This window comes from Podarcis liolepis, assembly GCF_965112155.1.
Source record: "Podarcis liolepis genome assembly, chromosome: 3".
NCBI lineage: Eukaryota > Metazoa > Chordata > Lepidosauria > Squamata > Lacertidae > Podarcis > Podarcis liolepis.
The window spans coordinates 13,967,823-14,179,579 of record NC_139557.1 but is presented as its reverse complement, the minus strand read 5'-3'; the positions used below and the strand labels follow the sequence as shown (position 1 = coordinate 14,179,579).

At 44.3% G+C, this 211,757-nt stretch overlaps 5 protein-coding genes and 1 long non-coding RNA gene across 25 annotated transcripts; 3 read left to right on the top strand and 3 right to left on the bottom strand.

Annotated features, from left to right (window-relative positions):
• Positions 1-4,136: 4,136 nt before the first annotated feature.
• On the bottom strand, positions 4,137-64,153 carry GPCPD1 (glycerophosphocholine phosphodiesterase 1). Of its 13 annotated transcripts, none has more exons than XM_083493783.1 (21): positions 45,637-45,911; positions 37,905-37,985; positions 36,463-36,559; positions 33,514-33,598; positions 28,289-28,364; positions 25,781-25,819; positions 24,793-24,916; positions 24,061-24,304; positions 23,118-23,280; positions 22,174-22,306; positions 21,856-21,910; positions 20,238-20,330; positions 18,460-18,537; positions 16,594-16,633; positions 15,379-15,440; positions 14,561-14,626; positions 12,391-12,527; positions 9,359-9,494; positions 8,981-9,141; positions 6,340-6,377; positions 4,137-5,780 (listed from the first exon to the last, which is right to left on the bottom strand). In XM_083493783.1, exons 2-21 carry the CDS (start codon positions 37,951-37,953, stop codon positions 5,728-5,730), a joined length of 1,929 nt encoding a protein of 642 aa, XP_083349909.1. In that variant the 5' UTR covers positions 37,954-37,985; positions 45,637-45,911; the 3' UTR covers positions 4,137-5,727. The 13 variants fall into 13 exon arrangements, with proteins under 13 accessions (XP_083349909.1, XP_083349900.1, XP_083349899.1 ...); XM_083493774.1 differs by lacking the exon at positions 45,637-45,911 and adding an exon at positions 44,434-44,573; XM_083493773.1 differs by lacking the exon at positions 45,637-45,911 and adding an exon at positions 42,986-43,166.
• Positions 5,780-8,312, top strand: LOC310702355. Its single transcript, XR_014523462.1, has 2 exons — positions 5,780-6,884; positions 7,028-8,312. It is a non-coding gene; the product is annotated as an uncharacterized lncRNA (long non-coding RNA).
• On the top strand, positions 45,939-133,424 carry CHGB (chromogranin B). 2 transcript variants are annotated; one of them, XM_083493788.1, is made up of 8 exons: positions 45,939-46,058; positions 65,903-66,021; positions 69,415-69,599; positions 99,589-99,687; positions 124,105-124,151; positions 125,160-125,253; positions 126,756-128,482; positions 133,011-133,424. In XM_083493788.1, exons 3-8 carry the CDS (start codon positions 69,425-69,427, stop codon positions 133,092-133,094), a joined length of 2,226 nt encoding a protein of 741 aa, XP_083349914.1. In that variant the 5' UTR covers positions 45,939-46,058; positions 65,903-66,021; positions 69,415-69,424; the 3' UTR covers positions 133,095-133,424. The 2 variants fall into 2 exon arrangements, with proteins under 2 accessions (XP_083349914.1, XP_083349913.1); XM_083493787.1 differs by lacking the exons at positions 45,939-46,058; positions 65,903-66,021; positions 69,415-69,599; positions 99,589-99,687 and adding an exon at positions 114,553-115,085.
• Positions 133,425-136,813: 3,389 nt separating this feature from the next.
• On the bottom strand, positions 136,814-154,763 carry TRMT6 (tRNA methyltransferase 6 non-catalytic subunit). Its single transcript, XM_083493796.1, has 11 exons — positions 154,402-154,763; positions 149,489-149,616; positions 148,504-148,613; positions 146,951-147,042; positions 146,771-146,854; positions 145,743-145,867; positions 142,804-143,159; positions 140,929-141,014; positions 139,897-139,999; positions 139,733-139,819; positions 136,814-137,829 (listed from the first exon to the last, which is right to left on the bottom strand). Exons 1-11 carry the CDS (start codon positions 154,506-154,508, stop codon positions 137,665-137,667), a joined length of 1,443 nt encoding a protein of 480 aa, XP_083349922.1. The 5' UTR covers positions 154,509-154,763; the 3' UTR covers positions 136,814-137,664.
• A 3,940-nt stretch (positions 154,764-158,703) lies between these two features.
• MCM8 (minichromosome maintenance 8 homologous recombination repair factor) lies at positions 158,704-199,656 on the top strand. 3 transcript variants are annotated; one of them, XM_083493762.1, is made up of 24 exons: positions 158,713-158,842; positions 160,353-160,513; positions 161,512-161,586; positions 162,169-162,251; positions 163,716-163,865; positions 165,457-165,560; positions 165,888-166,086; positions 166,656-166,741; positions 168,178-168,329; positions 169,918-170,116; positions 173,303-173,333; positions 174,374-174,514; positions 175,760-175,901; positions 177,771-177,966; positions 179,628-179,847; positions 182,319-182,528; positions 184,123-184,199; positions 184,639-184,828; positions 192,121-192,258; positions 193,094-193,223; positions 194,899-194,984; positions 195,216-195,284; positions 196,470-196,561; positions 197,996-199,656. In XM_083493762.1, exons 2-24 carry the CDS (start codon positions 160,372-160,374, stop codon positions 198,081-198,083), a joined length of 3,000 nt encoding a protein of 999 aa, XP_083349888.1. In that variant the 5' UTR covers positions 158,713-158,842; positions 160,353-160,371; the 3' UTR covers positions 198,084-199,656. The 3 variants fall into 3 exon arrangements, with proteins under 3 accessions (XP_083349886.1, XP_083349888.1, XP_083349887.1); XM_083493760.1 differs by lacking the exons at positions 192,121-192,258; positions 193,094-193,223; positions 194,899-194,984; ... (1 more) ...; positions 196,470-196,561; positions 197,996-199,656 and adding an exon at positions 185,498-187,282 and having other exon boundaries at positions 158,704-158,842; XM_083493761.1 differs by lacking the exons at positions 158,713-158,842; positions 160,353-160,513; positions 161,512-161,586; ... (13 more) ...; positions 184,123-184,199; positions 184,639-184,828 and adding an exon at positions 187,969-188,425.
• A 1,140-nt stretch (positions 199,657-200,796) lies between these two features.
• LRRN4 (leucine rich repeat neuronal 4) lies at positions 200,797-211,098 on the bottom strand. 5 transcript variants are annotated; one of them, XM_083493769.1, is made up of 5 exons: positions 211,051-211,098; positions 207,056-207,773; positions 204,613-204,817; positions 202,815-202,952; positions 200,797-202,063 (listed from the first exon to the last, which is right to left on the bottom strand). In XM_083493769.1, the coding sequence occupies exons 2-5, from the start codon at positions 207,741-207,743 to the stop codon at positions 200,821-200,823; spliced, it is 2,274 nt and encodes a 757-aa protein (XP_083349895.1). In that variant the 5' UTR covers positions 207,744-207,773; positions 211,051-211,098; the 3' UTR covers positions 200,797-200,820. The 5 variants fall into 5 exon arrangements, with proteins under 5 accessions (XP_083349895.1, XP_083349891.1, XP_083349894.1 ...); XM_083493765.1 differs by lacking the exon at positions 211,051-211,098 and adding an exon at positions 208,231-209,756; XM_083493768.1 differs by lacking the exon at positions 211,051-211,098 and adding an exon at positions 208,906-209,756.
• Between the last annotated feature and the right edge of the window lie 659 nt (positions 211,099-211,757).

Below are 211,757 nucleotides of genomic sequence, written 5' to 3'. Positions count from 1 at the left end.
GGCCAATTTTTCGTTTTTATTACGCACCATATTATTTGACGGATGCGTTGTTTTGTAAACAACTTTGAGACCGTTTATGGTGAAAAGTGGTCTATAAATACTGGGGGGGGGGACATAACAAATATTTGTTGATTTAACAACATTTAGATTCTGTTTGATCGTTAAAAAAATCCCAGCCTCTAAGATTGTTTACAGAAAGTTAGGATAGTAAAACTAAAATGATCAAGATTTATGTTGCTTAATAAGGTCTCTTTCAAAATGGATTACCGTATTGGCCTAAATATAAGCCTCACTTTTTTCCGAATTCCGATGGTGAAAAGTTAAAGTGCAGCTAAAATTTGTGACCTTACAAAGATTGGCTTTTACAATTTCACTGCTGAAACAGACATATGGAACGGGTGTGAGTGCCTGCGGAATTCTAAGGGAGCAGCTTATATTCGGGTATTGCCTTTTTTTCTTCCCCCCCCCCCTTGAATTTTAAAGGTGCAGCTTATATTAGGGCCAATACGGTATTATTCAGGTTTCCTGTTAACATACAGTAAAGTTTGTGTAAAGTAGCTATGAATCCAAAATTTGTTGTAATGTTGATGCTTTGAAAGTGCAATTCAGCTCCTAAAATTCTGTGTGATTCCAGTGGAAGGCTGGAGCAGCCATATAAATACCAGTCTATGTTGGCTGGGACAGATGTGAACTGGAGTCCAACATCTGGAGGGTCACAGGCTTTAAATGCTTGCCACAAAGCTCAGCCTTGGGTTGGAAACATCTTTGTCACTTTAACACCTCTGCTGCTTTTCATCCATCAGTCTTAAGAGCAGACTTTGAGTCTTCCTGTGCTTGCTAAAATCAGGGGTAAGGACTCTGTGGTCCATCAGTTGTTTCTAGAAAATAGGTCCCATCATCCCTGATGATTGCCCATAATGGTTGGGAGCTACTGGGAGTTGGGAATTGAACACCTGGAGAGATACAGGTACCCTAAGCATGGCTTACAGAACTGCAGTGGTAGCTCTTTATTTAGTAAATGTGAGAAGAGAACTAAGGTGTAGCCTTCAGCTGTCACACACAGATACCTAGGATAAGTATCTCCACTTGGACAGCTTGTTGAAAGATATACCGTATTTTTTGCTCCATAACACTCACTTTTTTCCTCCTAGAAAGTAAGGGGAAATGTCTATGCGTGTTATGGAGCGAATGCCTACGGATGGCGGGGGGATCTGCTGCAGTCGTGAGCAGAGGATCCATGGTTCCCCTTCCTTCCCTCCTCCGTAGCTTGCTTTGCTCACTTTGAAATAGCAAAGTGGGAGAAGAGCTGCTTAGGGGGGAGAATAGAGGGACAGAGAGCCTGGTTACAATGCACGGATCCACATGGATCCTCAGGATTTTTGCACTGGGTCACCCCAGATTCACCATCAGATCACATAGCATGCCCATGGCTACAGCTTGCACCAAAAAAATCACGCACCCACTATTGCTTGGGGCCGCAGTGGTGCAAAAACGTGGTTACAAAGCATGGATCCACATGGATCCTCAGGATTTTTGCACTGGGCTACCGCAAACTCACCGTCAGATCACATGTCTGTGGCCACAGCATGAACCATAAAAATCATACATCCACTGTTTCGTTTAGAATATTTTTTTTCTTGTTTTCCTCCTCAAAAAACTATGTGCGTGTTATGGTCGGGTGCGTGTTATAGAGCGAAAAATACGGTATTCAAAAAGCACTGCAAAGATGGTAGAGATGGCGCTTGTCAGATATCTAATGTGAATTCCAGGAAGGTCCAGTTCTGGAATTGTGCAGAACGTACCTCCTGAAGGATGCCATCTCCTTGCTGAGTACAGTGATTGGTTGGGCACATAGGGGATGAGATGATCTTTCAAGTATCCCGGTCCCAAGCTGAACAGTCCTTTGTACCCCACTACTAGCTCCTTGAACTTAGCCCAGTAGCTAATCATAAGGTGCAGGTAGATGTGTATGTATTTTGAGACTCTTAGAATACCATCTTGTCACTCACATCCATGAAGCAGGACTAAGAACTGTGCATTCACCTCCCCCGAATAAAGTTGGCCAAAGTTTATTGTGATGCTTTTGAAATTCTCCGAGTGAAACCGCCTTGAACTCTTTGTTCTGTTCCCTAACTTATACCTTGAGCATTCAAGGGTGCTGCCAAGCGCAGTGCTGACTCCAGCATATGAAAACAAAACTCTTGAGGAGGGTGCCAGTCAGTACAGAATGTCTCATAGCTCACCCTAAACTGCTTAATCTGCAAATGAATATACTCTAAACATATCCCACCACCCCATTTCTCAAGCAAAGGTGGTTCTCCCCCACCCCACGTGTTTGTTCTGCTTAAAAGGTCACTCTCTGGTATGCAGGCAAAATGTCAGTTTGCCTTCAGTGTTTGGAAAGTGAAATTCTTCAACAGATGGATTAAGGAGCTACACAGTGCTGGAAACCCAAATGTCAGGCAACTGGTCTTTCAAGGAACGGATCTTTTAGCAAGTTAAGTTTGGAGCAAGAGAGGCGAGGTTGCCTACAAACTGCCTTCTTCCAGAATATCTTGTGTGGAGGTTGAGGAAGACTTCTAGGAATGTAGGGCTTGAGGGAAAGTTTCCAGAGCAAGGAGTAAAAGAAATACAGTGGTACCTCAGGTTAAGTACTTAATTCATTCCGGAGGTCCGTACTTAACCTGAAACTGTTCTTAACCTGAAGCACCACTTTAGCTAATGGGGCCTCCTGCTGCTGCCGTGCCGCTGAAGCATGATTTCTGTTCTCATCCTGAAGCAAAGTACTTCACCCGAGGTAATATTTCTGGGTTAGCGGAGTCTGCAACCTGAAGCATATGTAACCTGAAGTGTATGTAACCTGCTGGGCATGGTGGGCCAATTGGTGCCAAAAAAGGATAGAGGTTTTTTCATGTATGCTACAACAGCAGCAAGAATACTCATCACAAAGCACTGGAAGACACAAGACCTACCTACCAGGGAAGAATGGCAGATGAAGCTGATGGATTATATGGAATTGGCGGAAATAACTGGCAGAATCCGAGACCAGGGAGAAGAGTCGGTGGAAGAAGATTGGAAGAAATTTAAAGCTTATTTACAGAAATATTCTAAAATTAATGAATGTTAGAAAGATGCTGGAAAGAAGTTATATGACTTTAGTAGAAATATTATAAAGAATTAAGTATGAATAGCTGACATTGGGTAAAGATGTAAATTTAAGTTTAAAACTTTGTTAAATTAAACTATGGAACTAAATTTGTGAAAGAGGGAAAGGACTTGCTAGAACATTTAATTGAACTAGAATACAAAAAAGGAGGTGTGAGGAAGTCGAGGAAATAAGCTAATGAAAGATAAAGATATGAAAATATGGGGCTCTTTTGTATGTTTGTCTGTTCTCTTGGGTTTTTTTTTCTAATGGTTTTTTTTTGTTTTTTCTTGGTATTGTTGATGTCTTGTATATTTTTCCTCTTGTTTTTCTTTTCTTTCTTGTAATGTTTAAACTTTAATAAATATTCTTTAAAAAAAATAATGAAGTGTATGTAACCTGAGGTACCACTGTACTGGAGTTTGAGGAAAGATCTGCTGGATGGTGGCAGTGTTGGAGGAAGAGAGGAAGGAAGGCTAAGAAGGGAAAGCCTCTCTTAAACATCTTGTTGGTTCATGCTTTGTGGCTCCACTCGCTCTTTTTCTCCAACTGCTCAGAAGCAGATACCACACATGTTCTGCCTCTTCTTCATTCTGGTTGGTCAGGCAGGAATCTAGATAAGACTATGGCAGCAATGGTACTGCTGCTTTTGATTGACCCCAGAAAGAGAGCTGTGAGTAGAGCAGAGAGCCACCTGGCAAAGTGTATGCAGGTATTTTGTCACTCCATGAACATTATAATCCTAGTGATTTCACCGTCCAGAATGGAAGCATGACTATTACAAAGCAAAAGGGTCAAGGCTCAGAAAAAATATGGATGCCATGAGCAGCCTGAGAATTCATGTTAAAATTCACCCCACAGACATACAGAGCATGGGGTCTAGACCACTTTAAAAAGTTGGCTGATCAAGAACCAAATTCATAGTTAGGTCATAGTTAAATATTGCACACATGGCTCAAACCACTACAAATAACTCAAATGCAGAGCTAGATTATATTTAGATATAAAATGCATTTTATTTTTAAAATAAGATCATTCCCAGAGACCTGAAGGCTGCTCTTCAACAAAAGCAAGTTCAATACAAAGCAATCAAGACAAACTACGTCCACCAAACAACTCAGTAGTACAGACCAAAAACCACGTACATATACTTGCATTTATTGAACTTTTATATAGTCAGCTTTGTACAGCAGTGACAAGATTCATATTATACAAGCTATTGTTTTCAATTGTTGATTTGCCATAGAAGGATTTCCCCCCCATTTTTATTATGCACTTGAACACTTCAGTAAAAAGTTACAGATACTTGAGCTGCAATTACCTGGTATTGTAGAGAGGTATGGGTTTTAAGTACATGCAAACATACATACTTGACGAAATACTCTATATCATAATTTCTGAATAAGTTATACACAGTACATTAGCCAGAGGTTAAAGACTACAACCCTATTACATTCTGAAAATCAAATCTAACATTCTTTCTTTTCTTTTTTTTTAAACACAGCTGCTAGTGGCCAGGAAAAAAAGATGATACAAACCTCATTTAGCTATCTACATATAAAGGGATTGTGGTTTTGCAAGAGCAAAGATTTGAGCATTTTTATTCAGCCCTTACTACCCTTGCATCATATAGCACCACAAGAGTGCAAGGACTGCTGCAAACATCTAGAGCAGTACTTACTGGCTTTTGTATTGTGCATCTGTGCCTTTAACATTTGCGTACAATGATATATATATATTTCAAACCTATAGTCAGACACTGGCAATTTGGCTTATAGTGATTGACAACATTCTGTGCGTCAGCAAAATTTAGATACAAAAACAGTGAAGGAGGGGTACCATTCACCTGAAGGTTGCTAGGCAGAGGCTATGCCATTCATCATTGTATCAGGCAAAATAAAAAGACAAGACCGCAGCAACCTGAAGGCAATGGGGGGTGGGGTGGGGGTGGAGCGGGGAATGAAGCTACAATTGCAGTTTTACAATGTGATGGCACACCTGTCTGAATAGATGCATGCATCGGTGCAAATGCACGCACCTGAGGTACCTTTCCCCCCAGGCCAAATATTATCTTATACAGTACAGTCTTCTCCACTAGTATTGGAGTCAAATCAATTGAACAATGATATTTGGCAGTTGAGAGCCTAGCGACTTAGGCAACTATTGCATTTCAGATTGCTCAGAAACCAGGTGCGTATGTTACAGTACACAGATTCCACATTAAACTGGTCAGTTCAAAACACAGGAGTCGAGTAAACCAATAATTACACTGACCAAGCATTCTAGCAATGGCTTTGACAATCAAGCAACGACTTTTCATATTCTACAGTGGACCATGTGTTATTGCTTCGTTTGGATGCAAGAACAGTGAGGCATTGCTAGCTTTGTTCAGTGGAAAGAATTGGGTGAACATACCAAACGGCATTCCTCTGTGCACGGAGTCTGCTAAAAACTGCTTGAACTTTCAGACATCCTTGCTTGTATGGTGCTATTACTACACTTACATTGACCTAGAGAACTAAAGTGGCTCACGGTGGGACAGAGGCAACTTTTGAGCTCTGGTACCTCCTGCTTCAACCGCTCTAGCTGCTCGGTCTGGAATATATTTGGTTGTTCAGGCATCCAGTCATAAATCCTAAGACAGACATACAACGAGAAAGGAATGAATGCAAAGCCAACCTATACCAAAGGCACACTCAAGGTCTTATATACACAAGAGCAGATATGCCCCAGCACAACTGAAATCTTCACCCCCAAAAAGTTTTATACCAATGTTTTAAGACTTCGATGAAATTTGCTTTTATATCCCTGTGTGCTCAATTATTTCATCCAGTGATAGTTCTAGAAGTAGGGTGCTCAGCATCTGACATGTCACCAAGTGAAAGCTTTGAGGCAACCCTGCTAGCAAAGTTATGGAGTGGCTTTCCTGGGTGTTAGAAATCACCATGTTAGAAATCCACCCAAGAGTTCTGGTGCATGCATTGGCACAAGATACAGGCATTGCTTACTATTTGCATGCCATGCTATACAACGATTTCAACCTTTCAGTGAATGCAAAGTCCGCAAAGAACATAGTGCCTACGTTGCTACAGAATCAGAGCGCTCAATTTTTGTTTTTAAAGTAAAGAGGAAAGCACTGTGGAGTTATGTACTTTTCTAAAAATAAAAAAGCATTCTGGTCAGCAAGTACAAACCTGTCACGTCATTTGTAAGTTGAGGATCTGGTGAGTGTCTAGAGGAAAAGGAATCCAGGTGTCAGGGACGAGTTACTCTCCTATTTAGAGGGTCTACTCCTGAATACAGCACACCTAGAATTTTTGCTCATCTCTGGGAGACAGGTGCCTGGGGGATTTGCATAGGTAGTGGATCCAACGTCTGATTCAAAGTCCCATCAGACATTCGTAACACGGCCGATAACACTAGCCTTCCATTAAAGGCCTCAAAGGCCAGAACTCTGTGGACAATGATTGGCAGGTGCAGAAAGGAAGCTGAATTGACACCCCCACCCCCACCCCGGTCGCCTCCATAGCTTCCGGTGCTGGTTCTGAGAACAGGCACTTCCACCTATGGGTTGCAAGCTTGGTGAATTCATGATAGTTTGCCCATATAAAGAAGCAAGAAATTAAATCTTGAAATGTGCCAAACAGCCTTAGGTTAAATATGAATTAAGTCCCTTGCTATTGTATCTAGGGTTTCCTGAAAAAGATTGTTCAGTCTCCACCTATAAGGCATGCTCTAGGTCAGGCTTCCTCAACCTCAGCTCTCCAGATGTTTTTGGCCTACAACTCCCATGATCCCTAACAAGCAGGACCAGTGGTCGGGGTGATGGGAACTGTAGTTTCAAAACATCTAGAGGGCCAAGGTTGAGGAAGCCTGCTCTAGGCGACCAAATTTCTGAAGCCATTTAAATGAGCAGTCGTAAAACAGTATTCAGTTTTTATGTTAAAGTTAGTTTAAATCTAAAATATAGTTTGGTGCAGCCACCTATCCCAAAGTTTTAGTAGCTATTGTGTTCCCTCACCAAATCTGGGGGCGTTATTTAATGAATAACCCAAACCCTCTCTTCTCAAACTACAGTTCTTTCTCTGTTGTGCAGCCATGTTAACAGAATGATTAATAATGCTCTGCGAAAATGGTTTTCAGATATCCAGGGAATTAAATTAGGGAGACCAGAAACAAAAATTCCTTGATGTGAGAATAATGTTTATGGTCCAAGCCTCAAAACTGATCTTATACACTAGACCACACTGTCACATTTTCACGATACAAAATAGAACAAGGATAAATATGAAAGCCATGAAGAATGAAAAAAGGGTTCAACTGGAAGCATTCACTGCCAATAATTTGATTTCTTGTTTTCTAAAGGCAGCATGGACAAACCGTCACTTGAGTTCCAAGGATAGTTCATGTAGTCTTGTAAGATTCTGGTATTGTCTGGGCTTTACGGAAGTTAATTTAAAGTTCTCAACCACTCAGCTGTGCTTAAAGGAGGGGTCAGGAGAACTTAGAATCCACCCCCCACCCACGCAACAGCTGAAGAGCTTTAGCATGGCAGTCTCTAAGGATGCCATCTAGCAGGGAAAAGGTTGATTTAGAGTAAAAATAAAAGATTTTGTGCTAAAAGGTGTCAGATTGCAGAATATCAACAACTGTTCCTGTTGCTCTTTGGGACATGCTACATATTATTCGACTTGTGCTGATGACTAAAGGATAGTAAAGACTAAGGAATTTCTTTCCCATGCTGGTTTTACATTTTTTTATATCAGTACAGTATCTGGGAGCCCACAGAAACAGCAGATGTGCTCCCCTCATGAAAGATTTCACATTGCCTAGCTACCCGAGCAATTTAATGCTGATCTACATACAGGTGTTTGCACATGTCATTTTTAAGAGGCATTCTATAACAAAACCAAAGACACTGATCAAAAAGGAGGACATGAGGAGTTATTGGAAAATGCAAATTAAGCAGAGAAGAGACCATATAACACCGGTCTTGAAAGTCCTACACTGGCTCCCAGTACGTTTCCAAACACAATTCAAAGTGTGGGTGCTGACCTTTAAAGCCCTAAACGGCCTCGGTTCAATACCTGAAGGAGCGTCTCCACCCCCATCGTTCTGCCCAGACACTGAGGTACACCTCTGAGGGCCTTCTGGCGGTTCCCTCACTGCGAGAAGCCAAGTTACAGAGAACCAGGCAGAGGGCCTTCTCGGTAGTGGCGCCCGCCCTGTGGAACACTCTCCCACCAGATGTCAAAGAGAATAACAACTACCAGACTTTTAGAAGGCAGCCCTGTTTAGGGAAGCTTTTAATGTTTAATACCAGGTTACTGTATTTTAGTGTTTTGTTGGAAGCTGCCCAGAGTGGCTGGGGAAACCCAGCCAATGGGCAGGGTAATAATAATAATAATAATAATAATAATAATAATAATAATAATAATAATAATAATAATTACAAGCTGTTTAAATTACAGCCAACTGGGAAAAGGTGGTATACTCCACTTAACAAACTTTGCATTCAAGATGTGTATCACTAAAGTGATATCAATATTGAAAAAGGTGTATTTTGTATATTGATACTTACTTTCTATTTTCAAAAGAATTCAAGGTACATTGAACATGCATATTGTTCTAGGGCAAACTTTGAGTGTATCACATAGAAACTACTACTACCATTAAAATGGTACAAAGAGGGTCAGGTATGCAAAAGTGTTTGCCTATTTGAGACAAGGTTTTAAAAGCCCTTGATTCCAAGATTCACCTGCTATCTTAGCAGCCATCTGAATACAGCTATAAACTCACTGCTGATCATATTCAATAGTTAAAATACTGTGATACCTGTCATATACCAGACCATGAACTCCATATTCCCTCAATTTCTTCCTGTTCTCTAGCTCATTTGTTTTGTCGCCCCAGCAGAAGACAACTAAGCCTTTAGACCTGGCTTCGGCAACAAAAGATGGACTGAGCAGCAACTCCTCTGTGTGTGCATTAATCCCCTGAAAAAGAAAAAAATGAAATATTACCCATATATATCTGAGATGTTAGCAGTGCAAGGATTAATCTTTCATGTCGTTAGGCATGTTGAGTACTATACAACTATGTTAAAATACATTGAGGTCTTAGTATTTGTAGAAAAGACCATTATAGCTAAAGCACAATCCTCATTTCAAAAGTAGTTGCCACATATAATTGTCTAGATGCTTTATGACCTACCAGCAGATTTTCAAACAGCGCAAAACTTGTGGCAATAGCCGTTGTGCGGCTCCTGAGATCCATAAGTTCTGGGTAAGTATCGCATTTTCCTTGAGTTAGAAACAATATGGGATATTTATTCTGTTTGTGTCTGACCCTGTAAAAAAAAGTTTGAACTCAGTTACAAGTTGGACAGGAAAAATCCCTGAATCAGACTAGGAATCAGCCATAAACGATAACTAATTTACTTGCAAAATATAAAGCCAACATTTTTGAATAACACTGCATTCTTAAGTAGAGCTTTAAATATGCAATATGAAAATGGTTATAGAGTTTAAATAGAATACAGTGGTGCCTCACAAGACGAAATTAATTCGTTCCGCAAGTCCCTTCGTCTTGCAAGTTTTTCGTCTTGCGATGCACGGTTTCCCATAGGAATGCATTGAAAATCAATTAATGCGTTCCTAGGGAAACCGCCTTCAGACCAGGTCCGGGGACAGTCTGTCCCCGGACCTCTTCTGAAGGCTGGGGGGGGGGGGGGCAAGGGCTTTCCTTCCCACCCCAGCATTTTAAAAAACCCTGGGACAGCGGAGGACTTCTCCACTGTCCGGGGGATCTTAAAATGCTGGCGGGCGGCATTTTAAAATCGCCCCGGACAGCGGAGGACTTCTCCGCTGTCCGGGGCGATTTAAAAGCCCCTGGGAAGGCAGGCAGGGGGGACAAAGACTTTCGCCCCCTACCAGCCTTCAGAAGAGGTCCTGGACCTCTTCTGAAGGCGGGCGGGGGGCGAAAGTCTTTGCTCCCCCCCTGCCTTCAAAAGGTGTCCCCGCGGCGGCGGGAGGTGTCCCCTGCCCCCCGCCCGGCTTCGGAACAGCATTCCGAAGTGGGGTGGCTGGGGCAGGTGTTCCCGCCCCCCCCTTCGGAACAGCGTTTTAAAATGCTGGGGGTCGGCAGCGAACGCTTCGCTGCCGACCCCCAGCATTTTCAAATCTCCCAGTGTCCTGGGGAGATTTTAAAATGCTAGGGGTCGGCAGCGCTTCGCTCCCGACCCCCAGCATTTAAAAATCTCCCCCTGTAGATTTTAAAATGCTGGGGGTCGGCAGCCAAGCGCTGCCGACCCCTAGCATGAGATTTTAAAATGCTGGGGGTCGGGAGCGAAGCATGGGTTTTGAGCGAAGCGCTGCCGACCCCTAGCATTTTAAAATCTACAGGGGGAGATTTTTAAATGCTGGGGGTCGGGAGCGAAGCGCTGCCGACCCCTAGCATTTTAAAATCTCCCCAGGACACTGGGAGATTTTTAAATGCTGGGGGTCGGCAGCGCTTCGCTCCCGACCCCCAGCATTTAAAAATCTCCCCGGGACACGGGGAGATTTTAAAATGCTGGGGGTCGGGAGCGAAGCGCTGCCGACCCCTAGCATGAGATTTTAAAATGCTGGGGGTCGGGAGCGAAGCGCTGCCGACCCCCAGCATTTTAAAATCTCCCCGGGACACGGGGAGATTTTAAAATGCTAGGGGTAGATTTTAAAATGCTGTAGATTTTTAAATGCTAGGGGTCGGCAGTGCTTCGCTCCCGACCCCCAGCATTTTAAAATCTCCCCCTGTAGATTTTTAAATGCTAGGGGTCGGCAGCGCTTCGCTCCCGACCCCCAGCATTTTAAAATCTCCCCCTGTAGATTTTAAAATGCTAGGGGTCGGCAGCGCTTCGCTCCCGACCCCCAGCATTTTAAAATCTCCCCGGGACAGCAGAGACATCTCTGCTGTCCCGGGGAGATTTTAAAATGCTGGGGGTCGGCAGCGAACGCTTCGCTCCCGCCCGCCAGCATTTTAAGATCGCCCGGGGCAGGCGGGGGGGAGGCAGGCGGGGGGGAGAAAAGACTTTTGCCCCCCCGCCGGCCTTCAGAAGAGGTCCTCTTCTGAAGGCCGGCTGTGGGCGAAAGTCTTTGCTCCCGACCGCCAGCATTTCCCTATGGGCTTTCGTCTTGCGATGCAAGCCCATAGGGAAATTCGTCTTGCGAAGCGCCTCCAAAACAGAAAACCCTTTCATCTTGCGGGTTTTCCGTCTTGTGAGGCATTTGTCTCGTGGGGTACCACTGTATCTATATCTATCTATCTACTTAGCAAAGACAAGCTACAAAAACACCTGCCCTTCCATTTTCTTCTTTACAAAGCACGAACCCTACTTTTAAAAAAGCTCACACAAAAAATATTACAGTAGACTAGATGAAAACCATTTGCTTATTCGAATGACTTCAGTGATTGTATACAACTAGTTTAGACACGTAGTTTGTTTGCTTCCACTGTCATCAGATGATTGCATTCTAATGTGATGCAATGTAAGCAGAGCTTTTTTTTTGAAAACTTTGAAAAAGATGACATTCAGCTGTGCGCCTGGCTGCAAGTGCCATGTTCCCGCTGTTACGAAAATAAATGAATTTCGATTACTTTTGACACAGGTAGCCTTTATCAGCAGAGTGAGACCCCGCTCTGGTCATAAAAGACATATTAAAGGCTTGTCTGCCATTACCCAGAGGTAGGCCAGGGCTCAGGCAGGCCTGTTCTCCAAAACCTAATCCTGTGATGTGCTTTGCCTCTCTGGAATATCACCTGCTAAATTGAGGAATCGTTCCTCAAGGCTCCTGCCTAAAATTTACCCAGAAGTAGTGCTTCAGCTGAATTGTAATTTTCACCCTCCTTTGTTATATCCATAAGGAGTATAATTACCAGGCCTTTTAGGGTGGGGTTTAGCCTCAGACCCATACCCCTTAAGCCCTTTATCACACCATCATGATCCTGATAGACAGGAAGAAGAATTTATAGCCTGTGCATTCATTTTAAATTACAAGCCCAGTTTGAGCATAAAAGTTTATGCCTTTTGTCTTAGCAGCTAGGAAGCCACAGCTTCCCCACCACTGAAGTAAGAGAATAATTCACATTTTCTTAAACATGAACCATTCTTCTGTGAGTAAATATTATTTTAACACTATTGATATAAAGATGCCCCAAGTTAAAAATACATCTCTCTAAAATGTTATCAAGTATTTCCATCAACTCACATTGTACATATATCGGCATCAAATGAAGAAAATATAACCCTCCTACGTCCAGCCTTGAGCAGAACAGTTTTCAAAAGTATGTCTAGATAGAGGTTCATGTCAAAGTAGGTTGAAAGATTGCCATCCCATAAACCATCCTGGAAATGGAGAGGGGAGGGGGGGAGAGAAGCCAGAACCTTTTGGTTATTTAACTTGAAAGTTCATGAACATCCGTTGATGTGGATGAAGATTAAACTGTACCTTTGATACACAAAAGGCAAGTTCCTCTATTCTGGTTCACTTAATAACAAAAAAATCATAACAATAATTTCATTGTATCTTGCCCATCTGACTGGGTTGCCCCAATCACTCTGGGCGACTTCCAACAAAGTATAAAGTAACCCACCAAACACCAAAAGTTAAAAGCTTTTCAAAACAGGGACGCCTGCTTAGTACAGAAGAATTGTTATCTATCGTTCCTGACCTCCACTTAAAATCTTATAACCTAACAAATCAGCCATGAATTGTATTATGTTGGTCACAAAAATACAATTTTTAATCACCTAATACCGTATTTTTCGCCCTATAGGACGCACTTTCCCCCCTCCAAAAATGAAGGGGAAATCTGGGTGCGTCCGATGGGGCGAATGCAGGCTTTCACTGAAGCTTGGAGAGCGAGAGGGGGCTGTGCGCACCGACCCCTCTTGCTCTCCAGGCTTCAGGAAGACATCCGCAGCCTAGACAGCCCTGCGGGAGGTTCTGCAGGGCTGTCTGGGCTGCGAATAGCAGCCTGCTTCCCGGAGCGCCGGGCGCGTTGAAAGCAGAGCGCCCGGTGCTTCGGGAACGCATCCGCAGCCTAGGCAACCCTGCGGGAGGTCCCGCAGGGCTGTCTAGGCTGCGGATAGCAGCCTGCCGCCCGGTGCGAGGGGCGCCCTGAAGCAGAGCACCCCTCGTGCCGGGCAGACATCCGCAGCGTGGGGAGCTGTTCCTCAACCTGTTTCGGTTTCCCCGACCTGGTTTTGGGGGGGAAATAAAGGGAAATTTTTTTCCTTTTTTCCTTTATTTCCCCCCCCAAAAAACTAGGTGCGTCCTATGGGACGGAGCGTCCTATGGGGCGAAAAATACGGTAAATTAATGTTGCAGCAAACACCCTTTAAACCACGTAGAAAGTAGCCGATAATTCTTTTGGGAAGCTCGTGCTATGCTGGCATGGAGTTAAAACATTCAATAAATATATTCAGTTTACCGGAGTATCAGCTTAGATCACAGTCATTATTGGACTGTTGATCATATTTGGTGTCAGGAAGGAAATCCCCTCCCAGGTTAGAGATTGTGGGTAAAAGCAGCAACGTTGCATGAGCAGACTTCCATTTGTCCACTGGCTCTTTCTCTCCTCCATCCTGGAACCTTCTGCATGACCCCCAGCCTCATCTGGAGAATCCTCAACCTTGTGGATGTGACTTGGGGGGGGATGTGGAGAGAGGCTGAAGAAGGGGAGCACTAGTGAAAGTCAGTTCTGCTTGCACAGAGGCACCATTATTTCACCCTGTAGGATTTGGTTTTACAGTGGTACCTCGGGTTACATACGCTTCAGGCTACACACTCTGCTAATCTAGAAATAGTACCTCGGGTTAAGAACTTTGCTTCAGGATGAGAACAGAAATTGCATGGCGGCAGCAGGAGGCCCCATTAGCTAAAGTGGTGCTTCAGGTTAAGAACAGATTCAGGTTAAGAACGGACCTCCAGAATGAATTAAGTACTTAACCCGAGGTACCACTGTAATTAACTTCTCCTGCAGGAAGCTCACTTTGCTCTTTTGCTTTAGTCACCCAGAACCATGTTTTCCTGGCATTCTTCTGCAGTGCGTCTGATCTCGGCCATCATTAGATTTGTCTCTACCGAGTAGGGAGTGGTGGGTGGTTCCTACTTCCAACAACAGGCTGGGTTAGATGGAACCAACAAAGTGCCTCTATTTTCAGTAACTGTTCCTTAGAATTAGACATGTGAACCACAGATTCCAGAGCTAGAAAACAATGCTAAATTTAGAAACGGCGTTCACTCACCATTGGAGAATCAAAGGAAAAAAGAAGCAGAAATGTACTATTTAACCAAATCGGTTTCTATAATTTAAACACTACAATGAAACAGCAAGCTACTATGTTTAAGATGTATTGTTAGTAGACTTTCTTACCCTTTGCTGGCAGATCCATTTAATTTCTATATTAAAGCCCACTTCTTCAGGAATGGTTTCTAGTACCTGGGCGGAAAAGCAATAAGGGTCAGGAAAAATTGTGCTAAAGTGTTAAATTTAAGAGTGATTTCCCTCACCTTTTATGTCTGAAATCAAAATGGCTCTGTAGAGCCTATAGAAATTGAATTCCAGTAGACGATAGGATTTCCCTTGCAAATGGTAACCACATAAGCAGTCTAGAACATGCTATTCTAATAATCATATAGTTAAGAACAATTCTGCACCTGCTTCTACACGAACACTTCCTGGATTTCGTTTCTGTGACACTAAACCCTGACCAAGAAACAGATCCCAAAGCAAAGACATGCAGATATCAGTTTAGCTTATCAATGGCATCCATGACAAGGACCTTGTTTACACATAATGCTAAATCAAACCATGCCTTGTTGGAAATAAAGTAGTGTGTGGGCACCGAGAGTGAAAACTGCAGCTGCTTTTCTCCTCCCACTGCTGATACACTACCTGCCAATTACTGTAACACGCAAACCTGGGCTCCTGGTTTGTCTCTCCAAACAAACCATGAATGGTAAACGAAGAATAAACCTTGGTTATGGCTTGTGGTTGGGGAGGAGCAGGGCTTAACCAGAAGAGGGGGGAATTGGCATTAAAAAACCACTACCCTTTCCATTCTGTCAACGCAAGCCTCCACTGGATTAGGTTCTGCTTCAATTATCCCTTCCATTCTAAATTTTAGCTTAAACAATAAACCAATTAGCTTAACAATAAAGCTAGGTGGAACAAATGATTACTGTACTTACACTTTGTAAGGAGGGGAATGGCTGCGTGTCAGAAGGAGCATTTTTGTCTTCTTTAAATGATTCTGTAGGAAAATTGTATAAAAAAAGCCTTGAAGAGAAGTCATAAGCAAAAGTCTGAAGTAAAAATGAGGCTTTCCCATCTTTTCCTCCCCCTACGGTCCCCTAGAGCAGTGTTCCCCAACCTTGGGCCTCCAGCTGTTTTTGGACTACAACTCCCATCATCCCTCGCTAGCAAGACCAGTGGTCAAGGATGATGGGAATTGTAGTCCAAAAAACAGCTGGAGGCCCAAGGTTGGGGAACACTGCCCTAGAGGGTTGGGGACACCCAGAGCAGATTGGGGGAGACACAGGGAGAGGGTGCAGAGGTAGGAGAGGAAGAGGACATCCTGTTGCATGAGCCGAAGTCTGTTGTGCACATGTTGTGCATCACTGGATGCTGCCCATATAGCGCCAGAAAAACTGTGATTACTAGCTAGAGCGAGTTAATTCTTAACTGACAACTTGCAGGCTGTTTGTGCTGCACCTCCAGGGATGCCACTGACTCTGCTCAAAGCTGCACTGCAGTCTACTGGCAAGCCTAGCTCGTCCTTACAAAGGCATGGAAGCCAAAGCAGAAGGCAAAGGGAAAACCTGCTGTGACACTTCCAACAGCTTCTTGCTACCAAGAGAGAGGTGCCCTCACTCTGCCCATCTCCTATTTGCTCTCTCTCTCTCTTCTCTCCATTCTGAAGAGCAGGAAGCAGTTAAGATATGCCAAGAAGCCCTGGGTGCTTATGCAAAGAACCAAGCACCCCCCCTCCCTCCGTACCATAACACTCTTCTAAATGGCCTTGCCAAGCCAGGAGACACATTATCTAAATTCTACACTTCACTAAAAGCAGTTGTGCTTCTTTGCTGGCCCAATATTAACTAACTTGTTGCTAAAATAAAAGGTTGCGGCAATGTAGAGTCAGCTTAGCAGTGAAGCAGACTTGAGTGAAGCTCTACCAGGCCAATAGAATATAACTGCCGCATCTCAGACTTAAGTAGTGTGAGCTATTGTTCTCATTCAACAGATCAATAAATGTCTGCACAAGCTCTTCCAAAGTACTGGGAGGAGATACTTCATTCTACAAAAACTCCAGATACAACTGTTGAAGTATTAACCAGCCAATATGTTGGTTATGAATGGAAGAACAGCTGAGAATTACCAAATTTTTCGGCGCTTCTACGTACCTTCGCTATCTTTGGATTTCAATGCAGTCACGTGTAACAGCTACAAGGAGGAAAACACGAAACGCTTTTAAAAGCTATATTTCAAGTATTGCCCACACATTTCCTGAACAGTGTCTCTGCAATGGCCTCAAAATAATGCTGAGTGCAGTCTACAGGAAGAAGAAAGGCTTGTTCCTATTTGGTCGTCTTGGGAATTCAGACAGTTTGATAGACAATTCATGATGCCTGGGGATAATTTTTAAAATTTTATTTAAGTTGCACTAGGTCAAATTCAGCTGCTGGCAGTTGTGTGAGGCTCCAGCATCCCAGGGCTTAATAAACACAGAGAAACAGGATTCTGTTGCTGGGTCTCTAGGAGCAACTGTTTCTTAAGAAAAAACTAAGCAACATAACTTTTTTTTTTGCCTCCAAGGACTAGCAAAATCTTACCCAGCAACCTGCCACCCCACCCCAAAGCAGTAGTTTATGATGCTGAGGTTTTTGCTGAGGGATGTATTATACAGTATCATGAGTTTCTGGAGCTTTTGAGCCCATCAAGAGGAATTTGCAGTTCCAAATGTTTCCCCCTTTTGGGCCTAGCAAATAGGACTCTAGCACTTTTTTTTAGAACTGGCAGTAGAGGGGGATAGGTGAGCCGAGTGCAGCCAGACCATGGCAGAACTGATGCTGTTTCATTCCCTCTGTGGAAGAAGCAGAACTGCACGGAATGTTTTGAATCGCTTCGCAAATGCCCCACACCTTTTGATACTGCCGTTTTAATACGAAATGTATTAGAGCATTTTTGCAGCAGATAATGAAGGTTAGTAGCCAAAGAGGAGTATGAAGTCAGGTTAAGGCTATTGTGAGAAGCACTTGGTATGCATCTATATTATTCTGGATAAAACAAGTCTACATCGGCAACCATTTTGATCTTTCCTTAAGATTCCCATTCCATGGGAGGCTGGGCTAGATGGATCTTTGCTCTGATCCAGGAGGACTCTTCTTATGAGGCCTTAATGCTTAGCATAAATAGAAGAGCCTATTCCAAAGGCAGTATTCCATGGCAAAGACCATTCTCTGGAACAAAGAGAATATAGACAATGCTTCAAATCACTGACGTCGAACACGAGTTTGAGCCTTCTGTAACCCTTGTGTGGGAAGTAACAACAACGTTTTAAAATGTTTTCAAGGCTTCTTCCTATAACTATGTCCTGCCCTTGGTAACAGAGAGCTGTCTGCAGTCACACACACATTTGTTACTTCCTGGTTTAATCAGTGACATGCTTTCAGAGGCCTGTTCTGAATCGTGGTTAGAAAACTGCAGCTGGCTGAACGTATCAGTGCTTAACTTCCAGCTGCAGGCAGCCAAAAGGAAGTTATAACATCTACCTTGAACGGGCTTCACTCATTACCGGTGGTTTTCTGGGCTCTGTTCAAGGTGTTGGTACTTGGCTAGAGCCTTAGCTCCCCATGCATATTGCTATCATTTGGACAGGCACTGCTTTCTATGCCTATATATACACACATGTACATATTTTTTAAAGTGGTTGCCATGAGGATCAGGGTCATTTCCACTTTGTTGAGCCCCTTTCTAAAAGGAGGCATGCCAGCTGCATGCCAGATTCCATCTGTTTACGTTTTCAGGAAGACAGTTTAAACTACTGTTTCTCCAGTATTTGGATCAGGCTGATCCAGTAAGTGGAAAGCTGCAGCTACTTCTGTAATTTCGCATTATTCAATTAACTGTGGTTACTGGTTCAGTTCTGGAATTGGTGTGTTTTATCCATTTATTAAAATTACGAGCTGCCTTGATGGCCTATGTTGGATAGGACAGAAATGTTAAGTAAAAACAATAAACTGGCCTCATGGGCCAGCCTGGTACAATACCTTTAATAACTGCAGTTGGGCGTATGTGAGCTCTTTTACGGGAATCTCAAACAGTTCCACCGGCTCAGATTCATCTTTCTTTTAAGCAAATAAGGAATAAGAAGAAAAAGATTAAGTTAGAAAGCTACTGGATAGTGTGAGTTCTTCTAAGGCTGTACTCACTGCTTTTAAAGCTCTTTGATCCATTAAGTTTAACTCAGCTAGCAAGCTACAAGTCTAAAAACTAATAATCCCAAATACCTTTGTTTGATAAAAAGATCCCAGGTTTCCTTTGTTTCGTGTTATGTTAAAATACTTGGAATAAACATCACGGAAAAACTGGGACAGTGGCTGAAGCCACTACTGGACGTCATACTAAACCATAGTTTAGCATGATGTAAAGGAGCCTAGGTGAGTTTTGGGCTTAGGCACTCCCCCCCCCCCCGGTTTGTTTGTCTGAAATAAACCATAGTTCATATTAAACATAATTCGGCAGTTCAGATGAAAGAACAATCACAGCTAAGGAAAAGTGAACATTTCTGAAGACCTTATGGGAGAGGCAAGAGGAAGCAGGGGAACCTGAGGTTTGGCGCAGCTCATTCCAGCTTGTTCATGTCCATGCTAAACTATGATATCTGAATGTGGACATCATCTTCACATTGCAAACTTCATATGCAAGACAGTGCTCAACCTATTTCAGAACACCATATATTTTTCCCCTGGTTCCCTGTTTCAGGTCAGACACATTACTTTAATAATAATGTCTAAAACCATTATTTGAATCTCTGCCCATCAGATAAACAACAGTTTCCTGCAAATAAATTGCCCTTAGTTTTTTGGACTATTCCTTGAAGGTGAGTATGCAGTTACTGAAAATATTTAGTTACTACTAAATATGAGCATAATGCAATAATGCATGAAGCTTGAAACTAGTAGTTGTCACATTTTATTATAACAGAAAAGACCGCCTCTCCTGGTATGTCCCACGGAGGACCTTACGGTCTTCAAATAAAAACATCTTGGAGATCCCGGGTCACAGGGAGGTTAGGCTGGCCTCAACCAGAGCCAGGGCTTTTTCGGCCATGGCCCTGATCTGGTGGAACGCTCTGTCACAAGAGACTAGGGCCCTGTGGGACTTGACATCTTTCCGCAGGGCCTGTAAGACAGAGCTGTTCCACCAGGCCTTTGGCCAAGGCACAGTCTGACCCCCTCCTTCGGTAATCCTCATACAACTCTAGCCCAATGGTTGCCATTAATTTGACTCCGAACTGATTTTAGAATGAATTGATTTTAGAATGTATTTCAATGAATTGATTGTGATTTTATGTAAACGGTGTTATTTTTACTGTTGTTAGCCACTCTGGGCCTGGCTTCGGCTGGGGAGGGCGGGATATAAATAAAAATTTATTTTTATTATTATTATAAGGATTTTTTTTAAAAAAAACTACTGTTCTTAATTCAAAGCAACCTTACACTTTATCCTCCCACTGAGAGGGGGGAAATAACTAAACTAATTCAATCCTGTAATTCTAGTCCACTAAATCAATGTGTATAGAGATATAGGATTTGTGGTCAGCAGCACACACAAGTCTGTGAATCACAGCATGAACAAGAAGATAGCATATTTTTCACCTCATTTCATGAACTTCTAAAGGAAGTCAAGATGAAATCTTGCAAAAGCACAATAAGTAGTTACTTTCATTACATTACCACCAATCCAAGTCTCTTGAAATAAAGCCATTTTACTACCCATTTCAAAAATGCTAGCCAAGTAAAACAAACAACACATTTAAAAATACCTTTTTCATAGCAATACAGCAAGTAAGGTCATGATATATGATAGGGACGTGATCCTTGGAAAGGTGTACATCAAATTCCACAAAGGCTGCTCCCTAAGTGAAAAGAAAGGTTGGAGGAGAGGACAGCAAATAGATTTTAGCATATGAAAGGCTAATATATATAAAAAAGACAAATACGCACACACATTTCCACCAACTGTGAAAAGACACAATAGAGTGTTGGCTGGCATTCTGTAGCAATTTATAGAGGAAGTCTAGAAAGGAACTAAAACTCTATTTGAGGAGATTGACATGTTTTAATTCCAAGCACAGCAACATCATTTTTATATAAAATGTCAGTTTTATGAGAAGCATGGTTTTATGTAACGATTTATATTTCATTTTATAGTGTTCATTCTGATTTTATTTGTATGTGCAGGATAAATGTGATAGGATAGAAAACTGACTGATCTTTTATTTTTATTCTTTTTTGGGGGGCGGGGAGGAACAAGCATCTAAAGAGCTTCTAACATTAAGCCTTCTTATAGTGAAAAGTGTAAGTTCTCTAATGTGTAACAGGGTATGTTTTACCCAGAGTTACTTGCTCATAACTTTAAAGGGGGAAAACGAGGATCTATTCTGTGAGCAGACATTGAATATAGCCATGGCTTGGAGAAGGAAAAAAGTGACTGGGAAAAATGAGTCTTGGAATTATGATGGACTCTTGTGGATTACCGTATTTTTCGCTCTATTGGACGCAGTTTTTCCTCTCCAAAAATTGAGGGGAAATGTGTGTGTGTCCTATAGAGCGAATGCAGGCTTGTGCCATAGCCGCGCGCAACCCCTCCGGCAAGGAGAGGCTGCGCGGGGCTAAAGGGGAAGCCAAAACAGCGAGCGGGATGGATCCCACTCGCTGCCTTGCCTTCTTCCATAGCTGCGCGCAACCCCTCGGGCAAGGAGAGGCTGCACGGGGCTATGGATTCTTTAGCCTCACGCAGCCTCTCCCAGGAGGTAGAGGCTGCACGGGGCTAAAGGGGAAGCCAAAACAGCGAGCAGGATCCATTCCGCTCGCTGCCTTGCCTTCTTCCATAGCTGCGCTCAACCCCTCTGGCAGGGAGAGGTTGTGTGCAGCCTGTACGCTGCTCTTTGGGGTTGGGATATTTTTTTCCTTGATTTCCCCCCCTAAAAACTCGGTGCGCCCTATGGTGCAAAAAATACGGTATGTGCTATAGCTCTCCTTCAACAAGATGCCTTAGATTTAAACTGAGCACAATTCAGCTCTCTGTTCCTTGGTTTTTAGGCTCGCCTTTTCTAATAACTGGAAATGCTAACAGCTGTCATTGCTGAGGTCATCGGGGGGCAGGAAGCAGCACCCTGGCGCCCACCCTGGGTACAGCTCCACCTGCAAGCCTCTGCTAGTATATGGAGATACTTTTTCCTGTCTTTCTATGGAATTTGTGATCTTTTCCAAGTGCCCTTGGGAGGACTTTGCCCTGAAAGGCAGCATATATGATCACTGAATGAATAAATGAATAAAAGATTATGTATTTTCTACAAGGTTCAGTCTTTGCTCATTGATAATAGACAGCCATAGGTGTTAACATGCAAAAAAAGAATCAAGGTAAAATCACACACATACATGTTTAGCAGCATTTTTCAAAGAAGCAATGGTATTTTCTCGAAGTTTAGCAAGCCTGGGAAGAGGAAAAAGGAAAACAGTTTTACTTATATCTGATGTTGGGGGGAAAAAAATTCACAAATGATGGGCAAGCAATTTTATAGCTTCTTAATTTGAGTTTTCATTGTACATGCAGCGCCTTGCAACCTTGATCCACCAGGGCTGTCCCAAGGAAGAGGAAAACCTCCTTCCCTGAGCTGAAGTCTGCTAGAGGTTCACAGGATTCACACTAGGGGAGCTACTAAAATTAAAACTCCAAATTCAATTACGCAAACTTACTTGGTGGTGGTTGTAGAGTTTCCTGCGCCCCTGTGTCCAACATCTAACCCTGTTCTGTCACGCCAGTATTTGGCATATGAGGCTTTCACATCACAGGAGTACCCTTGAATTGGCTTAATAATTATGTAGTCGACTAAAAAGAGAAAGCAAATGTCAAATTCTTTACTTTTATCCAATGAAATCTTTTCTCTCTTCACTAGGTTAAGAGAAACATCGCTTAAGATTTACTGGGATATGGTAAAAGTATCTAATGGAGAACCAAAAGGTACATTTTGAATATATTCCTTATTATCGTTTCACTAGGCCCCTGACATAATCTACTACAGTGGTGCCTCGCAAGATGAAATTAATTCGTTCCGCGAGTTTTGTCGTCTTGCGATTTTTTTCGTCTTGCGAAGCACGGTGTTGGGAAAGTTTTGGAAAAGCTTCAAGAATCACCAAAGTCTTTAAAAACCTCAAAAAAGGCTACCACACCGCGTTCTATGAGTTGCCCCTCGAAGTCAAGTCGCAACTGTATTAACGGTGTTAAGAAAAAGGAAACAAACTTGCAAGACGTTTCCGCCTTGCGAAGCAAGCCCATAGGAAAAATCGTCTTGCGAAGCAGCTCAAAAAACGGAAAACCCTTTCGTCTAGCGAGTTTTTTGTCTTGCGAGGCATTCGTCTTGCGAGGTACCACTGTGGTTCTGGTTGAAAAGCACCAGTTTTTCTGGACTAACAATTTCTGAAGGCAAAAAGGGAAATGTATTTAGCTTGAGGCCAGTGGCGTAGCGTGGGTTGTCAGGACCCGGGGCAAGGCAAGTAATTTGCGCCCCCTAACCCGTGGATTTGCGCCCCCTAACCCTAACCCCCAGATGTTGCGCCCGGTGCGGCCGGCCCCCCCTGCACCCCCCACGCTACGCCACTGCTTAAGGTTCATGCTTGCATTACCACTATATTAAGCATACCTCTAACTTTTCCAATTGTTTTTCGTGAAAGTCTGCTCATAATAGGAAGAGTGAGAATGCCACAGCTCTTTCCCGATTCTGCAAGAGTGGAGGATAACAGACACGCAGAGCCCACGTGCCCTGGAAGTGCGTCTCCTTGAATCACTGCTTCACTAAGGTCTTCCTAAAAACGCAACAATGTTTACATATTTAATTTTACAGTCATACCACGTGTTGTGTTAGGTTCATGTTGCGTCTTTTCGGCTTGCGAACGTGGCAAACCCGGAAGTCTATACTTCCGGGTTCTGCCGCATGTGCAAGAAGTGTTCTGCGCGCTTCACACATGTGCAGAAGCGTTCTATTGTGCCGTGCGCATGCGCAGAAATGGCACTCTAGTTACAGACTTTTCTGGGTGCAAATAGCACCCCGGAATGGATCAGGTCCGTAACTAGAGGTGCCACTGTATTGCTGTGAATTCATCTTGGCACTTCTTTTAAATTCCTGCAAACGTGAGGATGCAGAACTTGGCAGCATTCAGTGGGTTGAAGCCTACAGTCAAGGACCGTTATGTCAGATATTGTTCTGCAAAATGAGTCTGAAGGTTTTGTGAATTTACTCATGTATTCAGATGTACCCTTTTACAGTTACATTACGACTGAGAAGGCTAAATTGTGTGAATGAAAACAGCGAGTAGATACTTGGAACGTGAGCTCTGCAAGGTTGCTCATGCGGTCACTGGATGCAACCTGCTTGGTTTCATAAGTCCTCAGATAATCAGTAGAATAATATAGTAGTGGATGAATTGCACAAGCCCAATACATTGATGCCAAGAGGTCTAAAACATTCCTCGTTCTGTGAAGTTCTTCCCCGCCTTCCACTTTCCTATCTATGAATTGTACCAATAGGATAGAGGTATAAAAAGGCTTTCTGGCCACCAATATTAAACAAATAGCTAAGCCCTCACCTCAAAAAAGTCAAAGATTAATTCCAAATTGTCCGGTTCCATGGTCTGAATAGTATATTCTGTCCATCTATCAGGCTGCAGACCATAACCACATTCTGGCTGAGAATGACGAGATTTGAACTCAGTGTCACTTATTAGTGAGATCTCCAGCGTGTTTGGCATTTTTTGTTGAATTGTAGGTGACAGTCTATCATCCTCTTCATCTTCACCCTCCTCCTCCAAGCCTTCAAGGGTGAGCTTCACCCTAAGCAGTAAGGAGAAAGCAAAAACTGATGTCACATTATGTAACAAATCTTCAGTGACAAAATAATGAATTATGCTTTTGGTAACACAATGAACTTAAGGCACTCTAAATACAGCATTTTTTTTCTACTTAAGGACTCCAGCGCACCAATAATTTGAGTGTCTTGGGGGGGGGGGATGAAGGAATAAATTCCTAAAAGGAGGCTGCATATGTACTACGAACTGTACAGATTTTTATTTTTAGTTTCCCAAAAGCAATGGCAGTGAAGAAACTCAATGCTGATTATAAAAGACTGATAAATAACCACAATTAAACCAGAAGCTATGTAGGGGGAAAGGAGTTTCTGAATTTAGAAAATGGACTGGCAAAGGAACTCAAGTTTTTTCACTATGTCATCCATATAGATGGATAATCCAGTAGTATTCATATGCTAAAGATGGGGTTTAGTGTCAATAACAAATGGAGAACTTTGATTAGCATGATCATACCTAAACCTGGATTTTTTGAATTTTCTCTTAGTTATAGATACTGGAGGCTTTTCAGAAAAATGGAGGCGTAGCCTTATTTCTGTCTGACATGTCAGCCAACCGGAATCGACACTTTCCACATCATCTGACAAAGGAAAAAAATAATAATTACAAAATGATTTTGCTACATTCCAGAATGACACCAAAAAGACTTCTTAAAGTTGTTACCAAAGCACTACTGTCCCAATATCCCAGTTCCCAAAAGGGATGTGCCATCACAAGCTAGTTGCTGCTGTTGAAACTAGAATAGGTACAAAAATTTGAGGCCAAGACTGGAATGACCCTAATAACAATAAATGATTTGCCAGCATGACCATTTTCACTATGTTTACATGCTTCTAAAACTATGGATAAGTTTTCTTCATGAGCAGAAGTAAGTCTGCAAAAGCCCAGGGCTTGTGCATTCCCCACTCCTCCCCCCACAGACCAGGAGGAGGAATAAACTAGGATTCAGTTTAGATTTTCATCAAATCCTGGCAAATCACTATGTCTGTAAGAGGAAAAGTGGCTTAAAATACTGTAAACTCAAACCAGGTCAACTTCAAACTGTAAGTTATGAAACAGGCTTGTTCAATATGCCAAAGTTTATTTTAAAGAACTATTCCTGGTGAGTATATAACAAGCCAGGAATCAGCAAAAGAAAAACTGAAACCTAATTTATGACTCCTGCTAGCAAAATGAAACAGGAGTACTCATAACAGAGGCTTTGCTTGGGCTCAAAACAGATTGGCTTTAGTGTTCCATGCAAACTCTCCTACTGTGTGGAAATCCACCAAATCGCATTTGAGTTTCCAAAATCAAGCTTGAACATGTTGTGCACCAGAGAGAGGAAATTTACTATCATTTATTTTAAATGGCTTTTAATTCACATTTGAAGGCACTCTTTCTACACAAGGCAGCTTACAAAACTCCTACATAAAAACAAAACTACGATAACAGTGCTTCTTACCAACAATTCCGAAGTGTCCGTCATCAACGGAAATGTCCTCTAAAAATGAAGGAACAAACAGTGAGAGAAGTTCACATTCACAGGCTACAAATTATTGCGACTTTAAGCCTCAATCCTACACATACTTATTTGGGAGTAAGTCGTACTGAACTTTATGAGACTTTGATCCAAGTTGGCATGTGGAGGACCACGTTATCAGTAATGGTTCTACTTTTGCACTTCACCGTTAACTGCTATAAACCAAAACATTTAAAAAGAAAGACAAAGCAGCAGCAAGTTTACTGCAACCTGCAAGATACCTCTAAGCTTTGTTTTCTTGCTAACATTATCTCCAGGCAAACTTAGCATGATGTACAGTACTTACTTCAAAATGAGCTATGTAAACTGGAAAAAGGATATTGCATTATCTTGACAACATATAATCCTAATTGCTATTATACTAGAAAGATAATGCTATGTTACTAATGTGACAGACATTAAACTATCTGCTAAGCAACCAATAGTTCAGATATAAATCTTCTGAGTTTACAATTAAAAATGCTTATTTTCTTCCCTTTGCTAGAAACAATAGTCAAAGTTTCACCTTCAATCCATGCTACAGAAAGGTAAAAGATGAAAAGCTTTAGACATGGAATAAACTCATCAATAAACAGAATTATTCAGAGTTTAAAGCTGAAGTGTAACCATCTAATATCAAAAGCTCAGTTTTACCCATGTTCATTTTCAGGCGCTATTTATATTAGGTCTGAACTTTCACCTGTAGCAAAAGAGTTGGGGGTTTTTTGGCCATACAGAAAAAAATATCAGTTTGGAATAATCCCGTGAGGGCCTTAAACTTCTGTGTGACTATTCTCCTTCAAGGTCAGAGGGACTACTTAGTTAAAAATTGAGAACAGCCACCGGCAGAACGTTTTCAAAGCAATGTAATTTCTCTCTAATGAGGTTATTGGGTCTTAGGTTGCCTAAGGCAGCACTCCCAATAGGATTGCACTGTAAGGCTTGGTGTGCACATCTGTTCAGAATAAAGTCACCCTAAATTCAGTTAGATTTGCTCCTAGGCAACCATGCAAAGGATTGCAGTCTTAGAAGGAAAACCTAAGTTCATTCCTTTGAAGCTACACTTTCAAATACAGTCGTACCTTGGAAGTTGAGCAGAATCCATTCCCAGAGTCCATTTGACTTCCAAAACGTTCGGAAACCAAAGTGTGGCTTCTGATTGGCTGCAGGAAGTTCCTGCAGCCAACTGGAAGCCGTGGACGCCCCGTTGGACATTTGGCTTCCAAAAATAGTTGCAAACCGGAACAGTCACTTTTGGGGTTGCGGTGTTCAGGAGCCAAAAAGTTCAAGAACTAAGCTGTTCGAAAACCAAGGTACGACTATAATGCTATTTAGGTGGACACATTTCCATTCATTTTTTTTTTAAATGAACGAAACAAAATCAGCCAACTGCAATCTTTTCAGGTACACCTGCTCCAGAGAAGACAGTATATAACAATCACTTTATTAAACCACCTTCAGGAGGAAGAACGTTAGTTTAGATCACATGTTGCCTTTTGTACTGTTATCTCAAATGAGCAGAAAAAATATCTACATTATTTATCCTGTACAGTGGAACCTCAGTTGTCGAACAGAAGATTGTTCGACTTCCAAAATGTTTGACAAAGGAGGCACAAAGGGCAGCCTGCAAAGTCAATGGAGAAAATTGAAAAAAACTCAGTGGAAGCCATTAAACTTCCAAAAAGTGTTCAAAAATGGAAGCATTTACTTCCGGGTTTTCGGCATTCGAAAACCGAAACGTTCGGCTTCCGAGACACTCGAAAACCGAGGTTCCACTGTACTTATATTATGTCCTATTGTATTCATGAATATGCTTATGATAATGTTTCAGAAAACCTCCAAGGCAAAAATAATCTCTCTTACGAAAACAACTGGCACTCTGACTTAATGTTAGCCACAGTCAATTTATGGTTTCCACCACAGAGAAATGGTCTGTAAAGAACAAAACAAAACATAATCATGAGCGCTTAATCTCCAAGCGCAGTGACTATTGTCAATAACGATCTTTTTTTAAATGTCCTGTCTCCTTCTTTTAATGAAGACACCGGGGGTTCACAAATTCCTCCTCTGTCTAGTGAGCATGGCAAGCCTCAGTGCAGAGGATCTTCAAAGAGCAGCACATCAGCTGCTATGAGCCCTTGGGAGGAGGAATGGGGCTCATCCATGTCTCACCTCCAAAGCCCAATGTGAAATCACGAGGCAGCTCAACCTCCCTAGCAGACAGCCAAAATCTGTGGACCCCTAAATAGAAGAAGGCACAAAGGGAATTTACGTTTCAAATCCACACTATTTTGTTCACAAACACTTTAAATGCTCGTGCTGTGCTAAAAATGGTGCCTTTGTAGCAGTGGTCTTAATCCTACAAAATATTATCAATTCCACTAAACCGTTTTGCAAAGTATTAGTAATCTTATGCATATGCCTCAAAAGAGATGCAGTTCATGCCCATACCTAATGGGGTTATTGATCGTGGTGGTAGATGAGTCTCCCACTTGTGAATTATGACTTGGCATGGACCACCGGTTTTCTGTAATTTAAAAGTTAAATGTCTGCAATAATTTTCGTTAAATCCCGATTTATTTATCTTTTAACCAGTGATGCCATTTACAATCCTTTGTGAGCGTAGTTTACTTATACCACCTTTGAAGCGCAAAGCTTTAAGTTTAATTCACACCATGTATACCATAATCATTGATGTCATTAAGACGCATCTCATCACCCTATGACAAAAAACCCCATTAAAATCACACTGCCATCTTATACTGAAGGGGGGTGGGTGGGTGGGATTGCAATGGCAGCCCCTTAGTCTATCCTCCCATTTCCCCTTCATCTATGCATTCAGACTAATCTCTGAACAGTGCCTGCATGAGTCAGTACTGCTTGGAGGCGAGACTGAACATGCGGGTCAGGATCTAGGCCAGTGGATGCAATCCCATGCACAGACCCCACTCCACAGGTCCAGATGACTATGTGAGCTAGCCTAAGTGGTGACAAATTCTGACAAGTGTAGGGTTTTCCAGTATAGTTGCAATCGTCATACATGCTAGCAGGCCAATTTTGGAACGGTCGTATGGGTATAACTAGTCACAAAAAATTGCAAACGCATGCTGACCAATTTGGGCGCTTAACTAATTGTTCTTGCTTTCTATAGTGCGTCAGACACAGAAGTCAAGTGTGACACAGAGCACAAAGCCTGCGCAGCATACCATAGCCCCAAATCTTCTGCACTTATATGCAAATACAACACCCCACTACCACTGAACCAGCGTAGGAAACAATGGGGATCTAAGGCTCCCTTTCCACATGTGGAAGGAGTCTTCGGTTCAAAGAAGGGCTGCTTTGTGCTTCTGTGCCAAATATGTGAAAATTTCCTGCTTGTATAGAAGAATTTTCACAAGTATAAGAACTGCATCATAAGCCATGTAGTACAGCCCTGTATGAACTCCTGTGCAATTGTCTGAGGAAGAGAATTAGCAGCTATTTGGATCCAACCCATTGCTTTGAGCACAGTGAAAACAAGAGGCCTGAATTTCAAAATGAATGCCAATAATAAAGTTCCTTAAACACACACACACACATTCCTGGGTTGTTGTGTGTTTTTTTGTATATTTTTGGTTAAGGGGATAGAGAATGTGTATAACTCAGAAATGAACAAGGCAGAGGGCTAGGTAGGAAAAAAGAATCATTAATGAAATTTCAGAATCATTAATGATCAGCTGAAATTTCTATTTAGGAGTTGGGTGCTCAAAATTTGCCATTTTGAGGGTTCTTAGCTGATCTTTGGGTCTTATAAAGCCTGGTTTGCAGCTGATTGGGGGTGTCTGCAAACCCCCTTTTGGCTGAGCCATGTCTTTACCAGCCCCCCCCCCCAAATCTATGATGTAGTACAGGTGGGCACAGTTTGGACAAAATGGCCTTGTGAGCCAAATGGGGAGGACTGGCGGGCCTGATTAGGCCCACAGCCTGAGGGCTCCCCACCACTGACAAAAAGTAACCCACAGGATGGATAAGTGTGGCATCAGAAGCCAATCACAGCGTGCTTGTTTTCACATGATGCAATTTCTTAGCTGGCATCAAAAATGAGCCCCGTGCCCCCCTGAAAATAGTAATGAAACTTCTTGAGATGTCTATGTCTCAACACATCCTAAAAATAGGAACTGCCCAGAATCCAGATAGACTGTAAACAAGTTGTACACATCACTAAGTTTTGAGAACTCTTTCTTCTTCCCACCCAAGTGTATGCATTCACAGAATACAGTACTCCTAAAGAATCTACTTGAATTAGCAAAGATTTATTTAAAAACCTAAGACTGCAATTCTAAACACATTTTCCAGGGAATAAGCCCCACTAAAAATAGTGAGACAAAGGGTTGTATTTAATGCTGTTCACATGGAAGCAGACATACGCTTTTTAATGCCTCTCCATCCTCCTGCAGTCCCAAATACTCCCAATATCTGCTTTAGAGGATTCCCCAGCCCTCCAGAGCCGATCCTGAGGGTGTGAGGGGGACTGCAGGGGGAGGAGAGGAAGATGAAATCCCATTACACAAGTGGAAGTCCATTCACACAACACTAGATTCTGCCCTTCCTTCCAAGTACAAAGCAAAGAATTGTGCTTCCGCCTACAGTTATTGCCATTATTCAGCTGTAGAGCTGACCCTCCTATTTTTAGATTAAAAATCTATTTAAGAATCATATATTTTAAAATCAAAAGCACAGCATAATTCACAAAGACCCAAGACCATTTGTTCTCACTTCAGACACTGGGAACAACAGAGTCATCCATACAACATCCCCTGAGGTTTTACAAGTTCAAAATATAACAATTATTAGTATTATTATTTTATTATACCCCACCCACTCCGGGTGGTTTCCAATGCATATAAATAAAACATCAGACTTAAAAAACTTCCCAATACAGGGCTGGCTTCAGGTGTCTTCTAAAAGTTGTATAGTTATTTATCTCCTTGACATCTGATGGGAGGGCGTTCCACAGGGAGATTAGTTTGTGTCTTTGACCCATTAAGCCCATGTAGTTTATTAAATTAAATGTTTGTACAACTGGATCTATGGTCATACAACACACACTAAATAAAATAAATCATCTGAAAATGCAATATGTTTTTAACTTATAAGGCAGTATTATCTTTTGTGGACACTGTGCTATTCAGTAGCTAAATCAGAATGGATGGCATATGCACCCCAAATGAAATTTATTTGAAAAAAGTTGTGCAAGCAGTTTCATACTGGATAGACTTATCTTTTCTAGCCAGTATCTATGGCTGCTAGCAGAGTGGGTGGGTGGGGTTTTTGTAAGACACTTCTAGAAACAGATGATTAACAACAGAAAGTTAACTTTTGAGTTACCAGGGTCAGGTAATTTTCTAAGAAAGCGTAAGGATCTTGTAAGAGAATACAATAGAAGTATGGGATGGGGTATAGAAAAATATTTGCTTAATGTTCCTAAGGAAAGCGTCATATAAAAAGGAAAATGGCTTCCTAGAGAGCCAAGAAGGTGCCAGCTATTTGTACTCTGCCCATGGTCTCTTAGTGTAATTTTATTTCTAAAGCAAAGGAGAGGGCCCGATGAGAGTGAACTGCTGTCTCTTAAGCTACTATAGATCACTCTTGTGTCCCCCAATGTTGTTGGACTAAACCTCCCATAATCCCGTCAGTTTAGCCAATAGTGAGGGACTAAGGAAGTTGGGGAACAAAGCTAACAAATAATGCTCTAGATTCATGAAATCATCTTCATAGCTTTCTGCCCAACCAAGCTTCCGCAAGCATCTAAGCAATGTGAACTATTTTTACAACTGGGAAGTTAGGGAACTGTAACTGTTCCCAATAATAACAACTGACTACATAGCTGTCATCTGCCCCAATTCAAATTAGTCCAAGACCACTTAATGAGGAGTTTAACAGCAGTAAGAGAAAACAAGTCAGTCTCCTTGGTAATAATATTTAAAGAAGCATCATGTCAATTATCTCATATATTTGAAAGTAAGATGGAATCATACATTACACCTTAGCAGAAAAATGCCACTTGGACTACTCAAATTATGAACCAGGCCTAAGTTTAGGTTTACATATGACAGGTATTTTTGGTCATGGTCTAAGAAATTGTTAACATATATTTAGTGTTCTAAATGCACTATCAACAACAAATTTGTGATTCACCTTCTAAGGTGTTAGTCACAACATCATGGTAAAATCAGAGATTTATCACCCTTGTGTTTAAAAGTTTATGTAAAAAATAGTGAACCTGTTAACTTGCCCTATAAGCATTAAGACTGCAACTAGAAAGTCTGTTTTATTTCCTGGTTCATGACACTTGACACATTTCTGTGTATAAAAACCCCTTCATTTGGCTCTTATATCAGCCTTAGTCTAATTGTAGGCAGTTTCTCAACTAATAAAAAAAGTGAATGTTTTGCAATGTATTTTTAATGTTGATAAAGGGAGGTATATAAATTGAACAAATAATAATAATGACTACAAAACATTCTAGTCATTAACACCAATCAGGGATAAGTGAAATGACTGGAAATGGAAAAAATGCAACAGGAAAAGCCATTTAATGAAAGCACTGATTATTAATTCAATCCACAGGAGCATTTAATGTTACGTTTACTTATGTTACAGTCAGTCGCCACATTCTACTTTGTGTTCTTAGTATCGCTCCTGCTTTCAGCTTCACTGTATTATATCCTCACATGGGAACAATACATTCTTTATGCTAGAATAACCACACCGCAATAAAAATGCACACTTTTGCCAATATCGAGGCTCACAGTGTCCATCAATATGGGCTCTATCCATATGTCTCTACTCTGCTATTCCATAAAATTCATACTTACCACAGAAGACTCTGCGTCACACGGAACTTACAGAGTGCACAATACAGAACACCTACTTAAAAGGAAACAAACTCACCAAAAACGTTCTGTGAAGTTTGAAAGTATTACAAGGGAACTTGATTTACTTCAGATTGTTTTTCTTAAAAAAAACACCCCACTACGTTGTAGCTGAATTCTCTTCCATATTTTAGACATTTGGCAATATTTAAAAGGGTGTGGGCAGAAAGGCATAAATTCTAACTTCGGCAAGGGTTCTGGCTTATGAGTCCACAAGCCTTCGCCGATTTCTAGTGTGTGCTGCAAAACTACTTAGGCAAAATCTAGCTACTTTCTACTGCTGGACTTATGTTGCTAGTATGTTAAATGCTTGTGCCATGTTTAAAACTCTTTAAATACAAGTTACAAGCAACAATAATTTTTTGGGAATGCACCAGTTAAGCTTGATATGCTTCACGTTCTACATCTTTCTTACATAGAAAGCACTTGGGTAGGAAAAGCATGAGATTTGCAGATCACGGCATGCATCAGTTTACATAAGTATTTTGATCAGCACGCAAGCTGGGAAGCAGCGATTTGTGGTTTGCAAATACTGTGCAGAAGGTTACATGTAGGCACACTCTCCACACAGAATTCAAGGTCTCACACACAACTGCTTTCTGGGTAGGAAGCTTTTACTGAAGTTAAAAACAGGAGAATTGAATTCAAAATGAATCCAACAGCCAACTATACTGTGGGCTATTTCCAAACACCATACCACTGGGAACTTATCCCTAAGAGTTAGTCAACAAGTTATATTGGTGCTTATTTAGGCATACGTACCTGGGGTTCTAAAAAGGTCCCCTGAAAGTATCGATATTCAATATCATCTCCCCTAGGAAGTTGAACTGTAGTTCTCCATAGCAGACTGCAGAAAAGTGTTTTTGAAAACATTTTAGAAAAGATATAGGATGGCTGTACAACAATGACACTTGCTTTAAAAATCCCTGTGTGCGCGCACACCCCTCGGAATACAAGGTATCTGACTTTTTCTTCCATGTTGTTTCAAAGGGCCATTTCTGCAGTGACACTATGTACAGTGGTACCTCGGGTTACATACACTTCAGGTTACAGACTCTGCTAACCCAGAAATAGTACCTTGGGTTAAGAACTTTGCTTCAGGATGAGACCAGAAATCGCGCTCTGGCGGCGCAGCAGCAGCAGGAGGCCCCATTAGCTAAAGTGGTGCTTCAGGTTAAGAACAGACCTCCAGAACGAATTAAGTATTTAACCCGAGGTACCACTGTATTTTTAAAGCATCCGTGCAATTAGCTGCACGTGGAAAATGAGTGGCGCTCATTCATAGCACAGTGATCCAATAAGGGCTGAGTTCTCAGTTATATTTGAGAAAAGCAGACACCAGGGATTTCCCCCCGCCTAAGTGCAACCACTGCTATGATAGTATTAAAAAACTGAACTTAGAGGCCTTAAAGCTACATCAGATTTGTCTCTTCTCACGAGGCAAGAGGAAACTGCTGGGGTAAAGAAAAGGAACAAGATGCCTATTGTACGCAAAGAACTCACTGTGCAGCTATAAACATGAATGTATTGCCAAAGATGTTGTTTTTGTTTCAAACCCTACAGATTGTGGACAGAGTGGAATGTTTTGGAAAGTGGCAGAAAGATATTTCTAAATTTGTCTGGCAGGGGAAAAAGCCCCGAATAAAATTTAAAATACTAACTGATGCAAAAGAAAGAGGGGGGTTTGCCCTGCCGGACTTAAGGTTATATTATGAAGCTGCGGCTTTCTGCTGGATGAAAGATTGGTTACTTCTTGAGAACACTGATGTCCTAGATCTGGAAGGGTTCAATAATGCTTTTGGATGGCATGCATATTTGTGGTACGACAAGGCAAAGGTTCATAAAGGGTTCAAAAACCATATTGTCAGAAAAGCAATATTTATTGTCTGGACCAAATACAAAGACTTATTGGAAAATAAAACTCCGAGATGGTTGTCACCAATGGAGGCTAAGGCCCGGAAAAGACCCAATATGGAGGCCAGTTGGCCGAAATATTGGGAAATAATAGAAAAAGTTGGAGAAAATTGGAGGTTGCAGAGCTTGGAGAAATTAAAGAGTAAGGTGTGAGATTGGTTACATTACGCTCAAATTAAAGAGGTTTTCAATTTGGATAAAAAGATAGGATTCCAGGTGGAAAAATCGAAATTGGAGACAGAACTGTTAGAACCAAAGACTAAGGTACTTTCGAGAATGTATAACTTGCTGCTTAAATGGAATACTCAGGATGAGACAGTTAAATCAGCCATGATAAAATGGGCTCAGGATATTGGGCCCATTGGGATATTGTTTGAGGACTGGGAAAGGTTATGGACCACCGGAATAAAATTCACGGCAAGTAATGCCTTGAAGGAGAATATTATGAAAATGATATATAGGTGGTACATGACCCCAGTCAAGCTAGCAAAAATTTATCACCTGTCTAATAATAAATGTTGGAAATGTAAGGAGGCTGAAGGAACATTCTTCCATCTCTGGTGGACTTGTCCAAGAGTGAAGGCCTTTTGGGAAATGATCTATAATGAGTTAAAAAAGGTATTTAAATATACCTTCACGAAGAAACCAGAGGCCTTCCTTTTGGGCATCGTCGGCCAGAAAGTGTTGAAAAAAGACAGAACTTTCTTTATGTACGCGACTACAGCAACAAGGATACTTATTGCAAAGTATTGGAAGACACAAGATTTACCCACACTGGAAGAATGGCAGATGCAATTGATGGACTACATGGAACTGGCGGAAATGACTGGCAGAATCTGAGATTTGGGAGAAGAAACAATGGAAGAGGACTGGAAAAAGTTTAAAGACTATTTACAAAAACAGTTTAAGTTGTATGAATCTTAAGAAATTGCGCGATTTAGAAAAATATGGTTCCAGTAAATTTATGGTAAACTTAAGTTACAACTAATTGATAATAATTATTTTAAGCTAAGAAACTTAACATCTGAGAAGTATAAAATAAGGTATGACACAAGGTAACAATTTGCTGATAATTTTTACTGCCAAGAACGCAGGGTAAGGGAGATGCGAGGAAGTCCAATAAGTTATATAAAAAGGCTATGAAAAGTTTTGTTTTTCTTTTTTCTTTTACTTTCTTTTTTATGTATAATGTAGAAGTATTTGTGTTTAATATGTGCTTTATGTTTTATGTCTGAAAACCTAATAAAATATTTATTAAAAAAAAACAACTGAACTTAGAGGCCTTAAAGCTACATCAGATTTGTCTCTTCTCACGAGGCAAGAGGAAGCTGCTGGGGTAAAGAAAAGGAACAAGATGCCTACTGTACGCAAAGAACTCACTGTGCAGCTTTCTGAATCACACTGGAAGGGGCTGGGGAAAAGGTAACATTTGATGAAGGTATGCAGGGGTAGCCAATGGACACTCCATATATTGTTGGACTACACCCCTCATTATCTTTGACCAGTCGCCATGCTACTGGGGCGATGGACACTGTAGTTGAATGTGTTACGTGGGTGAAAGTACTTTTTTACAGGCACGCTTGAAACAAATGTGAGCAATTCAAGTGCTTAAGCAGGGTTGAAGGACGTACCAAGCCAGAAGGGATAATCCACCTCAAGTGTCATTTGTCTTCTAGAATGAGGTGCTCAGAAGTTGAGGTAAAGAACAAGAAGTAGCACTTGAACTGTATAATTGGTGTCAAGCCAGCCTGCATGCATGGTTGTGAATTTCAAAATGTGCTACTGAAAGAAACTTACACATCACCAGCCTCCTCCTCCGGCTGTAGGATTACTGCGGATTGGGGATCCCAACTTCCCAGAGAATTGCAACTGCCACATATTGCCAAAACTTCTCCTAGAAAAAAGAAATATATACTAGAAAGCATACAATAAAGCTTCTGAACATTTAAGAGTTTTCACAACACACTTTTGCCAATATTATGTAACGTATCAGGCCCACACTAAGAACAGACGCAGACTCAAAATTATTCAACTTCTGAACTGCTTTTCTTTTAAGAATATTCAAAACGCTATCTGAAAATCATAGAACTAAACAAGCAGCAAGAGGAAATTATGTGCCTGTCCAAGCACACATAAGGCAAGGCAGACCTAAGGGGGGGGGGGCGCGAATCTCTAAGACTTGCATCTCATGAAGTTACTACATGGGTGGAACTTCTGCTCACTCTCCTCCTGCCATGCCCCCCCCCATCTGCTCCAGGGTTCTCCTAATCCCCTGGAAGAGATTTGAGGGGACATGGGCAGCAGAAGAATGAGGGATAGCTCCATTGTACAAATGGAAGTTGTTCCACTCACACAATTACTTTTTTGCATTCAACTCTCAGTCTTTCTCTCACTCAGAAAGCCCAGCAACGGGGTGCTAAAGCCCTCTGGGAACAGACCCTGCCCATGTATCAATCTGTTAGCAGATAACCTTTCAACGCTTATTTGGGAGGGGGGCTGCTAATTAGTTACAAATAGTTCACTAAAGCAGGTTGTTCTGTAGTAACAAAGCGAGGATTGAAGAAAAGGAAACAGATAATCTGTACGTTACTGTGAGCCTGGAAAGTGGCAACCTAAGCATTTATTCACTGCAGTGAAATAACATTCCCAGCACTACTTGATACACACATAACACTATATGGATCCATGGGGGGAGGGCAGGGGTGGGGAGAGGTGAAATGATATCCCAAAGCTGTGTACAAGCTGCTGGTCAGCCTTGTAGGAACATTTGTGCAACACATTCTTACATTAAATAAGTCCTGTAAGCATTTATACAGGTCATGTGTACTAAGCTAAAAACAGTTGACTGACTGTTATCTGAGACACCAATAACTTGTCTGCTGCCTGGTGAGCTTGGGCCATTATGTAATATTTCTGAACATGTCACCTGGCAAGGGAAAAGGGTCAAGTAGGTGACTTGGACAGTACAGTTATTATGAGATCAATGCAGCTTTGTTGGCAGAGCTCGGCAGTGGAGGGTGGAGATATAAAGAGAGGTCGAAAAAGGGCAGACAGAGACCTAGGAAGCTGTGTGAAGGGGACCAAGTATGTAGGGTACTCAATTTTATTTCTCTCTCTCTTGAGGAAGAGAATACAAGTGGGTTGGAAAAAACACCGGTGCCAAAGTTTACAAGGGACATGAGCATGCATGCATACGCTTGCATGTCAGAAAGCCAAAGCTTGTTACAAGTGTTTTGTACCTGGTGGTGGTATTCCTCTTACTTCAAAGGTAATGCGGCAAGGTGACATGCTTGTGAATGATGTTCAACGGCTGCTGTACCCTATTGAAAAAGGGGGCAAAAAAAGCACTAGTTTGGGAGCAGGTCATTTCTGTATACATCTCAATATTATACCTTTATTTAAAAAATCCAGTTATACCGAATTCCCTTCTGGAGAATCTTCCAAGGGCCGCATGTCAGGAGAGGGTGGGGCCAGAGGCAAATGTGAGCAAAGAATGCAAATTTTACCTTTGCACAGTAGGTTAGTTTCCACACACACTCACACATCCTTCTCTATCTTCCATGCGGACAACCAAGAGGAATTATCAGAGTTCAGGGACACATTCAAGCCAGGCAAAAACATTCAAGGTGTGAAGAAAGGCCAGTGAGGGGTATGGCCTGAGGAAAATTATGAGAGCCAGGCAGAGAGGCTTAAAGGGCCACATTTGGTCCCCAGGCCTCAGTTTCCCCACCTGATTTATATCCCGACTTTAAAGAATACAAATATTTGTAAGGTTGCTTACAATCAACAGAAACTCTGCCATGAGGCAGTACTGAGCAGGGCCTGCTGACAGATGCGTAGAAGAGGTCAGATGGGGGGGGGGGCAAGACCAACAGAAGCCCCAGATTCTTAATTTTCTCCCCCCCCAAAAAAAGTCACTCAGTTGGACGTTTCTGAAGGAAGTTAGAGAGCAAAACACGAAGGCAGCGGCAACTCAACAGGCAGCAATGTTGCTAAGGACACTTAATCACTGTTGCTAAGCCATCAGCGGAAGGAATGTGGACCATCCCCACCAAAGAGCAACAGATAAAGCAGGAGAAGCTGGACACAGGATGGTACTGGGGTATGTTTGTTAAAACACTTTCCTGGAGCAAACATTACTTTATTTACTCTTAGGAGTGAATAAAACACAACATGCTCGTTTTGGTATGTTTTACTCAGAAGTAAAGGCAAAGGTAAAGGTACCCCTGCCCGTACGGGCCAGTCTTGACAGACTCTAGGGTTGTGCACTCATCTTACTCTAGAGGCCGGGAGCCAGCGCTGTCCGCAGACACTTCCAGGTCACGTGGCCAGCGTGACGAAGCTGCTCTGGCGAACCGGCACCAGCGCAGCACACGGAAACGCCGTTTACCTTCCCGCTATAAAGCGGTACCTATTTATCTACTTGCACTTAAGGGTACTTTCGAACTGCTAGGTGGACAGGAGCTGGGACCGAACGACGGGAGCTCACTCCGCCACGGGGATTCGAACCGCCGACCATGCGATCGGCAAATCCTAGGCACTGAGGTTTTACGCACAGCGCCACCCGCGTCCCCTACTCAGAAGTACCTCCCTTGAAATAAATGACGTTTTCTTCTAATGAGAAAAAATATATATTAGAGCGCCCCCGCCGATTTTTCATGTCACCCAGGCAACCGCTACTGGCCTGCTTGTCATCACTGAGCTGTTATTTATACAGTCACCATAAAACAAATATATACAATGCAAAAGAATCAGCAACTACATCCACAAAACAATTTACCTTGCAGTTAAATTTCCCATGTATTTTAATGCAAATATTCTTTAAAATCAAGGCAGGCAATATGTTTTGAGTGCATATATGTTTTGTATATTTGTATCTCGATTTCCCTCTCAGGAGCTCCAGACTGTGTTGATTGCCTTCCCCTTCCTACTTTTATCACCACAACAGCTGTGTGAGATAAGCTAGGTTGAGTTTGTAGTCCAGGCACCGAAGCGGTCAAACTACACATTTACATATGTTTACAATTTTTCTGCGGGTTGCTATTTAACGGGGTCAGCAAATTTTTTGTTTGTTTGTTTTGGTACTTTGCTGTAAATATCAGGACTATGAAACCCTGCAGTGAAAGCAAGGAGGGTACTTTTATGGATTTCTTTGCATGATCTGTGGAGATGCATGGAGATTTATTCTGCAGTCACGCTGTCTTTGGCATCGTTCTGAAGAAGTGATATTCTTTCAGATCATGTGCTCTCTGTGGACATCAAACAACTGCACTACAACTATCCACACAAACTTTGTGTAGCAGGGAACAGTGGCAGGAGTCTTTAGGGAGAGTTATTAAGGAAGGAGAAGCCACTGCTGCTTTTTCTGATGAAGAGAGGGGAAGAAGCAGCTGGGCCTGGGGAGATTTCAAAACATCGCTTTCCATTCTTATTAAAATGTTTTATAACTTGATCTCGAGGAGAAAACGTCTGAGTGGCTGACATTTTCTTAAAAACAAAACGTGAAGCTTAAAAACAAAAAGTGAAAGAATGGCAGTGCACACCCACACCCCACGGTTCTAAAATGCCCATACAATTACAAGCTACTGTGCTCAGCAGTTCCGTTTTGGGCAGAAACATACCAAAATGCAGAACTGGCTTTGTTTTGCTATGTTTTGGTATGTGCAATAAGGAGGGGGGATGAAATTAATTAAAATGATGTTTCTTGCATGTTTTTTTTAAAATGCAGCTGTGTCTTAACATTAGGTTGTAGACCTAGTAAGAATACACCCAATGAAATTAATGAACCCAAGCTATCCATGGCCATTGATTTCAATGGATCTACTCGGAGTAGGACTGCACTGACTACTACCCATTTCCCTTAAAGTAGAACTAATATCCATCGGTGGAACTGCATAATTTCCATGACTTCGGTCAAAGGATCTGTGTACACTGCAGGGTTTGTAACAGCAGCATCCAAATTATTTCTCAGCTGATAGCCCAAAGTGTTGACAAGACAACTTCTTCACACAGAGAAATAAATCAACCAGAGTATTTATGGTTCTGATACTGCATTGCAGCATCACAGCCTACTCAAGTTCAGGAGGGAGAATTGCATGGTATCAATGCAGAATGCTACTGATAAACTGAAATGAAGCATTTCTGTTTCTTTCAGATATAGCCCTATAAAATTGAGGTGCTGAATTGTATTCTACAACAGCAACAAAAGTGATATGCTTTGAGGAATACATACTTAGCATGAGATCTTAAGCCAGAAAAGTATTAACTAAGGGTGAAATCCAGTGGCATATGAGCAGAACAGACCTCTACTCACCAATGAGACTTCACCTTCCTCTCCACCACCACCTTCCCAAATACAGTGGTGCCCCGCAAGACGAATGCCTCGCAAGACGGAAAACTCGCTAGACGAAAGAGTTTTCCGTTTTGGAGGTGCTTCGCAAAACGAATTTCCTATGGGCTTGCTTCGCAAGACGACAATGTCTTGCGAGTTTCTGCTGTTTTTTTCCCCTCCCCCCCCCTTTTCTAAGCGCTAAGCCGCTTATCAGCTGATCCGATCAGCAGATAAGCCGCTAAAAGCCGCTATGGGCTTGCTTTGCAAGACGAAAAAACCGCTAGACGAAGAGAATCACAGAACGGATTCTTTTCGTCTTGCGAGGCACCACTGTAACCCAAATCTGCTTCAGATATTAGTCCTCAGGTTAGAAAGCCCTAAGGGTATTTAGGATTAAACCACCTTACTGCTTTAACACCCTGGTCAGCAACTATTTTTAATAGAAACCATATTTTGAAATGTGCAATATAGGCTCCATACTGACGCTTCTCTTTCCCCATTGATGCTTTAGGTAGGTACAAAGACTTTCCTTTAGGAACCTCAGCACCTCTCTATTATTTGCCATGCCAACATACTTACAGAGCAGAATGGTTGAGATGTTTAAGAAGGGGAGGGTCCTGGCAAAATTTCTCCTCACATCACAGGAGAGGGGTCCAGAGAGCCCCTTTGCCTATGCTACATAATAGTACAGGTGGAAGAGTACAATTCTTTAATCGCTACCATAAATGAACATAAATAACTTGCATCACAATGTACTTCAACACAATTACTGCCTAGCATGCTTGTTTATTATTGCACTGCAAGTATTTCATTTGCTTTGGAGAAGAGATAAACTGGTTGATAACAAATTTGTCAGAGAATTACAGGATGAAGTCAACGGACACATACTGGAAGCTTTAAGCCACCCTATGCTATGTTACTCAAGTCTATCTGGTACTTTTTATACAAGAAATACATGGTCTATATACTGAAGCTTATGTTCAAATCCCACAATCCTGAGCCAATGTGATTAATTTTGCTTAAAACAATTAAGACTGAGATATACAAAAAGGTAAACAGAATCACAGGTAAACCAGCAAATCCCAAGGACTGTCTACTGTTTAACGCCAAGTTTACAATATTATCAAACGCAAATGTATGTGCACATTATCATCAATCTTTAAAAAAGTGGCTTACATACCTATAATAGTATAGTTTTCCCTACTGTACACGGAAGGCATCTATAACATCCCACTTAAAGGACCGCTATTCTTCAAAACCTTCACCTCTGAAGAGCTTGTTTGTTTTTTAAGGATATATAAGGCTCAAAAGAGTGTGTCATCCATGCTGCAGCTAGCTTAATGTTATTTAATACAGTCACATTCCTCCCTAGACAGCTGCTCCATATCAGCTGGCACCAGCTTTTCTATCGTAACATACATTACATAACGTAGAAAGACCTTTAACACATTTCTTTGCCTCCTGCCACCCCAGTCTGTGTGACTATGACCAATAGCAAAGGCAATAATTAAAAACCTTTCACTAACGCCCTTCTCTCTGGATGGCTTCTCCCCAGCTCCATGACAGCTTCTTAGGAGGATCTGGCATCTTTCCCACATACTCTGCACCAAAGAGGCAGACAAGGACACAGAAGCCAAACCAGTACCTAGACCTCTTTTCTTTCCTCCCTCTGCAAGACAGACCACTGTCTGGATTAACCAGGAGCATTACGAAACTACCTGTCCCATATAGCTCTAGAGAGGTGGAATAAAAAGGGACTATTGCGTAACACCGCCAAAACCACTGAGGAGGAAGAAGAGGGAGAGACTAGCGGTTTCACTGCAGTGGCCAATCTGTGCCTAGGCTGTACAATTTCACATTGCTGGTGGGAACTCACGTGAACTCACATACCAAAACAATTCTTTCCACACAAAGTTGTAATGTCAGGAAGAAGGTTGCTAACCTGGCCTTCTTCCTCACATGCCAGAATAAATATAAATACAGTGGTACCTCGGGTTAAGTACTTAATTCATTCCTGTTTCATCCTGAAACTGTTCTTAACCTGAAGCACCACTTTAGCTAATGGGGCCTCCTGCTGCTGCCGCGCCGCCAGAGCATGATTTCTGTTCTCATCCTGAAGCAAAGTTCTTAACCCGAGGTAGTATTTCTGGGTTAGCGGAGTCTGTAACCTGAAGCCTGTAATATAAATATATATGCAGTAAATTATTTAGACATGGAAAAGTATTCAGTCATGTGAATTCCCACTTGCAGTCTGAAGAAGTACAGCTCAAACACAGGTTAGATTCCTCTCCCACCTCCGCAAAACACAGAGAGAAGTAAGATCTTGAAGGGCCACCTTATTCTCTGTCTATGTTCTTCTGTTATAGAACTGTCCCTGATATGGCGGAACAGAAATACCTTTATAATAAAGCAAAACTGTAAGAGGGATTCACTTTTCCCTGCCCAATACAGAATATGCTTCTCTTGTTGAAATTTTAACAAGTAGAACTGCACTCTCCTGCTTCTGCTGAAGTCTAGTGTACAGTGGTGCCCCGCAAGACGAATGCCTCACAAGACGGAAAACCCGCTAGACGAAAGGGGTTTCCATTTTTGAGCTGCTTCGCAAGACGAATCTCCCTATGGGCTTGCTTCGCAAGACGAAAACGTCTTGCGAGTGTTCTGATTTTTTCCCGCTTTCCCCCCTTTTTCTAAGCCGCTAATAGCCTTTTAGCCGCTAATCCGCTAAGCCTTTAATAGCCGCTAAACCGCTAATAGTGCTAATCCGCTAATCCGCTAATAGGGTTGCTTCGCAAGACGAAAAAACCGCTATACGAAGAGACTCGTGGAACGGATTATTTTCGTCTTGCGAGGCACCACTGTGACTACACAACACTGGCTCTCTTTGGTTAGTCACACCAATGGCATCATTTTCCTGTTAATCCTCTTTTTTTAAAGTAAGAATTGCCAGATAGTAAGAAGGAACAGCGGCGTAGCGTGAGTTGTCAGCACCCGGGGCAACGCAAGTAATTTGCACCCCCTAACCCGGGGCAAGGCACGTAATTTGCGCCCCTCCCTAACCCCTAACCTGCGAGTTGCCGCTGGCGCTGCTGCCCAAACAACGCCGCTTGCCCGGAGGAGGAGGGGGGCAGAGAGGCGAGGAAAATGCAACGGCCCAGCAGCTGCAGCAGCAGCGGCGGAGGTGGGGCTGTGAGGAGGGGCTGCCTGGCGCGTCCTCCGCGGCGAGCGCTGAGAGCCGCTGCCTGCCGGGCGCCTTCAGCCGGGACGCGTGCACAGCTCGTCGGTTTCGCAAGACATGCGGCTCCGCTACAGCCTGCGCCCGAGGCTCTTCGGCGACTCCGGAGGCAGCGAGCGCGCCCCCCCCCAGATGTTGCGCCCGGTGCGGCCGGCACCCCTGGCACCCCCCACGCTACGCCACTGAGAAGGAAAGAACTTTGCACCTCCGATTGTCATGTAGTAGAGATGCTTTCAACAGGTGCACATTTCCTCTCTCTGCACAGGAAGCTGCACCTGCTGAAGTTCTCTCATCTACAAAGCTGTTAAAACTGCAGAGGTACTGCTGTCTTCCTTTGCATCTTGGTCATCCTACAAAGAGAAAAGGGAAGATGGGCACATTCAGTAAACAACTTAAGCCAGGTCCCATCTTGCATAACTGGAATTATGGAAGTTCCTTGGGCCCAATGGAGATGAACAGTGGCTGGCGAGGAGGAAACGGGTTCAAATCCACCACAATGCTCACTGCACAAGTCACCTTGGACCCAGCCACCATCTCTCAACCTGACTAGGCCCTTGTAAAGATAAAAGGTGAGGGAGTCAGCAGCCTGACCTCCTTGAGGAATCAAGAGGAAAATGTAACATTACAAAAATAACCATTTTGCTAGCTTGTGGTGGGGGCAACTATCTCAGCAACAGCAGCACATACAGAAAGTTCCATGCTCAGTTTCCATCCTCTCCATGGCAAGGCTGGGAATTATGGATAAGCCCTGAGTTAAGATGGTTGTTTCAGGCTCAGCGGGAGGAAGCTGCCTATTGTCCCTATTAGCAGGGGCAGTTCCAGCTGTCAAAGAAGGAGATCACAGAATCACTCTTGGAAGATGTGATGATGATGATTACTATTACTACTACTACTATTAGATCACAGAATTGCAGTTAGATGGAAGATATTACTATTACTACTATTTATTAAATTTGCAACCCCCCCCCTCTTTCATCCAAAGATCCCAGGGCGGTTCACAACAGAAAAGGTGCCTCCGTGGGGCCATCTGGTATCCAACCCCACTGCGACGCGGGGATCTCCGCAGAGGATCATAGAAAAACCCTCCAGGCACAGGATCGCTTTTCCCACGCAGGACCAGTCCTCCCAAACGGGGTTGTTGTCAAAGGGAGAGCTTTCACACACAGTCCCAGCGGCCCATGTCCCACCCCCCCACGCACACCTTGACGCCCGAGTGCAGAGTTCGAATCCTACCGTTAGCTCGGTGTTTTTGTTGGGGAGGGGGAGTGGAATAAACCAACACGGAGCAGGAAAGGGGGGGAGCGGCTGTGGGAGGAGGAGGAGGAACAGGTTTCCTCACAGAAAACGCGCAAATAAAAGCGTAGGCGCCTCCCCACAGCCACGCGCGACCCCATCTTTTGTGACTGACCTGCCCACGGGCGACGGCGAGACCCGACTTCCTTTCCCAGCCCAGCTCCGGGTTCGGCGAGGATAAAGCCGGCGGCGCTGACGACTGTCGAGCCTCTTCCCCTCCCTGCCTCAAACCGGTTACAGCCGCCCCGGCCGGAGCCGCCACCGGCGCAGCCGCCACGGGCGGAGGGGGGAGGGGAGCGGAGCCGGCGCCCGGGAGCACGTGACGGCCGCGGCCAATCAGGGCGGGCGAGAGAAGGGGTTGGGGGAGGGGGAGAGAGAAGCCGCCTCAGCCGCCCGCGAGGGGGCAAGCGGCGGTTTTTCCTAGAAAGCGCGGCCTTGGCAAAGCTGAGGGGAGAGAGGCGGGCAGGCCGGGCGGGCGGAGGCGGAGTGACCGGCGGAGGAAGGGAAGGAAAGGCCAAGCCAGGTTGCCGCTTTCGGGTGAGATTCGTCGCACGTTCATGGGCGCCTCAGACGCGGTCGGGTTTCGCGCCGACTAACGCGCTTATTTCCCGCCCCCTCCCCCCGTGAGAAGAGCGAGGAATATTATGGCTACTAATATATACAGTAATATATTGGGAGGGTATGTAATAATAATAACAACCAGTGCTCTTTTCCCCCTAAAACAATGTTTAGGGGTACTCTCGTTTTGACTCAAGAATATCACCGTTTTATAGTTCAGATCGGGAAAAATAAATACAGTAAATGGACAAAAGTACAAAGAATCACAAAATGGTTAGGGGTGTGCGCCCCCCCAGAAAACGCACTGATTATTATTATTATCATCCGGGCTTACAGATATATGTATATAGTACACACACACTTTCCTGTTCATGTATGGGAAGCTCAGGAGTGTGAGTATGTAATATGCTTTTTATATCTGTAAGCCCCTTTCAGTCCCTGTCAGAAGTCCCCCTTCTGACAGGGACTGAAAGGGGCTTACAGATATTATTACACACACACACCAACATTTCTGTGATGAAAACAGGGATGTCCTATTCCATAATCATAACAATAATTTTATTATTTATACCTTGCCCATCTGACTGGGTGGTCTCAGCCACTCTGTGCGGCCTCCAAACGTATATAAAAATATAATAAAACATTAAACATTGAATGTTAGTTAATTGAATTTGTATATTGCCTCTTCAGGATTTCAGACAGCAGTCTCTCCCAAAATGGGCATAGCAAAGAGGGGGGCAGCTGCCCCCCCAATCAAGAAATGAAGCAAAGCAATGACACCAGAAAGTAGCGTGGGGTGGCACTTGCTTTGAAGTGGCAACGTTGTCTGACATCCCCACAAACAAATTCAAATGAATGCTTGTGGGAATGCAGGAAACTGCCTTATACGTACTGAGTCGGATCCAGGGGTGTCCCATTTTGCTGCCTTAGGCAGCATGCTTCTCCAGTGGAAAGAGGTGCCCCTTAGATTCTGCCCCCTGAGGCAACCGTCTTGGTCATCCTCATGGACAGGCCAGCACTTGTCAGATCATTTGGTCACGAAACGGAGTGCACCCCCAAAGGGGGGGCAGAAGGCATCCTCCTGGGCGTCACAGGGGATGAGAGGGGTGGAGAAGCTGCCACCCACTCTCCTCCTCCTCTCTGCCGCCCGATCAAGCCTGATCCGGTGGCGGAGCTGCTGTGGCTGGGCGCAAGGCACTCCATGCCCGAGGAAGGTGGGTGGCATCGTTGCTGCCCACTCTCATACTCTCCTCCCCTGGGTTATACCAGCAGAGCTGCGACCAGGCACGAACACCCAGCTAAGGCTCAGCTCCTCTCTCAGAGCCAGGCTCCCCCTCACAAAATTGTGTCCGGGGCCACGCCCCCCCACGCTACGCCTAGCTTGTATCATCCACATCTCCTGGCTCCAGCTCTCCAGGATTTCAGGCAGGGCTCTCTCCCAATCTGGAGATGTTGGGTGTTGAACCTGGGACTTTCCGCTTGCAAGGCAGATGCTCCATCACTGAGGTTGTTGTTGTTGTTTTCTAGTTGTTTAGTCGTGTCCAACTCTTCGTGACCCCATGGACCAGAGCACTCCAGGCACTCCTGTCTTTCACGGCCTCCCGAAGCTTGGTCAAACTCATGTTCGTAGCTTCGAGAACACTGTCCAACCATCTCATCCTCTGTCGTCCCCTTCTCCTTGTACCCTCAATCTTTCCCAACATCAGGGTCTTTTCCAGGGAGTCTTCTCTTCTCATGAGGTGGCCAAAGTATTGGAGCCTCAGCTTCAGGATCTGTCCTTCCAGTGAGCACTCAGGGCTGATTTCCTTCAGAATGGATCGGTTTGATCTTCTTGCAGTCCATGGGACTCTCAAGAGTCTCCTCCAGCACCATAATTCAAAAGCATCAATTCTTCGGCGATCAGCCTTCTTTATGGTCCAGCTCTCACGTCCGTACATCATTACTGGGAAACCACAGCTTTAACTGTACGGACCTTTGTTGGCAAAGTGATGTCTCTGCTTTTTAAGATGCTTTTTAAGATCACTCTTCTCCCATCTCTGGTAGATGTTATTCTCCCCCATACCTCTGGTTGCACAGTGCTTGATATGTTCCATATCGGCCAATACTATATATCTGTGGTTATTGTCATCCAGTAAATTCTACTTCCCGTAAGGGAAGTGTTCAGTAGATCATGTCCAAAGCATGACATGGCACCTCGCCCATGCACACTATAATACATGTATGTGCCCCCTTCCCCAGCAATATACTTGCCAAGACCACGTTCTGTGCTGTTGATCTAGAGCCAATAGAGAGCCTTCCTGTCCTGCAATTACACCCACGGCCCTAGAATCTTAAAATTGTGGAGTTGGAAGGGATACCGAGGGTCATCTAGTCCAATCCCATGCAATGCAGAAATCTGTCAAGAATTGTCTCAGTTCATTGCTGATTATACCTACTTGTATTAAAATAAAAAAGTAGTTTCAAATTGAGAAAGAAGGCAGATGGAGAAAATCTATTGAGGATGCATCAAAATAAGCAATCTTTTTTAAAAATATTTTTAATTGAATAACAAGATTTAATAATTAAGAAAATATGCATAAGCAAAATATATCCTAAATATAGAAAGAAGTTTATATCATCTGCCAGCAAAGAGAACCATTCAAACAAATAGTAAACTGAAAAGCTATTGCTTTCAACTAACAAAAAATCATGAAAATGGCCTAATATATTTTTCACTCCAAAAGGCAATAAAAATCACCCATTTGTCAATAAATATATTTTCATACCTTCTATTTTCTCTCATTTGGTTATAATATGTAAGTTTATTCATACCTATGGTGTCTTGTATAGGACCAAGGGTCCCTTGAGATATCATTAGACAATCCCTTAATCAATGAGTAAAAATCTGTCTTTTTAAAAATAAATAGTTTGTGTATATAATTTGTGTTTTGTCATAAACTACAGGACTAGGGAGTCTTTGCACTACTAAGTGAAGATTCCGAAACAGAACCAAGTCTTGAATGACGTAGGAACTAAAGAGCTGGATCTTCCTGCTATAACTATCATGGATATCTGTCCTAACTTCCTGATCAAATTATAAATACTTTGAGGTTTCCCCAACCTTTCCTCATAAGCATCTGGTGCTACCTGTTTTAAGAGGCAATGCATTAGTTGGACTAGAGATCCAAACCAGTATCAACATTCTTACCGTAAACCAAAATGATTAAACTACGTACTTATGCATCACACCCAAAGCATCACAATACACTCATACTGTTGGCATTGGTATGCTGTATGCCGTTTACAAATTGCATGCAAATGTTTATTTCAATGTGCTATTGAATGAATGAAAAACTCTGATTTTCTGCTTCCACTTTGACAAAATACGGAGCCAGAGCACTACTAGGAATGGACAAATCTGGCAATTTTGGTTTCTCTCAGTTCTTCAGTTTCCTATTCTTAAGTTCAGTTCACATCAGTTTGTGATTTTTTTAAAAAGGAAAAGTTGAAGAAGTGTGATTTTGAAGGATAGCTGTGTTTCAGTTTGTATACTGCTTCAGAAAGTATGAATTCGGTTTGCATGAAAATGCGAACCAAATGAATTTCTTCCCTGGCCCTGCTTGTTTGTCACTTGATCTTCTCCTCCCAACCAATCTGTTTTAGAAGCTTATATGAGGCCCTGGAATCTGATCTGCAGGTTTGACAGGTCACCCTAGCAGTGATGTTAATTAAACATAAAATGAGACACAGGATATAATAACGAGTGCTGTGGAAAATTAATTAAAATGCATCTCACTTTAAAAGGGATTTTAAATCTGAAATGATGGATGATGTTGGCATCACCCAATTATCAGTCCTTGAAAAACAAGAATAATATGCTGCCTTTCTCTGTATTGCAAAGTGCTTCAACAAGCTGCTTTTGACAAAACAGAATTGAATCCCACATAAGGATGCCAGAAGGGATCCATTTTAAATAAATTTATACATGCATTTTCCAACCCAGTCAAGCTTTGCTCACATTGAACTACCTCTTGCACCAGGCCATTCATGAACATAAAAAATTGTCTTCCATTCACAGAACAGTCACATGCTTTGGCCTTTGCATAGTTATTGACTAATACCGTATTTTTCGCCCTATAAGACGCACCGGCCCATAGGACGCACCTAGTTTTCAGGGGGGGAAATCAAGGAAAAAAATATGATTTCCCCCCCGCAGCTCTGGGAGCAGCGGACAGGCTGCACGCAGCCTGTGCGCTACTCCAAGACCTTCTTCCTGCTTTTGCGGGAGGTGGCAGAATTCCCCCACCTCCCGCAAAAGCCCACAGGAGCCCCACTTGACTCCTGTGAGCTTTTCGACTAGGAGGGAGAAGGGACTGATTCGGCCAGTCAGTCCCTTCTCCCTCCTTGGGGAAAAGCCCCCAAGAGCCGCTTGCTCTTTAAAGGGTGCACGGCTCCTGCAGGCTTTTCTAGGAGGTGGGGAATTCCCCCACCTCCTAGAAAAGCCGGGGAGCCCCTTTAAAGAGCGCACGGCTTTTGCGGGCTTTTGCGGGAGGTGGGGGAATTCCCCCATCTCGCGCAAAAGCCCAAAGGAGGGAGAAGGGACTGATTCGGCCAGTCAGTCCCTTCTCCCTCCTTGGGGAAAAGCCCCCAAGAGCCACTTGCTCTTTAAAGGGTGCACGGCTCCTGCAGGCTTTTCTAGGAGGTGGGGAATTCCCCCACCTCCTAGAAAAGCCGGGGAGCCCCTTTAAAGAGCGCACGGCTTTTGCCTGCTTTTGCAGGAGGTGGGGGAATTCCCCCATCTCCCGCAAAAGCCCAAAGGAGGGAGAAGGGACTGATTCGGCTAGTCAGTCCCTTCTCCCTCCTTGGGGAAAAGCCCCCAAGAGCCGCTTGCTCTTTAAAGGGTGCACGGCTCCTGCAGGCTTTTCTAGGAGGTGGGGGAATTCCCCCACCTCCTAGAAAAGCCGGGGAACCCCTTTAAAGAGTGCACGGCTTTTGCCTGCTTTTGCAGGAGGTGGGGGAATTCCCCCATCTCCCGCAAAAGCCCAAAGGAGGGAGAAGGGACTGATTCGGCTAGTCAGTCCCTTCTCCCTCCTTGGGGAAAAGCCCCCAAGAGCGGCGCGCTCTTTAAAGGGTGCACGGCTCCTGCAGGCTTTTCTAGGAGGTGGGGGAATTCCCCCCCTCGTAGAAAAGCCAGCAGAAGCCGCGGAGCCCCTTTAAAGAGCGCGCGGCTTTTGCCTGCTTTTGCGGGAGGTGGGGGAATTTCCCCATCTCCCGCAAAAGCCCAAAGGAGGGTTGGAGAGTAGCGGCAAGGCGTCGCACGCCTTCCCGCTGCCCCCCATCCTCTGGGGCTGGCGATGGGGGAAGCGCTGCTTTCCCCACCGCCAGCCTCAAACCCGGGTTGGAGAGCAGCGGCAAGGCATCACGCGCCTTCCTGCTGCCCCCCATCCTCTGGGGCTGGCGATGGGGGAAGCGCTGCTTTCCCCACCGCCAGCCTCAAACCCGGGTTGGAGAGCAGCGGCAAGGCGTCGCGCGCCTTCCTGCTGCCCCCCATCCTCTGGGGCTGGCGATGGGGGAAGCGCTGCTTTCCCCACCGCCAGCCTCAAACCCGGGTTGGAGAGCAGCGGCAAGGCGTCGCGCGCCTTCCTGCTGCCCCCCATCCTCTGGGGCTGGTGATGGGGGAAGCGCTGCTTTCCCCACCGCCAGCCTCAAACCTGGGTTGGAGAGCAGCGGCAAGGCGTCGCGCGCCTTCCTGCTGCCCCCCATCCTCTGGGGCTGGCGATGGGGGAAGCGCTGCTTTCCCCACCGCCAGCCTCAAACCCGGGTTGGAGAGTAGCAGCAAGGCGTCGCGCGCCTTCCTGCTGCCCCCCATCCTCTGGGGCTGGCGATGGGGGAAGCGCTGCTTTCCCCACCGCCAGCCTCAAACCCGGGTTGGAGAGCAGCGGCAAGGCGTCGCGCGCCTTCCTGCTGCCCCCCATCCTCTGGGGCTGGCGATGGGGGAAGCGCTGCTTTCCCCACCGCCAGCCTCAAACCCGGGTTGGAGAGCAGCGGCAAGGCGTCGCGCGCCTTCCTGCTGCCCCCCATCCTCTGGGGCTGGCGATGGGGGAAGCGCTGCTTTCCCCACCGCCAGCCTCAAACCCGGGTTGGAGAGCAGCGGCAAGGCGTCGCACGCCTTCCCGCTGCCCCCCATCCTCTGGGGCTGGCGATGGGGGAAGCGCTGCTTTCCCCACCGCCAGCCTCTAACCCGGGTTGGAGAGTAGCAGCAAGGCGTTGCGCGCCTTCCTGCTGCCCCCCATCCTCTGGGGCTGGCGATGGGGGAAGCGCTGCTTTCCCCACTGCCAGCCTCAAACCCGGGTTGGAGAGCAGCGGCAAGGCGTCGCGCGCCTTCCTGCTGCCCCCCATCCTCTGGGGCTGGCGATGGGGGAAGCGCTGCTTTCCCTACCGCCAGCCTCAAACCCGGGTTGGAGAGCAGCGGCAAGGCATCGCGCGCCTTCCCGCTGCCCCCCATCCTCTGGGGCTGGCGATGGGGGAAGCGCTGCTTTCCTCCACCGCCAGCCTCAAACAGCAGACTCTCCTGGCTTCAGCGGAAGCAACGCGAAGCCTCCGGAGCGCAGGCTTCGGAGGCTTCGTGTTGCTATCGCTGAAGCCAAGGAGTCTGCATTCGCCCCATAAGACGCACCCACATTTCCCCTTCATTTTTGGAGGGGAAAAAGTGCGTCTTATAGGGCGAAAAATACGGTAAATTAAGTTATGGGTTTCTGTGCAAGAGGTTGGGGGAAAGGCTTTTAATATCTAGTGTAGGATTTTCTATTTGGGTTTGTTTAGTTTTTGACCAAAAAGGGTAGCAGTGGTTTATAAAGCCTTCCTCTATTGACATATTCTTTCTTGAAAAGAAGAAAAATTGAGTTAGAAATGACAATCAGATTAATAGTGGCAAGCACTTCAGATGTTGGGCCATTCATCCCACATTTGTATGGATTTCTGTAGTGCTTGTTGTGAAGCAGTGAAAACAAATAAGTTTTAAATGTTATGTGTAACCAAGAATCCAAAGCAAAATCAATATGGGTGAATAATTAAAAAATTCTGGAAGTATTCAAAAAGGTGTGCAGCTTTCTAGTATGGTCACATACTGGAAAGTCCTACTTCTTTTAGCTCTGATTGCTTCACTCTAAATTCCTGAGATCTTTGTTTACAGTGTAGTATTGCTAGGGTAACAAGTAGCCTTGCAAAATAGCTGCATAGTATACCAACTTCCTGCAGTGTTGTGGTTTGTCAGGTCTGTGTCATGGACTATTACAGCAGCTCATAAAATGAGACCGGCAGGCAAATGGCACAGATTTATTTCTTTATTTATTTTAGTTATGAACTGGTTTCCTATTAAACATCCTCCCCGAGATGATCATGTTTTGAAGTGGATGGACAGGAACAGGAGGACAATTGCAACTCATGCTTTTCAGTGATCCAGACCATAGGATAGATACCACAGTCTGCCAGCACAATATTTTGTTGCTGGGGAAAATGCAGGCCTTTGAAGGGTTTTTCATTTTTAAAAATAAATATGCTCAGAAATTAGGAAGCTGATTCAAGAAATCCAGAACTCTCATCATCATCAGGTCTTTATCGGGGGAAATACTGTTTCCCCCAAAACACAAAGCAAAATACTTTGTTGTTGGGAAAATGTACCAACAGCATTATCATCTCATAACTTCTCCCCTGAGAGATGGAAATGGTGTGTGAGTGGTTGCACAAGGGTCACGATGACTTACTGAATACTGGTCGTGCCCTTACTTAGTGCATGACTTTACTTGGATGACTTTAAAAGAGATTAAATTCGTGGAGAACACAGCTATCAATGGTTACTGGTCATGATGGCTATATATACTACCTTCAGGTTCCGAAGTCCCATCTAGATGTGGCCAAGAGAAACTGCAGCTGTTACACCAGCCTAAACTGATGAAAGGTATTCCTCATTACAGAGGCAACAATATCCAGAGCTGTATCCAGGAGTTGCCCCATGAACACAGCCCTTTAGAACTGCAGGGAACTGCCCAAACACTTTGATGTGTAGTTTGCAAGGGAGAATTTAGAATACAATCCAGCTGTCTCTGCAGTCATTTGGATTGGATCACTGAAACCTTACAAGGGTTGTTTTTCTTCTTTTTGCTGAGAGACTATTGCATAACAAATCCAGGGAGTGCTTGCTGCCCAAACAACTTATTATGTGACCTTTGCATGAAATGTAGTAGAGGAAAAACAACAAAGGCGAAGTCTGCAGTTGCTGATTAACATTTCCCTTTTATTTTGATGGTGTCCATATCAGCTATACAAATCTGTCCTTTGTTTCATCTGGTGCTCAGTTTTGGTTTGCACACACTAGATGTGTCTTTGTGATTGGGGAGGTATAGCAAAAATTGCACTGTTTTCTTCTTTAGGTGAGAGCGAGTGAGCAGTAGTAAGTCTCAATAGTCCTGCTTTGCTTTATACCATAAATTCTTCTGTCTTAATAGCTGTTTTTGTCTTATTCTGTAGTTGTAATAATTTGTCCTGTCCCACCATCTCTGCCCAGTGGACACCCCCCCCCAACAGTTAACACCAAAGGTTGGGCAGAGCTGACGTGAAAAGCAAAGCAAGGATACCTTAGCTCTATTGATTTTTTTTTCTTGTGTCCACCAAACAGGAGATGGAGGAACTGGACAAATTGCAACCACAGAATACAAAAACGCACAAGAAAAAAACTTGCAGTGAAGACAGGTGATTATACAGACCTAAGCAAAGCAAGAATATGGTAACGAAATTCAAAGGGGCAGTTGTTTCAGGTTTAACAAACCCTTTATATGGGGAAGAGCCATAGTTCAGTGGTAGTGCATCTGTTTCGCTTGCAGAAGGCCCTGGCTTCAATCCTTGGCATCTTCAGGTAGGACTGGGAGAGAATCATGTCTGAAGTCCTGGAGAGATGCTGCTAGTCAGTGTAGACAGTACAGAGCTAGAAGGACCCATGGTCTGTCACACTTCAGTCTGTGTGCTGTTCTGCTGAAAGTTGGTTCCTACATCATTTGATTTCTTTGTACTTTGACCACCAGAAATTAAACAGCCGTAAAACCGACTTTGTGAACTGGCCTCATGGAAAAGCCAGGAGTATGACATGAACTGAGATGATACAAAAGTGGCATCACTTTAAACTATTTAATATAGGGAGAAATTTTCTTAGCATATGCTTAAATGGACACCGCAGAGTAGTTTTAATGCCCGTTGTAGTTTCCATCATAACAGACTGAATCTGACAGGATTCAGTAACAGGCAGTTTTTTAGAAGTGGCTGCTCATTTCTGTTAATATTTTACTGGTATGGAAAACTATCACAGTCTAAGATGCAGAAATGATTATGGCTTAGATCCAAATGTGCCCCAGTTCAAGCCGAAGCCATTTTTGCTTGCTCAAGGGAGGGCCCTCAATCCTCCCTTTCTGCAGCAGCTTATTCCACTCCCTGGCATTGCACTCCAAGCTGTTGTAGTGAGCCCCACAAACCTCAGGAACAGCTTTTCACAAGGGGTGTATGGAAGTGGGAGACAGGAAAGCATTGCCTTTTTAATGGAGCTCTTGTCTGCAGTAGCTGGAATCCAAGCCCATGCAGAGATTTCCCCAACCAAAGACTATCATTCCTCTTGTCTCCTTCGTCAGACAGATGCCCAACAGGTCTCCTTTAATCAGTTTACTAGTTTTTATAAGTGGACATCTGTGTCATCTTGACACTTCAAAAAAGAAGAAGACCTGGCACAAATCCAGTCTTTTGATAGTGCCTACAGGCCTTCTTAATTACATGTGGGTCCTGTATCAGTATGACTAATGGCTTGTAGCATAATGCTAGGGTAGGAGGCTCCAAGAGACTACAGTAAACAGATCACCAGGAGGATTTTGGAAGAGCCTCAAATAACCCTGAGACTACTGATCAGCTTGATAAGACTTGTGTGCAAACCACACTATTTGTTTCCCCAGATCCAATGGTTATAGCTGGCTGTGGGGGTGTGGCTGACAGATGGGAACATTGCCTGTTCTGATTCAGCACTTTCATCTGCTTGTTCTACTATGGAACACAACTTCGGTTCTTGTTAGATGTGGGTCAAAAGGTGGAAGTGATATGCAGTGCAGCCATCAAATGAACAGTCTGTCTCATTAAGGCTGCAATCCTCACCTCACTGGGAGTAAGTCACACTGAATTCAACAGGATTTACTTCTGAGTAGATGTGATTAGGATTGTTACCTAAGTTGCCATGAACACGGCTCCTTTAAGCAACTATACTGTCTTCCCTAGGACTGGAATGTAGGTTTAGGAGTATTGATTTTTAAACAATAGTGAATAAATCACATACTCCAAAGCAATCTCTTCTGAGGCCAGTGCGATTACTTTGATACAGATGGTTGAAGATTTTCAGGACCAGCCTATTATCATTCTGTCTGTTCATCTTTCAAAAAATGACAGTGTCCTGGGTGTGCACAAGAGGGGCCCTAAATGGTTGTGTAGGAGAAAAATAGTGTGTGAGAGTGGGTTTGAACACCCATTTTCCTCAATGTCAGCCAAATAATTGCAGATGATGATGATGATTTTATATATTTGCTGCCCATCATGCTTCTATATATTATCCCTGGCAACAGAGGATAATTGTGCTGGTGCTCAGAGCGCCAGCACAACACTTTCACACTTTTTTCACAGCCACACAGACTAGAAATATTAGAAATGAAAGGCAAGGCAAAGCTCAGGGCAGCCAAATTCTGTGCCAGATTCTTTGCACAGCATTGGCAGAGATGTTCAGAGCAACACACAGCCCTGAATGTTGGAGAGCTCTCAGCATTTACTCCAACCCTTTTAAAGGAATAACCCTTGGACTCTTAATATCAAACTCCATACCACATTATTCTTTCAAGCAAGTATAAAGATCCCATAGTGGAGAGAGAAAGCTCAGTTGTATACCAGTGCTGGCAAGTTCAGTTTTCACATCTGGCATTTCTTGAGGGGAAATAATTTCCCTTTGTGTAGCTGCAGGTGTTCAGTGAATTCATCTTAGCAGTCATTTTAATTTGAAGATGCTAATAAGTGCACTGTTGGAGCTCTGTTATGCATCTTTCCCATTTCAGCTAACTAAAATGAGGTTTTTGATAAGTGTGCATTATTCTGCCAAGGGTCACTGCACAACTGAGCCTCATGCAGGCATCTGGTTGGCCACTGTGAGAAAAGGATGCTGGACTAGATGGGCCAAGCTATCTGAAATAGTCAAGGAATCACTTAAAGCGAAAGCTTTTTCAGTGAGGGAAAGGACCCTTGTTACTTCCCATGTGCAAATCAGTCCCAAGGTCAATCAGTCATTTTATTTACATGCCGCCTTTCCAGAGTTAAAACCCTGCTGAAGTCGGCTTGCAACGTATAAAAATTACCGTATTTTTCGCTCTATAAGACGCACTTTCCCCCTCCTAAAAATTAGGGAAAATGTGTGTGCGTCTTATGGAGCGAATGCAGGCTGCGCAGCTTTCGCTGAAGCCAGGAGAGCAAGAGGGATCGGTGTGCACCGATCCCTCTTGCTCTCCTGGCTTCAGGGATAGCCGCCCGAAGTCTCCTGAGCACAGCGGGAGGAGAAATGGAAGGGGCTCCGTCTCTCCTGCTGCTTCGCTGAAGGGGTGCTGCGCAGAGAGGGAGAGAACTTTTTTCCTTGTTCTCCTCTAAAACTAGGTGCATCTTATGGCCGGGTGCGTCTTATATAGCGAAAAATACGGTATGTGGCTACAAACATAAGAAAAGTAGTCATAATCAATAAACAAAACATCAAAAAGTACACAACCAAACTGAACAATTTCCACGTAAATCGTAACAATCAAAGATACAAATAACCCCAGCAACAACAGCAACAACCCTCTACAACAAACCCTGCTAAACAATGTTCCAGCCCAAGATTTACCCACAGCCAGAAGCTTGAGAGTTATTCTCCTGACTTCTGTATTGAAACACTGCCTGCACTGTAGAGTTCTGCTAGCTCTATCATAGGCTAAGTCTTTACTTGTATCATATGATTTCCACAACAGGTTTTTTAAAAATGTCTGAGTAATGTTGCAACAGCCTTTGCTGAAATTTATGCAAAATTTATGCCTGTTCTTACAAAACGTGGTTGATAGCCTAAACTTGCAAATGATGGAAGCTGCGTCAAAGGACAACAAACCAAACAACTGAGACTTTATTTGGGTCTGAGCTCAGAGGAGCCTCAACCTGAGGGCCAATTTGGAGAACTCTTGCATGCTGAGGAATGTTCAGTGTTGGTGTTAAGAAATTATTTTGCCTTTTAGTGCAAGGCGGTACCAGAATGAAAGAATCATGCCCCTTGCATGACAGCTGGGATGGAGTCCTCTGGCATGGCACACCAATAGCATTCTGAACAGATACAACAGCAGAAGGGTACATAGAACCAGAAGGTGGGAAGCATCTCAGTAAGAACTAACTGCTTCTTGCACTACCTCACCAGTCCAATGGTGCAGGTGGTAGGCCATTGAGCAAAGGAGCAGAGCCCACTTTCAAGCCAGACTATTGGCCCTTTAAGAGTCTGCAATTGTCCAACCAAAAGGGTAGTATACAGGAGAGGTGGACAACAGGTGGAAGCTCAAAAACCCTCCTTGGTGCAAGTTGCTAGCTCAGAGCTCTCTGTGGTTGTTACCTTACTGTGTCCTCTGGGCTCCTCCTTGTGACCAGAAGAGGATGCTTGGGCAGGTTGCACCAATGATAATAAAGCTAACTGATGGTTTAACTCCCTGTTTGAACAAGGCCGAAGTGAAAACCACTTTTGAAAAGTAAACAAAGAATGTTAAACACCTTGCTAAACATTGCTGGTATCCTGGGATGGGAGATTTCCGTACATTTCTGTTATTTTGCGGCCAACTTTTTTGTGTGTCCATTGGGGTTGGGAATCTTTTTCCTATGAAGGTTCCTATGAAGAACCGTTGCCCTTCCAATGCTGAGCAAAGCCAAAATAGATCATGTAAAAATAAGAAGAACTGAAGAATAAATATGTAAAATGAGAAAAGTTGCTCAAGTTCCCTTAATTTACATTATTTGATTGAAGAATTCTTTTTGGGGAAGAATTTGGATTAACAAGGTGCAGGATTGTAAGATTTATGCCCCAGAATCTTTTAAACAAGGACATAGTGCAATTTGTTTGCACTGAGAATAAAACCATTTTGAGGTGGGGGTTTTTAAACAATCTGTATATAAATGTTATGAAATAAACAAATAAACAAACAAGTCCCCTAACAACATTCCTTAAACCACTCCATTTAGTATCCCATCTGCTATTTAAGTGGGTAGCAAGCATACAGATATAGTAGGTAAAAAAGTGGAGGTGAGGAGGAATATAGGTGCATTGCCTCTAAGGCACATCCTTCAGCTCCCACACCCATTATAGACCTACCATTCCCTTGCTACAGCATTCCTCCTCTTTGTCCTGCCCTCCCTCCTCCCCACTTTTAAAATTTTGTGTGTCTGTCGCTTGTTTATCCAGATACTTAAAATGAAAGCAGGCTCACCATTTCCTGTGTCATTAACAACTGGTGCAGTATATGCATTTTGCAACCAGGAAAAATCTGCTCTATTTAAAGCAGGTGAATTTCACAGTTCCTTCCTCAGCCCAATTTCACAATGCATATTTGAAACAGGAACCACTTCAGCAAATTACTGTCAACATTTAAGGTGTTGGATTTTCTTAAAGGCTGCCTGCTGAAATAGACTCTGAGACAAACTGATAATATTGCAATAATATTGCTGACTGTTGACCCAAGAGGACAAGCCAAGTTTCTGACTCATCGATTGACTGTTCCACCCAGTTTTAATCCTTGGTGAGAGATGCCAGTTCTTTTCTGCTGTTTGCTTAATGCATAAGCAAAGAGAAAGGTCAGAAGAACCACAACAAAAATCTTTTTTTAAAGACACTTTATGATGATAACACTGCAATACAAATTCACTTTATGACACTGCAGTGCAGTGACCATTTGCTGGATCTGTAAAATAGTAATGGCTTTCCTAATCAGCTATCTAATAGGTATGAAAAACAAATACTTACACTTGTGGAAATGTTTAATCATAAAATTAAAATAAAAGGGCAACCTTCACACTATTCAGTTTTGACCACTGATTGCATGAAGTAAGGGTAGACGATGTGGTCTCCCATCAGCTCCAGCCAGTGTGGCCAATGATCAGACATAACAGGATTTGTGATCCAAAACATCTGGACAGCACCACAATAGCTATTGCAGACATAAAGGCTCCCTTCACTCTATTTTTCGATTTTACTTTCTCCACTGAGCTCAACACTATATCAGGAGCTGCACCACTCCTGTTGCTCCCTATGAAACAAACACAGCTGGAAGCTGGAGTAGAAGTGACATATGACCAGAGCATAGGCGCTCCAATACCATATTTGTTTCGCTGAGGCTCACAGCTAGCAGGGGGCAGAAGGCAGGTGAGGTCCAGCAGGATCAAGCCCTGTCCAGGAGTCAGGACTGTGGAGGGCTCCCAGTGGGTCCTACTGAGTTTGCTGTGGGAAACGTACCTCAATAGGAAGCTGATGCCTTATAAAGGCATTGTTTTTACATCAAAATAAGATTATTGTACTAGCCCAAAACCATGATAAATTCCATACAGTGAACAATCAGTTTAAAATATAACTCGGACATCTGCAGATAAAAACAGTAAGCAAACAGATGTGTCTTCAAATGGCAGTGGAATGCCAATAAAGATGGGCCTCCTTTTTTCAGCAGGGAGGGCATTCCATTGTCTCTCAAGACGGACAGATGCCAACAACAGGGCACTCCATAACACCAGTGCCACCAGTAACAAGCTTATTTCTCTGTTTCTACACGTCTCTTCTGTAGGGCTGTTGCTACCCTGAACAGGAAGGCTAAAGGTAGTTTGCTTCAAATTACTAGCTTTCACACCACACCTGCACCATAAAACAAACAAATGCTGCTGGTCCTAAACTCTCATGTGCTTAGACACATTCCGCTTTAAAGTACCAATTTAAAAAATCAAGAAAACTTTGGACACCCATAGTATTTGTTGCATGTAATATCCTTTTTTTGCCTGGATAACTCTGGCTTGAATCTTCGGGACTTATACTGGTTTAACTGGTTTTTATCAGCAAGTTATTGACAATACCTTATTGACAATTTATCAAGGATAAATATTGAGTTCAGATTAGAGTAGGCATTTTTTTATTTAAAAAAACACCACGTCATTGTAAAAAAAAAAAAAGATGTTAAAAATGACAGGCCCAGAGTCAACATACTGTGAAGCTGTAATCTTTTTCATCTTGACAGGCTGATTGCTTAATTTAGGTAAGCGTTCTGTTTAAAATGTTTCATAAGCAATGATCACAGTCACTGTGTGAACTTGAAATTGCCTTGTATCTGGTGCAGAATTCACTATACTAGGAATCTTTAGAAGACAGAACAACAATCCAAAGTATGGTAGAGGTAGCTTAGATACACATTCACAACCTTCCAGAGAATGTGTGTTCAAACCAGTTCCGCCATATCAGTGGCTGCATTTGAATGTAGTGCTAAGCTGTGGTTTAATGTTACTAGCCTCCTCCTGAGCCTGCATGCTCCACCTGCCTCCTTTGGCATGGCATGAGGAAGAGATCAGAAAATTTCACTCCAATTTTAATCCATTTAGTGCATTGTCCAAACACAAACAAGCTGTGGCTAAACTACAGCCAGTGAAAATAAGACAGCTCCGTAAACGATGGTTTTAAGTTACTTTATCCCCAGTAACCACAGTTAGGAACATAAAACAAGCCTGCCAGATTGGGCCAATCGTCCACCTTGTTCAGCACCCAGATCTCACAGTAGCCAACCTGATCTTAAGGAAGGCCTCATTTAGGCACCAGGTGAAAATGTTTCTCTTTAACCAGGCCTTTGGCTGATTAACATTCTATGTCCTTTTAAATGTATAGTGGGAGTGGGGTTATTGGTTTGTTTTTGTTTTTATTATGTATTTTGTGTTCTTATACTGTATTTTTATGTTGCGAACCACCCTGTGATCTTGGGATGGAGGGCAGTATACAAATTTAATAAATAAAATAAAAACAAACTTTTTCTTTTTCTTCCGTTGTTGCCGGTTTGAAATGTCCTAGGTGGCCCCAAATACAGTGGTGCCTCGCAAGACAAAAAGAATCCGTTCTGTGATTCTCTTCGTCTAGCGGTTTTTTCGTCTTGCGAAGCAAGCCCATTGACGGATTAGCGGATTAGCGCTATTAGCGACTTATCGGATCAGCTGATAAGCGGCTTAGTGGCTTAGAAAAAAGGGGGGAGGAAAAAAACCCGCAGGAACTCGCAAGACATTTTCGTCTTGCGAAGCAAGCCCATAGGAGATTCGTTTTGCGAAGCACCTCCAAAACACAAAACTCTTTCGTCTAGCGAGTTTTCCGTCTTGCGAGGCATTCGTCTTGCGGGGCACCACTGTACTTTAGTTCTACTGAAATGGTCTTGTATATCTGATATGCTGCTGAAACCTAGCAACCGGGTCTATTTATCCAAGCTTGTCTGTAGCTATTATTATTGGAACTTGTCAGTTTCCTGTGACTCTATTCCATACCATTTCCTCCTTCAGTTTCTGTACTTACATATTTAAAATATTTTTATCCTGCCTTTCTGTCTAAAGACACTCTTGGTAGCTCATAATAGGATTTCCTGAGCGTACACACACATAGGATTGCGAGTTTAACACCATCCTGTGTACATCGACTCAGAAGTAAGTCCCATCCAGTTCAATGGTGCTTGTTCGCAGGTTAGCATGTGTAGAGCCAGTGGGGTGTAGTGGTTGGAGTGTTGGACTTGGACCTGGGAGACCAGGGTTCAAATCCCCACTTGGCCATGAACCTCACTGGGTGACCTTGGGCTAGTCATGGCCTCTCAGCCTACCCACCTCACAGGGTTGTTGTGAGGAATAATGCATAGCAGGAGAACCATGCATTTATTTGTTTATTATTGTTTGTTATATTTGTATGCCTCCCTTCCTCTGAAGATCACTGGGTGGTTCACAACATAAAAATACAAAACAATAAAACAAAATACACAATAAAACAAAACAATAACCCTCCTATCGTATGTCATCTTGAGCTAGCTCCTTGGAGGAAAAAGGTGGGCTGTATTTTATGGTGAATTGATTTTAGAATGCTGTGTTATTTTACTGTTGTTAGCTGCTCTGAGCCAGGCTTCGGCTGGGGAGGGTGGAATATAAATTATTATTATTATTATTATTATTATTATTATTATTATTATTATTATTATTGATTAATAACAAAAATAATAATATTGGATTTCAGTCTTAAGTAATTACATTATACACACAATAATAATAAAGAACGGAAAGCTTGTTTGCACTGGCAGACAATGCGTGCTTCTGCAATCAGATGCACATTTCCCGGGGTGCAAAGCCCCGCTGAACAGGCTAAAAGTAAATTTCGCTGTGCACATGCCATGCTTCGGAATGCAAGTTGTCAGTGCTTCTGCTTCTAGTTTTATTTTATTTTTTTGCATTCTTAATCACCACCACATGGAGGCTGAGGGGAAAACATTTCTGTCTTTTGCTTCTATTTTGGACACGTGTGTGTTCGCCCGTCTCCCCCCCCCCCCAATTTATGCATTGTTTCCCATGATAGGTCCCAAGGCGACTAACAATAAAAGCATTTAAACAAAAAAACACCATCTGTAATCTGTATAAACACCATGCGCTGCTGCCACTCCAACGAGAGAGAAAACAAAATATCAGCAAAGACCAGGAAATCCGGTCTGCAGGCAAATGAACTGCTCTGCAGCCAACATCGATTGCTTTTTTTGCCTGTGTTTTCTCGTGCCTCTGCTGCTTCAGGAACTGCCTGGCTGGAGGTGCTGAGCCTGCGTTGTAAGTCAAGTAGAAGGGGGTCCGGCGGAGGCTCGCCTTTTTGCTCCTGGAATTCCACGTTTCTTGTGAGACAAGCATATCTACCAAGCAGACACGTGTCAGGGGGAGGGCTTGGAAAGGGGAAGCCGTCGGGTTTCCAGCAGATCCTTCTAGTCAAATGTAATGACACCTCAGTACGGGGTAGTCAGCTGCATGTTGTTTTTGTTGCAGGAGATTAACTGGGCTGGTCTGAAATCCCTCCGGAATTTCTCAGCATGGTTGGACTGTCATCACATGGGCTGAAACACACGTGTTTGTGTGTGTGAGAAAGTTGGCTAGAAACAAAGCAACTTCAGTGGTATAATTTTATTTCTACAGGCTAGGAGAACATCTGACATCATCATCATCATTATTATTATTATTTTATTTTATTTATACCCCACCCATCTGGCTGGGTTTCCCCAGCCACTCTGGGCGGCTTCCAACAGAACACTAAAATACAATAACCTATTAAACATTAAAAGCTTCCCTAAACAGGGCTGCCATCAGATGTCTTCTAAAAGTTTGGTAGTTATTTTTCTCTTTGACATCTGGTGGGAGGGCATTCCAAAGGGCGGGTGCCACTACCAAGAAGGCCCTCTGCCTGGTTCCCTGTAACATGGCTTCTTGAAGCGAGGGAACCACCAGAAGGCCCTTGGCGCTGGACCTCAGTGTCCGGGCAGAATGATGGAGGTGGAGACGCTCCTTCAGCTATACTGAACTGAGGCCGTTTAGGGCTTTAAAGAAGAGTTTTGTACCAAGGCATGTTGGAAGGCTGTGCTTTGCAGAGCGAGGAATTCCAGTTATTGTGTGGTACTTCATCAATTTGCCTTGGGCTCCCTTTTTTTGAGTGAAAAGCCAGGCAGAGTGCTTGCTTGCTTGCTTTCCCAACACCAGCTTGCTGGTACTGACAGATACTGCCCGATTTACATCTGGCACCATGGACCCCATTGTAATTTAGATGGCGTTGGTACTGTACAAAAAACACTCCCTGCACCTAGAAAACGAGAATGTCAGAGAGAAGGCTGCTATACTAACCTTCAACCCTTCTCCATGTATATGGTTTTTGTTTTAAAGGGGAGGCTGTTAATGGAGGAGCGTTTATTCTGTTATGTGACTGTTATGCACCTGCAGTCTGAATTTTGCTATAGCTCAGGCAGCCTGCCTCTAGTGGGAGCTAGGCCTAGCTAGAGTTGCTATAGCTGGTATGCTACAGTCATTTCAGCAGACCTAGAAACCATTAGGGTAATACTGTTATGCCATACTGTCATCCCATTCACCCATTGGATATCAACTTTTCCTTTCGTCAGTAAACCTTCCTGGACCATTTTGCCTGCAGCTTCCCCAACGGAAGATCTGCCTGGCAACTTTGCCGCTGACCTAGGAGGGGACATTTGCAGTCATTCTGGCCAAACCGCTATCACTCCTTTAGAACAATATTAAATTGGTATGATACATATTGCAGAGCTTTTCTATAGCAGCCAACGTTGTGCTTGGGTTAAGTGAGAATAAACTAATTTTACAATTGAGTGGGGAGGCATCTATTCAACATTAGGGCATCAACATTCTGTGTATATAACAGATTTGTGGTAGGGGGATTCTCCACAGGTGCAGCTTGCCATGTCACAGGGCTTTCAAGGGTTTGGAAAACTGCACCCCCTTTAATTTCCTTGCTCCAGCCAAGCATGCAGAACATATTTATGCCCTTCTAATGACAATGAAATATTAATTTCCTGTTTTAGCAGTCCTTTTCTGTGCTTGGTCTTCAGACTATGACAAATCATATAATGGGTGCCAAGAAGAGGCTATACATGCACATATATAACATTTGGGTGTCTTGATTACTGTCAGCTGAGATGTTTAGGGTACACAATCAGTAAGTGTTTGCTGTCTTCCAGGTTCAGCTGTCCATGATTGAAGGGTGTCCATAAAAGAGAACATTCCTTTCTGCAAGAATAGCATGGCCTCATGAAACTAAGGATCAACCGCCCCCCCCCCCCCAGTGATCCTGGCATGGGTGAGTCTAGACAGAGCCTTCAAATTTTAATTAGTTCATACATGTCCTTACTTTGTTGTACTTCTCACTAATTTAGATTGGGGGGGGGGCAGCAACAGCTATGAGGAGGACCCAGCCCCATTCAACTATATATGCATTTGTAGCCAGAGAGCAGTTACGTTTTTTTTGTAGGGTTGAATGCTGGTTGATCAGATGTGTTAGCCATTTCTGTTACGGAGGACAAGATGTCCATGCTTTAAGCATGAAGCACAAACAGTTGACCTTGCTCCTCCACTCTGGGAATGCTATGAGTCCGCAGGGCCTGATCAGCAGATTAGAACTGTGGAAACGCCTGCTTCACAAAGCAATATATCACTGATTTATTCCTGAAGGTGATGGTCTTCTTTGTCCTGGATTTGATAAACACTAGGGCATATGTGGACTTGAAGCACACAGATGCTTTGGAAAGGTCACGCTGTGCCTGGCGCCGTGGTGGTCAAGTTTTACTCCGTCTGTTTATTTCATTCCAAAGGGCATGACTGGATTTCTTGGAAGGCGGCTGTTTGCATGACAGGTGTTGTCAGAGCACGCAGCTAGCTTGTTTGTCTTTGGCAGGTTTCCCGGAAGAACAGTCGAAATGTCGGAGCAATCTTCGCCACTTCGGTGTGAGTGAAACGAGGAGCTCTTCAAAAACATTAGCTCCAGCTTAGATTTCCACGAAATCAGCTGCTTTCCAGCTAATCCCCAATCAGCTTTGTGACCATTTTCTGCCCCTGCTTCTTCTGATTCATGTGTCGCTTAACTTTTCTACTACTCTCCTTTTAGAGAAGTAGAAAAGGCAAGTGAATGAGATTAAACCATGATGATTTGGTTACTACTGTTCACAGTAGGCTTTTTTTGAATTGGCACAAAAACATTGCTCAGTTAAACAATGCTTTTGTGCTGATTTAGTTTAGTTCAATGAAACACAAGAACTGGGCAAAATATTCATTGAGAAATGGCTGTAGTTTATGTTCTCAAAAAACTGACCACCTGTTAATATAATTCCCAGACCTGAGAAATCATATGAGCACATGCTGCCTTATGCTGACTGTGACCATTGGTACATCTAGCCTGGTATTGTCTGATCTGAATGGCAGCACCTCTTCAGAGGGTCTCAGGCTTTGCTGTCAAGCCTTTTGAGTGAAGAATCTGGTAACTTAACTTGGGACCTCATGCATCCATGTATTCACCCAAAGTTTCATTTGACAATAACTTGCTTTTCCTGCCTCACCCCTGTCGCTGTTCTCTAACACGGAAACTGTTCTTATTAGCATTAACCTTGCCTCTGTTCTCTAGGTCAAGTAAACCGATCATGTTCTGATCAGAAAACTGATACTGTGGAGTTAACTAGCAAGTGTGATGCAAAGGGCAAGTTCAACAGCATTCTGTAGAAGCACACACACACACACAATCTGGAGCCAATAGAAAAGATCTCTCTCTGTGTCTTTATTTAAAATCATTTTTGTTTGTAGGGGTGGAGTGGGTCTAACAGAGAATATTGGAACCCCTTTTCACCATACCAGACAGTTGAAAATACAAAAACACACACAGGTGTAATGCTTTCTCTAAGCTAATTGTGTAAATTGTTCTCACTTGCTTGACAATAGCAATGTGCTGGAAAAGGGCTCTCGGGTGTCGTCTTCTCCGACTTGGTAGAATGTCATTGGCATTGTAGAACCATATGTCTGTATATTCTCAAACACAGGGGTGACATAATACAGTTATGAAAGATTACTTCTGATGTGTAGGTTTTCCCCACAAATTCTGGCCACTGATTCCCGCTCTTCTAAGGGCCTCTGCTAGGGCAGTATAGTTTGTACCCATCTATCTGTCCCAGCATTCAAACTATGAGGAAGCGCTCTCACACTTTTTTGTGATACATTCTCCCTACTGTCAGCAGTATGATTCCCATGCATGATTTTTGTGCCTGCACTAGGGCTGCGCATAATACTTCCATGTACAGGCTTTTCCTACTTTGAGATTGCTCTTCTGGAAAAGTTGTGGTCCTCCAGATGTTACTCCAGACGCTCATACCCCATTGGAACAGATAATTCATCCTTCTTTTCTTTTTGGAGTTAGGTAAAGAAATTATTTTGAGTAGCTGCCATACGTATTCTGATCTTGGCTCTCAGTTTGTGCAAAGCGTGGTTGTGCCTGATAAACCTGATGGGTAATCAGGCGTTTTAACAAATGGTGCATAGTGCTTTAAAGCCCAAACCACCAGTTGACAACCACAATACCAGAGAGTAGATTCTTGACCTGGATGCAAAAAGATAGTTGTGTAAGTATTAGGTGGACCTCTACTGAAAAGACTCTCGGTCTGGTCACCCTCCATTTTTCTCCCAGAGGAGGCACCCAGAGAAGGGCCTCCAGTGGTGACCTAATGGTCTGGGCAGGTTCATACAGGAAGAGATGCTCCCTAAGGATAAAGGTTATTCAATAGAAGCTGCTGGATTGTGTCTTTAAAGATTTGATCCTGCACATCTGTTTGGAATTATTTTATCAAGTTATGTAGTCCCTTCTAGTGTTCCTCAGTTGAGTCTGCTTAGAGCAGGCATGGCCAAACGTGGCCCTCCAGATGTTTTGGGACTACAACTCCCATCACCCCCAGCTAACAGGACCAGTGGTCAGGGATGATGGGAATTGTAGTCCCAAAACACCTGGAGGGTCAAGTTTGGCCATGTCTGGCTTAGAGGTTCCTCTAAAACGCAGTACTGGAGAGTTGCCTCTTAGCCTCTCCTGTGTAGCACAACTTGCTCATCATGATGTCAGCTCCTCCTTTGTTGGCTACTTTAATTATGATGTCAGCACTGCTTCTGAGCCTGTGGATGGCTTTATATGCTGCATGGCTGAGCCTCTGAATATCAGAAAGGCAATATGCATTTCCAGTGTACTCTTCTCCCTCCCACAAAGGAAACAAAATACTTCAGTGCTGCCTATGGACCTCTTACCACTGGGAGTTCTTTATAGCATGTTTCCAGAATGTACCGTACACAGTATTCCCCCAACAGAGAAAACCACCAGCTTTGTATCTTAAGACACTTCCAAGCTAAAATATGTCAAGGTGGTGTTCCCATGCGAAGAAATCCATAGTCAGCATAATAAATCTCCCAGTTTGCAAGTGGGGTGCTGCTTTTCAGTTCATTCTACATTTACTCAAAATTGGAAGACCGACTGAGTTCAGTGGGGCTTGCACCCAGGTATGTATGTCCAGGTCACTTCATTGTAAACAGGCTTGCATTGGAGTATTTCCCCCTTTCTATTTTCTAATGGGTGGAGTGGAATACTACACAACACCCTGAAATGAAAAAGTGGGCTGTGAATTGTCAAAATAAATCTAAAGAGCAAAATCAATTCTTGCCTTTGTTTCAGTGGTCTTGCCATGGAAGGAAGCGAAGCGATGTCAAGCTGCCAGTCTGGAGAAAGCAGCTTGCTGGACATACCATGCGTCATAAGTGTAGAAAGTTTTCTGCTGAATCCCAGAACTGGGAGAAGTGATGAGATTCTCAGTCCTGCTGGCACATTTGTTTCTCCGGCATCCACAGAAGTTGACACAGGTACAGGACCGTCACTGATATTACTCTCATTGACACTTATGTTCCCCTTCCCCTGCCCAGAATAGCCAGGTAGAGAAAAAGACACACTAGGCACATTTTCCTGATACTAGGCAGCTGTTTGCTTGAATATGAATGATTTGTTTGCGTTTCAAAGAGTTGGGATCATGACACCTTTTCATTCAAGTTTAGAATTAAGAACATAGGAAGCTGCCTTATACCAAATTGGACCATCAGTCCATCTTAGCATTTTCTTCAGTGACTGTTAAGGGTATCGGGTGGTTGCTCGGCTCGAGAGCAATCAGGCAAGATACCTCACTGGTCTTTTCAAAAGCTTTCTTATTGGTGCTAAAAAAACCCTTTACAATGCAGAGCGCCTCTATTCCATGTCTTGCTCATTCACTGGCAGAATCTGAGAGTGGGCGGTCCTTAAACTTTCCCTAGCAGAGTAGTTTCTTGACCCCCAGTCTGCGCCTCCCCTCTCTGCGTGAAAGCCTACTGCGCAAGGAAGGCTTGGGTAAAGGGGGACCTCCCTCCTCCCCGCTTTGCTCAGGCAAGGTGTCCTGGCACCACCATGCATCCTCCGAGCCCTGCATCTCCTCCCCACTAGAGGCGTGGCTTCCTTCCTCCGCTGAGGAAGTGCTGCTTCCCACGATCTTTGGGGGCTCTCTGTAATCCATCCGCCTTTTCCCCTCTCGCCCCTGAGCCGATGGCAGTTCCCTGACAGGGACTTGCAGTGTTTGCTCCAGGGTTGGAGACGGGGGATTCCCAGCCATGCCACTGAGCTGTGATTCTTCCCCATAGGGGTAATTGTCACGCGGCAGTGCTGCCTTAAAGTTATATTTGTGCCACAAAGTTCTGGGTCAAGTTGATTTGGCGACTTGCCTTGCTGAGTCATTCATTCCCTGCTTCGTGTCTGGCAAAGGTGACTTACTGCAATCTCTTGTGCTATCTCATTCAATTGTTCTCTCTTCCTGGGCAGAGGACTATTTTGGTGGACAGAGGACTGAGTTTAATATGAATCGATGAGATCATGTCTGCAGTTTCAAAATAAGCTTTAAGATGAAAAATTTTGGTTGGAAATAGAAGTACAAACCATGGCACAAAACTCAGGGTTTTTGGGTTTTTTTTAAAAGGAAACTCTCTTCCTGCTTCCTGGCTGAAGCCATTCAGTCTGTGTATAAGTAGAAGAGCACCCAATAGGGAGTTGTCCACTTCCCTCTGGAGTAAACCAACAATTGGCCTTTCTATTTGTAGTAGCACACCCCACGTCACAAACACCTACCAAGGATACATGGTGGGAGGGTGGGGTGGGGGAACCTGCTTGGGGGCTTGGAAAGGGTTTTCTAGTAGCTCCTAATAGGGAAACATAGCATCTCAAAATAGGGTTGTCATGTGGCCGTTGTTGTAGTTACAAGAAAGCAACTAGGCTAGTCTGAAATCCTTCTGAAATTTCTCAGTGCAGGTGGAATCCAGTCACATGGTCGGAAACACAAGTATAGTGGGGACAGACTGCCCTACTTCCCTTGAAGTGAATGTTATTTTTGCCCACCAAAATACTGTCAAGCAGAAATCCTCAAACTCAGCTCTCTTGTGTTGTGGGCAGTAGATGCCCCAGCTCTGTTACTTCACATCCCGTAACTAGAAAGGTCTTGTTGGGATCTGGCATCCTACGCATATGGGATTATGACACCTTCCTTGTAGTCATGCCAGCATTACTCTCACAAGCCATGCCCATTTCTGGAATACTCTCTGTGTGTTTTCTTTTAAACTGGTCTAAAACGTATTCTGCTCCAGTTTGACAGACAGATACACCTGCTACAGTGCTGCATATTTGGTGTATTTGGTCTTGGAGTAGTTTGAGTATATTGCTGTCTGCTTTCTGTTTTCTGCTTTCTCTTTATTCTACAGTGCAGGGGCAGAGATAGACTTTGGCATCTCACTATGTTGCATCATGTGATGCTGTCTGAGATCACGTTGTGATCCGCCATTTGTACTTCCTCTCTGACATGTTTACACAGGCGGTTAAAATGGCATAATTGCCCTCTGCCTCTTAGAGTCATAAGGGTGTGTGTGTGTGTGTGTGTGTGTGTGTTGTTTATTACCTTAGATTAGACCAGGATAAGCTATCCTTGTCTGTCAGAAGTTAAATTCCTTTTGCGCTTGCGTATCATAGACGTCATGTCAACTTCTGGTTTCTGGCTCCATCCACATACTAATTTAGATGGGGAAACTAGTGGCAGGCAGAAGGTTGAACCCCTTTTCTGCCACCACTTGCTGCTATAATCCAGTTTAGATTTCTGCTCCCTGCAAGCTCCCACTGTTTAAGTAAAACTTAAAAAACAAAATATCATGTGTCGTTTGACCTTTTGAGAGTGGATAGGTGGTATTTGCTATGGGGTAATTTAAATATCCAGCTATTGCGATCAGCTAGAGATAATGGGATGGGTCAGATTTTTGCTCTATCCTGTCAGAATTGTAATAAAACTGCCTCATAGTTTTAGGACTACTAGCCAGTAGAAACCTATAGAGGGCAAATAAACAAAGTATTGGCTATTTCCCCCTTTCTTGAAGAGGTGATATTAAATTGTCAGATTAGTTAACCTCTGTTGTGAGGTTTTTGTTCTGTTTTCCATTTGGGTGATTCAGGAAAGAGAGGAACTTATCACAGATTTTATGTTCAACTTAATTTCTGATGATTTCAGCTTTATTGGTGGTGTGTGTTTTAAAACAATGCATTGTTTTGCTGTGTGTTCTTTGCTAAACTGTCTTCTTTACTAAACTGACAGCCCAATTCTATGTCTGATTATGCAGAAGTAAGTCCTGCTGAAGCAAATTCCCAAGTAAGAGCACCTAGGATTGTGGCCTAATGGTTTACTTGAAAGTAACTCCTACTGTGTTCAGGGGGACAACTCCCCAGTAAGTGTGTTTACGAGTGCAGTCTGAGTACCCTAAAAATTAGGTGCCACTTTCCCCCCTAAATAATATTCTGTAATATTTAGTTTTCTGATTTCAAATGTAAAGCAAAAATGAGCCATGCCTGTATTGGTGAGAAACACATGCTGGTCACTGCTTCCATTTCCACTAGAGGGCTGTCAAAGTAGGGTTTTTGCAATAACCTGATTTTTTTTTCAGACTTTGGTGTGGGAAGACCCAATTTATACACCTTATCATAAGGAACTGCTCTGCATCTCATGCTTCCTAAACTGTTGGTTTCCAGATGCAACACTACCCTTGCTTTATATTTAAAAAATACAGATGAGGGATAAAGGTAAAGTAAAGGTAAAGGGACCCCTGACCATTAGGTTCAGTCATGACCGACTCTGGGGTTGCGGCGCTCATCTCACTTTATTGGCCAAGGGAGCCGGCATACAGCTTCCGGGTCATGTGGCCAGCATGACTAAGCCGCTTCTGGCGAACCAGAGCAGCGCATGGAAACGCCGTTTACCTTCCCGCCAGAGTGGTACCTATTTATCTACTTGCACTTTGACATGCTTTCGAACTGCTAGGTTGGCAGGAGCAGGGACCGAGCAACAGGAGCTCACCCCATCACGGGGATTCGAACCACCGACCTTCTGATCGGCAAGTCTTAGGCTCTGTGGTTTAACCCACAGTGCCACCTGCGTCCCTGTACAGATGAGGGATAGGTAACTGAAATTAGCCAAATTCTTATCCCCCATCCTCTGTGGGACAACTTGTGACAGGTGGGTGGGGGCTGCTCACTTGTCTATCACCTGGTGTTACCTGGTGAGCCGTTTTTGCTGATGCAGATGTTCCGCAGAGAGTTGAGGCTTGGAAAGTGTCACGCATGGTGCCAAGCAACTCCTCGCAATCAGCTGCTATCTTTTATAGGGTGGTACTCAAATAGGTACCACTCCGGCGGGAAGGTAAACGGCATTTCCGTGCGCTGCTCTGGTTCACCAGAAGCGGCTTAGTCATGCTGGCCACATGACCTGGAAGCTGTACGCCGGCTCCCTCGGCCAATAAAGCGAGATGAGCGCCACAACCCCTGAATCGGCCACGACTGGACCTAATGGTCAGGGATCCCTTTACCTTTACCTTACTCAATGCTATTCCTTCTATGAGTAGACTCACTGAAGTTAATGAAAATGACTTAGGTTCATTAAATTCAGTGGGTCTCCTCTGAGTAGGAATAGCAAAATGTCGGTGTTGATAGAATTTCTGACTTTCGTTTTTGGCTGTCAAACTCCGAAAGATATTTTAGCACGGTTGGTTCAATCCAAATGAAGAAAAAATATGTCCTAGTTACATTTTAAGCTGGCAATGTGTACATATCCTTTGTTGAATTGTGCATTGCTTCCAACACAGGTAACAGACATGAATGTCCATAGGAATTTTCCCAGGGTGGGAGGTAAAGTAAAATACTAGAGGTAGACAGTAGTCAAGTTTCCCCCGCACGAAAATGAGTGCCTACACATGCTACCTCATATTTCTCAGGTACTACAAAAATAGAAAAGGTAAAGGGACCCCTGACCATTAGGTCCAGTCGTGACCAACTGGGGTTGCGGCGCTCATCTCGCTTTATTGGCCGAGGGAGCCGGCGTACAGCTTCCGGGTCATGTGGCCAGCATGACTCTGCCGAACCTTAGCAGCGCACGGAAACGCCGTTTACCTTCCCGACGGAGCAGTACCTATTTATCTACTTGCACTTTGACGTGCTTTCGAACTGCTAGGTTGGCAGGAGCAGCGACCAAGCAGCGGGAGCTCACCCCGTTGTGGGGATTCGAACCGCCAACCTTCTGATCAGCAAGTCCTAGGCTCTGTGGTTTAACCCACAGCACCACCCGCATCCCTAGCTGAATAGCATAGGCTGGAACTAAAACCTCAATCCTTGAGCCATATATTTAAAGGTCATGGATTCAAATGTTCCTTAAATAAGGGAATATGTGCATGATTGGTAAGGGAAAGAATTCCTCACCACCGCAAGTTTGCTTTTATCCATTTGTGCAGCAAGATGTTCCTATTGTGGTTCAGCTTCATAAGTTTTTATTTCATTTTTTTTCTGTTTAATTTCAACTCACAGTCCCGAAAGCATATTTGCTTCTGGAAGACAAAGCCATGCATTAGCAGTTAGGTTATATTGAAAAAGGCTTTAAATGGAAAAGTCTTGGTGTTTTGGGTTGTAATTGTTTAGTATAAAATGGCCATGGACTCCTGTGGTACTTACAGAGAGTAGAGAGCACTTCAAGTGGCAAAACAGGACGTGCTGCTCCTAAGTGGAGCTGCCTCGTTCGGTGGGTTTTGTGACCCATCACTGCTGCAAAACTTATTCATAAACCAGCCTGGCCGGAGTAGACAAGACTGAGCCAGATGGACAGAGGATTTGACTTACCTTCAAACACTTACCTTTGACTCCCTTGACTCTGTGCCCAGGACAAGAACCAGAGCTAGCAGATAAATTGCTTGCCTTTCCCATATTCACTTTCAAACTTAATTACAGTTAGGCAGCTTAGGTTTCATTTTCTCGAGAGTGCTTTTGAGACGGTTAGAAAACGTCTTTCTTAAGCCGTAGACATTCTAGGTTGCTCTCTCCACACCCCCACCCCACTGCCACCCTTGGGATCTAATTTGAGCTGGAATTTAAAAGAAGCACCATAGTTTAGTTCACAAGATTAGAATCTGAAGATGAACACAGGATGTTCTTGCGGGGGAGGAAATCTCACCGATACCTGTGTTGGTTCCTTTCCCAAGCGCGGTATCTTATCCTTCAGGAGGACTGAACTTTATATATTGCTGTGGGCAAGAGTGGAAATACAGAGAGCAGAGAAGCAAAACAGGAAATTAAATTCTAATCTATAAAGCTAAGCCCATGTCAAATGTCATTCTGTTGTAGCAGAAGGCGTATGCTTTATTGTAACATTTCCAAAGCAAAATAAATCCAAAGCCTAGCAGGTAGTATGGGTTGCAAGGGACGTGCACGGATGTCATGCTCTTGCTATCTTTTGCCCCTGCTAATGATATGTTGGCCTTTTTCTGAGGTTTGAGAGAGGATATACAGTATTTGTATTTGTTCGGTCTAACTAGAGGTACATGAATCCTCTCATTTACTGTTGGTAACTTTATAGGGTAGCTAAAACCCAGATACTTTGATTGAAATGCATATTTTTTAAAAAGGATAAGTGCACATACATCTAATGAAGTAGGTTTACCCCCTCCCCAAACCCCCTCATTAACAAGTGTCACAGTAAACAAAATACCATAAATGAAGTGGCACAATGAAATAGGGCACACACTCTTTGAACTATTGCATAGACATGGGTGGAGACTCTGTGGTCCTCCAAATGTTGCTGGACTACAACTCTCATCATCCCTGACCTTTGGCCATTCTAGCAGAGGATGATGGGAGTTGGAGTCCAACGGCATCTGGGAGAGTCACAGGTTCGCCACACTTACTTCCTTCGTCAAATTTATAAACCGCTTGATTGTAAAAACAACAACCACCCAACAACCTCAAAGTGGTTCATGTAGAAGCACACACACAAGTCTCAGTAGACTTGCATTTGCAACAACACATTTCTCAAATATGTAGCGTTTGGTTGTCTCGTTAATGAACATCACTAGGAATTTGAATTCCTCTGACTCTTGATTTAAAAAGTGAGCTTTCTGGCCCTTCAAAAATAAATTTAGAAGCATGCTTGTGGCGTTGATCGATATTTGTCAGGGCTGCTGGAGGTTGCTTTCCCACAATAGGTTAAGAAATGATGTTCGGATCAGTGCTCACTCCCATCCCTGGGAGCCAGTCATGAGCCAAGTGGCAAGTGGGTGGCTTAATGCATTTGTCAGAAGCAGAGCACGTGGCAGGATAGAGAGAAAGTGGTCTGGAAGGGCTCTCTTGCTGAGATACAAGTTGCTCAGACTGAAGAGCAGGCCTTGCAGGTGTGGCTTTATAGGACCGGGTTCTCTTGATTCATGTGACTGGGTGCTAAGTCAGGTGGCAGCATTTATTATAACCACCCAGGTGGCATTTCTGGATAGTAGAGTTCAGTCTGCTGTTCTTTCAGCAGAGATTCTACCTAGTGGCACAGGAAGTTAGCTGCTGGAGCCAGGCTGGCAAAACTCCTGGTTTAAGACCTCCTTGCACCCTATGATGCATCTAGTGAACATAGCTTTCAATACCTTTTGTCACCCATTCTCTTGACACTATTCTAAAATTCTCCATCCTGTTCTGATACACTTATTGCCAAAACAGGAGTCAGTAGAGTCTTTCGTTTTAAACATGGGGCTTTGGGCATCCCAAGAACCTTTCTTGTTATAAGGAATCTGCGAATTCAGTAACAGGCAGCTTATGTGTGTACTACTTCTGTTAATTAAAGATTGGCCTCATTTTGGTGGGATTGTTTTGATCAGATTCCCTGTGGACAGGCAGGTGGTTGCTGTGCTTGCATGTTAGAGAGAGGTCAAGATCTGAGTTAGTGCTGGGTTCATCCAGATGATTGACAGTGATGGTGTGTGGGGACTTGCTAGTTCAGGGGGGTAGGTGCAAGTGACCAGTCTGCACCAGCATGCTGCTCATTGACTCTAAATTAATACATTATTTATTGTTTTATTTATTAAATTTTTATACCGCCCATTATGCGTATGAACCGATGCCGCTGAGGTGGTCAACATGGGTCTGGCTGCATTACTTGCAGGCAGGGGCACATGTAACTGAACAGACATCATTCAAAAAGATGTCATTCCCCCACCTCGCAAAACTAGCATGTTAGGAAGAAGGCTAGATGAGAACCTTACTTCACAAGCTATTTTTCTCTGTGGAGGGAACGTTTCATTTGGAGGGGCATTCAGTCTTGTGAGCAATCTGAAATAGTGCAGCCCAGATTTGGTTTATCACCTCTATGATAACCAGGCATATTCCAGAGGTGAGGCAGCTGCTAGTACATTCATTCTGGTGGTGTTTGAAGTGTTTCCCCCTCCCTGTTATGGGACCAAACATTTCCTTCCTTTCTGAGCCCAGGAGAGGTGAAAACACTTCTCAGGTGCTTCACAGCAGAGTTGATACTCGTGAAGCTAGGCTGCTTTGTTGATGCTGCTTGATTTTGGCATTGGATTCAGTTGTCAGCTCACACAAAGATGCCAGATTTATTTTCTGAATAAAGATGCTGTGCCTGCGATGCATATAGCCTGTCGCAGCTTGATTGTCTTGTAGGCTTCACGAAAAATGAGCAGCTCCGCTGCATGATGATTTGCTGTTTCAGGTTTCAGTGAGTTAAAACCCCAGTAGAACAGTTGCTGTACAGTAGCTGTAAGGCTGTATTACTCTAGAGCTCGTACTGTGGTTGAATTAGTACGAGGACCACGCAGAAGTGCATAAACAGCCTAGTAGGCACCCTTTAATCATTATAACGTGATAGCAATAGAGTGGGGATGTGATCGTGCGGAATTTGTATTGTGTCGACTCTATAGGTCCTAAGACCCTCCTGCATGTCTTATGCATGCAGTCTAGAGAGATAGTTAACAGGGGGACCCATCAGATGATGCACTGTAACTCCTCTCAACCCCAGCAAGTATGACCAGTGTTCAGGGATGATGAAAGTTGAGTAAGAGTAGTCAACACAGGGCCTTACTCTAGATCAATCAGCCTGTCTCAAACTTGGGTCCCTAAAGGTTGTTGAACTACAACTTCCATCATCCATAGCCTGCAGGTGCAGCAGTCAGGGATGATGGGAGTGGTAGTCCAACAACATACGGGAACCCAAGGTCGAGAAAGGCTGCTCTAGACCAACAAATCCCATCATCCCTGGCTGTGGTTGCTGAAGGTGATAGGTGTAACAGTCTGTCAGGGACTAGCAGCATGCTTGACAAGTGTGCACAGGGTGAAGCGGGGCTGGAGTTGGGAGAGGGGGGGCCAGTGATTTGTGAAGAACTCTACCAGCAAGGAGGCAAGAGCTGGAGGCAGGGAAAGCTTCTGAGCTGGAGGGTGGAACACAGCACGGGTGTGGAAGAGGAAGAAGAGGCAGGTCGAGCAACAGAAGGGCTCTCCCTGCACCACTGTCTCGCAGAATCAAAGGGAAGTTGAAGAGGAAAGAGCACAGGAAGCTTCCACTCAGGTGTAGTCTCTGGCTGTGTGTGCAGAAACTGGTGAAGGGGGGAGTGACCCCTTGTTCTTGCAACTGCTTCATAGAGTGCAGACCTGGGAATAGATACTAGACTGGTGTTGGTGAATATTTGGAGCTATAGAAATGACTGTAAGTGTCCACTTTGACAATGAAGAATTCTCTATCTGTCATGTGTGCTCCTTTGGCTGGTGAGCACCCTTGACACACTCCAACAACAACTGGAGGGCACCATGTTGGCTATCCTGGTCTACAGTTTCCTCATGTATGGGGAAGATATTTTAAATGTGAAGGGGGAGCTGTTTTCCCAAGGCCAATCCAACACAGCCACAGGCTACACAAGCCTAGCTCCAACAGTGTGGTCCAAGTGTGGTATCTGGTGGGTGGCTTCCTAAGTCCTAGATGCCAGTGGAAATAGAGGAGGACTCTGGATCCCACCACAGGGTTTACACACAAAGGTAGCGAACACTCAAAATATATTCAGCAGGCACAGAGCTCCCAGGAGTCTGGCTGTCAGAGGTGTTTCACATTCATGTCCCAGCTACAAAAACAGTGTGAGTGTTTTGAAGATGCTAGAAACAGACATATGTCTCTCCTGCCTTAGTTCATCTTCTAGATGGAAATAATTCTCTAGCTTCTGAGTTAATTCTTAAGATCACCCATCTGGGAGGTGAGAAACTGTTGATGCTCTTAAATAAATGAAGTGCAGATTATCTGAGGGCCGTAAAATAGTCTGCAATTCTGCATACATTTCTAACCGAACAGAACTCTGACTTACCCTGCTTGGAGTTGTGTACCTGGAGCTTAAAAATGCAGTGGGGTCAAGAGCAGAACAATCTGTGCCTTGCTTACTTCATTTTTCCTTTTGTTTTGCCTGACTGTTGCCTTCTCAAGTAAGGAATCATTTTCTGAGTGTATATTTTGAAATGCTGCTCTGATCTCTGTTCCTCAAGGGAACATTTCAAGCTCTTAGATTTTGTACCTTCCCAAAAACGGAGCTGCGAAAGGTCTGCTTCTCTTCCTTGCTGGGTTGGCAAGTTGAGAAGGATTTGGCAATTAGTGTTCTTCACCCACTGGCTAACATGTACTGTCACGTCTCCTTGGATTCCTCGTATCCATGATTTCAGTCTTTTCAAATCTGGTTCTGAAGGGCATGTTTTCCTTCTCAGTTTTCATGCTATATCATTATCTTGTGGATTTGTCTGTGCTTGGAGTTCTTAATCATTACCAGTCCTTTATGTGGAGGTGCCCATCGGATGTTTTGGATTACAGTTCCCATCAGCTTCAGCCAGTACAACTGTCTGATGATGGGGCTAATGGGAGCATGGTTATGTTGGGTGAGTAGGAATCTGATGGGGTTTGTATTCCAAAACACCTGGAGGGCACTAGGATAACAGAGGCTGGTGTTGCTAATCTTCCTAGCTCTTTGCTTTTGCATTTTGAGTTTGAACATTTTATATTACAATCTTCTTTACACAGAGTCTTCATTTGCTAGACTGCAATATATTAGAAAATACTTGGATCACCTCATGTTGCTTTTCTGCCCAAAGATTTTGCTCCTCTCTAGGAGGAGGGAGAGGGTGTTTGGGGGAATTTGAGTGAGCTGCAGATGCTATAGGGACAGAGCCATCTTTCCCATTGGTCTTAGTGGTTCAGGGCGCCAGGGTGCTGGCCTCTCAGGGACTCCCTACCAAGTTGGGGAGCTGCGCAGCTTTGCCAGCAGCCTCCCCTTTCCCTGCACGCCTGCCAGCTGCACCCTGCCAACTATATGGCTGGCGGGCGGGCAGCTTCCTTCCCAAGTCTCTGCAGGAGGAGACCGATCCCTGCGGAGGCTTAGGATGGGAGCTGCGTGTCTCTGCATCTGCTAAAGACGGGGTTGTTGTCCTCTTCCTGCTTCCTGGTGAAAGCCTTCCCGGGCTGCCTTCTCGGGCACCCCGACGCCAGAGAGCATGTCCGCCAGCATGTTTTCCTGCTTGATTGCTGCCACCACGCCGAGGATCAGGGTGGTGGGGGAGGCAGAGGACATTTTCCACCACCCCATCCCTTGTTTTGGAGTTGCCGGGGGGGCGCCGGCGGGATCTTTGCACCACGGCACCGGATATGCTTAAGATGGCCCTGTATAGGGATTCATTCAGACATTTGCAACAAGAAGTTGAAATGCACTGAACTTCTTAGAGTTATTTTCCACACCAAATCAACCTTTGTATTGCGTTGTTGATCTTTTCTGCTTTTCTTTCTTTCTCTTACGATGCTCCATGGTGGTTGAGTGCAACCCTCTTGCTGGATTATCCTACAAGAGAGCTTGTTTTTGCAGGTGACTGTAAAGTCAGAACAGAGAGAGCTTAAACAGGTCCCACTGCAAGGCATAACATTTCTCAGCCTTTACGGTTGCAATATTGGTACACAATTGCTCAGGTTCTGTATTGGCAGCGACTCCATTGCAAAGGGTGTGTGGTGTGCCTTTGTTGCTGCTGTTCTGGTCCCCTGCCTTGTAGCTATCCTGTTCTGGTTCTCTGCCTGCAGGATGAGGCAGTTTGGTTGTCACAGCACCACAGAGAGCTCCTGTTGAGCAACTTGCTCCAACATGGGTTGAAAGTGAACTACGTTTTTCTTCAGTCCACCGCTCCTGTGCTCTACCCCAGGGGTAGCCAACATGGTGCCCTCCAGTGTGTTGTCAGAGTTCAGCTCCCATTCTCCCTCACCATTGGAGTTGCTGGGAGTTGTAGTCGAGCAACTTTTGGAGGGCACTGCATCCGCCCCCTTTGTTGGAGAGCTACAGATTCTTTAAGGGCCAGTTGCCTGGCCTGAAGATTCACACTTCTGCTGTTGTCAGTGGCCTTCCACCTAGTCTGTGACATTTAGACTGGTGAGCTAGTTAAGGCCCACAGGAAGGATCCTGTAGGAGTCTCTGGTCTGGCTCTATGGACCATGGAATTCTAGGATCAGTCCCAGCAGCTTTCTACTTTCCCTGGTCAGCAACATCAGGCTCACAGCCAAGAACCTGATCTGGTTGTTCAGCTGGTGGCATTGCAGCCTCCATTTATTGTTCACTGCTGGGCTTCCACAGTCATGACAGCTCTGCAGTAGTTTTTGCACTGAAAGCGAATACCTGATCACACCTTGTTTCGAAGGATGCCACAGCTGACAGGACCTGAAAATATGCAAATATTCACACGGTGAAGCTGTTGTTGCATGGGAAAACTTGTTGGGTGACCTTTGGCTGGTTGCAGTCTCTCACAACCTGACCTACCACAGCATTGTTGTGAGGATTAAACGGGGAGAGAGAGAACCATGTGGCCACCTTGAGCTCCTTGGAGGAAAGATGGGGTATAAATGTAATAAATAACTAAGTAAATAAAAAATGGGGTCGTGTGAACCCACCCTCCAAACATACTAGAAACTTGTGAATATTTTATGCAGCTTCTCACCATGCAAATGCCTACTTAATTTGATCCCTTTCACTTTGGGAAACAGGAATCTGTTCATCTGTTTCCTTTAATATTTTATGCCCAAACCATGTGAGGAAGAGGAAATGAAAATGTTTCCAGATAGAGAACTTTTATTAAAGAAAAGGGAGAAAAAGGAACAACTAGCGATGTGTAACTGTGTGGGATACGTAGCAGCAGCGAGCCATTCTGCCTTACAAAAATAAATCTCAACTGATACGGAAAGTTTAATTAAATTTAGCATTCTGCCTGAGCAGGGCTTGTCTGGGGATCTGTAATTTTTGATGCATCTACCATTGTGCAGATGGTCTTTATTAAAACAAGGGCATATTAAAAAAAAATTGGGGGGGGGAGGAGACAGTGTCACGATGTTGCTTACACAGGTACATGTGCTGGAAACTAATTACCTCTCTCAAAGATAAGCCTGATAAGATGGGTTTGCTTGGCATCTGTGGCAAAAGCAATTAAAAGCTCTGCACTCCTTTTCTTTGTTTGTTTTAACAATTACAAATGACCTGGTTTTTTAAAGGACAATTTAATATGCCTTGATGTTTATCACTGCCTAAAGTGTTTCTTGCTGGGTAGCCTGCTCTGACTAATATAATTTACCTGCCTCTGTAATGCAATTTCTTTCAATCACCTCCCTTCCTATCCCTAGGCTGTTAATGTTGGAAAACACACTAGTCTTTTCTATTTTGTTGAGTGGTCAGGAGGTGGGGTGGAGGTGAGAGAGAAACATGTTTTTGTGGTGGCTGTTTTTCACATTAGTAGAGAGATGTAGCTGCATAGTTTTCACAGAAAGGCAAGGAGCTCTGGTTCCTATATTTCACACGAGGCACTGCTGAAGTAGCAGGAAACAGCTCTTCTTCCCTACACTGCACCCATAACCCTCCCATGTGAACTAGGACTGCTCTGGTTTAATCGTCCAGCCAGCCACGTTGAGGGTCAGTTTGGATTATCCTTTCTCTCCCACCTTTTTGTATGACCCCTGCTTACTGTTAATATGCCATTTTAAGATTAGGAAGCTACAGAACCCCGAAGGAAAGAAGGCAAACCAGACCTTTGGTTGTAAGCCTCCAATTTACACCACAGTTTCCAGAACTCCTGGGTCAGCTTCTGGCTAGTGATAGCTCTGCCTGATCTACAAGAGGAGAGATACCTCAGTGTGATACATAATCTCATTGGGTGTGTGGTCATGGGCAGTGGTTGGGTGTTCTAATTTGCTCCTTGTGTGCAACAAGGGCAGTACTCATTCTTGCCCCCCTCTTCCCTGCTCCCCAGCATCTACCACCTGAGGCAGCCTCTCATTCTGCCTAATATTAGGACTGGCCCATCTCACTTTAGTTCTAGTGATGGCTTTCCAAAAGCTGAGTTCAGAAAGTGATGGAGGGTTTCTAACATGTCCCTGTGGTTAATATGGAAACAGAGGCTAGGCCATAAATTCTCTGTTTTATACTGTGGTGATGATTAGGTTGTTAATGTGTCCGCAGGGAGTAAACCCCACCTTGTTTCCCCTGCTAAATAACTTTTTATTTATTCACAGAAGCATCTGTCCCTAAACTGTGCTCTTTTACCAGTTTATAATTGTGACAGATGGGATTGTAAATATGCTGTATTAAAGATAGTTATGGAAATGAAATTTGTTCAGTTATTAATTGCTACCTTTTTGACTAGGGTGAATTTCATGTAGGCAATTTGGACTGGCAGGCAGTGTTCTGATTGCTAAAGCCATCCACCCTTTTAAAGACTCCTTATTGTCAGCATTCTGTGCAGGACATTTCAACAAGGTGCGAGTGGCTTTCCTAATTTACAAAGCCCTGTGTAGATTATTCATCCCCTGGAATGCCTCTTTTGAAGAACTGGGAAAATCCTCATTTGCATGGGACATGGAAGCCTTTGTTGTGAAGAGGTGCCAATGGTGGCTTCTCAAAAACTCTGCATCCTGGAGCTACTTCCTTTGGCTTTTATCAGAAGGGAACAAGATCATTCTTTTTTTATATCCCTGCCTATTTATGGCAGAACTTTAGATAAACATACACAATTCAGACTTGATGGGCCTATGTAAATCATGTTTTGTACTTTCGACTTCTACATATGCTGACTTTACACATACTCTAGCCCAGTGTTTCCCAACCACTGTTCCGCGGCACACTAGTGTGCCGCGAGATGTTGCCTGGTGTGCCGCGGGGAAAATTAAAAAATTCGAAATATTTTTTTTTAAAAAAAAAGTCAAATTTTCGATTGGGGCGTCGTCACTAGATGACCCCTGGGGTTCCCTCCCTCCCTCCCGCTCTGCGCCTCCCTCCTCCTCCTCCTCCGGGGAGGCCCTTCCTGGCTCTCGGCCAAGGCTTGGCGGCTGCCACTCACTCACTCGCTCGCCCACCCGTCCCTCCATCCCTGCACCCGGCCTCTCCGTCCCCGGCGTGGGGGCTGCCGGGATCCGTAGTCCCCTCGCCCTTGGGCTCCGCGCCCGCGCGGGGTGCGCGAACTACGTTTCCCAGCGTGGCCTGGCAGGCCGGGCGTTTTGTTTGAAGCGCTCTTCTCCCGGCCATGGAATGAGCGCAGCGGCGGCGGCCGGGCGGGCAGGGGCTCTTCCGCGCAGACCCCGTGCAGCCTGCCTGCGCCCCCGCGGAGATCGGGCGGCAGGATGGAGCCCGGGGCTCCCCGCGGAGGCGGAGCGGCGGAGGCGGAGGCTGCCCCCCAGGTAGGGCTGCGTCGGGGGTTTTTTATTTTTGCAATGCTGCATCCGCGCCGGAGGGGACGCATCGGACCGCGGGGAGACCCCTTGGCGGGCGTGCAAGGCAATGCAGGCGTGCAGGCGTTGCATGGAGTGCAATGCAATGCAATGGCAACGCGGCGCCCTGCATGCATGCATGCAACTTCCACCGGCGCTCCGGACTTGGCAGGTGAGGGGGGTCCCCAGTGGGCGGCAGAGAGAGCCGGGAGGGCGAAGGGGAGCCGGGGGGGGAGCAGCGCTGCTCCCCGAGCCGAGCCCGGGGGGAAACTTCGGCGTCGTTGCGCCGGGTGTTGGAAGCGGAGGCTGGCCGGGGCCCCTTACCTGCAAAACCTGGTCGCCTCTCATATATTTCGTGCATTGCATTCATCGCCCGCTTTCTCCTCCAAGGAGCTCCCGGGGGCGCGTGTGGTTCTCCCCGTGTTATCCTCGCAACAACAGCCCTGCGAGGTGGGTCAGGCGAGTGGCCCAAGGGAGCACCCAGGGATTGTCCTGGCCAGGTGGGGTGATTTGAACCCTGCTCTCTGCCCGGTCTTCGTCCTCATTTAGCCCCCACATGTGCATGACTGTGCATGACTGAGGTTTTCCCCCCTCGTCTTGGCTATGGTGTGAGTCTGTGCTGTTAATTAATGGGGTTCTGCCTTCGGAGAAGATGAGCCAGCCCTCAAGGAGGTGATTATGTAATTTGCTAGCAATTCATGTCCCTCCCGGTGTGACACTGCGCGTTGACGTCACGGGGCTGTAATGGTGGTGTGCCTCGAGATTTTTTTCATGAAACAAGTGTGCCTTTGCCCAAAAAAGGTTGGGAAACACTGCTCTAGCCCAGAGCTTTACAAGGTTAGTGTGTCGGCAGCCGGTGGCTGGAAAGGGGTTAGTTTAACCTACGGTTTGCTCGTAAAACTGAATTACTGTGTTGCAAAATGCTGCATGTCTAAAAGGTGTGTCACCAACATGAAAAGTGTAGAAAGCTCTGCTCTAGCCTATCTTCTGTAATGGCCAGGTCAAAGACAGATTATGCAAGATGTCTCGTTTGCAAATATAAACACTGAAAATATTATGTATATAAAACATATAGTAGATAAAAGCCAGAATCAAGGATTAAAAAACAAACAAAACCCAAGTGATAAAACAAAGGACAAAAAGAGCAATAAAAAATAAGTACAGTGGTACCTCTAGATACAAATGGGATCCGTTCCGGAGCCCCGTTCGCATCTAGAAACAAACGTAACTAGCGGCGGCACGTCTGCGCATGTGTGTAACGTCATTTTGAGCTTCTGTGCATGCACAAGTGGCGAAACCCAGAAGTAACGCGCACCGTTACTTCCGGGTTGCCGTGGAGCGCAACTCGAACATGCTCAACCCAAAGCGCATTCAACCCGAGGTATGACTGTAAAATTGTCATCTTGTCAAGGTCCCTTTGTAGTGTGAATCCTGACTTTTAAATGGGCCTTTGAACTTCTAGCAAGTATTCAGCCTTCTTCATAGCACTATAGTGGAACAAAAGCTGTTAACTTGGCTTAGTATAGATTTAAAGCAGGGCTCCTCAACCTTTCCAAGCCCAGAGTCACCTTTTCATTATTCAAGAAGCTATCTTTGAAGACATTTGACTGTTTTCACGCCTTCAACAGAGCAAAGTGCACACATACCTCCTATCACCCCTTTCTGTTGAAATAGTAGTCCGTGAAAATAATTTGACACCATAAACTGTTGTAACTACCGAATACAGGGGATTTAAGCCAAAAGAATTCAGTTAGCCCCTTTCACCCAAGGTTGAAACAGGTGACTAGCTCTCAGTTCATTTTCCTTGTTCCCAGCCAGTCATGGAGATGTATAATATGGCGCAGCCCACAACTTATTTTGGGGCACATGGACATCAGTTCCTTATTCAGGATGCTCATGCAACTCTTGAGTAAGGAACTGAGGGCCAGCAATACGGTGTTGAGAGATAGTAATCAGCTTCAGCCTCATCACTTTCAACCAGCTGGAAGCTCTGTAAGTCAAATGTGCAAAGGGGGAGCAGGATCTTGCTCATTGTCCTTGTCACCACTGCAGTTCTTCAGCTCTGGGTGGACCAGGAGATGTCTCCAACCTAGTGCCCTCCAGAAGTTTCCCATCTCCTGGTAACTGGTGAGAGATGATAGGATTTATGATCCAAAACACATTGAGCGCACCAGGTTAGGAAAGGCTGATCTAAAGCAGTAGCCTTCAGTGGTTTTCTGACCTGGGACGCACTTTTAATCCAAACATGCATTTGGGAGCCCATTTCTTAACCTTTTAAACCATATCTTTGTGTAGTGGTAGTGCTGTTGTTGCAACTCACCTTAGGTCAGGATGCTGACCCACCATGCAGATTCAGGAGCATTCAATTTTTTAAACTACAGTGTAGCAGCCTGTTGTGACAATGGCTGAGTTTAGGTTGCAACAGGCCTACAAATCCTACTTTGGTGGCTGTATAGCTGCACAACACACACAAATTGTGGTGTGGGTTCTGGAACCTTAAATTACTATAATGCTTTGTGATATCTGTGCTGTTGGAGAAAAGGATAACTGGGAAAACATGTGGCATCAGTCTTCAGCCCTTCTTCCTAGTGTTACGTCTGCCCTGTTTATGAGCAGTCTTATTTTAATAAAATGTTGTGCCCATAACCTGCTTCAGTAGAGTCTGCCAGCCAGTTAGCATGCTTAAAACCTTTAAAACACAAACCCAAAAGGATTATCTGAATAAACAAATCTCAGTTTTTGTTTCATTGTCTTACACTATACATTTTTATCTGGTTCCTTTTTTCTTTCTTTCTGATTTTGCTTTACATAGTTTTTCTTTAATAGCAAGTTATCCTTTCAGGGACTGATTGGTATCTATGGTCCAATTATTTTTTATGTTCTCAACCTTTATAGTTTGAAAAGAAGAAAAACTGCATAAATTTGCTTCAGTTCAGAAGACAGGAAAAAAAGCAACCCAGAGCCCTGTTAGCAGTTTGGGAGACAGAAAATAAGAATGAAAGTTAACAACTTAATAATGTTTTGAAATATATTGGAAGAGTTGTCTCCCACTTGTGCTTTTTTTGAACATTGAAGTTACTGTTCAGTCATTTGTTCTGTTGGCATCTAAGCATGCACTAAGCAAGGGGAAAGTGTTTTGTGTGTGGTTTTTTAAGAGTGCAGAGCGATATAGGCTAACCTAGGTGATCAAAAGAATTGCTGGAGGTCTCTGTGTGTAGAGGGGGAGAAGGAAGTAGAGTTCAAAGTAGAGAAGGAAGTAGAGTTCAAAGGAGTTAGCCAACCTTTTGAGGGTCAGTAGCTTCATCTGGAATTTTGAGAAAGTCATGTGGGCACCACTCAGAAAGTGACTGCCACCAGGGCATGGAATAGCACAAAATGACTGCCATGGGGGTGTGGCATAGTGCAAAATGGCTGCCACATACAAAAGAGCAGAAAACCAACAGTACTTTATGAAAACCATTGAAGACATTTTTGTTTTGACAAACCTTTCCAGCTAGATGAAAATGTGCCCACCTTGTTGTTGTTGTTTAGTCGTTTAGTCATGTCCGACTCTTTGTGACCCCATGGACCAGAGCATGCCAGGCCCTCCTGTCTTCCACTGCCTCCCGCAGTTTGGTCAAACTCATGCTGGTAGCTTCGAGAACACTGTCCAACCATCTCATCCTCTGTCGTCCCCTTCTCCTTGTGCCCTCAATCTTTCCCAACATCAGGGCCTTTTCCAGGGAGTCTTCTCTTCTCATGAGGTGGCCAAAGTATTGGAGCCTTAGCTTCAGGATCTGTCCTTCCAGTGAGCACTCAGGGCTGATTTCCTTAAGAGTGGATAGGTTTCATCTTCTTGCAGTCCATGGGACTCTCAAGAGTCTCCTCCAGCACCATAATTCAAAAGCATCAATTCTTCGGCGATCAGCCTTCTTTATGGTCCAGCTCTCACTTCCATACATCACTACTGGGAAACCATAGCTTTAATTATACGGACCTTTGTTGGCAAGGTGATATCTCTGTGCCCACCTTAGGTGTTTATTTTTTACAGTTTTAAAATTTTTAATCTTGTACTTGTTTTAACATTACTTTAATTAATTTTAAGGATATAAATCACCTTGGGATATATGTGTGGAAGGTGATTCACAAATCAACAAATAGATGACACCACAAAATGGTGTAGGCATAGCTTCCTGCCCCATCAGCCCCCATCAACAGGAAAAAGATACCTACATCAGATACCACTTAACGTGCCCACAGAGAGAAGTGATTCCCACTTTTCCTCTGTTCAGAAGAGTTGGAAGGGCGGGTATTCAATAAATGGACATATTTAAGAGGACATGTTCAGCGTAGGAGAGGCTGAGCCAAGGGAGGCAGTAGTGGGCACAATGGTGCCCATGGATACCACACAGGCCCCCCTGAACACTTTTCCAAACACATTTTATTAGGAGGGAGGGAGAGCTGACTAGAATTCTAGACATGTCTACTCAGGAGTAAGTCCCATTGAGTTTAGTGGGGTTATCCGCCACTAAGTGGGTATAAGATTGCAGCCTAAGCCCGAACATTTTATTTTTAAGCCAGCTTTATTTAAGACATTTTAAGCTGCCTTTAAAAATCATGAGAGAGCACAACAGCAATAAAATAAATGTAAAATGATGCAGCAAATGCACACGCAGATTAAAAGCACACCAACAGACATCTGATCTGAGAACTAGCAAGAAGAATACACCATTCACTAAAAGAAACCTCGAGGAAACAAGAAGGTTTCCAGAGCTCTTCTAAAAGTGGGAAGAGAGTGGGGATTTCCTTGGAGAGATGGAGTCCCACAGCTGTGGCACCACCAGTGTTTTTCAGCAAAGCTCAGTTGGTTAGAGCATGGTGCTGATAACACCAAGGTTTGATCCCCATATGGGACAGCTGAATATTCCTGCAATGCAGGGGGTTGGACTAGATGATCCTAAGGGTCCCTTCGAACCCTACAGTTCTATGATTCTATAATCTTTCAAATACCAGTTATGGCACCACCACTGTCCCTGTTACCTGCCTATCTGATCTTAACTAATGATGGGCCAGAAAGCAGGGCATCTTAAGTCCCTGGTGGGTTTTCATGGGTATAACTGATCCTTTGAATAACCTGATCTCAAGCCATTATATGGACTCCAAAGGTCAAGACCAACGCTTTAAACTGAGCTCAGAAATGAACCGCTGACCAGCATATTTGATGTAAGATAAGTGTGAAATGTTCTGACTACAGTGGTACCTCGGGTTACATACGCTTCAGGTTACATAAGCTTCAGGTTACAGACTCCGCTAACCCAGAAATATTACCTCTGGTTAAGAACTTTGCTTCAGGATGAGAACAGAAATCGCGCGGCAGCAGCGGGAGGCCCCATTAGCTAAATGGGGGACCTGACATCTTTCCGCAAGGCCTGCAAGACAGAGTTGTTCCACCAGGCCTTTGGTCAGGGCCCAGCCTGACTCCCTCCTCTGGCAACCTGCACAGAATTTTGCTTAACGGTTGCCATTAATTTGATTTTAATTAATTTTTATAATGAAATGTTTTTAGAATGTTGGATTATTTGATTGTTTGATTATTTGATTGTTGTTAGCCGCCCTGAGCCCGGCTTCGGCTGGGGAGGGTGGGATATAAATAAAAATTTTATTATTATTATTATTATTATTATTATTATTATTATTATTATTAAAGTGGTGCTTCAGGTTAGGAACAGTTTCAGATTAAGAATGGACCTCTGGAACAAATTAAGTACGTAACCAGAGGTACCACTGTATCTTGCTCCTACAATCATTCTGCCAGCAAAACATCTTTTACGGCAGGGATGGAGAACCCTCCAGGTGTTGCTGGACTCCCAATCAACCAGCCAGCATGGCCAGTGGTCAGAGATGATAGGATCTGTAGTCTAGCAACATTTCCAGGGGTATAGGTTCCCTAGGCCTGTTTTAAAGGCAGAACTACATAGATTGTGTGTAGTTATCCAGTCCAGATGTCTCCAGTGCAGGAGTCATGGAGGCAGGTGTTTGCTAAACACATAGCCCAGAAGCACAGGCTGTCCTAATCATCTTTCACGCTGGCTATATTTTGCATCGGATTCTAGCTGTGCCATGTTACACAACATGGCCCATTTGTAAATATGTGGAGCTGCTTCACATGCCAGTTTGTGGCACCAGATTGCTTACTTGTCCAGATGCCAAAGGATCTTGCATAACGCTGATATAGAATGGCACAGAGGTAGAGGAGGGTGCAGACCGAAAGGTGGACAGCACTGCAGCTGGCACAGAAGAAAGGATCTCTGTTGACTACATGCCTAGAAGTGATTTAGGCTTTCATATTCAGTTGCCACTTCATAGAATCCTAGTTTTGTAGAGTTGAAAGAGCCCCTACAGATCAGAGATTTTTTCAGGCGTACATTCACAAATTCAAAACTGAGTCGAGTTGTTCACAACCACCTGCTTTGACCCTATTCCAGAGATTGGGATCCAACTGTAAACCCCACCCTCTTCCCAGGCCTCCCTATCTAGTCCTCAGGACTTTCCCCAGACCACACACCTCCCCCTGCTTTGCACCCTCCTGAAGTGTTTTTTTCTGGCCAGAAATCATCAAACTCTGAGAATGTCTCTTGCTTGCCCGGATAGAGAGAGGTGTGTGAGTGCGCACAGAAACAAGACAATTGTACAAAGGTAATATTTGCATGTAGGGACGCGGGTGGTGCTGTGGGTTAAACCACAGAGCCTAGGACTTGATAATCAGAAGGTCGGCAGTTTGAATCCCCGTGATGGGGTGAGCTCCCATAGCTCGGTCCCTGCTTCTGCCAACCTTGCAGTTCGAAAGCACGTCAAAGTGCAAGTAGACAAATAGGTACCGCTCTGGCGGGAAGGTAAACAGTGTTTCTGTGCACTTCTCTGGTTCACCAGAAGCGGCTTAGTCATGCTGGCCACATGACCCAGAAGATGTCTGCGGACAAACGCCGGCTCCCTCGGCCTATAGAGCGAGATGAGCGCCGCAACCCCAGAGTCGGTCACAACTGGACCTAATGGTCAGGGGTCCCTTTACCCTTACCTTTAATATTTGCACCAGTGCTTCTGACCACTTTTGCCTCTTGCCCAGCCCACCACTAACTCTTGTCCCCCAGAATGAAATGTGGCCTTTGGGCAGAAAAAGTTTTCCCACTGGGGAAGCCTGCATTTCCTTCCCCACATCTGATGTAGGCCCGAATTCTGTTTTGCCTGTGAGGGAGCCCAGTCTTCTTGGTTTGAATCCCCATTGAACAGCTGCCCTTCCTCCTATTTCATGAGGCCACCCTACTGGTCAGACATCATTTTTTGTTCCTGCCTTTTAGAAGAAATTCAGCTCTCAGATAAGGATAATATATTTGTTTCGGAAAATGTGGCACAAAGGACGGGATTCTGAGTGGAAGGCTCAAGGGGCTTGACTGAGTTTCCTGCAGAGACCTCTTTCTTTGCTGAGAAGCAATTAAGCAGGATGTTAACTGTCATTTCTTATCTTTCTATACGTTATGGCTTTATAATGCAGGCAGTGGAGGAAGGCTGAACATGAGCCGTTTATTTTTAACAAAGAACATACAGAGCTTGGTTATCTGTTTTCCAACTTAAAAATACAACATTATTTTTCTTCAACAATACTTAGCTTTGGGTGTATCCATTTATCACCCTATTCGAAGTTCATATCAGGTACTGGTTATTACCCCCAGACCACATTCCCTATTAGTTTTACTCACCTCATGTCTTTGCTCTGTGCCTGTTAAAGCTTTTTGGACCTGTTTGCTTTTGCATTCAGAGTTCAGACCTTTTAATATCAAAATCTTAAGTGGCTTAATGAAGAGCCTTCCCATCATAAGACTGGAGTGTGTAAGGCAATACAGTGGTACCTCAGGTTAAGTACTTAATTCGTTCCGGAGGTCCGTTCTTAACCTGAAACTGTTCTTAACCTGAAGACCACTTTAGCTAATGGGGCCTCCTGCTGCCACTGCACTGCTGGAGCACAATTTCTGTTCTCATCCTGAAGCAAAGTTCTTAACCTGAAGCACTATTTCTGGGTTAGCGGAGTCTGTAACCTGAAGCGTATGTAACGTGAAGCATATGTAACCCGAGGTACCACTGTACTAGTAATTACAGGAGCTAGTACAAATTGGTGAAGTTAGAAAAGGAAGCTGTGGAAGGAAAAAAGAGATTTATTATCAAAGCTTCTAGATCAGTAAGCACAAAGAGAAATGAGTGAAGAGTGCAAGCATCTGTGTAGCTGGCAACACAGTTTTTCCAAAAGCCATCTGCAGAGGAATGAGAAGATACCTTCTTGTCCCCCAAAGGGACAATTTCCCTCAGAGGGACACTATGCTTTCTTGAGACCTTCACTCGCTGTGACAGCAGAGGAGCTGAGCAGGGCACATCTATCAAGTTTCCAAAGGCCTCATCCACCAACCTTTCTGCCACTCTTAGCTACTTCAGGTAAACCACCTTGGCCTCAAGGGAATGACCTCATTTCCTGAGGCCAGGAACTCACTGTACTGAGCATGCATTCATGACTTTTGTTAACGGGCAGATAGTCATACATGTTCTGTACAATATACTGAATTGCTCCCAGCCCTGCTACTGGTTTTTCACCCTCTTGCTCATGAAGCAGCGCTTGAGATGCTATATTTTAAACACAGAACCTGTACATCTCCCCCCAGATGTTTTCCCAGTGGCCAGAATGGGTAAGACAATGCAAAGAACTTAACAGAGCTTTAAAGACTGTTTCCTTGGTAACCACAGCCCATTCATGGATTTGTGAAGTCACAGAAGGCCAGTCTACCATGTTCAGGTTAGGTTAGCTTGAAGCTGAAGTTCTCCTTTAACTGTATCTGGCTACTGAATGTTTGATTCAAACTGGTTATTTTCCCAAGAGTTGTGGTACTTCAAACGATGAAAGTAGCAGAAATATATTCCCATATTTAGCCACCCCTTGTAATATCTTTGTTCCTTCCTTTCAAGACACAGACAAACACATTTTCCTTGCTGTTGCTGCTGTTCATAGTTTTCCTGTATTAACCATTGCAGTGGTGGGATTTAGCAGCAGCAACAGCAACAATCCCCAAGTGGCTTGAAGGCAACTTCAGTGAGGTTTTGTTGTTTCTGTGACATCACAGTTGATCAATTATGTCAGAGTCAGGACTACTTATTGCCCTAAGTTGTTACCTGGGACACACTTTTTAAAAGTATTGCATGGTTTCCTTTGTCTCCTTTCTTTTTATCTCTGGGGTTTCTCTTTACTCTGTCGCTCCCTGTTTTAGTGCCTCATTGAAACTTCTCTGAAACTTCAGTGTTTTAAATTAGAAGCTATCAAAGCCAAATTGAAGCGAACTTCCTTTTGTCTGAAATGTACTTAAGAGAATTTGAATCCTAAGCAATGCAGTACATAGTGTTCAGAGTGCTAGTTTAGAGTACCAAATTCATCTCTTTCTGAGTTGCATAATCACACCAAAGGTAAGGAAGTTTTGTTCATTTCCCATTTGATGCAATTCAACTGTGAAAGGGGCTATTCTTCCTCTTCCTCCTGCTTCTGTTGCCCCTGATTTATGTGATGCTTGTGAGAGTTTTGTTGTTAAATTGTCAGCTGTCAGTGTTTTTCAATAGGGCATTTGTTGTAACTGTCAGGAGTATAGACCAACAGCTTCACCTGAAGGCCATGTGTTTCTGACTGCAAATTATTTTCATCCATAATGCTGCAAAAAACAGTGCTAGAGGGAGGTTCTGCAACAGGCAGCCTTGCGGTTGCCTACACCTTTTTAGATATCTACTGCCCTCTACTGAGAGCCAGTGTGGTGTAGTGGTTAAGAGCGATAGTCTCGTAATCTGGGGAACCAGGTTCGCATCTCCGCTCCTCCACATGCAGCTGCTGGGTGACCTTGGGCCAGTCACACTTCTCTGAAGTCTCTCAGCCCCACTCACCTCACAGAGTGTTTGTTGTGGGGGAGGAAGGGAAAGGAGAATGTTAGCCGCTTTGAGACTCCTTAAAGGGAGTGAAAGGCGGGATATCAAATCCAAACTCTTCTTCTTCTTCTTGTAGCCCTTATTAAGAGGGAATGGCAATGTATCTTTGTTGAGGAGCTGCATTCAAGCAGGGTATTGATACCTCTACTTGTTGCCATTTCCAATTATGACGGTTGTCTTACCTGCTAGATTGAGCTAGACTACCGAGAACTGCACTGGATCCTCTCCCAGTGATAATTAAATGTCTACATGGATGCAGAGCCCAAACAAAAGTATGTCAAGCATAGTATGCAATCCTGTTCTAAATAGGGATCTCCGCAATCACAGAGACTTCTTCCTTTCCTGTCATGTAGAGAGTTATCATGTATTGACTCTACACAGGGCAGTGGGACAATCTTTGCACAAACTATGCTACATGCATGTGGAATAGATTCTGTTTAGCAGTTGTAGTGTATAGACATGCGCTTAGAGCCTTAACCAAAGATGGTAAAGAGCTAGAAACTTGATTATCTCACCTGAATTTCTTTGTACTACTTGATGCCAAGTTAAATTTGAACATTTGTCATTATACTATTGTTTGAAATATATATCCTCCTTGCTTATTTCAAAGCGCATGTGTATTAATTCTGTTTAGATAAGAGGGGGTGGTGCATACTGTATTGCCACCAAGATCTGGGTTTGCATGGACGAGATGTTCTAAATGAGCAACTCTAAAGGGAGCTTCTGAGTGGACGACAATCGATTAAAGTGAGAGGGACATTCAGAGCGCTTGGTATGGGATAACATGTCTTATCGTTGCTTGCATTGCTTGATGATACTTTCGCATGCTACACACTTCCTACATCAGTATCTGATGCTTCAAAATCAGAGGGAAATCTATAAAGGGCTGCATTGAAATGCACATTTATAGCAGAAGGTTCTAATGATCGACAAGGTTAAACATCAAGGAAATGGAAAATAAAGCAATTTCTACATTCAGTGGCCAGCACAGTAGGTCAAAACCTCCGCTAGTTTAAAATTGTCTGTTAATTCCCCGCCAATAAAAAAGAAAAGAAAGCTTCTTAGCATGCATGAGAAACATGTAAAATATTCTTAACGTATTTATATGTATACTTTTCAAAACTGTGAAGTGGTACAGCATTAAGTTAATAAATGGTCTCTCGAGCAAGTGCATCGATTACATTTATATCCCACCTTTCCTCCAAGGAGCTCAAAGTGGTGTGCAAGTTTCCTCTTCCTCCCCACTTTATCCTCACAACAACCCTGTGAGGTGGGCTAGGCTGTTAGTGAGTGACTACTCCTGAGGCCACTCAATGAGCTTAAGGGCTGAGTGAGGACTCAGAGTGAAGATCTCCCAGATCTTAGTCCAACACTCTAACCACTACACCACACTGACTCTATTCTAGAAAGCTAGTAATTTACTTTTTACACACGATTTAGGATGGGAGAAGCTCAGTATTGGCTTCCCTTTCAACAACAACAACAACAACAACAATCCCTTGTATGGTTATGATGTGGTACTTCACCCTGAACTTTGTTGAGTCCTTTCCCACCTCAACTGAGTCAATTTTTTCATAGTTAAAATGTAGTTTTCCATTTTGTGCATCATTATAAATGCTGTATTGTAGGTCAGGGAGAGACATTCTTCTTCCCAATTGCTTATGAAGTGGATTCATTAGGGAAGATGAAAGCTGGCAAATAAAAAGGAGAAAGCTCCCCTTGATAACAGGCACAATGTACTTGAGTGGGTGGGGTGGGGGGTATGCCCATACTGTGATTACTTTTTAATAGCCACATCATAAGGTGACTCAGCTTTGTGTTTAATAGCCTTGTGTATACAGCTCTGTTTCCTTTGAACAGGATTTCATATTTATATGAAGTGTTGTTCCACTCTTTGAGTTTCAATGAATTATAAAAGACCTGGCTTTTTAAAACAAACCAACAAAAAGGCCCAAGTGGCTTATGTAACAGACAGCCACAAATCTCACAAGGTTGTAGAGGCGGAAGAGGGCAAGAAGCCGTAAGCAGCCCCCCCCCCCCCCGAAACCTCAGGGATCACGTCTGTTAGCAACGTGGGTTAACTTGGCATGCGGGTGTGCTAAGCAGAAAAAAATGGGTGGAGACAGAATCTAGGGTTAGATCCTCACGGGTCACTCTCCAACCTGTTCCCCCAATGTATATAGGAAAGGACAGTGACTTATGCAGCATGTGGTTGTTGCGTTTTTCTCGCAGTGGCGCTGCCCTCCCCGGATCCCAGCCTTGCAAGGCTGCTGGGGGCTGCCGGCGTGGGAATATGGTAGGCCTTTTGTTGCCACGCCACTGCCTTCAGGGGCCCATTGAAAGCACCCGGATCCGGATCAGAGACACGCATGGAGACACGCTCCACTGCTGGTTAGAAGACCCCTGTTTCATAATATAGTGGTACCTTGGGTTACAGAAAGCTTCAGGTTACAGACGCTTCAGGTTACAGACTCAGCTAACACAGAAATAGTACCTAGGGTTAAGAACTTTGCTTCAGGATGAGAACAGAAATTGCATGGCAGCAGCAGGAGGCCCCATTAGCTAAAGTGGTACCTCAGGTTAAGAACAGTTTCAGGTTAAGAACGGACCTCCAGAACGAATTAAGTTCTTAACCCGAGGTACCACTGTACAGGGGTCTTCTAACAGATTCCAGTTTTGACAGTCAAACTCTCGGCACTGTTAACAAGTGACAGGTCTCAGGATTTCCTAGGGGAAGCCATTACTGTTTCCAGTGCAATGTTGCTGTTTGAAATTTATAATGCAGGTGGGGCCTGCGTTTCAGAAAGGGTCTTCACACTGCTTCTCTTTCCAACTCTTTGCCTTCTGAAAAGTGCCCCCCACACCACAAACTGCTTTCCTGCACATGGGATAGTCCCATAACTTTTCTCCCACAGAGAGAAAAGCAACCCGGGGTGTGATTTTTAAAAAATAATGTGATTTCATAAAAATAGCCTGCTAGATCCGGCTATCTAGTTCAGCCTCCAGTTCTTACAACAGCCCACCAGAGGCCTGTGGGAAACCAGGGCGCAGAACATGCGCACAAGAGCACTCTTATCTGGTACTTCGGGTTAAGAACTTAATTTGTTCCGTAGGTCCGTTCTTAACCTGAAACTGTTCTTAACCTGAGGTACCACTTTAGCTAATGGGGCCTCCTGCTGCTGCTGCTGCGCCACTGCTGCACGATTTCTGTTCACATCCTGAAGCAAAGTTCTTAACCCGAGGTACTATTTCTGGGTTAGCGGAGTCTGTAACCTGAAGTGCCTGTAACCTGGGGTACCACTGTATTCAGAATCCATGCTGCCTTCAGCTGTGGAGGTAGAGCACAGCTTTCATAGTGGTAGTAAACAACAACGACAATTGTACCCCACCGATCTGACTGGGCTGTCCCAGTAGTCTTTGATAGCCCTATCTTCCATGAAATTTGAATGGGGGGGGGTAAAAAATGGAGGGGAAAGGGTTTAGTAGCTGTTCCTCCCTCTCAGTGCAATGCTGAAGATTCCAGTCTCCTATAGCCACTTTTCATTTTTTGAAACAAGATGAAGAGCAGAGAGGAAATTAACAAATGACTAATCAAGTATAACATGTAGTTTGAGCTTCAGCATAGCATAAAATCTAGCACAGCAATAACTTATGTCTTACTCATGTTAATGTACGCATAATGTGTTTGTATGCATATCTACAGTCATCTCGGATGGGTCATTATGTATATAGCCAGCTAGTTGACCAATTATTGCTCTTTTGCAAATGTACATTTTTACAGGAAACTTAAAAGCCCTCACCACTGGCAACATTCTCACCCTGCTTTGTTGTTTGGCTTTATTAAACAAACGATCCTCATTTTCAAAGAAAATTATAAACACTTCTAAGCATCTTATTTCCCCAGGGAAGCTCACATCATTTCAGCCACGGCATTCGAGTGATACAGGAACTCCTAGCAGATAAACATCAAAATTTCATTTTGGCATTGTTGTGTTTTGTAATGTTGTGGGATTTTGAGCCACTGATGAGGGGCCGTCATGGGGATGGCAGAGCATCCATTTTGATCCCTTGTGTCACAAAAATAATAGAATAAGAGAATTGGAATGGACCCTCTAATCCAACTCCCTGCAATTCAGGAATCTTTTGCCCAATGTGGGGCTTGAACCCACAACCCTGAGATTAAGAGTCACATGTTCTACTAACTGAGCTAATATTGGATACCATATGAATGTGCCTTAATGGAGTCAAACCATGGCCCCATCTTATAACACCACTGTTATCCCTGAACCAGTTTAGCAGGGCAAGGGTAAGGAACACTTAAGGAACCCCCTCCATCCCCTACCAGAGACGAATGGCAAACCAAGCTGTTAGACTATGCTGAAATGGCAAACCTGAAAGCTCAGAAACCAATGAGAAAAAATTATAATTTATTTAGGAGACCACTGTAAGCAGATGAAAACATCAGCAGGATTTTAACCTCACTTGTAATGTACCAAATACTATGGATGATATGGATAGATACAAAACATAGACTATGAAATAATATACAGTTGGAAATGTTAACCCAGGGAGGGGATGGGGGGAAGTCTCGAGATTCAGAGAAATCTCATGGATATGTAATTGGTATTGTAATAAATTTACACTTATAGAATCAAATAAAAATGATTTCAAGAACAAAACAAAACTGGTCAGCTTTTTGTATTTCCATTTCCTTACTTATGAATAATATGTCCTTGCAATTTCTTTCCTGACAGACCCAGATAATGCCGTCTTCATAGCACACACAGTTGGAACCAGCGTAGCTTGGAGGCCTAGACAATGTGAGAAGGCAGAGCCAAGTAACTGTGTGGACGGTGAGCTACTTCAGCCTAGTCAACTTCCCTCGTCTTGGACATGTGAGCAAACGGAGGAAGGGGGGCCTGCCATCAGACAATCTCTGGATAAGTTTTATGGGACTTGCTGCCAGAAGAAGCCGTTTGGAGGGAGTCCAGCCTACGAAGCGGCTTCCCAGTGCCTGTCTGTCAAAATTGCAGAGCTGGCAGGCAAAGAAGGAATGACGTACGCACAGAAGAGTCTCCAAATGGCCCAGCTGGTTTTGAACCGAGATGAGAACAAGGTGTTTCCTCAACGCTCCAGCAGCACCTGCTTTTCCATTCCCACGGAAACCAGAGTTAGTTTGGAGGAAAGAAAGCAATTGCCTGGGCTCTCAAATGATATCCTTCAATTCATCTTGAAACAGAACGTAACAAAGTGATTTATTTATTTTGCTGGAGGTGGTTAGCTTTTTAAGCACCTGTGCGATTTGTTTTCATTCGTCATCCAGCAATGAGGACCAAGACATCCTCTAGTGCTATGGGGCTTTCCTTCTTCTCCTCCCCCTGTTTGTTCCATCACCCACAATTGTGGGGGGATTGGGGAGCACCCCCCAGAACAGTGCATGGGGGTAGGATGGTGAAGGGGGGGTGGATTCTTCCATCTGGCAAGCAAAAATGCTTGCTCTGGTGGAGTAATCTGCTCAGCCCTACGTTGAATTCCTTCCGAGGCATTGGATTTCTTCAAAAAATGTAGAATCATGGGGGAGTGCTGTTATTTTAAAAAGAATAAAGCTGACTTTCAAGAGCGATCAAGCATAGCCTTCCCCGGGTGGGATTGACCTAATCAATGTGTTGCAATGTATTCATACGGTAACCTGCTCCTTTCTCCTCAGGGAGGGGATTGTAAGGCTTGTTCTCCTGTCACTGCTTTGGGCATGCATCAATTGGCAGGCTATAAATTGGGGTTTTATGTCCCTTCCCTCCTATTCTTTGCATAACTTGAAAAGAGACAATGTAAACACATTGCTGAAACTGCAGAATATAATTCCCTGGGGAAGTGGACCATAGAAATAGCTAGTGGTTGTTTTTTTAAGTGCAAGATCTTGTTGAATCTTTGAAGCGTGTGCCTTGCTTGTCTTCCAACTGCTGAAAGGGCAACGAGAAAGCTGTGGCTGCTGCTGAGTCCAAAGGTATCTCTTTCTCTTTTTAAGAGCTAAAACCTTAAAATAACCCAAATACTGCAACTGTTGCTGGTGGTTACTCAGCTGTGTGGCTCACACCAGCTGAGCTTCTGGCCTCTGCTTATTCAACTAATAAGATTAATATTCTCAGTTCTATACAGGACCTGTGATCATTGGTGGTGGTTGTTTTTTAAGAGCAAAGTTAGCATCTGTGTACATCAAGAATATAGAGGGTTCTCCCCTTGTTTCAATAAAAGTAAATGATACCGTGGAAATTCTCTTGAAGCTTGCTGTTTGGATCATTGCAGCAGCTGCTGGGGAATGAATTTGCAGTGACTGGGCTTTTACTAGATTGAATCTTCCTCCTGTTTAGCCTTATTGCTCCCTTTTGTTGTTGTCTTACAGCAATATTGATCTACTGTTGCTCAGTTCAGAGAAGCTTCGTTTTGTTTAATTCATTACTATTGCATCCTACTTTGCCTCCAAGGAACTCTGAGTTATAGCTACCTTCTAAGATGGGTTATGGTGACAACAGATCAAGGTCAGCCAATGAACTTCATTAGTCAAGCAGCATTTTGTATCTGGGGTTTCAACCATCCAAACCAAACCAATTCCCAGCCCGGCCATCAAAGGCCCCAGAGCATCTGACAGAACTTCCTTGATCATATATTTCAGCACTAGCTAGCTTACCAACAGTGTCAAAGAACAGCCACAATTCCTCTTAATTATTATTCTACAGGAGTTGAGTACCACACCATAATCACCGTATACCTACCACCCTTTTTTCAAATCCTTTCCGCAAAAGTTGTTTAACTCATTGGGGCTCTTTCATTACACAAACTGAGCATTGGAGCTTATCCCCAGAAGAATCGGGGGCGGGGGGGGGAGCGCTAATTTCTGGGAAAGACAAATGAGCTTAAAATCTTTGCATAAAGAGCCTCCTTGCAAATTCTGCAGAGCAAACATCTCTGCCTGGGGAACTGCAAGCCTGTGTCTGACTTAGCTAGATTTTCCACCCACTCGTTTTTGAAATTCAGTAAATTATAGATTTGTTTTCTTCCTCTCTCAACCTGTGTTGTATAAGTGAAACACAAATAGGCACTGGGATGGTTGCTGTAGCTGCCTTTGGAGCTCACTTTTTCTTCTCTCTGCAGTTCTCATGGAAACATGTCAGCTGCAGGAGGAAATGAGGGAACCACAAATGAAAGGAATTCCTAGGGCATTTCCATATGAAATTGTTACCTTCAAGCAAGCTACACTTGCTGTTATCTATAAAAACAATCTGGTGGGGAGGTTGTACTAGAATGAAGGAAGCAGTTCCCTGAGCATTCCAAGCCCAGTTTTTGATCTACCAAGTAACAGGTACCGTATATTGAGCTTTTCCTTTTAGTAAGAAGTGAGCATTTCAATGCTTATTAGTAATGATGAGATATCTGTTAAGCCATCTTTGCCCTGTCCGCCTCTTCTGCACGCTCTCTTTGGAGCATAAGTAGGTGGCTTGAGTTGCTGTGCTTAATAACAATAACTGCTCTTTATGGAAGAATGTCTAAGGACTGCACTGTCAACGCATTAGGAGACTGTCTTATACCAAAACAAACTGTCTAGTTCAGTTACACCAGAGGTAACCAGTCTGGTGCCCTCCATATATTGTTGCCCTCTCAATACCCTGCTGCCTTCCTCTGCTTCCCTACAGCATCTGTTGCCTGAGGCAGCTGCTTCACTCTGTCTAATGGAGCCAGTCCTGAGTAAGTCCAGAGTTCAGTGAGGCTTACACTGCAGAAGGTGTGTCAAAGGTTTGCAACCTTCTCTCCTGGCTCCTGTATGTAGAGCTCCACATTGTCTGCCTTTCCTAATTGCTTTTCTTTTTGGCTTGTGTAAGTGAAAGCTCCACATTGTCCTAATTACCTAATGAACATTTCCGCTTACCTATATGGTTTCTAGAAATGCAGAAGAAACTGACTCATTCAGACATGTTGACTAATGCTTCTTGGGTCAAGAGAGACTCAAAATAGGCAATTCTTTCTCTCAGCATATGTTCCAATGGCAGAGATTGTCGCCTCTCTTTCCATTTCTAGCTCCACGTTTTCCAATGTTTTGTAGTAGGCAAGTATGTCACAGCATATGGTTGCTAAACCGAGCACACATCAGCCAGCTTGCAGGCTCCATAAATGCATTATTTTTGCTCTGTGTGGGTAGTTGTGTAGCATGTTTTTCCTCCCTAATGTGATGAAAATATACCTGATTCTGTTTGCTCATAAGGTAATGGCTATTCTGAATGCTTTCCGTATTTTAAACAATGGCAATCCTTGTCATGAGTGGCTATCTTTAAAACACTTTCCTAAACTCACTTTAGGAAAGGGGAAGAGTAATTAAAGTTATTAATCTAAACGTTACAAGTTGTAGCTAAAGTAGGGTTGCCAGGTCAGATCTTCTGAGATGTGGGATCACACACTCCCACTGATCTTATACCTTATCTTATACCTTAGGAGTAGAGAACTGGGTCTGGTGAAAGGGTCTTGCCCACGTGTTGCTACTTCAACACCTTTCATAATCTGGGGTTGATGGGAGTTCAGCGACATCTGGGAAGGCCATAGATCCCCCACCTGTGCTCCAAAAGCTGGTTTTGTTTGTACAGCAGTTCTATCCACAAAGGTTTGAAAAGATCTTTGCCATATTAAAAGGCAGTGTCACTTCCCTAGTGTGGTGAAAGTTTCAGTGCTGGTTGGGTTGTTGTGACTGTTCCTTACTTCTTAAATACTCTAAGAGCACCTGGCCATAAAATTACATCAACAGATCTCTAATTTCATGAGGGAGTTTGGGTTTCATTATATGCATCGTGTGTGTGTGTGTGTGAGAGAGAGAGAGAGAGAGAGAGAGAGAGAGAGATGCAGTTCTCGTCTCTCACATGGCACTGGCAGAAAGTGTAGGAGGTCAAAAGTGTAGTGCTGTTGTTTTAAATAATTTTTATTAATTTTCCATTTATAACATTCCAATTAATAACGTTAATAACATATCAAATCATACCAAATCATAACACAAATAATAAATACATTCCAAATTAAAAGCCAATTATACATGCCAAATTAAATAATTTAAAAAGGACTTCCCATGTTCTGGCCGGAAGGAGAAAGTCTTTTATTCTTGTTCCCGCATTTCCTCTGTTGTTTGTTCCCAATATCATAATTCTGATGTTTACCCTTTATCATCATCACAATCACTGGTATGCGACTTTCCATCGTATTTAACAAATCCATATTTATGTTAACACGCAAGAGGATTTTTTTCTTCTTTCTCTTATTGTCATCAGTCATTTTTGGCACCATCCCCTCAGAGAGCCCCCTTTCCATTTCATGCTTTTACCTCTAAAATTCCGGGCTGTATTCCAACTATCCTTTAAAGTCCCTTAATAAGCAAATGTTTCCCAAATCCAGATAAGAATCTTCCGTAGAAGGTGATGCCGTCAAGTATATTCCACAATTAATTGTTTGGTTCCTCTAAGATCCAAGCTTGCTCTCCCTGGGCCCTAGGGAGGGTTCGCCAGGACCAAAGATCGACCTTCATTTTGATAATCCATATATGATACAAAACCATACAAGCAGATGCAGTTTTGATGTGAAATACACCCCATTTTTAGTGTATTAGCCGTCTTCCGCTCCCTTAAAGAAGCTTCTTTTTCAAGTGCGTCACAGTTCACCATTTTATGATCTCAAGCTAAAAGCACATAAATCTTGTTCTTGCCACTTCTAATTAGAACCCTCCACAGAAGACGGCGCCATAAAGCATCTCAGATCTTTACATGGTTCCTCTCGCATTCCATTTGTTTAATTAGATCTTTCTTAGCGAGGCTTGTCAAATTGTGAAATAAAGAAGTAGAGGAAAAGAAAACGGCCACGCACCTCACATAAACCGCAGCAAAATGACTTAAGTCCATCTCAGATCAAAACTTTGGCACACAGTGACTGAATTATTTAGCAGGTCTTTTTTTAAAAATCTCCTTTCCAGAACTGCCTGTTTCTTAGTCCGAATTCTAATAATTTTTGAAAAACAGGGATCCTGCTCCTGGCGACGGCTCTGGAGAGTTTCCAATTCGTGCAGTTCTCAGCACCCAGCATCCCTGCCCCTGCATTCTGTAGCAAGTGGCAGTTATTGGATGACCCGCTGGTGGCGGCCAGTCCCTCTCTAACCTGGGGGGGTCAGCAGGGATAATTACTCCCATGTTATCCCTGAAAACCTGTACAATTGGGGCCCGGTGCTCTGGGAAAGCAGCCAAATGCCATGGAAGCCTTCAAGATGTCTAGGAGAGCAAAATATGTATTGAGATTTGGGAGAGATCTTGCATGCTCTTTCAGGCACCAATGTGAGCACTGCTGCAGCGCCAAGGGTAGGTGACTAGGTGGTGGTGAGTGTCCCGTGGGTGGTGTTGGGATGGCAGAGCAGGGTGGCACTTCCTGTTTGGCCTCAAGGAACAAAATGGGATGTAGCACCCCTGAACACAGGATTCCAGAACTAACAGCTGTCAGTTCGGAGGGAAGAAAAGCAAGGACCCACAGCCCAGGTGTGGCTTGCTAGCTTGGGGTTGCGTTGTCTGATTTCTCAGCTGGAGGAGACTCAGGACAGGTGAGGCTCACATGCCTCGTCAACTCCAGAAGCTATAACAGGAAAGCCGTCCTGGCCAGGCTTTTTTTTGACACAAAAGTACAAAGAACATGCATTACCTCATATTACACAATATCGTTGTCCCATCTTTTGTTTTTACAGAGTCAGAATTTAAAGTCAAAATAAAAAAATTCCTTCCAGTAGCACTTTAAAGACCAACTAAGTTAGTTCTTGGTATGAGCTTTCATGTGCATGCACACTTCTTCAGATACACTTCAGCAGTGTATCTGAAGAAGTGTGCATGCACATGAAAGCTCATACCAAGAACTAACTTAGTTGGTCTTTAAGGTGCTACTGGAAGGAATTTTTTTATTTTGATTATGGCAGACCAACACGGCTACCTATCTATAATTTAAAGTGTAAGTAAAGATAAAGGGACCCCTGACCATTAGGTCCAGTCGTGACCGACTCTGGGGTTGCAGCGCTCATCTCGCTTTATTGGCTGAGGGAGCTGGCGTACAGCTTCCGGGTCATGTGGCCAGCATGACTAAGTCGCTTCTGGCGAACCAGAGCAGTGCACGGAAACACTGTTTGCCTTCCCGCCAGTGTGGTACCTATTTATCTACTTGCACTTTGACGTGCTTTCGAACTGCTAGGTTGGCAAGAGCAGGGACCGAGAAACGGGAGCTCACCCCGTCGCGGGGATTTGAACCGCCGACCTTCTGATCAGCAAGTCCTAGGCTCTGTGGTTTAACCCACAGCACCACCCTCAAAGTAGGATTCCTAATTCTTTCTGCATTGTGCTTCTTATGCTATCCCTCAAGATTTAGAAACATAGGGAACCAAATTCAACGCAGAGATAGAGAGTATCAAGGAATCCATTTCCTGACTATTTCCCCTCTTCTTCCCTAGATTCTGCAGTCTGCACAGGCTGGGTGAGCTGCTGGTCTCCTGCTGCCATGCCATTAAGATCCATCCCCTGGTGTGTGAGGCTGTCCCATACAGGGATAGAACCTGCAACCTTGGTATTACCAGCAGCACACTCTAACCAACTTATACTTAGACCATCGGCCCATCCATCTCAATAATGGCTATACCTACTGGCAGCACCTCTCAGATGGTTCTCTCTCCCGGCCCTATCTCAAATTGCTGGGGGTAGAACCTGGGACCTTCCCCTGGGTTGTGATCCTTGGTAATTCACATCACCTACTATCTGATCATCTTGGGCATGGGTAGGCAGACTAAGGCCTGGGGGCCAGATCTGGCTCAATTGCCTTCTAAATCTGGCCCACGGACAGTCCGGGAATCAGTGAGATTTAACATGAGTAGAATGTATCCTTTTATTTAAAATGCATCTCTGGGTTATTTGTGGGGCATAGGAATTCGTTCTCCTCCCCCCCAAAATATGGTCCGCCCCCACCCCCCCAAGTCTGAGGAACAGTGGACCGACCCCCTGCTGAAAAAGTTTGCTGACCCCTGATCTTGGGGATGGAAATGCTAGGGACTGAAGCTTGGCTCAGTCATGCTTTCTGAAATATACTCGGAGTCAAGAGTGGATTTCATGCTCTTTATTCAGCTCATAGTGGGGAGGAGGAATGAAAGTTCCCCCAAAGTATCTGCTTTATATATATTATTTACACAATGGGCTGCACGTGATTGGCTAATTTTGGAATTCTCCTGTAGGCCAATCAGGTTGTGGATTCACTTCCATCTGGAGCTGGATTGGGTGGCTCCTGCAGACCAATCATACTGCTGCATTGTTCTAGGACCAATCAGACTGCTGCATTTTGGATCCTATTCAACTCAGTACATAACACTTTCCATAGGCTGGCCACTGTGAGAACAGGATACTGGACTAGATAGGACATCGGCTTGATCCATCATGGGTCTTGCAAGGTGTGTTCTTATGTCACCATGAGCCACCATGCCTCATGTCCTGTATAGCTGAGAGGATGGTGCCACCTCTTTGTGTCTTTTCACATGAGCAATGGGAGCGATTGGCACATTTGCAGGATGTCAAGGGGATCTTTCCACCATGAATGAACAGTAAGAAAGAACTAGGTGTCCCTCTTTTGAACCAAGTGCTTTTGCTTAAGGCTTCCCATTCCTTTGATGATATACAGTGTAATCCATAAGAATAAATCTGGGAAATCCTTCCACTCCCATTTGAGAGCCAATAGAGAAAAATGCTGGTAAAATAGTGAGCTTTAAATGCACGACTGTGTGCTAATAGACCTTGGGATTTTTAAAATGCTTATAGCTCCCATAGTCACTATATCTTGTTGCACATAAAGATAGGCTTAATTTATAGAGCTGAGATTTGCCTCTGTGAATCTTCTAGCTGTGAATCTTTTAGCTGTGAATCTTCTAGCTAGAAAACTCAAAAGTGATTTTTTTATTATTAAGCAGTGGCCTTACTTAGAATTAAAGCACTATAAATATTTAAATGTGTGAATTATTAAGGCAGCCAGACTAGCCCAGTTTGCTGAGAATATTAAATGGGAAATGGGCAGATAAATCACTACCTGTAGTCCACAGCCAAATATAGCAAATGAACTATTCCATCGCTAGGAAAGAATGGTATGTTTTAAAATATTCTCTCTAAAGAAACCCCGACTGAATTCTTGCAATGGCATGCAAGACAATAAAGCTTTTAGCATAAATGCAATGGTTAAAGTTGCAATCCTATAGACACTATAGAGATTGAACATTGAATAGAATTTACTTCCGAAGAGAAATTGGATTGCCTCTACATGTGCATAAATGTTCGTGCTTGCATGTGCACTTAAAAAGGGGGGGGGGAGCTCTTTCTCCCTTCTCGCTCCACTTGCCAATCCCCCATTCCCCCCAGGCTCAGTGGTTTAGATCACAGCACCACCTGTGTCCCTACAACACCTGGTAGCAGTCATGGAATACACTGTGTGAAGGTACTTTGGAATATTTCAGGGCTCCACCTCCATAATCTCTTTCTTATGATGAAGGCGAGGAGTGGAAGTAGTAGAAGTTTGAGTGCAACAAGAAGGGAGGGACACTGAAGTATTCCCTTCATTTCTCCCAGTTCTCCCTCTTGCTTCTCCACAGCATGACAGATGCCCCCTTTAGCCCCATCCACATCTACCGTCTTTCCCCGAAAGTAAGACATCCCCCCAAAATAAGACCTACTTCCAGTTTTGCCTCTCGCTGTAATATAAGGCATCCCCCCAAAAATAAGGCCTCCCTGATAATAAGGCCTCCTCCGACATAAGGCCTCCCCGGAATATAAGGCCCCTGAAGCTACCGTAAGGCGTCTGACTCCTCTGGACCGTAGTGGCGGGCACCGCCGCGCAGCTCACTGATTGGCCGCAGTGCAGCGGGAGCTGTTCAGGCAGTGCGAGGTCTCTTTAAATCAGAGAGCCCACGCCACCACCAGGACAAGCTGCCGCCTGCTGCTCGCTCTGCCCTGACGGAATCTGGCTGAATCACAATTAGACAATAAATGTGTACTGTATTCTTCTTCATGGAAAAATAAGGCATCCCCTGAAAATAAGACCTAGCGCATCTTTGGGAGCAAGAATTAATATAAGACACTGTCTTATTTTTTTGGGAAACAGGGTAGCTGGCCCTTCCCCAGTTCCTCTCCACCTTTCCACCCTATCACTAGAGGCCTAAAAGTTCCTCCCTCTCTCACACCCACCTTTCTCCCTACATCCCATCGCTCTCTCCCCCACCCCATTCCTTCATACTTGAATAAGGTTGCACAAAAAGCCCTCTGAAAATTGAGATTGCTGACTGAGGATTTTCCTCCCCCCTTCCCATGCACTATGATGGTTTGCTGTTCTTTCCTCTCTCCCCCTTCTTTCTGTATGTGTTTTTCTGTGTAAGTAATGTTTAAAAACTCAGTACCAAAAAACCCCCCCAACCCTATACATAAAACAAGCAAATCCCAATGTACCCTTATCATCCGGGTTTTTCTGACATGTGGCTGACTGCTGAATTCCATGGGGAACCTACTTACAATTAGTCAGACCTTAGGTTCATCTAGCTCCATATTATCTAAACTGACGGCCTCCCCAGGTTTTCAGACTGGACTATTTTCCTGCCCTACTTGGAGAAGCTGGGGATTGAACCTGGGACATTCTGCATGCAAAGCATATCTTCTGCCACTGAGCCACAGCCCTTGCCTGAATTTTAGAATGCAAGGGATTTTCTTTACTGCTTTCTACAGCAGCTGTGTCCACCGAGAGAGGAGCAGCATAGAAAAGCTGCAGCCACAGAAGCCTGGAGTAGAGAAGAGGAGAGGCTCACAAAATGATGCATTTTCAGTAAAGCTTTCATCCTTCATAAAAAGACCCCCTGGTTCCCTGTCGGGCTCCATAGCTCTTTAACAATCCCTTCACATCAAGGGTTTGCACAATTGTTAGGAGATGTGCCTCTTTCCCCCAGAATATTTCTGAGCCCTTGTTAAATTCAAGCTGTTATCTGTTGCTGTTTGAATGCACTCTTCTGCTCACTTTCCACGGCAGGTTATGATCAGATTTCATCTTCTTTTGAAAACAGATAACCTGATCTGTCACTTTCAGAGTTGCAAATGGGGAAAATTTGCATTGATTGATCCCAGAAATGACAACCCCAGATGGGAAGAGGACTCTCTTGATCAGATCAAGCTGCTATCAGGCTACAATAAAAATAATTTTAAAAATGTTTTAAAGCAGGCAGAACCCCTTGCAATGTTGTATTTGATGAGAGATATTTACTGTCTCAGACCTCATTAAATGGGGTCACATAAGCATAATTACAAGAGAAATGCTACAATTATTGCCTGAAGCAAACCAAGCTCAGTTGAAGACCCATGAGGAAACTGCAGCGATGCTCACGTTGGGCATACAATAAGGTGATATTGCCCTTAGTTCAGTGACTCTGTGCCATTCCAACCAGGCTTGGGGACCTGGGCAGCAATGGGTCTAGGGCCCAAACCCCCAGATCCTGGGCATGCCTGGACATGGACAACCGCAGAGTTATGTATATAGTGCAAGAGGGTTGGTTGTAGTGAAAACAGTTGTCCAGAGACGCCTGCTGTTCAGCAATCCCTGAAACCTAGGGCATGTCCCCATGATGGAGAAGCCTGCTACACACTTCTAGGACAGCCTGAGAGGGCTGTGAACAAGCCTGCCATAATGGATGCTTCCTGGCGAGGTTATAACCCCTGTATGTGCCTGTCAACGGGAAGAGGATGTCATCATTTGCCATCAGGTCCTAGAGGAGGAGGAGGAGTTTGGATTTGATATCCCGCTTTATCACTACCCAAAGGAGTCTCAAAACAACTAATATTCTCCTTTCCCTTCCTCCCCCACAACAAACACTCTGTGAGGTGAGTGAGACTGAGAGACTTCAAAGAAGTGTGACTAGCCCAAGGTCACCCAGCAGCTGCATGTGGAGAAGTGGAGACGCGAACCCGGTTCACCAGATTACGAGTCTACTGCTCTTAACCACTACACCATACTGGCTCTGTACACAGAGACTGTAGGATCTCCTATCAGGCTGACAGTCCACAGTCCACACCTCATGACCATAGTTTAGTGGTAGAATCCCTGCTTCACAGGCAGAAGGTTCTAGGTTCCATCCCCACCACCTCCAGATTGGCTTGGGGAAAGCTTCTGTCTGAAACTTTGGAAAGCCACTGCCAGTCAGTGTAGATTATATTGAGCTAAAGGGACCAATGTGGTCTGACTGAGTATAAGGCAGCTTCCTAGGCAAAACGTCTCTTGAACCTGCTGGGGGAACTCCAGAGGATGAATATAGATGCTGGGGAGAAGTTTTGAGCCAGTATGTCTTGAAGGTGCCATGAGAGCATCACTGCTCAGCTCTGCAGAAATTGACTTGCCTATGGGAGCATACGCCCAGGGCTTGTTGTGGGGCACTATCCATGACCTACGCACCCACTCCATGCTCAGGGAGTTGGACTATTCAGGGGAGGAGAGGGTAGACATAATTTGGCATTGCTGGCTCCATCCCACAGTGGTATGGCCAGGTGACTGGTGCCTCTTCACCCTTGCCTGAGATTCCATGACACCTGGAGCTACATGGTCCATCTCTTCCCATCCTGTCCCTGTCGTCCTCCTCACCAGACCTGATCAGCAAGTCCCCAGAGTCTGTGCCACACAGACCCCCTTCCCCAGCAGCAACACCACGGCTGGTGGAGGCAGCTTGGAGGGAGAGGAGTCAAACGTGAAGGAGGAGGAGCTGTGGCAGCCCATGTCACCAACTCCAGCACCACTGCAGCAAACAGCCGCCTGGGCGCTCATGCTTCAGCCTCCTCACCCCCATGGGTGTGAGAGGGGTACTGCCAAGCCTGTGCACTCCACCTTAGACCCCTTAGTTGATGTAGTGCTGTGTGTTGCCCTCCATGCATCTGGACTGCGATTCTGGCAAGATGGAAGTGCCCAGGCGGGTTTGGGCTGCAGAGCCAACAGACTGGAGTGCTTCTCCTGTGTGAGAGAGACATTGCCCACTGCTGTTGGGGGGCGGGGCGGAATAGGAGTGTTAGGGCAAGACAGTTCTGACAAGATGCAGCATTCACATCTTTCAAAGGGATTCGGAGAGGGTGGGGAATAAGATATGGGAGACCATTGCAGTGGTTGTCCATATGTTCTCCCCTTCCCTTGCTTGTTTGGGGTGCTCTATTCCGGCACCCCCAGTAGTTGAAGTGGAGTTTGATATTATGGGCAGGCTTCACTCACTGAACCCTGTCCGTGGAAGTCCTGAGATTCTGATGGAAGTTTGGCAGTTTGCTTTTTAAAGAAAAGCATGAAAACATGGCACAGACCATGCATTCATTTCGTCTGCTGGATTTGCCATTGACCGGAAGGAAGAGCTGTAAGGGGGCTAGTAGGGTGAGTTGTTAACCCCCTTGGGTTATAATTAATAGAGGGGTGCTTGGTGTAATTACCAGACTGCCAAATAATGAATGGACCTTGTTCTCTTTATTCATTTTATGAAAGTAGATTTTACCGTTAAGTATTTCTTAGCTTTGCTTCATTGACTTACAATGGATGATTTTAGCAACTAATGGACGGGGAATATTTTCAGTCCATAAAAATAATTAGCATCGTTTATAATGGAGAGATTTGTGCAACTACATCGTTTGTGCTGATCAGAGGAGAACAATAGCCATGTTTCACTGAGATGGGCTAAAATGTAGTGGTTCAGAAGCAGGCACTGGGTGCTTCCATGATTGGTTACTCTAAGAACAGAGTGCTTGACTAAATGGGCCTTTGGCCTGATCCAGTAGGGCTCTGCTCAGGCAGAGAAAAGATTTAGCCTGTGAGCAACTGGGTCACAAGCTCTGGTCACCACCAGACAAGTATTCATAGCCAGACCTCAACTATTGTCAGCTTTTCTCTCTGCTCTATCCCAACTCTGCAACTGACCAAGCTCCCACCCAGCTGTTTCCCTCACTGACAGGGTTGAGGGGCTTGCCTGGGGGTTGGGGGGTATATTTGCTTTTTTGTCTTGTTTTGGAGTATGTGCAGGTATTTTGCCTGTTTGGGGCAAGGGTCTGGAAAAGGCCAAATTTTCTTTTCTGAAATAGATATTCTGTAACACGCATGGGAGTTGCATAGATATCCACGTGTACCCTTGGGCCAGAAACATTTAGGGACCCCTGATACACATGATGGTCTTATATGTGAAACTACTACTAGTAGAAACAGTAGTAACAATAAATATATGTAGTGCTATAAATTTCCTAGTCCTGCCTTGCTTTAGTAATACAGTGGTACCTCGGGTTAAGTACTTAATTCGTTCCGGAGGTCCGTTCTTAACCTGAAACTGTTCTTAACCTGAAGCACCACTTTAGCTAATGGGGGCCTCCTGCTGCTGCTGCGTCGCCGAAGCATGATTTCTGTTCTCATCCTGAAGCAAAGTTCTTAGCCTAAGGTACTATTTCTGGGTTAGTGGAGTCTGTAACCTGAAGCGTATGTAACCTGAGGGACCACTGTACCAGCTATGACTACATATTTTGCTTTGCATGAGCTCAATAGCTCTGCTGGTTATACGGCTGCCCCCACCTCACATTGAGCACTGTAAAGAGTTCGTAGAAAGATGGATTGAGGCATACTGCAAGACTGGTATGTGTGTGGTCTTTCAGAGTTAACTAGGCAATATAGGCAGTCTCTGTTCCCAAGGAGCTGAGAGTCTCCAACAGGCAGCTGGAAAGCAACAGACGGCAGCAGGGAGAAAGGAGTGAAGAATGTGGGCAGATTTCTCTAATCCATAGCGGTGTTTCGAGACAATGGGAAGGAGTGTGGGGTCCATTCATTCTGCTCAGAGAGAATCAAACACCTCCATCCCGGGGAACTCTTTGGATAAATTCTTACGTCAAGGGTCCCCCCCTCTAGGTTTGTTCCATTTTCCCCAAATCATTACCAGCACTTCAGTAAAGAGGATGTTGCTGTGAAACATTTTTCATTTAGCATCTCTCGAGGTGTTGTGAGTTTTTATCGGCTCATTAGATAAATCGGCAGTGGGATGAGACAAGGTGAGGAAACTTAATTGCTGAAATAGGGCTCATTTGACAGGGATGTCTTGCGGGGAGAGAGAGACAGAGAGAGAGAGAGAGAAAAGGAGAGTGTGGGGGCGTGAGTGAATGCAGGCGCATTTGCCTGTGAGTGACGCATATAAATTATAAAATATAAATTATTTTACAGAGAGGAGCTGGAAATCCCTTAGCATCGAAGCCCTCAAATAAGAACGGTGGCTCTTTTTCCTGCAGGTTCAAGTCAGTTCTGCACTTAGTTACCCCACCACTGCACCCACCTTTTACTGTCACGGAGGGCAGTGGGGACCACGATCTTCTTGCAGGCATCTTGTTGGGTCCGTGTGTATAATATGAGACAGGGAATCCCTGTGCTCTGACGCGGGATAGGAGCCTTCAATTGTCATAATGGGAGGGGGTGGAGGTGGGCATGGAAACGATCTTTCTCCGGGGGCGCTGCAGAGAATCGTAAGATAAAACTGCGTTGACAGTGAAAAAAGGATTGAAGATGGAAGTGAGGCTCTCTCTTCTACCCGTAGCAGGGTAGGGACATTATCCAGGTGGTCTTCTGGGAAGGAACATAACAAGTAGCCTTCTACTGACTCAGACCATTGCACCCCACTTGCCTACCCTGACTGGCAGTGGCTCTCCAGGAGCTGGGTTGGACACTGGGGCCTTCTGCATGCCACGCAGATGCTCTACCACCGAGCCGTGGTGTGCTAGGAGGAGCGAAGAGGCGTCGGGGGCCAGAGCGGGTTTGGCAAGCTAACGAGAGGAGTTTTGTCTCGGGGGTGGCTTTGCGCGGTGGCCAGGAAGCCTGGCAGCGGTGGAGAGAAAGTCTCGCTGTCTTCGGCAGCTTCTAGAGCAGGATCTTTCTGGCGATCCCAGGGACTCTCCGCCCCGATCCCCCTGGGGGCCACCTCTGACGCAAACCCCTTTCCCCGCCTTGGCTCCGACGCCCCCTCCTCCTCTGTATTCCCCACCCTCCCTTAAATAGCGTGGAGCTGCGGCCAGGAGGCGAGCTGGTGGCGAAGCAGCTTCAGCTTTTGCAAGCAAGTCTGTCCGTCCTGCTTGCGTGCCTGCCTGTCGGCCGGCCATGGTACCCTCCGTGGCGCTGCTCAGTCTCCTCGGAGCCGCAGCTCTGGCAGGTGAGTGAGGGCGCGGGGGGCCGCGCGGGTTGGGTCAGCACCACGGAGAGCGGCGCGGGGTCCGATCAGCACTGTGGACAGCGGCGCGGCTCGGATCAGCACCACGGAGAGCGGCGCGGGCGCGGCGGACCGCAGGGAACAGTGGAGGGGAAGGCGGGACAGGGATGCGGAGCCCGGCGGTGCTTTCCTAACCCTCTCCCACCTACGGCTGAGTCAATGCACCATAGCCAAGAACCGGGTGACAGGCACCTCGCCTGGGCACGGGAAAGCCCTCTCTCAGTCTGCCAAGGGATCCATCTCCTGTATCTCGTCAGGCTTCCATTCATCCATCCACATGCCCACCCCAATTCAGTTACGCACCTAAAAGAGAGGAATCGTGTGTTTGGCTTGAACGCAGATAGGGAGTATTCATTCAACAGCTTCCAGCTCCAGTTATGCTCACTTCAGCGCCCTAGAGGGAGAGCCAGTCTGCACCAGCTTCTCTTCAAAGGCAACATCATCTCATTCAATGATGGGAGACCAAGCCAAAAGATGGGCTCCTTGCCCATGTCAGAAGTGCATTGGGTTTCAAGTGTGCATAAACTGGATCAGGGTCCCCGTGACAGCAGGAGGAGAAAAGATCATTAAAAGGGAAAGATATATAAAATATACCTTCTGGGTGTGTGTTTTCTTCTCATACACTCATGTGTGTAAGGGAAGGGGGAGGAACGGAGTAATATAAACATGATCAGTATTTGTGTGTAGTTACCGAGGGCATGTACCAAATCCACTGTAGGTGAACAAGCCCTCCCACATGCTGGTTGTTCATTCAGTTTTTTGCCTGAATGGAACTGGACAGCTCAAATTAAGCATGTTAAAATGCTGAAGACACGTTTCTAGAAACAGGCATTTTATAGGTATAAAACTGAAAGATAAAGTGACAGCCAGCACTTTCCACACATTTGCTATTTGTCCATTTCGTATAAGTATATATGCCACTTGACTGTAAAAAGACAAAGGAAAGAAACCACAAAGCAGTTGCTTTGGTTTGCATTCCAATGTCTGGCAAGATCAGGAAGCAAGGATAATTTAAAATTCCATATCAATTTTATCGATTTTAACAACATACTGGATGTTTTAAGAAATCCTTGCTTTAAAACTTGCCTTATTAACGTAAGTGCTGTTGGGGTGAACTTGACTTGCCTGTAAAAGAGAACAATTGCATTGTGGAATGAGGCACCCACCGCTGAAGTTTTGTTGCTCTTTCCCTCCACTCTGGCAACTGGATTGAGGGTGCGTGTTGCGTTTTCCTTCAATGAGTCACTTACCTGCGAGTGCTTTCCAAGTCTTGGAGCTGTAGGAAGGGTAGGAAAAGCCCATTAATTCTCAAAACGTTTATTTCTGACAAAAGCAATGTGCTGTGTTATATGTGGGCATGTTGGTCTGTAATATTGCTCATGAAGAAAAACCTGAACACTCAACCATTGGTTTTAAGTGCCATGGACCAGCTGATGTATACTATTTTAAAAAGTGATAGCTATATATTATTGATTTCTATAAAATCAACTGCAATACTTCACCACCTTGATGGATAATCAAGGCTGCAATCCTGGGTGGATAATTAAGGCTGCAAGTTGCACTTGTTAAGAGACTAGGAACTGGGAGATCAGGGCCACCCAGCAATTCCTTCCTTTTACAGCACAGATGGGGAACCAATTTCAACTTTTCTGGGCAACCTTCTGAGGATCACATGCCTTTAATGGGCCAAAGGCAAGAAATGGAAGAGGAATGAATGTGAATTTTACTTTTGTAGTAGTCTAGTTTCTACATGCACACTCCCACACCACTTCTACCCTCCTTCCAGGCAAGCAAGAAGCATTATCACTGTTCAAGGAAGCATTCCAGAGAGGCAAAAGCAAGGTCAGTGGGGAGAGGCAGGTAGCCTGGGGAGAATCCTGAGGTCCAGAGAGAGAGGGCTGCATTTCATCCTCCAGACCAGAGGATCCCCATCCCTGTTTTACCGTAAAACACATTTTGAATGCTAAATATATTAAACCAGTTGAGTTATTCTTGGGTGTGGCATACATCCCATCCAGTGTTCAGTGGTAGGTGAAATAAAACTTACTGCCATTTTGCGTATTGTCATAAATGCATGTTTTAAGCTCTTAAACCCCTTTGGCAGAAGGTTGTCTAAGACATTATTGCCCAGCCAATCTCACAGACAGCTGCCCACATTGTTGGAGATTGTGATCCATTTGGTGCAATTCAGCCTGTACTGAAATGGACAGGTGCTCCTTTTTGTGCAATATGGCTCTACAGCCATCATGTGGTATAATACCTTATCCCCAATGGAACTCCTGTATCTAATTGAAATATTCCTTTGATGCTGTAACATCGCAACAGACAACACAAACTATATTTAATGTTGCTTGCTTAATTTAGTCAATGAGCATTCCCTTCATTCAGGGCAGGCAAGTATTGCCTTTGTTTTGAAATAATAATAATAATAATAATAATAATAATAATAATAATAATAATAATAGTACAATATGACTTTATTATCTCAGTAACACTTTAACCATTCCCACCCCACCCCCTTGTTAATCTGCTGCTCTTGTCCCCCTCCCAGTTTCTTGATATAAAAATCCAAAATTCTAAGAGGGCCACATGTTCACCGCCACTGTTTTCAAGAAAAGGGTCAGTTTTCCCATTCCACCTTTTTTTGAGATGTGATTCTGTCTCAGGGGTAACTTTCCCACCCCGGTCAGCTCATTCTAACAAAATGAATTTCAGCAGGGACAAAGGTAAGGTTTTGCACATAGGCAGGAAGAACCAGCTGCACAAATATAAGATATGGAGCACCTGGATTGCCAATAGTACATGTGAAAAGAATCTGGTGGTCTTAGTAGACCACAAGCTTAACATGAGTCAACAGTATGATGCAGCGGCAAAGAAGGCTAGTGCTGTTCTAGGCAGCATCAACAGAAGTATCATGTCCTGATCAAGAGAAGTCATAGTCCCATTCTATTCTGCCTTGGTCAGGCCACACTTGGGAGCACTGTGTCAAGTTATGGGTGTCACAATTTAAGAAGGATATTGACAAGCTGGAACATGTGCAAAGGAGGGTGACCAAGATGATCAAGGGTCTGGAAACCAAGCCTTATGTGCTGGTCCTGTGGGTTACCCAAGAGACGAGATCCAAGTCCGGTCCATGGTCAAAGGTGCAACGTGGAGGCAGTCCGTGGTAGCTGAAGCAGGGGGCAGGGCAGGGAGTCAGGTGAAGTCAGGAACAGGCTTGCAAGCAGGGAGCCAGGGCGGGTCAGGAGCTCAGGCAGGAAAGCACGACAGGAACTGGCAACCAACAATGTTGCTCCCGCAACTTGGGACTGGGGCTGGCCGGCTTTTATCTGCCCCGAGGCATAGGGCGGCCCCGATCCTCTGGTGACTCGCCTCTCCTGGCCTGGAGGCGAGCACTCCTCCTGCGGGAACTTAGTTCCCTCCGCCTCTCTGCCCTGAGCCTCTGCAGCTCAGGAGAGGCTGGAGGGTTACCGGACCCAGAGGCAACCTCCTCTTCCTCTGAGGGGGCTGAGAGTGGAGCACCTGCAGGCAATGGGTCCTCCATCACCTCAGGAGCCAGAGTAGACTCAGCTGATGCCTGCACCTGAGGATCCAGCACAGGTGAGGACCCTTCAGGCTCAAGCCCCAGCCCCGGCTCAGCTGGTTCTGGAGGCGGGGAATCCTGTGCAGGCTGGGATCCCTCAGGTTGAGCATCCGAGTCTGAATCCCAGGCCATCACACCTTATGAGGAACAGTTGAGGGAGCTGGGTGTGCTTAGCCTGGATAAGAGGAGATACGATAGCCATCTTCAAATAACTAAAGGGCTGTCACGTGGAGGATGGAGTAAGCTTGTTTTCTTCTGCTCTGGATGCTAGGATCTGAACAAACGGCTTTAAGATACAAGAGAGGAGATTCAGACTCAACATCAGGAATAACTCTGACAGTAAGAGCTGTTTGACAGTGGAGCGGTCTCCTTCGGGAGGTTGTGGACTCTCCTTCCTTGGAGATTTCAAAGCAGAGATTGGATAGCCATCTGTCATTAATGCTTTAGCTGAGATTCCTGCATCTCTGTGGGTTGGACTAGATGACACCCCCCCCCCAGGGTCCCTCCCAACTGTATGATTCTATGATTCTTCACGCTGACAAATTATTGTTATATGCAAAAGTATGAAGCATACATGTCAAAGGCACAAATCCTTTTGCTTAAACATGCTGCGGGGGGAGCCCGTTTTTCTGAACATATAAAGCTGCCATACAGATTCCAACCACTGATGCATCTAGTCAATTTTTTACTCTGACTGGCTCTCCAGTATATCAGACTGACTGTCCACCCAGATCAGCATTTTGTTTTCAAAATGGGGAGTTCACACTATGGTGATGACTATCTCTTCCCCACTTCTGAACATGTGGCTCACATAGGAATACTGCCTCTGAGGACTGGTTTAGCTCTCATCGTTAATAGTCATTGGCAGACCTCAATTCTTAGCTCTTTTATAAAGCCTTCAGAATTGGTGTCAGCGACTGCATCTTCTGGTACATCACCCCACAAATCAGTTGTGTGATCTGTGATTAAGGCAGAGATCCTAATCATGTCTACTCAGAAGTAAGTCTCATTGAGTTTAATGGGACACGCTCCCATATATGTGGGGTTAGGATTACAGGCTAAACATTTAGCCTGTCCTAAACCCATGGCATAGTCACTATGTTTATATTCAGTGCTTTAAAAAATAAATAAATTAGGGGTACTCTCATTGTCCTACTCATATTGAAATACTGCCCCTCAATGAGGCCAAACTTAGATTCGCAAAATGTTTAGGGGTATGCGTCCCCCTGCTTTCCCCCAGGAAAAAAAGCACTGGTTATATTCTGCCTCAAGGGAACAAGAGGGGGAGAATGCTATTGCCCTCCTGTCCTTCCAGTGTTCCTAGAGGTACCAGCTTGGCCACAATGGAAAACAGGATGTCAGGCTTTATAGACCTTTGGTACAACCCAGCAGGGCTCTTTCTAAGTTTTTACAGTCAATTAATCTCACGGGGAATCCCAAGTTGTAAATTGTTGATAGAAGAGTGGAAGAATTGCTATCTATTTACTGCCTCTAGACCGCACATTATGATAAAAAGCTATTATCCTTTTCCCTGCCTCAAGTCAGCTGCTTTCCCACCCTAAACTAAAAAGTCCTGAACAATTTTGCTTTTCTAAAGGTCCCCTAGCCCTTGGTCGTTTTGGTTACCTTTTTCTGCACCTTTCCCATCTCTTCAATCCCCATTCTGAGAAGGGATGACCGGAATTGTACTTGGCATTCCGTGCAGCTGCACCATAGATTTCTATGATGGATTGAACTAGAACTCTGTGGCATTCCATTTGATGCTGTTGGACTTCAACTCCCATCATCCCTGCATATTGACCATTGTGGCTGGAACTGCTGGGAGCTGGAGTCCAGCAGCGTCTAGAGAGCCACAGAATCTCCCCAACCCTGATCTAGAAGGTGGAACTCAGAAATTCAGAGCTCTGCTCTTGCCCTGAACAAGAGATTCAGAAGGTGCAGACAGCATCACCCAGGATAGAGAAGCAACATAAGGTAACGGCTCTTATGCAACTCCCACTACAGTTTTGATGCAGAGTTCATGCTGGGGGGAGGAGTGTGGCTAGAATATGCAGCGCTCCAGGAATACCGTGCAGGCAGATGGTCCTCTGTGGTCCTCTGCCAGCTGGCTGATGGCTGCTTTTGACGTTCAAATTTATGCTAAGCAGAACTGGCGGTGCTGCAACTGGCTTCATTACTGTCTCCTTAGGCTAGGGAATAAGGAACATTTTTTCAGTCTGAGGGCCACATTCATTTCTGAGTAACCTTCTAGGGGCCATGTGACAGCAGTGGATGGGGCCAGAGGCAAAAGCAGGCAGAACAATGAATAAAAGTTTTGTTGTAATATACAGTTACTGACTCACACTTGCAGTTATGAAAGAGTTAACCTGAGCCCAGAGCTCAGGTTGCAGGTGGGTGTGGCTTAGCAAGCGCTCAGCGGCCTCTACTCCCCTCCCTTTCTCAGTCTTTGTCTTCATGCTTCCTGGAACAAGTGAAGAAAGAACCCTGTGCAGGGAAAGTGCCCACACCATCCTAAATCCAGAGCTGATCCAGCAATATCTGGACATATTCCTTTCCCCCGGTGTATACTCAAGGGATTAGCTGAAGTATACAATTAATTATAGCTGAAAGGGTGCATGCTGGTGCAGAGCTGTGCATGTTTTTGGTCAAGACCATGAGTTCTTTGATTCAAAAAACCAGAAAAAGTCTCCCTGTGTCTCCTTTCGGTTGCTGCTAGATGTAATAATTTAAGGTATGCAAAAATCTATCAAAGAGTAGCTGCATCTGTCATTAGTATAATGTGGTGATGGATGTCGGACATCTTGGGGGTTAAACTAATTATCCTCAGTGATAAATGCTGCAGAAATTGAATGGGGGCTTAAGCACTAAAGGGTTATTTCATTGTTTTATTCAGTGAACTTCCATTCTGCTCTGCCGTAGCTGCTACTGCCTTCATTAGGTATTGAAGATCATATATCCTCATCACAGCATTATTGTTTAATAAGCACACTTGGTTTTGAGGAGGTTGGAACTTTGGAATTATGCAAACAGGCAGTAAATTCACTTTTCATTTCCTGAATTAAAGTGCGTTTGGGGCCCTGGTGGCACCAAAGCTCAATCTTGGCTAGCTCACTTTGAATTATGGCATCTAATATGTTGAGCCTATTCTGCACCGATGGGTGGCTGTTGCTGTTTTTGCAGTAGTGTAGTGTTGGATGGACTGCTACACACTCGAGTTATTCATTCATTATTAAAAACTGCTTCAGCAAAAACAGTTTGCTTCCAATGGTGCAGCAATAGAGGCGTGCACTCTTCTGGTTCTGGATTGGCTGCTCTGCAGAATAAGTCAGGCGTATTCATGGAAGTGAGGGGGGTCGGGGAATATTGTGAGTCAGATGATGGGGCATTTTCACAGAGACAGAAAACGTGATCTAGCTGACTCATGGGGGCAGGGAAATGCCTATTCCCATTGCCAGCACACGACTCACTCTCGTGAATATATTCGTTTTATTACAGCCATAACTCACGCACCAAGCAAGCATTTAAAAAATGATATCGCTGCTTAACGTTTATGCTTCTGTAACTTTTTATTATCATTTGAATCTAGGGAATGTCAAAAGCAAAACAAAAATCCACTCACTTTGAGCAAGCAATATCCAAGAGCTAAACAAGTAATAGCTTTTAACGATGATGAAAGATCATGGGATTAAATTCATATTTCATACTGAATATAAATCTGTCCAGAAAGGGGCTTGGGAAGAGGCTGTAAGCCATTTTCCCACCCATGTACAGTAACAGAACCATACAAGGGGGGGGGGGCGGCAGCGTGGGAATCAAAATACCTAGAGAACGAAACAGAATGAGTAGCAAGCATAGGAAACCGGTATGTGAAGTATTTCATTCATTTGAAGTTTGTCTGGGCTTCTTTGCAGATTCCTCTTCCAACGCACTCAGAAGCAGCAGGCACAACAGAGGTCTGCTGTTCTAAATCTGCAAAGAACTTGCAGACTGTAAAGCAGGGATAACCAATATGGTTCACCACCCTGCTGTCTAGCATCCAAGTAAAGAGGCGTCTCCTCTTCTCACTGACTTTCATCAAGGATAAAGAATGAAATGGGGACTGGGAATCTGAATGAAGAGTTAAACCAGGGAAGTAGTGCAAGCGACAAGACACTGCATTTGGAAGTGACCTGTTCAGCATTCCTGTTATGTGCTCCAGTGGTTGACATTATATAAACTATTCAGGGTATCAGGAAAGACTGGAAAATTGTGTTCTTAGTGAAGAAGGAAGGCTGTAATATGCAAACCACATAGTTAGGATTCAAGGAGTCAAGCATCACACAATATACCATTTTAATTCTGGTGCAAAGGTTGGAATAATAATAATAATAATAATAATAATAATAATAATAATAATTTATTTATACTCTGCCTATCTGGTTGAGTTTCCCCAGCCACTCTGGGCGACTTCCAGAATTGGCGAGTGAAACAAAGACAATGGGTTATGGTGCTGGAGGAGACTCTTGAGAGTCCCATGGACTGCAAGAAGATCAAATCTCTCCATTCTTAAGGAAATCAGCCCTGAGTGCTCACTGGAAGGACAGATCCTGAAGCTGAGGCTCCAATACTTTGGCCACCTCATGAGAAGAGAAGACTCCCTGGAAAAGACCCTGATGTTGGGAAAGATGGAGGGCACAAGGAGAAGGGGACGACAGAAGACGAGATGGTTGGACAGTGTTCTTGAAGCTACAAACATGAGTCTGACCAAACTGCGGGAGGCAGTGGAAGAGAGGAGTGCCTGGCGTGCTCTGGTCCATGGGGTCACGAAGAGTCGGACACGACTAAACAATAAATTTTGGGGCTCATGCAGACTTGCCCTGCCCCCACTACTTTCCCTTGGAAAAACCCAATCTTAACACGCTGAATCAGAGCAAACACCAATTGGGGTTTCTCCAGATTGAAGTTTGCTCCAATTTATTGGTAAAGAGTGGGTTTTCCAGGGGAAAGAGGTGGGGCAAGGGCAAAACTGCTTGAAGCCATGCCTAGGAAGCATGGAACAAGCAGAAAACTGCCCATACCCATGCTTTCTAGGTGCAGGACAAGTGCAAGTGTAGGATCCACTGAAATCAATGGGTCAGGTTAGTCATGCCTTAAATCCCATTGATTTCAATGGGAACTAAGTGCAACCAATTTAGTCTGTTCTGCTTATGGGTGCCATTATTTAGAAGGTTTGGGAAGACATATTTGCTGGTCTGGAGACAAACGTCTTGGAATGCAGCAATTGTCTGTTGAAACCAAACCAATTTTTGCTGCAGTTTATAATGTTGGCTTGTTTTCACCTGTTACAATCTGCCATCGGGGTTCCCATGTTTCTGACCTTGGAAATGTTTTTATTCAAAGGTGTTCATTCAGCACCGGTGGAAAAAGATGATCATGTTGAGGAAATGGTGAGTAGGAAAACTCTTTATTACGCTAAAATATAGGTGAATTAAATTGCCCATCACTGATAATTAAAGCTCCTTGCATGCAGTAAGAAATGCTCTTTACTAAACAAGGCTGGGGTGAAGAATCTCTTTCTGTTTCCTTTGAGAGGAATCCGAGACTCATATGTTGACGTATGTCTGGTAGCACCTCATCTATATTGCCTTCTTCTCTGATCCAACTCCAGAGGCCTATTTCAGATAGATGTCTTTCCACTTTAAGAACCTAAGAGTATTAAACACTAGGTGGAGGAGTGGGTAAGAATGTGTCATGCAAATGTTGTCTTCTTTCCCCAAATTCCTCTGGCCCACAATAATGTCTGGCAGTGTTCCATCTGGAATTAGGGAAAAGCTTTGGCTTAATCCTTCTTTAATGCTATGCCAAGCAGATCATCCATCTGATTCGGGGGGAAATGCATTGTATGGTACAGGCTGCCCTCCTGAGCACACTTACTTGGGAGTATGCCTATTGGAGCTCAGTGAGATTTTACTTTGAGTAAATATTCATGGAAGTGCATGGGTCAACAATTCCCTCTGCGTTAGAAGACAAAAGATTAATGGCATTAAATACCACTTCAAATGACTGTTTGCTTTCAAATTAGTGTAATGGGCTGTGCACAGAGTACATCAATCTTGTACCCACTACGTTCAAAGGAAGCATCCATTCTCACTCTGGAATATTTGGATCTCCTCTTCCTTTATGGTGACAAATGAATAGGCTTGTTGTTGAGTTGGGTGTTTGTTTATAGAGCATTATCTCTCAAAAAAACCCCAACAACCCTGGAAATTAGGCTTCTGCTGTGCTTTATTTTTTTGACTGATGTGTATTAATTCACTTTTGTATTTTTTAAAAACAAGCACTTGTGTTCTGATCCTATTCTGACTCTCTTGAAGGTCTCAGTTGGAGTAGAGTATTTTATAAAAACAAATAAAGAAAGAAAAGACATTGACCTTCCTTTCCTGTTTTTACTCTAGGTGACGCGGTGCATTGTAGAAGTTCTTTTGAACGGTTTGTCGAAAGCCAATGTTCCACCTATCAATCCACTGTGCAAAGAGCTTCTGAAGAAAAGTAAGTGCTCAGGTCCTAAGGGAATCCGATCTAGCTCCATTTTTACACTAAGAAAATAATATGGGAGATGATGCAATTTCACAAGCAAAGCTGTCATGACTGTCCAAGAACCCATTCATATCAAAGTGGCCATTAATCAAGCGTGGCAAACTTGCTGGGTATATGGGAAACTCAAGGAGAATTACGCTTTCAGAAGATTTAAGACAGGGGACGGCAAACTAAGGTCTGGGGGCTGGATCAGGCCCAACTGCCCTCTGGATCTGGCCTGCGAATGGTTCTACTTGGATCAGCGTGATCGCAATTTTTTTTCCTATTTTTTTGCCCCTCTACCTAAGACACCCCAAGCTTACAAATGTACATCTGTGGTTAATTTTGAGAGGCCCAACAGTGGCCTGACAAATGAGTCAGAGGGCAAAAGCAAAAGTGAGCGAAGAACTAGAGTAGAACAGAACTCAGACTCTTTTCAATGCATCTGTGGCCATAACATTTCATGTTTTGTTTTCAATAGCCTTGTCCATGAGGAGGATTATTTAAGTCACAGATGGGGACTATTGAGGAGAGGCAATGGAAAACCAGATGGGAGGGGAAATGGCTGACTGATGGGAGAAATGAACAGGAGCATTCAACAAGGCAACATTTTATCAGTGGTCCTACTTGTTCCCTTGTAATTATATTATAATTACTGAAACAGTGGGTAGTGAAAACTCTCCCACATTAAGGCTGCATGCACACTGAACATTTAAAGCAAATGACTTCCCCCAAAGAATCTCAGGAGCCGCCGTTTGTTAAGGGTGCTGGGAATTATAGCTCTGTGAGAGGGTAAACTACAGTTCCCAAGATTATGCCGGGGGTGTCACATGCTTTAAATGTGTAGTATATATTCAACCAGGGACGCGGGTGGTGCTGTGGGTTAAACCACAGAGCCTAGGACTTGCTGATCAGAAGGTCGGCAGTTCGAATCCCCGCAACGGGGTGAGCTCCCGTTGCTCGGTCCCTGCTCCTGCCAACCTAGCAGTTCGAAAGCACGTCAAAGTGCAAGTAGATAAATAGGTACCGCTCCAGCGGGAAGGTAAATGGCGTTTCCGTGCACTGCTCTGGTTCGCCAGAAGCGGCTTAGTCCTGCTGGCCACATGACCCGGAAGCTGTACGCCGGCTCCCTCGGCCTATAAAGCGAGATGAGCGCCGCAACCCCAGAGTCGGTCACGACTGGACCTAATGGTCAGGGGCCCCTTTACCTTTATATATTCAACCTAGGCCTGTCACTAAAATAGTGTGAACTCTTGTGCATCAATCATGCCATTTTGGCAACATGAGCAATAGCATTCCAACCTGAATTGGGAGAATCACTGGTCCTCTTTTTTCTGGTCCTCAGTCTCCCAGATGAGCTGTAAGAAGTGAACAGGAATGGGAGGCAGGCAGGGATGGAAAACAGGGCAGGCAGAGGGTGCAAACACGATGGCATCCTCCTAAAGAATCCACAACTTGTTTTGTTTTGTTTTTAGCCAATCGACAAAAGCAAGAAGAAGAAAATATAGGCAAAGCTGCAGAACTTGAGCTGAGGCATTTATCAGAATCAGAGGAGTTAGAGAAGCCACCAGAAGGAACTGTGAGAGGAGGAGAAGAACCGAATGAAGAAGAATTGAAAAGACAGGCAGAAGGAAATGAGAAATGGCATCCTGAGGAGAAAATCCACAGGGGAAATGTCAACCCACAAGTCATCTCCCAAGAGAGTCCTTATTCTTTTGATGAAGCCCACAAGGAAGAAAAAAAAGATGACGCCGAGAAGAGAACTGAAGAAGAAGGTAGCTTTAAAAGAAATCACCAGAGTGAAGAAGAAAGCAATGAGAAGAAACACAGTGAGGAGCTGGAGCCTGAGCTTCTAGACAAAAAGTCTCCTCCTCCAGCAGGAAGGGTGGTTGAAGGTGACCTCAAACGTTCTGGAGGCCAAAGGTACTTGGAGGAAAACACACATAGTCAAGAAGAGGGGAATCCAGAAAGCAAGGAAGAGGAAGATGCTGAGGAGGAAGAAGACGAGGAGAGCAGCGAAAAATACCACCACAGCTTTCATCGAGAATACGAAGACTCTTATGAGAGGAGAGAACCTGATGCAGAGAAGCGAGGCCGCAGACCAAGACATTATCATAGGAAACCGAGGTTGGGCAACTCCTCTGAATACAAGAGACATCATAATGGTGAGAAGAGGGACTCGCCCGAAGAGTCCAGCGAGGAAGAAAGTGAATTCTGGGATAAAAGGAGCCACTACCCCAGACATTATTATGAGGTAGGGCACCATTTTGAGGAGAAGAGAAACTCCGACGAGGTGCATGGCTCTGAGGAGATGGAGGGAAAGAACAGGGGCAGGTGGCATCACAGCAGGGAAGAAAATGAAGTGGGAGACATGAGGCAGCGCAGCAGGGAAAATGAAGAGAAACAGCACCACTACGAGAGAAGACTCCATGATGAACCACAAAAGGAGTTGAGGCGCCACTATGAGGAACGGACTCTTCGCGGCAAGGCGAGCGAGGAAGATCTAGGCAAGCAACATAGCTACGGCATCCGGGATGAGAAAAGGCGCCAACACGACAAAGAACAGCAGCGCTTGGAGTGGGAGGAGCTGTCGAAACCACAAAATCTGGAAAAGGGAGAGGAAGAGCAGAGGTTCTATGGTCCAGAAGAAAGGCACAACCCCAGTGTTGGTGAGGAAGAGCCAGAGAAGAGGCGCCACAGCGAGGGGGGGAGGCATGAGGGCAGCAAGAGGGCCCTTCTGATGGAGGAGGGCTATCCAAGAAGCCACTACCTTGTGGAAGCTGTGAAAAGAGCCGCGCCTCCACACATCCCTTACTACCAGCAGCTCAGGTGGAAGGGCAGACGTGTTGAAAAGAAGGGAGGCATCGCCGATCCGTTTCTGGAGAGCGAAGAAGAAGAAGAGGAGGAGCCCAGGTCCCACCCAAACGAGAGAGCCTTCTTTCCCGAGTATAACGATTATGACTCGCCATGGGAGAAGCAGCAGCTGATGGATGGCGTGAGCCGCAAGCATAACAGCAACGACCCCAGAATTGAGGTGAAAAGGCAATACAACCGGATGGACGAACTTGCCCATCTTCTGAGCAACCGGAAGAAATCTGCAGAGTTCCCAGAGTTATACAGCTCCAAGGAAGACGTGAAAAGGGGGCACGCTGTGAGAAGCGGGAAGGGCAAACTGAGTCAGCGGCCTCTCACGCTGGAAGAGGTATTCCTTTACGATTTTGTATGAAATACTCATTTTGGCTTGGAGGGGGGGAGAGTCAAAGTTTAATTTCAGCAACATGACTAGGGCAAAAGCTTATATTTGCCTTCATTTCCAAAGCCTTATACTGGTGGCCTGATAGCGAGACCAGCGAGTCCTATCCATGGGGTTGTGCCTCACATTGGCCAAAAGATTCCTGCATTTCAGGGGGTTAGACTTAGAGGACTCTTGTGTTCCCCTCCATGATTCTGTGATTCCCTAGGTGGTGCTGTGGGTGGTGCTGTGGGTTAAACCACAGAGCCTAGGACTTGCCGATCAGAATGTTGGCGGTTCGAATCCCCGCAGTGGGTTGAGCTCCCGTTCCTCGGTCCCTGCTCCTGCCAACCTAGCAGTTCGAAAGCACGTCAAAGTGCCAGTAGATCAATAGGTACTGCTCCTGCGGGAAGGTAAACGGCGCTTCCGTGCGCTGCTCTGGTTCGCCAGAAGCGGCTTAGTCATGTTGCTGTACACCGGCTCCCTTGGCCAATAAAACAAGATGAGCGCCGCAACCCCAGAGTTGGTCACGACTGGACCTAATGATCAGGGTCCCTTTACCTTTAATCTAAATTACCTCTACATTTCGCAGTAGAGGTTTTCACTACAGAGCTATGCAAATTTTATTATGCACATTTGTTTTGAAACTGCTGGTTTTAGTTATGTTTTGATAAATTTTATGGTGACTTGTTTTCAGAGTTTGATTTTATCAGTATTTTTTAATGAGTATTTAATATTATGTAAGCAGTTTATAGGTTTTTGTGGATTAAGTGATGTGTGTATATATATATACTTGTTTCCCATAACCTTACAATGCAATCCTATATATTTTCACTACATACTAAGTCCCATTTGGAGTGGAACTTATTCCCAGGTAAGTGGACCTAGGATTGCAACCTCAATTATAGTTTTTCCTTAGTTGCCCTCGGGAACTTCTCCTAAGGTGCTAATTGTATCCTTCTGTGCTGTAATTGGCTTTATTGTAATCTGAATCTATGCCAACCTACTGCGGGTGTTTGGCTAGGGTGCATATTTTGGGTTCCTGCCAGCTACATGATCTCAGGATTCACTCAGCAGTAATGAAGATTTATATGTAGTGCATGATATCTGATTCCCTTCCCCCCCCCCCCGAGAGCAACCCGATATTTAAACAGAAGCACATTTCTTAATAAACTCTAGATTTTTGGAGAACCGTTAATTCAGAACTGAGACTCTCCTTTTAGTATATGGGACAGAATACTTTGCGCTTTGCGATGTTTGCCCTTGCAGAACTGACTGCAGAGCCTTCTGCAAGGCTGCAAATATTTCGCATGAGTGGCACATTCCGACTCTCAGTACTACATGATACAGTTCAGTATGCTTTTCTGAAATTACCGACCGAGGGACTGTAAGGGCACTGAGAGAGTCACAGGACTAAAACTGCTATCCTGAGAAAACCCACAAGCTAAATTACCTGACCTAATTGGTGGGAAGGTGCCAGGCATTCCTGAAATGGAATATGTTGTTGCAGCTTTGAAATGAGCATGATCAGTTGCAGATTAACTCTGATGATTGGACAAAACAAATAAAAACCAATTCCCTGGTACCCCAATGTAGTCCTTAGGTTTAATGTAGCTCCACATCAGTGCGGAGGACAAACTTGCAAAACATGAACTTGCATGAACATTGTGATGCCCAATATTGCGTTCCTATGTTGGTGTTCATGGGAAGAAGTTGGCTTTGATGTCTGGGAGAAACCAGTGTGCTCACAGGAGAGTGAGCGAGAGACAGCTGGACTGGAGATCCAAAGAGATTCCAGAAAAGGTCTGGGATCTAGCTGGTCACCAGTAACACCTCCACAAATGAGAGAACCCCATGAAGGGTGTCCTCTGCCACCATTAATCCACATAAGATGAAATATGGGAAGAGTTGCTCCTCCAGGAACCCTCGATCCAGGCAATTTTAAAGATCAGAATCATCACTTCATATAGCCCAGAAACAAACTTAGTAGCAGATGCAGATGTTGATGAATGGGAGTAATCTAATCTTGGCAGCCAGTGTCTGACCCAAACCTATTAGTGTTTTTATTAGAGAACGTTTGATTGCAAATCAAGGTTCGTGCAGTGAAGCAGCATATACAGTTCCTGTGGAAATTGCATGCAAAGGAAGTTTTAGTCCGTAACTGTAGGAAGTATATCATAAGGCATGGAAGTCCTTCATGGATAAGGTAGGCTGCAGGTAAAAGTCAACTTCTGAGTAATGAATATTGGGAATGGAAGATCAGGACAGAGCTGGTCTGGACTGTAGTAGTTTCCAAGCACTTTCCAAAGGCAGATGCATGTAAACACATTATAGTTCAATGGGTTGTATCATGGTGGAATGCCCTCCCTTTAGATGTCAAGGAGATAAAGAACTACATAACTTTCAGAAGACATCTGAAGGCAGCCCTGTATCAAGAAGTTTAAATGTTTGATGTTTTACTAAGTCTTATATATGCTGTAAGCTGCCCAGAGTGGCTGGGGAAACCCAGCCAGATGGGTGGGGTATAAATATTATTATTATTGCCCAATAAAGAATGCAGTTCTTAGCAGCTCCTTGAAGATATAATAATAATAATAATAATAATAATAATAATAATAATAATAATAATAAATAATAATTAATAATAATTAATAATAATAATAATAATTTATACCCTGCCCATCCGGCTGGGTTTCCCCAGCCACTCTGGGTGGCGTCCAACAAAAGATTAAAAATACATTAAAACACCAGTCATTAAAAACTTCCCCTAAACAGGGCTGCCTTCAGATGTCTTCTAAACATCAGATAGTTATTTATTTCTTTGACATCTGGTTGGAGGTTGTTCCACAGGGCAGGTGCCACCACCGAGAAGGCCCTCTGCCGGGTTCCCTGTAACTTCGTTTCTTGCAGTGAGGGAACCGCCAGAAGGCCCTCAGGTTGAACAATGGGGGTGGGGAAAATGCTCCTTCAGGCAAAGTTGGGTCCAGGAGGACTCAGGTTGCAGGCCTGCTCTTTCAGGGGGATCACAACTCAATCCAGAACAGGCCAAACACCACCTCCTAGGTCAGAGAAAGGAAACCCCCACAGCCATTGGATGGATAGAGTCCAATTCCTGAATGGAATTCAACATCTGGCAGGTCATGCCTTTCCCATCCCTAAACCACTGAGCCACTTGGGCTTGCCAATTGGGAGGTTGGCAGAATCCATGCAACGGGGTGAACTCCCATTGCTCTGTCCCAGCTTCTACCACCCTTGCAGTTTGAAAGCATACCAATGCAAGTAGATAAATAGGTATACCTGTGGCGGGAAGGTAAACAGTGTTTTTGTGCGCTCTGGCTTCAGTCACGGTGTTCTGTTGCACCAGAAGCAGTTTAGTCCTGCTAGCCACATGATCCAGAAAGCTGTCTGTGGACAAACAACGGCTCCCTCGGCCTGAAAAGTGAGATGAGCGCCGCAACCCCATAGTCGCCTTTGGACTTAACCGTACAGAGTTCCTTTACCTTGACCTTTACCTGTATCAACTGGACTCTACCATTAATATCTCTGTTTTCTCTGGGCTGAGTTTGTTTGCTACTCTCCCTCCAACCCATAACCACCTTTAGCTGCATGTAGAGAGGCACAGTCCTCCTCCTGCCATGCCATGAGGATCCGAAAAGCTGAGATACAGTTGGGTGTCAGCAGTATGCTGATGACACCCAACTCTGCACAGCCGCTCCCGGTGGCTCCATGCAGCTGTTAAATAGCAGAGGCTGGATCCTACCAATACCCTATGGGAAAACTCCTATGGGGCAGCATAGCTATCCCCAATCACCACCTTCTCTTCAGCTTCCCTGAGAGCTAATAATAATAATAATAATAATAATAAATATTTTTTATTTATACCCCGCCCTTCCCGGTTCAAAAACCAGGCTCAGGGCGGCTAACAACAAATTCAAAACACTTTAAAACACTTAATTATAAAAGCAGCATAAAATACGGTATAAAAAATTCTAAATTCAAAAATCAATTAGATAATCCCCAGGGCTAGCTGGCTGAATTGGTCCTACTTGGGCCAGCGAGGGGGCCAGGGGAGAATTAGCTGTGGGGTCTCAGAGCGGGTGATCTTCATAAAAGGGGAGGGGGAGCGAAGAGAAGGGAAATAAAAGATCAGTCTGAATTCAAATTACAGGCCAGGCGGAATAGCTCTGTAGGAACAGAACCACTTCAGGCAGTGCAATCAGGCTCTTTCTGCTACAAGAAAGGGTGGTATTGAAGGCTGCCGAGAGATCCTGGAAAAAATAGTGGTGTCACACCGCAAGTAAATGAATATGTGCAAACGCGCCATGGCCAGGTGTAGTTTTCTTCCACCTTGAGGGGTGACAACACACCTTTGATGTAAGTGATGATTGCTAAAGAACAAAGGAATATTTGTACCATGATCCAGTGTTCCTAATAAAGAGTAATCTAAACCTGTGGTATCTTGGCCTACAAGGATTTGCATTCTTTCCATTCTTCACAGGAAAAGGAACTGGAAAATCTGGCTGCTATGGATTTGGAGTTGCAGAAGATAGCAGAGAAGTTCAACAGTAACAGGAGAGGATGAATTTGGCCTGGCTTTAATGTGGGTATGGTAAAGCGCAGCTTTGTTTAACAGTACACTATATTTACTGGTAAAGTCACTGCCACAAGTCTTACTTCCCTTCCCTTCCTAATAAAGAAGTAAATGCAGTTTACTAGTTACCTAAGTGATGGTTTGCACAGGCCCAAGTATCTTTATTCCAAATACGCTAGGAAGCCCAGATCAGCATGAATTTTAAGCATCTAGACCTGTGTGCAAGGCAGACATTTTAAAATGCGTGTGGAAATAATTGTGTGTGTATGTTCTTCAGAACTATGTTGTCTCTTAGTTTGAAATAATAAAATGTTGTTCACATTACCGCATGCTTGCCTTCTCTGTTAGTCTCATGATGATTTGCAGTGTTGCATCGATCAGGGGAATAAGGGCGGCAGCAACACTTAACACAACCAAGTCTGAGGTTCAGCCATTTTTGCCCAACGTATGTTAAGTCACAAAAGGGACCCGCGTACCTAGGACTTGCCGATCAGAAGGTCGGCAGTTCGAATCCCCGCGACGGGGTGAGCTCCCATTGCTAGGTCCCTGCTCCTGCCAACCTAGCAGTTTGAAAGCACGTCAAAGTGCAAGTAGATAAATAGGTACCACTCCGGCGGGAAGGTAAACGACATTTCCGTGCGCTGCTCTGGTTCACCAGAAGTGGCTTAGTCATGCTGGCCACATGACCCGGAAGCTGTATGCTGGCTCCCTCGGCCAATAAAGCAAGATGAGCATCGCAACCCCAAAGTCGGTCACGACTGGACCTAATGGTCAGGGGTCCCTTTACCTTTACGTTAAGTCACACCAGCAAAGTGATGCCACAACTACCCCCACCGTACATTTAAGGTACATTTAACACACAGGGCTTCTCCTCCCAAAGAATTCTGGAAACTGTAGCTAAGGGCACTAGGAATTGTAGCTCCGTGAGGTGCGAACTACAGTTTCTGGGATTCTTTGGGAGAAACCATGAGCTTCATAGGTATGTTGTGGATGTGACCTCAGAGTGAGGCTCTTTGAAGGGGTGATGGCAGCAAAGCAGGTGCAACAGCTAACCATATTACAATGGGGCTGTCAGCATCGCCCTAGAGCCAGTGCACCAACTGGACTCATGCACCTCAACCCCAACTGGGCTAGGCGAGCTGGGTAGCACCGCCAGAGACCTCCTTCCCGCAGGAAACGGTCACAGTGCTGTGGACTCACAGCTTAGAGCTGAGAGCACCGGATTCACTGTCTCAATAATACAGTCGTTGCGCAGCAGAGTTTTGCAGAGTCTTGCAGAGTATAAACCACTCGGAGAGCAGCTCTGTAGAATATCTTCCTTTTATTCTATAACTACAACTATGATACAAAACTATATACAGAGCTGAATATTCTAAGCATAAATCAATGCTACACTGAGAGTCTGCAGCTGCACTTAGCAGCAATCTTATCTCTAGAATCTCTAACACACTCACTTTCTCCGATACACTGACTGACTGTCTCTCACTCACACACACACACTGATATGTTGCTGGGCAGAATAAGTAGATAGGCAGGACACGCCTCCTCCTCTCTGGAGAGTCAGCAGAGACCATCAGGAGATCATCAGGGGATTCTTGGGTATGGGAGGGGTGAAATCTCCTCAGGGGCAATGGCAAATGCTCATCCCTTGGAACCCGTTTTTGAGCCTGTTGAACCTCAGATTGTGCCTGTTTTTGAAGCACAAACATACCCAAAGGAAGCATGGTGTTGACATAACCCTAAAGGAGTGTCTCCATCCCGTCGTTCAGCCCGGACACTGAGGTCCAGCTCTGAGGGCCTTCTGGCGGTTCCCTCACTGCGAGAAGCAAAGTTGCAGGGAACCAGGTAGAGGGCCTTCTCAGTAGTGGTGCCCAGCCTGTGGAACGCCCTCCCACCAGATGTCAAGGAGATAACCATACAACTTTTAGAAGACATCTTAAGGCAGCCCTGTTTAGGGAGGTTTTTGATGTTTTCTGATGTGTTGGACTCTGCCAAGAGTGGCTGGGACAACCCACCCAGATGGACTGGTAGTAGTAGTAATAATAATAATAATAATAATAATAATAATAATAATAATAATAAAGGTTCTGATTTGGTGCTTCTTATCATTCTAAATTCTGAAAGTATTGCTAAGATCTTTAAAAAGCCCAATATATATAAACAGTATCATGCCGTTTATGGGCCATTTTCATTCTTTCTCAGCATACACTTTTCAGAATCGTGGCCAATATGTATGTCTGGTGTAAATATTTGTAATGTGGCTTTGGTTGTGCAATTTTCTAGTTTGGGTCAAATTTTGAGGGATGCCTCCTGCATAACGCTGACCGTCTGGAGGCATTCTAGCGTAGCACGGAATTTGATGTGGATAGGGAAGCATATGTTTTTTAAAAAAATACTCTGAAAATGGAAATGGGGAGGAGAGCAAAAAGACGAAAAAGCAGGTCTGTGATTTCTGACAGTTCACAAAAGGAGGCCCAGATGTTTCCCACAGCTGTCTACATGTTTAATCAGCAGGCTTGCCACCATCCTGACTCCACGGCTGCCACCTACTGCACATCAGAAATGCTGCTCCACTTAAGACTCATTCTGCGTTCTGAGCATCAGTCAGTGGTCAAGAGTTGTATTCTGACAAGATCTGGAGGGCCTTATGCTACCCCATTTCTGGCAAACACATTACGTAATGGGGCTCAGGAGCCAACCTTAGTCAAGTGTGATTTGCTTTGGGGCTATACAGGAACATCTTGCTTGCTTGCTTGCTACATACCATGCCTAACGGGGGTCTGTGCGGAAAGCCAGGGCGCTATGCACAATGGAAATACCATCAAGGCGAAGGGGATTCGCTGTGGAAAATGGCACCACTTCACACACTACCTGGCTTCATGCAAAGTGAGTTTTTCACTTTGGCCACCGAGCGGATACGGAGATCTGTCAGTGGCTGTTGAGCCATGGGTTTTGCTGGCAAGTATCCAAAACAAAGGGACGTGGGTGGCGCTGTGGGTTAAACCAAAGAGCCTAGGACTTGCCGATCAGAAGGTTGGCAGTTCGAATCCCTGCGACGGGGTAAGCTCCCATTGTTCGGTCCCTGCTCCTGCCAACCTAGCAGTTCGAAAGCACGTCAAAGTGCAAGTAGATAAATAGGTACCACTCCGGCGGGAAGGTAAACAGTGTTTCCGTGCGCTGCTCTGGTTCACCAGAAGCGACTTAGTCATTCTGGCCACATGACCCGGAAGCTGTACGCGGGCTCCCTCGGCCAATAAAGCGAGATGAGCGCCGCAACCCGAGAGGCGGTCACGACTGGACCTAATGGTCAGGGGTCCCTTTAGATTTTCACTTTGGCCACCGAGCGGATACGGAGATCTGTCAGCGGCTATTGAGCCATAGGTTTTGCCAGCAAGTATCCAAAACACAAACACCCAGACTGGTATCCAATTAAACAAGTCTGCTAGGGGAAGGAGTTTTAGCTGGAACAATGCCCACGTATCAAGAACACGAAGTCTTGCCGTATTCCTTTAAGTATCAATTCACTGAGTTGGCAAAGCACTGGAAGAGGCTACCAGAAGCTGTTTTCATCGACGCCTCCCCTAGCCTCTGAGGGCCTGGGGACCCTCCTAACTGTTATTTACTGTCCTGATCCTCCAAAATAGATACAGCTGGCTAAACATGTTTCTACCTTACCTATGTTTTCATGCTCAGAAGAAAACAACACACTCTTGTGTAAGAACCCCCCCCCCCCTTTAGAATTTATTGAAATGCAGGTTTTCGGATCATAGACTCTACATAACCATATACAGTTATCACATGTTAAAAAGGCGAAGAGGGAAACCAGCTTTCATTTTTTAAAAAGTCACTTAGTAAGAGAAAATGAACTATTGTGTTGTTTCTACTCAGAGGAGAACCATTGAAATTAATGGACCTCAGCTAGCCATGTCCATTAATTTCAATGGCTTTACTCAGTGTATGACTAACACTGGGTAGGTAAAAATGGTAAAACCCACTGTTATTCTAAAATGCATAAACATGATGATCCTTAGTTCTTGTATCCACAACAGATAAAAAACACAATTTTCTAGCTTCAATCCTGTTTCACCCATCCGTAATGAAACTGCATGATTTTGTAATATCCATTTCACTTATTAGTAATAACATCTTGATTTCAAGGGCTTGAAATGGAGAAAAAAAAGATATGGATTTTTAACCAACAACATAATATGCCGTGAGATTACAAATGAGGTGGTGGTATAAATAAGAGATTCAAATTCAAACAAAACTTTGAAGGCAAACAAGACTGGAGTTTCAGTCAATTTTTGCAGCAGCTCCAGGAAGAGTGATTCTTATATCCCGAAGTGTTTCGCTGTTTGAACATTGTAATACTGTTTTAAAGCTATGGCGCTATCCATGTACGAGTTGGATAGGATTCGAATGCAGTCCCTTCTCTGGATAACCTTCTCTGCAACAGTTGGCAAATGCAAGACAGTACGTTTCTCTGTGCTCTTAAGCACAGGTAGTGAAAGAACATGAGGTGCATCTGGTGCCCTAAGAAAAACGAGTGTTTCTTCAAATGTCAACGCTGCTCTTGAAGTTTACGTTTTTTAGATGTCGGCTCTTCATCTGTCTGTTCTGAGCAGTCCCCGGATTTTACACTCTCATTTATAACAGTGATGCCTGTCAAAAGGTACCCGCCGGCGCCGCTCATCATCAATTTGGGGTGACTCCGATCTGGCAAGACCTGTACAAAGAGCAAGAAAATGGAACGCCATCATGGTTACGAGTAATAGTTTCAAGTAGCTGCACGATGTATTTTTTTCTGCAAGGTTTAAGCTCTAACTGAATTCAGATGGATATTCACCGTATTTTTCGCTCTATAGGACACACATTTTTCCCTCCAAAAATTAAGGGGAAATGTGTGTGCGTCCTATGGAGCGAATGCAGGCTCCCTGGCTTCAGCGAAAGCAACGCGAAGCCTCCAAAGCGCAGAGGGAGCGCTCCCTCCACGCTCCGGAGGCTTTGCGTTGCTTTCACTGAAGCCTGGAGCGCGAGAGGGGTCGGTGCGCACCGACCCCTCTCGCTCTCCAGGCTTCAGGGATAGCCACTTGAAGGCTTTGGAGCGCAGTGGGAACTCGTGCTGTGCTCCAAAGGCTTCGGGTTCCTTTTGCTGAAGCCGGGAGAGCAAGACTCTCCTGGCTTCAGCAGAGAAGGAGAGCTGCGCAGCGCCCCTTCAGCTAAGCGGGAGGAGAAATGGAAGGGGCTCCGTTTCTCCTGCCGCTTCGCTGAAGGGGCGCTGAGCAGAGAGGGGGAGAATTATTTTTTCTTGTTCTCCCCCTCTAAAACAAGGTGCGTCCTATAGAGCGAAAAATACGGTATACTATATCAGGAATGTCCAACAGGTCGATTGTGATCTGCTGGTTGATCTCGAAGGTGCCCTAGATTGATTGCGAATGTGTTCTCCCTGACTCCAAAAAAGCTCAACAACTGTGGCTTCGCCCCTCAAAATAAGCTCAACAACTCATGACAACGGGTAGATCACCGCCAGTTTTTTTATACTGGGAAGAGATCGCAGCCTCTGGAGAGCTGCATGTGCCTGTACTATATCATTTAACACCTACAAAGAAACAGATCTGCCACGGTATTCCCACCCTAACACTTGTGTTTCACAAAACGGTCAGCACCATTTTGGAAACATGATGGGCTAGTTCATGCGTACTGCTAAGCCATGGTTTAGTGCTACTCAGAAGAGTCTCAGTGAACCAGAGCAGAGCACTGCCTTCTGTTTACTCCATTTCAAAGTCTCTCAGCATAGTGTTGTGTGGGAATCAGGAACTCTGGTTTAAAATCAAATAGCGGTCAGTCTCTAAACAAGTGAGCTTGGGAAAGCTGCATCATTTAACCACGGCTTTTTTTTAAAAAAAACCTAGGACCCCTGGTTTGCATACTTTGAAATATTTTGTCCATTCCTTGAAAGTGAAAGTAAACACAGACAAAGTTATTATCTATTGTGCTATTGGTCCCACACTGTAAAACTCTGTTAACTCAGTTGCACTGATGAAAAACCCTCCCAATACAGAGATGCCAGTGACCTGTTGATATTTATTTAGCAGAAAACTAAAAGTTACTGTTGACTTAAACAGTGATTTGTGAATCTGCTCATACTCCCAATTACAGTGGTAGCTCAGGTTACATACGCTTCAGGTTACAAACTCCGCTAACCCAGAAATAGTGTTCAGGTTAAGAACTTTGCTTCAGGATGAGAACAGAAATCGTGCTCTGGCGGTGCGGCAGCAGCAGGAGGCCCCATTAGCTAAAGTGGTGCTTCAGGTTAAGAACAGTTTCAGGTTAAGAACAGACCTCCGGAACGAATTAAGTACTTAACTCAAGGTATCACTGTACTCAAGAACTGAAGGCAGCCTTGCACTAACATGGTTAACTTAGGCTAAAACAAACACTGAATTTCTGAGAGTGGTGCTAAGCTAAATGTTAGAATGCTTGATTTCTCTATTTTACCCATTGGGCGGCTGAGATTGAGAGGGAAGGAAAGAGCCAATAGATACAATTTTCTTTTTCACTTTCCTATACTAAGCTTCCCATACATTCCACCATATGTATGGTGATACATATATACGTGCAATTCTTACCTGATAATTTCGTAGCCACGTTTCAGAGAGTTTCAGATTAATGACGCCCCCTTTTTCTCTCAGTTTCGTGTAGCATTCCACTAATGGCTAAGAGAAGAAAAACTGGTTAAACGAACTTGCTGAAAACTCAGAGGGATAATAAAAACAAAAGGTATTGGATTCACCTCTTTATATTGGCAGTAGACAACAAAAGGCCTTGAGGGAGCAACAAATTCTAATAAGGAGAGTAATAAAGGCGCCGGATGAAATCGACTGGCAACAATTAAACTGCAACAGAAAGTTGTACACAGGTTAGATCAAAAGATTGTTCATATTTGCCTGGGCAAACCAAGCTGAAATAAGGAAAGGCAATATCTGGCGAAGCATATTGTCCTTTTATTAATGTTGTTGTAGATGCAGGCTTTAGTGCCATGTTGAGTCAATATATTTCACTTTCAGAAGCATTTTGCCTACATGTGGAAATCTGCAAGTCGCTCATACAGCCTGGAAGGAGCCAATAAAACCCAGCTAATTAAGTCCACTTCAATAAATTTTCAGAGTTGCATTTTTTACAGTATTAAAAAGTAACGTTTTATTTTTATGTTTTACAAAGGAACATTTCTCCCCAAGCAAAACACATTTAATGCTCTGGTCCAGAGATCTCAAATATACCGTAAATTCTGTGAGTCAATATTTCATGACAGCCTTCAATAAATCATCCCATTTCATCCCAGCTTTCCGTAATTGTCAGCAAAGATTAGCAATCACTATGCTGGGACAGAAGACGAGGAAAATAATTCAGAAATGAGTTCTTTTTAAGTCATTAATGCATACATGATTTCGGTAGAACTGAACCGCTAAAGGAAATGAGAAATATTTCCTTTATATTTCCCAAATGAGAAATATCTCTTTTACTCTGGTCTCTTCCCATCTTTGATCCTCATTATGCCCATTCTACTTTATGGTTTGTTTTGGCATCCTAAATCATCCTTGATAGGAAAGAGTTGAAGAACTGAGGAAAGAATTTAAAATGTCGTAAGAAGCTGCTGGAGCAATACCAGGTGAAGTTCAAAGAGCAAGATGGACAGTGCTAGGCACCGAAACCCAACTTACCACTGTGAACAACTAATATTCAGCCCATGCTTGGTATTGTAAGGAAAGACAAAGTAAGGCCCTTAATTTTCCAGGAATATTTAGCATTATGTGCTCAAACTCACCCATCAGCATTTTTCTCTTTCAGTAGACCTGCAGCTTCTATCAACTTTTTCTGCCTCTCTTCTTGTTTCTTTTGTTTGTCGTGTGTCTGGGAAGAAAAAAAATAAACAGCTGACATCCCATCTGTTGGCTGCTTTGCCTACGTTCTTTAAATTTAAAGGGTTAGAAGTGCTGTAGGAAGTAAGATATGCTCCACTGTTTCCCAATGGGGGCACTCTCAGTGGACCACCACATGTAGATATCTTGCCCCTAAAGCTCAAAATAATTTATATTAGGGGTGTGAAACGGAACCACTTCCCAAAGGTTTCGCAAGCCGCAAAGTGAGGCTACAGGGAACCAGACGGAGGGCCTTCTCAGTAGTGGCGCCCACCCTGTGGAATGCCCTCCCATCAGATGTCAAAGAAATAAACAATTACCTAACATTCAGAAGACATCTTAAGGCAGCCCTGTTCAGGGAAGTTTTTAATAAGTAACACTGTACTGTTTTTAACACTTGATTGGGAACCGCTCAGAGTGGCTGGGGAAACTTATTAATTATTATTTATTAATAAATTATTATTATGTGCATTAGGAGCACTTTGGAAAGCTCTTCTCCACACTCTAATCCTAACTTCTGTTGAGCTAGCACAGAAAGGTTTAAGCTCTTTGTTTGACATACTCTACAGCTGACTTTGGGACGTGGATGGCACTGTGGGTTAAACCACAGAGCCTAGGACTTGCCGATCAGAAGGTTGGTGGTTTGAATCCCCACAACGGTGTGAGCTCCCATTGCTCGGTCCCTGCTCCTGCCAACCTAGCAGTTTGAAAGCACGTCAAAGTGCAAGTAGATAAATAGGTACCGCTCCGGCGGGAAGGTAAACGGCATTTTCGTGCGCTGCTCTGGTTCGCCAGAAGCGGCTTAGTCATGCTGGCCACATGACCCGGAAGCTGTACGCCGGTTCCCTCGGCCAATAAAGCGAGATGAGCGCTGCAACCCCGGAGTCGGTCACGACTGGACCTAATGGTCAGGGGTCCCTTTACCTTTTTCTTACAGCTGACTTTACACCATAAAATCCACTGATAGAATCGTAGATTTGGTGATCACCTAAAAGATCACATTATTCTGGTGCTGTGCATAAGCATGGTGATTCTGAACACTAGCAAGTGTAAATAAACTCAAAGGCATCGCAAAAAACGTTTCGAGTTCTATCAAAAGACCCTGATGACTGACATCAGTCTCAAATAAAGAGAGCACAGTTGGTACCATGGTTCTCAAACGGCTTAGTTGACGGACAAATCGGCTCCTGAACGTCGAAAACCCAGAAGTAAGTCTTCCTATTTTCAAACGTTTTTTTGGAACCGAACATCTGACATGGCTTCCGCTTGAGAGCAGGAAGCTCCTGCAGCCAATCGGAAGCCGCGTCTTGGTTTCCAAACAGTTTTGGGAGTCAAACGGACGTTTGGAATGGATGAAGTTTGAGAATCAAGGTTCCATTGTAACTATTCCACTAGTCACTGAAGCTATAGGGTGCCTCTGGGATGATGATGATGATGATGATGATGATGATGATGATAATAATAATAATAATAATAATAATAATAATAATAATTTATTATTTATACCCCGCCCATCTGTCTGGGTTACCCCAGCCACTCTGGGCGGCTTCCAACAAAATATTAAAATACAATAGTCCTTCAGATATTAAAAGCTTCCCTAGACAGAGTGAGAAATGTTTTAAGGTTTCAAGTGACTGTAAATCATTCTGGAAGTTGCAAAACTCATGGGTGGGACATCAAATCTTTCAAATAAATGAAAGATGAACACCACTTGGATTAATTTCAAACTGGCAACATTTCCTTGATGACAGTGTCTAAAAGTTAAGTCAGTAGATCCTTACTGTTCCCTTTGCTTTACTGCCTTCAAATTCGTCGCCCTCCGTTGGAATGTCCATTATTTCTTGTTCTTCAGGCTGACTGTCTTCCGCAGCTATCTCAGCACTGCATTCTGTGTCTGCTTCTTGGACGGAAGCTGGTTTGTCATCCACCGAGCCATTGCTTTCTTCGGCCACTGCCGTATTCTCTTCAGACTCTAAAGGCAGTTTCTTTAAAGAAAACGTACCGGAGAGAAGACTGTCCACTTTGCTGAGAGGGAAATCATACAGCGTTTGGAAGAAGGATCCTGGAAACCCAAAGCAGCTTGTTGCTGCTCTAACAGGTCCTCCTCCTGGGTACATCTGAATAATGGATCCATAACCTGCAAGCATGGACCAGAGTCATTACAACAAACACCCTGCACTGGGACAGGATACGTGCCTGTGTATGCTTATCAGAAAATGACTTGCATGAATATACCGTATTTTTCGCTCTATAAGACTCGCTTTTTCCCTCCTAAAAAGTAAGGGGAAATGTGTGTGCATCTTATGGAGCGAATGCAGGCTGCGTAGCTATCCCAGAAGCCAGAACAGCAAGAGGGATTGCTGCTTTCGTTGCGAAGTGATCCCTCTTGTTGGTCTGGCTTCTGAGATTCGGAATATTTTTTTTTCTTGTTTTCCTCCTCCAAAAACTAGGTGCGTCTTGTGGTCTGGTGTGTCTTATAGAGCGAAAAATACGGTACCTTTTTTCTCTTTTAAATATATCTTTATTAATTTAAAATAAATACATTTATGAAAAAACAAGACTGGGCTAAATGGACCATTGGCCTGATATAATAATGCCATACTTTTTGCTCTATAAGACTCACTTTTTCCCTCCTAAAAAGTAAGGGGAAATGTGTGTGCGTCTTATGGAGCGAATGCAGGCTGCACAGCTATCACAGAAGCCAGAACAGCAAGAGGGATTGCTGCTTTCACTGCGCAGCGATCCCTCTTGCTGTTCTGGCTTCTGAGATTCAGAATATTTTTTTTCTTGTTTTCCTCCTCCAAAAACTAGGTGCGTCTTGTGGTCTGGTGTGCCTTAAAGAGCGAAAAATACGGTAAACACCAGCATGAGCAGCACTTCACAGAAGTTTCACATCACATCAATTCAAACAATTGCTGCTCAAGGCAGGGGCATTCAGTTTTGCGCATTCAGTTTTAAATCAAGTATTTAAGGACACAAGCAACTTTGGGGTAATTACACAAAAGGAAGGTTAGATTCCAGATACGTGCATCAAATGGCTGCCTGTTCCACCCTGCCATGTGGCAAACCTGCTTTGGAGCTGAATTCCAAAAGCAGTTTGACAGAGGCACTGGACGTGACCAGGAAAAGACTTTATTTTTATTTTAAATTAAAATACCACTGAACAGGCCCAAGCAGGCACATCTAAAGCAGCTCATTAGATACCGGTTAAATATTCACCAGAGACCAACCCCCAGCAGTCAATAACAAGAGATAATGAAAAAATAGAAGTTCTAAAATTTCCCTTCAGTCGCTTGCGCTAAAGAGGTTGTCAAGACAAAATAAAACGGCAGATGGTGGGGAGGAGAGAATTTGTGTTCTCCAACAACTCATATTTTTATACTTTTTTTTGAGCTTTACATTTTGGTAGAAATGTCATTGTCAGGCTTGATGAATTCTTCCCCCCCCCCCCCGATGGTTTCAAGAAGCAGGGAAGAAACAAGAAAGCTCTTGCTTATGACTTATGCAGTCATTAACGGTAGTATACAAATAATTCAGTCCTTCCTCCATGATAGAGTTGGTCACTGTGGCTCCTCCCCACCTTCCCTCTCTCCCAACAGCATCTGACCCTACGGTGGCCCCCCAGGGTCAAATGCCTCTGTGTCCGTTGCTCTTGCACCCTTAACGAACGTCGCGTTCTAGGGGACAGCGGATCCAGCCTTTCTCAACCTGTGGGTCCCCAGATGCTGTTGGACTACAACTCCCATCACCCCTAGCTAGCAAGGCCAGAGCTCAGGGATAATGGGAATTGTAGTCCAACAACATCTGGGGACCCACAGGTTGAGAACCACTGAGATTCTATGCTGTCTAATGAAGTGTCCACTGGCTGCTCTGTCTCCTCCACCGCTTCTCCTAACTCTGCATAACTTGGCCGTTTGCCTGTCTCTGACTTGTTATCTCCCTCATAAGGTAAAGGGACCCCTGACCATTAGGTCCAGTCGTGACCGACTCTGGGGTTGCGGCGCTCATCTCGCTTTATTGGCCGACAGCTTCTGGGTCATGTGGCCAGACTGACTAAGCTGCTTCTGGCGAGCCAGAGCAGCACACTGAAATGCCGTTTACCTTCCCGCCGGAGCGGTACCTATTTATCTACTTGCACTTTGACGGGCTTTCGAACTGCTAGGTTGGCAGGAGCAGGGACCGAGCAACGGGAGCTCACCCCGTCGCGGGGATTCGAACCGCCAACCTTCTGATCGGCATGTCCTAGGCTCTGTGGTTTAACCCACAGCGCCACCCTCTCTTCATAGTTCGGCTGTAATTCAACACGGCCTCCGTCTTCCCTGTCAGCTAGAGGAGAAGGGGCTGGCGACCTCCACCACTCCCCCCTCCTCTTCATTCCAGTCCCTGACACTTATTTGTAAGAGTGATTTTTGAGCTTGAACTCCAGCCGTTCTCAACCTGTGGGTCCCCAGATGTTGTTGGACTACAACTCCCATCATCCCTGAGCTCTGGCCTTGCTAGCTAGGGGTGATGGGAGTTGTAGTTCAACAACATCTGGGGACCCACAGTTTGAGAAAGGCTGCCTTTGACCTAAAGATATAAGACTCGTGTTTTCAAAAAAGGTCAAATAAATATGCTACTGCAGAAGCAGGACTATGTAAATGTTCCACATTCCCAATAAAAAACAAAACAAAACACCACCACCACAATGTTCTGCTTACAGGGAGCCTGCTATTCTTACCTCCCATTCGCTCCATTATAGCACCTAGGACCAATCCAGCACAGGTTTCCATTACAATCATCTTATTGCCAGCACGGACGTTTCCCCAAGTCAACATCTGGGCTAACGTATCGTATCGCAGATAGCTGAGAAAGCAAAAACAACATTCACTTTATTATCAGCACATGACAACAACAACAACAACTTTATTAATTTTATGCACCCCATGTGACTGGGTTGCCCCAGCCACTTTGGATGGCTCCCAGCAGAATATTAAAAACAAGATAAAACCAAAACCTCAAAGTTATTATCAATCCATGATTCTGCTCTTGAATTACGTAACTCCTTTATGTCTGAATCCTAGCATTTCAGGGGCTAATGGACTCACAGACTCACAACATGAAGTTGGCCTAAACTGCTTTTTTGGTCCGCCCAATGCTACGATTCAGACACCCACCAACATGCCACAAATATTACTTTCTTAGGTGCTGGCTGAAGCAACCAGGAACACAAATCAAGCTATAAACAACACAAATAACTGCTATTCTGTGTAGTCAGTGTTCGGACAAACCTTGGTTTCCGCTCATGGTTTGTCTGGAGGGAGTAAACTACGAGACCAGACTCAGATGACACACTAAGCCAAATCCCACCTTATTAAAAACACGATAAAACAAAAACTTTGAAGTTGTTATTAATCCATGATTCTGTTCTTGACTTAGCTCCTTTATGTTAGGAATACAAAAAGCTAGAGTCGGAGCCAAATGACCAGGAAGAAGTTCTCTCCAGGAGTACCTAAATTTGCTTGTTTGCGCTAAGCTATGGTTTGGCTTGGCGTTAAGTATAAACTGAGCCATATCCAACATAGCAAATCTCCTACATCAGCTTTTAAGTTCTACTCTTGTAGAAAAGGAAAAAAGATATTTTGATACCCAGGTTCAGAATGCATTAACATGCATTCACAAAACATTATAGGTTGTGTTCTTTCAGGTGAAGACTCTTAAGTTTAATACAACAGGTTTCCCATTTGACTGAAATAAATTGAGCCTTACTTTATTTTTCCTGGTTCCCTTCCATAGTACATCGTTGACAGAATACGCGTTGATGGCTTTACGATTGTAATAAGTGCCTCATATCTGTAAGCAAAGCACAGCAATCGTGTTTTAAACTTAAAGCACAGATAATTTGTGAGCCACAATATACTGTTCCTGGCTTTCTAATTTGCAACTTACTTTTTTTTCTTTTTCTTGATGTATTTATGCTGGGCAAATTCCGTCTTGTCTCTGAACGTGGTGCTGTTCTCTATCAATTGTTGAACTATTTCCTTTAAGAGAGAAGTGTGTCAGCATTGTCTCCCTATGTTATACTTACACATTTAAACCAGAGTACACAAGCAACGTCTAATGAAAGTAAGCACTTTTGGTTGATTACTGGTTTTGGGTAGCATATACAGGTGAAACTTGGAAAATTAGAATATCGTGGAAAAGTTCATTTATTTCAGTAATTCAACTTAAAAGGTGAAACTAATATATGAGATAGACTCATGACATGCAAAGCGAGATATGTCCATTAATGCTCTATTTGAAATCCTTATTTTGCTGATTTCATTTAATATTCTAATTTTCTGAGATTGTTAATTTGGGGTTTTCATCAGCTGTACTCCATGATCATCACAATTATAACAAATAAAGGCTTGACATATCTTGCTTTGCATGCCACGAGTCTATCTCATATATTTGTTTCACGGGGCGTGGGTGGCGCTGTGGGTTAAACCACAGAGCCTAGGACTTGTTGATCAGAAGGTCGGCAGTTCGAATCCCCGCGAAGGGGTGAGCTCCCGTTGCTCGGTCCCTGCTCCTGCCAACCTAGCAGTTTGAAAGCACATCAAAGTGCAAGTCGATAAATAGGTACCGCTCCGGCGGGAAGGTAAACGGCGTTTCCGTGCGCTGCTCTGGTTCGCCAGAGCGGCTTAGTCGTGCTGGCCACATGACCTGGAAGCTGTATGCCGGCTCCCTCGGCCAATAAAGTGAGATGAGCGCCGCAACCCCAGAGTCGGCCACGACTGGACCTAATGGTCAGGGGTCCCTTTGCCTTTATTGTAAAGCACCCAGTGATCTTTAGGTGAAGGGCAGTACAGTGGTGCCTCGCAAGACGAAATTAATTCGTTCTGCGAGTTTTTTCGTCTTGCGAATTTTTCGTCTTGCGAAGCACCGTTTCCCAAAGTCTTCAAAATCACCAAAGTCTTCAAAAACCTCAAAAAGGGCTACCACACCGCGTGCTATGAGTTGCTCCTCGAAGTCACCCTGGGTATTAACGGTTTTAAGAAAAAGGAAACAAACTTGCAAGACGTTTTCGTTTTTCGTCTTGCGAAGCAAGCCCATAGGGAAATTCGTCTTGCGAAGCAACTCAAAAAACGAAAAACTCTTTCGTTTTGCGAGTTTTTTGTCTTGCGAGGTACCACTGTATAGAAATGTAAATAATAATAGTAATAATAATAATGGCAGAGAGGTGTACTGAAGGGAGAGGGATTGTGCCAACGCTGTTTTTACATTAGAATGCATTTTCTTTAGCTACAGTGCCTAGAAATATGGTTTTCAAACGTGTGTCTTTGAAGGTGGGGAAGCAATGCTGTGTGTGTGGGAAAAGGCAGAAGAAGCTGCTTTTAGATTCCAGCCTTGTGACACAACTCTACACGGCTGCCGTCAACCTCAGAATTCATCAGATAATGCAAACCGTCTAGCGTTGTATCTCACAGAGAAGGATGAGAATCACAATTGTTAGTTACCTGTCCTTTAATGCCTTTATCCTTCAAAGCCTTTATATCATCATGAGTCAGTTTTTGAGACTTTCCATCATCAACTATATTACGATTATCGGCACCTGCTTCTTTCGTTTCTGAAAACAAAAGCACATATAAAATGGTGAAATATCAGTGGAGGAATGTGCAGAACAATAGTCTTATTAGAGCTACTTTTAAAGCCGTAAAAGCTGAGGTTCCAAAACTGTCAGCCACAGTTTCCCAGTCGGGACAAAACAGGAAACTATGGTTAGTTAAGAGTCTTCCTGCTTTGATTCTTCACATCATAAAGGGACAAGATTGAGGTTCAATATATCTTGGCTTATTAAAATGAATTATTCCCACTGGAATAAGGTCATTCAGTTCTCTAAGTCGGAGCCTGTGACTTGGAAAATGCTGGGCCACTGTGTTGCAGACAGTTCCCAAGCGTTCATAATCTTTTATCAGACAACTAGTTTACTTCCTCCTGACTATTTCAGCTTGAAGTGTAGCTGGACTGATACCCTCACTTTTGCCTAACAGCAGAGTTGAATCAATGCTGACTCTATACAGTGGCACTTTGGGTTACAGACGCTTTAGGTTACAGATGCTTCAGGTTACAGACTCCGCTAACCCAGAAATAGTACCTCGGGTTAAGTACTTTGTTTCAGGATGAGAACAGAAATTGCACAGTGGTGGTGCGGTGGCAGTGGGAGGCCCCATTAGCTAAACTGGTACCTCAGGTTAAGAACAGTTTCAGGTAAAGAACGGACCTCCAGAACAAATTAAGTTCTTAACCTGAGGTACCACTGTACTATACAAATATTAAAAAAAAACAAAATAGCCCTCTCTGAAAGCTTAACATTTAATTCAAGCAGATAATCTCTGCCCTCACCCTGCAAAGGCTACACATTGGTCAGATGTGCCAAAACTATTACGCAGAACTGTACATACAATTTTTACGCCACAAAGCTATTTGCTGTTTTTCTCTTACCTGTGGCAGCCTCTTGTACCCTGTTCTTCGGCTGAAGGGTCCCGCCGCTGGTCACTTCAAACGTTGTTCCATAGATATGCCCAATAGCATTATCCAGACAGAACCATTGTTTTTCAAATACGATTTTCCTAAGAGGAAACAAATGATTTGGGATACGAACCTCCAAAAGCAATCAAAAACTAAGTAGATGTGACATGCAACACACTCAAGTCCAGATTAAAATGTACCGTGTTTTTCTGTGTATAAGACGATACAGTGGTACCTCAGGTTACATACGCTTCAGGTGACAGACTCTGCTAACCCAGAAATATTACCTCGGGTTAAGTACTTCGCTTCAGGATGAGAACAGATATTGTGCTCCGGCAGAGCAGCAGCAGCAGGAGGCCCCATTAGCTAAAGTGGTGCTTCAGGTTAAGCACAGTTTCAGGTTAAGAACGGATCTCCGGAATGAATTAAGTACTTAACCCGAGGTACCACTGTATTTTATTATTAGAAATAATAGGCAAAATCTGTGGGTCGCCTTATATACGGATAGCAGAGGGGGTGCGGGCGACTGGTGTCAGCAGGCAGCATGAGATTGGCAGCGGCGATTGGGTGTGCGATTGGTTGCTCTGGCAAGGCCTGCTGCTGTTTGGCTGAGACTGTGGCAATTGGGCAGCAGATTTACGGCATCGTCGAGGCGTGCAATCGTCTGTGTTTGCGTCGAGTGTACAGGTGGGCTTTGGGCAGTGAGCGTGCAGACGATTGGTGGCTGCGGCAATGCGTGCGATTTGCAGTGCCAGGCAGGCTGCCTTGCTCAAAAACTGTGGGCAATTCCCGCCCCCCAAAAGCTCTACAACTCTGGGCAATCCCCCCCAAAAAACCTCCAATCCCCCCCAAAAAACCTCAACAACTTTGAGCAATTTGGGGTCCCTCCAATTTTTTTAGCTGTCCAAAAAAATAGGGGCCCTCTTATACATGGGGGCAGGTTATACACGGATAAATATGGCAAGCAGATGGTTATAGTGTGAATAGCTTCTTGCGGGCATCTGGATGTATTTCCTGAACTATACAAGATTAGCAGTTTCGACATGCCTTCAAAGGAGCAAAACAGTTAATTTAGTTTCATTTTCCAGTCCATTGGTAGTTGGTTAAGCCTGGGAAGGAACCAGAAGAAGCCTGAAAATCTCAAACAGCCTCAGCTCTGCCTCTGACTTGCAATACTAATACGGTGGTACCTTGGGTTAAGTACTTAATTCGTTCTGGAGGTTTGTTCTTAACCTGAAACTGTTCTTAACCTGAAGCACCACTTTAGCTAATGGGGCCTCCTGCTGCTGCTGCGCCACCGGAGCACGATTTCTGTTCTCATCCCGAAGCAAAGTTCTTAACCCGAGGTACTATTTCTGGGTTAGCGGAGTCTGTAACCTGAAGCATATGTAACCTGAAGCATCTGTAACCCGAGGTACCACTGTATCACTTTTCTCAAAAGAACAGTTACACGAGAATCCTGGCTTTCTCACTTTCGCCCTAGATGTGGAATGCAAATCTGCCCTGTTTAACCTCCCTTCCACTGCCTGTGTCAATTTTTAAATTGTAAGATCCTTGGGGCAGGAACCAGTCTTGTTTGCTCATTACTCTGCAAAGCACTACGCACACTTATAAATTCCAGAGTGGCTTGCCATGTTTGTTAAACCATTGCGGCAAAAACAAATAAAATTTGCTTAGAGGCCTGATTTACAACCAAGCGATATAAAGTTTGTTAAATAAAATAAAAAGGATGTTGCAGTGCGCCTTGTAGCAGCAGTGTTACATTTATAAATCTGTTGGGTTACTACTACTACTACTACTACTACTAATAATAATAATAATAATATTTTATTTATATCCCGCCTTCCCCAACTGAAGCTGGGCTCAGAGTGGCTAACAAGAGTAAAAATAACACAGTTTACATAAAATCACAATGCAAGTCCTCTGGCCCCTATCCAAGCCCATTTGTTCTAATGCACAATGACTCTGTAATATTAACCATTATGAGTACAAGATGCATAATAGGAGCAATCCTGTTATGCGGAAGCAAACCCCTCTGCTTCAGCAAGCGGCTCTCACTATTTTAAGAGGCTGCGAGTGACAGTATCCCTCCAGCAGGTCCACCTTAAGATCAGTAGCAGAGCCCCTTGGGACGCTGAAGTTTCCCTATTTGGTTATGAATGTTGCCGTTTGCACCCACCAATTCATTTCTGCGGTGCAACTGGTTGTGAACCAGAAGGCTGGTGGTTTGAGCCCAACCAGGGACAGCTGTGGGCACTAGGCATAGCTGTCAACTTACAGATTTGAAAATAAGGGACCAGCAGCCTCGAAAATAAGGGATCAGCAGCCAAAATAAGGGATTTTTCAAGCACAGGTATGTTCAACTTCTGAGCCCCTCCGAGCCAAAGGCAGAAAGCCCAGCCAGCAGCCAAACAAAGCCTCAAGCGGTGGTTCCCACAGCGCAGCAACCCGGCAAAGGGGATGCAGCAAGGAAAACCACCGTCACCCCTCTGCTGGGAAGCGCTGAGCAAAGGCGAGTCCCCAGGCAACATTGAAATATTAAAATGCAGCCTCATTGCAGGAGGAGAAAGGAAAAAGAAAAAAGAGAGAGGGGAAGGGAATCAAATTGACTCCAAGCCAAAGGCCAGGCGGAACAACTCTATCTTACAGGCCCTGCAGAAAGAAATCGGATCCCGCAGGGCCCTGGTCTCATGAGACAGAGCGTTCCACCAGGCCGGAGCCAGAGTTGAAAAGGCCCTGGCTCTGGTTGAAGCCAATCTAACTTTCTTAGGGCCCGGGACCACTAGGGTGTTGCTATTTATGGACCTTGAGGCTCTCCGTGGGGCATACCGGGAGAGGCAGTCCCACAGGTACGAGGATCCTAGGCTGTGAAGGGCTTTAAAGGTCAAAACCAGCACCTTAAACCTGACCCTGTAACCCACCGGGAGCCAGTGCAGCTGGAAAAGCACTGGGTGAATATGCTCCCATGGCAGGGACCCCGTGAGGAGCCTCGCTGCAGCATTCTGCACCCGCTGGAGTTTCTGGGACAGCTTCAAGGGCAGCCCCGCGTAGAGTGAATTACAGTAGTAAAGCCTGGAGGTGACCATTGCATGGATCACTGTGGCCAGGTTGGGGCGGGAAAGGTAAGGGACCAACTGCTAAATATTTAGCTAAATATGCTAAGATAACTTAAATAGAAATACTTGCAAGTACCAGATTGGCTTGGGATTTAAATATGTGATGTTATAAATTAATATGTTTAAAGTTAATATGAAAAGAAAGAAAGAAGTTTAAATGACTAAGTAAATCTCATTAGAAATTAGTTTTGGAAAACTCTTACAATGATATACATTGGAATTCAGCCAGGGGGATTTGAGGAAGTCACTTAACAATGTTAATAATAGTGGAATAATTAAAGGTAGCATTTATGTTTGTTTGTTTATAAATTCGGAAAATCAATAATTTTTTTTTGGGGGGGGGGGAATTAAAAAGTGGTAAGTTCATGCCGCAGGTTGGGCAAAAGATTCCTGTGTGGCAGGGGGTTGGTCTAGATCAGGGGTCAGCAAACTTTTTCAGCAGGGGGCCGGTCCACAGTCCCTCAGACCTTGTGGGGGGCCAGACTATATTTTGAAGGGGAATAAAGGAACGAATTCCTACGCCCCACAAATAACCCAAATATGCGTTTTAAATAAAAGCACACATTCTATTTATGTAAAAACACGACCATCTGTGGGCTGGATTGCGGAGGCAATTGGACTGGATCCAGCCCCCGGGCCTTAGTTTGCCTACCTATGGTCTAGATGACCCATGGGACCCCTCCCAAGGAACTGCTGCATGGCGGAGGTTGGCATAGATGACCCCATAAAAAGGTAAAGGGACGCCTGACCATTAGGTCCAGTCATGGCCGACTCTGGGGTTGCGGCGCTTATCTCGCTTTACTGGCCAAGGGATCCGGCGTACAGCTTCCGGGTCATGCGGCAAGCATGACTAAGCCGCTTCTGGCGAACCAGAGCAGCACATGGAAACGCTGTTTACCTTCCCGCCGGAGTGGTACCTATTTATCTACTTGCACTTTGACGTGCTTTCGAACTGCTAGGTTGGAAGGAGCCCCATGGTCCCCCCCAAAAGACTCCTGCGTGGCAGGGGGCTGGCCTAGATGACCCCATGCCCCCCCAAAAGACTCCTGCGTGGCAGGGGGTTGGCCTAGATGACCCCATGATCCCCCCCAAAAGACTCCTGCGTGGCAGGGGGTTGGCCTAGATGACCCCATGATCCCCCCCAAAAGACTCCTGAGTGGCAGGGGGTTGGCCTAGATGACCGCAAGGTCACCCCCAAGACTCCTGTGTGGCAGGGGCTGGTGTGGATGACCCCATGCCCCCCCCCAAAAGACTCCTGCCTGGCAGGGCGGGCCTAGATGACCCCCATGGTCCCCCCCCCAAGACTCCTGCGTGGCAGGGGGTTGGCCTAGATGACCCCATGGCCCCCCCCAAAGACTCCTGCGTGGCAGGGGGCTGGCCTAGATGACCCCATGGTCCCCCCCAAGACTCCTGAGTGGCAGGGGGCTGGCCTAGATGACCCCATGCCGCCCCAAAAGACTCCTGCGTGGCAGGGGGCTGGCCTAGATGACCCCATGGCCCCCCCAAAGACTCCTGAGTGGCAGGGGCTGGCCTAGTGACCCCATGACACCCCCCAAAAGACTCCTGCGTGGCAGGGGGTTGGCCTAGATGACCCTCGGGACCCCTCCCAAGGAACTCCTGGATGGCGGGGGGTTGGCCTAGATGACCCCCGGTTGCCCCTCAACCTCCCGATCCCGTAATTTCCCTTTCGCCGCCCCCGCCTCCCCACGTGTTTCAAGCGGGAGATGGTCGCCGAGAAGCGAGCGGGTCTCCCGGTGGGCGCGCCCTCACCTCCGCCTGGCCACCGCCACCGCCTTGAAGACCTCGTCGCGCTTGAGGACGGCGAAGTCCCCCTCGCGGATCACGCCGGGGGAAGCCGGCTCCGGACTCCCCTCCATGGCGACGCAAGACACGCCTCCTCCCTGCCTGCCTGCCTGCCTTCCGCCCCAACCCGGCCAAGGCGCCGGAACGGAAGCGGGAGCCTCGCCCCGCTTCCCTGTTTCCAATGGGGAAGCAGCGCGACTCCGAAACGGGGGCGAGGAAAGAAGGCGAATCGGCCGAGCTCCTCCTCTCGCAAACCCGGGGAGGGAGTCTCAAAGGCGGGATGGAAGCGCGGAGCCTGCGCTCCCGTCTCAAATTCCCTGGAAATCTGCAATAACAAGCAGTTCTGTTCCTAGCTATCACGTGAATTTTATGCAATGAAAATGGAATTGAGGGCGCGGAGAGGGTGTGCCATAGCTGTCAACTTACAGAGTTGAAAATTGTATATGGATTCTTGAATTATTTTACTATTTTTGTTTTTTTTGTACTTTGTGCTATTATTAATAATGTATATGTTCTTTTTAGATGTTGGATTATAATAAAAACTTTTTAAAACAAAAAAAAACCCAAAAAAAAAAAGAAGAAAAGAAGGGACCAGCAGCCTCGAAAAGAAGGGACCAGCAGCCAAAATAAGGGATTTTGCTTAGCTTGTGCATGAATCCGGCACTGATGGAGCCAGGCTGCTTTTGCTGCCACTGACTGTGTTTTGCAGGGGCTTGGACTAGATGATCCTAAGGGTCTACAACTCCGACCAAAGAAGAGGGGCAGACAAAACTGTTGTACGACGTCGAGATGGCAAAGATTACAGGCAGAATTAGAAACCAGGAAGAGGACCTCTTTAATAAAGAATGGGGAAGGTTTATAATTTATTGGAAAAGCTATTGTAAAGAGTTACATACATTGGTAGGATTGACAGAAAACGTGTAGTAAAAATTTGAACTATGGATGGACAAATGATTTACAGTGGTACCTCGCAAGACGAAAAACACGCAAGACGAAAGAGTTTTCCGTTTTTTGAGTCGTTCCGCAAGACGAATTTCCCTATGGGCTTGCTTCGCAAGACGAAACTTCTTGCGAGTTTGTTTCCTCTTTCTTAAAGCCGCTAAGCCGCTAATAGCCGTGCTTCGCAAGACGAAAAAACCGCAAGACGAAGAGACTCAAGGAATAGATTAATTTCGTCTTGGGAGGCACCACTGTATAAAAATAGAGTCATGAAAGGGATGCAGAGGGAGAAATCACTACATTAAGATGCTGCACTGGTTGGAGGGTATGCTAAGCAGCACGCCGGGGCCATAGGCGCCGACTCCATGGGGCTTGAGGGGGCCCGAGCCCCCTCAAAAATTCGTTTGGGGGGGCTCCGCCCCCCCAATAATCTCCGCCGCCCCTCCAGCAGAGCGCCACCGCCGCCCCTCCCCCAGCCCAAAATGCACAGGGTCGGGCTGCACAGGTCCCGAGCAAAAGCTCCACCCAATTTCCTTCGGAGCTGATTAATAGGCGCAGCACGCTCTCCCCTATTCGCTCACGAGGAAGCGACGCCACTTTATTTGCATATTCATGAGCTTATTTATTATTCATGAGCTTTCCCGGGGCCCCCCCAATATTTTTTATAAGTCCGCGTCCCTGGTCGGGGCTGCCGTTGTCCTGGGGCAAGGAGTTCCATCGGCCCTTCCCCGCCCAAGAGAGAGGCAGGGAGAGAGAGTGACTCTCGCCCACGCCCGGCATGAGGCGGTTGCGGCGCCGCTGCGGCCGCTGAAGCACTGCCCTTCTGCATCCCTCCCCATCCCCTCCTCTTCCTCCTCCCTCAGGCCACCTCCTCAGCCGCCGCAGCCGCTGCTGCCTCCGGCTTCCCCTGGCAGCGTGGCGGAAGTCTCACAAGAGAGGGGCTGCCTGCCCGCCCGCTGCCACCCATCTCCTCACAACGCACCCCTGAGGGGGGAAAGGGAGAGGCACCCTCTCTCGCTCTCTCAAGGCGGAGGACCCCAAGCCGCTGCTTCCCTCCTGAGCCGGGCGAGCATGAAACCTGGGAAATTTAAGGGACATCATCAATAAGGGACAGCAGCGGGACACGGCGCTGGGATAAGGAAGTTTCGCGCCAAATAAGGGACGGTTGACAGCTATGGGGTGTGTGCCTGAACGGCACTTAGCTCTTTTATTTTTTAGTTGCTCTTTTGTTAATGCTGCTCTTTTGTTGTTTAGTCGTGTCCAACTCTTTGTGATATTATTATTATTATTATTAATTATTATTATTATTAATTTATTATTTATACCCCGCCCATCTGGCTGGGTTTCCCCAGCCACTCTGGGCGGCTTCCAATAAAACACTAAAATACAATAACCTATTAAACATCAAAAGCTTCCCTAAACAGGGCTGCCTTCAGATGTCTTCTAAAAGTTTGGTAGTTGTTTTTCTCTTTGACATCTGGTGGGAGGGCGTTCCACAGGGTGGGTGGATTGTAGTAAAATTAAAAATGTTTGGGAAATGATATACAATGAGTTGAAGAAAATGTTCCAACTAACGTTTGTAAAAAAGCCTGAAGCCTTTTTGTTAGGAATTGCAGGAAAAGACATGCCAAGGAAATTAAAAAACATTTTCATGTATTCGACAACGGCGGCAAGAGTCTTAATAGCACAAGGATGGAAGAATGAGGAAATCCCGACTAAAGAACTGTGGCAAGAGAAATTGATGGACTATGCAGAATTGGTGAAATTGACACATAAACTACGTGACAAGGATAACTGTGACCTTAAAGAAGAATGGGAACCTTTTACGAAGTATTTAAAGAAGTAACAAAATGAACTGGACTCCTTGGCAGGTTTTGAATAAACACAATTTTTTTATTGGTAACATAGATAGATAAATTGAGGATCTTTGCAATTTTATAACATGCAGAGAATAACATGTGCTGAGAAACCAAGAGGAGCTGAGGGAAGTCTGGGGTGGGGGTGTTAGAGGGTGAGTTTTTTCTTTTTTAGGGGGGGGAAGGGAAAAGGGGAGGGAATGTGGATAATGTATTTTTGATAAATTGGTATGTTGAAATCCCTAATAATTTTTTTAAAAAAAAAATATTTGTGGGGCATAGGAATTCGTTCATTATTATTTTTTCCAAAATATAGTCCGCCCCCCCCCCAGGTCTGAGGGACAGCAGACCGGCCACCTGCTGAAAAAGTGTGGTGACCCTTCCTAAATCTAGCCAAGAAACCCTGTGTTGTAAAATGTTGTCCCCATGGCATGCGGTACACGGGGCACGGGCACGCACACATTTTTAAAATGTCCCGCCAACGCCAGTGCAACCCATTTCTTGCAAACCGTGCAATTTGGGTTTTCTTTTTTAAGCAAAGTACAACGAACCACGCCAAATAGGAATAGGACTTAAGAAAAGAGTAGCAAGTCCCCCATCTCTTTGCTTCTGCAGTTTCCCCTCCCCTCACCTGATTTCCGGGTTACAGACGCTTCAGGTTACAGACTCCGCTAACCCAGAAATAGTACCTCGGGTTAAGAACTTTGCTTCAGGATGAAAACAGAAATCACATGGTGGCAGCGGGAGGCCCCATCAGCTAAAGTGGTGCTTCAGGTTAAGAACAGTTTCAGGTTAAGAACGGACCTCCGGAACGAATTAAGTACGTAACCAGAGGTACCACTGTATATGCAGTTATGAACATTTATTATATATATAAAAGACCTTAATTTTTTTATTTCACTAGCCAAGAAACCCTGTTTTGTAAAAGCTTGCACCCATGGCAGGCGGTACACGGGGCACGCGCACAGTTTTAAAATTTCTTGCAAACCGTGCAATTTGGGTTTTCTTTTTTAAGCGATGCACAACGAACCACACCAAATACGAATCGGACTTAAGAGCAGCGAGCCCCCCATCTCTTTGCTTCTGCAGTCTCCCCTCCCTCTACTGTTCCCCCCGCCCCATTTCCCAGGGGGGTGAGAAGAGGCAAGAAATGCTGCTGCCCAGACGCAGCTCGGCTCCAGCCCTGGACCTCCCTCCGTCGTTTCCTATGGGGCAAAGGCGTCTGAAATCAAGCTGCGCTCTAGTCTAGCCTCTGCCTCGTTCCCCCTTCCCCGCCAAGTTAAAAGCTTCTCTCCCTTTGGGGACGCAGGCGCAGAAGCCGTCTCCCTTTTGTTGACGTCTTTAGGGAAAGGGAGGCGGTTCCCATAGCAACCGGGCAGCCGCCTTTCATGGGCTTTCTAAAAGCCCGGCGCGTTGGGTGACGTAGAAACCGGAGCGCGCGCGCGCTTTCTTTGGCCTCCTGACGGCCTGGCGACGAAGGTGACGCGTCAAGCGCGCGCCAAAATTCGAAAAGCGGAAGCTGCCTGAGGGAAGGAGGAGTGGACGGGCCGGAAAGGGGTTTTGGTGAGCAGCTGCTGCTTTCAGCTCTGGGGTTGCCCCACACCAGGCGGCAGGTGGGTGTGGGCAGTGCCGGATTTATGTATAAGCTAAACAAGCTATAGCTCAGGGCCCCACTCTTTTAGACCCCCCAAAAAATCACTATTAATATACTTCTTAATTGTATTTCAGTTCAACAATTACTTTGATAAAATACATGTTTCGTTATGTGCAAATGACTTTAGATACCTATTATGTCCATAAATTACCATATAGACATCACGGAAGCAGTGACAAGACGGTAAAAATCTCTATTTCTATATCAAAATAAACGTAAAGTGGTAGCAGCAGCAACAAAACACAAAGGGAAATAAGACAAGGAGAAAAACGGGGAACTCAGGAGTGGGGAAAACCCCCTCGCGGAGTGAGTAAACCCCAAAGCAAAATAAAGAGTAAAAATAGCGGAGGGAGAACAACGCTACCACAAAAGTAAAGGGAAGACAGAAGAACAGAAGAAACATATATAGAGAGTGTAAAGAAATCTCTCAGGTTGCAATTAAACTATTTGAAAAGCATACGATCTGAAACGGACTTTCTAGAATTATAATTACTCTGATAAAATGCATATTTTGTTATTTGCAAATGGCTTTAGATACCTATTAGGTCCATAAATTACCATATAACATATATTTAACACAAAAAACAGCGACAGTTTGTTCCTGACAAAGGACAGCTGGACATATAAAGGGCCCCATTACCTTCAGTAGCTTAGGGCCTCATCAAACCTAAATCCGGCCCTGGGTGAGGGTGTTGGTAATGAAAATGAGGCATATCTCCCTGATATGCTAGATTTCTATGAGAAGAGATGATGGTGGTTGTTATTGTTTAAAGGGGGTTGGACTAGATGACCCTAGAGGTCCCTTTCAACTCTATGATTTTATGAACATGTAGTACCTGTACTGTAGTCTGAATGGGTGTAGGCCACATTATAGGCTGGCCATGCTTGAGAACTGCATAATGTCTAACTCTGGCTCAAATGAGAGCATTTGTGGCTCAGGGATGCAAGGTATCCTATCCAGTGTACAGTACTGCTGTTATCTGTGGAGTGTCTTTTTAAAATCCCTTTGCTGCTAAGTATTTATTATCATTATTTTTAAACAAATGTATAGGCTGCTTCACAGCTTAATGCCTTCAAAGTGATGCTCAGCACAGAAACAGGCTAAAATGCAGATTCTTTCAAACAATAATCATGTAAACAAACTCTTTAAAAACAATTTTTTCAGATATATAATTGTTCCATAGGTCGCACCTTGGATTTTATAATTAATGGACCGGTATGTTGATTCAAAAGAAAATTCCCTTATGTTCAATGGGACTTACTCTGACATTTGCATAGGACTGCAAACTAAGTATCTTCTCTACTCACTGTGCATTGGATCATTAGATTTCCATGCTAGCTCACTCCAAGTGTTTTACCTACAAGAAGTGGTCATCATTTCATTTCATATATGGATTACTTGCAAGGTGTAATGTTACTTGCCACACATGAATTGAAAGCAACGTCTTTTGGTTTAACTCTGGTTTCAGGTCCCTTAAGAGTGCTGAGATGAGCAATGAACCCAGAGGGAAAGGTTCTGGGCGAGGAAGAGGTGGCTTTCAGAGATGGCGAGGAAGAGGAGCATGGCAAGGGAGAGGAAAAGGACGTGGACAGAGAGGAGAAGGGAAAAGTGCTGGGAAGTCAGAGTCTGGTATGTTAATTCCACAACATGATTTGCTTTTGTATTATTATTTTTTAAAGGAATGTGTTTGTGGTTGGAAGAATAGCATAAAGAAAACGTGTCCTGTGATAACAAAATGCAAGGCCTGGAGCTTGGGGTTGCCATATCGTGGTCTTAAGGGAAGTTTTAAAATCTGAACTCCTTGCAAATGTTGCCTCTGTGTACTGTATGAGCAACTGTTATCTTTTAAAAAATAACTTTAGTTCTAAACTGTATTTTATTTATTACTTTGAATTTATGAATTTATAGCCTGTCCTGCCTTCCTAAGGGGAGTCCAGTGAGCCTTTAAACAATAAAACTGCATAAAACATTATGAAATATTACAGGCAGAGCCAGTTTCTTATTCCACAGGGTATGCTAGAAAATAAGACATAAATGTCATATAGTAAATATGACCCTGTGGACAGAACAGGCACATTTGTACAGTGGTGCCTCGCAAGACGAAAAGAATCCGTTCTGTGATTCTCTTCGTCTAGCGGTTTTTTCGTCTTGCGAAGCAAGCCCATTGACGGATTAGCGGATTAGTGCTTTTAGCGGCTTATCTGCTGATCGGATCAGCTGATAAGCGGCTTAGTGGCTTAGAAAAAGGGGGGAGGAAGGGGAAAAAACCAGCAGGAACTCGCAAGACATTGTCGTCTTGCGAAGCAAGCCCATAGAAGATTCGTTTTGCGAAGCACCTCCAAAACAGAAAACTCTTTCGTCTAGCGAGTTTTCCGTCTTGCGAGGCATTCGTCTTGCGGGGCACCACTGTAATTATTGTTTTTGCTTTGTGTATTTACCTTTTGCTATTGCATTTTTGTGGATCTTTTTATATTACTATATATTTAAATATTTAATGAAAATGAAATTATATGGTAATATAGTTCAGACATCAGTTAAAAGCAGCATATGTAGGCAGATATATCTATGAAAAATTGAGAACTGAAAATTGACTAATATCACTAACTTTCTTGGGAAATGCTTTTCAGCTCTGCCTCAGTTCATTCAGATGACTCTGGATCAGATTCCTACTTATAGAGGCTGGAAACTATATTTCTCTGAAGGTAAGCTTTTTCTGTAGATATATACAGAACTGACTTGATGGCTTGAGAATAGAATAACATTTTGGCTTGTATTTAATTCTCCTCTTTAACTCAATGCCTGATGAAGCCAAATCCTTGATACTGTATGTTATAAAATACATACTTACGCAAAAAGGACAATTTGAAGTTAATGAGCTTACTTGTACATATTTGCTAGTAGTTTATCATCTTGTCACTTTGTATGTAAAGCACTATGAATGTTTATGGTGCTATATAAATTAATGGTTTATGTGAGCTGTGTTCAGTAAGTCAGTATGCAAACAACCCTTTTTTATATGGTGGTTCCAGTGTGACCAGATATTTTCCATTTCCCTCATGAATGCTACTTGCTCAACAGCTTCCTTGTCATTTAACCTAAGCCTATGTTTGTGTACTATGAAGAAAATCCAGAAAGAATGAGCTGGTTTGTGCCCAGTTTTTTTAGGATGGCATTTGAGGAAATGTAATTTCTAATAGAGAAATTGTGTTTTTGAATTCTAAGCAAGATGTTTAAAAGCTGCAGCTTTTAAAATGTTAAATAACTAATGAAATTGTCCAATTCAGCATATGATGACAACTCCCCTTTTGTTCAGAAGATTGAAGCATTTGAGAAATTTTTTTTGTCTCGAATAGAGCTTTATGATAAGGTAAGTCTTCATAATGTGATCTCTTTCTCATTCCTTATCTCTTACCCCCACCCTCCATCTTATAATTTGTAATAATAATGATAATGATAATTTATTATTTTATATCCCGCCCATCTGGCTGGGTTTATCCAGCCACTCTTGGCGGCTCCCAATAGAATATTAAAAACACAATAAATACATCAAACATTAAAAGCTTCCCTAAACAAGGCTGCCTTCAGATGTCTTCTAAAAGTCAGATAGTTGTTTATTTCCCTGACATCTGAAGGGAGGATGTTCCACAGGGCAGGTGCCCCTGCCGAGAAGGCCCTCTGCCTGGTTCCCTGTAACCTCACTTCTCATAGGGAGGGAACTGCCAGAAGGCCCTCGGAGCTGGACCTCAGTGTCTGGGCTGAACGATGGGGGTGGAGACACTCCTTCAGGTATACTGGGCCGAGGCCGTTTAGGGCTTTAAAGGTCAGCACCAGCACTTTGAATTGTGCTCGGAAACGTACTGGGAACCATTGTAGGTCTTTTAAGACCGGTGTTATGAGGTCTCGGAGGCCACTCCCAATCACCAGTCTAGCTGCCGCATTCTGGATTAGTTGTAGTTTCCAGGTCACCTTCAAAGGTAGCCCCATGTAGAGCACATTGCAGTAGTCCAAGTTTCTAAATGATACCTTGTTTTGGATACCTTTCCCTTCTGAGGCTTCCATCACAACCACAAGTAGTAATATTTTCCATGGTGATGACTTTCTGAACAGGTTCTGCAGTGGCCTTTAGAAGATATGTAAAACCCTGTCTGTCAGATGTGGAGGTTGTGGTCTGTCTGGATCCTTGCTGCTGACTGAGTCCTTACTAAGTTTTATAGTGTTCAAATGTATATTTTTAGGATGCATTTATGATTTTATTATGTGTCTTGAAGGCCTTGGTGAGCATAAAACGAGGCTTCTATTAATTATTCTATTAATTATTCTATTAATTCTATTAATTATTCTATTAATTAATCTATTAATTATTGAGAGCCAGTGTGGTGTAGTGGTTAAGAGCGGTAGATTTGTAATCTGCTGAACCGAGTTCACTTCCCCGCTCCTACACATGCAGCTGCTGGGTGACCATGGGCTAGTCACACTTCTTTGAAGTCTCTCAGCCCCACTTACCTCACAGGGTGGTTGTTGGAGGAGGAAGGGAAAGGAGAATGTTAGCCGCTTTGAGACTCCTTCGGGTAGTGATAAAGCGGGATATCAAATCTTATTATTCTTATTATTATTAATACGTGTGCAATCAATTAGCAAACTTTATTAGCAATCAATACAATTTCAGGACTGGAGGCGAGCTGAACAAGTTCTTGTCTGCTTCCTAGTTCTGACAGGATCTTTAGGTGCTCTCACACCCCTCACTCATATCCCGTGTTGGTGGTCTTTCTGAAAACAATTCAGACAAGCCTTTGAAAATATTGCGACAAATTCACACAGTTCTCTTCTATAGGATGAAATAGAAAGAAAAGGAAGTATTCTTGTGGATTATAAAGAGCTGGCACATGATACAGAATTAATGGAATCAATGCCTGAGATTGCTTCTGAATTAAGAGATATGCCACAAAAGATATTGGACTGCATGGGCTTAGCCATACATCAGGTAAATACCTCAAGCACATGGTGAGCAGTAAAATTTTGAATGCTAAATCATTCACAGACTTGAATGCATATACTTTTTGGTGGGAGGAAGAGGCAAAAAGTGTCATTTAAGGTTCTTTTTTAACAAGTGTGTGTGTGTGGAAGGAAGAGAAACCCATACTTCTAGATTTCTCATAGAACCAGCCTGGGAACTTCCCTCTGCATCACTCTCTTATATTTTGATAACCAAATACTTTTCTCTGTGAGCCAGCAGAAAGAAACTTATTTTTTTGTGACTGTGCTGGAGTGTTTTCTTTTTTCTTTTTAATGATATTTATTACTATGCCCTTGAGTGTTTTCAAAGAAATGAACAGCTAACGAGTTTTTTATTTTCTAACTTGGCTGCTTCTTTGAAATACGAAGCTTATGAAATCATAAGACACCTCACCTTTTGGTTTCAGGGGTCTGAAGTCTATTTTTGTGTTATAACTTGGATTTTATGCATGTTTGACATAAAATGACTTAGGACCGCAATACAGTGGTACCTCTGGTTGCGAACAGGATCCGTTCCGGAGGCCTGTTTGCAACATGAAAAGCCCACAACCTGAAGCGCCGTATCTGCGCAAGTGCGTGGCACGATTTAGCGCTTGTGTGCATGTGCGAGCGGCAAAACCCAGAAGTAACCCTTTCTGGTACTTCCGGGTCACCGCAGGACGCAACCTGAAAAAACGTAACATGAAGCAAACATAACATGAGGTATGACTGTACCTCAAGGACCACCTCTCTCCATATAAGCCAACCTGGACCCTTTGTTTATACAGTGGTACCTCAGGTGAAGTACTTAATTCGTTCCGGAGGTCCGTTCTTAACCTGAAACTGTCCTTAACCTGAAGCACCACTTTAGCTAATGGGGCCTTCTGCTGCTGCCGCGCTGCTGGAGCACGATTTCTGTTCTTATCCTGAAGCAAAGTTCTTAACCCGAGGTACTATTTCTGTGTTAGCAGGGTCTGTAACCTGAAGTTTATGTAACCCGAGGTACCACTGTAATCTGAGGCGCTTCTTTGTGTGCCTCCTCCATGACAGGTCCGGAGGATGGCAACATGAGAACAGGCCTTTTCTGCAGGGGCTCCCTGTTTGTAGAATACTCTCCCCAAGGAGGTTCAACTGGTGCCTTCCTTATCTTTAGGTGCCAGGTAAAAATGTTCCCCATCAACCAAGCCTTTGGATGGTTAATATTCTACAGCCTTTTAAATGTGTTTGTGGGAGGGGGGTTATTATTTTGTTGTTTCTCTTTCAGCTATTTACTTCTGCTTTCATCTCATGTTTTTATATTGTGAATCACCCTGAGGTCTTTGTAAATAAATCAAAGAAATAAGCAAGCAAGCCTCTTACTTGGATTAAACAAAACTGCTCTCAGAGCCAATATTGTGCCTAACAAAAGGATCAGAAAATGATATTTAAGAAAAGGGGTGTGTAAAATGACAATTAAGAATGCAGAGTTTTGATTCTTGAAACCTTTGTGATTTTTTTGCACTGGTTGGAAAATACTGTTCAGTGTTATCAGCATCTTTATATGATGGTCGAGGCTTCCTGTGTATTTTTTTATGTTATAGGTGCTAAGCAAAGATCTTGAAAAACATGCCGCACAACTTCAGGAACAAGAGGGACTGTCCATTGATGAAGAACCCATAATTAATGTACCATATATTCATGCAAGGTAGCTATTGCTTTAAAAAGAACAAGTTTTCTTGAAAGCCTCAAACTCCACATGCCACATGTTATTTGCGAAGCCATGCATTTCCCAGATATTGGGGAAATTAGTCTTAAGTTCCATCAAAATTATGATGAATAGCTTGTTGATTCTAACCCGCCCCATTGCCAGACTGAGATTTTCAATCTGATCCTTTGCATGTTTTCTCTGAAGAAAATCCCTTTGTGTTATGTAGTAGTTAGTTCCAAGTAGGTGTGCATAGTAGCTCTGTAGATTTTAACACGATTAATTTCCCCTGACATTCATCTAATTTTCCATATTGTTTTATTTTAGAGTATACAACTATGACCCACTTACTCAGCTTAGGAATATTCGAGCCAATTGCTATGGGAAATTTGTGGCTTTGCGTGGGACTGTGGTGCGTGTCAGTAACATTAGGCCTATCTGCACCAAGATGGCATTTATATGCAGTGCCTGTGGAAATACTCAGAGTTTCCCTTTACCTGATGGCAAATATACTCTTCCTACAAAGGTAATGAACACTTTAAAACCATTTTTTTTTAAGTCACCGTTTATTATTAGACTGCTGGGACTTTAAAACATCAGGCAATAAAGGGAAATGGGTTAACTTCGGAAAAAACTAGGCGGAATTGCTGAAAATAAACTTGTCACGTCTTCTGGTTTACTCCCAGTTTTATACGTGGTTCATAAATTAAGCTAAAGCATTATTTATCTTAAGAGCATTGTTTGCCAAAGAAGGATTTATGCAAGCTGAAGCCTCTGAGAATTAGCGTGGATGAGTTTTCTGCGCCTCCAAAACAAATGAGATAACGTCAAGTATTATATTTTCCAGGGTGGCAGCCATGTTAAGTTTCTTGCTGCAAAAATGATGAATCTTGTGAAACCTTTAAGGTTGATAAAAAATATTGTGGCATAAGTTTTTGTAGAGCAGATGAAGTGTAACTGATGAAGTGGACACTGGTCCACCAAAGCTTATTCCATAATAAATTTGTTAGTCTTTAAAGTGCCACAAGATTTTTTGTTTAAGTACTTTATTTAATATAAACTTCTTTGTGATGAACTTGAACATGCATTTTTTAGTGTCCTTTGCCTGAATGTCATGGACGATCATTCACTCCTGACAGAAGTTCTCCTTATACAGTTACTGTGGACTGGCAGTCTATTAAGTAAGTATATTTCGGTTTTGCTTTGTTTGTTTGTTTTTTGAATCTGTGATATTTTGTGTGTGTGTGTGTGTATGATACAGATTGCAATTAAAGGTTTGCATGTATTTATTAAAAATTGACATGTAAGAGGAAATGGCCATGGTCTTCTAAGGCAGGGGTCGGCAACCTGCGGCTCCGGAGCCGCATGTGGCTCTTTTACACCTTTGCCGCGGCTCCGGGGCGGATACTAGCGAGGGGTGGAGGCGCATTGTGCGCCCCGACACTCCTCACTGCGGCGGGCGCTGTACTGGCTGTGACGTCGCATGGGGGCGGTGCGTGCGTTAGTCACGCACCGTCCCGACGTCACCTCCCGGTTTTGCGGCTCCCAGATTTTTTTCTTTGGAAACGGGTCCAAGTGGCTCTTTTTGTCTTAAAGGTTGCAGACCCCTGTTCTAAGGAAATCAAATAATTTCATTGTAATATGCCTCCTCTTCTTCTTTTTAAGTTGTGCTGAATAAAAAGCCATTCACAAATGAAGGCTCCAGTCCTAAAGCTGTTATTTGTTCAGCTGAGAGACCCTAGAAAGCGCTGCTCTGCTGGGGGACAGGGAGCCCTGGCACACTCTTATGCTAATAGAGGCCCCCTGATATGTCTGTGGAAGGCTTCCTGGGTATCAATGACCTGCTGGTGGTGGGGATTGAAACTGAAAGTGCTTGAGCGAGGCTGGGGGTTCCCAGGATCCACAGGCCCCCAAATAGGCATGGTGAATACCTTACCATTGTAAATTGGGATGTTAGTGATTTGTAAATAGCCTAGTTTGTTCATCCTTACTGATACTCATCCCCCATAACTTTTTAGCATATTTTCTTTGCTTTAGGTGGTGTAAATTTTGACTATCTTTACTGTAATCTGTCAAGGCTCAGGGAATCCTATCCCTCCCCCGGTAGCAGCCCCAAAAGCAGATAACACGAAGAGTCCTTACCGCAGAATTTATTCAGTATTCATAGAGGGAGACAAAGGAATGTAGTCTTTATGACATGATAGCGTTGCTTCAAGTAAAGTCCCACTCCCCACATCATCTCTATTCCGTGTCACCCCCGTGCTGATTAATCTGAGCTTTCTGTCTCTGAGCTCTCCTACTACCCATAATGCCCGCCTGGTTCTGGGAGTGGGGGGGAGTCAGGAATGCTTTCCGAGGGCATTGAGTCTGTTAGCTGTCTCTTCCCTAGTGCTTCTTCTTAATCTTCCTGCTGTTCCTCTTTCAATATTTCCCAGCTTCTCCCCTCTGCAGCCTCTGAACTATGCACTATGCCCTTCTGCAAACCGCTGTTCTAAATCTATACTGTCCTCTTGTTCTTGGGAAGGCTCAGGAGAACAGGGGACGGCCCCCAACATTCGTCTTCAGTCCAGCCCCTGACAAATATCACAGATACAAAAGTATTATAACATAATTCTAGGATTCAAGAGCTCATGTCCGATGATCAGCGAGAAGCGGGAAGAATTCCTCGAACAATAGAATGTGAACTGGCACAGGACCTGGTAGACAGCTGCGTTCCGGGAGATGTGATTACCGTCACAGGCATTGTCAAAGTGTCAAACACTGAGGAAGGTACACCATAACTGGCCATAGCTTTTGTATGTTGACATTTGTGCAAGTTTTCTCTGTTTTTGGCAGAGTGAGGGGAGGCGACCAAAGTAATCCAGCTAACTGACAATGGTATCTACGCACGTGAATTTAATGTAGCAAGAAATTATCTTAGGGAGAGCTGCAATAGTGTAGTGCAGTGGGTCTCAATTAGTGAGGACCCCCTATTTTTCAAAACCCAAGCCACGGACCCCCCATATTTGAAAATTTTGATAGCTCTATGGTAGTTACCTCCGCAAAGTAAATTTTTGAACATAATGTGGGGTAGCCCCTAATAAGCAAAGGATTTTAGGTATACAGTGGTACCTCGGGTTAAGAACTTAATTCGTTCTGGAGGTCCGTTATTAACCTGAAACTGTTCTTAACCTGAAGCACCACTTTAGCTAATGGGGCCTCCTGCTGCCGCCGCGCCGCCGGAGTGTGGTTTCTGTTCTCATCCTGAAGCAAAGTTCTTAACCCGGGGTACTAATTCTGGGTTAGCGGAGTCTGTAACCTGAAGCGTCTGTAACCTGAAGCATCTGTAACCCGAGGTACCACTGTACTAGAAAACAGACTAGGGCTGAGTGATATATGGTTTTCAACATCGTGATATATCGGCAACTAAACGTTGCAATACAGTGGGACCTCGGTTTAAGAACAGCCCTGTTTACGAACGATTCGGTTTACAAACTCCGCAAAACCGGAAGTAGTGTCCCGGTTTGCAGACTTTACCTTGGTCTAAGAATGGAATCCGAATAGTGGAAGGGCACCGGCGGCGGGAGGCCTCATTAGGGAAAGCACGCCTCGGTTTAAGAATGACTTTGGTTTAAGGACGGACTTCCGGACGGATTAAGTTCGTAAACTGAGGTACCACTGTAATCTGATAGATCCCGATGTCTGAAATTGGAGATCAAGCGTGGGGATGAGGGAAGGAGCAGCTGCAGAGATCGGATGGGAGAGAGGAGTAGAGGAAGCAGAGTCACCTCCACCGCATGATTTTAGTGGGAGGGGATGGGGGGGTGCATTAAGCCACTGTCTGTGGGGGCAGCCAGCGATGATCCGCATCCACTGTGGCTGCTACTACTTTCCTGCTGTCTGAGAAAAGCTGCTCCACGGTGCCTTGAAGTGAGGGCGATCAGCTGCCCTCGCCTCCCTTAGTGTGAGGAAAGGCAGCTTTGAACAGCAGCATTATCGCTGAGATCATTGTACGATATCGGCAGTGCCTTGAAATTGGCTGCCCTCATGCGAGGAGCGATATATTGCTGCATATTGCCAGGTCAAGATCGTTATCGTGGTGAGATTTCAAAAACGATTTTGGTCAGTACAGTGGTACCTCGGGTTACATACGCTTCAGGTTACATATGCTTCAGGTTACAGACTCCGCTAACCCAGAAATAGTACCACGGGTTAAGAACTTTGCTTCAGGATAAGAACAGACCTCCAGAATGAATTAAGTACTTAACTCGAGGTATATACCACTGTATATTGAAAGTGTTATAGTTCTTGTATATATATTGGATTCAGGGATTATCACCCTGTGAATAATGTGATTGTTGCTGTGATATTTTAACAGGCACATCTAGAAATAAAAATGATAAATGTGTCTTCCTGTTATACATCGAAGCAAACTCTATCAGCAACACTAAAGGACAGAAGGTCAAGGACTATGAACATGGAATAAACCACCAAGCCGGCATGGAGTTTTCACTTAAAGATCTTTATGCTGTCCGGGAAATACAAGCAGAAGAGAACCTGTTTAAGCTCATTGTCAAGTATGTCACTTCTTGCATGTCATTGTGGATATTAAAGGTAAAGGTAAAGGTACCCCTGCCCATACGGGCCAGTCGTGTCCGACTCTAGGGTTGTGCTCCCATCTCACTTAAGAGGCCTGGGGCCAGCGCTGTCCGGAGACACTTCCGGGTCAGGTGGCCAGCGTGACAAAGCTGCTCTGGCGAGCCAGCACCAGCGCAGCACACGGAAATGCCGTTTACCTTCCCGCTATAAAGCGGTACCTATTTATCTACTTGCACTTAAGGGTGCTTTCAAACTGCTGGGTGGGCAGGAGCTGGGACCGAACGACGGGAGCTCGCCCCGCCGCGGGGATTCGAACCGCCGACCATATGATCGGCAAGTCGTAGGCACTGAGGTTTTACCCACAGCGCCACCCGCGTCCCTGTTCCACCCGCGTCCCTGTTATATATATATTGTGGATATTAGACTTTGCATATTATCTTGTTTCAACAATCCCAGACGATCCACTCATGACGCCCTCTTCTCTTCAGTTTTTTTCCTTCCAGACCCCTTAATTCATTTGATGTAAGGAAAGAAGAAAGTGTGTGCATAAATCTGCTTTTCTACAGAAGAATCTCCTTTTAAAATAATCCTTGAAACACAATTTGGTCCAAGTTGGAACAACTTGTTCTGTTCTCCATTCTACCTATCTGGAACTAGATGGCTGACTGCTAAGTTTAGGACATGAAGCAGATTGTACAGGATTTCTTGGGGGGGGGGGCTATTAGAAGAGGAATCTTAAATGCTCATTCTACCCTCCTCGGAGTCTAGGACATTGTTCTGAGCTATCTGATGCTTTGGTAGGGGAGACACTGAGTGCAGGTACTGTTTGTGTAACTAGTACACATTGAGAAGTGTCCATAAATACACTTTCCAATGTTAAAACAGTTCTGATATTAACTTACCTTGATCTCAACAGAAGAGATATAGTGATTGAAATCAATGGGTAGTATTCAATGAAGTTTTAACCAGGGTAGACACATTTAAATTAATGAACATGTACATGTCTAAGTTAAATCCACTAATTTCAAAAGGTCTCCTCTGAGTAAAAGTTAGTTAATTCCACCCAATGGGTCTTAAAGTGCTGAACTTTGGCAGGATCATTGTATTGTTAAGAACTTAGGTTTCGACGCTTGTGTAGGAGTGGTAGTTGTGAGACTTGGTAAGAAAACCCAAGCATCCTTTCTATTTCTGTAATTGCTATCAAGCTATTACCAGGGCAGTGTGCATTTCATAATTCTGTGTAAGGAAATTGATATGATCATTGAGATCTAAAAATCTCAGCATTCTTAAAAAATGTCTTTTTTTGTTACCAGCTGTTATAGATGCAGGAAGAAATTTGAAAATGTGTAGGCAACTCTTGTTAATTAGAAGCTGGGTTAGGGTGGCGCTGTGGTCTAAACCACTGAGCCTCTTGGGCTTGCCAATCAGAAGGTCGGCGGTTCGAATACCTGACATTGTGAGCTCCCATTGCTCTGGCCCAGCTCCTGCCAACCTAGCAGTTCAAAAGCACACCAGTGAAAGTAAATAAATAGGTACTGCTGTGGTGGGAAGTTAAACAGCATTTCTGTGCAGTCTGGATTCCGTCACGGTGTTCCGTTGTGCCAGAAGCAGTTTAGTCATGATGGCAACATGTACTGGAAAGTTGTCTGTGGACAAACGCCGGCTCCCTCGGCCTGAAAGTGAGATGAGTGCCACAACTCCATAGTCGCCTTTGACTGGACTTAACTGTCCAGGGGTCCTTTACCTTTTACCTTTACCTACCTTTTGTGTACAAATAAATGTGGTTGATTCATTACCTTGTTATTATAGACCTCTGGTAAGGGAACCTAATATGCAGGAACAGGAGAGTAAAAGCAAGTTAAGAAACCCCAGTTTGGTCCAAGGTGCAAAGGACCTAATTCTCATGAACATGGTGAGCAATGTGTTGGCGTGCCAGGCAGTGTCTCCTTGTTATTCAGGTGAACAGCAGTTGTGGGCTGGTACATTGGCCAGTTTCTCTCTCCTTCAGCATCAGCATGACATCACAATGGCCTGTGTCTCTCCTTCTGGTTGGACACATCCGTGTGAGAACACAGTAGCCAGTCTGTGTAATAGGCAGCATCAGCATGGGATCACAGTGGCCAGTTTTTCTCCCTCAGGTGGCTAGCATGGGCCACAGTGGGCAGCCCCTGTCCTTCAGGCAGGGAGCATCATCTTGTGGGGAGAGGCATTCATTCCTCTTCATTCCTCTTCCACTCAGGTAGACAGTAGCACGTGGGCAGAATATTTAATTCTCTTGCGGAAGCTGCCAAAAGTAGGTACATGTCAGCACAATCTCTTTCTCAGTGCGGTGGGCTTAGTTGTGAGCATATGGTGGACCCTGTATGTTCTTCACATAGTGAGGTGGTCAGCAGAAGTATGAGTGTAGTGGTCATCTCACTGAAATGGGCAGCAGCATGCAGACAGAGAAGCAGCAGGCAAGACAAAGAGCAGGCAAGTAGGCAATCCATCTATTACACGGCCTCTCTACTTACAGGAAGTGGACGCAGGTGGTGCTGTGGTCTAAACCACCGAGCCTCTCGTCCTTGCTGATTGTGAGGTAGGCAGTTCAAGTCCGTGTGAAGGGGTGAGCTCCCTTTGCTCTGTCCCAGTTCCTGCCAACCTAGCAGTTCAAATGCACACCAGTGCAAGTAGATAAATAGGTACCGCTGCAGCGGGAAGGTAAACGGTGTTTTTGTGTGCTCTGGCTTCCGTCACGGTGTTCCATTGTGCCAGAAGCAGTTTAGTCCTGCTGGCCACATGACCTGGAAAGCTGTCTGTGGACAATTGCCGGCTCCCTCGGCCTGAAAGCGAGATGAGCGCTGCAACCTCATAGTCGCCTTTGACTGGACTTAACTGTCCAGGGCTCCTTTACCTTTTAATTAGAAGCCAAACCAGGGGGGTATGGCTAGTAACTCAGTGCCCTACATAGCCCCTCTCCATGACTGCTAGGAGCAGAATAAACCATGAACTGTTCATGCAGATTTGCTTAAATAGCACAACGTATGTAGAATTCAGTTTATGCTATGAAATCTATATTCTTTTAGCAAAACACTTGGGGGGGGGGGGTTATTGACATAGAACATGCACTACCCTGGGTACTTGTTTGAAATTATGTGTTAATTTGGTTTTTCTCTTCTTTCTAGTTCTCTTTGTCCTACTATCTACGGTCATGAGGTAAGTGCGACCCAATGGAAAAATTCCGATGGCTGTTCTAAATGCTCACTGGAAAATGCCCCCCGTCTCCCCCATAACCTAGTTTTTGTCAACTGGTTGGCAATCCAGAATGAGTAACTTGGAATATAATATTGGGATGTTCTTTGCTCTTTTGTTTCCCTGCCCCTTGTAGGATTCAGTCAATTATGTTAGCATTACAAAAAATAAATCCCATGTTTACTCATATGGCCTAGGCCTGTTTTGAAGCCCCCCGACAAATTGTACATTGGCTGCCTTTTCATTTTAAAAAATGTATGTTTTCACTTTTCAGTTGTTATGCTACGGTGGAAGTGTTTGTAATTATTTTTATAGGAGTTTCTTGTTTCTATCTTAATAAATAGATTAATAGATATCATGTGAGTTTAAAACAATGAAGCCATCAGTCTTTTCATTGCCTTGTTTCTGATACACGCAGGCCCTGCTTTTTGAACACCATTTATTCCCAGGAAATCATTTGTTAGGCAAGTTTTTACATAATGAGCTGACAATTTCCATTGTTTCTAATAGTGACATTGCTAGTCTGTGTTTCTAGTCTACTCTCCCTCCTTTCCTCCATACTTTCTGCCCAGAACTGCTGAAGCGAACCAGCAAAAGACAAGGGAAGAACTGATTAGTCTGAGCTCTCCTGGTCCCTGATTTGTTTGATTTCCTTCCCTCCCTCCCTGCTTTCTGCCCAAAATGTCTGCTGCCTACCAGCAAAACTCAAAACAAGTAAGGAAATGGACAAACTCTGGCTGTTCAGATACCTGAATCAGCCGTTTGTGTAGCAAGGTTTGGGTATAATTCTTTGTGTTCAGATAAAATTTTGGATAATGAGCATTTCAAGAGCAGGACCTGCGTGTACTTAGTATTTTGCCATTGTGCCTGCACCTCTTCAGGCTGGAATTCTCAAGCTCCTATGAGAATTCCTATGAGGTATGAGCAGACCCCATGTGGACTATGTGCCGCTGCCTTGAGCTAATCCATTCTAATCCTTTATGTATCATGCTTCCATTTAACAGATTGTGAAAGCTGGCTTAGTGTTGGCATTGTTTGGAGGCTGTCAAAAGTATATGGATGATAAAAATCGGATTCCTATTCGAGGAGACCCTCATCTTCTGGTGGTTGGAGATCCAGGACTGGGGAAGAGTCAGATGTTGCAAGTATATTCATTTATTAATAAATAGTGTTTATTTGTTGTTGTTTCTTACCGACATCCAAAGTGTTTTTTAAAAGTATACTTTAGCCGTTTCAATCTGAATGCAGGGAAAAGATGTACCATATTTTTCGCTCTGTAACACGCACCAGACCATAACACGCACATAGTTTTTAGAGGATAGATAGATAGATAGATAGATAGATAGATAGATAGATAGATTCTTTATTGTCATTACACTAGTGCAACATTGCACCAGTGCAACGAAATTGGATGCCATCCCTTAAAAACAACAAAAGCAAAACAACAGCAACAACCAAACAAACCACCTTCCAACCACACCCACACCCACACCCATCAAACTCCCAGGTCTCACTATCGAGTTACAGCATTCAACAAGGCTACAGCTCTTGGATAGAAACTATTTTTCAGTCTATTTGTCCTTGACTTGATGTTTCTATACCTCCTGCCAGAAGGCAGTAGTGCAAACAGACTGTATCCCGGGTGAGATGGATCCTGCAGGATGTTGTTTGCTTTCCTAAGGCAACGGGAACCGTACAGTTCTTCCAAAGGTGGGAGAGGGTGCCCAATAATCCTTTGGGCTGTGGTTATGACCTTCTGGAGCACCTTCCTCTCCCTAGCTGTACAACTGGAGAACCAAGCACAAATACAGTATGTAAGTATGCTCTCTATGGAGCCTCGGTAGAAGGACACCAGCAGTCTCTCACTCAGATTATTCTTTTTTAAAAGTCTGAGGAAATAAATTCTCTGCTGGGCCTTCTTCACCAGAGCAGTGGTATTTGCGCTCCAAGTCATGCCCTGATCCATAGTCACTCCCAAAAACCTGAATTTCCGCCAGGAGGAAAACAAGAAAAAAAATATTCTAAACGAAATAGTGGATGTATGATTTTTGTGGTTCATGCTGTGGCCACAGACATGTGATCTGACAGTGAGTTTGGAGTAGCCCAATGCAAAAATCCTGAGGATCCATGTGGATCCATGCTTTGTAACCATGGAGGAGGGAAGGAAGGGGAACCATGGATCCTCTGCTCACGACTGCAGCAGATCCCTCCCGCCACCCGCAGGCATTCCCTCCATAACACGCACAGACATTTCCCCTTACTTTCTAGGAGGAAAAAAGTGAATGTTATGGTTGCAAAAAATACGGTATATTCTTCAATGGGGATGTTGTTCTTTTTAGTATAAGTAAATGCATAGCATGCAAAACTAGCCTTTACCATTTGTTTCTTAGGCTGTATGCAATATTGCACCTCGTGGTGTGTATGTGTGTGGCAATGCGACGACTGCAGCTGGTCTGACTGTAACTCTGTCCAGAGACAGTTCTTCTGGAGATTTTTCTTTGGAAGCTGGCGCCCTTGTGCTTGGAGATCAAGGTACTATAGAAGTGATCCTCTGTGTAGCTGGAAACTTTGAGCTAATGCATAATCCTTTCAGCTGGTAGCTGGTATGGTACATTACCTTCTTAGTTCTAAAAATCTTATAAAAACTGTGGCTGTAGCCTTCAAAGCACTTTTTCACATTGACTTTGCTACCAAAACACAGACGGCTATAACTAGTCAATTCCTCATTTGTGATCTTGTAGGAAGTTAGTTGCTTTCCCTACCTTTTCCGTCTGGGTATTTGATACTCTACTGGAAGATGATCCAGCTCACAGGGTGGGCAGAATACTTACAGTACCATGGTGATTGGCTGAATTAGGGTGGCCAGTTGCAAATGAGGACAGGTCTTCTCTCTCTCTCTCTCTCTCTCTCTCTCTCTCTCTCACACACACACACACACACTTTATTAAATTTTCTGTTTTACAATTTAAAATACTCATTTTACATCCTTAAGATATCAGTGACATCCTTTTTTCTCTTTCCATGGTTCATTTTAATCCCTGGTTATATCCCTGGTTTAATCCCATGGTTCATAATAAATCCCTGCATATTTTACAAAAACAATACCAATCAGTATTCCATTATTACATCCATCAAAACTTATTTACACTGTTGAATTTATCTTAATGCTGCCAGTGTCTCCAGCTATATACAATTATTTCCCATATATTCAATAAATGTTTTCCAATCTGCTTTAAATGTATGTTTTTCTTGTTCTCTTATTCTATATGCTAAGTCTGCAAGTTGTACATATTCTGACAACTTCAGTTGCCATTCTTCTTTGTTTGGGACCTTGCTCGTGTTCCATTTTGGGGCTAACAAAACATGGGTCACAGTAGTGGCATACATAAACAACCTTTTTTTACACCTGGGAATTTCAGCCCTAATTATCCTCAACAGAAAGGACTCTGGTTTTTTGGGGAAAGTACTTTTAAAGTACTTTTTAGGGACGCAGGTGGCGCTGTGGGTTAAACCACAGAGCCTAGAACTTGCCGATCAGAAGGTCGGCGGTTCAAATCCCCGCAATGGGGTGAGCTCCCGTTGCTCGGTCCCCGCTCCTGCCAACCTAGCAGTTCGAAAGCACGTCAAAGTGCAAGTAGATAAATAGGTACCACTCCTGCGGGAAAGTAAACGGTGTTTCCGTGCGCTGCTCTGGTTCGCCAGAAGTGGCTTAGTCATGCTGCCCACATGACCCGGAAGCTGTACGCCAGCTCCCTTGGCCAATAAAGCGAGATGAGCGCCGCAACCCCAGAGTCGGTCACAACTGGACCTAATAGTCAGGGGTCCCTTTACCTTTACCTTTACTTCTAAACATTTCCCCCCCCCCATTCATTATGGATCATTTCCCAATACTCCTTTACCCTTTTACAAGTCCACCACATATGGAAGAACGTTCCCTCTACCTCTTTGCATCTCCAGGTCTTCTCCACTCTCTATAGTTTTGAAAATGAGGGAATTTCATCAGGCATAGCTTGTCATGCAGGCAGGAACCTTTTCCTCTTCTGCATCGGACCACTCTAGTCTGCACCAAGTCCCCCTTCTTTTCAAGTAGATGATCACTTCTGGCTTTACTTCTGGCACTGATAATCTGATGGGTGAGTTGGCATGAGTAACTGTATATGTGCAGCCCACTTCAATGCCTGTGGACCCTGACAATGGCAAATGCTAAAGTTTGCCAGAACCTATTGCCATTCTTTTTTTTTTAACACACACATTCAAATAGAGATTGCATAGCTCCAGTTGTAGAAAGTGCTGGTTCAAACAAGTTTTTGGCGCATCGCCTTCACTCTCCGCTGCCTTTCACTTATCCAGTTTATGAGAGTACGGGAATGACACCTCTCTTTTTGTCATTTTCTTTTTCAGGCATTTGTGGAATAGATGAGTTTGATAAGATGGGTAACCAGCACCAAGCCTTGCTGGAAGCTATGGAACAGCAAAGCATCAGCCTCGCCAAGGCTGGTATTGTTTGCAGTTTGCCAGCGAGGACGTCAATCATAGCGGCTGCAAATCCAGTTGGGGGACACTACAACAAGGCCAAAACAGTATCTGAGAATTTAAAGTAAGTACTTCTAAAATGCATGCATCAGAAAGAAAGAAGGGTTGTTGTTTTTTTCATTTTAAAAATGACTTTTAAGTCTGCATCACTGATTTTGTCCGAAAGGTCACCTTTCTGGAGGGAATTACTTATTTCTCCTTTTAAATGTTCAATGTGAATACTCTCCCCACCTCCCCACCCCCCTTTTTTTCCTGAATGTTGTAAAATTCTGAACAAAAAGCAAACAAATTACGGCACTTTTCCGTGTATAACACGCCCCCATCTATAAGACTATTTTGGGGGACTAAAAATTAAGAAAATGGGGGAGATTGCCCAGAGTTGTTGAGATTTTTTACGGGGGCGGGGGGCGGGGAGGGTTGCCAAAAACCACTCTCCTCACAATAATACAAACACAACACGTAGGCTAATAGTTAGTAGAAAACATATAATATAATAATGATATTCATTATTCTATTATATATTTTCTACTAACTATTAGTCTACATGTTGTACAGTGGTACCTTGGGTTAAATACTTAATTCGTTCCGGAGGCCCGTTCTTAACCTGAAACTGTTCTCAACCTGAAGCACCACTTTAGCTAATGGGGTCTCTTGCTGCTGCCGCGCCGCTGGAGCACGATTTCTGTTCTCATCCTGAAGCAAAGTTCTTAACCTGAGGTACTATTTCTGGGTTAGCTGAGTCTGTAACCTGAAGCGTATGTAACCCAAGGCACCATTGTATTTGCATTGTTGTGATTGAAAATCACTCACCTGCGTGGCCAACGCTAACACTCGCATGCATCGCAACAGCCTCCTAACGTCTGTCTCCTCGCTGGCTGAAACAGTCTATTACCCACCCAATTGCCGCAGCAACGCCCAATCAACACCACCCCTCGCTGCAAACACCAATAACACGCTACATACCATCTCCAGTTCGGCATCAACCAATCCCACGTCCCCCCTAGGCACTACAAATGTACAAGATGACCCTCTATCTTAAACATACCGTATTTTTCGCCCTATAGGACGCACTTTTCCCCTCCAAAAATGAAGGGGAAATGTGTGTGCGTCCTATGGGGTGAATGCAGGCTTTCGCTGAAGCCTGGAGAGCAAGAGGGGTCGGTGCGCATCGACCCCTCTCGCTCTCCAGGCTTCAGGAAACTCTGCGCAACCCTTGGGATATCGGCGCAACTTTGTGCCGGTCTACCAAGGGTTGCACAGAGCTGCCTGCATCCCGAAGCCTGGGGCGTGCTCTCCGCAAGCCTGGGGAGACTGGCGTGACGTCGCACCGGTCTCCCAAGGGTTGCGGATAGCAGCCTGTTCTGGGGGCTGGGGTCGGGGGAAGCTCAGGCTTCCCCCGCCCCAGCCCCGTGCCTGGGGGGGAAATAATTTCCCCCCCTTTATCCCCCCCCCCAAAATAGGTGCACCCTATGGGCAGGTGCGCCCTATGGGGTGAAAAATACGGTAATTTTTCAGTAAAAAACACCTAGTCTTATACACAGAAATGTATGGTATGTTCAAATTGATGTAAACTTGCATATAGAATTTCTTCTGCTGAAGAGACCTCAAATTATTTTGAATTCTCCACACTATGTTTTCAGGTGTGCTATAGAAAGAGTATACCCAGGGGTGTGGGTGGGTGTTTAAGAACATGCACTGTACTTGCTGATTTTTCTTTCCGTGTAGAATGGGGAGCGCTTTATTGTCGCGATTTGACTTGGTGTTCATACTGCTGGATATACCAAATGAAGATCATGACTACCTGCTTTCCGAACACGTGATGGCAATGCGAGCAGGAAAACAGAGTGGATGCAGCAGTGCTGTAGTGCTTCGCGCGAGCTCTCAGAATTCGAACATATCGGTCCTTGAAGCCGTTTCAGACAAACCGTTGTTGGAAAGATTAAAGGTAGTACATACTGTTCAGATTTCCTGGCCCTATACCATCTTATCTCTCTAGGCAATGATCAGAGGCTCCCATGAAATGAATTCTAGGAGCTCGCTTGTTCATTTTTTCTCCTGTTTTTGTGAAGTATCCAGATTGTTACTGTATCTAAATGGGGTTTTCACATCCAAGTCTGAATTTTGTTGTAATGAAATGAAAGGCAAAGTTTGATTGCAGGAAATGCTTCCTGAAACTGGGCACCACAGGGAGATTTCTGTTATCAACACCAGATTTAGATACAATTTTTATTGTGAGGGTTTTTCTAACCCCCTTTTTGAGAGACCCTTTGTCAGGGACCGTGCTGAGGAGGGCTGCACTGAGGAGAAATGGTGGGAGACCCCCTCCCCCTCTCCCTGATCCTGAATCTTCCCAGAAGCAGTGGAACAATATAGTTTTGGAACAGCGGTTTGCAGAGGGACATAGTTCAGAAGACAGAAATTGGGAAGAACTGGGTGGTGAACAGCTAGGAGAAGAAGAACTGGGAGAGAGAGAGTTAACAGACTCACTTTCACTGGAAAGCGTCCATCCGCTCATCCCAAGGTCAAGGAGAGCTGATAAGGTGGCAGTACAGAAAGCACAGTGGTTGTGAGATCAGGTTGCCAGACGCGGAAGTGATGTGGATGACTGGGGGGAAGTGAGTGGAACCCTTAATTGGGAGCACCTTCATCCCTAGGAATGGATTCTTTGTTCTCTCGCTGTGATCATTAAAATTTCTAACTGGTAAGAGACTCCTTTCGCTTTGTTCTGCTTATCTACTGCCAAAGGGTGGGTGGGTGGGGAGCCGAATCCCTGAAGCCTGACACCCTTGGGGAATATAAAGCAGGATATAAATATTCAAAATAAATGAAGCCCATGTTTGTGTATAAGTAGCTGGGACTCTCAAGTGCCCTGTGTGGTGGTCTGCTCGTGTACAGGGGCTTTTCAGCTCCCCACTTTCCAGCAACTGCCCCTCTCGCCAACTCCCAGTTCCTCTGATGATATCCCATAAAGTACAAAGATCTGCCAGTGGATGGAAGTCTATCATCCTCCCCTCCTTGCACAAAAACCAAAAACATTTCCCACTTACAGTCAGGATGGGAAGTTGGATCCCAGCCATTATGTTTGCTATATAGCATTTCAGTGTTCAAAGCGTTTTTACATGTGTTGCAGCCATTCTCACAATCTACCCAGTGTTGTGAGGATCTGTGAGGCAGAGTGACTTACATGAGGTGAGATAATAATAATAATAATAATAATAATAATAATAATAATAATAATAATATTTATATCCCGCCCATCTGGCTGGGCTTCCCCAGCCACTCTGGGTGGCTTCCAACAAAATATTAAAATACCGTAATATATCAAACATTAAAAGCTTCCCCAAACAGGGCTGCCTTCAGATGTCTTCTAAAAGTCTGGTAGTTGTTGTTCTCTTTGACATCTGGTGGGAGGGCGTTCCACTGGGAGGGCGCCACTACCGAGAAGGCCCTCTGCCTGGTTTCCTGTAACTTGGCTTCTTGCAGTGAGGGAACCGCCAGAAGGCCCTCAGCGCTGGACCTCAGTGTCCGGGTAGAACGATGGGGGTGGAGATGCTCCTTCAGATATACTGGACTGAGGCCGTTTAGGGCTTTAAAGGTCAGCACCAACACTTTGAATTGTGCTTAGAAACGTACTGGGAGCCAATGTAGGTCTTTCAAGACCGGTGTTATGTGGTCTCGGCGGCCGCTCCCAGTCACCAGTCTAGCTGCCGTGTTCTGGATTAGTTGTAGTTTCTGGGTCACCTTCAAAGGTAGCCCCACGTAGAGCACATTGCAGTAGTCCAAGCGGGAGATAACTAGAGCATGCACCACTCTGGCAAGGCAGTCCGCAGGCAGATAGGGTCTCAGCCTGCGTACCAGATGGAGCTGGTAAACAGCTGCCCTGGAAACAGAATTGCCCTACGCCTCCATGAACAGCTGTGAGTCCAAAATGACTCCCAGGCTGCGCACCTGGTCCTTCAGGGGCACAGTTAGCCCATTCAGGACCAGGGAGTCCACACCTGCCCGCCTCCTGTCCCCCCCAAACAGTACTTCTGTCTTGTCAGGATTCAACCTCAATCTGTTAGCTGCCATCCATCCTCCAACCGCCTCCAGACACTCCCACAGGACCTTCACCGCCTTCACTGGTTCTGATTTAAAAGAGAGGTAGAGCTCTCAGCCATTGTGTTTCCTATATAGCATTTCAGCGCTCAAAGCGTTTTTACCTGTGTTACAGTCATTCTCACAATCTACCCTCTGTTGTGAGGATCTGTGAGGCAGAGTGACTTACATGAGGTGAGAGACTTCAGCCTGGGTCTCCCAAGTTTCTCACTCCCACTCTTACCTGTGGGAGCCACAGTGGTTCAAATCTGATGGCACTGTCCACTTCCGCAGCTGAGCGGAATGCCATAATACCTAAAGCATGTTTTCAATCGTCAGGTCGTTCCGGGAGAAAATTTTGACCCAGTTCCGCACCAGCTGTTGAGGAAGTATGTTGGCTATGCCCGTCAGTACGTGCACCCCACGCTATCTCCAGAGGCTGCTCAGGTCCTCCAGGAATTCTACCTTCAACTCCGACAACAAAGCCAAAGAGCAGACAGCACACCTATCACCACACGGCAGTTGGAGTCATTGATACGTCTTACCGAGGTTTCCTTTCATTTTGTATTTCTTGCCGCTTGGATTTCTTGCAGTAGGAAAGTTTTGCCAAGTGACAGACTGCCCAGATGCTAGTGATTTTAATGTGGGCGTTGGGAGGCAGCGCAAATATTTCTTTTTAAAAAACCCTAATTTAAATAAATAGATGTACATTGGTACCTCAGGTTAAGTACTTAATTCGTTCGTTCTTAACCTGGAACTGTTCTTAACCTGAAGCACCTGAAGCTAATGGGGCCTCCTGGTGCCGCGCCGCCGGAGCACGATTTCTGTTCTCATCCTGAAGCAAAGTTCTGAACCTGAAGCACTATTTTTGGGTTAGTGGAGTCTGTAACCTGAAGTGTGTGTAACCTGAAGCGTATGTAACCTGAGGTACCACTGTAATTCCATCAAACTGGTGGGACTGGATTTGGATCAAATGTGAGTTGCCAGATTCTTGAGATTCCAGGAGAGCAAGGAAAACACTCACCATCTTTTTTTTTATTAAAAAAAACAAACACTTCTACCATCTTTTTCTGTAATTAAAATTGAGGATACTAAAAGTTAACACTCGAAGCTACCAGCATGAGTTTGACCAAAATGCGGGAGGCAGTGGAAGACAGGAGTGCCTGGCGTGCTTTGGTCCATGGGGTCACGTAGAGTCGGACACGACTAAATGACTAAACAACAACAACATAGTTAAGAAACTGGGCTCAGCCATGTTCGCTGTCTTCCGTTTCTTGAATGGCTCCCTCATACATCCCTTGTAACTTTAGCCTCAAAGTAGAGATAAAATTTAGTGCCTCATGCTGGACGTTATTCCAGAAAAGATCTCGCAAACATAGAGATATTCCACTGGATATCTCACTTTTTAAATACGATTCTGCTGGTGTAACCTGGATTATCCGTTCTTTCAATATCTTGTGGCTGATTCAACTTTACTTCTCTCTCCCCAATCCATTACGTTGATGCTCTAAGCTGCCTTTGTTCCAAGGAAGGAGTTCAGTGATGTGCTCTTTTTAATAATTTCTTCAGCAGAAGCATTTCAGCTTGCTAAATGGAACAATCCCCATTCTTCCTCTTTAATTTTAAACTATATGAAACTGCCTTAAACTGGGTCATGCCATTGAATCCTCTAGCCCAGCATTACTTATTCCATCTGTCAGTGGTTCTCCAAGGTCTTGGCACAGGGACATTTCCCAGGTTGGTTACTTGATGTCCTTTAAGTAGAGACGCCAGGGAATAAACCTGGGGCTTTGTGTACAAAGCATGTGTTCTCAGCCAGCACTGATGGAGTTCTGTTCTGTTCTGTCCTAAATGCCACAAAATTCAGCAGCTTTCTGAACTATATCCACATCCAAACTGAAAAATGTAGTGTGTATTTGTCTGTATTTTTCAGCTGCTGTTGTGAACTCCTTTCACGTAGCTTTTCTGATCTGAATAAATTAGGTTGGTTATTGCAAAGGGTTATTGCTGACTAAATCCCACTTGGAGTACCCATTGAAGTCAACGGACTTAAGTTAATCAGGCCCCTATATTTCAGTAGGTCTACTTGAGTATGACTTGGATAAAACCCATTTTAATTTTAATTATTGTTTGTTTGTTTAAGGCACGGTCAAGGTTAGAATTAAAAGAAAAGGCCACCAAAGAAGATGCTGAAGATGTCATAGAAATAATGAAATACAGGTAGTATGCACCAGAATAAAACTCAATTTACAGCAAACCAAAGGTCTGCGGGGCTCTAGTGCACACCTGGTGGTGCTTTTATTTATTTCAGTGTTATGTACACATTTTCCTGTTCCTCCACTCACTGTACTAGGCAGGAATATGCAAACTGAGCTGCTCAAATTCAGTGGCTCCAATGTTCACAGTAGGTCCAATGTCACATTCCCCATTGGGTACAGGGAGCTGTTTTCTACACTAGAATGGAGGGAGAAGCCATGGATGTTGCCAGGTGGGGGAGAGAGCTCTAATTGATCAATCCACTGGTGATTCCCTCCATTCCCTGCAGAAAATGAACAACAGCTTCAAGCTTGCTTTTATGGTTAACTCTTCCAAAGGCACTTCTCTGCCTAGTTTTACGCCTTCATTGTTTATTGATGTTTCTGTGTGTTTCTTCTTCAAGCATGTTAGGAACTTACTCCGATGAGTTTGGGAAGTTGGATTTTGATCGTTCGCAACACGGTTCCGGAATGAGCAACAGGTCGCAAGCAAAGAGGTTTGTTTCTGCCCTTCATCGTATTGCAGAAAGAACCTACAACAGCCTTTTTGAGGTTCAGCAGCTGCGGCAGATTGCAAAGGAGGTAAACGTAAAAGTAAGTAAAAATAAAATTGTGTATTTGGAAAGGATTAAATTTGATATTGGAATTATCGGTTGAAAAAATAAGTTCCGATCCCAGCATCTGTACTTCCATGGTTCAGAGGACTTTAATCATATTGCTCCAGCTCTGGTGGCTGAACTTTGCCTATGCATTTAGAAATTGTATTTGAGATTGGTTGCCCTACTAATATATCATCTAACATCAGCACCGCAAACTTTGTTGTTACTGAAACTTGCCTTTCTTCTTTAACAGCCTGACATCTGTGAACTATCTTGAAGTGTGTTGCAATTTCTGCAGATTTTATTTTTTTCTGCAGTATTTTGCTGTGTGAACACTGACAATTGTATAGATAACTTAGGACAGTCAGAGAGAGTTGTGCCCTGCTGCACTTTAACTAGAGAATGACTAGAAAATGATCTCTTAAAAAAAAATAATTAACAAGGTGCTCCTTCAGATGAAGGCTTGTATTAGCTTAGGTGACTTTTTGATCCTTCCACCCTTTCACATAGCAGATACTTGTGTCACAAATTGTTTTTGAAATTCCCTTCTGGATGAAAAATATTTAAATAGTTTAAATATCAACGTCTTGTGAGGAAAGAGGCTTATAGCATAACGTGTAGTGTTTTGTCTCTCCAGATAATAAACTTTGTGTGATTCTTCCAGGTAGCTGACTTTGAAAACTTCATTGGCTCTTTAAATGATCAAGGTTATTTCTTGAAAAAAGGTCCAAGGCTGTATCAGCTTCAAACTATGTGAAGGAATTCAGCAACCAAAGTAACTGAGTTTTTGGAAGCGGATCAGTAGAACACAACACGATACTCTGTTAAGGCTACCAAGGCTTAAATGAAAGACCTTTTTAAAAAATCAGTACTTTGTTACACCAGGTGGTACAAAATATGTGAGAAACCTGCTCAGATAGGTTATTATGATAATGGAGAAAATGACTTCAGCTGCCATTTCAAAGTCATGTAAATAAGTAAAACTTAAACAAGAAGTGAAACTTATGTATTGTTTTAAGATCCCATCTTCAAATGGCACTGCAAGAATGTTAATCCAACATGTTTAATTGCAACTGCAATGATTAAAAATGCTTAGCATATTCTCATGTTGCATTCTGCAGTAAACACATTGGCTCTATGCAGACAAGCAGAAACATACACGTGTGTTTTGTGTTCACAAAAGGCTTCCTTTTGGTTTATGTGTGGTAGTTTTCAGAGGTGAGTTGTGCTGCTGGTCTGCTTGCTGTTAGATCTTGTGTTCCTCACTCGTTCCTTTCACTGTTTTGCGTGTCGGTTGAAAAGGCTTCCTTTTCAGTTTTTATCTCAGTTTGAACTGTAGCTCACTGATTCAGACACGACAGCAAACTGGTTACCAATAAACAGGAGGTGGACATAGAAGCCATATGTGAGAAGGGAATATGAAAGTGTGTAACTCATTCATGATTCTTGTATGAGTGATTGCCTTTTAAAATGTTCATTTTGAAAACTTGGGCACAGTAGTAGTGAATTGATATTTTGTTTAAATACAACAACTGATGCACTCAGTAATTATATTGGGTTGCATCCAACCAAGGTAGGCTTGGGTTAGATTCATTGGATTTAAAGTTAGTCATGTCCATTCATTTCAATGGATCTATTCTAAGTGTAGCTAATATTGGATGCAACCCATAATATTTAGCATGGTTTAAAAAAAGGGAGAGAAAGTGTGTCAAGTGAAGGAAACGTGATTTTGAAATAGTTCTATATTGTATTGAAATTATCCTTGGCTGATAGCCAGTTTCAAAGGCAGGTTTTGAAGAAGACCACTTACAATCAACCATAGGCTTGGGAATACTGGAGAAATTTCCAGCACAGGGCACTAATCCTGTTTTAGAATGCTATTATTTTTCCATTACATTTGTATAGAAGAGGAAGGTATCAACTGTGATGTACACCCATGAATGTATTGAATTTGCTTATGGGTAGAATAGGAACACTTTGTACCGTTCCCCAAGTTGTGCCTACCTGTTGCTGGTTAGGTGGAAGAGGAGGGTTGGGTCTTGCATGATCGTTTGGGAACAGTAGACCATTGCTGTTCAAGTGAATCACAGCCTGAACTAAGGCGGCTCACAACAACAGCATTGCCACCATACAAACATACAGTAAAAAGTTAAGGGATACATGGTTGGGTTAAAGCTGCAGCCCTTGTCTTCAAAGGTTTAAGATTACTCATGTAGACAGTCTTGTAGCCTTTGAATTGATAAGGTACTTTTGCTGCGTCCTTAGACGTATCTTAAATTCAGAAAGAAACCAAACTGCTGACATTTTAAAATTATGGACAGAGTCAACACCTCCCTCCATAACCTGCTGTTACGTTCATCTATTTATTTGTGTGCAATAAAGCTATTCTGTTTTGTTTTAACCATTCGTTTATTGCTTTCTGTGAATAAAGCTATTTTTTAAAGGAAAACACTGTTACAATTTTTTTGTTCAATGGTTTGAGTAAAAAGGTAAAGGGACCCCTGACCATTAGGTCCAGTCTTGACCAATTCTGGGGTTGCGGCGCTCATCTCACTTTATTGGCCAAGGGACCTGGCGTACAGCTTCTGGGTCATGTGGCCAGCAGGACTAAGCCGCTTCTGGCAAACCAGAGCAACGCACGGAAACGTTGTTTACCTTCCCACCGGAGCGGTACCTATTTATCTGCTTGCACTTTGACGTGCTTTCGAACTGCTAGGAGCTGGGACCAAACAACGGGAGCTCACCCCGTCGCGGGGATTCGAACCGCCAACCTTCTGATCGGCAAGTCCTAGGCTATGTGGTTTAACCCACAGTGCCACCCATGGTTTGAGTACAATAAAGCTATTTTTAAAAACTCAAACCATTTATTGCTTTGATTAAATAGTCATTTATTGGTTTGCATGCCACAAAGCTATTTTTTATCATGGCTTCCATTTTAGGCGTTAAGCTCTGGATACCTAAAAAAAACAAAACCCCACCAGCTGGCTTGGCGACCGGAAAAGCGTCAAAACAGCGCGCTCCCCGCACAGGCTGCGTCCTGACGTTCTCCCACGTGCTGCGACGCTCCGTCTCCTAAGCAACGTCACCGCAGGTAGGGAGCTTCGCCGTAAAGCGCGGCGCTGTCGCGAAAGGCAACGTAAAGCGCCGCTCTGAGGCGAAAGGCCCGGCCCGGCCTAAGTTGAATGGCGGGCGAAGAGGAGGCGGCGGCGGCCGGCGGTGGGGGCAGCAGCCGGGGAGGAGGAGCCGCCGCTGCCGCCCCTCAGCGTCGTCGCCGTGGTTCTCCTCTGAGCGGGCGGAGAGGCCAGCCATGTTGCCCGCGGCCTGGCTGGCCAAGGGCGGCGCCTGCGGCTGGCGGTTCCTGAGGGGCGCCAACCCCGCCAGGGCGCGACGGGGACTCCTCTCCCGGGCGCCGCTCGCCGCCGCCGGCTCTCCTCACCGCCTGCTGCGCCCCACGGGCTCCCGGCAGCATCAGCAGCTGCTGGCCTGGGCTTGGCCGCGACGCGAGCGGGCCAGCTGCGGGGTCGGAGGGCCCGCGGGGAACTCGGAGCGCGGCGCCGGGAAAGCCAGGCCTCCCCGCGGATACGCCGAACTGGTAAGGGGAGAAGCGCGCCCCCCCCCTCGCCGAAGCAGGCGGCCTGGGGCTTCGCGGCCACTCGAGGCCCCGGATGCGGCCCATAGCGCCCCCACAGCAACAGGGTCAAGGGGCGGTCGCGGGGAGCACGCACAAAAAACACACACCGCCACCACAAACCGAATTTCCGGCACTTGGCAAACCCGAGGAAGGTTTCGCCCTGGTTTTACTACGTTCAAAAAAGGTTTTGGAGGGGTTTTTGTGTTTCTGCTTTCCTCCCTCCATATGTGAAAGGGCATTTAATTTAGCGCGTGGATCGAATGGGTCCGTTGGGTTCCCTGCGATGGTTAGAAGACTAGGAGATCCCCAATTATTTTACAATCGGGCTCAAGGAGGGTCTGGGCTGGGCTACTTCTGCAGGAATGTTCTTGAATATTGAAAGAGTTGCTACCTTTGTATAGACTCCTCTCCTTGACCTGCTAATTGTCTGTGGCTTGGGAAGGCGTTTCTTTTATAGGTCCACGATATCGGATACAGCAGACCCTCCCAAGTGTCCCTATTTTCCAGGCACGGCCCTGAGTTAGAGAAGCCGTCCCGCTTTCTGATTTGATCCCGAAATGTTCCACTTTTCCTTAGGCCAGGGGTCTGCAACCTGCGGCTCCGGAGCCGCATGTGGCTCTTTTACATCTTTGCTGCGACTCCAGGGCGGATACTAGCGAGGGGAGGAGGCGCATTGTGCGCCCCGACACTCCTCACTGTGGCGGGCGCTGTACTGGCTGTGACGTCGCATGGGGGCGGTGCGAGCGTTAGTCACGCACCGTCCCGATGTTACCTTCCCGCCCACTGTCAGATCGTGGCTCCGGAGATATATTTGTTTTAAATGTCGCAATGGTTTTGCGGCTCCCAGTTGTTGTTTTTTCTTCGGAAACGGGTCCAAGTGGCTCTTTTTGTCTTAAAGGTTGCAGACCCCTGCCTTAGGCTGTCCCTATTTTCACTGGAGAAATGTTGGAGGGTATGGCGTTATCTGATCCCTGAGCCATCTGAAGGCAATCCTGTATAGGGAAATGTGTGGTTTTTTCCCTTTTTTAAAAAACAGATATAACATATAAAACATACAAAAGAGAGAACATTACAATACTAAGAGAGAAAAAAAAATTATAACACATTCCTTCTGAAGTTCATTTTAAATTCCATTATTAACTGACTTCCTCAAATCCCCCCCTAACTGAATTTCATTGTATCAACTTGTAACAGTTCTCCAAAATCATCTTTCTACTACAATTTACTCCTTCAATTTACTTTCTTCATTTTTTTCTTATTGACTTAAATCCATATTACAATACAGTGGTACCTCGGGTTACATACACTTCAGGTTACATACGCTTCAGGTTACAGACTCCGCTAACTCAGAAATAGTGCTTCAGGTTAAGAACTTTGCTTCAGGATGAGAACAGAAATTGTGCTCCGGCAGCGCGGCAGCAGCAGGAGGCCCCATTAGCTAAAGTGGTGCTTCAGGTTAAGAACAGGTTCTGGTTAAGAACAGACATCTGGAACGAATTAAGTACTTAACCCAAGGTACCACTGTACAAAATTCTTATTCTAATCCTAGGCCTATTTGATACTTTCAAGTACTTTCTAATTATCTTATATTTAGGGAAGTGTTTTTTTAATGTTTTTATATACAGTGGTACCTCGGGTTACATACGCTTCAGGTTACCGACTCCACTAACTGAGAAATAGTACCTCGGGTTAAGAACTTTGCTTCAGGATGAGAACAGAAATTGTGCTCCAGCGGCAGCAGGAGGCCTCATTAGCTAAAGTGGTCTCCAGGTTAAGAACAGTTTCAGGTTAAGAACGGACCTCCGGAACAAATTAAGTACTTAACCCGAGGTACCACTGTATGTTGGAAGCTGCCCAGAGTAGCTGGGGCAACCCAGTAAGATGTGTGGGGTAGAAATAGAATTATCATTCTGGGATGGGCCATCCCTATTTTCATCGGAGAAATATTGGCGGGTATGCAAACACACAGGCTTGTATACAGCCCACCTGCTTCAGTAAGAGCTTGGCTTCCCTTTCTCTCGTGTACCAGTCTCACTGTAGTGATGAGTGAAAACGTCTTTCCCACTGACCTTAGAGAAACTCCTTCTCCTTACTATTTTGGGCACACTCCAGGATCTCCTCATTGGCAAATTCTAATAATGTGTTCTGCAGTGTTTGTCCTGGACTTGTTTCCACCTGTGCTTGAAATGATTTCCTTTGTAGGTCTGCCAGATTGCCTGATGGAGACTGACATCAGCGGTACCAAGTGTTCCCTTTGCAATCTGGTGCAGATCCACAGAGAAAGTGGTTCAAACTACTCCATAATCATGTCAGGTTCCAACCCCATGTGATTAAGAACTCTTGCAGTTGTTAAGTTTGGAAAGTTTTATGCTTAGCTTTCCGTATACAGTGGTACCTCGGGTTAAGCACTAAATTCATTCCGGAGGTCTGTTCTTAACCTGAAACTGTTCTTAACCTGAAGCACCACTTTAGCTAATGGGGCCTCCTGCTGCCGCTGCGCCACTGGAGCACAATTTCTGTTCTCATCCTGAAGCAAAGTTCTTAACCCGAGGTAATATTTCTGGGTTAGTGGAGTCTGTAAGCTGAAGCGTCTGTAACCTGAAGCGTATGTAACCCGAGGTACCACTGTATAAGCTTATACTTGCTTGTGGAGATGAAAGAAAGAAGCAGCTGCTTCAGTGGGGAAAAAAAGCATTTTGAGATCTTAAAAATGGCTGTTGTGACCTTCTTTATTTCCCCATTTCAAATATTCAGAAATTATATTATTATGGATATAGGCCATTCATGTTTATTGGAAGACTTATTCATGTGCAGGACTTTGTTTCCATATGGAGAATTGAAATATACCAATGGAGTGAAAAAGTAGAAGTGTTAATGCCTGCCTGCAATTACAGGCTGTCCAGTGACGTAATGATGTGTAAACATCAACACAGCAGTTTCTTTACAAACTGCTATGCACATAGGTGGTTGCAGATGCCTGTTTCAAATGTACATAGAATCATAGAGTTGGAAGGGACCCCAAAGCTAATCTAGCCCAATCCCCCGCAATTCAGGAATCACAGCTAAAAAATCCCTGACACGCTGGCCATCCAACCTCTGTTTAAAAAATCTCCAGTGAAGGAGAGTACATTAGTGACCACTGTGTTTAAGTAGTAGCTTGAACATAAGAAGACATCATAGATCACTGCAGAATACTTCCTTTCTTCCAGCCTGCTACTTTCAGTGGAGCCAATTCATACATTCCGTTTTGAATTAGAAAGAAAGCAGTGTGCGAATTGGCTCTGAATTGTCATTCTTTACATGGGGATTTGTTTATTTGAAAATATTTTTATGTCAAAACATCACTTCAGATTCTAAACCGGGAAGACTTTCTCTAGGGCAATATTTTCACATGTGTATACTACAGTCCTAGCCATGTCTACCTATAAGTAAGTCCTTTTGTTTCAGCGCAGCTTGCTTCCAGGTTAGCAGGGTTAGGACTGGAGTCTTAGGCATCTGAATGTGTTTTCCCATTTTGGGGGGGTATTGTTTATGTGTAGCCTTTCCTCGCCTGCTTTTCATTCTAAAAGCTAAAATCAATACCCAAGCAGACTGAGTTGAGGTAATGTGTATTTGATTTTTAATAAGCTTACTTCCTGTTGTTTTGTTCTTTCCAGTATGAAAACCCTTGGACAATTCCTAATTTACTCTCAATGGCAAGGATTGGTCTGGCACCGGTTTTGGGCTACTTGATTGTTGAAGAAAATTTCAATATTGCATTGGGTGTATTTACTCTGGCTGGAATAACAGATTTGGTAAGTTTTAGCATACCATTTTGAAACGTTTTACAGAAGAAATGAGAATGTCTTTCAGTTTAGTTTTTGTACATCTTTTTATTTTATAGGAATAATACGATTCAATAGGTAGAGAATTTTCTGTTCTTTTCGTTTGCAGCTTAAGATAAGAGACTGGCTATGTTGAAACCAACTTTTTACAATTTTCTTGACTGTGTGCTTCTAATCTCTACTTGGGGTTTTTTTTTTTTAAGCATGACTTTAACAAACAAACCATTTCCCTAAGAATAAATGCTTGTGTCATTGTACTTGGCCATTATTGTATGCAAGAGGTGCTTCAATTCAGGATGCCAGCCAACTCTGCCCTCTTTCAGATTGCTGTAAGGAATTTAAGGAGGTCATTTCATTCTCTCGCTCCTCCTCCCCAACCCCTGGTTTGTTTTTCTTTTCTAACCAATACTAAATATTTCATAGCTACTGAGTATGCTCAGCTCAATATATATATTTGTTATTTCTGCAAGCCTTGGGTACCTCCTGTTGTGCTAATAGTCTCCTATTGTTTCTCAGTAGCCCCATTTTGATTCCATTACTGCCAGCCCTCACCACCCAAGTCCTGTCTGAACATGCCTGTACTAATCTTCCCGAAATAAGGAGACTTTCAAAAGCAGTTTGTGATATGGCATGCTGCCATGCTCAGGTGTCTGCTGTTCAAAGGGTTGAGGGGAGTCAGAAATCTCACTTGGCATGTCTTAGCCTATGGGCACTCCTGAATAAGCTCTTTCAATTCTGGCCAAGGTTAATTGTACCATTAAAAGAGTTACATTGTCTTAGCTGTCTGTTCAACTTGCGTTTTCAGTTGGATGGCTTTATTGCACGAAATTGGGCCAACCAAAAATCTGCTTTGGGAAGTGCCCTGGACCCTCTGGCTGATAAAGTTCTCATCAGCGTCCTGTACATTAGCCTGACTTGTGCAAATCTTATTCCAGGTAAGCAGATGAATTTTGTTGTTGAATGGCTTGAATAGTTGATCACTTTAATTCTATAGGGCAATATCCAAAAAACGCATTCTGTCAGTACAAGGCTAGCCACTTGTGCAACATAATTTCCCCCTTCCCCTTCCCAAACCTGCTCCAGGGGTTTGGGGAACCCCCTGAACAGATTTGGAGGGAATTACATTGCACAAGCTGATGGAGCAAGTTATCTGGAGACCACCCATAGCTTCCCAACTTGCCCTCACAATATAGTATCCAGACAGTGTGATGACATGGTTCACATTAATCACCCACCTGCAGAGCAGTGTATTAAGACTTATGTTGAAAAGTAAGTATAGTTAATCCATGTCCTTCCTTGAAGTCACTTACTGAATTCATATTCGTAGAGAGTGGTGGCTTTAAATGATAATTGGTATTCCTTCATGAATTCTGTTGCATTTGTTTGCTTCTGAGATTTCTGTCCTACCTTTCTAGGATGCAAGTTAGAAATATTTACAAAAACAGTACCTAACCAAAATGAAAAACACAACAAAAGATACAATTAAAAGCACCAGCAGACACACATTTTATCTATAAGTTTTATTAAATTTTCTGTTTTACACAACCTTAAAATATCAATGACTTCCTTTCTTCTGTTTCCATGGTTCATTTTGCATAACATAAGTCCCTGCATATTTTATATAAACTAAAACTTTCAGTATTCCATTATTACATCCATCAAAACTTATTTACATTGTTGAATTTATCTTAATGCTGCCAACGTTTTCAAGTGTACACAATTTCCCCCATATAATCAATAAACATTTCCCAATCTTCTTTAAACGTATGTTCTTCTTGTTCTATTCTATATGTTAGGTCTGCAAGCTTCGCATATTCCATCAGTTTAAGTTGCCATTATTCTTTACTTGGGACATCACTCATTTTCCATTTTTGGGCTAACAAAACACGGGCCGCAGTAGTGGCATATATAAATAAGGTTATTTACGTATGGAAACACACATTTTAAAACAGTATCCTAAAAAAAGCCAAGGAAAAAGCCTCCATTAACAATGGATCTGAATGAGAAGTTGATTGCTGTATAGATGTTAACCACTGGGTTTTGGTACTAGTCAAGACATTACTTAAATAAAATGTATGTTTTTTATGGTTTTAATTAAAAAATAATTGACTTTTATTCACTTTACAGTTGTACTTTTATAGCAGCCAGCGCATATTAAACAATGGGTCTTTGTATTCCCTACCTGACCTCAAGATGTTGTGTTTTAAATGTGTGGTATTCAGTAGGTGGACAGCAAACTAAATGCCCTAAATTTAGACTAAATAAAAGAAAGCAAATTGTTTTTAAAAATTACTTTATGTGCTGATGGGTCTTTGGATGCTATACAGTGGTACCTCGGGTTACAAATTCTTCGTGTTATGAACTCTGCTAACCAGGAAGTAGTTGCTCCAGGTTGCGAACTTTGCCCCAGGATGACAACGGAAATCGCACGGCGGCAGGAGGCCCCATTAGTGAAAGCGTGCCTCAGGTTAAGAATGGTTTCGGGTTAAGAACGGACTTCCGGAACAAATTAAGTTCGTAACCCGAAGTACCACTGTACACTTGTAAATATTAGGATTTGAATTGCCTTTCTGCATGCTTATGTTAACAAATATCATGGGTTTTTTCCAGTTCCTCTTACATCTATGATCATTTTAAGGGACATCGCATTAATTGCTGCTGTTTTTTACGTGCGATACAGAACTCTTCCTCCACCAGTAAGTATGCAGATGTTTGTTTTGACTTTAAATCAGTCACACCTTATTTGTACCAAGGGGGGTGGGATATAAACAGTAAAATGACTATTTAAATTATTGTATTATTAAATACGAAGATGGAAAATGATCGTGTTGCCTTTCTAAATGCCTTAGTTGGTTCTTACTAGCTCACATGCTTATTAGACTTTTCTCCTCGATAGTATTACAAATCAAACTTTCTGTCTTCCACAGAGAACACTTAGTAGATATTTCAATCCATGTTATGCCACTGCTCAGTTAAAGCCAACGTTTATCAGCAAGGTAAGAGCAATTGTACATCTTGCTATTCATTTGATACCTAGTCTATGTCACCATGCAGCACAGTTGGGTATGGATGTTTTTGTACTACAGTGGTGCCCCGCAAGACGAATGCCTCTCAAGACGAAAGGATTTTCCGTTTTTTGAGTCGTTCCGCAAGACGAATTTCCCTATGGGCTTGCTTCGCAAGATGAAACGTCTTGCGAGTTCTTGCGAGTTTGTTTCCTTTTTCTTAAAGCTGCTAAGCCGTTAATAGCCGCTAAGCCGCTAATAGCCGTGCTTCGCAAGACGAAAAAACTGCAAGACGAAGAGACTCGCGGAACGGATTAATTTTGTCTTGCGAGGCACCACTGTATTCTCTACCATCAGCAAGCCCCAGTGAAAGTATGAGAGAGGATTTGGGTGAGGGCTCCAAGTTCTGATTTGGCAGTGTGGGTTTTCTTCCTTTAAATTTTGACATCTCTTGTAAAGGGACCAGTATGGGATCCCTTTAGGGGATATCTGTGCTCCCTCAACTTCTCACTAGTGAAAAATGTTTATTTAAGCCAGGCATAGGCAAACTCCTACCCTCCAGATGTTTGGGACTACAATTCCCATCATCCCCAACCACTGGTCCTGTTAGCTAGGGATGATGGGAATTGTAGTCCCAAACATCTGGAGGGCCAGAGTTTGCCTATGCCTGATTTAAGCCTTCACTTTGCAGAATCCTGTTCTTTATGAGAAGTTTTTACTTCCTGGCCTGGTTCAAACATAACAATAAACCATGTTTTAAGCATTACTTGTGCGAGTCACAGTTGGTGAACTCCTTTTACAATGAGGGAAGGAGGTGTGAATGCTTCTGTTTTAAATCATACGAAGTCTGTTAATGTCTGAACTTTGGAAACTCTGGTTCATTCACACAACAGTTTAATCCTGATTTATTTAAGCAACTACAATAATCTGCAGTTTCCCGAGTTTGAACAGGAAATTGTCGTTTTTTAAAAACTGAATTGGGCCCCCAATGTTTATGGTGTCAGAGGAAAACTGCAGGAATTATTTCTACATTCTTGGTTTTATTTTTCAAACGTTTAGCCTTTAATTTACAAATTTTCATTACTGCTAAAAGTGTAGCACTTTTAGATCCTGTTGATTTCAGGTGGAAAAGGAATGTTAATGTGTGACTTCAGTTTTCACGTAATCTCTCACCAGATGAACACGGTAGTCCAGCTCATCTTAGTGGCAGCTTCTTTAGCAGCTCCGGTTTTCAATTATGTGGACAGTATGTATCTTCAGACCTTATGGTATGTAGACATTATACTGCATTTTTTGCCCTATAGGACGCACCAGCCCATAGGACGCACCTAGTTTTTTTGGGGGGGGAAGAAAGAAAGAAAATTTTATCCCCCCCCCCCCAACTGGGGCGGCGGAAGCCCGAGCTTTTAAAAACGCATCTACCGTAGTTTATAGAGGAGAAAAACAAAGGCAGCAGGCTCCCTAGGCTGCGGATATCTGCCCGAAGCGCGAGGCACTCTGCTTCAGCGCACCCTGCGCTCCGGGCAGCAGGCTGCTATCCGCAGCCTAGGGAGCCCTGCGGGAACTCCCACGGGCCCCCCAGGCTTGCTGATAGCTTTCTGAAGCCTGGAGAGCAAGAGGGGTCGGTGCGCACCGACCCCTCTCGCTCTCCAAGCTTCAACGAAAGCCTGCATTCGCCCCATAGGACGCACACAGATTTCCCCTTCATTTTTGGAGGGGGGAAAGTGCGTCCTATAGGGCAAAAAAATACGGTAATTGTTACGATACAACTGATTTGTGGGGAAACAGGCAATTCTGAAAGAATAGGATGCAAATGAAGGGATCCTGAGCAGTTTTGGAAGTCACCTAATTTGTATGGTTGCTGAAATCATGTCACTAGTGGCTGCAAGCAACCAAGTTAAAGCAATTGCAGCTCAATTCTGGGTATTTTAAACTTTGAAGTAAGCCTGTGCATAGGATTGCAGCCCTACTAACATGGGATTATATTCAGAGTTACTACTTATGCTGAATTGGTATGTGGTCAATAAATTTAGGACTAGAATTATCTCTAGGCAAGCAGCGCTACCTTGGCTCCTCGTGCAGTATGAGGTAAAATAATACTGACCTAAAGATTCCCTCATTGCAGGGGTTGGTCGGTTCTCAACCTGTGGGTCCCCAGATGTTGTTGGACTACAACTCCCATCATCCCTGAGCTCTGGCCTTGCTAGCTAGGGGTGATGGGAGTTGTAGTTCAACAACATCTGGGACTCTAGATGGAAGAGTTTAAAGTGGGGTAGCAAGATGATATGCATGAATCAATTTAGAATTATTATGATAGAGAGGCCCCTGGACCATATACTTAGCCCTGCAATACTAAGGTCTCTGGTTCAGTCCTCTTCAGCTCTTGGGTAAGTAGACTGCGAAAGACCTACAAGGGCTGCAGCCAGTGAAAGTAGACTCTCACCAGTGACCAGATGGGTTGGTGGTCTAGCTTCTTATAAGGAAGATTCAGATGTTCATATTTTGGCTTAACTAGATTTTTGTTTGGGCTTCCAGAGAGCTCAGTGTTAAAAATCAGCTTTGGCTGTTGTAGGAGAAATTTGTTCTATTCACGACAAGTCGAACATCCCTTGCCCTTACCTACCCTTCTTTAATAGCGAGCTATGGTACTTTTTTCTCCATGTGTTTCCTAGGGAACTAATACGATTGTTTCCTCCCTGAAGGTGCATCACAGCTTTCACAACAACAGCATCTGCTTACAGTTACTATCATTATGGCCGAAAAACAGTTCAGGTACTAAACAGCAAATGAAGGCTCTGAGTGAGTTGCTTACTTCTTGCTCAGTTTGTGCTGGGATGGCATTGCCTGCATTATCTTTGGACTATGGATAAAGAACACTTTTTTGATAGCTTTGTCTCAGTGGAAACCATGTCTTCACATTGAAGCTAATCGGAAGTTAAAATGAAGTTTTGATCATGTAAATATGCAGAATTTTCAATGTACTTTTTTCAATTTGTTACAAATAAAATATAATTTTTTACCTTAATGCACAAACACTTGCAGAGATTATCACCTGATGGTTATTGCTCATTGCTTCTCTGAAGTTTTCACTTATTTGGGGGGGATTGCTATGCTACACTCCTTGATGTATTTGAATTCAACACATCACAGCCCCCTTCCATTTCATTGTTTTTAGGATGTGGGGCAAACGGAAGCCTACATCTTTACTATTTTGAAAGTCACGGTCCTTTGGTATAAGTCCTACACTGTTGATAAAAATGTTCAAATTAAAACCTTGAACCACCCTTCTTAATAGTCTAATGTTTAGGAAAGGGCAGCCTTTGTTATGCAAGGACATAGTAAATTATGATGTGCACTAACTTTGCGACTCTTGTATAAATGTTTAGAATTGAATTGCTGACTAAGCAAGGCAACCCTGAACCTTTGGGAAAGAGATAAACGCTCTCTTCACAAATTAGACATCATGATTAAATGTGTTGAAATAATGGAAAAAGTTGGTGTAGCATAGTAGATAAGAAACTGGATTACTAAAATTGATGTATGAAGTAGTGGGTGGAGCTGCTAATATTGCCAGAACAGATGCTCCTCTTGTTACCTGTATGGTACAAGAGTTTGGCTTCCCATATTCAACAAATAGCACAACACACAATATTCAACATAACACAATAAAATAAAGGTAGTGAAGTTAAAACTAAGAAAGGACTTACAGTGTGGTTAGCTTATAGGATGTTGAAAAGTCCACTGATGGAAAAAAGACATGATTAGGACATAATGAATAAAATTCTGGGCAATGTCACAGGTGATCTCTAGGACTTCTGTAGCTCAAGCAAGCAAATATTCTGCATTAGTGGTTAGTATGAAATGAATATGCTAGTTCTTTTAATAAAACAGTAGGAGGCAGTTTTTAAATTTCCTATTTAAAACATCAGACATGGAAGATAAATGATGGCCTGTCAGAGCACAGTCCATCTATAGGCATGTGGTCTTTTGCATATGGTGAGCAAGATGACCTGTAAAAAGGTTCTATAAACTGAAAATGATCTTTTGCATGTTGGATTATGCTGCTATCTCACCAGAAGTGAATTTATTGTGGAATCAAAGGCTTGATGGAGTATAAAACAATTTTAATATGTTTGATATATTCTAACTTGTATAAAGAAGGTATATTGAAAAGATAGTTTATAAGTTTATCAAGACAAAATAGAGCATGATGTACTGTAGAAGCACTCAGGTACATTCTTTCAACTGGACAAGAATAGATACTACATGTCTCAAATATTTTAAAGAGAACTGAAAAATGATGTGAAGGCTTGTCCCTAGTCAGTGCCTCTGCACTTTTAAAATAAATTTTTCTATGACTCGACTATTGGTGTCTAATTGTGCTGCTGGTTGTTATCCAACTCCTATGGTAGGAATAATGTGAAGATGGATTGGCTTTCTAATGTGGCTTCTACACATTTATTCTAGTATCTTTATCTCACTGGTAGATTAATCTAGCTGCTGCTAGTATTAACTTAGCCTTATCTCTCTTCACTACTGTGTGCACCTGCTTCCAGCCTGACCACTTATTTGATACTGCAGATCACAACATCATAATCACATAACCAGGCTGTTCCAGATAAATAGAGGGTGCTGCTAGGAACAACAACCTTGCAAAAAGGCTTTTCAGCCCATGTAAAGCCAATATAGTGATGAAAAATTGCACGCTCAATATTTTGTTCTGAAACCTGAAGTAGGAATGAAATTCATAACATGGCATTGTGCAAGGGACACAATGGGCAGGATTCCACTAATGAGTCACGTTAAAGAAGGTGGTAGCAGCATCTGACTGGGGCTCAATTTTCTGATGGCAGGATCATGGCCAGTATTGGAGGAAGTGGGAGGTACTTTTTGCTGATTTTCTCCCCTGCTGCCCACAATCTTTTAGGGAGCTGCAGGGAGAAGGAATAATGGGGGTGGAATCCCCCCCCTGCAAATTTAGATTCGTAATGAATACTTTAGTTTTTTAAGACACTTTCAGAAGCAAAGAAATACTTTCCTGTTGCCTACTTCTCCTATTTATTTACTGTACTTATCCAAACAACAATTTAAATTCTGGAAAGAAGATCACAGAGCAGGAAAGGTATTTTAAACTGTTTTCTTCCCTTTTGCTGTATGAAAAGGCAAATGCCATCAAATACAGTGATGCCCCGCAAGACGAATGCCTCGCAAGACGGAAAACTCGCTAGACGAAAGAGTTTTCCGTTTTGGAGGTGCTTCGCAAAACGAATTTCCTATGGGCTTGCTGCGCAAGACGACAATGTCTTGCGAGTCCCTGCTGGTTTTTTCCCCTCCCCCCCTTTTTCTAAGCCGCTTATCAGCTGATCCGATCAGCAGATAAGCCGCTAATAGTGCTAATCCGCTAATCCGTCAATGGGCTTGCTTCGCAAGACGAAAAAACCGCTAGACGAAGAGAATCACAGAACAGATTCTTTTCGTCTTGCGAGGCACCACTGTATATATATTTTTTTGCCAATCCTGTTCACCTTTATTTTAAGGAGTAATCAAAAGCAGGGTTTTTATACGAGACAAGGTGTGTATTATAATGCTCAGTGTGGGGTCCTTTACACTTTTTGCAGAGACACACTGACAGCAAGACGGTAGCAATAAGAAAGAATCCACTCGTTGCACACAAAGTGGCAAAGATAGATTTGTAGCTGGACTTTGTTTTAAAGGAACCACATGGAGAACTGGGCTCATTCCAATCTGCAGTCTGGCTCAATCCTGCCTTGTTTGAAGCCATTATGCATACTTGGTAAGTTGAGCCAGGCAGGAGATTGTACAGTATGTATCGCCTAGCCGTGGCATAAATCTCTCCAGATACAGTGAAATTCTTGCTGTCCTGAAGGCGGTAAGCAAGCTCGTAGAATCTTACCGCTGAATATGGGGCACACCAGCAGACCTCTGCTGACGTGTCCCTAATTTCAGATATCTCGCGGAGCCTCGGAGGATCTGGGATGGTGAATTCATCAGAGATCCCCGGGCACAGGCAAGGAGACAACAACTGGAGATCAAAGCAAGGCTTTTGGAGGTGTCTGCATGGATCGTAATCACAAGGCCCAAGGCCCTGAGCCACGAACTCCTCCTGCTTATCGTAGTCATAATAATCTTCATAAGATCTTGGACTGTTACGAGTGGTTGCAAGATTCAGAAGAGGGACTGCTTTGGTGGGGCTTTGCAGTGGTGGTGTAGACTGAGCTGGCCTTACCGTATTGTGTGGGATCAACAGAGAAGAATCTGCCGCTGTCTCTTCAGCTGTAGGACTGAGCGGAGCGAAGTGAGACCATGTTTCGTCCTTGTGGCCAATCAAACCATCCACTACTGTGGTGCCGTGTTTCCTTTGATTCATTTCAGTCATGCTCACTAGGGTTGGATCAGAAGAGAGTTCCCCCAGAGTTCTTGAAGGAGCTGCTGTGGTGGGTGGGTCGTCTGTAGATCTGCCAAATGTTTTATCTTTGTAGGCAAGAATGTCTGCTTCGGTTGGAGCCTCCTTTGCTGTATCTCCCCAAGTCAAATGAGGGCATTGAGGAGAAGAAGGGCTGCTGGGCCATTCTTGGGGAAATGTACTGGAGTCTGGAAGGGTGTCTGTCGTGAAGCTGGGAGACGTACCATAAAGCTTGACTTGAGTGGAGTTGGAAATTCTTTGCCTTTGGCACTCCGTGTAGAACTCAGACAGCAGCATACCTCCAGATGCTGCTTTGGCCTCTGGGTAGCACAAAGTTTCTGATGCCCTAATATATGAGAAACAAGAACAGTTGTCATTAGGAAGTGGAATGAGATCAGTATTGTCCTCAACATAACATCACTCAGAGATATATCCATAGTTTGAGGCCATGTATGAGTTGCATGCATGAGTGTTTCAGACCATTATACCAGGTTGGCCAGCCACAGGCTGACAACTCAGTTTAGAAATTTAACCTAATTGTAATAATTCTAGAATCCAAGAACTGTAATCCTCTCATCAACAATATTCCAGTGCATATTTCTGGGGCCTAAACTTAGCCTGCATGTCATTTTCCTGAAAGATATAGTGAAACTGATGGGCATTTGAGCACATATCCTTAAGCTGATGCTCTTAAATATGTGCTCTTAAATTCTTAAATAAATATGTGCTCTTAAATATGTGCGCTAGCCCCACAAAAACTGAAATGAGGCTATATTAGGGAGAGATTTTTTTAAAAAATTAAACCAGCATTTCCCCAACCTGCTATCCTCCAGATGTTGTGGACTCCAGCATAGCCAATGTTGGTTAGGGAAGACAATAAGTGTTTTCCAAAACATCTGGAGGACAATAGATTTGGGAAGGCAATTTTCATTCACCTGTAGCGCTTATTGCTATGATATGCTCGGTCTTATCTTTGCCGCCACTAGAGTAAGACATTTCTTTTATATCAAAAGGAAAGAGATGAGAGCAGGAGTTTACAAGCAGCACCACAGACTGCCAACAGTGTACCTTGAACCAGCTTCTAAATTTCTCCTTACCTCTGTAGAAATATTCTGTCTGGCTTGGAGAGCAGCCAGGAAAGATCACAACTACACACCAAAGGGTTGCCATAGAGGTTGATCCTTATGTTTTGCGGTGAGCTGAGATTCCATGGACTGAAAGAGCTCAAATTGCAGCTGGAATAAGAGAAACTAGGTCAACCAACGTATGGGCTATCGTTTTAATAGCTAATTCTCTCTATCAAATTACATGCAGTTTCTGCCTTCTCCAGAGCAGTGATTATTTTTAAAATATTTTTTTTATAATCCATTTGTAGTCCACCTTCCCTTCCAGAAACACCCAAGACAGCGAACAATGTATTAGATCAAACCCACATCAGGCCTGGCCCACCTATGAGGCAAGGTGAAGCGACTGCCTCAGGTGGCAGGATCCACAGGGCCAGCAGACCTGGCCTCCAAGGAATTCTTCAGCTGTAGCACATTCCTTGGAGGCCGGATTTGCCACCTCCTGGGCAGCCTCACTCCATGCCGCTTCTACAACAACCTCTTGACGAATAGGAGGCTCTGATAGTCTCCTATCCTTGTTCCTAATGTAGATCTTCACTCAAAATGGTGCCATTTTGTTCTTTACCTCAGGTGCCAGACTATTGGACCAGCACATGCTCACACACATGTATGCACATACACAGAGAGACAGATCAGTTCAAAGACCTGCGTAGGAATGCCCATTGAAACGGAGAAATAGAAAATCTAAAATGTCTGGCGATGTATGAACCCTAAATCACTCTGATAGAAACATAACAACATTTGGTTTTCATTCAGGATGCAGAGTTCAGTCTTGCCCCTTACCCAGAAAATACAAACCAGCTTAAAACCAGTTCAATAAATAACTGAACAAACGTTTTTACAGGTGGCTTTCCTACCCGAAGTCACCGTACTTTTTGCTCTATAAGACGCACCAGACCACAAGACGCACCTAGTTTTTGGAGGAGGAAAATAAGAAAAAGAATATTCTGAATCTCAGAAGCCAGAACAGCAAGAGGGATCGCTGCGCAGCGAAAGCAGCAATCCCTCTTGCTGTTCTGGCTTCTGGGATAGCTGCGCAGCCTGCATTCGCTCCATAAGACGCACACACATTTCCCCTTGCTTTTTAGGAGAGAAAAAGTGAGTCTTATAGAGCAAAAAATACGGTAACTTTCAATGCATCTCTAGGTAGCAAAATGTCCCCAAACAAAGCCATGTGCTAGAGTCAGAAGAAAGGTGGTCACGCATCTGTCTTAGTTTTTGTGAGAGGCATTTTAAACACATTAACATTAGCTAGGAGAGCGGGGAATGGGACCACAGTGGCAAAAAATCAATATTCTTATTTTTAGACAATTTTTGTCCTAAGGTCTTTTTGTTTTCAAAAAGCAAACTGCCTGGGTCCTTAAATTTACATCACTGGATTACATTTTGCTGGAAGATACTTAACCCAAACACTTTTCATTTGATGGGGCAAAAAAGATCCCCATAATTGGTTTTCTTTGAATACTTTTTGGCTCCAGAAACATTTTGCATACAGAAGGAAGACTGAATCGTAAATGACTACTTTATAGGTCTACATCAGTTTAAATTCTGTAATGAAAAGTGGTGTGTGTGTGTGTGTGTGTGTGTGTGTGTGTGATTTTACCCCCTATGTTCCCTTCCACCATTACAGAATCAGTCCATTTAATGTTGTAATAATTTATCAGATGATCAGACCACAGTCCTACAACTGAATTCAAGTCCTAACAATGTCCACCTGTGCTTACAAGGGAGGCCTGGTGTCAGGGGAATCCTCAGAGATAGGAAAACTTACTTTTGGAATATGAGGAAACCCATGCGAGGCATGTGGGTGAAAGACTCTGTTTCCACCAGACTGAGGGCATGGGAATATTCACAGTCCAATAACATCAGCTCAGGAAGATGCAGGAAGGCGTTGACATCAAGGCTTCTCAGCCTGCTCATGTTTCTTAAATGAAGGATTGAGAGCCTGGGCAGATCTTTAGTCCAGTTCTGATGCACTGAGGGTCAAGCAGAAGACAAACAAACAAACAAACAAATTACAGAGGAAACTCCATTTGACATACAAGCAGCCTTCATGACATCTTAAAGACAACTTGTTTTGCTCCTGACAAATATTGGTGAGTGTGCAAATATTCTCTAGTGGCTGAGTTGAAGAGAAGCAAGAATTACATGAAGGCTGAGATGCTTCCTGGGTCCTTAGTTCCAGAATTCAGTATCGGGGCGAAGTTGCATAGAGGTCTTCTGAAATATACTATGGGCTTATATATTGGTTCATAGTTATGTCCCTACCATGTAGACAATTTCTAATAAAATATTCCAGACTGATGTAATGGGTGTGAATGTCTCTGTGCTCTGAACTATGGTGCCATTTGTTTGTGAACAGAACTGGTGTTTCAGGCTGTATGAGATTACTGGGAAGCTCTCCATTTTGACTCCCCAAAATGGAGACTCTTCAAGTTCAGACACTTCAGGCTGTTCACAGGCTTCAAGGCCCCCAGTCTTCCAATTGGTTGCCATTGATTGTTCATCTTCCAATAAAAAAACTAGGTGGTGATCAACTCTGCATCCTAGTGTGGACTACCCCACATTGTATGTCCGCACCACCAGGAAGTTATCCTTTATGATTGCTGCCTAGTCTGAAAATGTATGCCAGTGTGGTGTAGTGGTTAAGAGCGGTAGTCACGTAATCTGGGGAACCGAGTTCGCGTCTCCGCTTCTCCATATGCAGCTGCTGGGTGACCTTGGGCCAGTCACACTTCTGTGAAGTCTCTCAGCCCCACTCACCTCACAGAGTGTTTGTTGTGGGGGAGGAAGGGAAAGGAGAATGTTAGCCGCTTTGAGACTCCTGAAGGGGAGTGAAAGGCGGGATATCAAATCCAAACTCCTCTTCTTCTTCTTCTTCTTCTATGCGTTTCTGTAGTCCAAATGTTAGTTTGTTCCTTAATCTCTTGCAAACAGAGGACTGTCCTCTGACACAGCCCATCAAACGAGACTTTTCCCTCTGTAAAAGCAAGTCACATGACTACCCAAATCTGGGATATCAAGGGCCCTGATGCACATCCTATGAGGAGATGTTGTTAATACTCCACCCATCTGACTCTGGGTGGCTCCCAACAGAATATTAAAAACATGATAAAACATCAAACATTAAAAACTTCCATAAACAGGGCTGCCTTCAGATGTCTTCGAAAAGTCAGATAGTTGTTTATTCCCTTGACATCTGATGGGAGGGCGTTCCACAGGGCAGGTGCCACTACCAAGAAGGCCCTCTGCCTCTGTAACCTCACTTCTCACTGTTATGCATGGAGGCATTGAGTGACTACTGATTTATTTCTTTTTTGGTTGGTTGAAAGTTTGGGTTTCCTTTTAGTGTTTTCCATACAGTAGGCTAAGACATTACATAAATTAAAATAAAATAGAATAAAAGATGCCAGGTAGTTGTGTGGTGTTTATCCATAAGATTGCCGTGCATGAGTTATTTTGAGGGTTCGACAAGTCACTATAGCTACTATTGATTTTGAACTACAGTGGTACCTCTGGTTGTGGACGCTTCTGGTTGCACACGCTCTGGGTTACGAGCTCGGCTAACCCAGAAGTAGCTGCTCCTGGTTGTGAACTTTGCCCCAGGATGCGAGCGGAAATGTTAGTGCACATGCAGCGGGAGATACCATTAGCAAAAGCGCGCCTCAGGATAAGAATGGTTTCTGGTTACGGATGGACCTCCGGAACAGATTCAGTTCGTAACCAGAGGTACCACTATATTAAAACTTTCTATGTAATCTAGCATGAGCATTGGGGACTGGGGCTATTAAAAACTGAATTCATGCTAAGTAGGGTTGAAATTTTGCCCAAATATTCCTTAACAAATTCATCCAAAGAGTGAATTTGTATTTTAATTTTAAATATGTGATTTCTTCATAGATATACTTTGGGATGGCATTCAGCTTTTGCCGTAGAAATTTTGGTGAACGCACAAATAAAAATTTATAAATGTCCAGAAGCGGAAAACGCAGTCGAGCTATTCCCTCATTCATTTTGCACTTTTATAGTCAAGACTTTAAACGTGCATACAAATTATGTGTTTCCAGTTCAAATTTAGTTCTAGTGTTACATCCCTCTTCGAAATTATCCCCATCACCACATTGGCAAAACAGTTGAAATCCTTACAGCCATTGTCTCCTCCTTTCCCCACACCCTGTTTGGTGCTTGATGCTTTCTTAGGTTTCGGTACTTACATCTCTCCAGATAGGTTGCGCTCAGGTCCAGCGCGCGGATATCACTTCCTGCATTTTCGGTGGCGTCCCCAGGCAGGAAGATGGTTGCAAAGGCAGATTCCTTAATCCCCTCTTTCCCATCCTTCCCCAGCCAAGTAGAAGACAGGTTCAGTGTCCGCAGTTGAGGATAGCAGGAAAAAGCCAATGGCTGGATTTCGACAATGGGATTTCCAGCTAGAGAAAACCACTTGAGGTTTTGCGGAGCAGATGCACTGCATGCGGGCACAACTGATAGCAAATTGAAGCTCAGGTCCAGGAACTGGAGGCGGCTGAGGTTCCTGGCATCCCATGTCACTTGCTGAATCTTATTCTGCCTCAGGGAGAGGGTTTGCAACATTGGCAAGTCAGTCACCTCCTGGCTGTTGAATTCAGGCAAGAGGTTGACGCTCAGGTCCAAATACTCCAGAAGCTCAGGCAGGCAGGCAGGGAAAGAAGTCAGGCTCTGATTTCTGTGGCGAAAGGAGGCCCATCTCTGGGCACGCAGATCCCCGCAGGACAGGCTACTGAGGTTGAAATTTTCCTTCCAAGTGTTCGGCTTCAACTGGAAAAGGATTTTCGCATCTCCAGGAGCTGTAGATCCCGTTTCCTTCGTTGGCCTACTTGGCACTTCCCGTACAAGGACTAACAGGCAGGCAAGGAAGCAGAACATGGTAACCGCTCCCTCAAGAAGATGAGAGGCCTGTTTTCATAAAGAGAAGGAAAGCAGTGATGTTGAGTGCAGCCAAATACAGTGGTACCTCAGGTTAAGAACTTAATTCATTCCGGAGGTCCATTCTTAACTGTTCTTAACCTGAGGTACCACTTTAGCTAATGGGGCCTCCTGCTGCCAGAGCACGATTTCTGTTCTCATCCTGAAGCAAAGTTCTTAACCTGAGGTACTATATCTGGGTTAGCGGAGTCTGTAACTTGAAGTGTCTGTAATTAACTTCATGCAAGTCCACAAAAGCGTATGGCATCTTATATGGGCCTTCAAGAGGCCACAATATGTAGTGAACAAGACTAGCATGGCTGCCCAGCTGGAAACTGCCTAATATCCATGTTCACAAAAGAAATCTCCATTACCCTAATAATAATCTATATATCACAAGAAGCTGAACTGACAAGAGAACACTGAGGCAATTGTGTTGGAAAGTCACCTGGGTGCAGTTCTCAGGTTCACTGGGCTGGCTGCAGACAGCTATTTTGATAATTCCGCATAATGAGTCCTACCTCAAAGGATTGCTGTGAAGTTAAGGATTTGGTCAGGCATAGGCATACTCGGCCCTCCAGATGTTTCCAACCATCCCTGACCACTGGTCCTGTTAGCTAGGAATCATGGGAGTTCTAGTCCCAAAACATCTGGAGGGCTGAGTTTGCCTGTGTCTAGATATGGTAAACACTGCTTTGGGAGACAGTGAGAGTAGTAGACCACATGGCCTAAGGCTACAAACATTCATATCAGCCTCCTGTGCCCTGGCTGCTAGGAATCACCATGTAAGTGTTCTTTCGTGGCACTGTTGGATGAGGGCCAGAGACAACAGTGGCACGAAGTCCTTACACCAGACCACTGCAAACCTAAACATGGGCTTAGCAAGGGGGTGCAGGGAACGGCAGCTCCCCCCCCATCAAGTAAATAAATAGAAATACTTAACTAACTGACCAACTGCGTGGCAGATAACTCGGTTCTGCCCCCTCCCACATAAAGCCTGCCCCCCTAAAATAAATCCTGGCTACACCCATTACCCTACAGTCTGATGTTTTTCCCCCTATCACATTGTAACCCTAAGAAAAACGCACACCTCTTTTACCTAGATGCACAATTTTTTACTTACTCTTTGCTTGGAAGGTATCAGGGAGCTCAGTTCTCACTTGTTTACTCAAAGGGGGGGTATCTTCTGGTCTTTTAAAAGCTGAGGCACAGAAAACCCAGTGGGAGAAGAAACGGCAGGTGCAGAATTCCCCCCCTTTAATGTGACGCTGGTATAGTGGCTAAGCCCAATCACCCCCGCTTGCCATCTAGCCCTCTATTGCAAAACACTTAACTTGGTTTCTCTGTGCTAAACTGGCTCCTATTCATTTCTTGGGGGGGAGGGAAGGGGACACCCAACCTCCCAAGAGCAAATCCGTCTCCCTTTTGCCCTTTTAGGATCAGCAAGCACTTACCTGCCAAGGTGCTTCTCCGGCAGATTGCTCCGTGTCAAGGCTCCCCGAGTTTTCCCGCACTTGCTTTATACATTCCGATGATTCAGAGCTCAAGCACGAACCCCTGTCTGCTCCCTTGATCCCGTCCTCTCTCACCAGATCTGCTGATTCCAAGTCAGGCCCCTTCTACCAGTTTGCCCCTTCGTCTTAGGGAAAGGGCTGTTCCTTTTTTTACTACACCACACCTATCCCCATCCCTTTATGGGAAGTGGGCAGATGTATTTCCCAAGCTACACAAATGGACTTGTCAGCTCCTCCCTGCGTAGCTGGGGGGGGGGGGAGAGGGAGAGGCTGGGGGTGATTCTGGTGGGCTGAAAAAACATCTTTATTGCCAGCAGAATGGATTGCTTTTTTTTTTTTGCAAAGGTGAAAGGTCCATGGCGGGTGCCAGACTGCTGATAAGTAGGCCAATGTCTTCTTCCCTCTCCTTCAAGAAATAGGCAATTTTGACTTCTCTGCAAGTATAAAGGGCAAACTACACCTTGTACAGTGGTGCCTCACAAGACGAAATTAATCCGTTCCGCGAGTCTCTTCATCTAGCGGTTTTTTTGTCTTGCGAAGCAACCCTATTAGCGGCTTAGCGGATTAGCGCTATTAGCGGTTTAGCGGCTATTAAAGGCTTAGCGGCTATTAAAGGCTTAGCGGATTAGCGGCTAAAAGGCTATTAGCGGCTTAGAAAAGGGGGGGGGAGCGAAAAAAAATCGGAACACTTGCAAGACGTTTTCGTCTTGCAAAGCAAGCCCATAGGGGAAATCGTCTTGCGAAGCAGCTCAAAAACGGAAAACCCTTTCGTCTAGCAGGTTTTCCGTCTTGCGAGGCATTCGTCTTGCGGGGCACCACTGTATCTATTTAAGGAGCTCCACCATTTATTTATTTTTAAAAGAAGTGGACTTGGGAATATATGGTTTCGAATGGAGGAAGAGGAGGAGGAGGAGGGGTGGAAGAAAGACTTGACCCTCAACCACTTCCCTGCTCAGAATTGCTCACCACCAATTCTGGAAAGGGAGCAATCTGAGTGGGGCGGGTTTGGAATGGAAAAAACAGCTAGTGGTACAGCCTCACCCAGGACTTTTCCACTCAAAATGGTCCCCTCCCTAAAGGAGCTTTTCATGTCATTTTAACTGGTCCCTTTCTCCATGGTGTCCCAGATGTGCCTTTGGGAAGGGTAAATATTCTGGGGAGCAATTCTGAGAAGGGAAGTGGTTGAGGGTCAAGCACCCCTGTGAGCTCATTTACATGACATTTGTAGGTTTATTAAACATAAAAGTAAAGGGACCCCTGACCATTAGGTCCAGTCGTGACCGACTCTGGGGTTGCGGCACTCATCTTGCTTTATTGGCCAAGGGAGCCAGCGTACAGCTTACGGGTCATGTGGCCAGCATGACTAAGCCACTTCTGGCGAACCAGAGCAGTGCACGGAAACGCCATTTACCTTCCCGCCGGAGCGGTACCTATTTATCTACTTGCACTTTGACGTGCTTTCAAACTGCTAGGTTGGCAGGCGCAGGGACTGAGCAACGGGAGCTCATCCTGTCGTGGGGATTTGAACCACCAACCTTCTGATTGGCAAGTCCTAGGCTCTGTAGTTTAACCCACAGCGCCACCCGCATCCCCTTGTAGTTTTATTAATTGTTCCCAAATCCCACACTCCCTCCTGCTACAGCCCGGGGCAGCTACCAACAATCTTAATATGCAATACAAACTGTATACAACATTAATTAAAACAGATCAATGGCAACCTTTAAAACACAAGGCAGCGGATAATAAGCTCTTACCTGTTAAAATGTCTGCAGCTAATGACCAAAGGCCTGTGTGTGTGTGTGTGTGAAAAACACAATATCTCTGGCCCATGCTTTAATGTCTTCAAGAGTACTTGAAGGAGTACCTGTGCTTAGACTGCAGATAATATATGACCTTCTGCACCAAGGCTTTGAATTGAGCCTAGGCAGCCAGTGCTGTGAGCTCTAAGAAACAGTGCAATGGGATCTCTATTTGCTATCAATAGCGACGTGAGTGGCGCTGTGGTCTAAACCACTGAGCCTCTTGGGCTTGCCGATTAGAAGGTCGGTGGTTTGAATCCCCGCGATGGTGATGAGCTCCTGTTGTTCTGTCCCAGCTCCTGCCAACCCAGCAGTTCGAAAGCATGCCAGTGCAAGTAGATAAATAGGTACCACTGCGTCAGGAAGGTAAACGACGTTTCCATGCACTTTGGTTTCCATCACGGTGCTCTGTTGCGCCAGAAGCGGTTTAGTCCTGCTGGCCACATGACCCGGAAAGCTGTCTGTGGACAAACACCGGCTCTCTCGGCTTGAAAGCAAGATGAGCACCACAACCCCATAGTCGCATTTGACTGGACTTATCCGTCCAGGGGTCCTTTGCCTTTACCTTTTTACCTACTTGCTATCCCATGTAGAAACCTAGCAGTGGCATTCTATGCTGGCTGCAGACTATCTTGGAGGGCAGCCCCATGTGGCAGCCATTA

What these genes read in the sequence shown, in the direction of transcription:
- MCM8 (XM_083493762.1), top strand. Translation starts at nt 160,372, where the DNA reads ATGAGCAATGAACCCAGAGGGAAAGGTTCTGGGCGAGGAAGAGGTGGC. An exon ending in AATATACTCTTCCTACAAAG is followed by an intron (nt 166,087 to 166,655) that starts GTAATGAACACT and finishes TGCATTTTTTAG; the next exon opens with TGTCCTTTGCCTGAATGTCA. An exon ending in CTGTTTAAGCTCATTGTCAA is followed by an intron (nt 170,117 to 173,302) that starts GTATGTCACTTC and finishes TCTTCTTTCTAG; the next exon opens with TTCTCTTTGTCCTACTATCT.
- TRMT6 (XM_083493796.1), bottom strand. Translation starts at nt 154,508, where the DNA reads ATGGAGGGGAGTCCGGAGCCGGCTTCCCCCGGCGTGATCCGCGAGGGG. An exon ending in GGTACAAGAGGCTGCCACAG is followed by an intron (nt 148,614 to 149,488) that starts GTAAGAGAAAAA and finishes TTTTGTTTTCAG; the next exon opens with AAACGAAAGAAGCAGGTGCC. An exon ending in AGGGAACCAGGAAAAATAAA is followed by an intron (nt 145,868 to 146,770) that starts GTAAGGCTCAAT and finishes TTGCTTTCTCAG; the next exon opens with CTATCTGCGATACGATACGT.
- CHGB (XM_083493788.1), top strand. Translation starts at nt 69,425, where the DNA reads ATGGAAGGAAGCGAAGCGATGTCAAGCTGCCAGTCTGGAGAAAGCAGC. An exon ending in ATCCACAGAAGTTGACACAG is followed by an intron (nt 69,600 to 99,588) that starts GTACAGGACCGT and finishes CTTTCCTGACAG; the next exon opens with ACCCAGATAATGCCGTCTTC. An exon ending in GCCAAGTAACTGTGTGGACG is followed by an intron (nt 99,688 to 124,104) that starts GTGAGCTACTTC and finishes TTTTATTCAAAG; the next exon opens with GTGTTCATTCAGCACCGGTG.
- LRRN4 (XM_083493769.1), bottom strand. Translation starts at nt 207,743, where the DNA reads ATGTTCTGCTTCCTTGCCTGCCTGTTAGTCCTTGTACGGGAAGTGCCA. An exon ending in CGCAACCTATCTGGAGAGAT is followed by an intron (nt 204,818 to 207,055) that starts GTAAGTACCGAA and finishes CTTGACCCTCAG; the next exon opens with TGCATCAGAACTGGACTAAA. An exon ending in GACAGAATATTTCTACAGAG is followed by an intron (nt 202,064 to 202,814) that starts GTAAGGAGAAAT and finishes CTCATATATTAG; the next exon opens with GGCATCAGAAACTTTGTGCT.
- GPCPD1 (XM_083493777.1), bottom strand. Translation starts at nt 37,953, where the DNA reads ATGTCACCTTGCCGCATTACCTTTGAAGTAAGAGGAATACCACCACCA. An exon ending in GAAATCCAAAGATAGCGAAG is followed by an intron (nt 15,441 to 16,593) that starts GTACGTAGAAGC and finishes ATTTTCCTACAG; the next exon opens with AATCATTTAAAGAAGACAAA. An exon ending in GATGCCGATATATGTACAAT is followed by an intron (nt 9,495 to 12,390) that starts GTGAGTTGATGG and finishes TTTTTTTTACAG; the next exon opens with GGTCAGACACAAACAGAATA.